General features: G+C 38.2%; 4 protein-coding genes across 7 annotated transcripts in view; 1 reads left to right on the top strand and 3 right to left on the bottom strand.

Moving 5' to 3' along the window:
• Nucleotides 1–10,102, bottom strand: part of LOC104564152 (cytochrome c oxidase subunit 7A-related protein, mitochondrial) — a 10,844-nt gene extending 742 nt beyond the window's left edge. Inside the window, exons 1-2 of one of the 2 annotated variants that reach the window (XM_061991340.1) lie at nucleotides 9,667–10,102; nucleotides 468–602 (exon numbers count right to left, since the gene is read on the bottom strand). In XM_061991340.1, coding sequence (XP_061847324.1) covers nucleotides 468–602; nucleotides 9,667–9,738 — 207 coding nt within the window. In that variant the 5' untranslated portion in view covers nucleotides 9,739–10,102. The remainder of the gene's footprint in view (nucleotides 1–467; nucleotides 603–9,666) is intronic. The other variant, XM_061991341.1, reaches the window with a different exon arrangement.
• A 19,166-nt stretch (nucleotides 10,103–29,268) lies between these two features.
• On the bottom strand, nucleotides 29,269–40,221 carry KCNG3 (potassium voltage-gated channel modifier subfamily G member 3). 2 transcript variants are annotated; one of them, XM_061990744.1, is made up of 2 exons: nucleotides 39,566–40,221; nucleotides 29,269–29,914 (listed from the first exon to the last, which is right to left on the bottom strand). In XM_061990744.1, the coding sequence occupies exons 1-2, from the start codon at nucleotides 40,219–40,221 to the stop codon at nucleotides 29,269–29,271; spliced, it is 1,302 nt and encodes a 433-aa protein (XP_061846728.1). The 2 variants fall into 2 exon arrangements, with proteins under 2 accessions (XP_061846728.1, XP_061846729.1); XM_061990745.1 differs by having other exon boundaries at nucleotides 39,599–40,221.
• Nucleotides 40,222–60,698: 20,477 nt separating this feature from the next.
• Nucleotides 60,699–187,315, top strand: MTA3 (metastasis associated 1 family member 3). 2 transcript variants are annotated; one of them, XM_061990036.1, is made up of 19 exons: nucleotides 60,699–60,810; nucleotides 63,084–63,151; nucleotides 65,015–65,108; nucleotides 80,335–80,461; nucleotides 90,807–90,870; nucleotides 91,949–92,066; nucleotides 106,345–106,447; nucleotides 115,359–115,458; nucleotides 120,166–120,354; nucleotides 126,923–126,997; nucleotides 130,912–130,970; nucleotides 133,243–133,367; nucleotides 134,600–134,751; nucleotides 137,507–137,729; nucleotides 146,454–146,540; nucleotides 150,926–151,072; nucleotides 163,088–163,119; nucleotides 170,099–170,253; nucleotides 186,736–187,315. In XM_061990036.1, exons 1-19 carry the CDS (start codon nucleotides 60,783–60,785, stop codon nucleotides 186,869–186,871), a joined length of 2,082 nt encoding a protein of 693 aa, XP_061846020.1. In that variant the 5' UTR covers nucleotides 60,699–60,782; the 3' UTR covers nucleotides 186,872–187,315. The 2 variants fall into 2 exon arrangements, with proteins under 2 accessions (XP_061846020.1, XP_061846019.1); XM_061990035.1 differs by lacking the exon at nucleotides 170,099–170,253.
• A 60,821-nt stretch (nucleotides 187,316–248,136) lies between these two features.
• On the bottom strand, nucleotides 248,137–281,877 carry HAAO (3-hydroxyanthranilate 3,4-dioxygenase). Its single transcript, XM_061990256.1, has 10 exons — nucleotides 281,798–281,877; nucleotides 277,495–277,573; nucleotides 269,655–269,738; nucleotides 267,422–267,528; nucleotides 265,179–265,268; nucleotides 264,458–264,501; nucleotides 252,037–252,182; nucleotides 250,820–250,888; nucleotides 249,580–249,662; nucleotides 248,137–248,215 (listed from the first exon to the last, which is right to left on the bottom strand). Exons 1-10 carry the CDS (start codon nucleotides 281,875–281,877, stop codon nucleotides 248,137–248,139), a joined length of 861 nt encoding a protein of 286 aa, XP_061846240.1.
• Between the last annotated feature and the right edge of the window lie 6,481 nt (nucleotides 281,878–288,358).

Genomic DNA, 288,358 nt, shown 5'->3' with positions numbered 1-288,358 from the left:
CTTAACTGATTTGTTTTATGAGAAGTCCCAGAATGCTTAGAAATCACATAGCTACAAACTGGCTTTGAAAATTTGACTGTGCTCTTCTTATACAGCATTATAAACAGCTTCAGTAATATTCAAATTACTATACAATAGTGATCTGATCTTCCCCTCCGGATTTGCTTTAAGACATGGGCTTGGATTTCCAGACAGAAAGTGCTTCCAGTATTCAGGTAATACAGTAAGCATTTTCTGAAGCCAGAGAAAAGACAGACAGGGTTATTAGACTTTCCACTTTTTGTATTTATCTCCTATACAAGGCATACATATACCTTGTAGTATAGTATATGTATATAGGTTATACTGTACTTGACTTTCTTGATAACAAACATTTTGTAATGACAAAGTAATTAGACACATTAAAATAAAGATAGATGTGTCCCGCTCTCCAGTTTTCTTTAAGTTACTCTCAAAATTGTCATTACCTGAAAAAGTTTCTGTAGGTCTGGCACCTTGTTTTTACCCAAGAAAGATTCAGTTGCTGGTAAATCTGAAGCAAGTTTACTTGTTGTCCCAAAAATCAGAGGTGGGGATTCAGTGGAAACTATTGGTTTGAGTCCCTGCATAAATAAAGATTAAAATATCAAGGTATATAACACTTGCAAATGTAGCATTTGTCATGTTAGGCAGGCACACTGCCAGTCATTACAAGGATACATTACAAAGAACATTTATCTGGTATAAAGACCTTTAACAATGAGCTAAAACATCTTGTTGGCCCACTCATTTTGCAGCAATTTTGGGTCAGAGCTTAGCATGGAGAATAAAAGTTTTCTTTCTGATTTCTTCATGACATAAATACTGATACTTCAAATTGCTGCTTGTCTTTCACACATAGTCAGACTACCTAGGGCTCTACTTGAGTAGAAGGATTAGAACCAGAGAATCCCTGACAGCTGGGTCAACAGTGAGGTGACTTTAATGAAGTCTTCCTCCTGCATGTTGCAAGCAGCAATCACAAATAATTGAGCCTTGAATAATTTGGATGTATAGTTTGAGGAGAGTGGAAAAAAAATAGTTTGGAACATTTCATACAAATAAGCCATGCTTAAGGACACTCCAGAAGCCCTGACTTTTATGCAAGGGTAGCTACACCCTGTAATTCACATGCTGCTGCAACTTTCCACACCTCAATGTACTCCCCTTGAGCAGCATAACTTAATTTCCTTTCAGTTCAGATGGTTGTAGCCTACATTTGTTCGGGTTTTATGGATAAGATTAAGTATACAAAGTCACAGCCATAATGAAGTGGCCTCCTTGATTTTATTATTAGTTATTCGATGTAACAGTTATGCCTGGACACATGGCAGTGATGTTTTACATTGTCTACCTAAAAGGTGGTTTGTTTTGAGGTTGTTTGCTAACAGAAGTTAAAATCATTGTACAAGTAGGCTAATGCCACAAGTTTTCACTACAAACAGAAGCAGCAAATTCTTTCCTTGGGTCAAGTTAAGGCTGTAGTGAAATTCTAGTATCTGTTCAAAGGACTAGTTCATGCCTTTTGTGTTTAAGAGAACTCCCTGAAAAGTATTTGGAATTGGAAGCACATTGGCATTTTTTTTCTCTTATGCCTGACTTAAATGAGACATGGTTTTGTCCATACATAAATTCTCTGCTACAATAGACATCTTCAACTGACAGATCTCTCAGCATCTCAAAAAAGCCTATGGAGTGGACATCAGTGCTCCATCCCAAAGACACGAGTATAGCTTTCCACTTTTCTAGTGCATGAATAAATATTAGACTCCCTTTGTGACCTTCTTAGTTATGTTTTGAAAGACAGCAGCCAAAACTGGTTTCTCTGACATATTCAGTAACTATTGCCTTCTCACTGAATAGGCTTGTGCAGAAGGTAGGTACTGGATTGTTTAAGACTAAGCATTTAAGACTAAACAATTCTGGTCACACCAGTAAGTAGGAAGCATCTAAGAAACTACTAGTCAGGGGAAGTTACTGGCTATTTACTCAAGGCTAAGTACCAGCTACACCAAAATACTTGCAGAAAGCAATTTTGGACTAGTATTTTTGTCTATAAGAACTTTAAGTATTTTATTAGATGTGTCTTTAAAGTATTGGTGATTTGATAGAAAGAACTACAGAACTGATATTGATACAAAGTGTACACGTGACTTTCTCCACAACTTTTCTTGCCTTCTTGATTGTTAATACTGCAGCAATGTGCATCTTTCACCTTCCTTTAAGTTTCTATGTCTGAATCTCACTTTTGCTTTCCTGAGGGCCCAGCTTTTTCAGGAGAAGTCTTTGGGATCACTTCAACAGTTACTAGATCATTGTGATTCCTGCTTGTTGTGATCATATCACTTTACTTCACGAGCTATCTGTAGTGTACAAAAAAATGTAAATACTGAGAATTGGAGAAAATTGCAAACTACTTCAAACAGCTTCATGATTAAGATACTTCTTCCATCATTCCTAAACTCTCAGATAGAGGCTTAAAAATGTGATTAGTAAGCCCTACCATTTGTTATTAGTGCTACAATTCCTGCCTCTATAGGATATCACCTGCAGATGCACAACACACTCTAAAAATGACTATTAGAATGGTGACATCAGTCATGTTAACAACTCTGAGTTATTGCATACTTTTTTCAGCCTTTAGAAATGCATTCTTGTTCAGATAGTTATAAAATCCCTTTCTGCTGGAGCAAGAGGAGATTAAAAATCTGGCTTAAGTGACTAACTTCATCATGAAATCAAATGATACTATTTCAGAAAACTGATATAATCATCAGTGTACTGTTGCAAATGACTTTCAAGGCAGCATGGCGCCAGTTAATAACATCACATAGCAATTTAAATAAAAATAATTTATATGGTTTATTGGCTCCCAGGACAGAGCACAACAAACTACATGCTGTAGAAGAGAGACAGTTCAGTTTGCTAAACACAGACACCACATTAATCAGGATCCTTCAGCCCACCATAAAATTCCACTTGAATTCCATCCATGAATTGTGAATCTTGTGGTCAGCTCCAAGCAAACTCAGCTAAATTAGCATGCTCCGTGACTGTTCCTACAGGGTACTTGGCTGTGTTTATTGAAGAAAAATGGTAGGTGCTTTCTCTCACACTCCCCTGCTTACTAAGCTCAGTGTGGCTGAGGAGAAATTCTCAGTAATACACAAAAGAATTTCAGTACGGGACATTTTTTTAAGTGAGTCATTAAGACACCTTAAATGACACTTAATTGTCCTTTGTACTTAACATGACTAAAACTGCAGGTTTATTTAATAACATTATGTCTCACTACATTCAACATAGTCCTGAGGAATGAATGCTTCTATGCATCTGGCCTATGCTTCATAAGGAGATGTTTCACACTGGTAATTGAGGTTTTCACCTTTTATTTCTAATCACTTTAACAGAATTTCTTCTGATTCTTGACACTGAACAGCAGATGTACTTGTGCATAAGAATCAACATCAGCTGATTTCATCAGTATGCTACAGCCATGACCTTGTCAAATGCTGAAGTCCTCCATGAAAGCTCAGGACATGTAGTTAATCCAAATCAATAAACAAAATTCTTTGCCTACCTCTGTAAAGCGTTTGTTTTCCTGTCAGAGGTCTGAAGGTCTTAGGACCCAATCTATCAGTTGGTTGGCCAACATGCTCAAAGTTAAAACAAACTTATGTCTTGCTAGCATGAATTGCTAAGCTAGACTTCTATTTTCCTGATAGCACAAAACAGTTAAAAGATTTGGAGCACAATGTAATGGAGATAGATAGCACCACGCTCAAGTTTTTAAATGTTAGGTAAATTTCTCAAACACAGAATGAGAAAGCAGAGAAAACTGAGATAAGGATCAAACTGAAAAGAAAGTTATGCTGAGAATTACTATTTCAGAACATGCATTGGAGTAACTTTAATAACTTGCTAAACCTAGCCACTTCTAAATACCAGGTCCTTCATAGTAGAACATACCTCAGTGTATGAGGTTCAACATATTTCATAGAATGGTAAGGGTTGGAAGGGACCTCTAAAAGATCTAGTCCTACTCCCCTGCTAAAGCAGGTCCACTTAGACAAAGGACAAGGGAACGTGTCCAGGTGGGTTTTGAAAACTCTAGAAAAGGAGACTCCACATCCTCCCTGGGCAGCCTGTGCCAGTGCTCCGTCATCCTTACATAAAGTAGCTTTTCCTTATGTTTTAAGTGGAACTTTTTGTACGGCAGCTGTTGTCCACTACCCCTTGTCCTATCACTGGACAATACAGAAAACAGTGTCACCCCATCCTCTTGACACGCACCTTTTAAATACTTCTAAGTGTTAATGAAGTCCCCCCGCCAGCCTCCTCCAGGTTGAAAAGTCCCATGTCCTACAGACTTTCTTCAATAAGGAAGATGCTCCAGTCCCCTGATCATCTCGGTGGCCCTGTGCTGGACTCTCTCCAGAAGTTCTCTGTCCTTCCTGAGCTGGACTCTCAGCTTCACCAGGGCAGAGTAGAGGGGGAGCAGAACCTCCCTTGACCTCCTGGCTACACTCTTCTTGATGCATCCCAAGATGTCATTGGCCTTCTTCACCACAAGGGCACATTGCTGGCTCACATTTAGTTTATTATTAACTAGGACTCCCAAGTCTCTCTCTGCAAAGCTGCTCTCCAGCAAGTCAATCCCCAGCCTGTACTGGTGCATGGGGTTGTTCCTCCCCAGGTGCAGAACTCTTCGCTTGTCCTTGTTGAACCTCATGAGGTTCCTCTCTGCCCAACTGGTCAAGCTGGCCAAGATCTTATTGAATGGCAGCACAGCATTCTGGGGAATCAGCCAGTCCTCCCAGTTTGGTGTCATCAGGGAACTTGCTAAGGATACACTCTGTCCCCTTATCCAGGTCATCAATGAAGATGTTGAACAAGACTGGTCACAGAATCAAACCCTGTGGAACTCCACTGGCCACAGGCCTTCAACTTGATTCTGTGCCACTGATCAACACCCTCTGGGCTTTGTCATTCAGCCAGTTCTCAATCCAACCACCACTGCCTAAGCTTTTCTATATTTGTTACCACTCACCCAAGGACGATTTTAGGTAGGATTTTTGAGGCTTTGTTTGGATGGGGATGACACATTAAGTAACAGTGATTTCTGGTTTGTGTATGTGTACACCATCTACAGCATAAAATGTTAACTATTACAGTTTCTCAATGAACTCCAAGCAACTCCTAACAGTTAAAAGATCTGTGGTTTGTGAGTGTTTTAAAGAATTACAAGCAATATAATTTGTATCAAGTGAAGATATGGTAGTATGACGAAATTTCTACTAGAACCATGGTCAGCCTTGAAGGACCATAGAAAAGTTTATACAGTCATCCTCACCCAGTAGCATTTGAAACTGGTCCCACATTGTACTTCAAATATTAGCCAACTCTTGGAGTTAACAGATTTTATTGTATTTGCAGTGATTATGGCAGTCATTATCCTCCAAAGTATGAGTAGTAGTTTTTAATCTATTTTACTCCTCACCTCACTAGCTGAGAAAGTTCTCGTTTATTCAAACAGGCTAAACTGTTCAGTTTACCTTACATACTTTGTTAAATGCAAAATTAAGCCTTCTAAGAATGCTAAGACTGAGATGGAAAGGACAATGCAGGTTTCAAACTAAGATTTTTTTGCTTGTTAGTATGAGCTGTTAGTTATGTTACTGTCAGCAAAAGAACTTCTGAAATATATTTTGACTGATATTTTGCAAGCCCAGAATAAGTTTAAACCTGTATCAGAATGATACTTCCATTGGGAAGCATCAGAATGTAACAGGACAGAATAAATTATTATACTGCATATTTGACTAAGCAGACTCTGAAGTGCAGGATGTCTTCACTTTTCCAGAAACGTCAAGATAAAGAGAAACACAAAAAGCAAACCCTTTCACAGGCTTAGCTATGGCTTTATTAAATACAGCAATCAAATCAATAGGAAAAAATTTACTTCATTTTGAACTTAGCATCTAGTTACTCACATGACTCCTTTCATATTTTAATCTCTATTTATTGCAAACAGTTTTATCAGACTGATGTGTTTGAATGTGTCACTTAGGAATAGAGTCAAAGTAAAAAAAAAAAAAATTACCAAAAAGCAGGCCAAAGAATGCTGTAAAAAGGGATGGAAGGTAACTTTGTAAAACGTAGCTATTCTATTGCATAACATGTTTGCGTGCCACAGTTGAGACTAAAGCTGTGTAAAGGGTTAGTCAGGCACAAAAGAGAATGTTTTTTTCATCAGTATGAAAAAAGAGTTATAAAGCAAGACAATTTTCATAAGGCTTATGTGAAATGTTCCTGCTTGGATACAATCTCATCTTCTCAACTGCACTGTCTCAAAAATTAAGTTTTAACATTTCAGTGATGACACTGAAATGAAACACAATGCCCGATGATGACCTAAAAAGAAATCGTTAGTGGTCTAGAAGAAAATTACTTCTATCTCATGGTCTTTCCTACCTGGCAGAGCACAGAAGTGAGGTCTATCCAGACTGTTGGTCTTTTTTCTATCTACAGTGATACCTTTACGTGAAGCTAGTTTTGCACAGGCCTTTTACAAAATAATTTTGATGTAAGATGCTACAGCATTTTATTCCAGATGTCAGGAACTCAGAATTGACCATGTGTTTCTGTATCTGGTGCAACTATTTTCACACATAGTTAGCAGAACAGAACGTGGAACAACTGAAAACTCTCTACTCCCCTGTTATCTTGCTTTTGCCTTTTTAATCCCTAAAAAATAAATAAATACTTAAAATGGGATGATTGATATAATATACTGGAGCCTGATGAATAGAAAGGTAAACAGTACTCCACAGCCTGGGCTCCAGTGGCCAAGAGTGTTGTTTTTAAGACAACTTTACTCCAAGTAGTTGTCAGAGCTTTCTGTATTTCTGTGTTGGGGGCTTTTCTCTTAAGATCCTAGAAAAGATGCACTACTTGCAGTTATACTTTTCCAGAAAGGAGGTACTTTACTGCTTGGGCTGGAAGCCTTTCCTCCTCCCCCTCCCTAGGCCTTCCTTTCCTCTACATGAAGGAAGTGTTAATTAATGTTTATTCTTTTAGTATAACTTTGTGTAGAAGAGGTAAGAAGTGCCTCAAACATTGCAATAGTAGCAAGAGAATTTTCTACCACATATGGTCACACTCTTTAACGGAGACACAAGCTTTCAGACTCTAACATATAATTCATTCTGCTGTTTTCCCTGTGTCCTGCACTCCTACCTCCCAATGGCTACCCAGGCAGCCTTCCAAAGAGTGATGGACAAAAAGGAGGATAAAAATGTTTATGGGACAGAAATTGCCTTGTAAGCATGTCACTGGTACCTCAATGTTTCTCTAAGATTATAGGATGATTCAGGATGGAAGCGTCATGTAGTGCTCTTTAGTCCAAACTAAAGTAAGGTTTTGCCTGGTCTGGCCTTGAAAGCCTCCAAGTATGGAGACCACACGACCTTCCTAGGCACCTGCTTCACTGCTCAACTGTTCTCAACATAAAAATGTCCTTCCTTACATGAAATTTGAACCTCTCTTGTTGCAGCTTATGCCCATGGTCTTTTGTCCACTCACCATACATCCTTGTGCAGAGCCTGCCTCCATTGTCTTAACCTCCCTGTAGGTGCTGGCTGGCTGGTCTTCAGTCTGTAGCTGCCCCCTCCCTCCTAGACCTTATCTTCTCCATGTAGAACAAACCCCATATCCTCATCCTCTCCTCACAGGGCAAATGCTCCAGCCTTTCTGACCATCTTGGTGACCTCTGCTGAACTTGCTTCAGTTGATCAAGAACATTCCCATAGAGGGGGGCCCACAGCTAGATGCAGTACCTAGATGTGATCCAATGCACAGTAAGGGGAGATGGTCACTTCACATAAGCTACTGGCTTTGCACGTGACGATACAGTCCAGCATGCCATTGGCCTCTTATGGGTAGGACGTGCTGCTGGCTCACATCCAGCTCGCTGTCTGCCAGTAGCCCAGGGGTCTTCACCACAGGGCTGCTCCCACCAGCCTGTCAGTGCCCAGCTTGTACCCCCGACAGAGCCCTTCCTCCCCACATGCACAACTTTGTTTTTTTTCCCACATGTAAATTGACAGTGTTCCTGTCAGCTCATTCCTCCACTCTAGATAGGTCCCTCTGAATGACAGCTCTATTTCAAACACTTTGGAGCCAATGCCTTGATATCTTCTGTAAACTTTACAAGAATGTACTCTTGTTGCCTGCTCCAGGTAACTGATAAAAGTCTGGCAGTATTCCACTTGTTAGGAGCATCCTAGTAAAGTATGACCCATTAACCACTGTTAAGCCTGATCATCCAGTTCTTTTAACTCTTGCTAATCGTCCATATCATCTTAAACAAAAATTCACAACTAAAAGCTCTATAGTTGGTCTGGACACTCTGAAACAACATGAGATTTTACAGAAGCTTAATACACTTGTCTTGCTTGACTGGATTTTGCAAGTAAAACTTGCACGGTCAAGGATATCCAGGAGAGCAAAATGGTAAACTATGTTGCCAACATGTACCTATTTTTTATTTTTCTTAAAAACCTCAAGTCCTACTAGATACGTTTGCTCTCTGAAGACAATTCTTTTAAAGGCTGATTTTTTAAAAACCATTCTTCCAATATTTACCTGCCAGGTTGAGTTTATTACTAAACTGTAAGAACTAGGTCTTCCAAAGTTTACTCAGAACCTTGAACACATTTTAACAACCATGCTGCATTTGTTCCATGACAAAAACACAATACAGATCTTCCTAGAGCTACCTGGGAATCTACATTGACGTACATAAAAGAAAACATTCTGAGATTTCTTTTCACCAGTATGCAACTCATCAATGTCTTAACATGGTTGACATTATCAGGATCTCCCCTCAAGTCCTGTAGAATTAACCATATACTTCAATTACAAAGCATACAAAATATAAGCCTATGTAATGCAACCTTTAACCTGTACATACTTCGCAAATACGTCAGAATCATACAGAGGAAAAGCTGTTTTCCCCTTTTCTTTAAACAAACTTAAGTAGATGTGCCTCCTCTCAGAATAAGGGTTTTAATGCTTTCAAGAATTAGTTTTTCCGCATGCACAGACAAGAGCAGGGGACTTAGTTATGGTGCTGTTTGGAGTTGCCTGTTGTTTTTTTAAACCATCACCACACACTGTTATAGCTCAGGGGCAGTGCTATGTGGTGAAACTGTGTTAATTTATTGCTGTAACTGCCAACACATCCCAAAACTGAATGAAGGAGAGTATGACAGATAGAATTATCTGGCCTTGTGCAAGGTCACAGGCCAGGCCGGCCTCGGCAGGTGCGCCGCGGCAGTGTGGGGTGGCGGGGGGCGCGGAAGATTCCCTCTGCAAGGCAGAAAACGCCGGAAAGCCCGGCACTGGAGCAGCAGTCAAAAGCCCTCCACCCGGGAATGAGCACGCATCCGCCCGGCCCGGCAGCCTCCCCCTCCGCTCGCCACCACTGCGCAGGGTTCGGCCCGGGCTCTGTCGGCGCCACTCGCTTCGGCGGGGGAGACGGGCCTGGCCTGGCTCTAGGGAGCGAGCAGCACCGCACAAGAGGACGGCGAAGGTCACGGCCGCGGGAGCGCCCCGGGGGCAGGCGGGCGGCCCCGCTGGCGTTACCTGTGGGTTGTACGCGGCGGCGGCCGCGGCCCCGATCAGCCTCTGCGTGACGCCGCTGAACTTGTAATACATCGTGGGGAGTGAGGGACGGGACGGGCACCGGCACGGGCACCGGCACGCGTGCTCCCGACGGCCCACCGGCTGCGGCGCTTAGCGCGCGGAAGGGCCCCACGCAGCTTTTCGCGACGCCTCAACGTGAGAAGGCCCGCCGCCTCGCGGAGACCCGCCACCAGCGCCTGCGAGCCGTAGGCCTGCGAAGCCGCCAAAGGAGCGGGACAGAAAACAAACAAATGCTAAAAACTCCGGCGAAATTCAGCACTCGATGCTAAAGCATCTCTTCCTCGGATGTCCATCGCGGTCACGTTGAGGCTGACGGCCGCTTCCAGTCAGGCAAAGGGCCGGACCCCTAACGGGCCGCGCCGCACTGCGCGTGCGCGTCGCTGGCCGCCGAAGGGAGCCGGTAACGGACTGCAGAAGGTGTAGGGGGCGGGGTTGGCGTTAGCCAATCAGCGCAAGCGAGGGGCGAGAGCCCGCCCCCGCCGGGGAAGGGCGGGGCAGAAGGTGTGGGCAGCCGGGGCTGGGTCTGTGGCCGCGGCTGTTGCCACCGCATGGCAGCGGCGCTGCGCGGGCGGATCGGGTGGCGTATTGTGGGCCTGCGTGCGGGGTGGTCCCCTGTGCCGTCCCGGTTTGCTCTTCCCCTCCCGAGGGCTGACGCCTCCGGCTCTCCCTCCGGCTCAGCCGCCTTCCCGCCGGTGAGGCGAGCAGAGGTGTCCCACGGTTGCTCCGGGCGTTCACGTGTTGGTGGCGGCATGTTTTCATAGAATCACAGAATGGTAGGGTTGGAAGAGATCCTCTATCCCCCTGCTAAAGCAGATCCACCTATATCAGCTCACACAGGAACGCGTCCAGGAGGGTTTTGAAGACCTCCGTAGAAGGACCCTGCACACCCTCCCAGGGTAGCCTGTGCCAGGGCTCCCTCACAGGAAAGAAGTTTTGCTTTGAGTTTAATTGGAACTTTTTGTGTTCCAGCATATGTATATTACTGCTTGTCATATCGCTAATTCAAAGTGTTTGTTGTCTGACAGAAATTAAGAAGTGACTGCAGCTGCAGTGGTTTTGTTTTCTGGAATTTAAATCTCGATTGCCTTCTCTCCCACTGTCTTTTGAAAATAACCCAAAATCTAGAATTTGTTTCCTGAATTGAGGCTTTCATTGCATGAGATCAGCATCCCAAATGGAGTATGATTCTGCTTCTGCCATGAATTTAACCTTCTTGAGAAAGTCCAGCAACCCTATGGCTGAAGGTACTCGCTGTTAGAGTTTTGCCGTGCTCACAGCTCAAGAGCCTGCGGGCACTGAGTGGTGATTTGACTGCTATACTCATAGGCAGTTGCCAGCTGAGATCTTGTTAGTAATCCAGAGCATCCTGCTATTGTTATCAATCTGACAGTGCAAATTTGTAATGTGAGTTCCCCCTGTGAATTGTCTACTGTTGCTTAAGATTAAACCGAGGCCTTATTGAAAAAAGGATTATTTATTTGGTAATGTTTAATCATTACTGACCTCCACCAGTTAGAGCATTGCCTAGTAGGAGTCCCACATACAGTTTTCCAGATATACTTGCTATAAAAATATCTGTGGTCATGCGCCGAGAGAAAACTATTAAAATATACTTTGCTGATAAACTGAGGGAAGATCTATTCATAGGAGGTATTTTAGAAAGTAAAATACCCATATAAAAATGTTATGATACGTTTTCTTTACCCACCCATGTTAACGCCTTCTACTTAGTTTTAGAATTTTAGTTTGGTAGCAGCAAAATGGAACTTTGAGTCTTCTTGGATTTATCCCCTTCTGAACAGACACATCCTAAATGTACATATAAATAACCACTGCTCAGTAACAAGGAAAGCCCCTGTGCATCCCGTGTGTCCCTTTATTTGTGACAACAGGACTATGAACCAAAAGCATAGGTCCTTGCTGCACCAGTTCTTATCTGTGCCTGTTGCCCTGTAGGCAGATTTTCTTCTTGGAGAAGCTTTAATTCCACAAATTCTGTCTTTGCTGTCCTCTCATTGAGAGAGCCATCTGGATGCTCCATACGGGATACCCCGGGTTGATGTTCTGACTCTGTGTTAGGAACATTAACTGGAGAGGATATGTTATTTGCTCAGTAAGTAGGAAATTTATGGAAATATTTTGTAAATGTTACAGGAAGAATTGTGAAATCCCTGTAGCTTTCAAGACCAGGCAGCATTAATGAACTGGAACGTGTGCTGCATGATTTATGTTAGAAAATAATTTGCTGATCGGCAACCTGAGAAAACTAACCCAGAGGTTATGTTTTATTACAAATCTGCTTGTAGTGGAGCAGAGGACCCTTAAGATGGGGTATACATGTTCTTTTAGCATATGCTGTGAATCTTTTTTTGTGCACTAACAGACTGCACCTATTGAAATCCATAGGATCTGGCTCGTATTATAACTACTCTGGAACCTTCTCTGGGCATAGGCGTCTGCAGATATATTATAGCTCCTGTCCAACTATTTCAGCATTTTCCAGAAGGAATAAGTGTGCCTGGAAAGCTTGCTTGCTAAGGTTGTTTTAAATCTTACTTTTCTACCTTTTTTCTTTTTTTTCTGTCCAGTATTAATACGTGCTATAATCCCACACTTTTGTGGCAGGTCTGGCATGGAGATAATGTTACTGTATAACTAGTTCTTGCTTCATTGACTCTCTCGAATCAAGTTCTTGAAAAGTCATTCAGTATTGACAGAAAGCAGCAGAAAGGTTTGTGCCCTGGAGCTCCAAGGAGGCTGTGGAAAATGTACAAATTTATCCCCTTTTTCAGTTAATCTCTTTAAGTCGTGATGCTTGAAAGTAAGCTGTGAAACTCTGCTGCTGCAAGCAGTTATAGCAAAACCTAGGTGCCATCTCTCTCATTTTAGTTCACAAAACTGAAGGTGGGGAATTGTTTACCTTGCTAGAGAGATGCATGGGAGGATGTCATGAATGAAGTTGCAGTTACAAATGAAGCTTCTGCCATTGGTTTTCTATCACAGGAGCATGGGGATGTTTAGCAAAAAGGAAAGTAAAATCTGAATATCACAAAGTCCTTTAAAGGAGGAAACCTGGCTTTGCCTTAGCCATTTGGTTGATCTTTTGCTTTAGTCTCTAGACTTTTCAAGACCACTTTGCTTATCAGACTTTGTGACCTGGTGGGTAATTAGACTGTAAAACTGCTACTACAGGAAGTAATTGTGGCAAAATGGGTCTACTTGCCATAGCAGGGTTCAAAGAAAGACTGGGCACCTTTGTGGACTGTAAAACTATGTGCAATTAAAGTAAACGCAATGTCCCGGAAGGAAAAGACTTCCTGCATTAGACTTTAAGATGAGCTCCGACTTCTAGACACTGAGACAAATAATTCATGGGGACTGGCAGTTCTACCTCTGCCCTGCTAGGGATTTTATGTCTTCATCTGCAGTGTGGTATTGGCAGCAGCTACAGACAATACTATCCTCCAAGTTTCACTGTACTTTAATTTGTTCCATTATTTCCAGATTCTTAAGGTAACTGATTTCATACGTGCGAGTTTATCAGGGCTGATTTCTAGAATAGCGCTAAGACTGTGCTTTAAGTTGAGCAGATTTCTGGGAATGAATGAAAGATGCAGAGTACCTTGAACTTACTCTGCTTTTTTTTCCTGTTGTTACTGCGATTTTTCTGTATTTATTTTCTAGTTGAGGGTAAAATAAATAAAAAAACAACACCATATTCTGTTGCTTAATGAACAAAACCTTCATATGCTGATCATTATTTCAGCACAGATGTCTGTAACTCAAATTCTGTCAATCTGCCCATGCGGCTCTGTTCTTGAATTGCTGAGAACAACTGTGTGGGTGGATTTAGAACATGAAATTGCCATGTGCACTTATGTTTTGTTTATTCAGTACTCATTTTTAAGAGTACTAGATTGGGTTTGCTTAATATTTGCTTCGGGTGTCTCTGTGTATGTGTATATGTTATGTATACAAGCCCCCAAACTAAAAGATGATCACCAAGCATAAACTGCATTAATGCAAGAGGCTGTGACATTGTAAGCATGTTCTATCTGAGTCATGTTGCCAGCTGAAAGAAGTTAGTCTATGCACAGAATAAGGTGGTAGTTACTTCTAAAACCTGGGCCTGAATTTATTGGTGCTTCATTGCCCATATATATGGAATACAGCACGGATAACTCTGTGAGACAGGCTGTGATTGTAAACTAAGAGATTTCTCTTAAACAGACTTAACAGTACTGAAAATTAATAAAAATGGCTTTTCTTCTTAAACCTGTTCACACAGTTACAATGTTCATATAAATTTAACCAAAGTTTTTAGTATGTATCTTTCTCATAACAAAATTCTTACTCTTTTTTTCTGAGGAAAATGATATTAAAGAAGCAACCATGTATATCTCATCTCTACGAATTTAGAAATAATTCTATATTTCACTTCTGTTTGATTGGGAATTTCTTTGTCTTGTGATAAGGCTTCCACATGTGAAATACTTGATATCAATAGTTACTTAATAGTGATAGTAATTTGGCAATAAGGGCATTGTGTTGACCATAACGTGATGGGGATCAGGAATCTTTTTAAAGGTATTGAATTTTATTTGGGTGTATCTACCTCTTGTTACACATGCATAGTATTCATTCCAGGTCCTCAGACAGAACTTGTCTGGAAAACTAAATTAAGGTATTGAAAACTTAAAGTTGTTGTAAAGGCTGACGATTGAATAATGTTTCTGGGGTAATAAATTATGCTTTTTTAATAGACCATTTCCCTGCATTTACGTGTTACTTATGTAAGAGCAGAATGGAAATTGAGAAAGCAGTGGCTTATTCCAGGTTAGCAATGAAGTGTTCTTTTACCCTCCAGCCTCCAGATGTGAAAGCTACCGTAAATATTTCTTTTGCTACTCTCCAGCTTTGTTGCCTTTGTTTTTTTCCCCATTATTTTCAGAATTAGAGGAGCAAAGGTATTTTTTTCGTCTGATTGAGACATCAATGTTGGTTGTCAATAAAATAATAGTTACCTAAAAGCCATATTTATTCTGTTTTTGATAAAGTAATTCTGAAATCCTCAGGGCCTATCTCTATGGCTTATAGCACTTCCTACTTTCGAAAGGCTATACTGCAAGGCTGGATGTTTGCCCCTTTCTGTTGACTTTGATAGAGACAACCGTAGCTTGAAATTTCTGTCTGAATGCTTTCTGCTGTGGTGAATTTTTTGCTTTACAATCACAAGGGAAATCTCATGATGGCAGTTCTGTATTCTTCCTGAACTTTTCCCTTAAACATAATGCAGGTAGTGAAATAGGTTCCCAAGTAAAGTGAGTAGTATATCTGGACATTGAGAGGTAAAATGTATCTGCAAGGTTTTCTGTTTTCAGATTTCTGACGAAGTCTTCCTTCACGTCTTTCTTCTCCCTCCTTAGGCTGTAAGTGTATCTCTGTCAAAGGGTCAACATTCCTGTCCTGGTTTTGTCTGTGACAGAGTTCATTGTCTTCCTAGTAACTGGTATAGGGCTGTGTTTTGGATTTAGTGAGAGAATAATGTTGATAACATGCTAATGTTTTGGTTGTTGCTAATTAGCACTTATCTTGAGTTAAGGATTTTTCAGTTTCACATGCTCTGTCAGTGAAGAAGTACACAAGAAGCTGGGAAACAGAATGGCCAGGACCACTGACCCCAACTAACCAAAGGGCTGTTCCGTACTGTAGGGTGTCATGCCCAATATATAAACTGGGAGGAGTTGGCATGGAAGGGTGATTGCTGCTCAGGTATTGGTCAGCATGCGGTGAGCAATTGCACTGGACATCACTTAGGTTTTTGGTTTTTCTTTTCTCTTTTCCCCTTGGGTTTTCTTTCACTATCTCTTTTTGTTCTATTCTGTTTCATTACAATTATTATTGTATATATTATTATTGTTGTTATTACTGTGTTTTGTTTCATCTTACTTAGACAGTTCTTACCTCAGCCCATGATTTTTACTGTTTTTTCTAATTCTCTTCCCTGTCTCATTGAGGAGGGATGAGTGACTGCATGGTGCTTATTTGCTGGCTGGGGTTAAACCACAAGTCCACAGCAACAGTTTCTTTTTCTCAGATGTGTTGTAGATACTGGGAGGATGACGCGCTGTCCTTTTATTTCATTTCTTCTTGTCAGCCTCTTCATATGCAAATCAACAGGCTGGAGTCCAGAGACAACCACATCCTTAGTGCAGTATTGCAACAAACTTCTCTGAATAAGGCAAGATTTATAGACAGAAAAAGCCTCCTCTGCACATGTGTTGGAGGAAACATTCTGTTTCTGTATACCTTTGTATAGTATGAAGCGGATAGATAGTAAGGTATTGTGATGGGCTGCAGACAGACCCTATGCGCCGTTTCTCACTATTAACAACTAAAATACAATTGTCTTGGCAATGTACAGGGCAATATATGCCAGGTGGCTTGACTTGAGTACCTAAGTCTCTTACTTTCTTGGTCCAGCGCCCGCTTGTTAGTAACTCATAATTATTTATTATCAGTCACATTTCAGAACATTCTATAGAGCTACTTTTGGGTTTAATTTACCCTTCAGCAAAAGTGACACCGCCCTGTGTTTACTCTAACTGTACCTTGGAGAAGGCAGTAATCAATGAACATGCAGGATTGCCAGCACCAGCTATGCAAAAATCATAAGCCTGGGTTTAAAATTTTGTCAGTTTATTAATGTTTTAGCACATGATCGTGGGTCTTTTCCACGCCTCAGGATATGAGGAACGTGAATAGATGAAAGCCTTTTTTCACCAGATGAGTTTTTGCAACAACTATTGTAGGTAATAAATTTCAAAACTTGTTGACTTGTGGATTGTAATTTCTTGAAGAAGAGAGAAACTATTTGTTAGAACTCCACCCTCAACATAATACAGACTGACCTATAGGTACATACTGAGACACTCCTGGTTGATAGTCAGAGTACATTTAATCCAATCTATTCAGGACAAAGAAACAAGAATAACATTGATTCTTTCACCGGAAGGTCACTGTTCGCTAATCATTCTTAAGGTGGTAGCATCAAGCAGCAGTACTTGACATCTCACAAATGTACCTGTGAGAACACCAGACATATCTTGTAAAATCCTTTGGTTATGTTTTAGCTTAGAATATGTATAGGATACAGACCCAAAGAGTCATCTCTGAGTTTGCTCCTGAACACAGTTTTCCATGCAAAGGAAATTACTGCAGCCTTTGACTGAGTGAATAGGAATCCAAGACCATGCAGTGCATCATGGCTAATCAGTCCAGATGTAGTCTAACAAGAGCCTGGATCTGCTATCCTAGTGAAATGTCAGCAGTCCTGTAGATCCACAAAGGTTGAAAACAACAGTTCTTCAGTGTGTTACAGAAGAGAAACTGAAATATAAAGAGCAAAAAGAGAACTTTCCTCCAGATGTACTCAACTGGAAGCTTTTAATCAGAAATAAGCTTTTGAAGTGAACCTCCAAGTTAGGCCTGTGCTTTGGTTTATATCACTGAACAGGCTTGGAGCCCACAGATGGGATATCTTTATGTGTGAAGCTGGACCTCCTGGTCAACTGTAACACAGCTAATGTGCTGCAGTTGCTAACGAGCATTCAGACAACAGGACCAGACTAGAACTAGTCTGAAGTAATCCCTCCTGAAATGTGTATGGTGTGGGTGTCAGGTCTTGAGTATCACATCACATCACATCACTCCTCTTGTCTCTGATGCATCCTATAGCATGCATGACCTGGTAAATTGTGGAAGATGGGTTGTGAGGATGGATTTTGTAGATCCTAGTGCTCACCCAGAATCCCATTCACAACCCTTCTTCCAAGTACTGCCATGGGATAAAGCCATTCAGAACTAGCTGAGATATCACCATACCAAAGCAGGAAGTACAGCTTTGTCCAGGTTATTTGTCAGCAGGCTGTGTCCTAAGGGGTTTCTAGCAGATGGATTTAAAAAAAAAAAAAAAAGGCATACTTAAATTTAGTAATAGTAATGTCAACTGTCTGGTTACAAGAGAAATCTTTCTCATAGAAAATACTCTTATTTTATGAATCACTTAGCACATCAGAGGTAACATAATAAAAATAGATTACTGCCATGAGATCATTGTATTCTGCAGTGAAAATAATGTATGGTTTTGACTACATTCATTTTTGAGAATTGTATTCTTCCAGCATCAGGAAACATTACCCTGTGATACCTTTACAGCTATCATTCTCCTAAGGATCTTTGCAGCATCCTATGGTCTCACTGACATTCTGTAAGCATGTAACTATTACGGCTTTGTCTCTTCATATGGTAAGGTAGCTCTGATCTGTTTCAGGAAGTCAGGTTTTTTGATGCATTTCCCCTTTGTCTTACCACATTATAAATTAATATTGTTATCTTTTAAAAATATTCTGTCAGCTGTTCTATACCTGTCTGTGCTTTCTTACTGACATAAGAATAGAGACACCATAAAACTGGGAGTACTAGCAGATGAAAGGACTATTACCTCCTTATCACAGGATTTCCCTGCATGTTCAGAAGATTAGGTAACAGCGTGGGAGAGCACTGATGAAGTCCGGAGGGAAGGGAAAAGTTAGCGGTAGCAACTCTGCAGAAAAAAAAAAGAGGCAGAAGTGTGCTGGAGTGAGTAGAGTGACAGCAGGGAAAGCTGAAAGGGAACTGTTCCCAAGCCAAGTCCTTGCACACATGAAAGAATTGGATAGCTGCAGGAACAGGGAGCCCTCCAAGTAAGTGCTGCCTACAGCATCTGCCCCTGCATTGTGCAGGAATTTTTCTCTGGCAGAGCACACACAGCCTTCCAAAGCCTGTAGTTGGGCTGGGGTTCCTCATGCTGTGCTTTGCATCTGTATAGTTTCCTTGCAAGGAAGAGATGACCTGTGTGAGTGCACGTATGTGTAGGTGGATGGAAGTAGTGGGATTCTATCATTGTCCACACTTCCCATCTGAGTACATTTTTTTGTTGGAAACATATCTTTTGACAACATCCCCCCTCCTAAAGATTTTTCACATTACATTTTGCTGAGCAGTATCTGACTGCCCTGTCTTGCATAGGTTCTATCAAGCCAATTGCTAACAGAGTGTTTTGTTTGGCTCGATATATAGGAGCCTGGGCTTTTTTATTGGGAAAATCCGAGTTCTGTTTTCCCAGGGAGTATCAGAGCTCACAGTACCATTGGTGGAGCAAGCACATTCATTTAAGAGTCCTATATCCTATTCTGCAGCCCGAGGGAACTGAAAAGGAGTGATGAAGAGCTGCGGAAAGGGAGATTTGGTACTATGATTTTGCTTGCTTTTTACTTGATGTACTCTTATTTGTGTCTCCTCCCCAATATAGTTCTCTTTTAAGATTTTGGACTGTGCAGCTGATGTGATTTTGCACTGTGAAGCTGTAAAGCTGATGTGATGTGTGATTTCCTGAAGAATTCCCCATCTCCGTTAGACAACAGTATTTGTTGCTTACTGTTCAAAGGCAGAATAGAAACTTAGTTCTGTGCATCCTCAGGATTGATGGAGGCACTGTAATGACCCCATTAAATTGCTTGTCCCAGATCCAGTTGCCACCAAACAGACGGTATCAGATTAATATAATTTGAACCTACAAACTCAAGCTTCTTAGCACTGGCTAAGCATTATAATCTCTTATAGTTAGAGATTAAACTAAAATAATGGGAAACAAATTACTCCAAGTTCTTTCTTTGCTTTCACTATGTTATTGAGTTATGGTGTCACATTTATGGTGCTTCAGGGAGAAATGAATTAGGGATGGGATCTACACACTTGGCTTTCAGGGATGTTTTATGGGTAGAGACAAGGGAAACATTCTCCAAATGCTGTTAAAAAGATTTTACTTAAGGTCCCATATATTTTCAATGTAACCTAAGAGCTGATGTTGATTCATGCATAGACCAGTTTGAACTTTGGAACAATATATGTGTTCCCTTTTGTTCTTTTTTGGGTGATGACAGCCTTAAAGTTTAAAAAAAAAAACTTTATTAAATATGGTTACCAAAAAAAATCATGAAATATGATTTGCACATTTGACAGATGAGGAGGAAATAAAAGACCTAGTAGAGAGTTTATGGATTATTTATGAGCACTGGTAAATAACTCTGGGCTTCTACAATTGACCTACCTAATTTTCCCTCTGAACTGTAACATTCAAGCAGAACATCTTTTGATTCAAATGATCTGTATCTCTCCTCTGCTCAGTGAAAATGCCTAATCAAGTACTGTAGTGCTTATCTTCTTGCTCTAGTCTCCAAGACAATGTATGGTGCTTTAGCTGAGCTTTTGTTTCATACTCTTTTTAAAAAAAGCAAAGTAGTAAGTATGTATTGTTTGTAATATCTCTTGTTTTAAATTGAAGGAGAAAAAGGATAAAGATGTCACTTGGGAGTCCAGGTTGTAGAGCTGAACACAGCAGCATTTACTGCATATTTTGTTGGCTCTAGAGTAGGAGGAGTCAGCTGACGTGGTGCCGACCAAAACTTTAACCTGTGTAAGCAGTGAAAGGTTGTGTTTAGTGTAGCAGCTACCATGAGTAAAGGCTAGGGATGGTACCATCCATGCCTAGATGGCACACTTTCATGGAACCTGCCAGTGGTCATCTCTGAAAGGAAAGGATCTGACTTTTGGGGAGGTTTTACGCCAAAGCCCTCAGATTCTTTTGTGTGTACTATTGAGTTGCAGTCTGCAGAATCCAGTCCCTAGGTCCCCTTAGTGTACATGCCTTATGCTTTTCGGTAGTCATTAGTGCTCAATTGAAAGGGAACTGACTGTGGAGTGGAATGGGACAGTGCCAGATTCTCTTTTATTCTCCTCATCTGAGAGACTGCATCTGCAGGCAGACACATTCAGAAAACATTTAGAGGGAAGTAGTAAATCACAGATGTTGGCAATACAACTTGTTGTCACAGTGTGTAACCCAAAGAAATGGGTAAAAACCTCTTCTTTTTAGCAAGATAGGCAGTTATCAAGTGTTGGGTTACACTTAACAGAGATGAGTGGACTGGAGAACTACTTTTTAGCCACAGTTCCTCATGGGTTAGGATGCTCAATTTATATAAGGATGTACCCATAGAATTGACAGTAGGACAGAAAAGAATGGGCTTGATGGCATGGCAGACGGGAGCTGTTCCTGCAATTTCAGAAATATTTGGTGCCACTGCAGAAGCCTGCCAGTGCAGCTAGTGGCAGGAAGGAAAATGGGGCAGCTAGCAAAAGGGTAAAAAACAAAGAGGAAAGGAGTTTGGTGGAGAAAGTCTAGCAAAGGAACAGAGAGGAGATGTGTTTTCAGGGAGGGGATGGCGGGACACCAGCAGTGATGGGGAAGAGGGCTGAAAAGCACAATGAAGTCCTGTTGTTTTTAGTCTCTGAGTTAATTAGTCTCCATTAATTAGTCTTCCACTTGCTCCTTGCAATATTTTTCCACTTTGCATGACAATCTTGGACTCTAAACAGGGATAAAATCCCAAAGCAAGGAACATGAAAGTATTAATTCCTCTTAAGGGTCTTCAAATGGGACCTTTAATACTAGAGTGAAAGCCTACCAGTTTCTGAGGCTGTTAGTTGCTTCTAGCATGACTATTATCTGCTGGTGGAAGTGAACCAGAGAGTGGAAACATACTGTCCAAGCTTGTCCAGTTTGATTTCTTGGTAAGGACAATAATTTAAAACAATCAGCCAAAAAGTAAAGTAACTAAAAATCTGTAAGTCCAACATCCCGTTGGCAATTTAGCTGTCAGGTCCACTCATATTGGCAAGGAGTAGGTGGCCAAAAGCAGACAGGTGGTCTTTACTGCAGAGTTGTGAATGGATTTGAATGCACTGTGAGATGTGAGGTGTCAAGATAAGACTGTAGATGAAGGGTGGGATGTTGACAGTTTAGGCTATCATGTAGTGCTTTGTAAAAGCTTTGCATGACTGTTTCGTCCCATTATATGTGACTTTTATCATGGGGGAAGAGAGAGCTTCTTACCCGACACTGAGACAGAGAAATGTAGGGATATTTATTCTCAGCTATCTGATCTGGAGTTGAACTGCATTTCAAATATGAATGGGAAAGTCTGTATAAAAAGAAGGCAAAGGTAACAGCAGCCTCAGTCCTTCAGTGTTTAAATTTAACCTTAATGCTCCCTGAGTGAGGATCAGGTGAAAGGAGAAAGGTAGGACAGAGATGCTGAAGATGGAGTCTGCTATGAAGAGGGAAGCAGATGAGCTTCATGGTCTCTGGTCTTGTGTTGAGTGTAACTTGGCATTTATATCCACGACTTTGTCTTCCATAACCCAGATGACAAATAGACTCTCTAAAACAAAGCAAAATTCATCACAGCTAGCTATTCACTGCTGGTTTCCTGACTTCCTTGAAGATTTTTCTCTTCAGACATAGCTGGTTTTTAAGCCTCTTGAGCCAATGGAGACCAAAAAGATGCTGTGACCCATGCCCTTAGTTTGTACCAAATGACCAAACACGTAGCACCTGAAGACACTGCAGCCGAAGGCAGGGATACTCAAGGAAGCCATATAAATTTGAGGGCTATAAACAGGAATCCACACTTTCAGATTTGTAGTTATCTATTTTTTTTTACTTAAGTAATTTTGTTACTGATGCATTTCTTTTCGGTGAGCCCCTGCCTGACTATAATTGGTAAATACAGTGCTGGGATTGTTTTTCTCTTTTACTCTTATATGGCATCTATGTAATAGCATCCTTATTTACCATCAGGGATTCAAGATGCTGTTCTAACAAATGGCCTCAGTTTTACTCATTTATAGCATCCAATCAAATGACATCAAGTTCAAATATTAAACACTAAAAACAAAAGTCACGGTTAGAGGCTGTGCTGTCTTGGCACAGCCAGTACAACTGACAAAGCCTTTAGCAATGTAGAAGACTCTCTTCAAAGTGTTGCATTGTCTGTGAGCCTCTCTAAAATGAAGGAAAAAAAATTAATTGTATTTGAATACTCAGTACTTAAAAAGTGTGTCAGACTCGGTAGATATGCTGTACTCATGCTACAGTATAATGCTGTATTATTTACTTGCACTGTTGTCTCCATACAGCTTTTGATTTGTGTTTCAGTCTTCAGTTTTGTGAGCAGCATTGTAATTTTCATCCATGGCCACAGAGCACATAGTACAACAGAAGCCTGGTCCTTACTGTAGTTCCTAGTAGCTACTTCACAATTGATAAAACAACAGTGAAAAGAAATATAAACACTCAAGTGCAGGATTTGTGGAGTACAACAGAATTCAATTGTAGATTTCCTAAATTAATTAACTTCACTGTTTTCTTTTTTTTTAAATTATTATGGCAAACAAATGTATAAAACGTTCCCAATCAATCTTATTGTGGGGGAGTTCTATGTATTGCATCTCAGACTACTAGAAGGTGCAAGTGATGAGTATATCTGTAAAATAACCATAAAATCATAGAATGGTAGGGGTTGGAAGGGACTTTTAGAGATCATCTAGTCCAACCCTCCTGCAGAAGCAGGTCAACCCAGATCAGGTTGCATAGAAACATGTCCAAGTGGGTCTTGAAGACCTCCAAAGAACGAGACTCCACAACCCCTCTGGGCAGCCTGTGCCAGGGCTCCGTCACCCTCACAGTGTTAAAACATTAAAAAGCTCTTCTGCTTCCAAAATATTTTAGAAGTTGTTTTAGAAAAACATTTATAAAATATACGACTATGTGGACACTAATTGATTATATAAAATTTTAAAACTAATAAATAAAATATGAGAAGTAAAAATGCTCATGATTTCTAAACGAAAGTCTGTTCATTTTCATAATAATGCAATGGGCTAGTGCCAGAATAGTTCATAAATCGGTGATCTCTTAAAATATTAAAACTTTTCTTTTTAAAAAAAGAACATTAGTTGTGAATATTTTGGGAAGTACTTTTGAAATGGCTGCATTTAAAGAATCACCAGAGAGTCTCAGATCTGCTAACGATAATGCTTGCATTACACTGATGAAACTTCTGGTTGTTCCAAAATGAACACCACATTGATGACTGTTTTGTGGTTTTTTTACTATAAATATATTTCAGTGAACTTGAAGCCAAATTCAATCCATTTTTCCAGTTTGTTCTTATAAATAACCCCTGAGAAATAATGTCTGGGTGACATGGCTGCTTTTTCATTTTGTTTTAATGGTTCTGTTTTCCATATTTGTAATAGATATTTATTTAGTTGTGGAAGAATAACCCTGTGTAGCTTTAACTTTTTTTTTTGGGGGGGGGGGTGCTCAGATTAACTTCTGGATCAAATATTCAAATATTCTTCGGAGTAAAACTCCTAGGTTCTAAATGGCAGACTCCTCAGTAGGCAAAAAGTAGGAAAAAAAGTTTTTTCTGAGGTACAATATCAGTATGAATAGCCACAGAATTCATTTGTTAAAAAGAACATATTTCTAAACATTTGTGTTTGACCAGTAGTCCATAAAATACAGCAACAAGACCAGCAAATTTTATTAGGTGATTTTATGCATCTAATTCTGTATTCACATCAAAAAAACACATTACCTTTTCAAATTATAGTATACATTTTTCTTTACAGAGAAGCAAACAATATATAAAATTAATGTTCTATAAAATTATAAACCTTTGCATTTGTAAAGAATAAAATGTAGAGTTGCAAACATTCACATTTTATTAATTTGACCAAAGATTTGTATTATTATTCTTCTGTGGCTCTTAAAATCTTGTCAAGCAGATTGTCAGCTTTAGTTGCTCACTGTGCAGCCTTCTTGATGTTTAACCGATCCTGTCATCTGCAAGATGCTCCCTACTTTGCGTTGTGCTTCACAGGCCATACATCATACTAGTTTTTCATCGTGAAAACAGTGTTTTGTTGTTTCTTCCATATAGGCTGGGGCGGCTCTTCAGCTACTGTTAACTGTTACAGCTTGAGCAATGCTGGAAGACCTTTCTCACTAAACGGGAATCTGTTTTATGTAGGAAATGTAAGTAGCATCACGGATACTGACCTGCATGTTTGCTTTTACAAACAAATAACAGAAAATGAGAGGCAGTCCCCCTTTTTTTTTTAAATCATAGAGGAAAAATGTTTCTAAAGCAATATAATGCTTTTTTGCCATGCATACTTTAATTTTGCAGCAAATGTCTCCTTAGAAGTTCATTCAAAAGGAAAATTCTAAAATTTTCAAGGTACTTCAAATGATCAGACTTTAATCAGTAGTTTTATTCTGAATCTCTTAAGTGGGAGAAAATTCAGAGCACAGCAGACCTTGTTCATTGTGCTGGTTCCCAGGAAACTGGCTGGTTTGGCTGCTGAATTTAGATGGCTGGTGTGTGCATATGACCACTTCCTGGCAGACATTCAGATCTGGTAAGATTTTTGTAGTTGTTACTCAGAGGGGAAGAGACAAGTGTTTTGAACCCATAAGGACTTCAGTTTTATTTTGGAAACATGAGGGTTGAACACTACAGAAGCTGAAGACTGATTCCTGTACAGGCACAAATTGCATACATGATATGAAAACCCAGTACCTTTTGCTTCAAATACATGGATATCAAGACACGAATCTTACATTAACATGATTTTTATCTTCCTCAAACTTGCTGCTATGTCCACCAGGAAAAGCCACTGTACAGTAAGAATGATATCACATACTTAAATGGCTGATCTCTGTACTGATTAAATTGTTTAAAATCATCAATCAAATTAGTATATCTCTTTGTTTCGGTAGGTATTAATCAAGATATTTTTGTTTCCAAGTCTTACATCAAGTGAAATGATAATCTTCCATTCTTAATGATTTTTGGGATGGTGCTTCACATGGAACTGGAGAAAGAAAATGTACCCCAAGTACCTTTCTATTCCAGTGATTTTATTAATGATCAAATGCTTTTAAGTGGCACATGTTACCTTAAAGGATTGTGGTTACTATATAGTTCCCAACAGGACAGTCCTAAGGATTCAACCTAGTATATAATTTACAATTAATCTTTGCTGTCATCAAAATATACAACAACAGTTTGAAATTCATTTGCACTGGTTTTAGCTTTACATGAACAGAAAGGCTGGATCACAATTATATAAGTTGTCTTCATTTATTCACAGATTTATTATATTTGCATTTCATCTAATTTGTTCCAACTGCAAAGGTTTCAGATGTTGAAAGAGTTACTGCCTCTGAAATATTTTATTGTATAGGGTTCAAACCGGCGATGATTAGACGTGAGCCAGCTTGTCTTCACTTGGCTTCAAAATGCTCTGTTTCAAAATACAGAACTGCACCCCCCGTCTGCATAAAACATGGTCTCAAGTAAATTTTTACTAGAACAGCTTCATCTGTTTAAAAGTACACATATTTTTGGCTACATATATTCAGGTTTATTAAAGTTTCACTAAAAAAACAATGGTCCTTTGAAAGTAAGATGACAAACATCACTAGAAGCCAGGAACCCTATTTATTTACTATCAAATTCTGGTTTAAGGCTACCATTGAGATCACGTCACTTCAGCGTGGTTTCTAAGGAAACTAAAGTCTACACACCGATAGCCATACAGCCATAAAAAAGCAAAAAAAAACCCTCCCCACCCCAGTATCTCTCCTTCATGATCTTATGTAGAACAGTTTAAAAATATTTTAACTCAAACTAAAAAAAAATTCTTTTCACATTTTGCCATATTAAAAGGGAACATAAGCTGTTAATAAAAAATGTACTACTTAAGATAATCTCCACAAACTTATTCCTTTACACAAATATTTTCATTAGATGATCTTTTTACATTGGGAAATTATTCTTTAGCTGGAAAACTTTATAAGAGGATCAACCATTTTGTTTGTATACCACATACAGCCTGGATCTTTGAAAACTTCTTGTCTTTAATTGCTTATACAAAATGACTCATGGTGTAAATTGGTATTCGCAAGTTATCTGCATTAATTTTTAGTTTTTCCTTTTTAACAGGCATCTGAAGATTAGATTTGTAGGTAGTGCTGAAACGTATTTTATTTAGTCTTGAAATCAAGATTGTGACACACTTTAAAGTATATTCACATTCTGTATGGATTTCAAACTATTGTCATTGTGATGATGGTTTGGGTGTTTTGTGGGAGTAGGGTTGTATCTCAGAATATTGCTTTGGTTAAATGCAATACATGGACAAAAGACAAAGTAAGTTTTAAGGAGTTTTATGAAAAACAGTATTTTTCCCAAGCGTTAAAAACAGCACATGAAAATCTGTAAGGCTAAGTTCTTATGTGGGTTTTTTTAACCTATTTTTAATGGGAAAAAAATATAGCAGAATTAAAAAAATATAATTTTTATCTTTGAAAATTATTTTGGTAGTGTCAAACTTTTATTAGAAGATGAAAATGTCATCTTCTTCAACAGCTGTGTTTGGATTAAATCCTGAAATTTCAATTTTGTCAAGGAGGAAATTTTTTTGTGAGGAGAAAAAAAAAACCCATTTTGACTGACTATAATATATAATATATGCAGTATATATATAGGTACACATGCAGGAATACAGAGCCAGCATCTCTGTGTCAAACATCTAAGTGTCTCTGGAGTCACAACTTGCCTAACTAACATCAGCTGTGAATCTCACCTAAGAAAGGAATTTCTGCTTATCTCATATTCACCTCTGTGATGTGAATGCTGGAGCTGGTTTCTGAATGACAGAATTCTGATGTGAAAGGTATAAATATAGTAGTACGGGGATCTACAGAGCTAACCTTCTGATCACCAGAACGTGCCAGTGGCGAGAAACACCAGTGTGGCTGTAATGTTACTTAATAACATAGTCTTAAAAAGCTACTGAAGCAGAAGTCAAGCTTGTCCGTAAGAAGGCTACTAAAATTCTTTTCAGATCTTCAGGGGAAAAAAAAAAAGCAAACCTGTGTTTGCCATGTAATTCTTTAAGACTGCTTAAGACTAAGACCACTTCAGATGATAATGAATGTTTCAGGTCTCAAGGTAGAGCTTTCCATATACTAGTACTTTGAGTCAGCAATTCCAGAGAGATGTTTTCTAGGTGGTACTTGTTTTACTTCTAAAGCTTTTAACAAAGAAGTCTATAAAAGATGCTTCTACAGCACAGTAATAGCAAATGCGGTATTTTCAGGCGATCACACCAAATTCAACTATGCTGATGACTCTGAACATCCATGTTAATAAGAAAGCTCCCAGCTGATGTTTATTGTTAACCAAAATTTGTATAGCTGTGTCTTAATATATTTTAGTATCTAACTCCACATACCTACATAGCAGCCTTTCAGAATTATACTGAATGATTCTATTAAAGCAGTACTACACAAGAAATGTAGTGAACAATATTTCAGAACCTAACTTGATTCATTTTAATTTTCTAGTTATATTGAAGAATATATCATTTTGCCAAGTGCAACTCACACTTTTGCATTTTGCTGTCTTTGGTATGCTCTGGGCTTTTTACAGTTGTTTTTAAAACATTCATTAAAATAAAGCATATCCTTCAGTAAGGACTGCATATCCTTCGATAAGGACTGCAGAATTTAAAGATGATGAAGAGTCTCATCAGACAGGGAGCAGCTATTCTTGTTTTCCAGTGTTTTCTCCAGACCGTTTCAAGTGATGGAATCTCATAATTTGTCTTAGAGACTTGCACTATGATATATATATTTCATTACATTGCAGGAAAAAAATGTGTGCTTATGAGTATGTAACTTCAGGTGGATGAGTTGAACTGAGTGTACATAAAATTTGGATAGCTCCTCCACTAAGCTACCAGAAAAATATATTACCCAGTCACTGATTTTTTTATGCTGATCTTTATAGTACAACACCTGCTGCTACTGAAAGTCTGGTTCCAGAAAAAATAATTGTGGCTAAGGAAGTCCTCGTTACAACACTCAGACGTGCTCTTCTTTGAATCATCACATTCAGAGCAATGCCACTGATTTCACTGGTTTTACATAAGATTCATGTGCTTTATCAAAGATCAGTGGCAGGCCTCAAGATTTTTTTGCCCTACAGACCTATATTCTTATCTTTCCTGAGTTACAGAACCAGCTCGACTCTGTTGCGAAGCTCAAAAGTAGCAGTGATTCTCCTTCAGTATCTAATTTGAGTTAAAAGTAGAGAGGCAAGAAGTTTTCAGTGCCTCTATGGTATTTAGATACTGAAATATTTGAAAAACTTCTGCTACACACTGCTTAGAACGGTGTAGGATGTAATTATGGGAGTGATGGATCTCAGTGTAAAGCCCATTTTTTGTTCTGCTTTTGTGTGGAAAGGCAAACAGAAGACCGATCTGGTCTGGCTGAGGACTTATGAATCCTCTTTTGTTAATTTTGTTCTCTCAAATTTGAAACATCACTCCCTCTCCCTGCAAAGTGCCCAAGGCAGATGGCCATCCTTCCTGTCTGAATGGTGACGGGCTTTCTCCAGGCTGGCGAGAATGTTGTTCCATAGGACCATCCAGTCAAGGAGGACGCGCGAAAGGACCTTCCACCATTCTCTTCTAAGACAAAGCTGAGCAAGTAACTACAACGGAATGCAAGTTTGGTCAATTTAAGAATTCAGCAGAGAGGCTTCTACTGTACCTAGCAGATCGGAACTTGAGCTCATGGTAACATTGCACAAAGCTGTGATAAATGAAAGTGATCGGCAAGGCTAATAAAACAATGCCACTAACCACACAAATTCCTCCAAGAATCCTTCCTGGTACGGTGATGGGACACATGTCACCATAACCAACCGTGGTCATCGAGATGATCACCCACCAACAAGCAGCAGGAATGCTGGCATAATCCTTATTCTTTGTTCCCAAGTCCAGCCCATTTTCAAGAAGCTGGGAAAGTGCACTGAAAATTGCCATAGCAACACAGATAAAGACAAGTAGCATCACCATCTCTCTGTAACAACGCTTCAGAGTCAGACCAAGTGTTTGGAGGCCAATGAAATGACGAGCCAGTTTAATCACCCAAAAAATCCTCATCATTCTTAAGACCCTCAAGGTGACTCCAGCCCTCTGAAGCTGAGAATTTTCCCCCGTGAAAACTGTCATTAGAACAGAGATGTAGTAAGGAGTGATTGCTAGTAAATCAATGATGTTGAGAGGTCTTCTGACAAACTCACACTTGTTTTTGGAGACGATGAACCTCACAATGCACTCTGCAGTGAACCAGCCTATGCAGATAGCTTCAATTATCCTGTCAAAAGAAACGAAGTACATTATTTAGGTTCTGTGCAAAAACTTCAGTGGATGTCTGGTTTGTTCACAGACATTACCAAACTGACACCCAGACCTTCACAAACAACAAACGGAAAGCCACACTTTTCTTGCCCTATGCATTGTAGCACCATATTTCAGCAATTAACCTGAGGATCTAGTGAAGAGTTTAAACTGATCATTGGTGAGAACTCGCTTACTGATCATTTTCTTTCAATTATAGATTGCTACTGGTCTGAATACTGGGAAAATATGCCTACAAAAACTGGAACCCTACAGGAAATAGTACGCCATTGATGCTAGTGTGTAACATTATCTAGAACACCTTTTAAATCTTGTTGTCATTGTTTGAGTTTTGAGGAATGTTGTTTGTTTGACATGTGTGAGGCCTGATCCACTTGGGAATGCCGAGGACTATGATTCAGTGAACTGGCTGGTTATGATGTTTAGGACCAGACTACTAAACTAAAATAGAAGTGAAGATGGAGTATGCAGAAATCACCTGTTGCACTGGATAATTCACACAAGTTGGCTCTTCTGGAACAAACCTAAATCACTCTTGTCTGACTTGGATCCCAAACAGGGGCTTACCTAGAGCTATATTCAGAACTTTATAGGTATTGGCACTAAATACAGATGGTATTTTATTTTTCATCACTGGGTACACAAAGTAATAAGCTTGTGTCCTCACATATACTAATATGCTCTGCATTACTGATTTTTTTTTGTTTTGTTTTAAACATAACTCTATCTGAACTGCATTGCATCAGAAACATCAAGGCAACCAAAGTGATAGGCAAGATCAGCTTCTTGCCAAATACCAGGCCTGATATCCTGCTTTCAACTGGAACAGAGTAATTTTTCTTCCTAATAAGTGGTATGGTGCTGTGTCTTGGATTTAGTGGGACAATAATGTTGATAACATGTTGCTAATTAGCACTTGTCTTGAGTTACGGATTTTTCAGTTTCCCAGACTCAGCCAGCAAGGAGGTGCACAAGAAGCTGGGAGAGAGGGTGGCCAGGACAGCTGACCCCAACTAACCAAAGGGATATTCCATACCATAAAATGTATGAAATGCTTAGTATGTAAGCTGGAGGGAGTTGGCATAGAGAAGCAGATCACTGCTTTGGCATTGGCCAGTGAGTGATGAGTGATGCATTGGGCATCACTTGTTTGGATTTTTTTCTCCATGGGTTTTATTCCTCTCTTTTCTACATTATAACGTAGAAAATATAGTAATAATACTACTAATAATATATTACTATTATAATATGTTTTATTTCATTTTAGTTAGTAAACTTTCTTTTCTCTACCCATAAGTTTTACTTTTTTCCCCCAATTCCCTCTCCATCCCATTGGGAGAGGGAGGAGTGTGCAAGCTGCTATGTGGTGCTTAAGTTTCTGGCTGGGGTTAAACCACACCACCTTAAAAAAAGAAACCCTGGATATATCTGATATCAATATCAGATATTCAAGTCCCAGTGCAGTGAGGGAGATTTGAGAATATCTCAACTTGAAACAGCACAACACAGAAACAGAAGATGAAAACATGGCTCTAAGATTACTTAATAACCGTTGTAGAGGTAGTCTCAGGTCTCCCATCTGAAAATGACCCTTTTCCTAAGAATTCAGACTGTGCTGACTTGTTTAGTACAGGAGGAAATGGGAGCTAATCTTTCCCTCTTTGCTTTATCTTTCTTTCACCAAGGGTTTGAGCAAAGAAAAAGCCGATCACCAATGCCTTCTCATATCAACGGGTCTGAAACCAAACTGGTGTGAGATTAGGCATTTGAAAATACTACCTACAACCAGAGGCTTTTTTTTGATACTACCAGGATCCTAACAAGAAGCTGAAGAAATGCAGTAATTTGCAAGTGATAATCTGATTGTCATTTCAAACATTAAAATGTTGCTTCCCTAACACATCTCCATAATTTTTTACCTGTTCTGAAATGTTGTTGTTATTAAGACAATGTCCTGTGAGAAAGACAATATCCTTCTGTAACCATACTAATTCTGTAATTATACTAACAGACTGTATAAACTAACTTTCATAAAAGTTAGTTTCATATACTAAAGTTTTTAATTTTTTTATTATCTTCATTTTATTAATTAATTTACTTTAGTTTACAGTAGAAAATGGAGGAAACAGGCATGGTCAGCTGATGTAAAGTCATAAAGCAAATTTAAATGAACATAAATGGATTACTTAAAGAAATAGCTATTCACATAAAATCAGACCTTTTTTTTCTTGCTTCATGAGTAACTATGAAAGTTCTGTAAGCAAGTGGCCTTTCCTTATAAAGGGCTTATAAAACACTTGCACATGTTAGCACCTTTTGATGGAAAGAAAGCCCTGTGAATTTCAAAAATAGCTTGCTCTTAAGAATTACGTGTTCTCTTAAAAAACTATCTTTTGAAAATACTAGGGCTTCTTTTAATAATGACAGTGAGTGATAACTACCTCAAATGCAGATTTAGTTTCTTTCAGAAAATGTTCAGATCATGTCTCCTAATCTAGAGACACATACAGAATATGTGAAAGTTATTGTATGAATGTGTATTATCATTCCTTTCTGTTGAAAAAAAAATCAAGAAAAAAACGCTAATGGGTAAGCTTTCTTAAATCCTTTTGTCACATGATGAGGTAATGCCCAAGACTTTCCCCAGTAAAACCAAACAGCAAGATCACGGTAAGGACCGCACCGATAAAGTCTGAATGTACTTACACATTGGCCAGTTGAGATCTCATGTAATGATTAAAAGAAAAAAAAATTATCTGGGTAGAATGCTCCACTCAGGAACATTCAACAATTCCAACAGACTCTTATTTCATTACATTTTATGAGATTTCTCTGGTAGTATTGCCCATATCCTATGACATGGAGCATTTAAATGAAAAAGCAATTCCTAATTACACAATTTCAAGCTTTTTCATCGATATTTCCTCCTGATGCCCTGATAATGTTGGAAATCTGATTCCTCCATTTTGTCACAAGTTAGGCAAGTTATCTCTGAGTTGAGCTTTACAGAAGTTAGGTCCTGATCGTTGTGAGTCAGTAGAATTTTTCTTTATGAATCAACATTGATTCAGTGGTCTCATAAAACTTTGGGGAGTACTTGTGCAAGTAAAAATCCATGAAATGTGATTGACCAATCTTTTTACTTTGGTGGTTCCTAGCCTAAAAGATACTGTAAATCAGTTACACTTTCTTTAGTAGAAAGGACTGAAGAATGGACTTGAAGAGAGCTAAGGAACATCACTGATGCAAAAATGACAAAGTAAGATTAAGACAGTGGGACATATATTACTGCCACTACGTTATGTATTGCATTTCCATTTCTCCATTCCTCATGTATCTTTATTTCTCAACAATTATATGCATCCTGGCTAATGAGAAGATAATGAAGAAGGGTGTCCCTTAATTTTTTCTTTACTTCTCAACCTCCAGTGAAACATTTTTCATTTTTCCTCTCTTGTCACTCCTTCTTGCTGGTGTAGATGAATTTTAGCAGTCCCGGTGAATCACGTGAACATAAGTGTCTTGGTGAGAACTAGAAACTTCTGGCCTCTTGGGAAATCTGGAGTGCTATATACTATGTTTCCAGTTTCAGATCAAGTCTCCCTCTCACTCTCCTTCTAGTGACTTATCTTTATAGCTAACCTTGTTAATGGATAAATAATATATAATAAGGAAAGCAAATTTAACAGCCCTCAAGAGAACTTAACTGAGTGTGAAGTTAAAGCCAAATAATAGGCATGTACTCAAAAGACTAAAGTTACTGTAACTTCTGTAATTGATTCTTAAAATATTTGCTGCATATTAACAGGACTGCCTTTTATTGCCTATTCCTGCAGTAATGCTGTATTAAAAAATACATATAATTAAATCATGAACTTTGGTAAATATCATAAGGTTTGGTAAAATGTAGTAGGTATTTTATAAACTTGTGTCATAGTTTGCAGTTGGGTTTTTTTACCCCATCAGTACAGTTTCAAAGTAGCTGCTATTCCAAAAAAGGGAGGGGAAATTAGAAACAAACTCATTAGGCATTTCCTTAAAGATTCTCCAGAAAATTCAGAAATCATCACAGAAAATAGTATGTCCTAATATTTATTCAGCTACAGGTTATTTCTGCTCAAACTTACTGTTTGTTGTCTCAGACTTAAGTACGTGAAATGGGGTTTTTGTCCTAAAATTTTAAGCCTCTTGGTATTCAAGAGTCTTTCAAAATTGCTCTAATGAGTCTTTTCGCCATAAACAGAAAATCAAGCCTTTCTGAGCCTCATTTCTACTGTCACCCTGTCACTGTTCAATTTTCTGTTCCATCTGATAACTCCCTTTTAGAATAAGCTACTTTATGTACAATAAGCTAAGCCACTTCAGAAATTAGTTTTTCAATCACTAACAAGACTAGGTTGTTATTACTAAATAAAACCCCAAACATATTATGAATATCATAAAATATTTCAACTTAGTATTATTCTTTGCCCCAGCATGCCAATTTGTATACTTTTGATATCCCTTGGTGAGTTTGTTGAAATCTAGCCAGTCTAGTTTGTGGCACTATTACCTATTAAGCTTGTAAATAAAACATACACATCAACAGGACACATGAGGAAAACAGATGATACAATTAAAGACAGTATATGACAGGGTTAAAGACTAAAGTCCATCAGCACTGGTTTGTTACATTGTTGATAAAGCCTATTTCCATGTAAAGCACATTAAACCTGAAAAACATCCAAGCAGAAGCCAGAATGATCAAATTCGTGCTCAGGAAGACTCATAGACATTGCAGCAAATGTCTTTTTTTTTTTAAATCCTTTTGAAATCAACAGGGTTTCTCTCTCACTACAAACTATAGAGTAAGGGCCATAGAACAGCTAGTTTCCCTGCATGAAAAAACTTGCTGGCTTTTTTCCATTCTGTCTCTGCTTTGCTAGCAATAATATGTCTTGATACATTAAACTCCAGTGCCTTAGGTGGGAGGCTGTAATGATCCAGCACTCCCCAGGGGAAGGGGAAAATGCCTTTCCCAGCTCTCAGGGGATACCTACATATGAACATTTCGAGTTTTGAGGTCTGCAGTATCTTTTCCATATACTAGTGGCATCTAGCTGCAGTGACTTTGTTACGGTTCTCCTGTGCCCAGGTAGGGATACACATCTGTTCTTTGTGTTACCTATTTTTCAAAAAGCTCATAAATTCATTAGAAGAATCAACATCTGTCTTTGTAACTTATGTCTGTAGTTCCATTCTTTACCTTCAGCTTCTCTTAACTTACCAAAAATGTGGTGTTCAGGTTAGATCTTACCCAGGAAAGAAGCTGGGTCTTCTTGAATAGATGTTGGACATTAGCACTCAGGTATTCTGAAAATCCACTACCACAAAGGAAGAATGATTTTTGTGTGTCCAGAATTCAAATGCAACTTTTGAGATGATGTTTTGTAGAGATGAAAAAAAAAAAAAGCTCACTGGCATCTGTTGAGAGATGCTGTTTGGATAAGTTAGTGTGTTTATTTGCTTTTGCTTAAAAACACAGCAATCATATAGGCTTCATAACCAAGTGATTCCTTCATTAGGAAGTGGAAAAAGGGCAACAGCCTCTCCCTTGTACTAACAAGCTACCTGTATTTAGCATTAGTAAAATAGTTTAAAGGCAGGTAAATAGAACTGTGCTTGCCATTAAGTCAGGCAGCTTCAAACGACTTCCTATTGTGGGCCTGAGAAGCTCTCTCCGAAAGATAAAGCTTATGATCGGTGTCTGGACTGGTCTCTGATAAAAGACTTGCAGTACACATCTGTTGGCACAGTTCAGAGGAGAGCAAAGATGGCTTGAAATTGCCAGAAGTAACAGAAGGGGAGACAGGTGTCCCTGCTGTCTGCTCCTAAACTGTGCAGATCTGATGCAAATCTTTAGCTCGGGTACATGAAACATGCCAAGGCAGGGAAGAGAGCAAAAATCCTAAAATCCAAAGAATCTAATAACTCATCCTGAGAACAGACCTGGGGAAGGCAATCCCTCTGCAAATCAGGGAATTACATTGTCAGTGTCTGTAAGACCTGTGAAGTTCAGAGGTTGGATCCCCCATTCCTCTTTCCTTACAAACGCTTACTTGTGGAGTTCTCTGTTGCTGTTGAAAGGCTGTTACTCCAAAGGACCAGAAATAGCCATAGGCTGTTCACCTTCTGAGAGTGTGGTCACCATGAAAGGCAGTAACAACGCAATGGTTTTTGAGAAAAGTTTGGTGGACTCAATTCCTCTTCTGGTGAAGAGGTGTTCATACAAGAAAAATAAACACAGCTGGTATTAGCTGGCAGATGGAGTAACCCTCACTGCAAACCTCATTAAAGAGACTGACTTTGTAAATTACAGCATTAGTGACTTGTAGAGATGATGTCCAGGTAAGCCAGAGACACACTGCTAGAGCTGTTTTTACTACAGCTGCCCAAAACAGTTCTGGGCACAGTAGTCACCACACAACTACAGACATTCTCCATGTGGCACCTTTCTGAACTGTAATATAATAGTAAGGGAAGGACAGGGGGTTTTATTAGTAAACATGTCAGAGGCCAAAGCATCAAAGTTGCTGAATTTCATAACGTAGTTTGTGTTTCTAACCAGCAGCTTGTAGAGATCTGAATAGTCAGTTACATCCTAAGTGTACAGCCTAAGGACTTCCAGATAAGCCCATTCACTGTTTTTAGAATAATGTAAAGTCTTCATACTAGTAATTACAGTGTCAGGTGAGTCTAAACTCACTTGCATACAGCATTTCTGTCACAATTTCCCTTGACCAAAAAAAATCCGATAGAATGATTATATTACCACGTTAGATAGAATTTATTTTGATGAGCAACCTTAGTTACTAAACAAAAGACAGAATCTGTCCTCAAACTTTTAAATGTATCAGAAACTAGCGGCCAGATTTTTAAAATACTTCTCACCTATAATGGACAGTATTGCCAGAGTACGCGATCCCAGATACTCCCGTGTGATTTCTGTGGTCAGACTTTCAAATAAGCCACTTAGCTACTTAGATTTTGAAAACTCAGCTCATTTAAAATGAAATAACTACAAAGAAAAGAAAATAAAATATAAACAAATAAAAGGAAATAAAGCCAGATGACAACTGGACACATCAAGTAAAATCCTATGGCATATATAAGTACTTGTAACTAAACTGGATCACTCAAAAGCAACTGCAGCTCACACCTTTTTTTTTCTGATATACTAGGCCTTTTAGTCATGATGCAGCAGATGCAATAATGGAGTGGCTCCTTTAAGAGAACAAGACCACCTCAGCAGGTGGTGACCTGCTGAGAACACCTTAGGAACACATTTTTGTCTGTTTTCCATGTGTTTGGCATGAAAAGGCCTTCAGTTCCTGTGTGGTGAGATGAGAGCACACGGGTTAAGTCACACGTGAAATGAACCGGCTGCTATCCCTGTTTATACCCGACAAACTTTGGCAAGAAGACGATTAGGAACTGTTCAGCCGCAACTTTTACAGTTATCTCTCTGGTTTTGTTGCAATTCCAAAGAGTGCTATAACCAATACTGAAGAAACTCACCCTGAGGTTGATAGTGGGCCTTTTGGTTTCAAAAGCAGCCTTCACTGCCCTGGAAAGTGCTTGGTTACACTCCACCTTACAAGTAGTACAAGGACCTTATCCTTCAAACACTTGGTATACTGTATATATGCAATCATTCAGAAGAGTAAAACTGTGGGTGTATATAATACACACGTATTCTTGAAGACAAAGGCACTACAGAAGAAAAAATTACGCATCACATGCCTTGTCTCTCTGCAAGTTGAACTCTTGCAGTAAAAGAAAAAATTCTGTTTACTCCCACACCGTGAAGACGTGAACAAAGATATGACCAATGTCATTAATGCTAGGGTAGTGCTGTATCTATTTTCCCCTGTCTACTGGGGGTATCTAAGCAATTTGCTGCCTTATGAAAAGCTCACCCAGAGCATCCACCCTCTGAAATAACCTTGCAAAGCTTTAGCAAGGCATTTTAACTGGAAGAACCTGTAAAATCAACTTTTGACATATCTGAATCAACAGCTTCTCATTCTGTATCTGCCTTTTCCTTGTTCATACAATTAATTATTTGGCTCAGCTACAATGAGAAATACAGGTGCAGTTTTCCATTAAGCTAATGGAAAGTATGAATATACTTTCCAAGGAATTAATTTGGCTACTAAGATATAATATATCACATTCCAATTAACTCTATGGTAAAAGATGATGATTTCATAATGACAAGGCTGCAATTTCACTGTAGGGCCCCTTTAGCAGAGCAGAAGCTGAAAACTTTTTGGTGAATGTACTCTTTTAAAAGAAAGGAGAAGCTAGCAAATACAAGAAACATCCACTTCTTCCTTTGTATTTCAGTCTTGTTTATTAGAGAAATCCTACAGTTGTGATCTTGAATCTGTTCTCCAGGGAACCAAATTGAGAGAGAACACCAGGATACTGAAGTCAGCAGAATTGCATCAATGTAACCCTAAGCTGAGGTCACAAAGATGAAAAAGTGGTTGGTTCTTACTAGTAAGGGTCAGGATTGAGTCTTACACCCTGTGCCTTGGTTTCTGCAACTGTTTTGCAATGTTTAGTGTGCTTACACATGTTTTAGCTAAAGGAAATGTAAACATCTGTTACAGTCATACACTGGGGCACTTGTATGATGCATTTGCGAGAGCTTAATGAGCAGTATGATCATCTCCTGTGTTCCCCACACAGAGAATCTCAACTGGAAAGAGGAATGAGGGTAAGGCTGCTCCTATATACAAAATTTTACAAGAGCAGAACCGTAACATGCACTGGATCTGTTCATAGAATCATAGAACGGTAGGGAAGGGACCTTAAGAGGTCCCTTCTGTTCCAGCAGAAAGACCTGTATGAATACACACAGAGTCCATACAGGAGAGTGCTTTTCCCAAAGGAAAAGATAGGCATTTGCATTCTTTTAGGGTTTTGCTTTTTTTTCCACCATGATAGTAAGCCCTAAGACGATTTTCCGAGTGTTCTAACTTCTCTGTTTGAGTGAGGAGTCCTGTGCCTCCTAAAAGGTGGAAAGATGATCTACGAGCCCCTGAACAGACGGAGACACCCTGACAGAGAAGAGGAGCCCGGTTCTGGCGGCACCTGCTCCGCTGCCAGCCCGTCCAAGAGCCGAGCTCTGGGCTGCTCCCCGCGCCCCGGGCTGCCCGCCGCACGGCTGCTCTCCCTCCCGGGGCTGGCGGCCGGCCACGGGTTGCCCGCCGTACAGCTGCTCCCCCGCGCCACGGGCTGCCCGCCGGCCCCGGGCTGCCCGCCGCACGGCTGCTCCCGTGCCCCGGGCGGCATCGCTGCCCGCCGCAGGGCTCGCGAAGCACCCGCACAGCCCGGAGCCGCCGGGTGCCCGGCAAAGCCCGGTGGCGGCCGCAGCTGCAGAGCAGCGCCCGCTCCCCCCAGCCACCCCTAGCTTTCCCCGGTCGCGGCCGGGGCTGCACGGCGCGTAGCCGATCTTCGCTGGCGTTGGCTAGAGCTACGGACCGTCAGGACGAGAGGCAGGACAGACTGGACGGGACACACGGGGACCGGACAGCGGGAAAATAAAGGATCCTCCTACCCTGAGGGCTCCCTCACTGACTCTGCTGTGTACCTGCTCTGCTCCTCCACGCTGCGGTTCTCCGGCGCCCGCCACTCGGGCAGGGTGCTGGCGCACAGCACCACCATGGACACGATGACGAAGAGGATGGAGACGGTGGCCAGGACCTGGGCGGCCACGGAAGACGTGGGCTCCTCGAAAGTCCTCCTCATCCTCTCCAGCCACTTCCCGCTCTCGGCTCCCGGCGGCCGCCGGCCCTTGCCCTTGGGGCCGCCGGCCGGCTCCCCTGGCGGCTCCTCCGCCGCGTAGTAGGTGCAAGTCTCGGACATGCGGTCGTCGAGGCGGCGCTGGCAGCAGTAGTCGAGGTGGGAGCCCTCCAGCCCCCAGTAGATCATCTCATTGTAGAAGGAGAGCTCGCACATGTGCGGCACGAAGCGCAGGTGGCCGTGCCGCACGTACAGCATGATGAAGCCGAAGGCCTCCGAGTGCCGGTCGAAGAAGTACTCGTTCCGCTCCCGGTCGTAGTCGTCGCACACCTCCAGCACGTCCTGCTCCGAGAGGCAGCCGTGCAAGCGGCTCACCCGGCGCAGCGGGAAATCCTTCAGCACCTCCCGGGAGAAAGAGTACCGGGTGCCCCCGACGTTCAACACCACCGAGGGGCCGCGGCCAAAGTTCATGGCTTGGGCGGGACGGAGGAGGGGAAGGGCGGGCAGGGCAGGGCGGCGAGGCGGGCGGCGGAGGCTGCCCCGGCGCCGGCTTCGGCTCCGGTCGCGCGGCCGGCGGCTCTGGCTTGCGAACGGGCGGGCGGGAAGGCGGGAGAGGCGCCGCTGAGGGCGCCCCAGCGGCCGCGCAGGAGACGGGGCGCGGCGGAGGCTGCGCGCCCCCCCGGCGGTGCCGCTGGCAGGTGCGGCCGCCGCCTCAGCAACGGCGGGCGGACGCCTCCGCGGAGCCCCGCCGGGGCGAGGGCGCGGTCATGGCGGGGCCGGGGAGCTCCGCGCCCGGCTCCGCTCCGCCGGTGCCGGCTCGCAGGCGAGCGGGAGGCGGCGCGGCGGCGGCGGGGTGGGGACACGCCTCCCCCCCGCCCGCGCACATGGGGGAGCGCAGCGCAGGGCGGGGGGCTGCCACGGCGCTCCCGCCACCTCCGCACAAGGCCCCTCCCGGCCCTTCGGGGACCCCTCCGAGCGGGGGGCTTTGGCAGCAGCGGGATATAGCCCGCCCTCGCCAACCTCCCCGCCCGCCCCGCGAAGCGGCACTTGGGCGAAGTTGTCCACCAAACACAAGTAAGACTTTAGGTGAGTTTCCCCAGCCCCCTGCCCTGAAAAAAAAAAAAAACAAACAACCCAAAAGGCTGAAAGCGAAGGCTCTGAACACGCCAGCACTCGCCTCTGGCTGGGGGCAGCGGGCTGCCAGCGCCTGTCGCCGTCGTCCCCTCTGTTTGCCGCGGCCCTATGCGGCGGGCGGCTCCGAACCCCGGCTCGGCGTGGGGCAGTGGCAGGCTGCGGCGGCCGGGCTTTCCTGCCTAACACGCCTGTCTTTTCGGACACACGCTCCCCGTGCACATCTGGATACAGAGGTTTTTCCTTTTTCCTCCTCAGAGAGTGCAGAGACACCGGGACGAACCAGGTGCCTCTGGTAGAACCTTCTTCCCTTGCTTCTACCCGCCCCAGTCTCATGTCTGCGCTCCTGCGCCTTTCCGCGTTTCTGTGTCTTACACCTATCTACCACATCACTTATCACCACAAACCAACCCTGTCTGCTAAAGCTTTGATTTCATTTGGTTGCGTTATTTACGGTGAGTTCTTCAGTTCCACTATTGGGTTTTTTGTTTGTTTGGGGTTTTTTTGTTACTCGAACATGAGCATTCTTTAGGCTCAAGTATTGTCTCAGCTTATAAACATCTGGAGCATCATGGGCTAAGATCTGCCAAGGTCCAGCTCTGCCTTTCAGTGAAGTGCTTTCCAGTTGCAAATGTGCCTGCAGCGGTCGGGAGAAAGGGCCAGTGAGTACATCCTTTCAAAACCAGTGCCAGGGATTTGTCACATTTGTCTGTAAAAGGACATGCAGGTTGAACCAGGGTTGTGTCATCCCCGTTCTTTGTCGGTCTACGTGGAGGTCTTTGTGGGTTGGGTTCTTGTTGCTGCTGCCGTGTCAGCTGAGGTTTGTAAAAGCACATTTAGGTGTTATCAAGATCAATGGGTAGTCACCTAATTGTGTAGACAGGACTGTTGTTTTAAAGGAGGGTGTGGTTAAGCGCTCCTGTTCCTAATCCTAGTTGCCATCTTCCAACACCCGCTTCGAGCGAGACCCGAATCCACGTCCGCGGCCACCGGAGGGCGCGCTCCGGCCTCGCTCGCGCGCCCGCTCCCGCGGGGAGGCACAGGCCGGGCCGCCCGGGGCTCCGCGGCGGGACGGGGCGGAGGGTGCGCGCCTGCCCGCCCGCCCGCCCGGCCTCGCGTACTAACGCCCTTTGCCGTCTCTGCAGTCATGCTGCTGTCTGTTTCGCACTGCTGGGAAGGGTTTTTCCTTCCAGAGGCAGCGTTCGAGTAATGCAGCTCGGCTGCCCGTTAGTTTGGTAAGCAACAGGCACTTCTTTAAAGCCCTTCACTTGTCTTTGGTGTGTAATGCTGCTATTATTTCGTTCTTTCAATGAACAATTAATATCTGTTAAATTAAATACCAAAACTTGCTTAGAACTCTGACGGTGGTAATGAGTTACCCAGGTGCTTCTAGCTTTCCAATTTGTCATGTTTCCTGCTCCATATATTCTGACCTCCTTCATGCCTCGTGGGGAGCTTGTAGTGGAAGAGAGGTGACTGCAAGTGATAACGGCCTGAAGACACGTATTTACTGACCATCTAGAAGTACAGGTTGTAGTGTTTGTTCTAGAAAATGCTTCAAGATGAACAAAGTTTTATGTGCTGTCTTGTGAAGCTATATGGCAGAATAGGTAAAGTGCTGGGCTGACAAGACTTTATCTTTCAAGTGCATCCCTTGACAAAGTATTAGAAGTTGATTTAATGCCTATTTCCATTTCTGGTTTTTTGTTTCTTTTAAATACAGAATACAATATTTTCTTCCTTCAGAATAACGTTGTCAAACATTTACTAAGCAAAACTTATATGACAACAGCAGTGTTTTCTTTTCTTCTGTAGTCTGGCATGTTCAAATTTAGGTGTTTTAGTTAAAATGACTGACTTTCATCTGAGGGGATTTGTTCGAGTGAGCAGTGTCAGTAACTGTAAACAACATTGTCTTGCATCAAGAGCAACAATTTACCGGGAGCAAAACCTGGGATTTGAGACAGGATTTGTAGTTTTCCAGGAAATGTTCCGATATTTGCCATTTTCAGATTGTGCGCTGTGTTGTAGTTGTTAAATAGCTGCTTTGTAGTAAATTTGTGGTAATTGTTTCATGTGAATTACTCTAAGTTTACAAGTGTCAGTTCAGTGGTTGTTACAGTACTTTTTGTTTGTTTGTTTTCCCAATAAACTTCGGTAAGTGTAACTTTTTTTTCTTCTGGTGTTGAATTTTGTGACTGAAACTCTGAAGAAATTTGAAAAAATAGGATGGAAAGCCTGAACGAGACAAAGTACTTTTGTGTGACTGTGAGCAAATCACTAATACATTAAGAAAACCACCTTTTCAAAGGCTGGGGGAGGGGGGGAAGTGTGTTTGAAAGTTCCAGCTGTCTCGATATGAAAGATGGTACCTAATTAGTAAAAAAAAAAAGTGAGAAAATAGATCCATTTACATAAGCTCATATAGAAATTTGTTATGAGTATTCAACCTGTATGTTAAACTATGAGGGGTGAAGTCAGTCTTTAGAAGGACTGAGCTGGCTAATAGTCTAAAATATACCGAAGACCTTTTTCAAGTAGTTGGTTCAGGTGGTTGAGAGGTTGGTTTAGGTTTGGTTTGGGGTTTTTATGATATGGAGATACACGCTGGGTTGTTGAATCAAAGCAATTACTCTTTTCCTGGTGTATAGTTGTTAGTATTTGCTGCCCAGGAGAAACTTCACAATTAATAGTCATTATGTAAAAATAGCTTTCTTTGTGTCAACATTTATTTTCATGGCTTGCACTGTGCTATTGTGTCCTAGGGGTATTTAATGAACCTGAAATATTTTCTAGTTTCCAAATCTTTCTGGCCTCCCTCTGAGACCATTGCACTGTGTTTTGAGTGCAGCTTTATGCATGGCTTTTCAAAGAGAGATTCTTTACCCACATTTTGTATGTAAACCAGGTGGTATATTCTTATGGCAGGTGTTTTTCATGACTCGGGATGAGATTGTGTTCCTACTGAGGTAGCTGCTGAGTGCTGTTGACTTCAGTGCAAGCAAAATTGGCTTTTGGTAGGATGTCTTCTGTCAGCAATATTGGTTATTTTTATGACCACAACACATAGGAACTCTAGCTGTGGAGCAGCTTGCAATGATGACAGACTTGTACACACAGAAGAAAAAGATCTTCCTGGCTAGAAAGTATACAGTTTGTAACATGTAAAATTGTGAGAAGGGGAAAAACAAATGCTTTTTTGTATTAAACATACTGCATTTGGCCATATCTATCTTAGTTACTCGAAGAGGCAATACATTAAGACTAAAACAAATGCTTTAAAGGGTGCTGCATGCACAGATGGACTATGGTTTGCATTTAGTTTGGGTCTTGGGGAAAAATGGTTTCAAATAGATATATTTTCTTCAATCAAACTTCTCTGCACCAAAGCCCCTCTACTTCAATATGATTTATGGGCTATGTAGAAAACCTTTCAGGGGATGAGACTGTTACCATGTATAATTACCAAACAAACAGTCTAATGATAGATGCAGTTTGGATTGTCAATGGCACCTGACATAAGAGTACAAGCTCCCTTGTCACTGAGGCACTTACAAAAATCTGAATAATTTTGAATATGAATGTTTCTAAAAGTGGATGAATGACATTTAGTAGGGAGCTGGGTATTCACATGTATATCCATGTGCACAGAATACAATCTGTAGTTGACATTTATAGTTAGACTAACTTATTTCATGAAACACGCTAACAATTTGGGAAATTTGGCTGTGAGCAATTAAGATGGAGGCTTGATGTATTTGTAGGTCAGACCACAGGCTTTTTTAAAGTGAAAGACAACTGCCTTCTCTGTTGCCTATAATGAGAAAATCCCAGCAAAACTTCTGGTACCTAATGCTGGACTAATTATTGAAAGCTAGCAAATTTTGATTAGCATTGAATTGAATGAAGCCTTCTTGGACAGGATGGTTACTAACTGGGTTAAACCAGTCTGTTAATCTGAACTCCAGGAAGGCAAAGAATAGAGAAGGATGTTGCTGGCCTGAAGAAGGTGATTAGGGGGAGACTTGCTAATGGGGAATTCAAAGGCATGAATGTATTCTCACAGGAGAGTATGACACAGAAATGTGTTTTCACACCAGTGAGATCCTTTTCTAAATGAATACCAAGGGGAAGGGAGATGCAGAGAAGATGGAGAGAAATACTGAGATTTGGAGAAGCCATGTGTGTGGGTGAATCCAAAGTATGCTCTCAGAAGAGGAAGAAAACCAGGCCAGATAAATGCATATAAACATTATTTTGTCACGATCTTACTCTTCTTTTTTTTTTTTTTTTGCATTAGCTAACATAAAGAGTTACTGTCTTGCTTTTTTTGTAGATTGGTTTGAAGGGATTTTTTTTCCCTTGCATCCTCAGCAAAGGCTATGAGCTCAGTTCATTTGCCTAAACATACATTAGTGCTGCCTGAGAAGCCCTCTGTTTTCCATTTTCTCTACCTGCTGCTCCAGGAGTGCGTGAGCCTTCTGTGACCTGTCCACCAGCCTCTGTGGATGTCCTGAATGCTATACAGGGGACACTTCATGCCTGTGACTAGGTAACTGAATTGAGCCCTACATATCTGTTATGCCTCGATGAAGAACAGGACTGGAAACTTGGAAGTTGTTTTGGTTGGGACTTGAGTCAGATGCCCTGGTGAGTCACCCAGTCTTCGGGAAGGGAATTCAGACAGCTGGAACTGTGAAGCTCTATTGCTAGGGACTTCTCCAGAGCCATCAAAGGCAGCACATCTAGCCCTGTCTGCTCATTTAGAGAAGGTAATAAGCCTGGAGGTCTAATTAGGAGAGACTTAGCCACAGTGAGTTACTGTTCCACAGGTAGGGTTCTACTGGATTTGTGGAAAAAATACTCTAAAAAAAAGTTTCTGGAAATATTGGTTAATTTCTTTCTTTTATTCCTTATTGAGAAATGATATACTGTTCCATTTTAAGTAAGCTCTAAGGGGAAGGAGAGTAGAGTTAGAAATTCTATCTTGCTATTATACTTCTCTAAGGTTCACGCTTCAGAGGAAATAAATACGGCATTTTTGAAAACCTTCTCCGTTGTTTCCTGATGACCTGGGGACACATTTCCTTCTAAAATGCTGTGCTGTTAACTACTGACCACTCAATTGTACTAGACTACAATAAACAATGTAGAATGAGGTCTTGCATAACAGTTGAGCATCTAAAATTCAGTCCCTTTGATCCCTTAAATGCAGATTTTTATTTGTAAAACAAATTGTCATCTTTTCAGTCTAATCCTATGTGTTATTCCAGAAGTCACAGAAACTCTTCCCGTTGACTATACTGACTTTTAAAAATTGTTGAGCTTTTCAACTTTGTCATACAAATGTTTACCTATTTTAAAACTCAAAGATGACATTCAGATTCTTAAAACACTACATTTGAAGTAAAATACTCATCCAGTTAAAACTAATAAACCAGTAGTGTCTTGTGTTCTGTTCCCAGGAAAATCTTTTGATTCTCTGTGAAAATGAGATCAGAGCCCTCTGTTAAGTATCCTCTTTTCCCGAGACTCTCACAGTACTTGAGAGTGTGATGTGCTCGTATCCTTCCCCCGGACATAGGGAAAACCTAGTTCTGCAGTGCAATAAGGTGTTAAAATCTTTGTGTTATTGGAGCTTCGGGAATGACTGGAGTGTAGTTCCGTTTCCATTACAGGGAAGCTAATAAAAGCCGCTCCAGCCCGAGTTTGCCACATAGGGTGTTACATGGCAGCTTGCCTTTTGTGGCTGCACAGAAATAAGCTAAAGAACCCTCAGTACTTTCTGTAATTTATCTGCAATATATTGGAGATGACTCTGCCTTTTAGCAAGATGGTTATATTAAACTGGGTTGCATGTAAGCAATTGTATACAGGTTCCCCCCAGGTGCCTACGTAGTCACTGTCAACATCTAAGCAAATTACATAGATGTTCCCTTAGATTGCTGCTGTACCACTGGCACAAGTTGGCATCTGCTTCCAAGAGCGGTAACTTCTCACCCCTTGCATCATATGATTCCATCCTAAATCACACAAAAGACTGGATCACCAAATTGCAGAATGGTAGGGGTTGTAAGGGACTCAATCATCTACTCCAACCCCCCTGCTAAAGCAGGTCTACCCTACATCAGGTCACACAGGAACGTGTCCAGGTGTGGTTGGAAAACAATCAGAGAAGGAGACTCCACACCCTCCCTGGGCACCCTGTGCCAGGGTTCCATCACCCTCAAATTATTTCCCAGATTATGTCCCAGATATGCAAGTTAAACTGGTCACACTGTTATCTCCATAACACAGACAGAAATGTCTCATAGCCAGAACAAGTCTGTCGTTCTCTGCTTTCATTTTACAGAGTTGTAATATTCTTCAAGGTGCTATTTTTAAACTCTGGCTTCAAGACGTAACTGTTGATGGTCAGGATAAGATACAAATACTTGCAACACAGTCCACCAGAAGAATCTGGTAGACTGATTGCCTCTTAGACAGAAGAGAGTTAGTAAAATATCAGAGAATCTGTTTCTTGAGATGAAAGCAACTACATGAGAACATAATTTTATTTCTTTCACACTGTAAAAAATATGTACAGTTTTTATGTTGTGTTGTTCTCTAGCATAAGTTACTATAGCTTCATTTTGTCCAAGTACTGATTTCATGACTTTGCTTTTTAACACAAATCTTTGCCTGTATCAACACACTTTTTCTTTCTATGCTGGGAACTGCAGATCCTACCTACACACAGACCTGCCCCCACATTTTAATTCAAGTGTCACTGAAGTCACAGTTCCTGAGTCACTTCTTGGAAAGCTGCAATATGTTCACTAATTGTTCTTTTCCTGCTAATTACAGGAGGGGAAGGTGAACTCTTCACTTTCCCCTTGGGAAGAGTAGAGTGGCATTCAGAGAAGAGGTTCACCGGCGGTATCCTTTTATAATGTTTGTCAAATCCATATTGAAGTTGCAGTTCAAAAAAATGCATTCCTTTGCCATCATGGGGTATGTTAGAAAGTGTTGCTGATGGACTTTGCAGTGTTTCAAAACGGTTGCATCATGCTGAAATCAAATGGCAAGTGGGCTACCTGCATTACCGTAATGCCACTACCTTTCTGACTCAGCTACTGATGTACCTGCAGGATGTAAAGCTAATCAACCAACACTAGCAATTTAGACATCCCCTAATTTATCCTGTTTCCCATTGTGCTAAACTGTGGAACCAAACTGCTGAGGCTGGAGTGACTTTAGCACAAGTTTGCTGTCAAGTTAGGGCTGACTCTAGCCTGGATATAGTAGAAGACAAAAATGTCACGATATTGTTGAAGAATCAGATCTTTCCAGGAAATGATGGCTAAGAAATAAATTATCAATGCTGTCTGCAGGGCTATGCAAATTTATTTTGATACAGATCTTTGTTAGATTTTTAGTAGGACTGGTTTTTTGCACATTAAGCTGCCCAAGCAGATTTATAGATGCACCTTTCAATTGCAAGAGCCAGAATAAAATAGATTGCTTGTTTCAGACTCTATATAATGTTTTTCTTTGATCCATGGGAGTTTGTTTTGTGGGTTTTTTGTTTGGTTTTTTTTTTAACTATTGCACAAATGAGGCAGGAGGCATCAGTAAACTTGAAGTTGTAGTCAGAAGAAATTTGTACATATCTTTTTTAGAAAAGCTTGTAATCATTTAATGAGACACATTGCATTGTGTCGCACTTCAATAAATATGATATTGCCCTGGTTCTCAAAGAGGGGAAATTCTAGTAACAATCACAAAAACTTGTTTTAGAAGGCTCTTACCCTTAGCAGAAAGTCTCTGCCCATAGACTACACCATTCAGCTGGAGAGGCTTCTTTCTGTTTGAGGATTTGAACTTTTAAAAATTATTATTATTACTTTTATTTTGTTTTGTGGGCTTGTGCTGAAGACGGAAAAACGTGACCTTAAGATCATGTTGCTTCTGTAACTTTCTGAAGAGTGTTGTTAACACATTATCAACACATTTTTCCTTCAGTGGGTTTAGATGTTACTCCCTTTCTTCTCTCTTTTTTAGAAATTTCATCTGTTTAAACATTTATGCTGCCAAACAGATTTCAAACTGGTAACAGACAATGCATGTTTGCAGTGCCTTTGTTTGTTTGATTTCTTTCACCCTATAGTTATATCTTTAATTCTGAGATCTGTCATGAATTCACCAATCTATGCTACTGTTTTTCTGTGTCTTCTGCCTAGCACTTTTTGTAATTCATATCTTTAAAATTATTTTTTCTTCAAAAGAGAAGAGTGGGGAAAATAATCTTTAAAAAAAAACCCAACCCAAACCACAACAACCGTCACAAAACAAAAACAGAAGAGCCCCAAAAATGAACCAAATAAAACCCTCAATCCCCAAATTCTTATTAAAACATAGGACTGAAATCCTATGCTTCTGTTTTCCAGGAGCCATAGTGGGAGCCCTACTTTTGAGTGTATGTCTGTCTCTCATTCTCCTCTTAGACGTAAGTGTATCTTGTGCCTCTTTCTATGACAGGATGCTGAGGAGCTCTCCACTCAACCTAGGCTGTGGTCACCCATTCAAAGATGCCTGCAGTTGCTATGGCCTGGGTCCCAGCAGAATTTAGGGATGTGCCAGAGCCTGGTGTGTTCTCATTATTTTCAGAGATTATTTGGAAAATATTTCTTTCAGTCTCCTCACTTCTCAAGTTCAACATTTCAGTGACTTCACAGAATGTGAAAAACAGTCATCCACTGCCAAATATATAGTTGGACTGTCTACTCATACAACTGATTTTTGCAGTCTCCTACACTTCTGTTGTCTCCGGAGGAGCAGTCCTTGAAATCTGAGAGGAAGACAAGCTTGTGGAATTGTGATTCCTAACCTGACACTTCTTGGCAGCTTTGTGAGCACAAGCCTGTTGAGGTGTACCAGCATTCCTCCACTCTGTGTGCCAGGGAGGTCTGGCAGACCAGTTACCAAACTGAAGCATGAGGTTTCCCGTGCAGTACTGAGAATGGAGCAGATACATTCACAATCTTGTTTTTTGGGATTTGGAGCTTAAAGATTCAGTCTGTTGCTGAATTTTGTAATTGTGTAACCAAGTTGTCTTGTCCTCCCTAAGACTCTATTTCCTGTGGATTAATTCAATGTTATCAATAGAGTTATTCTGATTTTACAGTGGTGTGACTGAGAGTTAATTATGGCCCAGTATTTCTGAGTCCCTGTAGGCAAATAAAGTGATACATTTTCATCACTAATATTGGTGGTCTGTCTAGTATTCCAATGTTTACTGTATTTAAGACATTTTCAACCATAAATTCTGTTGAAAGGAATCTGCATTGCAGAAATGACCATCTAGGTTAACTGGCTCAATATTTCTCGTGGATAAATTGCTTGGTACAACTGTTTGTGGGCATTTTGTCTGTTTTGTTGACATAAAAGCAATCCTCTCTATCTCCTGCAGCTGGAAAAGTAAAATAGAAAATAGCTTCTGGATTCCTTAGTACCTCACAGGACAAATTTCTTCCTAGCATGAACTTTTACTGCCAAGTTATAAACCTTGGAACAGAGACTGGTGATGGAAATAGTGGTGGAGAAAATTTTGGAGTTACGAATGGTGACATGATGGATTCTCCATGCCTAGACATTTTGCACTTAAAGGGAATTGCAAAACTAGTGTGTCTGAAATAGCAGCATTACCTTTTGCTGTTCCCAAGAGTAGACTCCAACAGGAAGTGAATACTTTGATTTACAATTAGATACCCAAAAGATTATGAAGAACTGTAGTTACCTTTGTCCTTTTTGGTGGGGAAACAATTTTGATGAAAGTGTAATGGAGTTTCCCAGTGTTTATGTGGAACAGCTCATCCCTTAATAATGAAGTTCTTGCACTGCATTCAGAAATGTATTTGAATTTGTTAAGGACTAATACAGCAGGAAATACTGCTTTCAGTCCTCGTGATACTTCCATCATAGAAATCTGTAGGTGACTAAGAAACCTTCTCAGCAGCACAGTTTATCCCATTAGGTACAAGTTGGTACTTTCATTTTGATGTATGAGGAACACTGTAAAAGGCCTTTAAAAATGACTTGTCACCTTAAAGTCATGATTGCTATTAAGCAGTGTACTCTTCAAGTCTTAAAGATAGAACTAAGATAAACTGAACATATTCTATGATTTATAAATTGTCTTAAGCTTGCTAAAGAGATAAAGGTAAAATGTCAGATTCAGTAGTGTAAACTCTGTGGAGTCCAGATGCCATCCTGTAGAAGACAGTCCAACATCTGTGCCCAAACACCTCCTCCTGCTTCTCCCATCAAAAAAGATCACTATGCTGTGTTCAAACGTTTGATATTTTCTTTTCTAAATGGAAAAGCTTGATAGCCAAACATGTGACTCTTGTTCAGAAGAAAACATCCATAAAACCATCGTAAATAACCTTCCTCTTCCCAAGATGCTGGGAGCTACCAAAAAGGAACCCAATCAAAACATGAAGTCTTCTTAAAATATTCATTAAAAATGTCATATTCTGAAAGGCTTGACAGTCACTATGACTAGAATATTTTTATTGCAATTCCCCCCTCCCTGTCACTGTATACTATTTTCGACTGTTTTCATGGATAAATCTGTAGGGAATTCATGTTATGCATTAATTATTACAAGAACTTCTACAATACTCTCCAGCACAGCAAAGTTGGAGGGCTTTCTACCTGTATTGTACATTATGTATCTTCCACTTCATGATCATGAAAGCAGATAGCATTCAGCACCTGTTAGAACTGAGCCCTACAGTGAGGGGTTTGGATGTTCACCACTGCTTATTCACAGATCCAGACAGTTCTCAAAGGGATGAGCAATATCAGTCTTAATTTGGGAAGAAGACCAGGATCTCTGGAAGCAGATCTGAGAAACATTCATGACCAGCCCCCTTCTGCCTCAGAGTATATGTGATTTAGCAGCATAAGCTGTGTTTATTTTCTCTCTGATGCCTTCTGGGCATTTCATATACACAGATGTTTTTACTTTGACCTAGCTGCTGATTGTTCTTCTGATGAAATTCAGGAATTAGCTTCAGTGAAAATAGTCCTGGATAACTTGTTGCCTAGTTTGGGGGGGGTTTGGTTGTGATTTCTCGGAGTGGGGTTTTTTTTGTTTGCTTTGGCTTGGATGGACCTACTCTGCAATTGGTGAAAAATTGGCTGGATGACTGGGCATAGAGAGTCATAATGAATGGAGTTAAACTCAGTTGGCGGCTAGTTACTTGTGGTGTTCCCCAGGTCCCAGTGTTCTGTTTAACATCTTTATCGGTGATCTGGATGAGGGGATTGAGTGCACCCTCAGGAAATTCGCAGATGACACCAAGATGGGCAGGGACATGGACCTGCTTGAGGGCAGGAAGTCTCTTCAGAGGGACTTGGACAGGCTGGAGCAATGGGCTGAGGCTAATCGCATGAGGTTCAACAAGGCCAATTGCCAGGTCCTGCACTTGGACCACAACAACCCCATGTAATGCTACAGGTTTGGGGCAGAGAAGCTGAAAAGCTGTTCAGCAGAGAAAGGACCTTAGGATATTAATCAATAGCTGGCTGAACATGAACCAGCAGTGTGCCCAGGTGGCTAAGAAGGACAATGGCATCCTGGCATGTATTAGAAATAGTGTGACCAACAGGGCCAAGGAAGTGATTGTCCTTCTGTACTTGGCACTGGTGAGGCCACACCTCAAATATTGTGTCCATTTCTGAGACCCTCACTACAAGAAGGACATTGAGGTGCTGGAGAATGTCCAGAGATGGGCAATGAAGCTGGTGAAGGGTCTTATGAGGAGCTGCTGAGGTAGCTGGGGATGTTTAGCCTTGAGGAGAGGAAGGTGAGAGCAGACATGATCGTTCACTAGGGGAGTTGTAGTGAGGTGGGGGGTTAATCTCTTCTCCGTAGTAATGAATGATAGGACATGAGGAAATGGGCTCAAGTTGCACCAAGGCAGGTTTAGACTGGACATTAGGAAAAGCTTTTTCACCGAGAGGGGTATTAAGTACTGGAATGGGCTGCCCAGGGAGGCGGAGTCAACATCCCTAGAGATGTTCAAAAGATGCGTAGATGAGGTGCTGAGGGATATGGTTTAGTTTAGTGATGGGCCTGGCAGTGTGAAGTTAATAGTTGGACCTGATGATCTTATAGGTCTTTTCCAACCCTAATGATTCTGCGATTCAGTTTTGTTTGTGGATTGCTTGGGATTTTTTTATTGCTGTTGACATATATTAATTTAAAACTTTTACAGATCCCTAAAGGGAAAGTAGCTGTAACAGTATAAAAAGGGGTTATTCCAGTATACCTTATGCTTCTGTTTAGAAGAACAGGAAAACAAGCAGACTGTATGCATCTGAGCCAAAGACTCCTCCTTTCTTTTTATTATGAGTCTTCTTTTTTAATTAATTTTTGAGTTCTGACCCAAAGTAGAACTTGCAGGATGGACTCTGAAATATTTTGAGTTGTATAGCAGAACCATCAGATCATGGAATCTAGGTTATTTCAAAGAGCATACTGTAAAAGACACTTCTTCAGTCATATTCCTGAAAAGCAAGAATTTGTGTTGTCCCTTAGCAGTTCTCCACATTGCTGATTCACTAGTTCAGAGTAGTTGACTGGATAGCTTTGAGGAGGACAGGGAAACATTCAATATTGTCTCTGTGTGTTTGTTAGTCTCAGCTATATGCTGTACTCTTGCCTCTGAGTGAAGCTTCATAAGGAGAAGAGGGCTGATGCACCCTGGGTTTTTTGTTTACATTGAAACATAAATCATAAAACCAGCTTGTTTGTAAGCACATAAAATATTATTTGTTATTCTAGACAATATTATGGAATATTAAAACTTGGATACTTGCAGCCTGTTAATCTGAGTTATCCATATTTTAAAGGTTTTCATGTCTAGCTGTAACCAAGAGCCAAGCTGCAACACGGTCTAGTTGCAGAGGTTAAAGAATAGTGAGAGTCTCATCTGATAAATGGTCCTGAAGACCACAGAGTCAAGAATCTTCAGTCTGACAGGGAAGACAGTAAAACTCGACAGACTGAGCATGGACATAATTAGCAACTGATTTCCCTACAAAGGGAGACTAAATGCAATTGGGGAGGATTTTTTTACTTAATATGAATCTTTCAGAGGCAAATAATGTGTTCAGGTTTTTCATTTGTGCCTGTTTGGAAGAAACAGCCACATTTGACAGAAATTTGTCCATTGTTATGTCTCTTTTGGCACAAACAGACATTACTGAAGAACTTGGAGGATGCATCCATTTGTATGACGTTCAAAATTAGGCTCCTTGCTAGTCCTGTTTAGGAAGAATGTAAAATCTCCTCTTCCCTTGTGTACAGAGGGAATACTCAAGGTATTCTGAGTGCACAAGTGTTCTCAGTTCATTGCGTGCTGTGGGGAAGAAGGTTTTCAAACTGTTTATTTCTTCTTGCCAGGCATGACACATAGCTGATTTAAAACAAACAAACAAACAAAAATCCAAACAACAACAAAAATAACCATCCCAGCTTTTACAACTAGGAAGACTCTCATTCTTACAGTACTTGCATCATCACCTATTGCCTGGTATGGTAACTCTTAACTACCTGCAGTAACCTGGCTGTCTAAAGGTATGTTACTACTTCTTTGCACTTATCCTGGGAAAATACTTCATGTCCTTCACAGGTATATGATAGTCTCTAGGTAAAAGACTTGCTTAAAAGCGACTGCCAATGCTTCCCAAAAATAACAGTATTGCTACCATTCTGTGAGGTGCTGCTGTTCTTCCTCGCTGGTACCCAGACTGATGTTTAGAAGCAAGTCATCTAGTCAGAAGCCGATTATTCAGGCAGGCAAACTGACCTCCTTTGTGATACTGCCTGCTGTTAGAAATAAAGGTCACTTGAAGTTAAATTCACTGTGTGTACACAGGCACAATTTCCGTGATTTAAGAGGAAGGTATATTATACCACTGATGTGTCCCTGAAATCCACCCAGACATTTCAGAAGTGAAGTTCCTCCTACCAACAGAATAATGTGTGATTGTCTCTCGCTTCTCTGACCTGGAGGCTTGCTACCTGCATAAAGAAATTGTTATGATTTTCAAAACTAAAGGTAAAAACAGTACCTTTCAGGTCAAATGTATCTGTAATGGAAACACAAGGCAGCATTTAGAGACATTGTAAAACACTGAAGGTACATTTGATCAATAAGCTGAGCTTCAGTGTTGCTTGCCCATAATTGTTCAATCCCCAGAAAAACTGAAAAGAACAGATGCTGAGTCCTTGACTTGAATTAGTTCTGCTCAGGTGAATGTACTGTACTCTACTTAAATATGTGTCATTAAGCACCTTTGACAGCATTTTAGCAGGTGTTAAGCATGAAAAATAGATCAGTTGAGAGAAAGGGAGAGATAAAGAATAAATCTAGTGTGGTGTGTTCAATGTCTATCTACTGTTACTGTGTTCAAGCCCACAACACCTTCGTGTAGGAGTGCTGCAGTTGCTTGCAACACTCCAACATACTGCTCTGATTTCTAACCTTGCTTATGTCAAAGATAACAAAGGTATATAATGGTCTCACTGTAGCCCTACTGAAGTCAACCACGCAACTCACACTGACTTTAAAAGAAGCACGATGTGAACCCAAGTCTTCTCTAAAACTAGCAAAAGGAATGGGGTACAAAAGTGAATCCTAGAGCTGTAGGCTGTTTTTCCATTAGGATGTGACCTGCAAAATAAATTGGTAGCTGTACCCAAAGCTCTAGATGGGTAAATTTTCTTTTATTTTTAAACTCTCATTAGAAAATCTCTCTATTCTGTTACCAAGATTATTATAAAAAACTGTGGGAGTGATGCCTGTGGAGTGAAAAAAAAAGCATTTCTTGCATATCTGTTCTTTAGTAATAGATTAATAACCAATCCTACCATTTCTCCCTCTCTCTCTCCATCAAACCTGTACTATTATTTCAATTGCAATAGAATGGTTTTCCTTAAAGCAAACTCAGGCAGAACAAGACAGGTACATACTGGTCCAGATCTGACTTACTTCACACACACACAAAAAATCCTTAATTCAATTGTATGATTTCTGGGAAATGAAATTATGTATGGTTTCAAAGCAATGCCATATGGCACACTATAGCATCTACCTATATAATAGTATAATACTTATTGAAAAAATCATTATCAAATATCTCTTTTTTCACTGCCCACTGAAGTAATAACTTGTTGCCAGCATTAAGCCTCATTTTTCTCTGCACACTGATTTAATGGTATTCTTACAACTTCAAGATTTGTATTGAACATCTAAATCTGCAGCCTGCTGATAATTCAGCAATTAAATTTAAGGTATTGTTTAAATCATATTTAATGAAAATAGTGACATATTTAGCTAAGAGTCTCTTGAGAGATCTGACTCACAGAGTTAATAAAAAAGCTGACGTTATTTCTGATGCCAAGAGAAGATGATTTTTTCTTTTGAGAGGGCTGGGATTTTTTAATGATTTATAAAGAAGTTGATATGGAAGCATCTATTACAGATTACACCTAGATTCTGTTTTCAGTAGAGACAACTAAAATTCTCTGTTGCTTCCTGTAAATTCAACTTTCTAAATCTTATATAATGTCAGTCACAAAATGGAAATTATCTAAGGTATTGATAAATAGAATCATGAATGCTGACATAAAAAAGTGGTTTTCTTTGTTGACTAATTAAGTGACAGCAGTATGAATTCTGTTCCTGCTACAAATTCATTAATGAGGTTTTGCAAGCTATGATGTGTCTCTGCATTAATTAAAACAACAACAACAAAAAAAGAGTGCATGTAGTTTTAGCTGCCTCTAAGCCAGCCTGATCAATGTGCAGCTCTATTAACTGGCATGTTTGTTCACACTAGATAAAGTGACTTTGTACACACTACATACTGGTTTTGTAGTGTAGAACAATTTCATGAACTACCAAAGTCCTCAGTGGCAGTGAATTGCTCTCAATATAAGAGGAATTTAGGCTGGTAAGAAGTGATTATTTTTTAACTCTTTGCATGGGTTTACATGCCTGCAAGCTGTTTATTCATTGTAACAAATTTTTACTAGCAAAGGAGGCACATTCCCTTGGTATGAACTCATAAACCTGAACAGATAAATGTTTCCTGTGCTTCCAGATTACCCATGCCAAAAAGAAACCTTTTGCCACTTTGAGTTTGGCAAGCTCTGTTAGTATGGCCAAAGGATGGGGAAGTCTAAGTGCCTTTTCCTTTCTGTTGCATCAGCAATGAGGGTGAGTCTCTTCGAAAGCCCTACAAGGAGCTGAACACCTTTTAGTAAGTTTCAAGCAACTCTCTTCGACAAGGCTTTTGTTGATTTCAATACAATGTTTCTACCTGTGAAGAACCCAAAGTCTTCCATCCATAAACACAGCTCTATCAAAATATTTTATTTTAAACCTCTAACTATCAGTTTAATCCTTAAATAAAGAATGTAGGAAGAAGATTTGTCTTTGGTATTGGTGTCTTTTGTGAGTAAGTTTGTGGGGTTTTGTTAGGTTCAGGCTTTTAGTGCCTAGAGAAGATGTTGGGCTGGAATCTTTGAAATAAAGTTCTCTAAACATAAAGCAGGAAGCTGCATGACAGCTGTAAGGGAAGTTCCCTTATTCTGCCACTTTCTAGGGTGATAAGTTTGTCACAGCATTTTGAAACTTCATCATAGCTTTGCAATGGTGGGAAAAGAGCATCAGTGATAACGAGTTTCTGTATCAGATGCAAGAGACCTTCAGGATTTGTCCTATATCCTCTGAACTGCTGCAAGCAGCCACAATTCTGCCACTGGCTGAACACAATTTTTGGTCTCTGAAAAACTATAGGGAATTAAAAATGAAAATTCTGGAATAAAATTATCTGATAGCAGATTCAAATTCCCTTTGTCCAACCAATTCCACATATGAAAAAGATTCCTTAAAATGCCTATGAAGGAAAAGTGACATTTTTTGTATTATCCCTAACAACAACAACAAAAATCATCATTGTATTTTTGTAAATACAGTAAGATTATTGCATAGCTTCAGTCAGCTTAATGGGTATTTAATGTACATTATTTGGGTGCATCTGATGATGCTAAAGTGAAAATTCAATAAAGAGGGTGCAGCCTGGACAAGTCAGAAGACATTGTACTGGTAATACCATGAAAGATCTACAGGCAGCCCTTCTCTCAACACCTCCATTTCTTTGAATGCTACTACAGTTCCAGGGAAGTGGTCTATGTTTAAAAATTATCTTTTACACTCCAGTTTTTTCTTCTTGGCTATTTTTGTTGAGGAACATGAGATGTGATGGGCTGCTCAGTATTGCACAACAAAAAAAAGTTGGGAAATTAAGGTCTCAGGTAATCTGTGTCTCTAGCAGGAATATTCTCTTTTGCAAATTCAAATTGCCATAGAAATGTGGTTTCTTTCAAACCATGCAAGTAATTCCAGTCCGTAGCCGAATATAGTTCATTTACCAGGTTAAGACAAAGCTCATACTTGAATTTTTGTCTCAACAAAGGTGTAGTCAAAACAAGAGTTTTCCAGTATATTTAATCTAGAAAAATGAAGTTGTTTACATAGCTCTATTTTTTTTCACATTCTGTGCACTGGGGTAGCACAGAAAATAGACTGTATCCTGGCTTTTGTATATATTATACTAAAGTAAAATGTAGTGCCTGTCCTGCAACTCGGTACCCAATCACAGCTATCTGTGCCCACTACCTCCCTCTGCTTCCAGCAGTGAATTTAAACTATGCAAGTACAGCAGCAGGACACTGTATAGTATCAGGTTGTGCTGTCTGTGGCTATATGAACTGTGTTACGGTGAATAACAAGGCCCAATGATTCAGTACTAATGTATATAAACATCATTATTTGTCTGGCCTGTGATGCATGCCTGAGTTGAACAACTGTAAATATTGTAAATATTCTTCTTCTTTCTGTTTTCAAGTTGTCAACCTGAAAGGGCAGACTGGGATCATGGGCTTTCATGAGCTGCTCTCTCATGTTTTTGAGAGGCAAATTCTGTATTTTCAGGAGCTGCCCTCCTTTTCCATAGGCCATACCTTCAGATGATGAAAGCAAAAGACTGTTTCTATCGAAATCCACTCCTTGCAGGGTGAGAGTACATTGCAAGTTTCAAAGTGTGGGAAATTCCTCTAATGTTGAAGTGCAGACATAAACTGAGAAAAAAAAGAGCTTGGAGGCATTTGTTTAACTGAAAATGACACAGCAAGCCAACTCTTTGAATTAACTGTTCTCTTGCCTTGAAAGTTTAACGTGTTTGGTTTACCAAGAAATAAACCACAAGAGTAAAAATAACACTCCATTTAACTTCTAGCTATTTTTATTTAGGTGTCTGCTGAGATAGTGTTATTGTGCCTCTAGAAGAAAACAGCTGGATAGAGCTGCTACTTCCCAAGGAGTTTCTGCAGACCTCCTTTTCAGATCTTGTAGATGTTCTTGTTGGGAGACAAAATAGAGGAAGATTTCTGAGTTTTCCTTTCAATGCATGAATGTGTTGCTGTTTATTGAAGAAGACTAAATCACTGTATCGCCTACCTCACACACTTCAGGAATTTGGTACTTGAGTCACCTGTTTTGACACAAAGTAGTCACTAGGGAAATTAAAAGTGCCCTAAAAGTAGAAGAAATCTTAATAGTCACAGATTCACTTAAATGAGGGAAGGGGAGAGAGCATATGATCATTTGAAACATCGGGAAGCTCATCCTCCCTCTAATCAAGTTTCCTGCAGCTCAGGATGAAGTGAAATGTTAGCTCGGTAATGCTCTAGCTACATGCACAAACATCCAGGACATGAAGCAAATAATAAATCATCACTTTCCTGGCAAGAAAATGATAAAAAGCATTTCTCTCCCAAGGAAGCATTCCACAGCAGGATCAATTTGTTTGTAAAGTGTATAGATTGTTTGTGATGGTGTGAAGTCTGTATAAACACAGGGAAATGGCTTCGTGTTACATCAATATTGATGTTTTTGAAGCATCCCTCTCATGAGATGATTTGTAAGCATCTCGTTTCATGCTTCCTGAATCCCAGACGAGCTGCTAGATTTATCTTTATTCTGCCGTAGATACTTTCTGCTGCCTTTTGCACCCAAGCGGGCCTCTCCAAAGGCAGGCAGCTGGGATAACCTCCGTGCCGCAGGAGCCGGCGGCGGGCTGGTGTCGCCGGGGCCGCCCGTTTGCCCTCCCCGCCCGCGTCCCGCTCCCGACAACAACAAAGGAGCTGCGAAATCGATCCCAAACAGGTGCTGCACACACATACAAGCACCTGAAACTTTTTCGGGGTTGTCACAAGGAGGTTCGTTCTCGGGGGAACGGCTGCAGGGCACAGAGTGCCGTCGGGGCAAAAAAACCCAGACAGGGTCGGAGATGGGAGAATCCCCGCGACTCGCTTCTCCCAGCGGCGCGGGGATCCCAAGTTGTGGGACAAAGCGGCGGGAGCCCGCAAACCGTGGCGCGCCTCGGAGCAGGGCGAACGGTCCTCGCTCTGAGGTATGGCATCTCGCCCTGCGCCCGCCGGACCGGAGGAACCGCGCACCTCCCCCGAGACCGCCCAGCCGCGGCTCCGGCCTCTGCCCCTGCCTCCGCCGCCCCACCTGCGGCCAGGCAGCCGACCACGGCCTCCGACCCGCCCCGGGGCCGGTGCGCGGGGGGAGGGAGGGAAGCACTGGGGGGCGGTTGTTTAACCCTTTCTCCGCCGGGCGGCTCCGGAAACGGCCGAGGCGACGGCCCCGCGAGGCGCGGCGCTGTGTCCTGTGCCCGGGCGGGGAGGGGTGGCGCAGGGTGGGGGCGCCGCGGGAGCCGCTCCCTCCTTGCCCAGCCCGGCCCGGCAGAGGAGGAGGGCGTAGAGCGCAGACATGGCGGCCAACATGTACCGAGTGGGAGGTATGTGGGGACGCGGCAGCGCCCGCTTGGCGCCGGGGGGCCCTGCGCCCTGCAGCGGGGACAGGGCCTGGCCAGAGGGGCACGCCGAACCGCGGGCTGTGCGCGCCGCGCCACGGTGAAGAGAAGCGATACCAGCCCCCTTCGCCTGGTGCGGCCAGCGCCATGGCCTTGAGCGGGGTGGCCAGGCCTGGGCAGGCGCGGGAGGCGGCGGCCGGTCTTGGCAAAGGGGCCGCCAGGCCCGGGTGGGCGGCGGGAGGCCGTGGCTGGTCCCTGCAAAAGGGGCCACTAGGCCCTCCACGGGGCGAAGCGAGGAGGACGCGGGTACCTCCCCCGGCAGCCCTGTGCGCCGGGTGGGAGGCCGGCCCATGCCGCCGAGAAGGGCAGCGCCGCCTTCCGCGGGGAAGGGGCGCCGCCGGCTGCCTGCCCCCTTGTCCCGCCGCGGCGCGGGCCGGGCACGGCCTCTCTTCGCGCCTCGCCTCCTTCCCCGGGGAGCTTCGGAGGGGGCGTCCGGCGAACCAGAGCAGCGCAGCGGGCTGGCCCGCCTGCAGGGCGAGCGAGGGGCGGCCTACCGCGGCCGTGCGGCCCCGGCCCGGGCCGCCGCCTCCGTGCAGCCCTGCCGCCGCTGCGGCCTGGCGGGCCCTGGCGGCGTGGCGCGGGCAGCCGACGCCCGCCCCGCGGGGCGCCCGTCGGAGCTTCCCTCCGCGCCGGTACTTTCCCTCCGCGCCGGTCCTTTCCCTCCGCACCCTCCCCCAACAGGGGAGTTTCTCCGCGCCTTCCTTCGTGTCCTGGGGATAAATAATAAATCTGTCCGTGTAACCGGGAAATTTCTATCAGCGTGCCTGCTTACCGACGTGACCCCTTGAGTGCGCCGATACGTGATTGCTTGGCACTGGGCGAAAGGGGGTACTTGGGCGGTGTGAAAAACACGGCAGACCTTTTTCCCTTCACCTCTCCAGCCTGTCGAAATAGACAGTGGTGACTTTCAACGGCCCTTTATTGCGGAGTGAACATGGCTGTGTTCCTAGCTCAGGTGCACCACTCAAATACTTGTTTTTTTAGTTTTTCGTGCTCAGGATGGCTTGTTTCCTTCTGCTGCTTCCACAACAATCTGAGGTGAGGGGGAAGCTCGAGGAAATGAGGAGTGATAGTAGTTCTGAGTCCTTCTGTCTCTGTTTTAAGATACGATGATGTAGCCACAAATCGTCCATCTGCTTACACTCTTCCATGAGGGCATTTAGATGGTAATCCCATCCGCCTTTACTCTTGAAAGTAATCCTTTTCTGAGCAGCTCTGTCGAAATCTAGGTAGAGTTTGCTGCTTAGGTCATCAATTCTCTTTCTTTTTTTTTTTTTTTTTTTTTTTGTAATCTTAATAAGCAATTGTGAACAGTATCAAGATCACATTCTTTCTTTAGAGCTAGATGAGCTACCGAGGTTCAATTTCACTGTGATGTAATGTCAAAGCATTGCAGAAGAGTTTTAGACATCATTATCATGTGTTCCCACCCCATTTTTTTAAAATAAAGTTTGCAGGGTGTACACTGCAGAAGTCAGGCTTCAAATATGAAATGTGGTTAGCATTGATGGGTATGTTTTACTTTGACAAAAACAAGTAGTTTTGAGAAAACTGTTCAAGGAAATGCACTCCTTGTCAATTCTTTGTATGTTGCATGGGAGCAGCTTTCAGGATATGAGTAAACTTACTCTATGAAAATATTTTTTATATTGATGATGCCACAAGATATTCTGTCCAGGAAGAACCTTATTAACTTCCTATTACTACTTAATGTAGTTTGCATGTTACTGTACAGAGTTGACAGCAAAAGCGAGTACCATAAAATACACATTACTCATTTGGACAACTGTACTGATACAGCACCTGATAATGAATGTGAGGTAGCACTTCACCTTACAGAAGTATTATCTCCATAGTAAAGAAGCTGACGAGCTCTGTTCTTAAATCTTCCCTAATCGACTGTGAGAAAACACTGCTTTTATATCAATATTTATGAAATGTGTGAATTACTAGATTACAGTGTAAGCTCCAATATGAGATATTTACCTTTATTTCAGCATGGTTGTTACAACATATGTAGTGCAGTTAAAATCAGAGTTTTGAAAGAAATTATGTTAAATCTCAGTATAGAAATGCTTCACTATCCTAACATTTGCTAATAAATCTCAGCTTTCTGACAGCTTCTAGGTCTAGAAAACAATTTTACGTCCTTTTATGTTTATTTTGATATTTCACTACCTTTTCTTTTTTTATTGCAGATTATGTTTATTTTGAAAATTCTTCCAGCAATCCATATCTCATTAGGAGAATTGAAGAACTTAACAAGGTACACAGTTATCTAAGATTCTTGCTTAATCTTTGACAACAGTCAGTAGACGTATCAAAAACTGGGATGATTTTCATCCCATGAGACTTCTGTTGTGGTAGAATTTTCTATTTGTCTTGTTTTTACTTTCTGAAGATTTGCTATGTATTTTGCCCTGTTATCTAAGGCAACTCCCATTTGATATTCCTTGTTAACAAGGAGTATTCTGCTAAAAAAAATTGCAAATAAATCCTATGAATGCTTGAGGAAATGGATTAATTTAATTCCCTGTATGATAACGACACTGTGAATCCATCTGGAATTATAGCGATCCTGTAATGTGTCTGCTTTTGGATGTATATGTGAAGAAGTATCTGTGAGACTTTGCAGTGATCAAATAACTGGATATGTGACTTCTGTGGCTGTTTATTGCTCTGCTTTTTGGCAACTGTGAATGAGGGACTGGCTTTTGAATAGAGACTATATTCTCTGTCTTTATCCTGAATGTATTTTTGTAAAGAACGGAGGCTTTATCAGAATGTTATTTTGGGGAAAGCATTATTATTTCCTTTGTTCATGTACTACAAAGAATGATGTGGAATTTTTTTAGCATGGCATATTTATTACTATCCATCATGCAATATTAAAACTTACTGGTGCATTATATCAAAAGTTAATAATCAAATTGCCTATTATGTAAATAAATTCGGGTTGTTTTTATTTTTTTCCCCTGGTTAGAAAGTAAATAAATTTGTTGACCTTCATACGTTTTTTGTTTGGTCTGGGTGGATTTTTTTGGGTTTTTTGTTTTTTTGGTGGGTTTTTTTTTGGTAAAGTCACATAGCACTACTTCATAGCAGACATCAATCATGTTACTTGATAGTGCTGTCCAACACACCATTCACCGTACTTGTACATAGCAAATCATTTTGGACTTTCATTGGAAAAGATTATTTTTTATTTACAGTAATTGAAGTGATTCCAATCTTATTCTGAATGTAATGTTTATTATCTTTAAACTTCATTGCTATAATTTAATCTTGCTCTTGTATGGTAGAGCACAGTCATGTATTGATTTTTTTTTTTTTCCCCCCAAAGAGAGTTTTGAGGATTTAATCTAGATATCTTGATTGTGAATTATGTGCTTTCATGTGTTAAAGGCATTGAGCAAATGTGGACACAATGCACAAATATGTAATGAAATGCTTTGGTTATCCTTTTAGCACAGATATGATGTTTTATCTTTTTTTTTTTGGTAAGAAACTTAATTAAAACATGGTACTTTCCAGTGCCACATGTTGAGTTTTAAATAAGGTAGTGAATTAATTTGGTACTTTTCATAAAAGAAAGAAAGAAAGGTAAGGGTACAGTTCTCCAAATATTCGTAGCTTCTCAACATTATGAGGTACTCCAGTAATCCCTGTAATAAGTCATGAAAGCAACTGTGAAATTAAGTAGTAAATAGCTCTATTTGAGCTGCAGTGAATTTTCAAATAAACCATGTGGTATTAAATACAGGTCAGAAAAAATGCCAGAGTACTTTGAAATACAACTTTCTGTCTCAAACTGGGTCTTGAAGTATTTGCAAGCTTCTAATATTTTTTAAGGGTTCTTATCATGATGGTGGCATTGCATTTCTAAACAACTGAATAATGCATAAATTCCTAGGACTAAATAATTATAATCAATACTGTTGTGTGACCTGAAATGGATGTTGGCCTGTGTCAGGAAGTTTTTTATTTGAGTAATTCTGTTGATTTCAGTGTAACTGAACTAACATAGAGAACTACTAGTATGAGGGGAAATTGCTAGCAGAGGGCATTTAATTGGTATTACTCAGCTGAGGAAGGATACCTTCTGACTTGATTTATCTTTCTTTTGTAGACTGCCAATGGAAATGTGGAAGCAAAAGTGGTGTGTTTTTACAGGCGAAGAGATATTTCCAACAGCCTAATAATGCTTGCAGATAAGCATGCTAGTAAGTAGATTGTATGGGACATTTTGTCTTACTATCCACAGCCTGTTAAGTTTCAGCCACTACTTCAAATTGAATGTCTTTGGCATGGGGGATATGTATTTATATTAGGCATTAATTAATAACCAGTTAGATACTCAGCATTATCTGATATTTGCCTTGCTCCTAGTATTGGTTTCTAGGACTTAAACTGTATTAAAGTGATTGAAAGTCTCTATTTGAAAAAAAAAAATCTTACTTAATCTGGAGGACACACCTATATGTCATAGTCAAAAGTAAATCTTGGATGTAAGATTTAAGCTTAAGAATGTTCATCATGATTTGATTTCACTTTTTTGAGTTAGAAACATATTGCTTACTGTAAAGAATGAAATACATTATTGGATAATCCAGTGAAAATCACTGGAAATTGTAAAATAGCTGTTATGAGTATTTATGCTAAATGTAGATATTAATCAGTAAAATAGTAGTAAGCATCATGTCACTGATTTTTCAGAAAAGCAACAAGTGATAACAGGGAAAAAATGCCATTTGCATCATAATCTTAACTTTTTTTTTTTTTGGTAACTGCCATTTGGTCTACAAATGATATACAATGTCTTTCCATGACTTTATAATTAAAAATAAAATTCTGAAGACAAGAGCAGAACCTGAAAAAATGTTTGAAAAAAACATTATTTGCAAAATATTGCACTCATGTTTGTAAATAACTGAAGTTTTAAATATATCAATGTCTGGTAAATTTCTTACTGTGTACTGTTAAATGACATTTTGATTATAAATGGTACTTGAATTTTCAAAATACATTAATAAGTGATACAGGGATTGTAAGTCTCGATTCTCGAATCGATTCTCGATTCTCTTTAAAAAGATGATTTAAAGACATTACATAGTGGTATATTTTGTGTACAGATACATAATGGAGTAATTAAGCGCGTATATAACCCCTTACAACCTGTTTAACCTCAAATCCTGGAAATTTTACTCATACACATACTGTTATGAAGAGAAACAGACAGCTTTTGACTTTTGTTTTATTCTTTCATTGGTCCTAGAGAAGTGGAGGTGATTTGAGTACACAGTATGTGTTTTTTAAGGAGAACAGACACATTTTACTTATGTTCCAAGGGAATGATGTATTTAAGTGCTTTTCTACTGTAGTTTGGTATGCTTGATAATTACTGGTAACATATTTTATGACAGTATGCCCTCACAATCTGCGTAGTCTTTGAGTTCAAACTGAAATATGTATAAACATTGAACTTCTAGTGAGCTTCACTAAGCTTACTAGCACATCTTTTTTGGTTTTCTTTTCTAATGGAGGGGAAGGATGAAAAGGGTAACAATTTTACTGGAAGTGATTTTTTTTTTTCATTTAATTTTTTTTGAAATGTGAATCTTGGAAAATTTTTGTTTAGCTTTTTTCCTAGAAAAAGGTGTGATAGTTTTATGGGCATCATTCAATCTGGAAAAATTAATAAGATTTTACTATTTCCTGCGTGAGTTTTATGTGGTCATTTTGTCAGCACTTTGATACAAAGAACTTGTTGACAGTCTGTTACTCTTCCACTATAGCATACTAGGGGTTTGTTGATGTCAGCAGTACCACAGAATCTTCAATAATGTCTTCTCCGTTGAGAGGCTCTTGCTGTCTTCTAGTGAGAAAATAGAAATGTAGTTTCTAGCCAATTCAACAAGCATCTTCAGAATGCCTCTGTCTCACAGGTTGTGAGTCTCCTAACCCGCTGTTTTTATGGATTACGTTTCTCTGTAGACATTTTTCTGTACATAATGTTTTCTGTCTGACTGATCTGGAGTCTGTACAGCTAAGTCATCTTATGAGATATATGTTCCATGTACAGAGGACAGTACACAGTGAAGGATCTCTTTGTACAGCTCATACAGCAGATGTAGTTAAATGTCAAATAAATTTAAATGTTTGATTCTGGAGTACCACAATGTTCTGTTTAGAAATACGATTTATGCAAACAAAATATTTGTATCTTTGAGTTTAATGTTTTGGGAGTGTTTTATGTAGCTAAACATGTTGATGCTTCAACACTTCTACCTGATTTCTTACAAAATAAATGCTGAAAGAGATGACATTTTATGGAATGTAAATTTTAGTTGTCACTCATTACTCCAGTTTATGTGTCTAGAGAAGTCTCGTAAGTACAATATCTGCTTTGTGTTTTCTAACGACATTTTATGTTGCTATAACTTTATTTTTTTTCTTTATGATAGTAAAAAATTTCCTGAATAAGGCACTTTCGAAGATTTTGTCGGGTGGGGATTGCAAGTTTTTTTGGATGACACTTCAGTTTCTGAAGATTGCATTTTGTGATAGAAATATGGTCCCATTAATAAGAGAAGAAAATAACTTTGTAAGAAAATACTTTGCAGCTTTTAAGAACAAATTTTCAATAATGAAAAAGTTTCAAAACAATTTTAAGGAGTGTTTGGCAAAAATGGAATGAAGTAAATCTGTGACACTAGCACTAGTAAAGAGTCAGTATTCTGGGTTTTGGATTTGTTGGTGTTTAGGGTTTTTTCTGTTTGTTTTTTAAGTTGTTTTCACAAAAGCTTCAAGATACAAAAAGAAAAGAATGTCTTTTACTTAGACCATTTAAAAATACAAAGATGCAGGGAAACTCTTGATTTCAAAGCATTTGACACTAATGTATGAAGAAACTGCATTTCCTCTTTTTTTTCCTCTGATGTTTCTGGTGGAAGTTACTTAATGAGCATTTTTGCTTGTCTACCATCATCCCGTATGATGTCAGTCTAGATCTGGAAATAGTTCTACAAAGAGACTTTAGCCACTGAAATACAGGGGTTTAAAACATTTTATGGGCCTTTGAGGACATTATGTTTTCCCACCTTTGATTTCTGGTACTATAAAATAGAATCTATGATAAAGCAAACTTAAAAGCCAAACCAAAATGGTGGCCAAGATCAGCTGCTTGAACTGAGATGAGGAGCTCTCTTGGACTGTGAAGGCCTGCCAGCTCTCAAATTGTAGCATAGGGTCACTGCAAGGCGATCATTCCTTTCTTACTTTATAGGGAAAGGAAGAAAAAGAGGAGAATAGAAGACAGCAGGCAGTACAAGAGGTGTTTCAATATGTGTCTGAAGTACATAAGCAAATTAACTTGGAGAGATGAGACAAAACTAGTCAGCTCATTAAAATGGAGGAAGCAAACATAAAGGGGTTACATAAAGATGTTTCTTAACCAAATGGTGTGATTAAATCAGAAATTACCACTGTAGCTGGAATCTATAAAATTTAGATGATCCTGTATGTAAAGGGAAGTTAGTGTAAGTAGTTTAGGGCAAGGTTTTAATAGCTGAGGGAAGGACACTGTAGTAGCTCTGTAGCAGCACCAGATTTGAGTTACAGTGAAGAGCTCAGCTTCTCCATTTCCTTCTTTCTTGATAGATTGTGCAGTGTTGCTTTCTCAAAGTTGAGTAGGGTGGCCTGAGTGCATCAAGCACCCATTGTAATTTTTTCCTTTTAAAATTCTTTTATCTGATCATATGCTATCATGTAGTGTTACAGCTGAAGTTATTCTTTTATTGTAGCTCCTCAAATAGCTTTTGCCTAGTCAGCCACCTGGAAAGGCTATAAAAATTCTTGTTATGTTTTGTCTTCTGATTTATTAAGAGAGCTTGTTTTGACTTAGGTGTGATGGACTCCTGACTAAATACTCAGATCTTTTTCTGGGCTTTTGATAAAGCCCGTGTGTTATGTATTTTTTTTTCTCATGAAATTGGTGCTCGTGTGAATGAGACAGGAATCAATTAAAAAAAAAAAAGTCTGAGGAATTGCTTTCAGTGGCCAGGAGATCAAAGGTAAATCTGATATTTTTCTACATTACAGAAACTATAGTCAAGATCTTGTTTTTTAAATCCCATTTGGTCTCTGTAGAGATCACTTACTGGCTCTACTTTTCATGACTGCATTTTTTTTATGACTTTTCTTAGCCTTTGGCTCTTGAACGGTTATGTTCCTTGTTACATTGCTTTGCAAAAGGGTGTTTGTACTATGGAGTTTCTGTATGCAATAGGTTTCTATGAAGAAAGAGTCTTGCTAGCGATCTAGTCATTCCTGTTGAACAGTTGGAGTCTGTAGCCAGTTCTGACCTTGGTATGATACTGACGTATTGTGATTAGAAGTGAATCAAGTATTCTCTCTGTACTTAGTATCTTCATCTGTAAAGTAATCCTCTTGTTAAAAGTTCTTACTAAGGTCGGTGAAAAATATTTAATATGCCAATACATTTTTATAGCTGTATGTAAAGATGTCAAAGTGCCTTGTGAATAAAAACTGAGAGTTTATTTTGTGTATTAGTATCAGGAATGTTACAGCAGTTCTGGAAGTGGCTTCATCTTACATAGCAATTTTGCTGCTGTTGAGTTTTCTTATGTAAAGATGCTTTGTATTTGTGGAAAAAAAAAATTTTGCGTATTGTCAGTTTATGTTAGCATCATACTAAATGCCAAACACTCCAGATGCATCCAAGAGAATGAAACTGTTAATATTACATCTGATTTTTGGAAGCATTTTATTTCAGGAGAGCAGCAAGCTAGTAGATAACATAGAAGACGGCAAGAAAATGAGCTTGAGATATGTTAACTAATTTTTGAGAGTAATGCAGATTACTCCTAAATATTCCCCAAGATGTTGCCATTGCACAGTGGTATTCTTAATACTTGGTTCCAGGAAAAACACATGAGAATTGTTCCTGTCATCTTCAACAGTTGAATAAATAAAACTTAGAAGGTTTCATTTTTCAGTATTTTTTTCTCAAGTGTACATAAATGAGGAATGGGACAATTCAGTTATTCAATGTATGGGGAAAAAAAATAATGTATGGAGACAGTGGGGGTTTGATAAAGAACTCCAAGAGAAAAATGGCTAAACTATTTCGTGTTGTTCAGTGTTCTCTCTTAGTCATATATTTGAGTCAGTGTAATTGAAAACACTTACAGTCTAGTATTACTGGGTTATTTTTGTCCAATCAGATGATAACTGAAAACTTGGTGGATTTTTGGTTTTTTGTCATGGTTCTTTTTCATCATAGTAGTACTTGTACATAAAACTAAAAAGCTATTATTTGGAAAGGATATAATGTTTCTTTAATCACAATGCCTTTTCTGAAAAGTCACTTCAAGATGAGAGACTTTTCCTGTTTAATTCAAATCATACAGTGTCTAAGCATAAAAACTAGCTTTCAATGGAGATTGTATTTGAAGCTTTAAGTTGTTTTTATTTTTTCTACAATTAGTTGTCTTGAATATCTGCTGTCTCCACAGCCTATATCTAGTTAGAAACACCTTTGGTGCAAGAGAAAAATGTTACTTCTTCCATTGCATATGATCCCTTTTCTCCTTCTTCCTTATTTTGAGTGTTAAAATAATGCTTTTTTTTTTAGTATGCTTTTAGTATGCTTTTAGTAATGCTTTTTTTAGTATGTATCCTACATATGACTTCCAGGGAATTAATTAAGGCAGTTTATTTGCTTTACTGGTAGTTCTAGCAGAGATTGACGTCCATTGTACAGGAAAGAATGCTCAGAGGCAGTAGAGAGTTCTTGGTTACTCTTTCAAGGGAATTGAAATTTAAAGAGCTGCCTGTTTAGCAGGTGGTCCTTTGGATGAGGAGAGCATTGTGTTGTATTGGTCTTGACACAAATAAAACTCTTTAGATCTTATTTATGGTCTTGTGGGTGCAAAAAAAGAGAAATCTTTAGAGCTCAAGAGTTCAGTTGATTTGCATGTCTTACAGTAGTGTGTAAGTGGCTTCTCCGTGGAATTTAGTGGCTTTTCAAAGATTTTCTGTTGGGTTACAGTTATTTAATTGCACTTGGTGAGACGACTTCTTTACTGCTTGTTGTTAAGAAAACAGATCTCATGATGTTCACCTGTGATGAATGATACTGTTTCTGTAGATACTTGGTAGGAGGGAAAGTGTCTAAGGAGTGGAAAGACTGAGCAGGGAACCAAAGATAGGACAATCTCTTGGATCATTTATAAGGAAGAAGGAGGCTTGGCTGCTAGATATGCCCAAGGAGTGAGTGAGCAGACTGGTGTAACTGGTTGAGTGAGAATACTACTTTCTTAAGACTTCTGTAAATATAAACTAGTGTTTGTTTGCAGCTTAGTGTCTCTGACTCCATCATCTGTTTCCACCACCACACGCCCCCACCTCCCCCGGTGAGTACCCAAGGGTTAGGAGAAAATTATTTTGGATCTCGCATATTTGCCCTCTTTTCCTTGAGGAAAAGTTTGAGTGGTAAAAAGACAAGCCTCTCAGAAGTCCATGACTGAGCAAGCTGTCAGAAGACTCTTGGGTTTGCTTTGAAGATGTTATGGTGAACAGACACAAAAACAAATACAGTAAGACAGGAAAGTTTAGTAGAATGAGTTCCAATGGCTCTTTTGCTCAAGACTGAAATTTTACATGTTATTTGCAGCCAACTAAGAGACATGTAAACTAAGCTCCAACAAATTCAAGCATGTTTTGTTGCTTCTAGGGATCTTGAAGTCTGTGATGTGGGTGAGACACACCTTTGGAGGACTATTTAAGGATGATACAGATAACTAATTCTTTAATCAACGGCAGAGTAGCTTTTATGCTAAGGTATTTTTGTATTAGTATAAGTATCACTTTCACTGAAAATGAGCTTGAAAAATAGGTGAGTTGTTTTTGTTGTGAGGAAAACATGACCTTTTTGATCTCTAGTGACAAGGAATGTGAAATTTTCTTTCATTTACCCAAGACAGTGCCTTCAGTTATAATTTGTTTGGAAACGGGAAAAAAGCTCAGAACTTACCAAAACAGAGCAAGCACTGTCCAAAATGACATCCTTGTCACCAAGGAGAAACTTGTCTCAAGGCTCCCAATTATCCTTTTAAAGGATACTTTGGGAAGTCTCATAAATTATGTGTTGTTCATTTGATTTTTATGCAAGAACTGCATGCTTGTGATTTATTTTTTTTCTCTCAACAGTAAAAGCAATAAAGACACAGTAATGAGGAGCTTTTTGCTTCTGACACCAAGTCTTCTTTTTGTGAATAACATTTTAGAATTAGTAGTTAACTGTAATATATATTGTCTCATTAACAAGTTTACTGTCAGTTTTAAGTATCTTGTGGAATTATTAACTGCTGTGGCCATTCAGGCTCTTCTTTTGTTGCAGAATATCTTGTTAAATTGTGAATGTTAATGGTGTTCTCTTAATGGAGTGAATGGATCTCCAACTAAGTTCATAATTTTAGAAGTTCTTAGCTCTGATGGAAAACTTGCATAGTTACGTTTTTTTTCACCTGAGTATATGTGATCTGCATTTGGTTATGTAGGATTTTGCACATATAAAAATATTATCCACTCTATGCGATTAGGTTGCATAACTCTGAATTTTTACATGAATTAGAAAAGTAGCTGGTAACTGCTAGCTTCATCTTTTGTCCTCTTAAAAACAGGTTTATAATTTTAGGTAACCATACCTAGATTTTTTGTTTTCAATTAAAAAATCCTGTTTTCTAAACGTGATTTAAAAGACTTGTACACATTGCTACCAGTCTCTGAATGTAAAAACAAACAAAAAACAAAGTCGGGATGGGTGTGGGTTTTTCGATTTGTTTTTTTTTTTCCTCTTGGCTCATAGTTTTAAGTGACTCTTCCCTCTTTCTCCCCAGTGCACCCACACTGCACCAAAGCACCTGAGGCATAAATTTTAGACTACAAAAACATTTCTAGATTATCTCCATCTGTAAAACTCCAATTAGAGATGCATTTTACATCTTCAAAGAGTTCTGTGATAGTTTAATTGAATCAGTGGTTTCTATCACTTAGAAATCTGAATGATATAAACTCCCTATTAGCACAGACTTTTTTCCCATCATGCGATGGCAGAAAATGTATGGACCAGGGTTTAGGCCTGGTGGCTCAAAGGCTTACCAGCAGTAAGTCTTGAATGCCCGTACCATGCAGTGGAATGAAGTGTGCAATAGTTATCCTCGATGATACTTATACATACCTGTAACTTCACATGGGATGATAGAGATGGAGCTTTCTACCTTTGGCAAGCACTGTGTGAGAGCTAGTGTAATGCTTTGTACCCAAGCTGATTCATGCAGGGCTGAGCGTATATATCTATGTTGTGAGTATTATGGAAAAGGTAGAAGTAGAAGATAAAATTATTCTGTAAAGTACCCCTGTGGTTTATCTATAAACTCTTTCTGTTATGTGGAGCCTGCACATATAACAGGATATGGACTTTAAGTTGGTATATATATTGACATGCCCCAAACTGCGTAGAGTATCAGAGTGGATAGCTGGAATAGCTGTGCTATGTGGTAGTGTGATTTATCTGATCAATACTTTGTTTTTCACCTCATCTACTGTTTGTAACCCTATCTGAGCAAGGGAACATTTGTAGAGTGAACCTGTTTTGTTTCTAATTCTGTTTTGCCACACAAATGCTTCTGCAAGGATCCTTGCAGGAATGTATTTTTTTACTAAGGTAAAATAGATCAGTTCCATGAGCAAAACAAGTTTGAGTGGTAAAAAGTGCTTTTTTTTTTTTTTTCTGTAAAAGCCTGTTCTACATTACCAAATTCTTAAAAGACTTTGGGGAGCTAAGTAGTTCGCTTTGACTGTCACCCACTGTCAGAAATCCAAAACTTGTTTGCTGATTTATCGAAGTACATGTACATTTTCTACTTGTACAGCAGGTTGAGTCTATCGAAAAAAATGTCGCAACTAATTCTGCAGTCTTCCCATGTTTTATATACTGAGTGATGGTCCTAAATTTTTATTTTTCTGTTCTTGATTCTGTGAAGGATTGTGACAGGGATATGCAGTGTTGAAGAGAGTCATGTTTCAGTTTCTTGTATTAAAAGTGCAGCTTTGTTTTGACTTAAACCAGTGCAGAAATTGTTGGTGTTAGAAAGGCCAGTGACCTGTAACCTAGTCCTACTGGGTACTGTGACCCTTTGCTGTATCACAGTTCCTGTAGGCCAGATCCTTTGATTGATGCTGTTGTCAGCAGTGACATCCTGATGCTCTTACACTCAGTAGGGCCTCATAGGGCCAAGGACTCAATTGCGAAGTATCGTAAAAGAAAAAGGGCTCGGTATATGGACAGCTTTTGTACTTACATTTGCCTTCAAAGGGTGACTAGCTTCAAATACTTTCATAATGCCCTTCCCTTTTTTGTTCTGGTTTTTATTTTTGTCTTGAGGAAAAATCCAGGATCAGAATAGCGAACATTCAGCATGTATGAAGTGAATAAACAATGATTTTTTGATATTTTACTTGATACTATAACAAACACAGCATTTGAATGTGTTGTCTACAGTACAAAGTTTTGAGTAGAAGAAAGACTTCATTAATTTATTTGATTTTTATTTCCATTTATTTAAAAAAGGTGTATGTATTAAAGATTTGACTAGTTAATACAATGTGATGTTTATTCTTATAGTGTTTTGTTTCTTTTTCCTCACTATCTTCAGAGTTGGTAAATGAAAAAGGTCTTAATGCTTAGTGATACGTATATTTGTATCTTTTTATATTTTTCATTGTTGATATGTATAGTTCCCATTAATTAGAATCTTAACATCTCTGTACATACATCAAGGAAATAATATACTCTGGAAGATAAATCTCTAGCGTAGCTGAAAGATGGGGGTTGGAGGCGGAAAGAGTCTTTTTAAGTCTTACAGACCATCATGGTGAACAACTTGTCTCCCTGCTTGTCTTGTCAAGTCTGTAAACAGAGAAGCTTGCTTACCGTGCTGACATTGAGCAGACGTGATGTTGGATAACTTTTTTCTCATTTTTGAATCCTGCATAGAGCTTTAATGTGTCTTGGTTTACTGAAGAACAGGCTATACAGATCCTTTTTTTAATTTATTTTTTCCTTACTTCTTTCCTTCCTGCAAAAATATCAAACAAAATTTATCCCTTCTGGAAGGAGATACTCTAGAAGAGAAATAATTTGTGTTTTATAAGCAGAATCATATGCCATTCTGAGTAGGGGTAGGGAAGTGCCTGTACAATCTGCGCCTTTTCATCTCTGCCAACAAATTTTGAAAAGCTGTTTACCTGCCATTAAGAATATGAATTTGGATGTTAGAAAAGCAGTTTAGATCTCTGAAGTTCTGTGGTATCATTTTTACAGTGAAGGAAAATACATATAGAAGTTAAATATGGACTCTGGCTTCTTATGGAAAACTTAAAAGTCTAAAGGATACATTTATTATTTAAAAAAAATATTTACACTGCATTTTGTTAAGGAGAGGCAACTGTACAAATTGTTAATAAATTAGAGCAGACGTGGCCATTGCCTATGCTAAAGGAAAGACCACCGTATTTTAACAAGATCGTATGAGTAGGAGTTCGGTATGGAAATGTTGAAAATCTAAGTGAAGGGAAGCGTTAATAGCATCTTATGAAAATGGAAGATCAAGTCTCCTTTTTCTCAAAATCAGATCTAATAATTATTTGAGCAGGTTACATGGCTTGTTGCAGATAGCCTTTGTATTTCTTGAGACAGATGTTAGATTTAAAACAGGATTTCTTGCTCAGAGTCAGGTTCTCCATGTGCACTTTTGCTCTGTGGTTGGTCTGCCAGCCTGGATTTGAGGGTAGAACTAAAGCTTTACACTCTTTCCCAGCTCTAAATGTATTTACACTTTGGAAAAAATCCTAATTGGCTTCTGATTCATCTGATGAGCTATGCACCAGTAATTGGACATTTCCAGTATTCATCATATTGGAAATAGCTGTGTCCAAGGTACAGTTTTGAGACCACTGCTTTCTGTTAGTAACGAGCTGCCTAAAGAAACTCTGTGCAGGACTGTTGCTTAACTCATCCTGCAACAGGTTGTTACAGTTCATATAAGCGTACATGTGTCCAAACATATTTTGAGCCCTATAACAGGATATTTTCTCATCTGAAAGAGTTTGCAGTTGAATGAGTGAGACAGAGCCAGGTAAAGGGGAGAGAGGGGGAACAATCAAGTTCAAATTCACTATACAGAATTGCCAGCTCTTTCACCAGTGCCTGTGTGACTATTTTCATGCTTCTATGGGACCCTTCTGTTCTGTAATGTTTTCGTAAAATAGTTTTCAGTGCTGAAGAACAGGGTTAAAAAAACTATTGTGTTTATTCTTGCATTTATTCACATCACATTTAATTTATTAGGATATGTTTATTAATGATTCATACTACTAATGAAAGTAATCCTTACTTACCTTCCACCCACAAGCTCCCTGCTGTCTCTAAAACTAGTTATCCAAAAAACCCATCCATCAAGTTTTGGAAGGTGGAGTTTTCTGGTACTGAAAAAACTGTGGTGGTTTTCGTTAAATATTTTTGGTACAGGCTTATGATAAGCTTAGGATAGTTACCCAGTTGCTTATAACTGACTATTGTCCTGGGAATTGTTACTGTAATGTGCTGCTTGAAAGTACTCAAAAAACCCCATTTTTGCATGATTCTGGAAATGATTTTTACTGTTGGAGGGTAGGTGTGGCATATTAGTTAATAAATGGCTGTACAGTGTAATTATTTCATTGTTTTGTGACCTCCTTTAGAAAAATAATGATAGGGTAGTGTGAGAGAATCACCTGGATAATTGTGTAAGAAAACTGGATAACCCATTGGAGACTACATGTAAATCTGTTCTATCCAACAGGAATTAAAAGTACACCTGTTCCCTGTAAAGACAACTGTTCAGTCTTTTCCACCTGCAGAATTGTTCAGATGCATACTTTAAATAGTAATGTGCTATCTAAATGACTTATTAGCCATGCAAATTGTGCTTTAGATTTCCAATCCTATCAGACAGTAACGACAAATACAAATTGAAGTTATATATTCTAACAACCATCTGAACACTAGCAGACATTGTGTAAGTGAAGCTAATTAATTCAGCTTTGGTAAACACTTTCTCAGTCAAATTGACAGTATAACCATGCATAATTTTGCTTACCAAGTTGCTTTAACTGCTTTACTACACCACTAGCTGTTAAATATCACAACTAAGTAAGTACAACACAGCATATGGCAATAAGACTCAAGAAGAGGAGCAGATTGACCAACTGCTCACCTAAGAGAACTTTTCATTCACAGGCTGAATAGAGTTGTTCAGATGGTTAGACTTAATGTTTCTCTTTTGTACACAGTTTGGCAGTAAATAGATGTACTCCCTCTCCCCTAAAATCTACAAATCTCACTCCTGTAGCATCTAACTGCTAAATGCACACTTGACGTTTTTGCCACAGCCAGCTAAGCTTGCAAGAGACTTATGCACAACTGTCTTCCCTTTGATGTGTGTGATAAACTTGCTGCTGTACAGCATTCTCAGCTTTTTATCTTGTTTTAAAACATGTTGGTGATACCTGTGATGTATATATAGCTTTTTGACTGAGTGTAGAAGAAAAAGGTGTACAGGAAAGAAAAATAGTTTACAAACTGCTCTGAAAGTATGGCTTAGTGGCATTCTTTGAACTGGAATTTACACTGATCTGAGATAATTTTAAGGGCATTTTAAAAAACTTAATGAAAACAACTGTAAGTCCACAAATTGTGGTAGTGATTTAAATCTCTCTGTCTAAGCTTGCATAAGCCGGATGCAGCTAAGCTGAGATACAATTTCAAAACTGGAAGCAATTAAGTTTAGGGGGTAGGAAGTTAACATGCATCAGTTTTTGCTTACACTGCTGGTTTAATTCAGTCTTGGTCCATGCTGCTGTGAAAGGAGTGGTCTTGGGTTTTTCCATCATCTCTTTCCAGTTTAAATCTCTTACTCCTTTTGTCTTCCGTGCCAGCACTAGTATTTTTGGTAGGCACACCAGGCCAAGGAATTGGATTTGATCTGGATTAAGGGGCAGGTAGGTGAATAAGAAACTAATTGCATTGTCTGAGTCAGAGGGTGGTAATTAAGGGTTCATGCTGTGTTGTGGAGTCCTGCAGGGATCTATATGGAGACCTATCTTTATTAGTGACTGGGGCAGGCAATGTGGTGCACTCTAATCATGTTTTCAGGTAATGCCACACTGGGGAGCATAAACCAGGTGATGAGCTTGAGGGAAGGCTGGTAGTCAGGGATTCCTAGAAAACAGGAGGAATGGTCTGTTGATCACCTGAAGATATTCAGTTTGGAAAAATGCTAAGATTTGCACCTGGGAAGGGAGGGCTTTTGGCAGAGATACAGGCTGAGAACAGAGGGATTTGGGTGTGCAGTTCTGTAGGTAAGGCCCTGGGGGTACTGGCAGACAGCAATCCTCCGGCATCCAGATTGGCCAGTGATATTCTGAACTGTATCACCAGACACATAGCCAGCAGATAGAGACAAGTAATTATCTTCCCTGATTATTCAGCACCCATTACATCACATCTAGCTACTTTATCCAGTTTTAGACCCCTGATGCAGGAAAGCTGCTGATAAATTGGAGTAAGTTCAGCAGAGGCCACCAGGATGGGCACTTTACCTGTTAGGAGTGTCTGTGGGAATGGAATCATAGAATGGTAGGGGTTGGAACAGACTTTTAGAGATCTGAGAAGGGATGGACTTCCAGTACCTATGAGAAGGTTATAGAGAAGATGGGGTTGTTCTCTTTGCTGTGACTAAATTGAAACAGAAGTGATAAAGATTTGATACAGGTAAAAGCTTTTTCACCATGATTGGGCTACTGGAGAGACTGTGGTTTCTGACCTTGGAGGTTTTCAAGACCAACTGAATAAAATGCTGAATAACCTGGACTGACCTCACAACTGAACCTACTTCGTCAGAGGAGTTTGTACCAGAGACCTCCTGAGGCATCTTCAGCCTGAATTTCTCTGTGTTTTCATAGTTCTGTGATCCAGCCAACTTTTAGCTGAAAATAAGACTGTCAGCAGTTCGGTGGCATTAGAGGATGAACTTTCTTCTTTTAAAATGGAAGGTTTATTCCTTCTCCCTGAAGATAGCCTTCAGTGTTTCATCTCACTTTCTGTTGCTGTAGACAAGGGGTCACATGTTGAGTTATTTTGACCTAGTTAAGGAAGAGTAAAATGTTAGAGGAATTGTTTGTTGAGCTGATGGTTAGAATGGTTTGAGTGGCATTTAAACGTTTCAGTTTCAGGATTTATTTTGGTTTTAGTTACTTTAAAGCCATTTTGTATTAAACGAGAGTATTTTGTTTCTATTTTGTAAAAACAAGAGGTTCTTCCTAGTGGCAAGCTTGAGTCAACACATAACTATAAAGAAAGACACTGCATATGAAATTTAGATGGTATGGACAGTTGTGTCATTGTTCATTTTCTGAGACATAAAGTGTCTGTACTCTTGCGTACATTATTCATAGAGACTTTTTTGTCATTTATGAGAAGCTAGAGGAAGTATAGATTTTAAGTTGGGCATAGGAAGGCAGATTTCAACCATGAAGGTGGCCATTTTGGAGAGCCAGTCTTCATATGACATATTAGCAAACACTGTGAACATTGTTCTTTAACTTTATGTCATGATTTCTGATCTCTGCTTTCTTCCTTTATGTTCCCAGTTTATATATGGCTTAAATCTTTAAAAGGGAATTATTTTCTTGGTTTTTATCATGTATGAGGTAATACTAGAAAAGTTGAGATATAAAAGATAGTTTTCAACTGATAACATCCTTCCAGAAGAACTATGTAATTTTAATACTACTTAAAAATGAAAGTAAAATGGATTTATTGTCAGGTTAACATAGTGGAAGGCAGTAGGCTTTTCCAATTTTCTTAGGCTTTGCTTTGGCAGTCTTAGATTGCAATAATGTTTAGTAAATTTTTGTTCAGGAGGTATGCTTTTCCCCAGGACTTAAATAAAAGTTTTAGTAATACCAATATCAGCAACATAAAATCTAGAGCACAGCTGGTCAGCATGCAAGAAGCACCTCCAGACAGATAACAGATGAAAAAAGAATGAGCAATGTTGTCAGGATTGTTCTTAGAGCTATGTGAAAGATACCAATGTGCGTAGCACAGTAGGAGAGGAGCATAATTTTTTTAAGGCATTTAAGTAGAAGGTATAGAATTCAAAATAACACTCTGTCAAGTTACATAAATGGTAGTCTTGTTAAACTCTTTTCTTTGGAATATGAAGGGAGGTTGCTAAGGGGTGGGGGGGTATGTCAAGTGAAATGGCTGCAATGGTGTTATGCAACAGAGTTAATTTCGACCTACGCTCTGCTTCTCTGCAGAAGAAGTTGAAGAAGAGTCTGAAACTACAATTGAGCTTGATTTGACTGATAAACAGAAACATCAGTTGAAGCACAGAGAGCTCTTCCTTTCTCGCCAGTATGAGTCCCTTCCGGCAACCCATATCAGGTAAGAAAAAGTGAATGTCATTTGTCTGTGTAGTCTGTGGAGGTGGGTTTCCTGCCAGTAGCCTACCTGCTTGAACAGTTCAGCCTTGTCTTGCAAAGGATGTGATTGATCACAGCTGAGTTGTGCCAGGTTGTTCCGTGCACTGCTTTGGAACTGCCTTTGGTTATTCCTTCTGTTAATTTATGTTTGGGCCTTGGAAGAGACTGGAGTCTCAAGAGCTCTGGCTTGTCTATTAGAACATCAGTTGATAGTGTGATATAAAGTCAAGCTGTTCCTACTTTGGAACTGTGGGGTATCTTTAGTTATTTTTCAGCTGTCTGGAGGAACTTTGACTGTTTTGTTTGCCCAGGGAAACCACAGATGAGTTTGGAGACAGTGAGTCAGTGGTCATATCTGCAATTTAGGGCAGCACACATTTAAAAGTAAAATTATCTCCATTTCAGTAAATGTGTCAAAGTCATGATGGAGTTGGACTAAATGTTGCAAAAGCATTTCAAGTATTGTTGGAAAATGCCCTAATGCCAGTGGAGAAAGAGGCTTGCTAAAGCTCAAAAAGGGTTTGTTGAGTTCTTTCTGTAAATGATGTAAGTGCTTATGTCTTCTCTATTTAGCAGTCAGGCAAATTTGTTTTCATGTTGGGGAGGAGAATGATGTACCTAGAAATGGTAAAGAAAGAGCATAGGGATGGGAGGGAGTGTGTTAAGTGTCAAACAAGGTTTCTTAGATTAAATTCTGAAGGAATTTTCGTTTTCTCATTATATCCAGAGCTCCTCAGCCCTTTCAGACCATAAATGACTCGAAGCTACTAAAAAAAAAAGGGCATATGCTCCAATAGGGAAACATTTTATATGTGCATATGTATTTTTCTTTCTGATTGACAAATGTGTGACTTATCTTTCTCACTGCCAACAGAAAAACTGGAAGTTGGAAATTTGTGTATTAGTTTCCTGTGCTTGATTCAGCTACTTGTTCTCTGACTTTGAGAAAGTCATTTAACTGTCAAATACCTGCTTTTCCAACTATAGCATAGAGATAATAATCCTCTGCAGTTTCTTTTACTTACTTTGACATTTAGATATTGAAATAAGGTATTCTCTTCACAGAGAGAAGATTACATAGAAGTAGTATTGTAAATGTCTTCTCACCTCACAACTTAGGGAGCAAATACAATAGGAGTTCTCTAGTATATACTTCACAAAGAAGCCAGAGAAACACGTGAATTCATAGTACATGCAGCACTGCGCAGCAGGTTAAAGCGTAGTGATGACTTGCATCTGCTTTTCAGAACAGATGGATGCAGGAGTACTGTGCTGTCACATGTTACTAAGACCTTTACCAGGTGAATTCTGGAACAAGCTTCATGTAGTCTGATGATGTTTTAACAATCTTAATTCTATTTTAAAAAGAAAACAGATGGAAAACACAATGCAAAATATTCCTTATGTAACTTTATTACTTATTAATGGTCATATTCTTTGATGCTCAGTAGTGCTTATAACTTTCATTAATTAACATGTCCTGTAAAAGTGATAGAAATGTTTTGAAGGCAGTACTCCTCCAACTTTCTCCCATCAGTACTCCAGAATATTCAAGGATTGAGATTCCACAGCCTCTCTGGGTGCCTGGTTGAGTGTTTGGTGCAGATTCTTTTCCTGTCATCTAATTGGGTGTCCTCTCTTAAAACTTAACAATCTGCTGCCTCTTGTGCTATCAGTGTGCTTCTGTAAAAGAAGCCTGACTTCATTTTATATATTTTTTCATTAGATAATTGAAGACAGCAGCTGTATTTCTCTTTTTAGTTGTCATATCCTAAGAGTGAATAAATCCAGTTTAGTATCATCAGCAGACTTGCTGAGTGTATTCGGTTAACTTGCTCACATTGTTAATAAAGATGTTACACTGTTGGCCCCAGTATTGTCACTTGAGGAGTGCTCCCAGTAACCAGCTGCCAGCTAGACTTGATACCACTAACCGCAAGCTTTTTCACTCAGCTTTATTGTCTACTTACCTATTCTGTGTATTACCAACCTGGTTAATGGACCTTATGGAACACACTGTTAGCCTTGCTATAGTAAGGATAAGCAATATTCACTGCTGTCACTGGTCTACCAAGTCAATGATCTCCATATAGAAAGCTAGCAGGCACTCATGTAATAAAAGCTTGAGTGTCTCCATTCTGTGGGCCTTGGCTCTTGCCACCTCTGATTTTAGCCCCTGGGTAGGAACAATTGGATTTACCAGAGAAAATAAATGGTACAATGGAATGAAATGGAGAATGGAGATCACCTGTTTGAAGAACAAAAATACAAAAACTTGGTCCCTTTGGAAGGAAGAGGAGAAAGCTAACATTTTAAGAGAATGGATATGACTGAAGCATCAGTAATTGGTTTTGCAGCTACAGTTCTTGAAGTTTTACTGACATCTTCAGCCAAGAAAAGAAACTGAGTTTTGTTGCTTTGTACTTGTAATTTAAGGTAATAAAAAAATCTTACCAGATGTGTTATGTTTTTATTTAATTTTCACTAATATACTTCTAGTGCTTTTTTTAACTGTCATCTTTTTAAACATTTTTTTAACCGAATGGTAGAGAAAATTACAGCCCCCTCACCCTCCCTTATCCAAACCACTCTGAGATTTGCTTTTATTGTAATTCACAGTTAGAAATATGGTACTATCTCATTTATATACCTGGTACCACTACTTTATAGCTGAGATGCTTTGTGCCTATTTTAGTGGGTTACATATGCAAGTCTAATTTTGAAGCTCTTTGGTCTATAGTGTTGAGTTTTGAATAATTCTGATCTAACTGGATTGCTTTTGAGTTACTGAAAGACACTTTAATTCCTTATCCTTTTTATTTTACTGCATACATTTTATGTAACTCTGTTGTTTTGTTGCAAATATTTGGATCTTTTAGACTTCATGTTTCCTGTCACATTAGGTATTACCGTGCCATTTTAGTAGCTTTAGGAAGTGGTACAAGTTTTGGCACAAAAAAAGAGGAACCCAGATTTACAAAAGAATTAGAAGTGAGCAGTGTAGTAGTAATTTAAACATGGCAACATTGCCTTGTAGACAGAATGTTCCTGCAGTGGAATGTATTTAAGAAGGTATAACTGCCTATCTTAGTACAGCACTATTCTGGAGTCAAGGTGATGCTGCAGAGGTGCCAGTCAATGCGACTGTTACCAAGTATTCTTCGTTGCAGCGCTGGGTGCATAGGGGAATTTTTCCACCAAACATGCACACCCCAGCCTTTCAGCTTATATTTACAGCAAACATGCATATTCATTATGTGGAACAGGCTGCCCAGAGGGGTTGTGGAGTCTCCTTCCTTGGAGGTCTTCAAGACCCTTCTGAACATGTTCCTGTGCGACCTGATCTAGGTGACCCTGCTTCTGCAGGGGGGTTGGACTAGATGATCTCTAAAGGTCCCTTCCAACCCCTACCATTCTATGATTCTATGAAAATGTTGGGTTATACTAATTATTTCTAAGAACTCACTATGATTTATTCCACCCATAGTCCCGCCTTGGTCCACCTAAGTTACACCTCTGTCATGCCTCCTTCGGTGGTCATTGGGGGTCATTGAGGATGAAGATAGTTGTCTTCGTCACATGATCCTTTTCACCTCTTGTTGTTGTTGGGCTACTTTCCATCTCACAAGTCCAGAGTCAGATGGTTCTAGTTCCCCTTGACATCCTTCGTTTTTCTTCATCTTCATTCTGATTGGTCTCTAGTTATTTAATATAGGAATTTTTAGTAACGGAGTCTGCAAGCTTTTAGCAAAGTCTGCAAGCTTAGAAATTCAACGAAGCCTAAAACCCATTTAGGGTTTTAACAACTTGTACTTATCTTAGAACTTTACTTATCTTAGTATTCATATGTATCCTAAAACTTTTACTTATCATAATCGTCTTACACAAATCATTCTGTTATTAATCATTGAGTTATTGATTTCTGGGGATACCTTATTCTTCAAACTTTATGCGTCTGTTCGTCAGAGGCATGTGGTAGAGTACAAGTTGATATACTAGTTTGTCTCATAGACAAGGCTTGTTACCTTAGTGCCTATTTGCCAATAGGCAAGTGAAGCTATTACAAGTAAAGCTATTCCCTCCCTTAACTGCTGAACGTGAAAGGGTAGTAGCACCCCTCCAGTGAACTATCACATAAGCATACATTCCTTCCTAATCCCTGCATGTTACAAGTGCCAGGCACTGCAATACCCAGATGTGCTTGTAACAGAGTTACACTGACAGCCAGACCCACTGAATACTCTTCTCTTAAGCTAGACTTTGAATTCAAGCTTTTAAGAATCGTTCTCTGGGACTAAAGAACAGCAGTATGGGACTGTCATGGTCTCTAGAACTTTCCTTTTACGTGATTCACGTCACAGGATTTTGTATAGTGACTGTTGATTTGATCCCAACGATTTGTGCTTGAATTAAATTGTCTTTCAGGGAGATATGTATACTTTATTGGAAAATTCTGAAATGATGGCTAATTTACCATATTCTTTATAGTTTTATCAGTTGCTAATTGTGTGTACTTGTACCACTGTTGTTTTTTGGTCTTTTTTTTTTTTTTGAAGTCCAAGGATTCTGGTGACATAGAAATTGGTTTTGTGGTTTGTGGGTTTGGTTTTGTGTTTTTCTTTTTTTCTTATTTTTTTTTTCCTCTTCGATGCTGTGTTTTTGGTGAGTACCTTTTGGTTTTCTGGAACAGAAATTCAAGATGCCGAAATTTTTGCTGACTTTGGTTTCTGGGTTCAACATGACTGTTTATGATTAATGTGTATTATGTGCATAGTTGGAGATTATTCAAATAACTGTAATCTAGATCCTGTTTTTTTAATGGGGAACATTTTATGTAATCTGTTAATGGATGAAGTGTTTCTGTATTTCTTAGAGGATTAAATTTATTGCTTGGCATAAGTAGCAAATTCAAGCTTTCTATGTAACTATAGCATTAATTCAGAAAAATAGCCTGAACTCCTATGAAGAAACCATCAGTTCTTCTTAACTTATGAATCCTTCTTGTACATTTTCTTTATTAATTAAACCGCTAAACAACCAAAAAAAGAACCACAAAAAAACCCCCTCAAAACACGCAAAGAAAGAACAAAAGACTCCCCCAAACTATCTTAAGATGTCCTTAACTTGGTTTATTACTTCAGTTGTCACATAGAAAGGACTTCTTGAACCTTTTAAAGATCTCGATTGTGTAAGAGCTTGTTAAGAACTCTTTATGACTGGGGAGTGTGACCAACAATATGACTGGGGAGAAGTTGAATGTTTCTGAACATGTCAGATTGCCTTTCCATGTATGACGTTAAAGGGCTTCCAGATAGTCTGATTATGAGAAAGGTTCTTTAATTTTTAGCAAGAAATTTGGAGCCTCTGCATATTTTTACATGTAAGCATACAGAAAAGTGTACATAAATCTCTAAAGTATCAATCAACCAATAACAATCTTGCTTTCTCTCCATTCTGAAATTCTTTCTTGTTACCAGTTTAATACTTTTTAACTCTTTTTTAAATTCCTGTTATTTTTGACATCATTTTAATTAGTAATGCAGTCCAGAACATAGTGGTTTGTTTGTTTGTTGGGTGTTTGGTTTGGTCTTTTTTTTTTTCACTTTAGTAGGTTTTGGTTTTGTTTGATTGCTGGTTTTGGGTTGGTTTGTTATTTTAGGGTTCTATTTTTGTTAAATTATTCCCTTTCTCCAGGGTAGGCTAAAGTAACAGACATATCATATTAGAAACATGCCAGAAAAAGTAGCATAAGTATGTGCAGTTTATAAAAACATGCCGTGTTTACAAACTACCCAAAAGAGTGTAATGTTTTAAAAATGCATAATAAAGGAATACGTTTTCCCATACTTTCTTTATGCTATGCTTTGTCATCTCATCAGGACTCACTAATAATACTACTTCAAACAATTAAGTTTTAGAGAAATACTTTTTTTTCTGTATCTGGGATTCCTTTAGAACATTAAGTGGTCTGAAACTCAAGACAGATAGGGCAGGTAATTGCACTGAAGAAATGTGACCTTTTAAGGTATGATGCCTTAGGATTTAGCAGTATTGCTGGTGTTATTTCAGGATTTATAGTTTTGGTGTTTTTGGCAAACTACACGTTTCTGGCGCATAGGGGTTATGTGTGGTACACCTTTATATACTTCATAAATACGTGTCTGTGTGTGTGTGTATATATGATACAAATTTACTTCTTTTTAAAAGCTTACTTTGAGCCTTGTAAGCTTGAATTATTTTGTCATAAATGAGTCTGGAGGAGGGGTGAATCTATTTTGCATAGGCACGTGCTTACCTGGTGGCTTGAATTCTAAGAAAGGAATTCTTCCTTGCTGGATTGAGTTTATTTAGAGCAAAGGAGCTTTCAAAGCATGTCTGGTGTTTGAGGGGTTTTTTTCTGTTTTGCAATAGAATTCTGAGAATTCTTACACGAGTTAAGCTGAAAATTCAGTCTCAGTCAGAATCTGGTTTTCAGATGTGGTCAACAATCAATGCTAGTTACAGTATAGGAAAAACGTATTTATTGTTAGAAGTTTGTCATTGAAATACCTGAAAATCAGTACATATTTCCCTGTAGTGACATAATTACAAAGAGGAATCTTACATGTGACACAATTTTAATTCAGTTGCATGGGGTAATCTAAATGATTCTATGAAAAATTATTACTAACCAGACTCCTGTGATTTTGTTGAATACATATGCATTGCTGCCACTATGCTGAAAGATAACTTTTTCACTTTTTAATATAGTTAGTCCCTAGAGGAGAAATACCAATGACTTGATTCTCCTACAATAGTTTATAGAAAGTATATCTACAGTTAGGTTTATTTTGAGATACTGAAACAAGTAGATTTAGTTGGCCAGATCAAGAGAAGATTTACCTTTCTCTATGGCACTCAGTGCATTGGTTTTTTTACTCAGTGTTTTCTTGCAGATTCTGCTCATGTACAGACTACAAGATTCAGTCAGTTATGCAGACTAGGAACGATATTAGTGTAAATCCAGTTTGAAGTGGGAATGTATTAAAACTTGTTTCAATTGTGTGTATGTTCATAGATCCATACATTGACCTCTTAAGATTTTCTACAACTATTAAGGGAAGATCTTGTGGTAGAGTTGTTGAATGCTTTGGCTTTTCAGCTAACACAGTAATTTAAACATATAAACTGTAAATTGTTACTGAATGCAAAGCCTTGTTTAGTTTTGTCTTTTGTAAATTTGTTTCACATTGGGAATGCTTCATCCTGTTTAGATTGTGACTAGACAACAGTGATGAGAACTATATAAAAGTTAGAACCTTAATATGGAAACAATTTTGAACATTACACTTAAATCCATGTTAGTTCTGTGGGATTGCAAAAAGAGATTGTCCTCAGATCTTAACAATTTAGAGTCCTCAAAATCACCCTAGCTCTAATTGAGGTTAAAACTGATTTTTTTTGGCTAAATCCACAAACAGCATAAAAAGCCTGTGCCGTCCATATGATCTGTGCATATTTTTAGATGCCAGGCATTTACTGGTTCATTTAGATGTAGAATCATAGACAGGTAGGGGAAAGTGCTGTATGTTCTGTTTTTAATTATATTTGATCAAGTGTGTTAAGTAATATCAAGCTTATTGACCTATCTTTTGGCCACAGATACAGTCTTTACTGATTGGGAGACTGGTATCAAGCCCTGGTACTATTCACCCATTGAATGTTTTTTTGGTTTCGTTTTTTTCCCCTGTTTGAGACATCTTTGTAAATGAGCAGAACCAAACTTGAGTCAATTAAGTAGGAGTCAATACAATGCAGATCTTTCTTCTGTAAATTCCAGGTAGTGATCGAGTGTTTAAAAAAGCAAAATCTAGTTAGGAGTTTGTTGCAGATTTAAGTAAACAAGATTTTTATTTTCTTGGTTTTAGTGTTGTGCAATAGCTTGCTCTGCAGTTGTAAATATCTTTGCAATCTGGAGAACTTGAAGTTTGTTGTAAAGATTTTGGTACATGTCTGTCAGCATAATTCTGTGTCCCTTAAATTGCACTTAAAAGTAAAATACACAGGTGTTCTTAGTATTGACTTCCTGTAACTGGGGAATCAATGTCATATAATTAGCAGAAGCTCTTTGGACTCCACAGTTCCTTGTCTGTGGTTTGTTGATCTTCATAGCAATTTAGAGCTCATAAGGGATGAAGACATGGCTTGAAGTGTTTGTTTTATTGGAAATCTTCCATTTAAGACCGTTCAGGAAAAAACTTTAACTCTGTCCTCCTCTACTCAATATGTGTACCTTTTTTCTCCCCCTTTCCTTCCCTTTATGCTGAATATAGGAAAGGTTTGTCCTGGGTTCTATACCTGCACAAAACCTTTCTACCCCTCTGCGTTCTTTTTAGTTTAATCGACAGTTGTTGATGAAGTAACAGCCCTTTTTCAAGACTGTAGTGACACTGACCTTTCTCCAGTCCTCAGGCACCTCACCTGACCTCCATGATTGTTCAGAAATGATGGAGAGCAGTTTTGCAACCACATCAGCCAGCTCCCTGAGCACTCTAGGATGCACCCCATCGGGACCCATTGACTTATGAGTGTTCAGCTTGGCCAACAAGTCTTTAACCTCTTCCTCATTCATCAAGGACAAATCCTCTTGTTGTCCTGGCCATCCTACTATCCTTGCTGGACTGGGCTTCCTGAGGGCCAGCCTTGGCTGTAAAGACCAAAGTAAAGAAGGCATTCCGTAGTTCAGTCTTCTCTGTATCCTCTGTCAGCAGGGGCACCCTCTGTGTTTAGCAGGGGGCCCACATTCTCCCTAATATTCCTTTTGCTGCTGATATGCCTGAAAAACTTTTATTTTCCTGTCCAGATTTAATTCTGAAAGGGCTTTAGCCTTCCTGGTTGCACCCTTCCATGCTCTGGCAATGTTCCTATAAGTCTTCCCAAGCAACCAGGCTCTTTTTCTACCTCTCCTGGTTATCTGCTTTCTCCCTCAGTTGTCCTAGCACATCTTTGTTCATCCATGGAGGCCTTTTCCTCTGCTTTTGTGTACTGTGCTCTGATTTTTCTAACTCATCTTACCACCATTTCTCTTTCGTGGTGTGATTCTCCTGGCAAATATGGAGAGTAAGAGAAATTCAGGTTAATATGCTGCTGACTTAATGCGGGGTTTAACCCTATTTCCTATCATGTGCAATTTGCTTAATGATCCGTGGTTAACAATTGGTGTCTAATGCTTATGGTTAACCTTAACAATCAACATTCACGGAAAGGAATGATGCATTTTAAAATAACTTCTTTGGTGTTGTCTTAAAATCAGGGAGGTCACTGCAAACCTTGTCTAAACTTGTGTGTTGCTCTGTTCCATACGAGAAGAGAAGGTTGTTCTGGGTCCTATAGTCATTTGTATAAGGCAGTGGAACCTTCTGGTAAATACAGACAAAACTGATAGAAACTGAATAAAACTTGGTACATGAACTACAAGGTGAAGTATGTAAGGCGTAATAAATATATATTATAAAATGGTAGTTTATTTGCAAGTGGTAGTATAAAAATGCCAGTTGCGAGCAAGATGATTCAGTACTCTTAACATTTTTCATCGACATATATGTGTGTTTCTTTAAAATACCATTTTTTAAAAATAAATCTGCAGATTATTTGTAGAGAAGTCAGAGGCAGAGGAATTTGAGGCCAAAAGAATCTTGGGGGAGGAGGGGAAGAGAAATAGGAGAGAAATGAGTGGCGGTAGTGGGGTCAAACTCCATTGCATTATCGACATGAGTTCTACGTGGGCAGATCTGTACCTCTCCTCAACAGCAGGAAGCTTTCCACTGGCAGCCTACATCAAAATGTGATAGTTAGCATTTTATATGTGACCATAAAAGAAAGGAATAGAATTCTATTTCAAATTATTATAAATAATTCCATTCCAAAAAGAAGAGTACTTGATTTTTACAGACCATTATTTTCAAAATTAGGCACTGAATTTACTAGAGGTAAGTCACTTGAAAGTGGTGTTTCATTCATCAGGCCTTTTTATTAACTGTATGTGTATTTATTGGTTGCCATAGTACCTCCTTATTCCTTCATTGCTTCTGTGTTTCTGAAAGTATTTCCCAGTTCAGCAGAATTCCTATGGATTCAAGTGCTTGGGTTAGTACAGCCATTTTGTTGATGTTAATTTTGTTATCTTAAAATCTTTGATATATGTCAATGTGCATTTTACTGTATTTTTAATGTAGAAGTTTAAAATATGTCTGGATCATTTTCTTGCAAATAAATTTCTGACTTAATGAAAATTTGAAAAGTAACAGTTCTTCCTTATGTTTGTTTAGGGGAAAATGCAGTGTTGCACTTCTCAACGAGACAGAATCTGTGCTGTCATATCTGGAGAAAGAGGTAATGTATAGCTTCTATTTGGTTAAATGTTGGGATGAGTTCAGGGTTTTTTCATAGCTGTATTTTTAGTAAGTGGGAAAATAATATTTGAAAATATTTTTTTGAATGGCTTTATGGAGAATATGGTTGTGTTTAGAAAATAATTAATTCTTAATAATTCAGACAGTATCTTACAGAAAAACAGACTCTGGATATTTAAGGGGGAATTCACATGGCTTTTCTTCCTTATTTTCTTGGTTTTTTTCTCTTTCCTAGAGGTGTTGTAGAAAGAAAAATCTTCTGCAGACAATGGACAGAGAGAGTGAGAGAGGCTTCTGTAGAGGGCAACTTACCATAGGAGTTTAAGGGCTCTGAATTATTGTATGGAAAGTGTCTCATCAACTTTCATTTTCTGTGAAAGGAACTTGGGGTGGTTAGCCTTACCAGAGGGAAAAAAAATTCCCCAAGAATTAGCAAGATAATTGTATTGCAAAATACCTTTCACAATGATACTTTTCTTTGGAGAGTCTTAATATAACCTCAGGCAAACAGTGTTTTTTAGCTGAAACTAACATTTCTGTATTTTTAAAATTCTACACCAGACCCACCAGCAATTGCAAAAAATGTTTCTGAAAACAAGACTTGCTCTATACTTCAGGTGACTGTCCCACATATGTCAATACTACTTTTGTGTGAGCCCTTTTCAGACACTTAACATTATTTTATGCCTTTTCTTGAGACTGTTTTTATAATGCAAAATCTGTATGGTAGAGATATGTAGGAAAGGAAATACGTTAAATCTGAGTGCAGTTAACACTAATTCTTAACAAATCCCATTGATACGTTTTTGTGTGTGAATCTTTTCATTATTGCTCTTTTCTGAAATAAGCCCTAGCATTGAAAGACTCTTCAATTAGCTGTTTAAAAGTACTCATAAGACATCTGCATTATTTAAAATAAGGATTCATGTACCAAACCTGTGCTCAGTAAAAGCATGCAAGGTGGGTTACTTCAGTAATTTCCAAATGGAAGGTGACAGATTTACAAACCTGATTTAAAAAACCCATTATGCTGTTGCAAATGTGTGTTCTCTTTTCAGGATACTTTTTTTTATTCACTGGTATATGATCCATCACTGAAAACACTTTTAGCAGACAAGGGAGAAATCAGAGTGGGACCTAGATATCAAGCAGATGTGCCAGACATGCTTGCAGAAGGTAAATATATTTATTATTACAAAAACAATCTTGTGTTATTACTTATGCTCACTTTCTAAACTAATCAGCATAGAGGCAGAGAAAGTAAAATAGTAAGTCTTAGAAAGCTGATGAATACCAGTAGAAATTGGGAAGAAAGAAAGGATGCTTGAATTGCTGTTCTATTTCAAGGCTGTGCGTAATCAGGCATTCAATGTTTGTTTATTTAATTGTACCTTTCAGTTAGTTTTTTGATACAGACCTCATGGAAGGATGTTGAGGACCAACCCATTTTGTAGAATAATAAGACAATAACAAAATGAGTGGAAAATGGTATTATATTTCTCCCTTTTAAAGGAGCCACTGGATAGAGAATGCGTGCCTTTGTGTCTTCCTATTTTAAAATAATATCTTCCATCAAAACATTTTGTCTGTTTTGTAGCAGGACTGAAACAAATGTTTCAAGCCTTGGCATATCTTTAAAATCAGTGTTGTGTTTTTTCAAATTTAATTTTACTTATTTGTAATCTAGTACAATTACCTGTGCCTTAGTCTTTTGTTACATAGAAATGTTATTCTTTTAAATTAAATTTGCAGTACAATATTTGTTTATTGTTGGATGTTATCTAAGAGGCATGAGCAGCTGTGTCTTGTGAGGTCTGTAATGATATTTACTTAGTGATTTTTAAAATGAGCTGGTTTTGTCAGTGAAATGTGCACTCTACACTGAGTGCTACCAAAAGAAAAAAAAGTACTGAGAAGTGTCTATATAGAGATAGTATTTTCAAGATTCTTGTTATTTATTCCATAAGAAAAGATTATGTGACAGCAATATCACTTGCATTAAGTTAGTGGAGTTCTGAATGCTCTAAATAGATTTATTTGTAATCTCAAGTGGTGTGTTTTCCATTCATCATGGGCTCTTTTTTTCCTGCTATGGTTTTTCTTTCATACAAAACAAGTATTATTTCTACACAGCTTATTAAGTAACTGTATAAAACAAGAATTATTTGATTTGTCAAGTAGCAGATTATTTTACAGTGGATGCTGTTTAGTAGCTCACCTGTATTGTTATTCTGACTTTTCTTTCAATAACTATCACTGTAGGAAGTCTTCCAGATTTCTTTATAAGGTGGCATACAGGCTTGTTTCAGACCAGGTTTATGACTTCTTGCTGTGCCTGTCACAGGGAAACTGTTGCATTAAAAGGCGACGGAGTGGTTCGGCAGAAAATAAACCCCCTTGCGTTCTAGCTCTCCTCACCAAGGTGGGAGGTTAGGTACAGCTAGGTTTAAATTCTGAGTGATGCCCAATTTGCCACAATCAGACCAGGCATGGTCACCTCCTGTGAACTTATCATGACTCTGGATGCACTGATAGTGGACTGCACCATCAGTCCAGTCATGCTCATGAACTACCAGTTTAGAGTTTGGTCACACTCAGTGAGAAACTGTGACAACTGGCTACTTAAACAGTGCAGTTTTATTTGTGCAACAGATACACAGGTTCTTATGGATTGCCAGTGATAGGGACTGTCTACAGAAGAAAGTACCTACACAAGTAGATATATAAGTAATACAGCGTGCAAATTTACAAAATACAGCCTGGCTACAGAAAGCTAAGGAGTAACTCTCTAGAGAGATTTCTAAGTTTCCCCTAGAAGCGTTTAGTTTTAAGTGTCATCCAAGATGTCCCAAGGTCGGGGGAAGAGAGGCTCAGTCCATTGTCTGATCCTGGGAGTCAGAGGCAGTCTGGAAGGAGCTTCCCTGACTTGTTCACAATGGTGTCTTCCCCGACACCCCCCTTTTCTTTAATCATTTTTATACCTTTTTTTACCTTCAAGGTGGAGTCTGAGTGACTCTAGTCATAAATACCTTTTAGTATGATTGTTATAAAATTCTCTCACCTCGCATTTGAAGGCGTAAGTGGAAAAAATAGTTTGATTTTGAGAGGATAAGTATCTGAATTACTGTACTTTTGACTGATTGTTATCTAAATGTTTCTGTAGCCTTCTGACCTCAAAGGAGAAGAAAAAGATTCAACTGTTACTGTGTCTTTATGTAAGCTGACAGTTTGAAAATTAATCCATTCACTGTAAGCCTTTAATTCATGAAAACAAGTGTCACCAATGTTTACATTTAATAGAATAAAATAGGTATGTTTGGAAAACATGAGATTCTGAATATTTAAATAAATTTTCCAGCATATATTTTTAAAAGTGGCTAATGATCTGTCCAAATTACTATGCCATACTGTATGACTCTTTAATAGCTTAGAGCAAACACCTAAATTAAAAGAAATAATTTAGGTAACTTTGAGTCAGGGATCATTTGAGAAAAAATAAGTTTTATGCTATCTAATAATAATGTTAAATAATAACACAGAGTTTTTGTCTTTATTCATATATAAAGTTTGTCTCATAAATTTTAATGTCAAGGAAGTATAGCTTTTTGAAGCTTGTTGGTGGGCATATTTTAAGTTTATAGAAAATCTCCAAAACCATTTTTGAAAAAAAACCCCAAGATTTACAAAAATGGGAGATTCACACACTAGTTATTTGAAAAGCTACTGCTGTATAAAGCAAATTTAAATGACTGAAAACATGCTAGTTCACATTAGCTTTCAGAAGACCAGTCACAAAGTGGCTGAAAAATTAAAAAATTCTTTCAACTCTGAAAGTTCTTCCTCATCTTCTAGAAACAGTTATTTTGATCTAAACACACTGATATATTCCAATATTCTAATTGCTTGCCTTTTCTCTCTGTACTGTGATAACTTCTGTTGTATTTAAATGGATTACTGTCTGGGTGTTTTTAAGTGTTTAGTGGAGGACTATGCAATTTTTTGTGGTAGTAGTTTCAGGTTTTTTTCCTTTGCATTGCTGTTACCATTTCTGTGTTCTTGAATAAAACATACTTCAAAACCTGGTGTTTAGGCAAAGCTTTGGATAATGCAGACCTGAAATGAGAGGTTCAGAGTGGCCGTGAGCAGGAATTTTTCTCCCATGAGGATGGTCTGAAGCAATTACCCAGGAAGACTGTGTTATCTTGGTCCTTTGATTTTCTTTTTTTTTTTTTTCAAGACTCAAGTGAATAAGGCTGTAGTCCAGTCTCACAGCTGAGCCTATTTTGAGGTGCTCATTGGGCTAGAGACCTCCTGAGATGCCTCTGACTCAAAGTGATCCTACTGTGGTGCTCCAGCTTAATTTACTGATGAGATTCAGCCCTTAATCTTCTGCCTTTTACCCTGGAAAGTGCCTCTTTATCTGTAGAGAAAGAGTTGGCACTGGAAGTTTACCTTTTACTAAACAAGCATGTGAGTGGACAGTTGATTTTCTGAAACACCTATGGCCTTTGACCCCATGTTTTTCTGTGTTTACCTACAGTCATATTTCATGAAGACAAGTGGCAAGAGAGCTCAAGCTACTACTTAGTCACCTTCTCTCAAGTGATAGTGCTGGGTAGTAGACAACTTCTTTGTATGGTTTCAGTTGTTGCCATTAGCATTCTCGGTTTTACCTGACTTTCCATAAAGGCTTGAAACAAACATTGAGCGTTTAGCAAATCTCAGTCTAAAAATAAAAGGAACATCTGAAGATTAGGAATGCAAACACTAAGGCTAAACTAACAGCATTGATACCTACCAAAAAATCTTCAACATAATTAGATTATAATACTGTGATATAAGAAAAATTATAACATAGTATGATTCAGTTAACTACTAACCTTTAAAAATTTGGTTTCTCACTTGTAAAAACGTGGGATAATTTCTGAGGTACAGCACAAACCCACCAGTTTGAGAACCGTTTGTAGAGGGAGTTAACCTGTGAACTTTTTCTGCCTGTCTTCAAGTTGTTCAGATGGTTGAAGGGTATCTTTGGGCACACAAAGATTCCCAGCCTATGTTATCCTGAGCAGCAGCATCACAGTGGCAGCTGTTTGCAACTATCTGTGTGCACACGCTTGTCTGAACAGAGAAAAGTGCCTGGTAAGAACGTTTTACTGCTAATTAATTGCCTGTGTATAGCAGCAGCTTCTGTCAGCTCCTCTGGCTCAGATCATAGTGCCTGCTGTAAGGATTCTGAGTGCTGAGCAAGTCATGTGGAGCTAGAGATTGCTGGGCAAAACAGAAGCACAGCAGAGCAGAAAATGGTGATGATGAATGCATGAAGGGTTAGGTTTGGTTGACAACTGGTAGAAAATGAGATTTTAGTCTCTGCAGAGGTATATGGAAGGACACAACCATCAAGAGGTTGATCTGTGTAGCGAGAATGATTAAATTTAACAGTTTATGCAGGGAACTGACTCCTAGTCCTAATTGAGTACTGCCACCAGCAATGACAAACTGTGGGCAGATCCCTGTTTTAATTAGCCTAGAGTACTGATCTTAGAGTCACTGTTACGGGAATGTCTGTGTCCTGCTGCATAGAATTTTTCTCATACTAATCTTCCCCTCCCAGCTGCAGTCCCATTCCTAGCCCAGTGCTGCTTATCTCTTGTATCTAGATTTAATGAGAGATCTTTGTGTTCTTCAGAATTCTTTATGAAGCAGAAATCTGACACAATTAGGTTACCAATTAGGTACAGAGAGTTTGGACTTGGCAGGGAAGAGGACTACTGCTTACTAATACAGAGAGAGGAAGAGGAATTAAAGTCTCGGAAAGGAAGGAGGAAGTAGCCTGTAGGAAAAGTGCTCTGCTCAAATATTTCTTTCCCCTTTCTTTTAATAAATAAAAATAAAAACTATATTTTAATTAGCTGTATAAAAAACCTGGAGTCCCTCTTCAACATCTGAAAGCAGTCCAGAGAGCACCTAGAAATAGCACTTGCTGTGGAGATGGTTCCATTCCTTGAAGGCAAGACACTTTAGAATTAAAGGAGTCCAAGTAGCTGAGCTGTTAGTAGATAGAAGGGGATCAAATGGATGAGCTGTTAAGTTTTAGGTGAAGTTTAGAGGAAACTTGTATGCAAAACTTATAAAACTTACCTCTGTTTTGAAAAAGAGTGAAGTAATTCCTTTAGAGATATTTCCTAACACCTATGGTTTTGTGCTGCTTGCTGCAATTCAGTTGTAAGAGCATGTTGCTATTAATAAACTGGACATATCAAATAGAAACTGTTAAGCTGAGAGTTCAAGCCTGTTAATGTTTGGGAATATTGGAATTCCAGAATTTAAAGTTTAAAAATGGTTACTAGTAAAGAGACAGATAAGAAACTCATCTACATACTATTTGGATTTTTAACATGAAAGTTTGGGATGCTTAGGCTCTGTGTTGTATTTTCTGTTTGTTTAAAGGCTTCCCATTACTTAGATACAATCCTTGAAGAAGGAGTTGCTTTTCCTGTGCATGTATAAAAGGTGACAGCAGCAACAATTGCTATTCAATGAACAGTGCTCTTCAGTGAACAGCATACTGACACATGAGGAAAAGAATTTTCATGGAAGAATCTGTCAACCAGAAGAGTACCTTTTTGGATGGGGTAGAGGAAATAGTTTATGTGGTAGTTTGCATGCTTACTCTTACTCTACGTACAGCAATTTGGGAGTCCATTGTCTGTGTCTAAAACAAGATTTCCTGTCAGTTCAAGACCACCTCACTGGGATTTGGACAGCAGAAATTCTACTGAAATCCCGAAACCAAAACTAGCTTAAGGAGTACATATAAAAGATGATGTTTATGCCTAACTTGCCTTTGCCTCAAGAAGATGCCTAAGAAACATTGTAGAGATCTGTTTTACCAAGTTCAGCTTGAAATGCATTGAAGCTTCAAAGTTGTTGGAAAATCTAGTAGGTTAGCAGCAAAATAAATGATAACTTCAAAATATCAGTCAGAATGTGCCAGAAGCAGAGATGTATTTGAGGGCAGTTGGTTCAACTAAAAGATGATGGCTTTCTATTTAATGATTTTTTCAGAATGAGTGTGTGGAACAAAAGATACAGTAAGCATATTCAGATGTTCCTACTTGCAGAAGCTGCAGTAGAATACCAGACATAAAAGGTGTGATCGTGCTAACCGAGTAAGACTTACCTTTACAGTCAAACTCGAAGAAGGTTGCTTACATTTGATCAGTCTGTCTAAAGGGTGGGTATCAGGAGGTTGGGACATCCCTTTTTGCTATAGTAGCTAGTAACAGGACAAGGGGTAATGGGATGAAGCTGGAACACAAAAAGTTCCACTTAAACATAAGAAAAAACTATTTCACTCTGAGGTGACAGAGCAGTGGAATAGGCTGCCTAGAGGGGTTGTGGAGTCTCCTTCCTTGGAGGTCTTCAAGACCCTTCTGAACATGTTCCTGTGCGACCTGATCTAGGTGACCCTGCTTCTGCAGGGGGATTGGTCTAGATGATCTCTAAAGGTCCCTTCCAACCCCTACCATTCCTGTGATTCTATGAGTCTCAGCTGAAGATGGATATCTAAAATAGATCAGAGGATGTTTAAGGTTAGATGAGATAAATCTCAACAAAGGTAATACACCAGAGTAAAAGTACTGTTTATGTATACTCAGATAGTGTTTTGTTCTCAAATGGCATTTCTGTTGGTTGCATTTTTTACTTCAAGATAACATAAAGATTTTTCTGTAATACCCTCTGAAAGAAGAAACAGTTTCTTGAGACTTAGCAAATTTAAATATAGTAGTCACTTGTCTGGCTTGCAGATTTTTTTTTTCTTGTTATTAAGCTCAATGGAGTAAATTTTGCATAATTAATTGTCAAATACATGATCATCACAAATAATAAAATAGTCTTTACAATGCTGTTCATGTAAAATTTTAATAGGATTATAATATGCTTTACCAGTCTAGGGAACCGAGTTAGTTGCCCAGCATATAAATCACTAAACGTATATTTGTAGACTTTTATCCGTTTTACTATAACAAAGCACATGGAAATGGTCTCTTTGTGCCTGTTTTAGTAAAGACTTAATTTCCTTTTGCCTAACCTTGCAGAGGCAAGGGAAATTTGTAATTTAGGGATACAGCCACATGTACTACAGAAGCTCAATTAGATGTTTGAAAGTTTTCATTATAAAGCATAGTGTTTTTGCAGTCTTTTTTGTAATGTTAGTTAAAAATACTTGTTGCCTTGCAGTACAATTCATTGGAATATTAAGGACATGTGTTATATTTTTTTTTTCTCTCATCTCTGATGCAAATTGTAACATCAGGTATACCATTCTCAAGTTTGCTTTGTTCTGAAGAGAAGTTGATTTTGGGGTTCTAGTCTTCATAACAAGAGAGCCATGATTTCCTATTGTCTCGCTTCTTGAGGAGGCTTAGGCATCTGTTCTCATTCTTTTATATTTGTTGTGAACCTCCTATTTTTCAATATCTTGGAGGAAACATTTAAAATATCTGTTTTCTTGTTTGCTTTCTGATTGCAGTGCAACATGAATGGTCTGTGCTGCATTGTTGGTGTAAAAGGTTGTGTGTGATTGCTGTTGGAAAGGTTTCTTTATTAATAATAGCTGGAGAGCCTTGGCTAAGATAGAGCCTTGGCTGAGATAGTTCCAATACTAAATGAGTTCTGTCAGATAGTCAGCCTTGTGAAGACTGAAGTTATTTTTTGTATGCTACGTATGGGCGTGTTTTTCCAAATAATGTATTGCAGTAAGCACTCAAATGACCTCTCAAGCAGCAACCATCTTAGGGTTTGATTGACTTTGCTGGGATTTTTCTATCTCTGCAACCTTGGCTAAATCAAGTTGGTTAAATTTCAGATTTTTGTTTCATGTGCTGTTTGACTGTAAAATTGTGTTTTTTCCTAAGTTTATTCTGTAGAAGATGAAAAATATCAGATGCAGACTAAATGTGGTTTTTACACTTGAATAAGTAAAAAAATACATTTAATCCTAAAGAAAAAGTTCTGCGGATTATACGTTTTGTTTAAATTTATGCAAATGAATTATATGCAAATGCTTCTATTTAGAATTTGCATATTCATAAAATTAAGTTTATTTTTTAAAAAGATTACAGGACCTGAGATTTCACTTTTAATGTAGTGGAGGTGTTTTTGAAGAATACAATATCTATGCCTTGTGGTATCTGTCTTTCCAAAACAAGTATTTTAAATATCATTCATATGTAGTATTGTACTGTTATTATTTATACATAGAATCATTTTTACTATGCTTTCCTAAAAATTATATGTAATCTTAGAAATCATAGAATCGTTACAGTTGGAAGAGACCTTTAGGATCATTGACTCCAACCACTCACCTCACACTGCTAGGCCTATCGCTAAACTGTATCCCTCAGCACCTCATCTCTGCATCTTTTGAATATCTCACCACCTCCCTGGGCAACCCCATCCAATGCTTAATAACCCTGTCAGTGACAAAGTTCTTCCTAATGTCTGATTTAAGCCTCCCCTGGCACAGTTTAAACCCGTTTCCTCATGTTCTATCGTTCGTTCATTAGTGGAGAGATCAACTCCAACCTCACTACAACTCCTCCTCAGGTGGTTGTAGAGAGTGATTGTGACTTCTCAGCCTCCTCTTCTCTAGGCTAAACATCCCAGCTCCCTCCGTGGCTCCTCATTAAGACCTGTTCTCTAGCCCCTACAGCTTTTTTCCCCATCTCTGGACACACGCCAGCACCTCCATGTGCTTCTTGTAGCAAGAGGCCCAGAACTTCACTCAGTATTTGAGGTGTGGCTTCACTAGCGCCAAGTACAACAGGACAGTCACCTCATATATGTTGTTATTTCAGGAATTCTGAAAAAACATTGCAGTTCTTCTGTGTTCAGACTGGAATAAGTGCTAGACAGCTGCAGTGTCTACCAGCCAAAACCTGATAGCATCTAAAAATGGGATGAGAGGTGTCAAATGTTGGTGCAAGTCACATTGATCGGGTTTATTCAGAAGATATGAAAGGAGTAAAAGTAACTAATTGCAAAATAAAGGTGAATTTCAGGTATCTTTCATTAGCTGACCACTTGCCTTTGAAATGAAGGTGACCTTGTAGTTTTATGTAGTATATGAATTCAGGTCATTGCCTTTAGATTTGCCATAAAAAGCTAAGATGAAAGGGCTGACTTTTTATAATTTCATATCTGTGGTATGTACTTAAATGTGATTTAATGAAAGGACTATAAAGTGAGGACCGCTGTGATTTTAGGACATCATACCTCTGTGTTCTCTCATCTCTAAAAGTTACTTTTTTACATACTATTCTACAGGATTTTGGGAAAGAGTCACCCTTATTTGTTCCTTTTATCCAACACTGGACATTTCCATAAGCCAGCGCATTTGTCATTACTGCATAGTCACAGTTCAGTTTATTCTGACCCTGGTTGCAATTCTTTGTGTTTATTTCTAGGAATTTAGAACATGATGAATTAAAGCTCTTTCGAGTGCTTTGTTAGGTCTTGTCTTTTGACCATCAGTGGTTGATTTATAAGCACGACAAGGCTGAGCAGTGGGAGCACTCAAGGTCATTTGAAGCAGTTCAGCAGTTCAAGTGAAAAATGATATTTTAATTTTTTTTTATAGACTAGAGCTCTCTGGGGTAGGAGACCATTGGACTATGCATATTTTATTGGCTTAGGAAATGCTCAATATCTGTTTAAGTTGCTATAGACAAATACTAGGCTTATATCATCTGATATTTTTCATTTGTAGGTCTCTGTACATGTAGTCTTTATATAGTCTGTCTTTCATTTCTAGTCTTCATACCTGTGTTTATAAATTGAGTTTTGCCATAAGATTTGTGTAAGTACGTGACTCATTACCTGAATGACTAGTTGAAGTCTTAGATATATGTCTATCAGGTAAGCTAAGGAGGGTGAATTGTCCTGCAATTGAAAGGTAAACAGATAATTTTCCTTTTGACTACATTTTTAAAGTAATCTAAGGTTTCTGAAACTACTTTAATCACAGAAGTTATTTGCACGTAATTCAGGGGTGGGATTTTTTTTGCAGAGTTGAGTGTAAGTTTTTGAACTCTGGATGATTTCTGATTATCAGTACTGGTGAGAATCACAAATCATTAAAAAGAAGTAGATCAGAACTGAGTAGTAGGAATTTTATGTAGAGCTTTAATAGTGAGGAGGATTCTAATTTCTGTTTATGCAGAGTTGAACATTAAGTGTCAGTAGAAGAAGTTTGTGCAGCTGTCAAAGATATCTTTCCACCTATACCTCATGTACAACTTCTTTTCCCAGTGACAATTACTTCAACATTTTTTAACTAGCTTTCTCAGTTAAGTTGTACATACCCCCTTCCCCCCAATCAGTTGTTTGACAGTACCTGGAACTAGGTTCATAGCTAGGCAGTATGAGAAAATCTTGGTGTGATGCTGTTTTTCTCATTGGTAAGTCAGAGAAAAAGTCTGCAGACAAGCAGTATAAATAGCAGCACGGGAAGGTGATTCAGGAATTTTAACTTCTTTTTCAGTGATTAGTGCCTAGTATTACAGTGTTATGTAAAAAAAGACATTTACCTGCAGTTAATACACTGCCCAGTAGTTCTGACAAAAATCTGCTCAATGCTATCTGCTAAATCTGATCCTGAATTTCAGTAACAGAAACTTCATCATCTTGCATGCTGAACTGGACTAAGGGAGGATAAGAACTGACAAGTATCACTTTTCTACATTCTTGCAGTGTAGCTAAGAGATATTCCAGTTTCATAGGTATAAAACTGAAGCACAAAGATGGAGACACTGAATTTACTACTTAGACATGTGACAATCTTTAAGAACAGAAATATCTGCATGATTATGTGCTTAGATAAATAGTGAGTCTGGGTAATACGTACCTGACTCAAAATTCCTGAGTGATTTCAAGAGATTGTATCAAGTCCTGAATGAATTTTCATAGCAGGAGAGATTCTGTGGCATAAACTATTGTTGTCATGTCCAGCTGCTCTCTGTGGATATGTCTGATTTCTTACTAAGACAAAAAAATAGCAAGTGTAGATTTTCTGTCTCATGATTAAGGATCCATCGGCTGGTACTTCTGCTTTGCATCTCATTCCCTCAGAAAACTGAGTACTGCATGTGTTCAATGTATGTGTTTGGATTGAAGTGAGCACTTTTTACTTGTTCCTCACAAGTCTAAAAACTGCCTCACTATTTTTCAATCAGATACTGTTTTAACAGCTGTTTGCTGTTAAAAGTGGAATTAACATTGTTTCCCTGAAAATTATTTAAACCAAAATAAAACTTTCAGAGATTTCATTTTTTAGTGTCTTAAAAGGATAAAATATTGCAGCATTGCTATATAACTGTAAAATATCTGAAAAATATTGCGGGTTATTTTCCTTTAGGTGCATATATTAAAAGAAAAATATAGAATGACACTGGATCTAATGTACTGATTACTTTGGTTATTTGTCTACAGGAAGTGAAGACTAAAAGATTGATGAAGTAGATGTTTGATTTCTTTTATTTCATATTGATTGCATTCAGTTAAAAGTTGCATTTGACTTACTTTTGTAGAAGTTTTCTTAGAATTGTTTTCTGGGAGGACATATCATACATTACTTTGTTTAAAATTAGTAATTGAAATGCGGATTTTTTTTTTTCTTAAGGAAAAAGTAACATTTTACTTTTTATTAGAAAAGAATCATGAAAAGTAAGACATTGAATGAATGATGAGTAGAAAACCAGATATATTTTTGGCCATCTGGTAGTGTTTACCAGTAAATTAATCTTAAGGGATAGGTTGGCTGTAATAAAATTAGAAACAGTGTTCAAAATTAATTGTATATGCAGACATCATACCAGCCACTCAAAAAAACCTAGCACTTCTCAGAAGCTGTGATAAGATTACTGTTGGTGATGAGGGTAGGTAATACTTGTAAAAGAGAACCAGAGAACCTTCCCAGGTGCAACAGTGAAAATAGTCAAAGTTTACTCTTCCATTTGTGTCCTCGAATATGCAATATAAGTAATTAACGCTATGGCAACTTTGATACCCACTGAGTTTGAACGTCTTACAGTGCTCTGTCATATTCAATGATGAATAAGATAAATGTAGAGGTCTTAACACAGAAAATGCATCTTAGTTTTAAAGGGATCTGTCACACTAAAAATTGTATAGTATAAGTTACAGGCCTGAATAACTAAGGACAGAGAGTTCAAGGTAAAGAGAGTGTTTTATAATTACTATTTTGAACAAAGAGCTCTGGAAAGAAGACCTGCTTATTGTATGTGATCCTTCTCTACTAATTCTTTCAGCACATTCAAAGGAAGAAAGCACCATTTTTATTCCTTAAATAAATTTTTCAAAGGTTTCTACAGCATCGCTTTACGGCCTCTCTGGTTTGATCTGTTTAGGTTACTTTTCTTCCTGTTTAAATGATGATATCCTGATGTTTAAGTGGAAAATCATGAATGAAACATTTTTTTTGAAAGTGCAGTTTGGCAGAGTACCTGTATCTTCTAGGAACATCTCTGTCTTCCATTGTTGTAGTAGTATTTAATATTGGAAATATTACATTATACGTATATGGATTCTTTTAGTATAGATGTTCCGGTTTCGATATCCTGTTTATGTCTGCTGCCATTACAAAGTACTGTTTGGCAATATTTCAGAAATATTTTTATCAAGAGTTACAACACTGTTTTAGGTAGCAATTGCATAAGTACGCCTAATTGAGTAAGATGTATTATTGCATTATTTTTTAAATCTTTTTGTGAACTTGATACAGGGGAGTGACATGTTTTGGTTAAATACTTGTGCTGTGCTTGTATGAAGTTTTCTCTTTGTGATGCCTGAGTGTTGTTGTGATCTGCAGGATATGTTGTCCCAAAATGGTTAACTAACATTAAAGATACTGAAAAATTATATATTAACAGATTGAGATGAATTGCTCAAAGGTTATTTATAAAATTTAGAACATCACCCACAATGTGTCTGTCACAGATGGGAAAAAAAAAATGTATTGACAGGTGTGTAGTCCATTGAGTAAGTGTGTAGATCTAAAATCCTACCCAAGGTTTCCAGAAATTAACAGTTTGTCTTCATTATAGGATGTGAATTAGTTTAAACAGAAGCAGAAGTCCTATTAGGCAGACAATAAAGAACTGCCTGCCTATCAAAGAAAAGTGATTTAGTTTTTTTTTGTTCTTCTGAGAATGTGACCATTCCTGAAACATTAGCCAGAAAGCATGGTGCAGCTCTAACTTGTATATTTGGTAGGGTTAAATATATACCGCATTTTCATTTCCTTCCAAAATGCATGTGTATTGCAGTCTGCTTACATATTCTTAAATATACAGGTTGTTTCATGTCTTGGTGATATTGTGCATGTTTAAACTGTCTGTTTTCATGAAGTCTAATAAAACACAGACTAAAGTGATCTGTGGTCAGCGAGGTACCTACAGAGCGTAGATTTTAAAAGGAAATGGAACAGCTGTATTTGAGAAATGACTTTTATTCTTGTAGTAGCTCATCAAAGTCAAGATGCAAGTACTGGCAACTAACTAAACATTGGAGTTTTTCATGTGTTCACTGAAGGAAGAACATACTCCTATTCAAAACTACCAAAGACAATTATTTTAATTTTGTTCTTGTTACCTGTTGTGGCCACATCCCACAGGTAGATCTTCTCATACTAGTAGAATGTGTAGTGCCCGCTTAGTCAGCCTCTGTAATGTTTCTCATTTTGCAGTAAAAGTTATTCATTTTGCAGTAGAAGTTATTCATGTAGTAGTAAAGTGAAGATTTAAGCTTCTATACAAACGTGAATCATTGTAGCATCTTCATGCTTCATACTTCCAAGCAATACAAGAGCCATTGGATTTTAAGAAAGAAAATTAGATTTTGGAACCACGACCGTTGTTTTGGTGATGTGTGTGTCTGCTCAAACTGTTCTGTTCAGACAAATAGGAGTTGGAAAATGATGTAGTATATAGTGCTGTAAGGCTGCAGCCTTATATGGTATTTTATAAGAGAGTATAACTAGTCACAGTACACGGCAGTTTTAATAATATTATTTGTGTCAACAATACAGATAATGTAGTGGCTGAGAGCAAGAGATGAAAAAAAAATTAAATGTGGTAGACAACATAAAGAAACCACTGGTTACTTAGGTTATGGTTTCAAGTTTATAGTCACATTAATTAAAGTTCTTTAATACTATACCTCCTAAGAATACCTTTTTAAATTGAAATGCTGATGGTAAGGGGAGATATTTTACTGATGCTGCATTATGGAGTTTAAATGGAACTGCTGATTGTTAAGTACTGTGCGTTTGTTTGAAAATGTACAATGTCTCTTTTAAACATAGTGCAAGAAATACACAGATAAAAACATTGTGAATAATAAGTATTTTGTCCCATCTACCTTTTGACAGGAGAATTAGATGACAGAGAACAGGCAAAGCTGGAAGTAAAAGTATGGGATCCAGATAGTCCCCTTACTGACCGTCAGATTGACCAGTTTTTAGTTGTAGCACGGTAAGATTAAAATCCTCTAATAAAAAAACCTTCCTTTTCCTTTTCCTACTGACTATTTATTCCCCTATATCATGTTACTCAACTTGTTTGCGATTTTGTGAGCCCTTTATTTCCCAGAAAGAGAAAATCAGACTGTAACCTTCTGCATATTTATTGAAACTACCAGTACAGAAGAGAAAAAGAGAATGAACTTTGGAATAATCCTACACTCCCTTTATTTCGAATTATAGTAGAATTTAATACTTATGTAGGCATCAGTCTGTTTTCCCTTCAGAGTAAATGAAACAGGATTTCAATACTAATATTTCAGTTTTGTATTACAATACTTGGGATTTTTGTAGTGTAAAATAAAAAGTATAGAAATTTAAAAAAAGTTAACAAATGAAATGGATGCAGAACTTGCCCAGTTTGCCTCTAAGCTGAATAATATACAGCACAATTCTTTTGGGTGAATGTTGAAGTAAAAAGTGATGCATTTCAATTAGTGAAAAAAAATCTAGTTAGTTCAATTTCATAAATTAACGTTGATTATGCCAATATGTAACAGGAACATTAAGACCCTTGGAATTCATAAATACCTGTAAAATGATTTCTGTACTTAAAAAAATAGGAAAAACCTTTAAAAACTCTATAGACTTATTACTGAAGAACAGCTCTACACACGATACAGCATGTTTCTCCTGTCCTGTAGTTCGTACTTAAATTAGTACAAATGTGATGTTCTAGTGATGTTGAAGATCACAGCTCATGTTGGGATTTTATCGTGAATCACTGTCTCTCTTGTATTTTCAGTAACCTGATTCCTTGTAAATCTTCTTAGGCAAATAATCCTTTGACATTTTATTGACATTTATTTTTAGGTTTTATTCTTTATTCTTCTTTTTGAATAAAGCATTTCAGGAAGGAAAAAAAAATTTCTTACGTGTATGGTGAAATGGGTTACTGATAGATCATTTTACAGTTCAGGTGCTGATCTATCTGAATTTCTTCTTTCTCCCTCACTTTGTTGTGCTGTATCCTTTCAGTAGTAAAAAGTACAGCAAAAAATGCCTGCACCGATTGAATTTTCAAGTAAGCCAGTAGAATATGAGTGTTAACATACATCTGTTCAGAAGATCACTGTGCCTGGTAGATGCTTCATCGAAGAGAATACAGAAAACAGACATATCAGCAATGTAATACCTGGACATGCATGAGCAGACTGTTTTGGGGTGTGCTAAAATTCTGTCTGTGTTTTTGAAGAGTTCATTCATTGCCTCCACATCCCTCCACTCCCCATTCTGCGACCACTCTGGGGAGCTGAAGTAATTTGTGAAGCTAGATGGGGCAACATTTTTTTCTGTAGTGTCCCGTGATAGGGACAGGGGTAATGGACAAAAACTGGAACACAAAAGGTTTCACTTGAACATGGAGATACTTCTTTCCCATGAGGGTAAGGGAGCCCTGACACAGGCTGCCCAGGTAGGGTTGTGGAATCTCCTTCCCTGGAGGTTTTCAAGATCAACCCAGATGCATTCCTGAGTGACCTGACCTAGATAGACTTGCTTGAGCAGAGGGATTGGACTAGGTGATCTTTAGAGGTTCCTTCCAACTCCTACCGTTCAGTGATTGATTCTGTGTTACTAGAGTAGTGTACCAGTAAGCAGTCAATATTGGGAAGTGACAGACAATAAATGATTTTTTTTAAGAGAAACATTCTTCTCTTTTTCTGTCCCTTATTTAAGACATTCTATGCAATGCTGTGCCTTGACCAAGACTGCATTTTTTTTATAAGTTGATACATTTCTGTGAAGGTTTCTGTTACAGTAGGAAAGGGTCTTGGCCATAGCTGACTTATTGTAGCTATCCAAGATCTTGTGGTAGGCAATCACTAATGACCATCTGTAATCAGATGTTGCTCATGTACCACTTTATTGATGTTCTTCCACAAAACTCCATTCGTCTTTGTTAGCTGCTTTCAGACTGACAAACTATTTCCAAGCTCCTAGTTGCATTAAGTGCTTCTGAGACAGATTTTTCTCCTGTTCCTGGAATAACAGTTCTATGATGATTGTGTCTATTAAATTCAGTGTGTTATGTGCTTGCACCTAAAAGCCTTGAGTATATTGTGCCATTAAAAGCTGCTTAAGTAACAGTGGAGTTGTTGGCATGATCTGGTAAATGGTGTTTACAGACTCAACATATCACTGTTACAGCCTAACTGCAGTTCACTGGATATTTGCTGTGCTTGAGGGGCTTGCAGTGAGAATGATACTCCTCTGATCGTGTTTCGTTTTACAAATTGTCAATTTTGACAATAAGAACATTTTCCTAAATACTTACCTATATGTGATTTTGATTAAGTTTTGTGTCTTTTATCTGTATTTGAAGTTTTAAAAGCATTTCCACGTGATCCTTTTTATGTGCTGCGTTCTAAGTTTTCCTAGTCTGCTCTGTTGAGGGAAGAATTGCTTTTTGTCTTTACAGGCTTTCACTTTTTCCATCACATAAGCAAGCTCAGTTAGTTCTTTAGAAGTTGTTTAAAAACTTTCATTTTCATATGTGTTGCCCATTTGCAACATCATTTATATTTAGCCTTTCCAAGTCTTACTGGATTTGTTTACTGTCTCTGGACTAAGAGACCTTTTTTTGTAAGTTTTTATGCTTGGTCAGTCAGCACTAAATATCTATGACTAAATATCTGTGAGTATATGGAACTACTGTTTAACTTAGCATGCAAACTGGATTTATACAATATACCTTTTTATGTTGGTTGAAGTGCAGTAGATAAAGATGCTGGAGGCGGTTACTTTGAAACTTGATTCTTGATTTGAACTAAAACACTGATATAGATGTACCCTGTTTCCTCCAGTCATCAGTCACTCTCATTCCTAATATACAAGGAGTGCTTCATTTTGTTGTGAGTTATGTCCTACTTCTCTTTTCCAAGTTGCACAGTAGTATTAGGAAATAGAAACTTTCCTGTTGTGTGTTTAACATAGTAGTCTTGTCTTTTTAGTTTGTCACTGGTCCTGACCAGACTTGAATGGAGTTGTGGGCTCCAGTCTGGACAGATGGTGAGAGCTGTAGATTTGACACATTGTATTTAATGTTCTTTTTGTCTGCTAATTTGGTCTATAATTCATTACATGATACATTTTTGGTGCATTCTTTTTACATTTATGTACTTTATGATGCAGTGAAATAGTTAACAACTTAGTTCTTTTATTCTACCTCATCTAGCAACATTATCAACATAGTCTTCTGGAAGGAATATATCTCAAAATTAAGCTGTATTCCAGACATTTCTCATTCCAGCTTATTTCCAACTAAATGAAAGTTTTGAAGACTAGTTAAAATAGTCTTGAAGCATTGCATCTCTACCTTTAAAGTTTGTTCATTGATTTCTCTGAAATTAAAATTGCACTGCATATCTCTGGCTAACATAGCATATTTCTCCTCATTTCTATGCCTGCTTATTATTTGACAGAAAATCACAGAAGAATGGAAAATTACATGTTAATCATTTGGAATCCGAGCTTGATCCTGCCTGTGTTGTTCTCACTTTGCCTTTTTCTCTAATACAGTACTTATATTAATTTTCTCTTGGTTACTATTGATTTTAAGTGTTCATGGTATATGGGGTGTATTTGTTATAGCGAGGAAGGGAACACAGTACAGCTTCAAGTAGCAACATGTTTTTCATCATACCAAGGAAAAGAATACACTCATTAACCTAGAATAATAAGTAAAAGATTTTAATGTGTGCTCAAATATTAATACTCTGTTCTTGCAAGATAACTCAATGTAGTTACTAGCAGTAGTCAAGTCTCCCAAAGCTCACCAGTACTCATCAATGAAAATAAATACATAAAAGTCACTGGTTTGAAAGCTTCAGTATTAGTGTGTTCTGGATTCTCTTTAGGTGGTAAGAAGTAAGAGGAATTGGAATTCATTAAAGACGTAATGATAGTCAATGGCAGAATCGCAACAGAAATGTATGCAGTAAAGATGGTGAAAAATCTGGATGGCAATGGTGCACTTGCAGAACTAGATGTTTGCTAACAAGGTGAATTACAGATCTAATGGTAGGCAAGTGGTTTGGCAAGAAAAAATAAAAACAAATTCATGTAAAGTTTACTAGGAGTATAAAAAAATCCTGCGCTTCTGCCTGTTGTGCTTGGCTAATACAGGTTTATTCCTTTATGCATTTTGTGTTACTACTGTATTTCTTTTTGAACAAATTAATTTGAAAACAACTAATTCAGATATCAAGTTTTAATTTCCTTTTACACTTTTCTGTAATGCATGATGATCTGTATCAATTTGACCTGCAATTTGAGACCTGTAAATCTCCTCCTCTGTGACGAAAATTGCAAGGTGGCATACAGATGATTGCTTAAATTATATCCTGTGATATACTTGTATGTGTCAGATTCTATTCCTGTTCATAAATAAAAATTTCACATATGTTCCATTTCTGTTGATTTAGTAAGGAAATTGAAGGCTGGCTTTGACACTTAGGGGACATTCTATATATTGCCACCCCCTGCCCTAACTTTCAATCTTTCAGAGAAAGAATGGTGGCAACTGGCTTCTCATGTTTGTCATGTAATCTCTCTTTGCACTGTAAATATCTGAAGTAATAATTATGAAGCATAGCACTGTACAGACAGTTGCTTACAAATGCAAAGAAAATGTTTCTCCTGGAACAACATCACTTTGTTCTATGTGTCAGACTTTGCATTATCCAGAACTAAAAATCACAGGGGTGTTTTTCAGCTTTAATTAATATTGTGCTAGTGACAACTCCAGTATTTTTTTTTTCTTCTTTCCAAGATTTTAAGTATCACAAGAGTCTTAAGGAGCAATCAGATATTAATCAGATATTTATAAAATGATATTATTGATAGCAGTCAAAGAGATCCTCTTTTAGGACTGCTTCCAACTCAAAATAAAGTGGAACATTGATGTAATGATAAGGAAAACAAAAAGCTTTCCTAATATGTAGGAGAGCATCAAAGAATCACTTAATTTTATTTTCTCAAAAAAAAAAAACCTCTGAGGTGAAAAACTCTGAGATCTGGAGATCTCAGTCATTAGTTTGCAGATAGATGAGGAAAATGGTGAATCTGCAGATTGATGTATGCACAGAGGTGCTTCACTTTAAAGAGATTTATCCAGAGTGTATTCATCACTCATCTTGTATCACTGAAACAGAGAAATAATGTATAAAAGTTATCTATTTTAAACCAAATGTGTACAAATTTAAAAGCATCATTATCTCAGCTGTATTTTTGAAAATATATAGGAGAGTTGCTAACCTGCATCCAGAACTTTCTGGATCTGATTTGATGTTGGACTGCTGTTGCTTCGGGGAAGACTGTTTCTATCATATATAGTTGTAGTGGTTCCAGATTTTCTTTGGTAAATAATGTCCCCTTTCAAAACTAGTTACTGATAAGCAATTGAATCTTTAGAAATGTGTTACAACAGTCTCTTGCATTAGCTGTTTCATAATTTCATTGGCTGCCACTAATAAAAATCTTATGCAAAAATTCGAATGCTTACTTCATTAACGTCTTAGACTTGAGTTATAAGAAATTTGGAGCAATGTTTCCTGTATTCAGTATCTAACCTGAAGTTTTACTTGAACGTAGAGCACACAGACACAGTAAAATGATGATGTGATACTTCATCCTCAGAGTTCAATGTCAGGTTTTTTTGGACATAGATGATTTTGAGTTTTCTGAATTTGTGAATTCATGCCATAGTCTTAGATCCAAGCACTGGATTATCTTGAGTATTTTTATGTTTATATGGTTGTCAGTTAAAATCTGTGTTTATAAGTCCTTTAGAAAGTGTTCTTGGTTCTGGTCTTTAAGGTAATTTAAAGAAGGAAAATCTAATTAAGAGAACACTTTATCAATTGGTCTAGCCCTTAACACTCTCATACCTACCTGCTTATACAGCCTATGCAAAGAGTGATCTCTCTGCTGATAGCACCAATTGTTTGTGTTGTCTGTCTCTCTGCCACCTGTGTAATTCACTGTCTATATGCCTTTTGGCTTTACACTATTTTGGGAGGCATGGGGAGTTTTTCTTGCTCTTTGAAGTCACAATACTTTTAATTACTCATTGAATAACTGACTTGGGGCCAGATTGCTCAGTATTTTTTTTTTTTAATTCTGAGCATCTCACTGTTGTTATTGAATGAAATATAGTTTTGGTTAACTATTTACAGTTATTCTTTGGATTCTACCAAATGAATGAAAAATATACATTAAAGAGCATGTTTTAAAGCTAAAAATGAGTATTTAGGATTTGACTGTTCAGCCTGCATTGGCTTAATACTGAGTTTTATTATAGCAGCAGGTAGGTGAAGCCAATACTATGTGTCTTCTGAAAATAAGTCATTTTTTCCCTATGAACATTTTAAAGATAGTTCTTTGGCGATAGTATTAGAAAAAAAAATACAAGGAAAAATGACAAAGGCAATGTTTAAACGTCAATCAATATATTCCTCAGATCTATATTTTAAATGGAAAACCATGAAAAAATAAAGTATTTTAATGATTTCTAAAATGAATTTTGGATTTGGATTGCCAAATCTATAGTCTTTGACTTGACCATACAAAGCACTGTATGTCACTGTTAAGTTTTGAAACATTACTATTTAACAGCCAAATACTCTGGAATTCCTACACATATTTGATTGTCTGAAAAAATGACTGTTTTTCAAAAGTTACCAGGGAAAGGTGAACTGGAAGTTACATTGGAATGTAACATTGATCAGCCACAGACATACATCTCCCTGTCTGTCGCCCCACCAAGACTGCACACTGCCTGCATTTTATGGTGATTCTTATTCGTTTTACGCTCACGTACCCTGTGCTCCCACACAGCATTCCTCTGACAGTTGTGATCTTCTCCTACTCAGTATAGCGCTGGAAGCAATGTCAACTAGGGCATCAATTCTTACCTCTTTTTCACTTACTCAAAATAAGCCTAACTTTGTATTGTGTCTTAGTTTTTACTTTAGATTCTGAGCAACATAATTCACATATGCTTGGGCTCTGAAGTCAGCCTACAAAGTTGGAAGGCAGCTTGACGTGCTAGCATGTGGCTTATGAGGACATATTCTTCAAAATTTTCAGAGCATACTCTGATTTTATTTCAGAAATACGGTCAAAAGAAAACAGTGTTAATTATGCAAAGGGAAGATAGTTGGTAGCAGCAGAAGGGAAATACAGTTATGCTGCATGCCGCTTTGCTGTTTTGAACAGTAACGACAGAAGGATCACAGGAAAGACTGTTTAGCTACAAGCCTTATCAATGCCAACATGTTTAAAGGGATTGACTTGACTATCAGGAAGTATGTTCACAATAGAGCCTTATTCTTGGTACTGATCTGTGGACAAATACTCTTTTATGTACTGCCAGACTTTTTTAAGAAGAAGATTATGTGTGTATGTTCTTGTCACACATTTGCCATCTCTGCAAAGAAGGATCAAAGGTTGTGGAACAACGTTTGAATATATCTTATTTATTCCACAGCCTTCAGAAACTGAAGCAGTTAGTATCTGGAGTGTGTGAATCACTGCTATTGAATCTTAACTGTGTCTTAAAAGTTTTTGGCAGCAAGTACTGAAGCGTGCACTCAATATTAAATGTTTTGAGATTAAAGATAAAATTGCAATAACAAATGTCATTACCAGATTCTCCGTGATCAATAATACACCTTAAAGAGTTAAACTCTTGACACATGGTACATTTTGGTTTTGAACATTGGGTTTATAGTACACAGTCATGTGACACTTTCAGTATATTGATCTCTGTATTCCTCATTGGTATAATTCTGCACCTATAACTTGTATGGAGTGTAATTGCTGAATCAATGTCCATTCTTTAGTCCAGAGGCTTAGACTTGTATTAAAAACTTAGTTGAGTAATGAGGTCTTTGAATTTAAAAGGACTTACATCATTGTAACTGCAACAAATAAGATTTTTTTTTTATATCATAATGATAGAGTGCACCTCAAGAGGCATTAGGCAACTGAAGGGTACTGGAGTAGCTTCTGTTCTATTACATTTAATAATCTGTCTAATTAATAATCTTTCTGATATGTTGCTGTATCTTTCCTCATTTCCTGTATGATATGCCAGGCCCAGTCAAATTATTTTGTGCATCTTTCCTTTCACTGTGTCAGATATATAGATGTGCTTCTAAGAGAAGTTTGTACGTTTGAGTAGTCACTATCACACTAATTTTCAATCTCTGTTCCTTACGTTTTGTTGCCCTAGTAAGTATAATAGATACCACCTACAATTCAACAAAAGTGGAATTAAAAAGAAGAAAGTTTGGAGAAGAAATGTGTCCATTTCAATAATTCTGGAATGCTTTTCTTAAGCAGGCTGAGAGATGCATTTGTTTCATTATTTCTTTGCCTCACTAACGGTACTAGTAGATATGCATTACCAAAGTCAATGAAATGTTACTAATTCTCTCATGGGAACATGGTGAAACCCCTTTTTAAATTATTATTTGTGAAACAGTGTTGTGGCTTTTTAATTTTAAAAATAATAGTCATGATTGTAAAATTTAAACTGCGTAGGATGTTTAACTTCAGAATTAATAAAAAATTGATACATTAAAATTTTGGTACATTTGAATTCCCTGGATATCTTGTTTCCATGTTGTTTTTATATGTAGATTGTTAATTTTTATGGAGAAAGTCAGAGGTTTTATTGCAGTGTTTAGTGATTTGTCTTTATCAAATTGTCCTTTATTAGCAAAGATCTGAAAGCTTCAGAGTAACATTATGTAACTTCTGTTTTTAAAAGAACACCTCTGTAACTATGATGTAGTCCTGTAGTTAAACAAGGGGCTACATCCTTCTGTCCATTTACTGTCTATTGTTCTCTCCTGTAGTGCGGTTGGCACGTTTGCTCGAGCATTGGACTGCAGTAGTTCTGTCAGACAACCTAGTTTACACATGAGTGCAGCTGCTGCTTCCCGAGACATCACACTGGTAGGCAGATTTTTAAAAACAACCTTGATTTATGTCTGTGAATTCAGCAATATCTCTCACTGTAGAGTTCCTGTCCTTTGGATATCTGTTTTCTTTTAGATACCTGTGTGCAAGGAGTGTGCATGTATAGGAGATAATCCTGTATATTTTTCCTGTATGTTTGTAAGCATATCAGTGCTGCTCTTGTTGTCATGCTGTAAATCACTTGACTTTAGCTGAAATCTATTTAAATGTATCTTTGTATGGGATAATCTGCATGGCAGATTGGTTAATGCACATTGATTAGGGATTCATTCGGTATAATTGATCAATGTATGATTTAAAATGTTTGGTAATAAAACCTTATTGAAAATTGTTTAAGTAATGTTCTGCACTCACCAGATGTCAGTAAACTTTGTAAAGAATGTGCAATCTGAGTTCGCAAGCAACTTTTTGAAGAACGTTTTACATAGGAAATATCCTAAGGATATCCTTAGTTTGTTAAAGTATTCACTGTAACGTAAGCAGCTGCATCTTTCAGAGAAAGTTAAAATTTATCAGTTACAGAGCTGAGATGACAAGATGTGCTATAGTGATAAAAGTGTGCTAGGAAAACTGAGAATAACATATCTCACTGTTTCATAATGCAGAGTTTTACTTAGATTTCCAAAGATATTAGCAGGAGCTGTTTATTATTTTAAGTGTTTGTATACAGAATCATGAAGATGATAGTTAAGGCTTAAGTAGATCTACTGTTCATCAGACGCTTGAGGGTATGAGCTAGAGGACACAGTGAAATAGATCAGTTTAAAATATTAAGGCACTGCCTTATAAAGTGTCCGGAAAGCTCTTGAAATCTTTTTACACAAATTTTTTTTGTAACAGACAATATCAGCAGGTTTAAAAAAGAGATTAGAAAAATTACAGACCATGGGTCCATAAATGGGTACTGAGGAGAACAGGGAGACGTGTACCATCTAGCATTCCTAATTCCCAAGATCTGTGTATGCTGGTGAATGAAATGGGAATTGACCTCACACAGTGATTGGAGCTGCCTTCATGTGTTCTTGAAGTAATATTCCTTGGTACCGCTGTCAGACACAGAATGCTTGTCTAGGAGGATGACCAGTCTGATTCAGTAGAACAGTTCTTAAATTCCAGATAAAATACATTCATTAGTGTAATGAGAAAAATACTTGGATTTCTTAACATTTTGCAGTGTACTCAAAGGCTATTAAAAAGGAAACTGATTTAGTCTGGACTACAGTAGTGTAGTAAAGGCAGTGACAAAGTGAAATGTTTTCAGTAATGTTCAAAATGAGTTCTGTTCAGTGCAGTTCTGTTCACAAAATAGTTATTTAGTTTGACATTTTTTATTTTAATAAGATTTCATTGGATTAAGAATTTATAATAAATCCCACACATTGCATGTCTTTCTTACTGTATTCAGTGATTAATAGATTCATCCTTACAACAATTTCTTCTTGTTTGGAAGTATGTGTGGTGCTGCTAATGAAGGGATACATTTAGGTTTTGAGTGCTGGATAAATGTTTTTCCATTACAAATGATCTGTTAAATTCCATTACACTTAATGAAAGGCATATCTTATAATGAGACATCAGAGGAGCCACCCCAGGTTTAATTATTGTGTCTGTCTGTTCTCATTTTCCTACCCCCTCAGCTTTTTAAAACTCTTCTCTTTTGCTCTTTGGCAATGTACTTCCTTCTAAGTATTTGTCATTATAGTAGTAACTCTTTCAGACGTTTCCATGTTAATTGGAAGCATATTTTGAGCAGCAGTTAAAGTTAGTACAGACATTTGCAGAACTTGTGAAATATCTCATACTTCGGAAGTGATGCAGGTGCATTACACTAAGAAAATTATATGTCTATGTTCTTAATGCAAGGTAGATAGCCCTTGCACTGAAGTGCTATTAATGTGATTTCTGTACACCACACCTTTGACTTTCCAGTATTCCCAATCATTTGTTTTAATTAGAGAGGACAGTAAACAGACTGATACTGAAAAGAGCCCCAGAATAAATCCATAGGTTATGAACATGGATAAATTCAGAGTGGATGTACGCATTAGGGAGGTCTTGCAGCTTAACAGCAAGAAAACTCTACTGAAAGATAGGAAACGTGCTTATTTCTTAGATGATAGCAACTGTTCTTTTTCTTACAGTGATAGTCTTGTGAGACAAATAACCAACCAAAACCTGCATTTCTGGCCTTTTTTTAGACAGTCTTTAATTTTATTATAAAAATTGAGAAGAAAGAAACTGGCAGGACTTCCTGTTTCAGATTGCTAGATATTGCAGTGTGTACACTGATGATGAGAGCCATTAAAAGCAAGACAGGCTGATGGAATATCTCAATCTTTGTGTTGGTCTTGTTTGGAGGAGCCTTTACTACTTTGCTTTAAAGATTTAAATCTAGTTTTGGATATCTCTATAAAATGAAAAGTGTCAACAAGTTTTTCCTTTGCAGTTTGAATTATGTCATTGTAAGGATTTTTATTAGACTTCCAAACACGAGGACTTTAAGATAAACATACTTAAAATATTACTGAATTATAGAATATATACTCTGTTTACAGTTTCAATGCTTTGTTGGAGGCAGATCAGTCTCATTGATTTGATTGACTATTGAAATTACAGCTGGTTTGGAAACTGTTAACAGCTTGTCTGCACCATAAGCTGTCATTCTCTTTTCTTCTCAGCTCCATGCAGCCCTTCTTTAGCTTTTGGTGGATAGTATCTTGCCTTTACCTGGCTAAATTTGGATTTGAATTCCCTCTATCTGTGTGGCTAATACTTCTCCTCTGCTGAGAGCCCTTGTCTGTGCTGGGTGGTGTGGTCTGGGCAAAGGCTTCTTAAGGAAGAGTGGTTCTTCCTCTATCCTTTTAACTCCTATTTGAGAGAGGCAAGACCAGGCCTCCCCAACTCCCTGCTCCTTAGATGTCACTTACTACTTGTTTCTTGCAGTGCTCTCGTCCTTGCGTGAAGCAGATAAAAAGGAGATACTCCAGAACTTTGGCTCTAGTAATGTCTTGAGGCTGCTTTCCCACAGTGTGGGAATTTGACTGCAGAAGGCAAAGACTTGTTATCATGGGAACTTGTCAGTGGTCTTTGTCAAAGAGTTCAGTGAAGACAGTACTTCAGAGTTCATTATGGATATTTTCTTTAGTAATACCAAAAAAAGCTTTGTGGAATCAGGTATTTGTTATTGATGGGAAAATGAACGTAAGGCAAGAAAGAGCAAGATTCCAATTTAGTAATTTCTCTGTTGTCATTTTTAAGAAAGTTGACATCAGTGAATAGATGTGGATTTAGCAGGTACTTGGAAAATGTCTGTTACGTATTGCTTTTCCACAGGGGCTGCAATTTAAACAAAGATTGAAACCTTGGTAACACGTGTACTGTAAAGTTCAATCTTTAGGCCTGGTTTACTCATTGCCTGAATGATAAGTATTAAACCAGTGATTTCATTTTACATTCTCTAATCTGGACATTATGGATTTTAGACATTGTTACATATTACCATATTAGAATACTTCATCTTAACTATGGCTTTTTCTCAAAGCTAGTAAATTTGATTTGAACTCTAAGTAAAATGACATATTTTAGGATAATAGTGACATTACTTCTTACAGATGAAACAGAGCTTGATAGCTTTCAAAGAGATGTATTAAAAGCTGGAGAAAGACTTCAGGCACTCAGAGGAGGTGGAAAAGATAAGGATAATTCATATTTGAATGCAGAAGGTTAACTGGAATTGCTCTGTAAGTGCTATACTGACACATAATACAAGACTGTTCCTTCCTTGAAAGGTTTCAGTTGCTCCCCCTCATAGGAGTAGTTTAAGACTGTATGAGAGATTGCATGCTACAGTTACAGCTCATTGCTGTAGTGGGACAAATAGGTAGGAGATGGATATTACAGTCACACACATTATTGCATATTATACTTCTAATATCTCCTTCAGCACTACAATTTCCGATTGTGGTGGTGACATCTTTTGGGACGCTGAGTCAGAAAGGCTTCTTGTATGTTGCTCATTTTTCCTGCAGATGAATTTAGGATGTAGTTGCTTACTTTTCATCACTGGTTAGCCATGCAAGCACTTAGTGTTTTCTGTAAACTGAAGAATACTGTAACATGTTTGTTTTCTGTTTTCCTTTGTCATAAAAGTGGAATTGACCAAAGAAAAACCTCATTTACCCATCTCTAACAACGGAGTTCTGCAAGAATCTTAGTTGTTTTTCAGTATGATGGTAGTGAAAACAATGTTTTTCTTCCCAGCAATAAGAATATTGAGCCCACAGATACGTGGGCAGCTGTTTAACTACTGTTTAGAACTTCTGTTAATAGAAAAGGACATCACAGTCAATATATGCTACTGTCTCTCTATAGTGTTACTTGGAATAAATTCTAACAACTAAAGATTATCCAGAAATGTTAGGTAGTGATTTGCATGAACTAATAAACTAATGTCATTTTTCTGAACATTTTATTAGGCATTTACTTTCCCAAAGTAAGTAGTAAACAATTTACTTACCTTGTTTTCCAGAGAAGAAAATGTAAATACTATCAAGACAGATTGTAAATTAAGCATCAGTTCAGACTTTTTGCATGGCTTATGGAAAAGAATACATTGAATCTGCATTAACTGAAATGGACTGTGCTCTGTTTAAGCATGTTTTATTTTCTCCATCTTCTTGCTAGTTTCATGCAATGGATACCCTGCATAAACACAACTATGATTTGAGCAGTGCCATCAGTGTTCTCGTGCCACTTGGAGGGCCTGTCTTGTGTAGAGATGAAATGGAAGAGTGGTCAGCATCTGAAGCTAGTTTATTTGAAGAGGCATTGGAAAAGTATGGCAAAGACTTCAATGACATTCGACAAGACTTTGTAAGTACACTTTTCCATTACCATGTTTTTGCATGGATGAGCATAACTGCTTTCTATAGGTTTGGAAGAAATCTGTGCAGCTAGTATATGTAAATAACATACATATATTTTATTTAAAAGTCAGTATGCTTTCTTATTTGATGTCATTCTTTGGAAAGGTGTTGACAGAAGATAATCTGTTAACGGCTTAATACCAGGTAGGATGTCTTACGCTGATGTGTTTTGATAAGGATTTTTACAAGCATCCAAAAAGTTCCAGCAACTTTTCAAAAATTTTTCACAATTTCATTAGCAGCTACCTGACTGACTCCATTGAGTGTTTTTGGGCAGCTGGGGTTTCCTTCTGTGGTTAGCAGAGAGTAATTTATATTCAGATAGCTTTTGAAGTGCACTATAGGGAATTATTTTGACGCATTAGGTATTTTGGCACTTCAGAAAAGTAAAGGAAATGTTTTCCAATATGTTCTAACTACACTGGGTTTGATACTGAAGTATCACAGGGCAGCAAAGTTTTAATTTGCTGGATTTTAACAGGGAATAGTGAAATGAAGTTCATACTGACACCGGTTGCTGGAATTGTTAGTAATTTCTCTGCAAATGTTTTTTTCATGTTCCTTGGAGACCCTCATTCTTTCAAGGAAGATTACCTCTATTGTACTGGTTTCAAACTGGGCTTTGTGAAAAGGTTAGGATTGGAGCCAAAGGAATCTCCATTATTTATTGAAGTAAAATCAAAGTATTTTCACAATGTTCTCATTCTGCTTGACTATAAGAGCTCAGATCTTTTTTCTTTGCAGAAGTTATTAATAATATTTGTGAAGGGAAAATGGTACTGTATGGTAAGTGCAGAAGTCCTTCCAGGATAGAGTTCAGAGCAGTGGGAGTAGACTTGACACTGAGCTAAGTTGTCTTTCCTTCACTTTCTCAGTTCTGAATTGAAATAGATAATTGAATGAAGGTGGGAAGGGAAGACGATTGTGGTTTTGGTTTTTTTTTAAGAACTGACATTTTAACAACTGTATTATATCTGCACACCTAATTTTGTGATTCCTAAGGGAGAAAATGTTCACTGCATTCATCTCAAAAGGTTGAAAATTGCATCGTGGATGAAATAGCTCTGTTAAGTTCAAGAAAATATGATTGAAAAAGAATATTTTACAGAATTTTAGAATGGAAATCTTAATGTAAACTACAGTTCAGTATTTCTCATGAAGATAAATTATCATTGTTGGTCATTGTACAGTAGATCAGTAGCTATATCTTCTAACTCCATGTTTACTGGCATAGTATTTGGCTTTTCAAAAGTGCCTGAAACACATAATATGGATTTTATCTATTCACAAATGGAGTCATAACACAATTTGTGATCAAGTATACATAAGCATCATCTCTGATATTTATGTCATATTCTCATTTGCTGTATAATTTCTGTGTTATGTAACATGTAATTTTGTTGACGTACACATTGAAGGCATAGAGTGGAGTAAGGACACTTAAGATCAGTTTATCTCTGTGAGTAAAAAAAGTCAGGTAATGGAGACAAGAGGCCCACATGGATAATCAAGGAGCTTCTAGACCTGCTCAAAACGGAAGAAGGAAGTCTTTGGAGTGTGGAAAAAGGGCCTGGCCGCTTGGGAAGAGTATAGGAATGCTATAAGAGTATGCAGGGATGATACAAGGAAGGCTGCATTCTACTTGGAATTAAGTCTGGCAATGGATATAAAGAAAACAAGAAGGGCTTCTTCAAGTATATCAGCTGCAAAAGGAAGACTAGGGAGAATATGAGCCCGCTACTGAACAAGGATGAAGCCCTGGTGACAGAAGATGCAGAGAAGGCAGAACTAATGAATGCCTTCTTTGCTTCAGTCTTCACTGCTATAGCCAGCCCTAAGGAATTGCATTGTCTGGAAGACAGAGAGAAGGTCAGGAAAAAGGAATACCTTCCTGTGTTGAGGAGGATTGGATTAGAGATCTACTGGGCAAACTGGGTATCCACAAATACATGGGTCATGACAGGATGCACCCACAAGCAATAAGGAAGCTGTCTGATGTTACTGCTAAGTTCTTCTCCATGATTTGTGAACAAGGTGCCTGAGGAGTCTAGGAAGGCCAATGTCACTCTAGTCTTTGAAAAGGGCAAGAAGGAGGACCCAGGAAACTGATCAGCCTCACCTCCATACCTGGAAAGGGGATGAAATACCTCATCGTGGATGTCATCTCTGAACACATGAAGGTGGTTATCAGGGAGAGTAAACTTGGATTCAGCAGGTGTAAATCCTGCTTGACCAGCCTGATAGTCTTCTATCAGAGTATAACTAGCTGACTAGATGAGGAGAGATCAGTGGATGTCATCTACCTTGACTTCAGCAAGGCTTTTGACACTGTCTCCCTTTGCATCCTCATAGGAAAGCTCAGGCAGTGTGGGCTGGATCACTGGACCATGAAGTGGACCGAGAACTGGCTAAAGAAAGAACCCAGAGGGTGGTGATCAACGAAGCCGAGTTAAGTTGGAGGCCTGTGGCCAGTGGAGTTCCACAGGGATCGGTTCTGGGGCCTGTCTTGTTCAGCATCTTCATCAATGACCTGGATGAGGGGACAGACTGTACACTCAGCAAGTTCGCTGTTGACACCAAAGTGGGAGGACTGACTGAATCATCAGAAGGCTGTGCTGCCATTCAGCAGGACCTTGACTAGCTTGAGAGTTGGGCAGAGAGGAACCTCATGAGGTTCAACAAGACAAGTGCAGAGTCCTGCATCTAGGAAGCAACAACCCCATGCACCAGTACAGGCTGGGGATTGTCCTGCTGGAGAGCAGCTCTGCAGAGAGAGACCCGGGAGTCCTGGTTGATAATAAACTGAACAACAATGTGCCCTTGTGGCCAAGAAGGCCAATGGCATCCTGGGATGCATCAAGAAGAGTGTGGCCAGCAGGTCAAGGGAGGTTCTTCTCCCCATCTCCTGTGCCCTGGTGAGGCCTCATCTGGAGTACTGTGTCCATTTCTGGCCTCCTCAGCTCAAGAGGGACAGAGAACTTCTGGAGAGAGTCCAGCACAGGGCCACCAAGATGATCAGGGGACTGGAGCATCTTCCTTATGAGGAAAGGCTGTGTGAACTGGGGCTGCTCAGTCTGGATAAGAGAAGACCTGTGGGGGGACAAGTTGTCAATGCTTATAAATACCTAAAAAGTGAGTGTCAAGAGGATGGGACAAATCTTTTTTTTCGGTAATGTTCAGTGATGGGACTAGGGGTAATGTTCACAAGCTGGAACACAGGAAGTTCCTCTTGAACGTGAGGAGAAACTTTCCTGTGAGGGTGACAGAGTCCTGGCACAGGCTGCCCAGAGAATTTATGGAGTCTCTTTATTTGGAGATTTTCAAAACCTGCCTGTACATATTCCTGTGCAACCTGATTGAGGTGAACCTGCTTTAGCAGAGGGTTGGACTAGATGATCTTTAGCGGTCCCTTCCAACCCTGACCATTCTGTAATGCACTGTCAGAATTCTTATGAGTTTGTAATGTTCAAATGCTAAATATTTGAGTGCTGTACCAGAAACTGTTTAAAATCTTCACATTTTATCTCAGATTCCCTTTCACTGAACCTCTGTTCCCAAAACACACTTTCCCTTTGCCTCCTCCCAAAGTTGAGACATACACAGATCTAGAGATAGGGTTGTGTGGCCTGCTGACGGTACATTAATAATGAATTGGAGTACAGCACATACGGATTGAGGCACTAATTCATTATAGTGTCCTTTAATTACAAGAAGGATATTGTCTATCCTTTGTCACTTTTATTTTTTTACTTGTGGAAAAGTGGTATGTCCTTTTTAAAACATCATTAGGATTGTGTAATCATGGGAGTGTCCATGTAGGATCTAATGAGAAAATTAAATCCTATGGTCCCTGAGATTAAGTTTGAACCAAAGCAGTTGTGCAGAGACACCACAGTACAGGCAAGACTATCACACATGGCAGAAAGTGATTGGTAGCAGTCTTCTGAAGCAGAAGGGTTATGAAGTACCTGCTTGAGTCGTATGCCAGAGGAGTTATCTTTTCTGAATTGGTCTGGATTTACAAGGCATGGCAGCTGCAATTGCAGTCCCTACATGGCATTTCTCTAAAGAGCATGTTCATTTACTTTTCTAGCAATTAGTAAGAACTGGCACTATTTGACATTGAATGTGCAGCTCAAGCATTAAGCTATAAACATTAGATATTAGTAAGAAAGACAATTACTATAAATTAAATGGTGTAAAGGAGTTTGCCTTTTTTTAATAGACAGGAGAGGCTCATTTGTTATCAAATTAACAGTCTAGCCTTAGAATATTCATTTGCATCAGTCGTTATAGGAGCTAATTTGTTGAGGCTCTCCGGTCTTGAAGAACCTATGTAAATCCTACTCAACCTAAACTTTTTAAGTTAATTGAATTAACTTGATGTACTTGAATTACTTTACATTCCAGAATAGTAGAATGGAAGAAGACTGAATATTTTATGCTCTCCAAATACAACTGTTTTCCTGATGGTAAGAGACAACTCTTACACCTGCTATTTCTTAGTTTTTTATTATCAACAGTTTTCACAAAGCTAACTATTACATCTCAAATATGACAGGAATGGCCTTGGGAATCAGACTTGAACTATTTACAGAAAACAGGAATAACTGTTTTTCAATTTCAAAAAATTGTGGAAACATGCCACAATTAAATTAACGTGTTCATTTTAAGACAATTTATAAACCACAACTTTTTCTGGTGGTCTGAGCAGAGTGGTTGATCTTTACCCTAAAGCAACTAAAGAAACTGGAAATTCTCCCGTTCTCTTTTTGTACTGCTGAACCTCTTTGCTAATTTTCGACAAAAATGTCATGCAGATGGTCATTTTTACTTGTTTCAGTTTGTGTGTGATAGGATTTGGTAATGAGAGTACCTTATTCCATGGCTGTTCACAGCATCTCTGGCAGTTAGAGAAACCTCTGGAAAAATCATGTGCCTCTACAATATTTTGTTATTCAAGTGTGTAGGTAAACAGAATACAAGATATTAATACTCAGTCTGTCAGTTGGGTTTTCTGAGTTGTGAATCAAAGTGTAAAAAGGATTATGGTTATCCAGTCAAAGCACCTTAATTATCGTTTTTAAACTGTAGATACCTACAGAGTAAATGAACATTCTGGTGTCACAGTCATAGTTGAAAGAGATTAAAGCATTTTATAGATAAATGGCAAACATATGCTGTAGCATGAATGTATTAATAGTGTTCAGGAAGGAAAATAAGTATGGAGATGCTGAAATGTACTCCTTGACAGTGGGTGACTGTTTATCTGGACGCCAGGAAGTATATAGAGACTGAGAAGCAATGTCATCTCTCCCTAAATATATTTCCATCGCTGGCCTTTTCTTGGGCAGGTTTCTCTTAGGGCATAATATACCTGAGAAAGTAAAAGGATTTTAGTAAACTGAATTGTGTTGATATTTATTGGGACATCGACTTATGCATTTCTTAAACTGCTACTTTTCAATTAAATGCAAATGGACAGGGATTCCTGAATTTACAGCCAAGTCTGGACCTGAATCCTAGCTCCTGAAAGGCAGAGATGGGAGCCAAACTCATTTTCTCTGTTTACGTGCAAGCAGTATGAAAAATTGCCTGTGAGCTCCTGCATGCAGGGAGGGGCAACTTTAAAAGATGCTCCTCTCTTGTTTAATTAAATTTAATTTAATTAAAGGTCTGTGAACAAATTATTTTGGCTTAAGACATACAGAATAGAGTGAATAGTGTTGGAAAGATAAATTTCCACACCTGTATTTTCTGGTACTTGCTAAAAATCATCCTCATTAAGGAAAGCAGAGAATATGAGCATTAATGCATACCTCTAGAAAGTACTTAAGCTAATACATTTTTATTTTACCAGTGAATATGTGCACCCAAAATTATCATCATCAATAGCCCTGGGTTTGCACAGAGAATTTTTATTAGATACTCATTGTTAGTATCTCTCCTGTTGCCCAAGGTAGCATTTTTCCCTAGCATCCTTTTGTTTCTTGTTTAATGGTCGAGAGTATGTGGAGATTTATGCAAAACTAGTGGTATTGTAGGAGCAGATGAATTATTATGGGACTTTAAAAACCTGTGAAATAAGTACAGTAACCATTGCATTTTTTAAGAGCAAATGCTTGAGACTAGAACACAGATTAATTTTAGTCCTGATGTTTTTCTCAGTCTGATACACTTTGTAATAGAGATATTGCCTTCTGTGTTTCTTGGTGGAAATCTGGATTCTGTTTTCATCATTTTGTTGAACCATATGGCTGAAACAGAATAAATTATATTTGGATTTGGATGTGTGATACTGTTTGTAATTCTATATCCTTGATAACAACATGGAAAGGTTGTTCATTATTAGTTGCAATGTGTATTCATTTGCATGTGGATTTTAATGTAGATGTTTAATAAATTCACATTTTAATATTTGTGCATCAACTATACTTGATTTTGACAGGTGTTTAGTAAGATGTGGACATTGCAATTTCTTGGAACCACTTTAATTTGTAACAAATGTTTTTCAGCTCCCTTGGAAGTCTTTGACGAGCATCATTGAGTATTATTACATGTGGAAAACCACTGACAGATACGTGCAGCAGGTAATTTAATGACTGTTTCAGCGTAAGCCAGTCTGCTCGTGCTCTTAAGCAATCTGAACTTGTTAAAGCATGAAAATCTATGTTCTTTAAAGTATGGTGGGAGGCCTATGGCAATATTTTATAGACCAGTGGTTTTGTGCTGTTCACAGGATTCTCTGTCAAATCCTCTGATTAGTTTATGTTTTAATGTTTAAGTTTGTAGCTCCTTCACTTTTGCTGCATAATTAGCAGTAATGTTCTGTGCAACACATTGAAAATAAATTTTATGCTGTAATGATTACAACTGTATTGTTAGATGGATCTTTAGAGTTGTTCGGGGTTTTGGTACAGTGTGTCAGAAAGATGACTGCTTCAAGATGTTTGGGTTTGTTTGAAAATGTTTCTATGTTATCTTGTTAGGGTGTGGAAAGTAAGGGGAAGGTCTTTTACCACAGTCTTGAACTGTCACTAGGACCATAATGATTCCATGATTCTGTGATTCTAAATACAAATTAAAAATAGCATACTGTGTATATAGGCATAGTTTCTGAGTTTGTTACCATTCTAAATACAAATTGCAAATAGCATACTGTGTATATAGGCATAATTTCTGAGTTTGTTGCCATTCATTGCACTTATAACAGTTTTTTTTTCTGTTAATCCATGTCTTAGAGAGGTATTGCCAGAAGAGATTTGCTGTGCTGTTTGTCAGCTCTTGAGGACTGTGCAGCAAATAGTCTCGAAGAATAAGATAAAAAGGTTTTATTGATACTGAAAGCCCATGAAGTAAGGATAAATTGAAGTGCAAATTGACTTCTGTCAACATTCTTAGGTTTCTCGGAGACTGATCTTGTTTCCTCTGGAATTTTTCTGAAATACTTGCTGTGGAGTGGTTGGCAAAAGACTAAACCTCCCTTTCTGCTAGGGCTTTATGATGATTCTGTTGCTGCAGTGATCAAGCTGTGATGGTGTGTTGAGTTTGTGTATTTTTTCACCGGACTGGGTTTTCAGCCTCGTGTAACAAGAAAAACTCTTAAGCTCTTTGGTTGTGTACAGCTTGAATGCTCTTACAGATGCCTCTATTTTACTTGTAACTAAGTGAACTTAAAACATACAAATTCAGAACATACACCCCAGGACTGAATGCTTTAGACATGTTCTTTCAAAAAGGTCACGCATGATCATCAATAACAAAACCAATGTAGGCCAAATTCTTCGTTTTGGTCCTGGTTCAACGTTTCTGTAACCCTTCCTAACGAGAGATGAAAACTTCATCCTCCCCATGTTTACTTTGTTCTGGAACGGTAAAAATAATACAGTTCAGTAAAAATTATATCTGTAGAGCTGTTTTTCCTTAGCAGAACAAGCTGTGATAATTGAATACATTTCAGGAAAAAACCATACTCAGTAAGAAAGTGGCAATTTCAGAGTCATTCTTCTCTAAATGCCACGCTTGAGGAGCAGGGTAGCTTGAGGGAATGGGAAGACAAAAAGGTCTGTGTACATGCTTGAACCTTACACATAAAATACAGTGTTTGAATCCTAGATTGATGTGATTTAATATGAAAATTTGCACTTTAAATATGTTTATTTCTTTGTGTGAATTGGCTGCATTGTGTCAGGCATAATAAAGGTTTCATTATCATAATTACTACTAAATGTTATTTGTGCTTAGTAGCTAAGGGTGGTGATTTAATGGCAGTAGAGATACTGCTGCCACCTTGCCTTCAGAGCATGTTCCTTTCAAGTCAAGGTGAAAGGAAGTTCTCAGTCTGTGCTGAACCTGCCTAGCAAAGATAAATCAAGCCTTGAGTAATCATTCTTGGTGATACAGGGCTTTTCATGACCACTACATTATATAGTATTTGAGGAAGGCCATGGGGCTGATTACACTGAATGAAATGTATTCTCCTTAAAAGACTTTCACTGCATCTTTGCAACAGAAGAAGAGAGAGCATACGTAAGGATAAATAAATTGCTGTGCTACAACAGTGTATTGTATTTCCCTCTCATTTATTTAGTTCCACTGTTGAAAACAGTACTAATGTGGGGCAATAGTAATTTCTTGTGATATTTGTTAGTTGATACGCATAATCAAAGTTCTTAAAGGGAAGTAACATTCAGTTTCAAGTGTTATTGACAGAAAGTAGGAAAGCCCAGGTTAAAAGCTGGATTAATGTAGCTTTACTTTCACTACAGTCCAGTCTATAAGCCTTGTTTGAAATAGTTATGATATAAAATCAGATTAATTTTCTTTTTTCAGGAAAATCATAATCACTCTCTTACATTGCTCCAGTGATTTATTACCCTTATTTTTACAAACTGGTACTTTGTTTCTTTTCTATATGTTTTCAACTTTCAATTTCAACTTCCATCGTTCACAGTTTAAGAGTTTTCATCCTCTATATTTTAACAGGCAGAAGTTTCATCTGAGAAATGGCAACAGTTTGTTGATAGTTTTATTTTTTGCATCTCTTCTTCTCTCTCTGTACTTAAAAGTTGATAGGTCATTGTGAATTCAAGCTGTGACATTTCCTGTTGCTTTTAGAGAGCAATGCTAACTAGAGCTTTAGTGCATACAAATATAGCATGTAATGAATTAGTATTGTGTGATTATTTTGTAGAAGGCAGTATACTATTCACTTGAGTAAATAAAGGAGGAAAGCAATTGCTAAAATTGTATTCTCTACAACCCCCATGCCAGTACTGAAAGTATGCTAAAATTTAATTAACATATGTAGTCACTTCTCACTGACATTGCCATCAGGGCTTAGTACAGAGGCAACTTTGTGAAATGGAAAAGAGCAGTGGTTTAGGAGAGGAGGCATACCTAGGCTACTCATCCAGTAAAGCTGATTAACCCTGTAACTGGCCTCATGGCTCAGGCAAGAGACTTTTGGAGCTGACTCTTTTGACCGTGCTTTTCTCAAGGTGAGAAATGTCCTCCTGGATTGTGAACCCTGGGAAAACTGGTTATCAGAAAATAGGAGCAGAGCAGAGAAGAAAATTGGCCTTTGTAGGATAAATTGACAACTGAATTTTAAACACTTGATAAAGAAAGGGAAAATCTTGAGAGACAGAGAGATAGTGTTAGTTTTTTATTGCTAGGTATCAGATCCCTTTTTTTCCTCCTCTGTGATAAAATTGACTTTGTTTCAACTCCGTTTCTCCTTCCAAGTGAGCAGAAGTAATGTCTTGAGTACAGAAAGAGCAGGGAAATAATCATTTTACTTGCATCTTTTACATACAGACAGGTAACCAGTAGACATCTGAAATTTGTATTTCTTGTGACATTACTGAAAAAAAATCATCGTTCCTTATATAATAAATGATCAACATTTCAGAAGTCAATATTATTGCCTTGAATTATATGAATTGTGAGTTTGTTCTAAGTAGGAAGTAAATTCAGTCTGCCTTTTAGTGTAGCTGACCTGCTACTTCTGTGTTCCTGAGCGAGAGTTTTAACAGCACTTAGCAGAAGTAGATATTTAGTGTTTTCTAACAGTCAGTGGAATTTACTGCTCCTCTTCCTTATTTTGCTTATAAAATACTAGCCTTGGGGTTGACAGAGCACACAAGAAGTATTGAGTTACATGACTGATGAAAGGTTTGCTGTATGCAATTCTATTCATTTTTTACTTACTGTGCAATGAGGATTAGCCAACATGTCACAGGTGTTTATGTAGATGTAATTTATGTAACTTGTAAGTGTTGTTTTTACAGTTTTGTTGTTATATTTGGGGCCTGTGTAATTTCAAACTAATAATAAAGCCAGACAACTTTTTTTTCGTGGTTTTCATCTTGTAAATTTCTACACTTGTTTTGGAGGCTTTTGTAGAATTACAAAATAGAAATAATTTAAAGATTGATTGTGTGCAGTTTTACAAAATCTCTTACTGTAATATAATATTTTCATGTATTAATTTTTCAACTAGAAACGTCTGAAAGCGGCTGAAGCAGAAAGTAAATTGAAGCAAGTATACATCCCCACCTAGTGAGTATAAACATAAACTCATTTTTAAAAAATAATGTATAGGTAAAACTGAAACAGCAGCCTGCAGTTACATGCAGTAACATGCATAATGTTTTCTTACCCTTTTAATAGTCATGTTCTAACTATTTGTTATATACAAACAAAGCATATGGAGATACCAGCAGGAAATGAGGAACTCTTGCAAGTGAAACCTTCATACTTAACTGAGACCATTGTTTTTGATCTGCAAGCTGCCTGTTCTGGAATGATGAGAGATTTTACAAAAGGTGATCAAGTGCTACAGGGACTGCTCTCATGCAGAATGGCCTTAGCATTTAAAAAGCACTTTTTCCAGAATAATCACTTCTGAATCCCTGCAGTACAACACTTCATACTTGTGTAAATGCAGTATTCAAAATAGAAGAGTTGTTAATGTAGTTACATCAAATAAAATCAGATACATTCCTGTTACAGTTTTGTGTTGTTGATACAGTCTGTTCTTCAACTAGAGACAAGAGATGTTCTGGCTGTAAATTTAAAGGTAGCACACAGCCCACAATCTTTTGTATTTGAACAAGTCTTATTAATTAATTCCATTTTCTTCTGAGGGTTTTAAAGTAGTTTTAGGGGTTATTTTTTTAGATTTAAACTCAATAGTATATCTACTTTTGATAATATGTAGTTTACAGAAACAAGATATAATCTGTCTCATTCATAATTTTCTCAAGATTATGAGAAGAGAAAATATTAGAGATTGCATTCTTTAAGCCTTTCTGTGGGTATATTCCTTTTTACATGTATGTGAATTTTCTGTTGTTATGAGTGTTTGCATAACAGAAGACTGGAATACCAAATGAAGTACTTTGAAAGTCCACTGTTGTCTTTTTGATGACTTATATAAATTGCAGACAATAGAGCTTCATTTCCATATTTCATGCAGACTTTTCTCTGTTAAACAGATTTAATAGTGCAAACAGCAGACTGCTAAATTCATTCTTTTAATCTCATCTCTGAAGAAATGTTGTGAGTTTGAAGCTCAAGCCTTTAATAAATGATGCCTTTTACAAAAAGCTGAAAACTCTAGTATGAGTGTTCCTTAACCCTTTCAGGGAAGTGACTGCTTTAGGAGAACTGGAAGATTCTTAGTCTTTACATAATGCTTTTTCAATTTAATTCCCGTAGTCCATGTGGGCAATTCAGGACTTTTGCCAACATGTTCACAGTAGGGACTAGTTGTATTGGATGACAAAACCTGTTTTGAAATGCAGTATTTTTGCATTTTTTGTCTTTCTGCCGTCTTGCCTTTTGTCTCCATGTCAAGCTGAAATCTGTAGTCAATGGTAAAAGGATGGTAGGGGTTCTCAAGTCTGTGATAACTGTACAATCTGGGACACTTGTGGGCAAATGGATTTGTTTCAAGAATTATTTTATTGTATTTGAAGTCTAAGTGGAAGTGATTCTCAGTGCTGAATACCTTTTTGAACTTAATTGTAAGGTATTTCCTGTAAAAGCAAGGCTCTTTTCTCATCACCAGAGAGTCCTTTTCAGTTCATGGCTTCTCTGCTCTGGAAGGTAACTAAGCAACAAGTCATACTGTGGGAGATTTAACTGTCTCTCAATCCTGTCTCTTGTAATTTTAGCCCAAGGTAATTGATAAAGAATATCTGGAAAATTGTGGAAGTGTCTTTCAATGGATGTAGTCAAAAAGGAGAAGGCAAGAGAAAGACTTGGTGGCATTTGGAGTAGAGATTTGATACAGCAAATGTCTCCTCAAGTAGCCAATTTAATTATATTAATTATATTAATTCTCTCTGAATTAACTGTCCTGTAAAGGCCTACTTCACGGAGGTACTGGCTAGCAACAGGACAAGGGGTAATGGGATGAAGCTGGAATACAAAAAGTTCCACTTAAACATAAGAAAAAACTGTTTCACTGTGAGGGTGAGGGTTAGTAAATCCTAACCTGTTGGCTGGAAATGCCTTCTTAAATTCTGTACGATTAATGCATGACTCTGAGTCTTGGTCTCTTTACTTGGACTGAAGTAGCATAGGCCGTGTGAGAGCATTCTCAAAGATCAGCAAACTTCAGTATCAAAGCAGTTCTTTATCTATCAAGAGTCTCTTAAAGTGCTGAAAATACTGTAGGAGTAAAAAATTACTCTTGTTGTTTAGAGCAGATTTTACAGCTGTTATTGTCACATATGAGATTTCCAGAATTTGATTGATTGTTTTCATGTTGACTAGCTGATCAGTAAAATCACTTTCAATTTTTTTTTTTTAATTATTATTAAAGCAATAAACCAAATCCCAATCAAATATCGAGCAACAATGGGAAACCTGCTGCAGTCAATGGAGCAATGGGAGCCTCTTACCAGGCACAAGCCTCACTGATCGGTCGGGCTTGCGAAAGCTGCTATAGTAAGTAAATTTTATATTTTAAAAAAAAACTCAAACAATTTAGGTGTTTGGACTAATCTTAATAAGAGTAAAAAAAAAACCAAACAAACAGGTATATGTACTTTTGTTTGTGTGCTGTGGGGGATAATTTTCAGTGGTTTGTCTGACAGGAATAACTTCAGTTAGAGCTACCTTCAATATATTGATTAAACGTCAGTTTTCACATGCACTTCACGTTTTTTGGCTTTTTTTAACAATTCAGAAAGTACAAAAAGATAAAGTAGTTTAATATAATGACAATAATATTTTACTCCTTTATCTTCAGAATACCAGAATCAAAGGGGTTTTTTTTTTGGTTTCTCATGTATTGAGTTATTGGGTCTTGGCTTGGGGTTCCACCCTACCCCATAACACCCCTGTTGTTTTGGCGGGGACAGATGTGTTGGTGTTTTTTCCTAGTATTTCATATGTTTCCGATAGTCATTGTTGGAATTCTGGAAAGAGCAGCCTTCAACATACTAGAGTACATGTAATAAAATCCAGAAGTCGAAAGTATTGAAAAAATTCTTCACTTATCGTTGCTATATCCTGTCTCTTAGACACAAATTAAATTGAAACTATATTTTGTAAATCAAAAGTTCCAGTTACTTAGTTTGTTATCTTCTAAATCACGTTATTTTAAAGAATTGCTTTCTTGTGAAAGATTATTAAAAAGGTTTCAATTAAGGGTTTCCTGCTGAGCCTTAACATGAGCAAGAAAAAGGTACAGATGCATCTTCAAGGTCAATAGGAGATGCACTTCTCCTTTCCTTATATGAATCTGCATACAGAGTGAGTACTTATAAATAACTTGTGGAAAAAAACCCAGATCTTAAGTAATTCTAATAAATAACAAGCAGCTCAACAAGCCTGTCTTCCACGATAAGATTAGAAATAGTGGAAGATTTATAGGGCTTTTTTATTGATGGTGGTGGTGGTATTTCCCTGGAAGAAAGTGTGTTCTTGGTAATACAAAGCAGTTTGTTTTGAATTAAACAGGGAAGCATTTTTGAAATTTCCACTTGAAGTTGACTTCTGAGTTGCTTTTGTAAAAAATAAATCAGCTAAAACTTCAGGTTTATGTCAAATATATTACGTATTTATTCATGTAATGCTTTTATAATGCTACATGTTCATGTTAATCATCTATTACAATATTTGGGTTTATTAAAGTAGCATGCATCAGTTTACCTGCACTGTTTTCTCCTCCTTAGCTCCACAATCTCACCAATGGTATTCTTGGGGTCCTCCTAATATGCAGTGTAGACTGTGTGCATCTTGCTGGATTTATTGGAAGAAATATGGTGGCCTGAAAATGCCCACACAGACAGATGAAGATAAACTCTCTTCCAGCCAACCTGCAGAGGTAGGACTGTGAAGATAAATTTGCCTAAAAAAACCCCCACAGTGTTATCACAAGACTGCTGTGATTTGACTGTTTAATGGAACATATTCAACTTCAGTGTTACAAAACTTATTAATCCTTTTCCTATCTTAAGTAGAAATTGTCAGTGTCTAGGTCCTGCCATGTCTTTATTTGACTAAGTCTTAGATAAACTAACATATAATACGTGCATTTTTGGTGGACCGATATCATCTTGTCAATCAAATAGCGTTTTATCTACAAAATCATAGACTCATAGAATGATAGGGTTGGAAGGGACCTTTAGAGATCATCCAGTCCAACCCCCCTGCAGAAGCAGGTCCCCCTGGATCAGGTCACAAAGGAACATGTCCAGACGGGTTTTGAAAACCTCCAAGGAAGGAGACTCCACACCATCCCTGGGCAGCCTGTGCCAGGCCTCCCTCTCCCTTATGGTAACATAGTTTTTCCTTATATTTAAATGGAACTTTTTGTGTTCCAGCTTCTTCCTGTTACCCCTTTTCCTGTCACTAGATACAATAGAAAAAAGGGATACTCCAGCCTCCTGACAGCCACCATATAGATAGATTCTCTAGATTCACTTCTCTAGATTAAACAGCCCCAGCTTCCACAGCCTTTCCTCATAAGGAAGATGTTTCAGTCCCGTGATCATCTTGGTGGCCCTGTGCTTGACTCTCTCCAGAAGTTCTCTGTCCCTCTTGAGCTGAGGAGCCCAGAAATGGACACAGTACTCCAGCTGAGGCCTCACCAGGGCAGAGGAGAGTGGAAGGAGAACCTCCCTTGACCTGCTGGCCACAGTCTTCTTGATGCATCCCAGGATGCCATTGATGTTCTTGACCAAGAGGACACATTGCTGGCTTATGTTCAGTTTATTATCAACCAGGACTCCCAGATCTCTCTCTGCAGAGCTGCTCCCCAGCCTGTACTGGTGCATGGGGTTGTTCCTTCCCAGATGCAGGACTCTACACTTGTCGTTGTTGAACCTCACGAGGTTCCTCTCTGCCCACCTCTCAAGCCGGTCGAGAGCTTGCTGAATGGCAGCACAGCCTTCTGGGGAATCAGCCAGTCCTCCCAGTTTGGTGTCATCAGGGAACTTGCTGAGGATACACTGTCTCCTCATCCAGGCCATTGATGAAGATGTTGAACAAGACTGGCCTCAGAACTGAGCCCTGTGGAAGTCTACTGGCCACAGGCCTCCAACTTGATTCTGTGCCATTGATCACCTCCCTCTGGGCTCTGTCATTCAGCCAGCTCTAGATACACCTCACTGTCCACTCATCTAAGCCACACTGCCTGAGCTTTCTAATGAGGATGTTATGGGAGACAGTGTCAAAAGCCTTACTGAAGTCAAGGTAGATGACATCCACTGCTCTCCCCTCGTCTAACGAGCTGGTTATGCACTGATAGAAGGCTATCAGGTTGGTCAAACAGGATTACCCCTTGGTGAATTCATGTTGACTCCCCCTGATAACCATCTTTTCGTTCATATGTTTAGTAACAACTTTGAGGATGAGTTATTCCATCACCTTTCCAGGGATGGAGGTGAGGCTAACTGGCCTGTTGTTTCCTGGGTCCTCCTTCTTGCCCTTTTTGAAGACTGCGGGGGGACACTGTTCCTGTGCACTTCTACCATCTAGGATGTTATCCCATGAGATCTGTCCAAGGAGGTCTTTGAAGAGGCCAAAGTCAGCTCGCCTGAAATCCAGGGTCCTGCTTGGTACCCTGCTTCTTCCACACAGGATCTTGATTGAACTCTGTTATCTCCTGATCACTGCAGTTAAGGTTGCTTCCAGCCTTCACATCCTCAACCAAACCCTCTTTATTTGCCAGCACAAGGTCCACCAGCAGTTGATTCCTTGACCATTTGTGACCAGAAGCTGTTATCAACATTCTGTAGGAACCTCCTGAATTGCGTGTGCTTGGCTGTGTGGCTTTCCAAGCAAATATCAGGGAGGTTGAAGTCCCTCATGAGGACCAGGGTTTGTGATTCTGAGGCAGCTCTCAGCTGTTTGTAGAATGCCTCATCAACTTCTCCTCCTTATCAGGTGGTCTGTAACAAACTCCCATAACAGCATCCACCTACATTACCCTGCCCCTTAATTTTCACCCACAAACATTCAACCTGACCCTCATCCCCACTCAGACAGAGCTCAATACACTCTTAATTGCTCTCTCACATAGAGAACAACTCTACCTCCTTGCCTTGTTGGCCTGTCTTTCCTCAACAATACCTAGCCTTCCATGGCTGTGCTTGAGCCATGTGAGCTGCCCTACCACTTCTCACTGACTGCAATGAGGTCGTAACCCCACATCCACACCCACATCTCCAGTTCCTGTTGCTTATTCCCCAGGCTATGTGCATTGGTGTAGAGACAGTGCAGGGGCTTACTCCAACACACAGGTTTCCTTGGATGGATGCAAGAGAATATCCCCGGAATTGATACTTCCTCAAGGGTGGTCAGCCCTCTGTATCTTATCTTAGTGTGCGGCTAAGGAGCACTCGTAATTGCATTCCCTGCTCTGCCCTGTTCCCCTGACAAATGGGATGGCTTGTTCTTTGCCATTTCTCCCCCACTCTCCAGATCCTTCAGTTTAAAGTCCTCTTGATCAAGTTGGACAGTTTTTGTGTAGTGCTTATAGATATTATTTGATTAGCCTTGTGGATTTCTCAAAACTGGGGATTTTTTTAATGCTATCAAATGTATTATGTGATACGATGTTTTGTTTGTTTTTCTAGGAAACCCATGTTAGAACTCACATGTCCCGGCAGGCCACGCAGGGGATTCCAGTTCGTAATACTGGAAGTCCAAAGTCGGCGGTTAAAACACGTCAAGCTTTCTTTCTTCACACAACATGTTGGACAAAACTGGCCCGTCAGGTCTGCAAAAATACCCTCCGGCTGCGGCAGGCAGCAAGACGTCCCTTTGTCCCTATTAACTGTGCTGCCATTAAGGCGGAATGTAAGATGTTTTTTTAATTCTTAGTTCTGTGTGCTGTGCTTCTCGCTCATTTTTGTCTTTTAATTTTATTTTCTTTTTCAATAAACATTTCTTGTCTATACGCTTTTGCTTTTCATTTTTCATTTGTCCAGCATATCACCAACACAGTGGATAAAGTCTGGCTGCCTGGGACAGATTTCAGGCTGGGAAAATACTTCAAAGGAATTGAAAAGGGGGTAACTGTTAGCTCATTCACTTACAAAAACCAGTCATTAAAAAACAATTGGGGGCATAGAGGGAAAATCAATGCCTTGATATAAAAACATGCTTCCTGCTAGGCAGTGTGAAAGAAGTTTGCTTTTACATTGTTTGTTCATTCTTTTGCTGGGCAGAAAGTATAGATATGTTGTACACATTCTACTTTTTCGCAGGGGGGTTGGTCAAGGAATAAAGAGCTGAGGATCCATAAGAACTTAAATCTGACTTGTAACACAGCCCTTTGTTACTGTGGTGATCAGATGATGGTGATAGCCTTGTTTATTATTTCATCATAAATGCATCTTTTTTTCCTCTGTTCCAGTTTGAAATTTTAGTTTTAAATAAAATTCTCTATTACGTTTATTCTTTTTGCAGCTAAAAATACAAAGAACTGATAAACTCACTAGTAATATGACAAAAGATTCTGAATTGTTGTAGAACAACCAGAGTAAGCAAGAGTCAGTCTCTGTGCATATGTGTGGTAGGTTCTGCTGAAAAGTCACTGAGTATTTCAGCAGGTTTTGTATCTGCACCGAGGGTGTTTTAGTGCTCACGCTGCTTGGTTGCATTTCCCAGTCTTCCGTAGATGTAGTTCTTGGAGCAGATGCTTGGCATTCCAAAATGAGCTATCCTGGCTCATCGTACTGTCAATTGTATTAGAATTGATGAGACCTTTTTAGAATATCAGATGATGGTTTTGTAACTGTTTTTATAGATTAACGCTAAATGTTTTCCCAGCATATTTAACTGCGATGCTGATGATCTTGGTGTTAATGGTAAGAAATTTAGTTCATCGAGTCTTGAAATCTGGTTTTGAGTAGTTCTTTTCCCCTTGTCTGCTTTAACACCAGCAATTCTTCACCTACCTCTGCAGTCATCCAGAACCTGGTGGATATTTCTGTTCATTGTCTTGTCTAATTTATTTAGTTGCCCTGTTGGCCATTTTCTGTCTTCTTTCAAAGCAGCTTTGACGTCAGGAGCAGCTTTAAGGAAACCATATCTCCACTATGTGGAAGAATAAAAAAAAAAAGGGAGGGGGTTGCACTTTATGGAAGAACTGTGTTTAAGGCTGGACTAGGATTATATTTTTAATCCTTAGAAGAATAGAATTGTAGAATGGTAGGGATTGGAAGGGACCTTTAGAGACCATCTAGTCCAACCCCGCTGCAGAAGCAGCTTCAGCTAGATCAGGTCACATAGGAACATGTCCAGGCGGGTCTTGTAAAGACCCCCAAGGAAGGAGACTCCGTGACCCTCCTAGAGCAGCCTGTGCTAGGGCTCCATCACTGTCAGAGTAAAATAGTTTTTTCTTATATTTAAATGGAACTTTGTGTTCCAGCTTTATCCCATTACCCCTTGTCCTGTTGCTAGATACCACCTCTATAGCTGGATGGAGGTGAAGCTGACCGGCCTGTGGTTTCCTGGGTTGTGCTTTCTGCCCTTTTTGAAGACTGGAGTAATGTTGGCCTTTCTTCAGTCCTCAGGCACCTCGCCTGTCCTCCATGATTGTTCAAATATGATGGAGAGAGGCTTAACCACATCAGCCAACTCCCTCAGCACTCTAGGATGCATCTCATAAGGACCCATTGACTTATGAGCCTTAAGCTTGGCCAACAAGTCTTTAACTTCTTCCTCTTCCACCCAGGGCAAGTCCTCTGCTGTCCTGGCCATCCTGTTATCCTTGCTGGACTAGGCTTCCCGAGGGCCGGCCTTGGCCGTAAAGACTGAAGCAAAGAAGGCATTCAGTACTTCGGCCTTCTCTGCATCCTCGGTCCTTTTTAACTTAGTTAAAAAAAATTTCATACAACTGTTAATCATCATACTAGAACACATTATAGACATAGTTCAGCATTAAAACAGTGAAAAGCTGAGGTTTCAGCAGGAAATAAGTCATTCTTGTATCAGAGTGACACTGCTGTGAGCACTTCTTCTTTGTTCCATTGTCTGAAAAAGTGACAAGTTAACATCAAGGGAGAAAGTTTTTAGTTATGGTTTTTCTTCCTGTAGTCTCTGTCATTATTCTCTTAATTAAAGCATAATTTCGACCTTACAGTTTTATCTTTTTGAATGCTGATTAGACCTAACAGATTGAAAAGTCACAATTGTCAATGGTTTCTGGAACACAGCTTTCAAATTATGTTCTAATATTGGAAACCAGATTATACGTCATGTAACACATTTCTCTGTGTGTTACACACACACGTGTATATACACATATATGCACATACTCTGATTCTGACAGTCTCTGTAGAATCATATGCTCTTACCCACACTGATATTGTCATATTCTTACTCTAGCAAAAACAAGAAAGTAAATAAATAATTTTCTAGTTTTGTTCCTGGACTTACATCTAGTGACCTGTGTTCAGTGCACTCCATAGATTGTAATGTTATAACTAAACAGACTCTCTTCCTGAGGATGCCTTGAATTCTTTTCTACAAATAGCTTGATCCAAGTAACTTTTAATTTTTTAAAGTTCTTGAATGTGTAATGATTTCAAATGTTGAATACCACTGAGTAATTATAATACTGAGTAGCGAGTCACCCATGATGCGATTCGACATGAGACAGTTTGGATGTCCAAGAACTAATCTGGAGTTTGTTTTCCATGTTGATGTGCTGAAACTTGAGTCTAATGATAGCTTAGATGCTTTGTCAGATTCACCTGACTCCGTGCTTGAAAATGTAACCGCATTTTGCAATTATATTGTAGTAAGCTTCATACCAACACTCAGAAAACATAAAATCTAAAGACAGAAGGATGGTAGGATACTTAGCCCAGCAATGTACCAGGTTTTGTCTTCTTAGTCTTAAACAATTTGTTCAAGTGCCAGGTTGTAAAGGGAGCTAATTCCTAGTTCTGAGAAAGAAAGTCTGAACAAGCCAGTGGGAGCTTGCTCATAAAATAAATTGATTTTTGCAGACCACCTGAACTCACCTGCAGATACTTCTGTTTTGGAGGGGCACAGAAGCCTCTGAGAGTGTAAATTTCAGGCCCAGCCATCTCGTAGGTGAAACTACAGTTTTCATTATTGTAATTCCACTCACACCATCTCCTTCAGCCCATTACATCTGCTGGCAAAAAACAAGGTCATGTTCTGTGTTCTTTGTTCCTTCAGTTAGTGCAGAGAATTAGATTTTTCTCATTAATGAACCATATAGCATGACCCCTCCCGAGATGCTTGCAGGAGGCAGTGGAGGTGATGCGTTTTCATCCCCAGTTCAATCTAGGGATGGTCACCAGGAGGTTGAGAAGGCAGAGCATCTCCTGCTAGGAGCACAACTCTGCGTGGAAATCTCAGGCTTTGTTCTGCCAGAAGGTAATAGTTGTTGACAACAAATTTGTCTGATGGTTTTTCAGAAATAATTAGAATTGGTGTACTCTTTTGGTAAGAGGAAGTTAAGTTCTCATACTCTAAATTAGGCAAAATACTTTCTTTTTACTTTGAATATATTTCATGTTTTTCAGAAAGTTAAGCAAAAGTGTCCTGTGTGTATAAGGCCTCTTATTTAGAAGAAAGCAAAGTGGGCATTCTTCTCCAGACAGTCACTGTCAAGATTGGGTCTGTTTCCCGCTTACAAGCGTGTTGATCCATGCATGGCGGCAAGCCATGTATCTCTCTCTTTGATTACTTCACCATGCAAGATTTGTGAGGCGCTTTTTTTTTTCCTGCTTGGATATAGTTTTATAACTACATGTATTAATTATAGTAATTTAAATTTTGATAACTACACTATGTAGACACGATTGTCAAAATGTTTTCTGTAGATGGTAATATATTATCTATATCATATAGTTATCTGGAAATGAGTGTACTGTTCATGATGGAAACTTCTCATACCTGCAGATTTACTGCCACGTTTGGTGCACAGTTCTTTCTTTTTACGATCTTGTTTGATAAAGAGAAGTGAAAATTAAGTAGAATACGTAAAACGTTACTGGTTTGTCTTTGTAGGCATACAACCTGTGTTTTACAGGCACAAAACTGTCCGTTCTTCTGAAGCGAGTGACATTTGTGGGTATTGGTTCACAAACAGTGTTTTACATCCTTGATTTTAATAGCTATGGAAGATCTTTTGGCTGCATCTAGGATAAAAATATTTTCTCTACTGTTATCTTTGAAAACAGTTTGTGCCAGATTTTAGTAGCCAGTAAAACAATGAAAGGACCACACTATGTTTTTTTCCCCAGATTTCTAAGAATAAAAAAACCTCAAGGAATACACAGAGCAGAAGTACATTCATTAGATAATCTGAATTTTGATAGAGGTATGATGGAATATCAGAAATAACTCCCCAATGAGAGTCTCTCTCTAAGCTTAAGAGAGCTACAAGTCTAGTTTAAGAAATGGAAATAATTTTAAAAGCCTTTCAAATATAAAAGAACAAGCTTCATTGGCTATCATCTCCATAGCATTCCTGATTTCTGTAATGCCTACAACAGTCACCACTGTTCTAGGTTAGAAACTTGATCTGTTTAAAATCTTATAAAGAATCTGTTTCACACTGGAATGTGTACTGTCTTTCCCCGGAGTTTCTCTAATTGCATTGTGTCTTCTTTAGGGTTATGGAGGCCCAAATTTAAAAATACAGATTTCACATAATTTTGGAGAGAGTCACAGGTTTTCTATTTTCCTGTCATAATTTCTAACATTCCTAATTTTAATTCATTTTTAAATTACCACTCTTCAGTATTGTCTATTTTTAGGAAACTGTTGACACTGAGTCCGTGAATACTCTTCTGTATGGTGGTGGCGTAGAACCCATCATTATATATGTACATTCCAGTCGTTTATCCCACGAGAACAAATTTCTGTTTATTGCTTCGTGCTGCTGATATCCTTTGCAATTAGTTTTAGCTTTGATTATACTTGGTAATTTCTTATCAAGAAACTTAACTCTCTAGTCACTTCTTTTGCTGATCTTTTGTTTGTTTAAAATTGTCTATGTAATCCCCAAAGGATGTGTGGTGTTCAACACAATCCTTTCAACAACAATCCTTGTTCATCAACAATCCTTGAAAAAGACTTTTACCCAATAACATCTGGACAGCAACTATATTTAGTGATGGAGTTTGTTAAAAACTAGTTGAAATGTCACATTGGACGTCAGATCAACTGTGTATGTACTTGTCAGGATTCCTTCAGAAGATCCTCACAGACCCATGACACTTGCAATTGGTGGTTTACAGGACATGTAGGCAAGGAACAGACCCTGCATAAAGTTCATGTGCTCGTGGGCCTTTGGTACAGCTGCATCTCCAAGGATGGGAGACTCCATGGCTTTTCTGGGCACCTGTTCCAGTATTTGATCAACCTCACAGTAAATAATGTTTTCTTTACATTCTAGCAAGAATTTACCATCTCCCAGGTTGTGTCTGTTGCCACAGACAGCAATAGCGTGTTGTCCTGTCGCTGTGTACCTCTGGCTCAGTCTTCTCTATGCTCCGTCACTAGGTAGTTACAGATGGCAATCAAGTTGGTCTTCTCATCTCTAGGCTGACCAGACACAGTTCCCTCAGACTCTGTGTCCTCTACTCCAGCCCCCAAGCAGCTTGGTGACTCTTCAATAGCTGGACTTGCTCCGGGATGTACATATTCCTTTTGTAGTAGGGATCCCAGAACTCAGCACGGGGTCTGGATGTGGTTTCACAAGGCCTAAGGGGAAGAGGTTTTATAGTAGTACAGCCCAGCATGCAGTCATCCTCGTTGCAAGGACACACCACTGAATAATGTGAACACATTAAACGTATTTTCCCTTTACAAGCTCTTTTGTTGGCCCCTTTCATGTTTCCATATTTAACTGTATGCTGCTATTAATAGTTCAGCCCTTTTGGTGACCTGCAGACCTGCTTAGTGAAGAATGTTATCATTATTTGCCATGGTTTTGTTCTCTTGAACCAAGACCAGTTTAAGCATCAGTTAAACACTAGTAGTGTACATGCTCAACAATTTCCATTTGGATGAATTCTACCTGGTCCTGGTAACTTGTTTTTATTCATTAACCAGTTTGTTTTGAAGTATTTCCTATGAACACTTTGATCTGACAATTCTCCTATTTTCCTTGTAAAAGGATTTTGGGAGTGAGCTACTTTAAATTCTTCTGCAGTGAATGCTGATGCAAAGTAAGCATTCACTTCTCTGCTGTGCCTTTATCTTTTTTGTATATTTTCCTCACACCTTGATCATCTCCTATTGATACAAGCACTAGAACATTTACTGCTTTTGGTGTTTGAAAAAATTCACTGTCAAGTACAAAACTTTTTTTTTTCCTAGCTTCCACTATTTCACTGATGCTACTATGATTTTTATTGTTCATGTGGAAGCTTATATTTTATTTTAGGTCTTGTTTTTCATTTTTGACAACTTCCTACTGAAATGTAATTCGATGGTTTTACACTTGAGAGTGATGCAGTCTAACTTTTGTGGCTTTCTGTGTGTAGTGCATAAAGATCATAAACTTTGTTATACTTTTATGAAAGTACCATATTGTAGATAAAAGTTTGTTGCCCTAAAAAGTATTAACCTGTTTTAATAGATAGATGTGCTTTGGAATACCCACCTGGTACCTTTGGTGAACATGCTTTGCCTAAAGCATGGAAATTGTGCTCTCTTTGCACTCTGTATTCTCATATTAATATCTCACTATGATTCAGCATCTCTTTTCATGGTAAAGACATGTAGATGGAAAATTTTCTTGTTAATTGCTTCTTAGGCAATGCTTTGCTCTTCCCAAAGTAAATATAAAATACTTGCTGTATAGTCTGTGCTTATTTTACTAATGGAGACAGTGGAGACACATCATTCTACTCTGTCACTTGAAATAGTTCAAGTGTTATGGAATATTAAAAATATTCTGGGCACCAGGTTCAGTGCTTTTTTTTTTTTTTTCCGCTGAGAACAATGTATTGTGTTATTAAGATAAAACAATTAAGTCATACTCAGTATTAGGTCTCTGGAACCTTTAGACTGCCCAGACTCCAGCTAGCTTTTCCAGAATTTCAAGTAGATTCCTTAATATGTTGACATCAGTTCTGCATTGTCTGCTGCACTGAAAACATCTGTGAACATACTGAAATTCTTATTTCAGTCTTTGTTGTGGTTTTGTGACCTACGTGTTTTTTGCACAGAGTTAGATAGAATATATAAAGACACCATAAATTGTCCTAAGTAGTGTCTTACCTTCATTGTGTGATTGTGTACTCCATCTGATGTGCTGGCATGAAGTAAACAGGAACACATTGGTAAAATGTAAGGTGGATATGAAGTGGAATTACAATTCTTACAATCCATTTGTAATATCTAGATCCTGTAAATCTCGTTAGAAATGCAAATCTGCATATGCAGGTGTGGAACCTATACAAAAAAAGGTGTGCATGTAAATATGTATATATAGGAAGCAATTCCATGTGAGAGAATTCTAGGTCTACACAATCGACTTATGAATGTGATTTTGTACAAAACAAAATAGCTGTGTTTTAGGGATACTGGATATATAAGGATTAGGTAGGTCTTGGAAGACAAATAACCCAATTATTCTGAGTAGCTTAAAAAAAAGTATACTTCTGTTGTACTCCTGCACAAAGACAGTTGTACTCCTGCAACTATTTACTGAAACTTAATGTCCTATGATTTCTTTTTGAGGGATTTTTTCTTTGCCTTGGGTTGATTGACTCCACTGTCAAGTATGAATATCTTCATATTACCACTTTTATGTTTTGGACAGCTTCTCCACTTGAGTATTCCCAGTGCCTTTAAAGATGTGAGTTCATAGTTGTAGCATCAAATTTAAGGTAGTTACGTGAATTGCTTGTTCTCATTTACTTTGCAGGAAGTTACCAACTTTGTGACCTTTGAGGTCTGCCATAATTTGTTACAATTGAACGTTTTGTTCAAAAGTTTATAGTAAAAGGGGTTTTTTTTGTTGTTATTGTGGGATTTTTTAAAGCTTCATCTTTCTATGATAGCCCTCATGTTTTGTTTTATGTATCAAGAATTATATGACCACTGTACCATGCAAGTAAGACACGACAGAAGTGGGTAGTCCCAACTTGAAGACCTTACCTCTGTATGACCCCATTTAGAGCCAGACAGGCTGATAGAAAACAATGGAGAATTCAATGTAAATTACATTTAATAGCCAGAGCTGTTTTTATTTTAGTACTCATATTTTCATTTGTGTTTTGTTTGCCTAGCTGACTGCCTCCAAAAAGACCTTGTAAGCAAAAATTGTCATCACATTTGTGTTGGGATTTACATTAACTTTAAAAAAAAATGTTTTAAAACCCCCATCGCTTGCATGAATGAGGATTTGACCCGCCTTTAAATATCCATCATTATTAGCACTAATGAAAAAAAGAAGAGCATGTGCTAAAAGGAAGAATGAGATTTGTGGTAAAAATGCAAGTCAAAAACTGGTTGGTATGTCCTAATTATATTTGTGATGGTAAAATATTTAAACTGAGTTTTATTCTTTAAAATTCTCAGATGCAGATCGACATTGTGAACTTGCTGGAAATCCTCTGAAGATAAAAAGCACCAGAAAACCACTGTCATGTATCATTGGGTATTTAGGTGCGTATTCGCCTCCAGAGAGTAACAAACCAAACAAACATTTGGCATCTAATGGTACTTAAAAATCCTAAATGCATAGAACGAGAAGTTTACACTTTTACTAACAAGAGAACTATAATTTTAATAATTTAATATAAATTCTGGTCCGTTGTCAGTTGCAAAACTGCATGATTGAAGTTGCAGGATGTAGACATAAGACCTGTTGCTGGTTTAAAGTGACAGAGGGAAACATCATGTAATTGAGAATGGGAAGAAACAGTCTAAATAAAAAGAGTAAGTGCTCAAAGGGGAGTTATTCAGTATGGTCAGTGCTTCTCAGTTATGCGCCTTGAATCCACTTGTAATCCTGTGTCCTGAAGAGGAGACCTCATACATAGTAACACACTGATCTTTCAATTTGATGACATAATTTTAAAAGATGTGTTGAGATGACAGGCAGGAGGACAATGAACTCGCATAAGGTAATGGGGAGAGAATAAAGTCTAGTAGTTGTGATTCTTTATTAAAAATTGAAAATTGTCCTCTTTGCAAGGAACTATCACTGACTTATTTAATATTCACACAGTCATGTAAGAGTTGAGATACTCCAGAGCCTTTCTGTTAATCCTCAAATTAATATAGTAATCTATCTGTTGGTCAGAAAAGCAGTAAATTCTGCCATGTATTAATCCCAATGTATAGAAGTGAAGCAGTGGATAGAGCTCGATCTAGATATTTTGCTCAAAGTTTCAATCAACAGGAGGTTTTTTTTGTAGTAGAACAAAGTAAACCATAACAGTCTCTTGATCTACTGAAAGAGAGTTCAGTTGTTAGTTTAGTTATAACTGTTCTTCCAGAACGTCAATTTTAACAAAATTCAAACTCATAAAACTGGATAATGAAGAATAAATGCCCGCACTCACTGAATTTTGATTCCTACTGCTTTGGAGTTTTAAGAACAAAGCCAATGATAATTCCCTACAGGCATCCCAGTTGTGTGCGTTACGTGTATTGCCATTTGAGTGGATGAGGGAAGGACTGCTTTGATTGACTTACTGGAGCTGTGGTTGTAAGGGGAAGCTGTTGGGTAGGAGACGATTCATTCTCCTGACGCAGTCACAAAAAGAAATGACAGTGTGTGTATCTTGGAAGATGCTGCTTGTTTTTAGTGGCGTACTATTTAGTCAGTGAGAGGTCATCTCAATACGTCAGGGAATATAAGTCTTTAAATTTAATGGAAGTAAATGGATGAACAGTCACAGACAGCTCTTTGTGTACTGAATGTGAAGGTTTTGTAAAAGATAAGCAAATTCAAATGTCCTGTATTACTTCCTAGTTAGGAGGAAACTAGGCTAACGTTGGCAGCTAGGATACACGTTGAGGACATGAGGTGAAAGAGAGATGCAGCTGCTGAAGCACCACTGGGATCCAGGATGCTTATTTAAGCAACTCACTGAGACCAACTTTTCTTTGTTTTGCCCTGGATTTTTTTGTGACCTTATTGGAAGTGGGAGAAGTTTTTAAAGTCATTTTTGCTATTTACTTGTTTGAGGCTGCAAGCTCATCTTATAAAAAGTGTTCCTAATACATCATTCAGGTATTGTTTCTTACGACTGAATCCAGCCAACTGGTCATTTGTTGTGTGGGTAAAAGATTCTTTAGAAGTTACAGTCCTTCTGTGAATTAGCAGAATGTGCAGGTAGCTGAGAGATTTTTAGTGAGTTAGTATGAAACAGAACAAGAGTTAAGAGCAGCAGGAATTAAAAGATCCTTGACTACTGTTATTCCATAATACAACAATATGATAGGATAATATAATTCAGGCAAAAACTTTAAAATGCCTTATTACCCCGTTTCACGTTTGATGAAGCAGCTAGTTAGAAAGTGTGGATCTAAAGCATGTAAACACTTGAAGCATTGAAGCAAGTCTATATGTAAAGGATGAGTGAGTGTAAAGTGTAAAGAACACCACAGGAAGGACTCAGTCCATTAAGAAGTGGTCTGGGCAGTTTCGCTAAACTCGTTTCTAGAATTTAAAGGGAGAGCTTGGTCTTCTTACTTTTGTCTGCTGTAGAAAGGACAGTCTTTGTGATAAATTAATGTTGAGTTAGTGACCTCCAAACAGAAGAAGAATTGAAGGATAGAAATGCTTCAACTTTGCTCACCCTGAAAAAATAAAATTCCATCTACTATACACTGTAGACAGAGGGAGTTTCAGAATTCTCATGTGTTGATGCAGCTGCTGGGATTGTGATTGCTGCTGGAGCTCTTTGGCAAATAATATTTTAGTGATGTTAGTGCTGAAAATTAACTGTGTCCTTCAGAAGACTGGAAAAGACTGCCAGATGAGCATTTTAGAATCCACATTCTAGTCATCTTCAGCAAACAGTGCAAACCTTTAATTTTGAAGTTTTGCTTTAGCCATCAGTAGGGCTCCATTTTAGTGGAAAAACAAAATAGACACTTGTCCTCTACAACGTGAAAAATGTGACATGCCATGAATCTCCTGAGTGCTTGGTGGTTTTCAACTCTTTTATATGAAAAGCAGATGAGTACTGCAGTGAGTGGTAGTAAAAACCTCTCATCTATGTAAATGGTGAGATCAGCAACATCAAACTATTCTTTGTATGCACGCTCAGATCTACAGGACTGCTCAGAGGTGATTACCTATACCCTCACACTGTGCTCTTCTAACAGCTGTCTCTGCATTACCCAGCTCTACTCTTGATCTGACCCTCTTGAAGCATCGTTGGATGAGGGTGTTCATACTTTAAGAGTATGACTGTTCCCAGTACAGGCTGACCAAGTCACTGTGGCCATCCTACTCCTTTTCATCTGTTTCGGTACTGATGAAACTGTTCAGCCATTCCACCTTTTAAAGGTTATCCTGGCTTCTCATGACTAACCCCCAGCCTCCGTTGTGGCCCATTGCTGGTCGGGGTAGATGGGCTGATGCCTGTGGGCTGCGAGTGAAGGCTTTGCCCTGGGAGTGAGAGCGTGAGGCTGGGCTGGGGAGTGTTTGGGTATCGAACTTCCATGGCATTTCTGAAAGAGGGAGAATCTGCCATAGCAGTGGACTTTGGCAAGGGCTTCTGTGTCTCTTATGTGATAGCTATGAATGGCAGAGACTGTAGGGCCTTCTCCTTGGATACTTGTCCTCACTTTACATTTTGCATATTCTCAGCTTCTATGCTTTATTTTATAAACAGACAAGCAGAATCATTCTTCAGGAGGTGCAAACCTGGGCTACAAATGAGAATACTTAAATTTGCCTTCTAATCTTACTCCCCTTGGGCTGCTGATCCTACTACATCTCCCAGCCCCTCTGCCCTCACGTTCTCAGCCCAGAGGTCTCCTCTGGTCCATGGGGAAATTGGGTGGCAGGCTGCAACCAGTGGGAGCAACCTCACAACCAGCAGCTGGTACCCCATACCTGTGTCAGAGACATCGGGGCCTGCCCTCAGACTGATTTCCCTCACAAAATTCAGTCTATCCAAGGATGTACACAGTAGTGGAATTTTGAACCTGTACGAGTGATGGGAATAAGTTAGTTGGTTCAGGAAATTCCTGGTGAAGGACAGACTCTAATGAGGCATCCTTTTGCCATTTTATCTGCCAGATAACTGAGAAATTTTCATACAGCTCTATCAGCTTTTGGCAAACACAACAGTTGCCACCTTGAAACCTGCTGTCCAGAAATGTTTCACTGCCTCATACTCACCTTTCTTCTTCCTTCTCCAAAATAATCCTGCTACGTGAATTGTATTAGATACTTTGGTATGCTTTAAGCTCTTAAACAATGACTGTAGGGGAGCCTAGCAGTACCTGGGGAACCTGCTGTGGTCTTAACAATTTTTGTGTTCCTGCTGCAGTTTTGGGCTAGTTTAGCTTCAGAACCCTGTTGTAGGCGGCCCCCTGACTCTTGCATCTGGTGACTTGTGTTTGGGAAGATCCCTTTGTTATTATGACATAAATAAATATTATAAATATTATTCAATATTATAAATATTGAATAGCTTTGAGGTATTGAGGTGATTTCACTAGGGTAAAAGACTTAAATACACTTGCTAAAAAATCTGTAGGTGTGTATCTCCAGTAAAAACCTCAACAGGGTAGGGAAATGTAAACATAGACCTTTTTCAGATTGATTTGTATTGTCGCTTCAGTCCTTACACGTCTACACCAGAGTATTGAACTTGAGCTAAAGTGAAACAGATTTTTCTTACTTGGAGGAACTGTAGGTGTGAAGAGTTGGGTTTGAACTTTTATTCAAGGTCCTATAAGCACACTCATGCAGAAAAAAACCTTTGTTTCACTGGAAATTTAAATGTAAATGTAATATGATGACTATTTTTATTAATTTTTTAAAATCAAAGACTTAGAATTTCTCTCTCTTATCTCAACAGAGATTCATCCTGCAGTGAAACCCAATGTAATCAGGTCAACACCAAGCCTTCAAAGTCCAAGTGCAAAACGACTGCTTGCACCCTCCAGTCACTCTTCATTAAGTATTTTGGGAAAAAGAAACTACAGCCATCATAATGGTCTTGATGGTATGTGAAGGAATATAAAAGAAATATTCTTGAAGTAGCTGAATTGTAAAACTTTCTGTGGACCACAGATGACAGTGAATAACGCGGTACAGTGACAGAAACTTAAGATATAGATAGTGTGTTTATGGCATTGATCCTTAATGTGATGGATGGTCATGCTTATTCGTTAAACATGGATATATTAATCTCTTACAAAAATTCTTTTACTGTTTTTCTTACTAATCTTGACATAAAAGGACAAGAAAAGAATAAATCTGATGAAAGCAAAGATACAACATGTTTTATTTTGACTTATTGCATTACATTTTTATTTGAAGAAATATTTTGCAGAGATACCCAAGACGTTTTGAATTACTCTGTGCAAAATTACTTGATATGGACCAGACCTACTAGTTCACAGTCAATCTGTGTGCTAGTATGTGAGTTCTAAACACAGCTTAGTTGAAATTCTCAACAGTGTGGTTGGTAATAGAGGGAAAATGGCTTCTGGCATCTTGCATCCTCCAACCGATGTCACAGAGTCATTTAAAGCAAGAAGTAGTCCTGACAGTAAGGGCTGGTGGGAGGTAGGAGCTCCTTAGAAAGCAATTGTGCCTGCATTTGTGATATTTGCAGAGAAGGAAGCCAAAGGAATGCACCATAGGTGCAGGAAAGGCTTTTCCTGTACACTGTATAGTACCAGAGGCATGTATCCAGCTGCTTCATTACAGTCTGGTGGCAATGGAAAGTAGATATGAAGCTGTGCAAAAAAAGGTAGAAGTTTCTGAGTAAGGCTAATTTTGCTGAAATAATCTTTTTTTTTTTTTACTCTGAAAAGTGACCATATTGCTGGTTTCTTTTTAATTATTTTTTTTTTAATCATCACCAAAAAGAACAATTTTTAACTGGAACTGTGAACAGTTTTAACTCATGCCCAAATAAGAGGAGAATTCTTATTACAAGGATGTAGTTTGTTCTCACTGAAAAAAAAAAAATGCCTGGGCTCCTGAACTCGCTTTTTGTGACATGTAAGCCATTGTTGTGTACCTGAATAAGGTTGTTGAGATTAGAAACCTGAAAGAAGTTAGGCTCTCAAATACACTGTTCAGAGGACAGTCTGCACAAAAGAGATGACTGTTTTCATGTTTCACAGAATTGGCTGAGGTAGAAGTAAGGAGGACTCGCCTTTTAGACAAGCTAATAGAAATAATATCCAAGCACCGGAAGAAAATCTTAGGCCATTATCTGTCATCTTCCCATAATAAGTGTGTTTTCCTGTCATTGCCAACAGTTAATTTATATATTGCATTGAAAATAACCAGATAGATATCACTGCATACTTCAACAAAAAGTGGTTATTTAGCATAGGCAGAAGAGAGGATCACTTGGACCTCTGCTCTGCTCAGTGTGAAAACAGCCATTACACAGTAGGCAGATAACATGCATGGCAACATAATCTTATTTCGTGGACCGAGATGACAACCATGTGACTTGTATTTGAAGGAAGAGGTAATGACATTAGTAGGCTTAGCCATAAATGCTGAATTTCCACTGCCATCTTTGAATGCAAAGCTCTGCACAGATGGTCTAGTAGTTGCTGCATTGGAACATGAACAAAGGCTCCATCCTTCTTCCACCAATGCTGGCCATTAAACTGGACTCTCCATATGAGCTTTGAGTGATGAGTGACTATCGCCTGGAAATAAAGATGATATTACATTTCTACTGCAGAGAAGGCATAGCAATAAGTTCAAAGTAAACGTTACTACAATGATGTCCTTGTAAGGAGGCATGCTTGGAAGTCTTCAAAATTATTCTTCTTCTACTTTAGTACAGATGCTCTCTTCAAAGTAAGGAGAGTATAAAACCAGTCATTAGCCACACTGAAGAGTTTGTATCAAACAGTTAGCTATCTGTGTTTAGGCACAAAATGACATCTAATTTGAAAATTTACTGTTGAGAACTGCTAAGTCATTGCTATAGGAGATAGCTATTTCTGCTCATCTATTTTCTGTGAAAACATGACTTACTGGAAAGAATATATCCTAAATAACTGAAATATGTTGTTTGTTAGCATAAAAGTGGCTATATTAGTATTTTTAAGTTGCTATTTTGATTCTTATTCTAGCCCCTCTGTTTAATGAAAAAACTGCCGAGTGTAAATAAGATGCAAGGAAAAAGCAAAATGATACTCTACAGCTCGAGTCCTTGGTTCCTTTTCACCTAAAAATGGTTACCTTTAATATTTACCATTTAACTCCTTCTCTGGATATTGGTAAATATAAGATACTTTTTTTTTTTTTTTTGTCTACAATTTATCTGGCTTTTCTTCAGTACACAGCAAAAGCTCAGTGACCAGATAAGCTTGGGAAATAGTGGTTTCTGTGTAATTGCAGTGACCACAGTGTGCTATTTGTGCAAGGAAAGCTTTTGCCAACTTCCAGAGTTTTTATGTTACTATAAATGTACTAAAGAGGTTTTTTGGTTTCAAAATTCTATTGACTACTGCAGGGTTTATCACACTGTATGAATTAACAGTATCCAGAAAGCCTGCTATGGAGATGATGGATTCTGTCTTTCAAAGCATGCTTTGACGAAATGAGCAAACAAAAAGGAGCACAGTGGGCTTATATTAAGTCTTATCTGTTTCTGTTTTCATTATCTTAATGTTATTGACATAGAAATGTCTGCATGTTCAGGTTTGCTTTTTCCAACAGTATTAGAAATTTGCTGTAAAGAGGCCATGTAAATATGTTTACTAATGATATACAATAATTTACGGCTTTCAAGTAAATGTCGCTTAGGCTTGTGCAAATATATATTTAGATTGGCAAATTTGATGTCAGTCTTACTGCCTAGGTGAGTTAGTTGAGCGCCATATTTTGACAGAATTTGTTATTAACAGAATAATAATTATCAGCTCACAAATAAAGCAATGTAATACGGGAGTGACACCTCTTTATGCTGTATGGGGAAGTGGGGAAAGACTTGAGAGACGTATCACTAATATTTGGTTTAATGTTTTTAAGAATAAACAAGAACATGATTAGCATTTCTACCCTGGTTTCGGCTGGGATACAGTTAATTTTCTCCTGGTAGCTGGTTCAGGGCTCTAATTTGGATTTAGTGTGAGAACAACATTGATAGCACACTGAGATTTTAGCTATTGCCAAGTAGCACTTATCGTAAGTCAAGGACTTTTCAGTTTCCCATGCTTTGCCAGCAAGGAGGTGTACAAGAAGCTGGGAGGGAGCATGGCCAGGAGCACTGACCCCAATTAGCCAAAGAGCTATTCCATACCACAGAACATCATGCCCAGTATATAAACTGGGGGCAGTTGGTTGGGAGAGACAGGTCACTGCTTGAGGAGGGTCTGGGTGTCAATCAGTGGGTGGTGAGCAAATGTATTGTGCATCACTTGTCTCCCTTCAGTTTTGTTTCTCTTTCTTTTTTGATGTATTCCTTTCCATTACTATAATTATTATTACTATTTTTTATTGTTACTGAATTTGATTTTAGTAATTACACTATTCTTATCTCAACCCACAAGATTTTTCTTTCCTGATTCTCTTCCCCGTCCCACAGGGAGAGGTAGGGGAGGAGCGAGCAAGTCACGGCATCATACTCACTTGCTGGCTAATGTTAAACCACAATAATTTCTTAGAGGAGTCTTATGTTGACTTGATTTTTGCCAATGCAGCACAAGTTTCTTTTTTGTTTTTCCATGGATGCAACTCCAGAAAGAGTCTGGTACAACTGATGGGAGTGAAGCAGTCTGTTATTTTTGACTGGTACTGCTCAGTCTTTATCAAGAATGATGAGGGAGCTTATTTACCTCTTCATAAATGCTTGGTACTGTGCCCTCCTGTCTTACTAATAACTGCTCTGAGTGTCAGTCTCTGGTGGCTGAGAGATGTAGTCGTATGCATGAACCCACATACAAGACATAGGCAAAGGTAAAATTGCACTGCTTAATTATTGTGTATTGTAACTTGATAAAAGATCTGGTAGTTGTTTGAATCCTTTATTGTAGGAGAAAGACTGTTTCTAGATGGTCTTAGAAAAGTGTTTTTCTTTCCAAACAACATCAGTTCTCACATTCTATAGGATGGAATGAAAAATGCCAGAAAGATTTTTCCATTCTGGAAAGAAATCACAGTACTTTGGGGAGATTTGGTGTAATATGCATGCTGGTGCTTTTAACTGCTCTGAGATACAGCATTCCCATTGCTGCAGAAAAGGAAGTCAACACTAGATATTTAAGTGGTTCTCAGCAGTGAAGACAGTCTCTTTCAAACGGGAAGTTTCCATCTTCAGAAAATCACAGCCTTGTGGAATGTTCTGTGTATCCAATTTTATGACTGGAGCTGTCGATGTGAAGATTTAGGTGTGACTGTAAAGTGCTTTGTAGATATTTTGAACCTGATTATCTGTAAATTACCGTGTCTGAAATTATTCCGCACAATGACTTTCACCCACGAACTGCTTCACTCTGAGCAACAGTACATCCAAGTAGTCAAGTTTCATGTCAGGCTATTGTTTTGGCAGGATGAGTAATGATCATTTTCCTGATCGTATTTGAAAAGATCAGGTAGAGGGATTTTACGTTAATGTAATCTCTGTCTGCTGGCAGGCATTTCCTTACTTTTACATGTATCAGAACCAAAAGATCCACAGGATGTCCAAGATACTAATGTCACTAATGAGGTATAGAAATCAGTCAGTCTGTGTCTGTTGATACCATTTTCATGGCTTGTGCACATCAATCAGAACCAGTTGTTCATAGCTGAAGAGACTTTAATCAACAGCCCTGCTCCTCCTCCTCTCTTCTCCTGCCCAGACTTTTAATGATGTATTTCAGGCTCAGATGTCCTGATGTCTTCAAGAGAATTTTTTTCAACAGTCAAATCTGTGTTCCGGATTATACTAAGTATGCAGCTATATCTAAGAATGAGACAAAATTTTGGCGTCTATTTTCCTAGGAACCTGCATGTATGTGGCACGAGATGAGAAAGTGACATGAGCAATTAATTGGCAAAGGGAGAAAGACTTCAAAAAATCTCTGCTCATGACTAATAGTATTGGCTGTTAAGGAGATCAGCAAGGAAGAAAGGCATATATTTCACTCTTATTTTTTTGTGGGGAAATTGAAACTCTCTTTTTGACAAACACATGAAAATACAAGCAATCTAACTGACAAGCAAGGAAATCGGAGCCTTTCCTGCCCCATTTTTTCTTGAAATAGAGAAAACAATTCTAATGTATGCTTCCTATTCATAATTAACTTCACGTAACCCTGTATGAAAGTACATTTGAGGGAAGGAGTTTTCACTGCAGAGCGGGATCTCTCACCAGAGGGAGTTGTCGTTTTCTCAAAGGTGTCTGATCATTGTTTTCCAAATACTGTTTTTCAGTACAGATGGAGATACTCTGCTGTGCTGACAGGCTAGTAGCATGAAATGCATGCTAAAAACATCTGGCAAAAATAAACTCCAAAAGTACTCCAAAAAGAAACCCTGAAACTTTCTCTTATGTATTAATAAACAATAAACCTACATACATTTTTATAAACTCGATGTTACTTACCAGTGATTTCCAACTGAAAGAGAAGAAATGAAATGTGATAAACAAGATACTGTGTGAATTGACTTTTGACATTTCTTTTGTGCTGAAACACAAAGTATGATTAATGTTGAATTGTGTATACCTACTCTTCCCAAAAATGAGACACAAAAGTTATGCATCATTCCTCAGCCAATCTTTCTGGTGAAATTTACTGTGGGCATGTGTGTTCTAGCTTTGGTCCTTTGTGTAGCCAGCAAATGTTTTTAAATGTTTGGCTACAGATCTCCTACTGAAATGTGTGCACTGATATCATGGAAAACATATCTCTGTTAAAAAAATGATGTTGTGTTGGTGTCATTTACTGGAGAAGCAGAGGAGTATGAAAAGGAATTTTTTTTTACTGTTGGTTATTTCCCATCATATATTACTCGAGAGTGTTTATTTATGTAATGGCATGAAATGCTTTATGGTAAGAGCCTTGTTGTGCCTTTCTATACAAAGTTATTAAAGCTATCTCTGACTCTCAAGAGATTAACCTAACGACCTTTTTATCTTTGATTTTTGGAACTTGCACAAGAGTAGCCAATTTCTGTTTTCACTGTTCTGTTGGAAGCAATCATTTTAAATATTTAGTGGAAAACTAAAATGCCCTAAAGCTTGCATTGCTATGCTCGGTATATTCTATTCTGTTTGCAGACGTACAAATTATGATATATTGGAGGTGATGGACTAGCGACAACTTCCAAAGCCCAAATTATGTACCTGGAAAGCAACACAGGCCTTAGTTACCCCAGGGTGTTACATTGTCAGTCATTTGTAAAACCAAGTGACTACAACTCAGTTGTGTCTGTCTCAAGCCTTTTTATTATTCAAGTCTTTTTATTATTTAGATTTTTGGATTATAAAAAAAATGTCCTTCCTTCCTTCCTTCCTTCCTTCCTTCCTTCCTTCCTTCCTTCCTTCCTTCCTTCCTTCCTTTTTTACAGTGAGTTGATAATTCCCCCTCCCCACCTTTATCATCATTCTTCTAACCACAGTGGTGCTAATGACATTGGGACTTGAAAAGCAATTAAGTAAAATATTTTTGTGCAAAAAACAGAAGAGAAATAGCTACCCCCTCCCAAATTTCTTTAAGTTTAGAAAACAATCTATTGTCTTACAGTGATAAATGTGCAGTCATCATTTGCCTTACATTAAATTCACATTACAATTATCTCCCAAGTATTTGAGGTTCTTGGATTACAAATACAAGAATAGTATTCCATTTTGTGTCTGAAGAATGTTCAAACTGCAGGGTGTTTTTTCATTTGGTAAATGTAAGCAATGTGACTTCTCTATGATGATTTTTTTTTAAAATGAGGACTTGGGAGGAGCAAAATTGTTTCTGGAAAGCCAGGAATTTCCTTGAATTTCCTCTGAGTAAGAATGACTCCTAAGCATTAGCATAGCACTGTGTTGTGGGGGTTTTGAATATGGACAGCAATTGCTTTTGTTTTGCCAAAGTCAAAACACAATTTCCATTCAGCTGTAGTTCTCAGGCATACCGTATCTTGTGAAATGTGAGTTATTTCCAAGCGTACATGTATACTAGAAATTCAATAGGGGATTTTTTTTCCCCTCCATTTTTGAAGGAAAGCAAGTAAAAGCATCTTTGGATTTGTAAGACATTTTTTGCCTACATTGGATTCACAAAAAGCACAAAATGAGAATCACGTTCATGTTTTGATGAAATGTTGGTAGCATTGTATTTCTGTATTCACCACTGTAACTGTAAGCTTCTGATGACTCTGGTAACAGCAGGGGTTAGAAAGAGCAAGCTATGTGGGATCTCAGATGGAGGAAAGGGCATTTCATAGTGAGCTGCCCCATTTCTCCTGCTGATTCAGATTTTCTTTTTGACACATAGAGATAATGTGTAGGCACGAAATCGCAGTAATACTGGCTATCTCTTTTAACAGCAAACAATAAGAACAACACTATAATTAAAGTAGCATTTAAAACAGAAAGCAGGTAACCAGAACCTAATTCCTGGAAAAACTACTTTCCACTAGTATTATTTTAAAGAATTAAAGTTGAAGAAAGAGAATCCTGTCTGTTGGATAACAGGATTAGCAGCGGATTACCTCATGAATTACATGTTCTGGATTTGAGGTCTGGAGTTTATACTTAAAGCACTTCTGTGTATGATTACTGTCAAGTGGGTTGATTATTTTTTGTAAGCTGTGATTGCAGAGCAATAGTTTTTAACAATTTTAGTATGTAATGCAATGGGGAAGACACCTTAGAAAGTGTTTAGGAAAGATTCTGTGGCTGGGGAAAATGCTTTGTGATAATTTTGTATGGGTTTGTGCTTTTTGCTTTTCTTATTTGTATATGTCTGTCTTTGGAGATTAAGGGTCTTTATCAAATTAAACTCATTCTTAGTATGATTATAAAATATAGGCATTTTTTAGGTAATACTTTTGAAGTAATAATCAAGACTTATTCCATTGCTACAAACTGGTAGGAAAAAACCAATTACATCTGGACACTTAAAATATTTGTAACCCAAGTGGAGAAGAAATAATGAAACAGTCTTCCATCTCAACTTATTTCGTAAGGATGTTCCATACTATATGAAAAGGTTATTTATAATCTTATGCACTGTGATAAACTGAGAGTGTTACTAGGATGAAACACCTGTGCTATTGCCTGTCTGCTTTTATTTTCCACATGTCTAAATGACATTATCTTGAAGGATTTTTATTCTGGAATATTGAGAAAAAATCACCTTTCACCCACTAGTATTGCTGATGACCCCATTGAGATAAAAGAGAAAGATGAATGTCAGGTAATGTAAGTTTCCTATCAGCAGAACTAAAGAACAGCACATATAAACATAACATGTGAGCAGCTGGAAAAGGACTGAAATGCCATTAAGGATGTGGTTTCTGTCCTGGCTTGAAGAACTCTTTAAGGGGAAAAAAAATGTTACTGGGGAATAATATGTAAACTTGAAATAATTCTACAGCTGGTACCATCTTAGCAGTGGACTTCTGATTTATCCTTTAATGGTTTTAAAGTTAGAAATTTTATTGTCTCTCAGTGCCCATAAACTGAGAAACTCTTAATTGGTCATTATGACTGGTAAAGCAACTTCTGATGTGACCAAATTTCTTGTAACTACTTACTAATTTCTATTTAAGTCCAAATAAATATGTTATATAACGAGCATATGAGCATCTTGGGAAATTTGTGCTGTTTGTTCATCAATTTCTTCACAATAAACTTCTAAACATGTTGTTGGTTTTGAAGTTGCAGTTACTGTAATTTTATCATATCACCAAAACCCCTTGTTAGTGTTAGTCAGTCAGTTAATCTGACCATTTCCGTTTGAATTGGAGTAATCTGCTTCACTAGAACTTCCTCAGCCCTAAGGACAGAATCATTTTGTGTCCTGTAGTTTCCCTCCTACTGAAGAAGTGCAAGTACATGCTACTGCCTTGCATAAAGTCATTTGCTATAAGAATTAATTTATAAACCAAGTGCCAGTTTCACTGATATTCGAGCCTGCTTATTTAAATTCCCTAAGGCATTCTAAAACTCTGCAAATAAAGCTGAAAATCCAGTTTCCTTTTCTGTTCTGTTGAACACCAAGACATTTGTGTTTTTCAAGTAAGCTCTGTTACCCTCAAGCTACATTGGAGGCAGCACGGGTGTGCAGACCTGTACACCATGCCTTTTTGAATGCAGTGTGACTGCCTTTTTAATTGGAAGCAAAGGCTTTCTTCCTTAGTTCCCTTAATTAAGGGCAAATTTTTCCACAGAATTACCTGGTGTGTGCTCATGCACAAATGTTAGTCAGAATCCTGCCAAATCAGAGTGTGATTATTTTCTGGAAGAAATCAATGTCCCCTCAGTTCTAAAATCTGAATATTTGGGTATCTGAATATGTAAGAGTTTAAATTGTATAGCAGCAGCACCTTAATTAGTAGTTTCTGCTAGATAACTAGACTCTTTTGACTATGCCTACTTATTAAGCCGTTCTTTCCGTAGCTTTTTATGTATTGGTATACTCAGGTCTTTCTAAAAGGTGTTTGACAACTTAGATCATATTTCACTGTCTACAACAATAAAAGCTAAGAAAAAGATATGCAAAAACCAGAATGTTGTTATCATATGATCTAATAGGAGTGTTAATAGGTTATCAATATGGGAATGCCTTGGAGGTAACAGCTCTTGGCATTGCATTAAGAGTGTCCATATACTTCAGCACTGTGCCTCCAGGTACATGTGGCTGTTCCTCAGTTCCCTTTAGGGACGTCTTCTCTCTTTCAATCGTCTGAGGAACTGAGAGGGCAACTGAATGTTTTGGAACAATTGTGCATAAGCATAGTTTTTATAGATTTGGCATATAAAGCTATGCCAAAAGCCTAGCACCTCTGAATAAGAGAGGAGATTTTATTACAGTAGTGTCCAAGTATAAAAAGTTTGATCTCTTTGATTTTTTGGAGGATGACCAGAAGTGCTGTGTGATAGATCTTCTCTGTATTTCAAGAGAGCGGAAGCCCCATCTTTTTTTTATTTAACCTGCCAAATCTGTTAGAGAATTCCTTGGGAAATGCTGTTGGTGCTTCTGGAGATACATTGGTTTGATTTTTTCTGGGTAGTTGGGCTTATAAACAGAATGAGTCCTTGTCTCAAATTATTCAGGTGGTTATACCTCCTTGAATGCAGTCTCTGGGCTTTAACAGGAACATTCAGGTCCTGAAATGTTATTTCACAGGGATGGCAGAAAAAGTAACAAACCTGTACTAACAGAAGTAGTTCTACCATTAAGACAAAAATCAAACATTTTGTGGAGTTCTTCACTCTACTGTGATCTACCTTTAATTTGTAACAGTGCCAAATATACTCAGGTGTCTGGAAACAGTAGGCTATTGTTGTATTTAATTTTTATATTCCCTGTTTAAAACTTGCCTGAAGCACTGGTGACCTAAATGTATTTTTATACATTATAATATTTATGTGAAAAAAGAGAGGAAAAGAGATCTGGGAGAGGAGCTCATTACTAAAATATCAAGAGCTTTAGGTAGTTTTTCACATTACAGAACCTTTATCAATGGGAAGTTACTGATTTTTTTTAAACATTAGATTAAGAGTGAAGATTTCTACAAATGTAAACTAGATATGGGAATTACTGTTGAATATTGAAGTTTATGAATAGTTTGAGGTGTTTAAAATGACTTGCCTTTGTTTCTATCAGTGATTGAAATATACCATCAGATTAGTTAAGATGACTCCTCAAAATGAAAATACCAGCTTGAGAGTGTAATTAACGTTTTCCCAGAAAGAGATGTGCATCTGTTCTTTCTGATGTCCTTTTAATCAATTTAATACTATTTTTAACAATAACAAAAGCCCTGGAGAGTTCTTTGTGAATGATGTCGCAATTTTTAACTGAGGCAAGAATAACTAACCCATTGTAATTATTGTACATTTATCTCATTTGCAGAATTGACACTGTGCTGATTCAATTCTTGCAGAATTGTGTACATTGTACCTGGAACTGCATGTAGTGTTGCTAAATGTCTTTTGTGTAAGATGAGACATCTTACAGATGTAAGATCTGAGGTATTACTCAAATTTTTGAGCAAGTTACCAGATCTCTAGTAGCATCATCTTGCATCTTATAAGTCAGCAATGCATTTTCTTGCATTTTTTTTTAGCTGTTTGGAAGGATGCTTAGTTACCAAAGTTTTACTGCTTCAAAAATGAATTTCGTATGTAATATGACAACTGTAGCACTTTAAAGCCAAAGAGTGTAAGATTTCTGTCCTTGGAGGAAGGAAAAGAATGAATGCCATTTAATTTAAACAGCACAGTGAAGTGTTAGCTGTTGGCTAGCAGATTCCTCAGAAACTTTATGTGAATTTGAGTTCGGCCAACAGACTCCTCATTTGTCATATAGGAGAGAGTAATTAAGATTCCTCGATGTTACACTTCTCAATATACTTTGTTAATTTTGAACTGAGAATCCACCTCAAAATTCTCAGAAAAAAAGTTGTCTAGTTTTATAAAGATTTTTCAAGTGGGAATAGTAGTGGAATTATGGTGATACTATTTGTATTTTTCTCTGCAGAGCTAAATCCTCAGTGTTAAATGGTGCCATATGTTAAAAGCAAAATGAAAAAAACCCACTTCTTGAAACATGAATTATGAATTAGTTCCATTTTTATATTTTCTTACAGAAGAGGATAATTAAGCAAAGAGAATGAGTGCAGTTAACAGCATACTATAGTGTGCCGTATATTTTCAGGACCAGTGATGATCCTCAGGCTCCTCATGAGAAATCTTTCCGATCTCTGCATTTCTGATATGTTAATTTTTGTATATGAACTGTAGCATCTTAGCCTTCAGGGTGCTTCAGAAAACAGGGCTTTTATGGATTAAGACAAAACTCTAATAAGATGTGGTTCTTTTGTTTTCCAGAATCATCCAGCCATACAACAAGAACAATAATGGTAAGTATAGAGAAGATTATAGATATCGATCTATCTATATATATGGGTTTTCCTTTGGAAACAAAGTGGATAAAGTAGTATCCTAAGCCCTTGGCATTTTTTTTTTGTAAAGTCCAGTGTCACTGTGGAGATAAAATATGTCTGTCTGCCACTGCTTTTCATGGAAAGTCTTGGAAAAAATGAGAGGTTGAATAGCTTAAGAAGTAGCAGTCTTGTCAGTTTGAATAGGTGAAAAGTCAAGTCACAATTCCGTGTGTTATGTGTTTTAAATGATTTTTTATTATGTCAAATCAATGTTGATAAAATCTCTTGCATTTTATGTATATCATATGTGGCAGAGCACATTTAAAGTTGAGAACATGTGCTGAGTAATCTCTTGCGTTGCATTCCTGTGAGTCTAGTTTCTGACTTTACCTTGTTAGAGTTTGATAGTTTGGATTCCAGAAACAAGGAAATTGTATCAACGGATGGATACATCTTCGAAAAATGAGGTGAAAATATTTTATGTGTAAAAATGTCACAGATTTAGTGTCTATCTTGGGATTTTATAGGATGAGAAATTTTACCCATCTCTGTTTCAAACTCCTAAAAAAAGGACTGAACAAAAATTCCTGTTAAAAAAAAACCTGACTGGGAATAATTCATGCCTACTGTGTAGCAGAAGGTTATCCACCTTAAGGAAAAGACCCATTTTTTTAGGTTAGTTTTGAAATTTTAAAATAAAACCCAAAAACCCATGGCGTGAGCTTGTTTATTTTAATTCCTCCAGTTTTCAGGGTATGTCTTCAAGTTTACTTACCTCTTCTGTAGGTACAGCATTTGTGGGAAATAAAAATTCCGATGCAGCTATTTCATTCAACAGGGGACAAAGGGTATATCTAGTACTTTCCCTTATTTTCAATAGTCATTAATAATCTAGTGCAGATGGATAATAAATAGGTAAGAACTACAGATCACAGTATTTCAAAATCATAGAGATATGTTTGGAAAAACTGTTTCCGTGTTCTCTTTTTTTTGTCATGAACGTGGTTTAAATAGACCTATTTGAAAATAAGACATTTAATTATTCAAGTGTATTCCTCTGCTCTAAAATTTTAGAAAGGATTGAAAAAGGTTTCAGTGTTTTTCCATTTCTGTATTGGTGTCACAAAAAGGGGTAGAGGTTAATGCTAAAACTGCTGAAACCTTCAGTGTTCATTTCCTTCTTTTTTCCCCTATTAATTTTGCTCTGAAGATAACACATTTTATCATTCTCTCTTTTGCATTAATGTATCAAGATAGCTCTAAAAACTGACCCAAAGCAGTGCTTTTTTGCCTATATAAATGTGTGTTCACACCAAAACATGACCAGACTTCAAAGAGATTTGAGAAAGGTTTTTAAATAACTTGAGTTATTGAAGTTCCTGTGTTGTGAACCTCTCCAGACCTCTCTACTGACAACTTGGACCACTCAGAGTAATGTTCTACAGTGTGCAGTAATTGTCTGTTGCACTTAAATAAAAGTACAATTAAAAATAGGCAGTCTATTTAATCTGAAAATGTTGTAACAATATGTCCTCTCTTCTCTGCAATTAAAGCATAACTGAATGTGTAATGGAAAATTTCGTACTCTCCAATGCGTAAGTATGTCAGTAAAGCCAGAAAATACTTTATTCCTTGAATTAGAAACAGTATTATCTGTTCAATACGTAGTGAAGCAATGTTGCTGAGACACATTTTTGAATGACTACTGAAATAAATAATTACTCTGAAAGAGTAATTAGTCCCCACTTTCTGACAGATTATGTTTAATCAGAATGTCAGACATATTGCAGCAAATCTGTATACCACCTCAGATGCTTTGATGTAAAAAAGCTTTTGTCTTACTAAGGTGAACTATTTGAACTCCTTTTAAGTTTCATTTATAGATGGTGAAATAATGTTAAGTATCTGATCTTGTCTCTGAAGAATCAGATTTATGTTAAAATCAAAGCCAATGGTGAACAGAGTGTAAGGAGAGTGTAAGTGTAAGAATAAGGAGGGTTAAGTGTAAGGAATAGAGTATAAGGAGCATTACAAGAATTCTCCTCTATGTTTATATATAATGATGTTTCCCTAATTTTTGTTTCAGGTTCATGTTCATAAAAATGAAAAATTAGGAAAAGAATTTAAGTGTCTGTGTGAGGGGAAGGGAAGAGAGGGGATCTTCTATGCTTTAAGCATAAATTTCCTCTTACTCTGAGGACAGGTGCCTAGGTTAGTCTTTCATTACTAAGTTACTGATTTATAAAAAATAAATATTTACTTTAAAATGCCGTTTTTAAAGACATGGTTTATTCAAAGGTTAGATAGCTTTTGTGTAACTTTCGTGAAATACAGAGGCTATAAACATTGTAGAATTTTAGCTGAGATGATTTGGAGAGTTGTCTTCGCGCCCCACACCCCCACCTCCATCTTCCACCTCACCACTGCACAGAAAAGTCATTGACTTGAATTTTCAACGTTACATCTGTTCCTGGTGCTTTGTGAAAGGTTTGATGGCAAATCAGGAGGTTCAAAAGTACTACTTGTGCTGACTATTAGGTTATTTTCTTGTTGCTTATTAGAGCTATAATGCTAATGCCTTTGCAAATAAGAACACCTCAGATGTGGCAAAACAGAATTGATGCCAGATTTAAACTTGATGTAATTCTACCTTTGACTTGTATAATTAGGTCAATTAAAATATATAGAACTAATTAATATGGATTCATCTGAGCATGCCTGATTTCTTCTAATTTTTTTTTCCAACATACATCTTTATTGTCCTTGTCCTCTGGGAGCTAGTGAGGGTAGGAGATTTACTCTCCATAATAAAGATGCTCTATTAATTGCCATGTTAATAGAAAGTTTTTGTGGAGTACCTTTGTAGATGTATTTGGAGTTGTATCCAAAATTTGTCGGATTGGTAACTGCCTCTACAGCACATATCAGGTGTGCTAATTCCTCTGTTTCCCAGACACAGCAAAGCCTTATGCCTAGTGCACCTCATACCTGGATTTACAGTTAAGCAACTTAATCAGTAACCCTGTGCAGCCGCTTCCAGAAGATTTGAGAGCAAAACACATTCTTATGTAGTTTCTTCATGAAAGGGACTATTGCATTCATTGAACGTTGACGGCGTCTCAGTTGCCCACTGGGAAATTAATGTTTGTGTATGTAAATAGGAAATCTGTTCTCCTACCAGGTGAGTCTTGATGAGCAGCACTTGGAGGCAGCTCTCAAAAATCAAGCTATGCACCAGTCTGTGAGAGAAACACCTGAGAATGGTGCCCTCAAATAAATGTTTGAGCAGGGAACAGGTGAAGCTGTAAAGACATTACAAGAGTCCTCCTGTAAACTCCTCGCTGCTGAAGACCTTGAAAAGATTGCCTTTAGTCTCAGAGGTCTCTGAAGGTGCCTTCAGTTGGCAGCATGGAGGCTTCCTGTTCATCAGGTGAAACTCCTCCCAGTGATAACTGTGCTGACTTAAATATATGTTCCTTATTAAATAAAACATTGCCTGAACCAGAGCTGCCTTAGCCTTGTGAAGTTTTTCGTGATACAGTTTTTCCTCAAGAGGTCTTTTGAGTATGGAACAATTTTGTCCTGGAGCTACGAGAGATCTATATGAATGTACTCAGATTGAGAGAAGGAAAAACTTGGGAGAAAGGAGTTACTCAGCACAGCAGAAGATTTGTCCAACATGCAGTTAGCAAACTCTGGGTAAAGCTCCTACCACTTAGGTGCTGCTCTTAATACCAGTGGGTTTGTTACAAAGTCACAATGTAGCTTACTGGTGATGTGCGCAGTCAGAATCAAAATGCCAGATGCTAATTGCACATGGCAGTGTTATGATGAAGTTATAGGACCTTTCTGCAGGTTTTCTTAAACGAGCAGGGCTTCTGTGGTAGTGCAGGTAGTATTCCCGAGGCTTTTGTAACCTTTCTAGCAAAACAGTGTGCAAGGGGGAAAATTTTAAATCATCTTTATTTTAAAAAAAGAATTTAATGAGTACTTTTAATGAAAGTCCATTTTGCTCTTGGTGTTGACATTAGTGGCATTGAATGCTCATTTTTATACCCAGTGGTAAATATATTATTTGAGGGGAACTAATGAACTGATTTCTTACTCAAGAACTTCAATGGTTTTGATTAACTAGAAATTAAAGATACTGTGGTCCCTAGAATAGACTGGAGAACAATGATCTTATTTTCTCTTATCCTCAAGTGAAATGTAATTAATTTCTTCAAATAGCTTGAAAGGACCAGGAGTCAAGGGAAATAAAAGAGAAAATTCTAGCCAGGATAATGCAACAGAAATGAATTATATTGTAGCTCTTGCACCATTTTCTGTAATGTTATCTCTTTTGTGGAATAAGAGTTAGGGTCTAATACGGTCTAGACAAACAGAAGTTCAGGACTAGTAATGACATCTGTCTCTGCCTGGGGAAAAAGTGTTATGAAAAAATATGTGCTTTTGCCATCAGGCATATCTGTTCTTTGCAGTTTGTGCCATAGGAAATACACATTTTGTACCTGTACATTTCTTGAATGTTATTTGGCTCTGTGTGTTGTCTTGAGTAAAGGAAACATAGTTTCTTAGAAAGGAACCTGGGAAAATATATAAACTGTTATATTTGATAAAGTCATTTTTGACTAGGGAAGCAGTACAAAAAATTGCCATTTCAGCTCTTGGATGTTCCTCTGTAACATATGGCACTAGCAGTTTCCAGATAAAAATAATTAGTATGAAATCTGATCATAGAATCATTTAGGTTGGAAAAGACCTTTAAGGTCATCAAGTCCAACCACTAACCTCACACTGCCATGTCTATTTACTAAACCATATCCCTAAACACCTCATCTGCACATCTGCTAAATACCTCCAGGGATGGTGACTCAACCACTTCACTGGGCAGCCTTTTCCAATGCTTGACAACTGTTTTGGTGAAGAAGTTTTTCCTAGTACTCAATGCAAATCCTGGTGCAACTTGAGGCTGTTTCATCCTGTCACTTGTTACTTGGGAAAAAGAGACCTTCCCACAACCTCCTTTCAGGTAGTTACAGAGAGAGAGATCTCCTCAGCCTTCTCTACACTAAACAACCCCAGTTCCCTCAGCCACTCTGTGTAAAATTTGTGCTCTAGACCCTTTACTGGGGTTTCCCATGCATGAATTCTTATTCACTGATAATCTAAGTGATTATCAGTTAAATACCTTTATAAATTTCTAATTTCATCCAAACTATGTATTTTATCCAAAATTTATTCCAAATAACAGCTGCATTACTTCTAGTAGCGTATCCATTAGTTCATCTTCTCCACCAAAGCCAATACAAAAATAAATGTGAAAATCAAACTGCGGTCTAGACACTGAATATAAAAAAAAAAAGAAAGAAAAAATAAGGCAAATATTTAGAGGGACTATAAAAATAGATTTACAGCCCTATGTGCAACAGCTTTATTCACCACAACCCTTGATTGTCCCTAAGACAAAGGAAAATAGTTTAGTTCTAGGAGAGAGTTTTATGTGACTTGCTCAAATTTGATGTCTTGTTGGTCTTTTGTTGTTTGGTTTTGTTACATCAGTAAGGAATCATAGAGGAGACTTCATTTATTTGTACTCATATAATGAACACTGGTATTTTTTTGTCAAATGCATAAGATTTGTCCTACTGGAGGGAGCAAATGGTGTGGATTGAAGTGTGCCGAAAGTTGTGTTGTAATGTGAATATAATGCATTGAATATGAGTGTAAGAATTGTGCGGAAGAAATTATTAATATTCTTAATTATTTTGGGCTGTTATGTTTTTATGACATGATTTAAGAGATTGGTTTTCTGTTATGTTCTGCTAGTCTTTGTGGATGCTGCCAACCCCATCCTTACTTGGTGACTGTGAAATCGATTCTCTAGTTAGAAGGTTCTCCCCTGAATGTGCAGCATTGTGTGCGTTGTATAAATATTACAAAAATACTATCAGTAATGTGGAATACTGGCATTATTTCACAGATAAAATAGTACTTCCTTGTAAGAAAACATGATGCTGAATCCATGTGAAAGTAAACAAGGTTTCATGTTTGTATAATGGCTTCTATCACATCTGTTTTATTCAAATAACATTATTAATCCTGATGATAACCAGTTATGTCAGAACAAGATTCAAATTTCCATGGTTAATATATTTTTCTTGGAACATTCTTCTGAAATGTTACCTATAGAGTATATTGAAAACATTATTTTCACTCTCTCCTTTTCATATATCAGTAGGCGGCTTCTCTTGTTAGATCTAAGTACTTGCTCTTGTCGTACAATTATTCCAGGTAAAGGTTTAGTGGAAAATTAATGCATCATTTTGTATGTAATGTTGTCTATATTATAATGAATGCAGACATACTGCAGTCAGCTCTAATTTGTAATGACTGGTGAGTAAACCTAAGAGCCATGGCACCAGGAAAATTATATAAACCTTTGTTATGTACCTTTGTTATCCTGCTTCCATTTAGGTTAACAGCAGGACCAAGCCATTTGTTTTATTCAGTGGTTTTTATTTAGAAAGACAGATAGGCACAGAGTAAGGATCTATCAAGTGAGAAGTATGGAATTTTAAAAAGAATTACGTGAATGCAATACTTGGATGAAAAAAACAAGTCTCATCTCAGATTGGTCTTGATACTGGGTTTTTGCTCAGAAAATGTGAATTCTCTCCTAAAGTCAATCGGTTTCTGTTGTGGCACTGCTTAGTTCGTGACATTGATTCGTACTTCAGTTTCTCTTTGTATAAAGTGACATTAATTTAGTTCTTAAAGAGCTTTAAGACCTGTGAATAAAACATGTCAATGCGCGCAGGGTATTGTCTGACCCCCAGGTACTGATTGAGGAAGACTCTGTGCTGTGTGTAGGCTGCCCTTTACAGCAGCAGTAGTTAACAGAATTATGCTTATTCTCAGGCAAAAATATCTTTCCCTTTTATTATGATTTCAGCATGCTGCTCCCTATGTTCATATGACTAATGGTAAGGCCTTGCAAGCCAGTGCAAGTGCCATTAAGACAAGCACCATTCCAGTGATCAAGAGACAGAGGCAAAATTGGCTTGATGCTTCAGATGATGGTTTCTTTATAGCTACAGAAGAGACCAGGTAAGAGAAACAAAATCTAATCAGGGAACAAGCCTCCGCTGCATACATGTTACTGATCCACTATTTGAATAACAGCTTTTTACATGGTTATTTGAGGTTGCATTACAGTGAAGAGCAATGTTACAGTAAAACATACACTCAACTTTGCATCTCTTGCATACTAATGTTATCAGTATTTCACTAATAGGCCTTATTCAATTAGTGCTCCTTCTCTGTGGCAAAGATTAGAACTTGTTACGAGTTGCAGTTCATATACACTGAAGGTTAGGACACCTCTGATCATTCAACAAAATGTAAATGCATCTACAGTGTAGACTGTACTCTCAAATTTTCAGAATTTAAAAAATATATAGCACACAATAGAGAAATATACAGCAGGTAGCATCTCTTCCAAGTTGTTGCTGGACCTGTGATTTAAAAACCCTTAAAGTCTTGCTTAAGCAAGGGGATGATTATGGCAAGTAATATCAGACTGCTCCTCACTTCTGTGATTATTTCAAAGGCCTAGAGAAGCTGCTAGTTAAAAAGATAAATAATAAAATGAGGAAGAGAGAGAACTTATGTAAATATAGAGCTAACCAAGGCAAATGTGCATATATAGTCCCATTTATGGTAGACTCAGCTATGGGAATCAGTCTAGTACAACTGGTATATATACAGACAACTAGCCTAGAATAAATGTTTAAATTCTAGGTGATCAAAGTATTGTGAGGTGAGTCCTGCCTTTGCAAGTCACTCATCTGTGACAGTCCTGCCTGTTCCCATGCTAGGAAACGCCCGTGCCCACTCCCATGGCTGTGACACTACCAGGGCCAGGCAGCAAGGCAGAACTTGCACTGTCTCCCCATTTAGTCATTAGTCCTCAAGACTCTGCATCTCCAAATCATTGAAAGTGTAGAAAAACTTTTATCTCCCGGTATGGGGAACATAGGGCAGTTAGACCTCATTGATACTCCCTCAAACAAATCTTTGATGCATCGCTTACCAGTGCTGAAGAAGCACAGCGGGGACTGCTCAAGGACTGGCATGGGTTGCACCCCCCCAGTACAGCCATTCCCAGTCTGGCAAGAGTTAACTCTGTAGATTTTATGCCAATACATATGTATGTACCTTCCTTCTGTGATAGCAGCACATGAGGAGTATTAGTGCCTCACTCACATTAATCTTCAAAACTGTAACTAATTAGAGACAGTAACTTTTTATCCTTTGAAGCAGGGTTTCACATGAGATCTGTTCCTCCTCTCAGGGCCTTTCCTTTTTTTTTTCCCTCCCTTCTTTTCTGTCTCCTCCTGTCCTCGTTCCATCCCCATTGACTCTTTCCCTACCTCAGGCAGGCTTTCTTCTTTCTGACTTTTCCCATTCATCCTTTATTGCCTTCACCTTTACTCTGAGATTATTTAGAAGAGTCAATGTAGTTTGTTCTACTCTCAGCTCTTGCTTACCTCTGGCCTTTACAGCTCTAAGTGGAAAGCACTGTCTGATTCTGCTGTTAGGAATGCACTGATGCCTAAGATGACAAATAAATGTTCTGCTCTTTGGGGAAGAAAGAGGAAGAGGGAATAGACACTAGTCCCTGATAGCCAGCCTGCCCTGTGATGGTAGTTCATGAAGCTGAGCACAGCTGTGACAGAGTTGAATACAATTTCATTACAATGGGAAAAGAGAGGAGAAGATTTGTTGAAAAAGCAGCACAGAACTTAACCGGTCCTGCCACAGAATGAAAAACAAAAACAAACACGAAAACAAAAAACAGAGTTACCAGTTTTTAGCCATTAGGTGTTTAAATAGATTCTAAACACTCAGCTAAGAAATAATCACAGTATTTGAGTCAAAGAAACAATTCGGTCTTGAGAGCACTTATTTCATGCTGCCTCAGGATTTGGTCTATTTTATCATGTCTATTTATTCATTAAAAATACAAGACAGACATGCCAATTAGAGCAAAAGGAAAATTAGTTTTCACTATAATTACAACCTGCAAAAGGGAAAATATTTTTCAGTAGAATGTTTTATTTGCAACAGTCCATAACAATTTTCTTTTCTCCATCTGAAAGCATTTTTATTTGTGTGGTGAAATAAGGTTTATGATGTGTATTTCTATAAAGCATTGTGCAGGGTGTCTAGAAGGTACATTTTCTCAGACATTTAGCTAAAAACAAATAGGCTACAATAGTTGGTTGATATTATCTGAAAAAAAAGGTAATATTATTGCTGCTAAACTAAATGAGATGCCAGTCTATTTCATGCTAACCAAGCCAAAGATACACATAAGCATTCTCAGTGTTATTGTCCATCAGTAGATAAGGTGAATATATACATTTATGCCTACAGCTCCATTATAGAATATATTTTTAAAGAAATTGTTGTCATCCTTCCCACCTCTAAATTTAAGCAACAGTCATATTTCTGTGAAGTTAACTATTGTAAATCTAATTGCTCACAGATTCAAGATACTGGTAACAATGGGCAATGAGTAGGGAGCTAAGTGTTCAGAGCAGTGAAAGTAATTAAAGAAATTATGTATCATCTAAGCTTCCCAATGTAATCCTTGGGTTTAACTTTGGAAATTTAGGGGAGTGCCCTTCATTCCCCACTCAGGCCACAGTTCAACAGTGCCTGCAGGTATTCTTAAAATTTAGTGTGAGCATATGTATTATCAAAAAAAAAAGACTGAAGTTCGCATCTGAAGTTCAATATATTTTAGGTCCAGAGCTGCTCTTTAGAGTAGAACAGGAATATACTTTGTATCCATTGTAATATGCATTCGCATACATTTCATCTTTTCTTTGGAAGTTTTAACTATTTTAGTGCAGTTTCCTCCCCAGCTGTGTATCAGTACCTGCACATCTGGGCAAAAGTGCCAGCATTGTTCCTATTTGATTTTGCCTCTCTCCAAGCCCTGAGGCTTTTGCAAAGTTGGGCTGCACATTAACACAGTGATGAACACCATTTGTTACAGCCCCTGTCGAGTTTGGGGAAGGAGCAGAGTGAATTTGCATCTGCCTACTTACTAGTGCCATGAATGAGTCACCAATATAGATTTCTTGATCAATATGTGCATATATGTATATGTAGATCCCCTTCCTGAATACCTATGAGCATGCTCAGTGAGTTTCACCAATAAATCTAGAGGCCCTCAGTTTTGCTATTGCATCTGAAGTGGCAAGCTGCACTCTCTGTTCAAAAAACTTCCTCATGCCTCTGTGAGCCCAGTTCACTTGGGATTTCCATACCTCTATTCAGGCACAGGCTCACAGGAGGGATTAATCTAGGCAGAAAACCAGATAACGGTTCCAGAACACTTGCCTTCACATTACGTCATAATTTTATGTTGACATTTACTGGATTTAACATCTTTGCATTTTTCTTTGTTCCTAGCCTTTTTGAATGAAAAAGGAATTCTCTTTCCCTACTGCAAATTAACTTGCTCAAGATTTTATTCTAAAGTGCAAATCTGTTTACACAATTCAGTGAAAAATCAGTCTTTAAAGAGCCTTAAATTTGTCACTGCTCACAGAGAGAATCTCCTTATTTCTTTGTAATACACTTAGAGGTTAGCTGCTAGGATTCTCCTAGCATTGAGTGCATGCTTTAGGATCAGCCAAAAGTCTCATAACTATAAAATAATTTTATTCAGGACTTTGTACTAAATCACCTAGACTGCAAGGAAGCTTTTTGGATTTTATTCGCCTTTTGGTGATTAACTGTGATGTGGGTTCAGTTGTAGGCCCCTTAAGAGGTTAATACAGAAAATAACTAGGTTGTATGAAATGAAATTCTTTCTACTGAATCACCATTCTGGGAGTTGAATAATAATTGGAAAAATGAGACCGATCGTATTATGGTCTCCAGAAGTTTAATTGAAATGTAGCATATCACTTAATATATGCTAAGCTATAGAAGACATAATCTTGGAATAAAAAAAGTAATACAGCCGTTAGATGTCAAGGCAAATGTATCTGTTGATTAAAACTTTTCTTACCGTTTCTAGGTATGCAGTGTGCATGCAGTTCCTATACACATGCTCTGTCCATAACAGAACGTATGTGCATGCTAATGGTTGTACTTGTGTAGGGATAGGTAAAACACTGTGTGGAAAATGAAACCTTTTTTTTTCAGCTTTTGCATTATAAGAAATGTATGGAAATGTTTGGCTGAATGGGTTAGAGCAGCAGATTCCATATGCTTTCCCTTCGTGGGCCAAAAAGCATATTTGCATATAGAACTGCAGCTGAATGACTCGATGCTTGTTTCCTTTCAGTGCTGAAGCAGTTAGAAACCTTCTCACGGTAAGTGCAACTCCATTGGGAATGAGTTTACTGCAACTGCTAAAATTAGAACGTGATCTTTAGCGGTTACCAGCAGACATTGCTTCCTTTTTGCCGATAAAATTATTTGAGAGACATCGCCGTGGCAGCATTATATAGGCAGTTTCCTTGTCTTCCACTTCGTGTGCTGTCTCCAAAAGGAAAAGCTTCCCTTGATTTGTTGAGGTACTACATAAGGATATTGCAGCTGCTGGGATAATTGCCTAGTATCACTCATTTTTATTTATGCATGCTTCAAAGCACACACAAAAAGCTTACAAAACAAATTGCATGTTGAGAAAGAAGGGAATGTGAGGCTGACAACCAACTTCAGCAAAACGTTGGGCCTTGCCTTGCCATCAGTGTTCTGGTTCTCTTGCAGAAGTGAGGGAGAGTTGTGCCCTTTGTGCTTCTGCAAGCACTATCTGCATTGTGGCCTTGTCAAGTGTAAACCCTAGCCTGTACCTTTACAAGCAAACAGAAAACTTGGGTGAGTCAAACCCCATATTAAGAGTTGTGAATGAGTTGCCCTTGACCCTTTTCCCTCCTACATGTGATTTAATCAATGCTCAGACAATGTCAGTTACCACTCGTTAGCACGTTGCTGGGAGAAAAGTAAAAATTGGAATCAGTCTCCAGTGCCTGAGGTCTGATATACAGTGCACAGGGACAGGACTAGGGCAGAGTTCCTTACTGCTCTGTTCCTTCTTCCTCTTCAAGTGTGCAATTGATATCACAGAAGTGTTCATAGATAAGTTTATTCTTTCTTTTTCAGTTTTCCCCAGCTGTGCAAAAGAATTTGTGCACCAGAAAAAGTGCTTTTAATACACACTCAGGGATGACCTCTGCTTTTCAAAAAGACAAGGCAATTGATTTGAGCTGGGATCCTGGTTTTGAACTTGACCATACTTGGATCCAAGGCATAGTGCGTTTTCATTTCTTACCTGCATGGCACTGTGGCCATTAGATCCCGACCCTGTAAAAAGTGCATGAAGATGCCTGGCTACACCCTTGGAGCATCAGCTGCAGGCTTGAGAGTGTGATGCACCAGCTACTACCCTCTAACCAAAAAATCAGCCTCTATTTTGATGCTTCCTTCTGCTGTATTATCCAGTTGTCATACATCTTGAAAAGCAGGGATTGCAAGATATATCCCTTAGAATTATGTCTAATCCTCACTAATAGGATTGCAAATGTCTTATTGATTGGCTGCAGCTGAGTACAGGTGAGCTGACAGCCGTAACTAGTCACTGTGGCAATACTGCATATAGGGAATCTGGGGAGGAACTGTCCTTGCTACATTTTAGGATTGGTCCTACTTGGCTAGCTAATGCTCAAAGTTGTCATATACTCATGAGAGTGAATAATAGTTTCTGTAAGATATTATTTTGACTTATTTAGTGTGGACTATTTATGAATGCTGCACGCTTTTGCACACTTTATAAATCATACTTCTCCGAGCTCTAGCTTGAGGTACTATCATAACAAATCACAAACAGTGGTATAGAGACTAGATCATAATCTCTTGCCATTTGTTTCTCATTGGGCAGCTTTCAAGAGTTTACAGGCATTTTTTTCTATTATTTATCTCTAGAGTTTTTCCTCAGGTTCTTTTTATAGTACCTACTAAGTCAAAGTAACACTGATGTGATAATGCAAAAGTTTGTTTTTAGAAGCAGGATCATTCCATGAAGCTACAATCAACTCATTTGAAGAATGTGAATATTTTTTTAACTTGTACAAGGAATGATTTATACATGGAAAACATATAGTAACAAATGCCAATATTGAGTATAAGTTGTGCCTTTAATTAAAGCTAGTAGGCTCAAAGAGTATATGGAATTAAGGGTTGGCTTTATCAGTCTTCAGGACAAATGAAATACAGCCATTATGGTTTGGAGCTATGTATTATTTTTCTTTTCTATTAGTTTAAGATGAAGTTTCAGTGGCATTGTAGTAAGCTGCTCGCTTTATTTAAAGCTACATGGTAAAGGAAACATGTTGCAGTGGTTGGAGTGCTTTCCTAGAATGTGGGAAAACATGATTCAGTCCCCTGAATTCTTCACAGACTTCCCATGAGACCTCAGAGAGGTTTTTAAGTCCATATCTCCAACAATTTAGGTGCCTAACTCCTTGGATCAAAATTAACAAGATGCATAAATACTCTGTTGAAGATTTGCTGTCAGTTGTCAATGTTACCTTCTGTTTACCTGAGGGATCAGATGAGGAGTACTTTATTCTTTCACATGGCTGTTGTACACAATGCAGGTCAGAAGCTTTACAGGGGATCTTATTTCTGATAAAACTTTTAACCTTTGTTGTTAAAATCTCATGGAAATGCCACCCACAGGAGTGCAGAAACTGTTGACTGAAACTAGGCAAATTGTTAGTTTCAGCGGTGTCTCCACTGATTAGCAGGTGAAAATTAATTAGCTCACTGTTTCGGTGATGACCGCAGGGAGACTGAGGCCAAGAACAGATGGTTGTAAATGACCTAGTTACTGCTGCCTGGAAAATCACACCGTTGGATCTTGCAAAATGATCTTGTTTGATCCTACCCTGTTACTAGCAGAAATTCAAATATGCTACCTCTCTATGGTGGCTTAGATACCAAAGTATATTTTGCCATTGCATCTTAGGTAGGAGCTCGAATGTGGTTAATTCGCATGACTCAGCTGAAGTGCAGTAACACATTTAGAGGTGTTACTTGCAATCTTTTCCACTCCCTTTGACAAAAGTCATTTTGCATTCAGACTGTAGCTGCAGAAGTAGCCAGAGCATTTTATATTTGGGAAGGGAAAGATAATTTCTGAAATTATTGCAAAATTGTGTCATCTTGGGAAACTTGGGGGAAAAAACCCCACAAATTAAATGAAACACAGGAATAAGTATGTTAAAGATTTTCATAAACACAGATGTTGATGAAGCTCTTCCAGTATAAGTAATGAACTTTTCCATAAACCTTATTCTCTTTGTTAGACTCTCCAGATCCAATTCAGCAAAGCTCTTAAATGACTCCCACTGAGTGCAGTCCATAAGCCAGAGTACATCATGTAGTCAGTAATATACCTTATATGTCAGGTGTTAAATTGGGATGTCATGCAATTCTTTTAACCTGTTCTCTTACTGTTCTTGAAAAATTTTTAATTTCCTGCAGAGTAGTTGGCAATTTCAAAAGGTTTTCCTTCAGAACCTGCCTTTTTTGTGTTTGTACAAAGGATTTGATGTAGCTGAACCCAATCCTCTTTACAAGATTTTTTTAACTGAAGGTCTTAGGGCTTATCTTTTTGTTAGCTTGCTGCTCATCTTTTTCCTAAATCCACATCCCCAATGGGAATGTGTCATCTTGTAATATTTGGTCATCTTCTATTTTGGGAGTTAAAACCAGTTTGATTTTGAGCAAGAAGAAATTTTCCTATAAAAAAGCATCTTTGTGTAGGAAGCCAGTTTCTCTTTCAAAGCCTTGGGAAACATACAAAATAACAACAAAAATGCTAACCTGTCAGACCAGTGTAGTCTTCTGAATATTTAAGTATTAAAGAAAAGACAAAGACAAGATAAATCATACAATTGTTACCCTATAGCAAAGCTAGTGACACTAGTTTACACCTAAAATTAGTCTGCTCTCACTGTTCCTCTGCCTAAACCATGATGTTTATCACATTAAATCTCAGTTACTGACGACAGTGAATCTCCACACACTGCACAATACCAGTCTTAGGAGATCTTTGTCCCTTTTTACAATTTGTGCCGTGTGAGCAATGGGATACAGGGTAAAGAATTATTTCACCTGAAGGCAGAGAAATACACAGCAATAATGTGCATGTAGGTACAGAAACTAGGTAAGTCTTATGGTGAACACACTGTTGCTAAAGTTAAATAGCAAAGGTGATGATAATGAATGTGTTCAAAAAAACATCAGTGATCCTCATAGTTTTAAAATTCACACAAAACTGCCAACTAACATTCAATTAGAAGTTGTTCTATATTGGATTCTTAGTTTCAAATTACAGATCAACGTCTTAATTCTGAAATAGTCTATATTTCAGTATATGTACTTAATCTTTTATTCTCATTATTTTCTTCTGATAGCTTTGGTTTGTTTAGTTGTTGGAGTTTTTTTAACTCATTAAGATCTTTTAGATGTATGACCCTTTGGCAGTAATGTAAACAAGGCTTTGGAAAAACAAATGTTAGTCTCTTTTTCTAAAAAAGCTTGCCTAAGTAACTACATTAGTATTTTAAATGTAACATACCAAAGAGGACCTAATGACTACTACTGTGAAAGCCAAGCACAGAGGTAAATAGCAGTTCTTGTCAAACATTTAAATATATAGCTGTCTGTTGTCTTTCTTTGTGCTTTAGATAGAGGTTAAAATATTTACCTCACAATGTACAAGTGTTGTTCTAGTGCAAAAAACACAGATCCACACTTTAAAATTCCTAAGTTGCCTCTGTTGATTGAGACACCAGATATGTCATTTAACTTCTTGAGTAGCTCCACCTTTCTGTCTGTAAACTTGAATAATATTGGTGCATATCTACTGTTAACGATGTTGTGCAGTTTCAATTAAGCAGTCCAGCAAGCAGTATGAGACACTGACATGAAAGTGCTGGTCATAAAAGCGGAGAGCAGGATGACTGGCAGGAAATGAACTTGAATAGACCTTTGGTAATTTGTGTATGAAAAAAAATAGAAAAATCCAATCTTTGAAATGAGTCAAAACTTACAATTTGATATCAAATCGTTCAATGGCAAAACTTTCCTCTGTTGATGCCACAATACAAATTTCTAATCTGTATTTTCAATCAGAGCTTCTGTGTGTAGAGTAAGTACTGTGGAGCAAAGCCCGAGCAAATGGTTTTGTGAGGCAACTTTTGTTCTCTGGCTATTTCTGGTAAGAATGATTAATTTTGATGTTCAGCCCTTGTTTAGCAGCAAGTAGCCATAATGCCAAGAAGCTCATCCAAATATACTCTATTGGTATGTACATTATTCCAGGAAAAGTATATGCATAATTAAAGAGAAAGATCAATATTTTTTTTTTGAGCCTCAGGTAATATTCTAAGCTGTAATACTCTAAACACAGAGTCCAGGTCAATAACCTCAGATGAAACTTACCCTGAAATAATCATCAAGATAAAGAAGGAAAGAAAGAAAAATACTAATGCTACTTTATTATTCTTACTAAATAAAATACTGAAGTAGTTAAGATGGGGTGTTTAAACTGTCTCCAGAAATTTTTCTGTTATCTTGGACTTAAATGAGCATATTTAGTTAACATATTTTGAACACAGTATTTCAGATCCTGGGAAAATGACACATAATGTTTGTAGCCCAAGGCCAGAAACAGAAGTTGTATATTCTGAGCATTTTTGTCATCTTGAAGTCTGGGATGATGCTGAAATTGTGAATTATTATGCAAACCATTTTGGGAGTAGTTGAAAGCAACATAGTGTTCCACTCTCATGCATCTTGTCTTCAGTTTCTTGCCTGTCCCAGAAAAAAATAAATGTGATTCCACATGGATAATATTTTCTTCTAATAGTGGATGATATTTAGTCAATGTACAGAGTGGTCATCCTTTTGCAGAATAACTAGATGGTAATGAAAATTCCTATGGAAATTTTCCTATGGGAGTTATGTAGTGTAGGAATTCACCCCAGCCCTACTGATACAGTTAGGAAAAAGACCAGGAATCACTTTGAAATCCTCTGGCATTTGTGCCTATTAGCTGCAGAAGGTTTTCTGGCTCCTGGGATTCCCAGGGTGCCTATGTATGGAGAAATCTGCAGTGATCTTGTGTGTATGTTCATGAGAAGGAGAGGGAAGTCTTTGTTTAATAGAGCAAGGTTCATGCCTTACAATGTCTGAAGTTGATGGTAACCAAGAAGAGAATAATGAATTTCAGATAAGGTGCAGAGCAGCCGTCCCATAGCTCAGGTTACAAGTCTGTTGAAGCTTGAACCATTGTTCATTGTGATAAGGAGTATGAATAATTTACTTTTACCCATTCCACTGAGCTACCTTTGCTAGGATCTATTGGTTCTAATCCACTTTATGAAGCTGGATGCTGTGGTGAAATGCCATGAATCCAAGGACAGGCCTTTCTCCCTTCCTTGAGGGGCAAACTGTGACGAACGTGGCTGTGTGGATACCTCTGTCATGACCACTGCTGTATGGTGTGTAACATGAGGCACTGTCCCTGCTGAGTTAACAAAGCTCCACCCAAGATGCAGAGCAAGGCCTGAAACACCTAATCCACGTTAATCTCTGTGGTGTCCATCATTCCCACCAACTAGATCAAGGGGTATTTTTAGACTGTGCCTACTACAAAGGTGTCTGATAGGGCCTTCCTGTTGCTGGCTTCTTGAGAAGTTAAATTTTTTTGGGGTTAATTTTTTTCTCAGTTCTATCATTTAACTGAAAAATGGATGATAACACTGAGAATAAGACCTTGAACTTCTTTAATTCCTTCTCTCCTAGCATCCTAAACCACTTTAAAATATTATTGAAATGTACCATTTTCAGGGGAAATTGAAGCATGGAAAAAATCTGCCAAACAAGGTGATTTTTCCAAAAGCTATGCCAGTTGTTTACAGTAAAACTGCATATAAGTCATTTCAGTAATGGGTAAAGTTCCTGTTTCTAGGCGCTCTAAAAATGCACACAAAGAGATAATTTCTTTTCCAGGGAGATCTTGATACTAATAGATTGTAAATCAGCAGCAGGTAGAAAAAGACAGAGAAGTAGCTTATCGCATGGAACAAGTCAGGCATGACAGAGTCACAAAAGTCTATGCTTTAAACCCTTGACTTGGATTTTTCCTCCTAGCTAAGAAAATGCTCAAAAGCATTATTTATTGCTTTATATATATACATAGTAGCTATAAACTGAAACACAAAACATCAGAGGAGGCCTCAAGGTGGTGTAATGCTTGAAAATGCTACATTAAACTGCTTAGGAAGATCTGACACTGTGATTTGTAAACTGGTATGTCTATAAATTATTGTTCATAAAGAACAGTTTGCTCCATAAATATTGATACGAAATTGAAAGATAAACTCTAGCAAAGGAAAACATTTCCTTGCTAGGAGAAGGAAAATAAGTCAAGCTCCTAAAACATTTGAATGATGTTGGCATGTTTACAGGGGCAGCTCTTTAGTCTTAGAAAGATTATAGAAAGAGTTTTATAATGCAACCAAGTGGCCCATGGCAAGTAGTGGCCCATGGCTTTCTGGTAGCCCAATGGTTCTTAAACCACTTCTGATTTGCTTTATAGATGAACATTTCACAAAGGAGCTTATTTTTAAAAAACCTATCAGTGTCAACTCACTTCTGCCTTCCAAACATACTTCTCTTAGTTTCTGTCATGTTGAGGTTAGATGAAAACTTTAATGGTGTATGGATAAACTTTAGCATCAAAATGCCGAGGAAAAGAAAATCATTCTAAACCAGCAAGCCAAATAGTTAAATAAAATACTTCTCATTTCCACCCAGGTGGAAATGTGGGGAATGCTGTGAGTCATTCAGTCTGTCTGTAATCTGTCAGGTTTCTAATGATCTGTACCTACAGCTTCATCCCAGTTAAATTCCCTTTCAGCAGAGAGCATTGCACACATTTTGGCCTTTCACTTTGTTTAAAGGCTTGTTGAAATTAATAGAAAGCCTATCAACCTCCTCTGATAGCGCCTCCTCTTGTCATTTAATTCATTGAGTAGTTACAGTGTACCTCTAGATGGAGGAAGCCCTCAGAGAAATGAGTGATAAATGGGAAGGAAACCAGGTAATGATGATTATTTTTTACATAGTTATTTTTGCTAACTGGCCTTGAGCTTGCATTGAGAATTTACATTGCCCTGGCACAGCAGCAACTTCCTGGGTCTTTTTCTAGAAGACTGGGGGGTTTTTTTGTAGTTTTTCTCTCTGAATGTCTCAATGACTGATTTCAGTTTTCACATAAAACTTGTGCCAGAATGAGATATCCTGCCTTGATGTAGTTAATGTCTGAAACTCCAGCTCCTTCCAGAGCTGGCAGTATTTTGTGCTCTTGAGACATTTGGGCTGCTGTTTGCATTTGATGAGTCATGTCAGAATACTTCACCCAAGTCTGGAATTAGCTGGAATTTCAGCTATGATCTTCCAAGGAATCCCTTCTCTTATGCCTGCTGCTGCCCTGTACATATTTCTTGTACTACCAGCAACTGTTGGTAATAATACATTTCCAAAGAACGAGGACTTTGTATCTAAGGACTTTGCTCAAATGGCATCAGTCAAAGAAAGACTTGGGCAAAAACATCAAACTAAATTAGGTAGATCGTGAAACATAATGCTATGTACTTAACTTAAAACTCCGTAGCCAGGTTGTACTAGGTCCTTAATATATTTTCAGTGGACACAGAGCATCAAAAGCACTTCAGTATTTAAGAAGGGTTGTGGATGTCTCGAAAGTGTTTGTGTATTGGGGGCAATTCCCCTTCATAGGAAAATGCTTTTTTTCTTTCAAAACAAGGTTTGCCACCTGATTAAATGCCAACAGACCTTTATAGGCAATTAATTTCTGTCACAGTAATAACTTTTGACATTACTTGAATTTGTCTAGTGTTACTTCTTAAGTACAGTTTGTATAGCCGAATTAACCAAAGTCACTTTAGTCATAATTCTAAGGCAGAGGAGGCAAGGCTGATGCACAAGGCTTTATATATAGAAGCAGTAGCAGATAATACACAATATCAATCAGAGATATAATGTGTAATGCTTTTAACTCCTATTAGAAAGGGCTTGAAAACCACGTTCTTAACTAACATTAACTAACAATTCAAGTTCTAAAATTGCTGCTCTTTTAATATGTGACGTAGTTAGAGCAGGGAACTTTGACTCAGCTTTTACAAATGAGAAGGTTACCAGCTATCCTGTTCCTGTGAAATCTGGACGTAGATTATATAGGATTGTGTATAACTTCACTGGGAGGTTAATTGTGTGGAATTTACTTGGATCTTGTGAAAGCCTGATCAAATTTAAGCATTGTAGAATTGCCCTATGCAGCCTAACTATTCTTTCTACTCAATAGGTTCCAGTCTATGTGTGAAACTTGCTAAATCTTAATAGTATGATTCTTATGTACATTTCCATATTTCCCTGAATAGGTGCCAGGGGCCTTGTGTACCTTCATCAGCAGTTACTAATTGAAGTATCATGCAGACATAAAGAATTTGTCTTTTTCCTACATTAGCAGCAGTGAATCACATTTGACATAAAAATGAGCACAGTAGGCTTTATATACCAATCACCTATTAAAAGTTTGATTCATTCTCATACCTTTGGTCTCAGGAGGGCCGGAAATACAATGCAAAGGCTTTGAATACTTTTTAATTTGCATTTCAAATGAAATCTGTACACATCGTACTTCAAGTACTGGTACAAAAGTCAAAGGAAAAAGCAGGGGGAAATGGCAATTACTCTTTCATAACAACTGCAAAGGATGTTATCAACGCTACAGAGTTAAAGCCATTTACTTGCCATCACCAAATAAAAGCTTTATGTAATTAAAACATATAGCTGGTATTAACTGAAAAAGGGACAGGAAATTGAGCATTAAAGGTGACTCTGCCCTTAATTTACTGTATGGTTGGCGGAGGGAACCTTATCTTTAGATTTCCTGCCTTTCATCAACTGCTATTACAACCTACATGTTTAAGTGTTAAAAAAAAGATCTGAAGCATTATAAAACTTGATCAGTGCCTCTCAAAAAACTTGACTGTATTTAGATACTAAATTCCCCGGTGTGAAGAATCAATTCCATTCACCCTCTATATTTTTAAATATAAAGTAAAAAGAGTAGCTTGAGCTTTTAGTGAAATGGTTGTTTAAATATTACGTTTAATGAAGTCAGTGGAAATTTCCATTCTTCCAATTTTATTTCTGAAAGGCTATATCCCAGAAAGCTGATTTCTGAAAGCATTTTCACAGTCCTGTTTAAATAGGAGTGCTGGATTGTCTTTTTAGAGTGCATACCAGATTAGTTCTGACAGTCTGTTACAGAGCTACTTTCCTTTATACTGAGGCGTTTACTTTTTGTGCTTTGCTTGGTGTAATAATGTCATGACTGCCCCTTTTTTGTTCTGTATTTCTTCATGGTAGTTTTGAATCAGCATTCAATGAAAATATCTATGTGTTTTGGCTTTACAGGCCTTTACAAAATAGGCACAAATTGTAATCACAAATACTTTGCCGTCTTTAGATATAGTGTCAGCTGCAGATTGCTTTCATTGGTAGGCACCTCTTGGCAGTTTATGAAGTTGCCATATTAAAAACTCAGATGGGCAACCAGTTTTCTAATATTTTTTTTACACCATGGTCTTCTCAAATGATTACAGACCACATTTGCTCTGTAAAGAAAAACAAAGTTTTGCAAACAAGCGTATCAGAAGATATCCAGCTCTGTAAGCTTTTGCTGGAGTAAGCCCCATTAATAATCAATGTGGGTAATGGCTATTGTCTGTTCACATGAATTTGTGAAACCTAGCTGCATCATTATTTTAGAAATTCGTGTTTCCACCGGTCTTAGGTTACATTTCTATAATTTTACTGTTCTGGAATATGCAATATGTTGTCAATCAGTTTAATATCTTCTTAGGCCTAATTTAAGATGACCACGTAAAGCAAGTACTCAAACAGTAAGCTTGTGGTTCTGTGGAAGTATGTGAAAAGCCTAAACATAACTATCTGGTGATTCCTTTATTTTTCTTCTATTGTGCTTATTACTGAATGATGCTAAATATTGATTTGGTATTCCAGGCCATGAGTTGCTGATGACATCCTTCTTTCAAGCAGATAAAATGAGTACTTCTCTGTACCTTTTAAATATATTAACAAAAATAGATGGATTTTTCAGACTCCCTTTAACCTCTAAGAGAACAGTGTATTCTTCTGAGTTTTGACTTTTTGTCTTTGATTATGTTCTCTTCTATGGCCCAGTTACTTGACTGGAAGCTTACATTCCTGGGGAATACTTAACCAGTAACTAAATATGTGTTTGAAATGTAATATACAAATTACTATTTTAAGATTCCATAGCATTTATTTTAAGCTGATCCTGTATTTTCAACATTATGGCACCATTTGTCAGTTTCAGAGTTAACAGGCCATTAAGATAAAAGGGAGAAATCACAAATTCACTCAGATCACTTTGAGTTACCATCTCAAAGCCTTGATGCAGGTAGGCACATCAACACCCCATAGTCTGTAGTCAGGTCACATTTTCAATTTTGAAAGTTTTAATTAGAAAGCCTGGTCTTATTTAGTGATAGAGGCCTTAGTTTGCTTTAATCCATTTTCATAAGCTGAAAGACTCTGTGATTTAGAATACTACCTAAACAAAAGCTGGGATTCTTGAATTGAGTGAATCCAGAAAATAGGTAATTTGCCAGTAACATCTAATATTCAGGATTCTTCCAATTAAAGTGGTTCTTGACATACTCTGTGTGTTTCATTTCTATGTTCTTTGATTCTTTACTCTGGATACACACAGAATTGTAGTAGAGAGACAGCTGGAGGGGTTTTTTACTTCAGAATTAGCTATCCTTAGATGTATGAGATTACAATACGGACAACATGACTGCCTGTAATTAATATGTTTGATTTATCATCTAAAAGTCTAAAATTAAAGTGACTTTACTGTACCTCAATAGTGCTAGTACAAAAACCCAGAGATTCAGGTCATGAGTTATCTGCAGAATTCATACGGTGCAAATAACAACAATTGCTCCCAGTCCATGCCTTTTACAGAAGTAACACTTGGGTGCTAATGAGGATCACACTTCTGTGGTACTTCATTCCTGTATCGATATCATATTAAGATTCAACACTTGAGCATTCTGGCCCAAGGTTTCATATAATTAAATGTTACTGTCTGAATATTGTCTAAAACCAACTCACTTTTCACTGAGAAATTATTAATTACTAGTTGGAGACAACTGTGAATCATGAATTGATGGACAGGGCTTACTCTTGTTGACTGCATGTCTCTTTTCCATGAACTAGCCTTCCTGCTCTGGTAAGAGTGTTTGTTGTGTTTGCTATTGGCTCTTGAGCAGCCTTCTCTTAAAGACTGAGATTTATCTCTTTTGTTGTCTCTCTGTTCTTTCCCTCTTCTCCTCCTTCCTTTCCTTACAGAAAAATCCGTAAGAAGTTCACCAGATCACAGCTGAAAAGAGCTTCCAGAACACCTTGTTCTCCCATCATTGCAAAGATAAAATCTCTCATGAAAAATAGTCAGGCACGAACAGAGCCAGGAACCATCATACACTGAAGATATAACATCATCAGCACCGTAATCATGTCAGAATCATGTTTAATTGTGAATGCAGATACAACAGGACCCTCTACATCTTTTGAGACGGGAACACTGTATGGACAGATTGTGGCTGGGTTCTGTGTTCTGAGCAGGATCCAACAGCAGCCCTTGTTTTCCCTCACCTCTGCAAGGGCTACTTCTGGTTCACTGCGTAGGCCTATCTCACATTGTCCTGCTGTTCCCTCCATTCCTGGTCATCTGTGTTGACTGATTAGGAAGGGACTGTTTGCACTGGCCACTTTGAACGAGTATGGATGCAGAGTCTACCCACTACATTTGTCTATACCTTCTAGTGGCTTGATACAAGAAATATGCAGCTTTTGAAAATACTGCAGTGTCTTTAAGGCCAGATTTAGCCTCGAGGGGCTTGCATTTTCAAAAACAGCTGCAAGCTTCGGGTGTTCATATTTTTCAATATTGGCTTGAGTTGCTTTGGATTTTTTTTTCTGAACTGCTGAGCATCCATACTCTGAAATGAGGACATGGAGTTGTTCAGCAGTTCTGAAATTTAGAATGAATTAGGAACTGCCCATACTTAGTGGCCAATTTTCAAAATGCTGGCCATATTAGCTTTGATTAAAATCCTGGGAAGTGTTACGTGTGCCACTGAACACCCAGCTGGGCTAGTTGCATGTGTAGGAACTGGCCCCATTGTCTATATATTTGCAAGCATCTGCCTATGTCTTTGGATATTTTTTGCATTTCTTGAAGCCTACTCTGAACAGTGAAAACCAGCAGAACATGATTTCCCAGGAAAAAGTGAAGAACTAGATTATTTCTGCTTAGAAATGTCTCTCCGCAAAATAAATTCTATATTTTGATGCATCAGAACAAAAACATGTCTTGAAGAATGCATTGAAGCTGGTAATTGTAAGGCTACAGGTAGATACATGGAGAGATGATGTGCCTTTTGAAACTACTTGTAGGAAACTGTCAGTCTCCCTGAAAGTGAGAATGGCGACAGAGGCAGGTCTTTTTTTTCTACTCAGGTACTTACAGGTGAACAATCTCTGCCCTACTTGGAAATTGAGAGGCAACCAGTGTGTAGCCCTGCTGTGTAAACTTGGTTGGGATATGTTGATTATCTGAGGCAAGTTGTATTCTTCAATAGATTTGATTTCTGTATGGCTTTTTAAGAGGTAGTTAGACAGTGAACTGTGAGCTGAGATGGGCTTCAAGCCTTTTTTTTCCCATTTCTTTTAAATCTCTTTACTAGGTAGCTCTAACAATATAGTATAGATGTGAGGTTTTAATCCACTTGTGGATGTGCATTCGGCTCTGTGGTTAGAAAGACAAAGATGTAAGTGGTGTCTCATACCTTTGGATGACTCCTCACAAATTATTTCCCCCCTCCCTATGCAATTTTTAGTTTCAGCCTGAAAAAGCATTTGTGATCTCAGCCTATAACTAGCCATACTCTCCATGCAGAAACTGAGCTCTTGGGACTATGACCCAGATGCTTCAAAAAAAGAAAGCACTTTGACCTCCTGAAGGGACTTGCTGATGATTTTCTGGAGTAATGGATCCAGGTCTTGCCCACTGTCCTTCACCAGCAAGAAAAAGGTGAATGTGAGGGAGAGATTTTGATACTAGGTGCTCCTAGTACCCTGAGCACCCTAGCAAAATGTCACTGATTTAGACTCAATTGGAAAAGACCTGGGATTCATCTGCATACAGTTCTTTCCAGGAGCTACCGAAGTGTGCAGCCCTAGGAGACTCTTCTATCCACAGGATCTGCTTTTTTCTCACAACAGGAGGGTTTTTCATCAAACAACTGAGCAGAGACAAGCTATACTTATTAGTAAGAATTGCCTTTATTAACTACGACATATGGATAACACCTTCTGTATAATAGCTTCCTCACCCATTAAAATAAAGAAAACATGATTATTCAGCAATCTATTTGACTGAAAGTATGAAAAACATGAACAGCAAGAGCTTTGTCTCCCTCAGGCATCAGTGAAATCACACACAGCAGACTCATTTTCAAAGTGTCATCAGCTGTAAGGCGGTGGATTTTTTTTTACCTTGCCTTATTAAGTTTGTGCTCATTATTCCTTTTAGTCAGCGTGTTAACGGTGTCTAGCCAGAATTTTGTAAAATCTCTATGCATTTCTGCCTTTGACAAAAGTATTACTATCTGTAATAGTCTGGTGTTAAGTCATTTTTAATTCATTCCTTTTGTGGAGAGAGATGGGTAACATGACTCCCTGTCACACAGCCAGACGCCTGATATCATTATCTTTTGCATCAAATAACCACCATAAGGAGGAGTCCTTTACAGCTTCAAGCAAAGGTGCTTCATCTGGATAGACTGGAAATAATGCTGTGCTCTTGCCAGGCAGAGTCCTTTCACAGTTGCAGTAGCTGACCCTTTCAGTGGGCAAGGCACGGAGGAGATCATGTGCTGGAATAACTTCACTATCTTTAAATTGGTCCAAATGCAGCTGCACAGAGACTTTCCACTGACATGCACACAGTGAACAGAGAAGCTGCACACTGTATATCCCATCTTTGTCTTTACCTGCTCTCTCTCCATCTTACTTTTACTGCAAGATGTTTTCCAGAGATGGATACAGGATTTACCTCTGAATTTCAGCTGAAAGTGTTGATGGAAAATTAGCTGAAGATATGTTCCTCCTGGGTTTGGGCATAAAGATTTACATTTTTGTAGAAATTGTGACACTCCTTACCACTATATCTTGCAATTCCACAATTTCTATTGAGTCAAAGATTTTTCCACTGGTTGTGAGCAAAGATGACACAATCCTGTGTAAACTGTAACAGTATATCCACAGCAAATCAGAGTTCAGTACTGTTTTTATCAAGCATCTAGAGTTAGTTATTTTAAAACTAGCTAACATGTATCAGTCATCAACTGACACTGAGTATAAACATAAACCTCAGAAGCAAGGACAAGAAGTTTAGTACTTACCATGGATGTGAGCAGCAGAAACTAGGAAGCATCAACACTGCATTTGTGTTACGATTTGTTTTCCTGCTAGCTAAATAAGAAATCTATCTGAAAATCTGCCTCTTCTCTTACAAATATGGAACCAGAAAACCACACAAAACGCACAATCTTTTTCTGTCCAGAGGTCTCATACAAAGTAGGAAGAATTGTTTTAATGTTTAAGATGTCTGTGTTGCTGATTTCACTGTATGATTATTCTGCTCTCTTGAAATATTTGGTATATTTTTTTTCCGATTATTTTTAAGGGCCCCTATTTAGTTTTGATTCTGCAGGATGAAAAACTGAGGTTTTTAAATACTTGAGACTGCTTGAAATGTGTTGGTGATATGAAAACATCTTTTAAACCAGTGTTTGATTAAGGGCAAATATAGCCTTCATTTCTGCAGTCCAAACATGCAGCATGCTATGAAAAACTGGATGTTGAAACTAAAATGAGGAACAAACAAGCTGTAGAAATGGTGAGATGGAATCTATCTTTATTTATAGAATGTGCACCTTTTATTAATCTAAAGTAAGATTTTTTGGGTTTTTTTTAATGAATATCATTTCAACACTTCTACTTTCCTAATTATGAAGACTTAAATAAAATTGAATGTCTGCATCGTAGTTTCTGATATAGTCACAGCACAACATGCTACAGCCTTTTGCAGAGAACAATTACAGTCTTTCAGAAATATTATATTGCAAAGTATGATGTAGTGGACTCAGTGTCTTTATATATGTGTACTGGTATGCCAATGGAAGTGTTAGAATCCGCTGAAAATTTCAGCAAAATAATATTCATTTTTCATTTTCTCTTGAACGTGCTTTATATAAACCTGTGTCTTCATAAGCCAGAGTGGGTGTCAAGAGATCTGAGTTTATATAACTGCACAGTGGAATTTTTTGGAGTAAGTCAGGACTTTTTTATTCAAATGTTGCATGTTCATGGAGGAAAGCTAATTTTGGAATACATGGGTTTTGGATAAGAGTTTTGAGGTTGTACTATATAGTGATCAATAAATCTGCTCATAAAGATTTAACAATTAGTATTGAAATACAGTATTGATTAAATAAAAAAGAGAAGCATTAAAGATATGTCTTTAAAATTATGTTGTTTGGACTAAAAGTTAATTTCTCAATTGAGTGATAAAACTGGGAAGCTCAATGGTATTTGGGGATGTGGAGCACCTTAGAACAAAGCATAACACTACTTGATTTACATTAAAGTGTCTTTGTGTACAAACTCTGTGACTCTTGTCCCTTTTTGCAGGGAACTAAGTTTCTGCATTGACACTATCATCCTATTTTATAGTAGATTACTGGATAATCAAGAGACTGAAAATTGATGAGCTGTTCAAACTGCACTAGTTACAAGTATATGAAATGGGGATGAGGAAAGAAGACTGAAAGATCAAGGAAAGAGAGACATGAGGTATTGGTCGTTGCATTGGTATACTAGAAAAATTTCTATGATTGAACTGAAATCTAGTCGAAAGGACTCACAGTCCACAAAAAAATACTGGAAGTTATGGTGTATTGCAGTCACCAGCGCATTGGCCCGTGTGAACTATGCAGGTTGGTATTACTGTCAAAAACTTTGCGTGTTGTTAACTTGGTAACACATAGAACTGGTGGCTTCTATATGAATATGGGACACAATCTAAATCCTCTTTCTTAATAACATCTGAAGTGATTTTCTGAAGTAAATTGGATGTTTTTTGCAGAGAAGGAGAATCGTACAAAGGGCTTCTGAACAGAAATAATGGCTGCTACTTCACAAGCTTGTTCAGGGCAACTGTTTCTATCACCTAGTTCTCACATCTGTCTCAGAGAAGGCAGGATTTATGTAGATCCATGCTGCTTGAACCCCACGCTAACTTTTGTTTCAACTGTGTTCACTAGAATGATTATCTTTTTATGGGTTTTTTTTTCGACCTTCACCTAAAGAGACCTGTGCAGATTTCAGGTACAAAACTCAAGTACTTTGGAATTATTTGTCAATGTGAGCTGCATTTACTAGTCCTTCTGGGTGACTTGCATTTGTATCATGGAGGAGATAATATCTTGAAGCAGCCCTGTGCTGGGGGATCTGAGGAAACAGGTTTACAAACAATCCCGGTCAAAAAGGAGGAGGTTCAAGATACTTCATCACTTCTAAAGTATGCCTGTAAAGCCTTTCTCTTGTCTAACTGACATATGTACTTGAAGGACCACTTCAGTCTTTTAATTGTTTAGTTCACTGTAAAGGTATTGATCACACATACAAAGCCTCAGCAATGGAAGGACTTACACTGTTTTTCTTTCCCTTGCATTAGCAGTCAGAAAAAAAGGGGAAAAAAAAATTACTCCCTGCAAATGTCTGCACTGTCTGAAAGCAAAAATGATTGGACAGGGCATTTTACTGGGAACCAAGTACTGTTTTGCTCCTTGGTATATGCAAAACTTTCAAAAAATGCTGTAAATGCAGAATACAATTTCTGTGAGACTGGTTTGACAAGAAGACACTTCCCCATGAAGTGAGATGTACTATGGCTGTTTTATATGATAAGAAACTAGTAGACGAGTTACTGTTACCATTTCAACTTAATGTAAAAGCCCTACATTGGGCTTTAGGACCCTGTTACATTACAGCCACTTGTTACCACTGTGGTAAGACCATAGGTTCTTCAAATATGCATTGTGTATCCATTAAATGCACGTTCCCTATAAGCTAAGCAGAGACATCTTTATGAAAATTAAGACGCTTTATTGCTCATTTACATGATGATAAAACCTAGATGCCAGGCCAAAGTACTATCTGTGACTCATAATTTTTGAGAAGCATGTTCAAATCAAAATCCATTTTGTGTAGCTGGGCACTAGAGCTACACAAGCACTAGAATTGACACTGATATTGTGTGATGAGGACGTGTGTTTTAAGTGGCTTAATACAGTCTTGCAAGGAACAAAATCTCCTGCAGAAAACAAATCTTAGTCTATACTGCTTTGGGCAATAGAATGGGAGGAAAAGGATTAGAGACAGATTTCAGTGCTGATTCTCTCCCTGCCAAGTAAGCAATTCGTGGCTGCAGGATTTGCTTCCCAAAGCTAAGCCCCGGTGAGCCTGGAGAAGTATGATGACTCCCTAATTTTTTGTTAGGGTTTTGTTGTTTGATTTTTTTTTTACCTAGCTAGCTAGCTGTTATTGCTCTGGAGATTTGTACCTTGGTAATCTGAATCAATAGTATCATCACTGTAGAGGATGCAGTTCATAACACCTTTGGGCTAAAAAGTGGCTCTTTCCCTAGTTTCTTGTGCTTAGACACGTAAAAGGATATTTTTATCCTTTTTATCCTAATGGTCTCTGTCTGCTCTCCTCCTTGTACATGTTGAGAAGAAAGGAGAGCTTGATGCTGCTCACCTTTCCAAGTGTGTGTGGATTTGGCTCAGTTATTGCTGAATGCCTGGGGAAAAGTTGGATCACTGCTGACTGTCCCTTTTTGTAGACTGCATATCAGGCACTACAGACTACTCCAATACTTCCTATTCTAAATTGTAAGTATGAAGACTGCCTGTCTGGCTTGTGCTCTGTCATCCGTAGCACAGTAGTGTTTTGTTCTGTGGCTAAAGCAAGCTCTGGGGCACTGCTGCAGTGGCTGAACCCTCTGGAGACACTCCCGTTCTGCTGCTGCAGAGCTGGAATATTCTGCCAGCTCTCTCATTTAATGATATATTTGGTTCCTAATGGCATATTTGGATCCATTCCTTCTAAGTTGTTTGACCAAAGCTCAGGCACCCTAATCCTGCCATGTTATGTTTACTTTTCTTCCTTGAACCCCAATCTCTTAAGAATTTTAACTCAATTTTCAGAATGATGTCAAGGAAGATTATATTTAAGATGCTATAAGCATCTATAATATTTTGCTCCCTAACCTAACCTAACCTAACCTGACCTAACCTAACCTAACCTCTTCATTTTCCAGTTTAAGGCTATTTTTATTCCATTAGTCTATAGATCATGGAAGGAAGGGATGGCCGCTTGGGATGAAGGCTGTCGTCAGAGGATGAAGGGAGGCAACTAGGAGAGTTATACGCTGGAAGGGAAGTCAAGGACAACAAAAAGAGCTTCTTCAAATACATTGCAAACAAAACTAATACTAGAGACAATGTAGGCCCATTGTTGAATGAGGCAGGGGCCCTGGTGACAGAGGATACAGAAAAGGCACAGTTACTGAATGCATTCTTTACCTCTGTCTATACTACTGGAAACTGTCCTCAGGAGCCCCAGACTCCAGCGGACGTCAGTTTAAAGGAGGAGAATTGTTTGGTTGTTGAGTACTGGGTTAAGGACCAGTTGAGGAATCTGGATGTACATAAATTTATAGGCCCCAATGGGATGCATCCACAGGTGCTGAGGGAGCTGGCAGAAGTCACTGATAAACCACTCTCCATCATTTTCAACAAGTTGTGGAGAACAGGAGAGGTGTCTGAGGACTAGAGAAGAGCAAATGTCACTCCAGTCTTCAAAAAGGGTGAGAAGGAGGACCTGGGTAACTACAGATCAGTCTGCCTCATCTCCATCCCTGGAAAGTTGATGGAACAACTTATCCTGGGTGCTGTCTCCAGGCATTTAAAGGACAAGAGGGTCATTAGGAGCAGTCAATGTGGCCTTACCAAAGGGAAGTCATGTTTGACCAACCTGATAACCTTTTATGAAGATGTAACCAGGTGGACAGGTGGTGGTAGTGCAGTGGATGTGGTTTATCTGGATTTCAGTAAAGCATTTGACACCATCTCCCACAGCACCCTGGCAGCAACCCTGAGAAAGTATGGGCTGGATGATCAGGTAGCGAGGTGTATTGTTAACTGGTTGAAGAGAAGAAGGCAGAGAGTGGTGATCAGTGGGGCAGAGTCTAGTTGGAGGCCTGTATCTAGTGGGGTCCCTCAGGGGTTGGTGCTGAGACCAGTAGTGTTTAATCTATTCATTAATGACATTGATGAGGGAACAGAGGGCACTGTGAGCAAGTTTGCTGATGATACTAAACTGGGGGGAGGGGCTGACACACCAGAAGGCTGTGCTGCCATTCAATGAGACCTGGACAGGCTGGAGGGTTGGACAGAGAGAAATCTAATGAAACTCAACCAGGGCCAGTGTAGAGTCTTGCATCTGGGAAAGAATAACCCCATGTACCAGTACAGGCTGAGGAATGAACTCTTAGAGAGTAGTGTAGGGGAAAGGGACCTGGAGTTGCTGGTGGGCAGCAGGATGACCATGAGCCAGTAATGTGTCCTTGTGGCCAGGATGGCCAGTGGCATCCTGGTGTGTATTAGAAAGGGGCTGGGCAGTAGGTGTAGAGAGGTTCTCCTCGCCCTCTACTCTGCCCTCATGAGACCTCATCTGGAATATTGTGTGCAGTTCTGGGCCTCTCAGTTCAAGAAGGACAGGGAGCTGCTGGAGAGAGTTCAGTGCAGGGTCACCAAGATGATGGAGTGGAGCATCTTCCTTCTGATAAAAGGCTGAGGGAGCTGGGACTCTTTAGCATGGAGGAGAGTGAGGGGTGATCTCATTAATGTTTACAAATATGTACAGGGTGCGTGTCAGGAGGCTGGAGCCAGGTTCTTCTCAATGATGTCCAATGGTAGGATAAGGGGCAATGGGTATAAGCTGGAACATAAGAGGTTCGAAAGAAACACAAGGAAAAAATCCTTCACTGTGAGGGTGACGGAGCACTGGAACAGGCTGCCCAGGTGGGTTGTGGAGTCTCCTTCTCTGGGGATATTCAAAACCCACCTGGATGAGTTCTTGTGTGACCTACTCTAGGTGGCTCTGCTCTGGCAGGGGGATTGGACTGGATGATATTTTGAGGTCCCTTTCAACCCTTAAGATTCTGTGATTATTCTTTAGTTTTTATCTTCTTTTCCATTATTTTTTACTGATAAAGATTAATCCAAAATGCTCAGATCTTACTAGAAATATTACATAGTCTTCAAAAATCACAATTTTTTGCCTATCGGGGTAGGGAACATTTGACCTGGATTTGTAGCTCAATAAGCCTAGATATCATATTGGCCAAATCGTCAGAATTCAAGTCCAGGTTATTATTTTAAACCTGCCCAGTTTCTCAGGTATTTGGAGCCAGTGTTTTTCTACTGTTGTTTCCAAAGTCTGGGATTTACTGCATACTTGCAGTCTCTATGTGTCTGGCTTTTTCACCCTTCTTTAATACTCAGAGGAGTTTCACTCTAGGGCTTGGCTTGGTTGTACGTATTACACAAGCTTGCCAGCCTGTAATTAGACCTGCTACTTGAATGCTGAGTAGCTTTCTTGTGTTTACTGCTTGTGTGGATTACATTTGAAAAATTTCAGTAGAAGAATATAAAGTGACTGCCTAGCTCTGGATTTCCTCCATCTTCTCTTGATGCACTAATGAGAATCAATTGCACTTGCTTATTATTTTTAAATAGCAGTTAATTTGAGAAAATCTGATTCACTAGCTCTTTTCATTTTGCTTATTTGATTTCAGCCTTCTGCCCATCTGGGCCAACCTACATATACTGTTCTAAAACCAGTGTGTAAATTCATTGGTGCACATCACCAAAGTCAAAGACACTCAGCCTGACAACCCAGCAAAGTGCTGTCTGCAAGTGTACTCCAACCCTCTGTTTTGTTGTGTGGGTAAAATCCTCTGCAATCAATTTTCTGTCCTGTCTGGGAGAGGATCTATCAGACTATCCAAACCCCTCCCTTTTAACTATTTGGTTTTCTTGATGCTCAGATCTTAGTGAGAATATATAAGACTGTTAAGTTGCATAGACAGAGAAATTATTTCCTGAGAAGATCATTTTATCCTGTCTGGGGATGTTATGAAATAATCCCACGCTCACCATAAGAACTGTAGGATTAATCTCTGTAAAATCACGTGACACTTCTAGAAATGGCTTTCTGGTAAAACTGCATCTGTGCAAATCCTCCTGAAGGCAACAAAAAATCCCGAAGGAAGATAGTAGGCTAAGCTGTAAGCTCTTTAGGTTAGGGCTAATATCTTCTTGTAATTATTAAAAGATGCTTTTTTGATTTTTGAATTTGTGGCAATGTCTGTAATATTAGGAAAACAAAAAGGAGATTCAAGAACTGGTAGTAGATATAGGGTCCTTAGTGATGGATGCAAGAGGGTATATCACTAGTTTCTATAGAAGAGATATGCTGATATCTGATGTGAGGCAGAAAAAGACATATTTATCTTTGAATCAAGGCGTGAGTGAGGGTCACTAGCTCTTAATGGTCTCTCCACGTTTAAATCCACCATGATTTCTGATCACAGCTTTTTAAATGCTTTTCACATCATGGGAGATAAAGATAGGATAATACACTGCAAGGTACAGGATGGTTGTATGTGATGAAACATTGCTTTTTTCATTGTATACACACAGGGAAGTTGAAACGTTATTTGTAGAGGATAAAGGTGAACTTTGCTCATGGTTTTATGAACTTCTTTATTGCACAGTTCTCTTTGTGCAAACATCACTTGACACTCTCTTGCCTTTTGTTATTTCCAGCAGATTGGAGTCATTCGTTTTTTAATGTCGAGCTATGACAGAGCAGCAGGTGTTGGATAAAAAGAATCAAGATAACTTTCAGGTTTTGTGCAAATATTTAGGGGGATTTGTGAAGTGCTGTAAAATTCAATTAGATTTTCTTCCTACCTCCTTTTCCCTAGATCATTGGTTTACAATTCTGGAATAATTTGTCATCATTTTTCCCAAACTGGGCTGGTAGCCAGATATGGTTAAGGCTGTGGGGTAGGTGTTCACTTTGCAAACAGCCATACTCACTGAAGATGTCACCCTGGAACAGCTACTAGCTACTAAACTTCTGCTGGGAGGTTCTGCCCACTCTTAGCAGTGAGAATGGCATGGACTCTGCTGTTTCCTGCTTCAGAGTTATCTTAGAAACTAGACTTAACTCTGTGATAATTTTTTTTGAATGAAAGAAAGAGAATTCATTTGAATCTGCTAACAAGGAGGGAGGAGAGTAGAGAACTGCTGTCAGCCGTGGAAGACAAAGAGCTCAGGTCATTAGCATCTTCAGCTACATAACTATATCTGGAAGAGAAGTTAGCCCTTGGGTTTACCTGAGAAATTATCAACCCTGCAGAAATACATAACTTTCCATGAGGAACTATTAAGGTAATGAAAAAGTAAAAAAAATCTCAGATTAATCAATGCAATATCATCAGCCAGATTCAAGCATCTCTGTATTTCTGGCTAATTCAATGTCTGCTTGTATCTCTGCCTGTGACCAATCCAGCATTGCTGTCTGTGCCTGCTCCTCATCAATTTTGTGTTCTCATCTGTGTCTGATTGTAACCGCTTGTGTTCAACCACTGCCAGTTCAGGATGATCTATCAATCTGCTACCATGACTGGACACCTATTAAATAGTGTCAGACTCTGAAATGCTTAGTCCTTTTCTCTGTGCTGTTTGAAAAGAGCCCAATTTGCTCAAAACTGACTGCAGCTAAGACAAAGGTCAGTGGCTTGTTACAGTTTACCTGATTGAAATGTCAACTACCATCATAACTTCCATAAACTAATAGGTTAATCCAATATGTTCACTGAGAAAGCAAGCATTCTATTTTCAAAAGTTTCCACAAGCCAGTACTGTCACAAACACAGATACAGAATTTCTTTTGGCTGGTGAAATGCATTTCTGTGTCATTTTTAGCTGCATACTTACATTGATGTAATTTATACAGCTTGCAATAATGCAGGATGCTATAAGTGATTGCCAAAATTTCATAAATATGCAACTAAAAATCAGTAGTGATTATGAACAAAGCCAGTGAAATACATTTTTAGTAAAATGTGTGATGATCAGCAGTCAGGAAGACGCTCAGGTAAGTGGTGTTTTTTTCCAGATTTCTTGTTTTAAGTAACGCAAAAGAAGAACATGTATTTTCCTAATGTCATGAAAAGGTTATTGAAGTTGCTGCTCATTTCTTAACTTGAGCACCACCTAGTGTGCGTGATAAAAAAATAATTTAAGAAGGAAATAGAAGTCCAGTTCATTATGGCACTTAGCAGTGGAAGGACTAGAACGTGTTCAATATCAAAAGGAAACAAGCACATCAGAGGTTAAGTCCTGCTAACTTGTAATAAAACAAGGTTGAAGTGACATATATTCTTATGAGCCCCCTCCTGCTTTTAATTTGAGCCTCACTTAAGCTCTTGCTTTCATCTAAAATAAATGCAAGAAATGAAATGCACAAAACTATTTGCAAGAAGGTTCAAAATTTAACAAACCAGTAATCAACAGCTGTTTTTTCTAAATGCAAATACGTATTTATATATTCATACAAATACAAATGTAGAGTGCTGCACATTGCTGCAAGTTGATACCGCCTGCTCCACCAAACCCCTAGCTTTCAGCTAAATGTATCTTGGCAGATGTCTCTAGATGTTGCCCAGACAGAGATCAATTCCTTTCCAGTGTGCCTGGATCAGAGTGGAGTGCATTTATAAGAAGTTCAGTGTGCTGTTACTTTTCTTGTTGGCATTGCTTCATACAGCACGTGCTCTGTGGCATACTGTGGGAGAGGCCCATCTGTTACTACCATTGCTTAACCTGCTTTAGCAGGGAGTTGGACTAGATGATCTCTAGAGGTCCCTTCCAACTCCTACCATTATGTGATTGTTAGTGAACTTCATACTGCAATTCACAACGCATTCACAGTCTCCCTGGCAGAAACTTCTACCCTTTTTCTAGTGACCTCACATTCCTTAGTATGACAAGATTTAGAGTTGCTGCTGGGGAGTATTACTCATTCTCATGCATCCATCACCAGTCATGGTTCTGCCTCTAGCTGCAAGAGTTCCCATGATGAGGAAAAGATCTCCTGCTCCCATATGTGTTTCTGAATTCTGAGTAGTTTTTAAGTTGAGGAGATAAAAGCTACCATTAGCCTTTTGAAGAAAAAAGCTTATGTTTTTTTCACCAAATGAATGATTCTTTTGCGAAGTGGAAGGCAGAAGGAAGGGGATGTTACCAAGATTTTTTTTAACTTTGGGCTTGAGAGCATATTAAGTTCTTTTGCTGCCATTATTTTATGAAACAGGAGCTGCTTAGGCAGACAGTGCAGTAGTATTTTAAGGCCTGAAATAGAAGCCAAAGCTGGTAAAACTACCCTCAGAGAATCAACTTTTTATAGGACTTGGGAAAGAAAAAAGCTTATTTGCCACATGTCTTTCGGTTCAAACTGGTGGGAAGGATTCTGGGGGTGGACATCGCTGATATCAACATGCCCATGTGCTCTGGTAAAATTAAGAGCTCCTTGCTCTGATACTGTGTTTCTATTTGACCTAGCTCTAATCTGAAAGAATTCAGATCAATAACTGTAATTTTTAATGCTCAATAGCTGTATTTGGATAAAGCTTTTGAACTTGACCTCTAGCTCCTTCAAAGTAATTTTCTTTAGCAATCCATTTCGATTTAAAATGAACTCAATTTACTGTTGTGAAAATCATACTTACTGAAATGACATGTCTCCTTGGATGAGCAGAAAGAATCTGGGCATTTGCAATGCCAGTCATCTCAAAGAATGCAGAAGCATGCTGTTAAAAATGTCATAATCACAGCATAGTCTCTATGGCAGGAACATGCTCAATGGCTAAAAAAAGGCTGGATATGAGAGCCCATTGTAATGCAATCTCGTGATGGTTTGTGGATAATTAACAATGGATGGACTAGAACCTCATTCTCAATAGGCTCTTGCTAAGTTTCAAAATCAGAACTTTGATGAGGTTCAAATATGAATGGTATTTTCGTCTCTGTGAAACCAGTGACCTTCCTGGATAAGACAGGGAATAAAAGGCAGTGATTGGCAATGGAGAACACCTTGCATGAAAATATAGCTTGTACTTGTAGGAAAGGAGTGCCAGCTGCTTGTAAAGGTTCCTCTTTAGATCTAAGTGTGCATATTAATGACTTAATTTTTATCTCTTTCCAACAGCATGAAGTTAGCAAGAATGCCTGTTACAGCTGATTCTGTCTTACCTCTTTTTGATACCTGGATACAATGAGGGAATTAATGAACTCATACAGCTGGGAAGATTTTCCAGGTCCATTGTTAACATAGACTGGCTGTGGTTGGAGTTTCTAACCAGAAAATAGATAGGGGTGATCTAGTGTAATTCCAAGGGACAGCTTGGATTAATTGCTCTTTTCCCTAGAGGGGACAGTTCATCAGGATTCCTTGTATTAGGGTAGCAAAGGCAATAGCTCTACAGTACTGAAGATATCATGTGTCATATCTGCCCAGACTGCATGAGTAATCTAATATCTGAACAGAAATATCATCCATTAAGAGAAACAAAGAGAAGCTGAACTGACATAAAGTTGTATATAATATCACCATCAGTAAAATAGTTGTGTTGGCACTTTGTATTAGCATTTTCTATGACCATTTATCACAGGATCACAGCATGGTTGAGGAAAAGAGTGTTTCCTAATGCTTATAGGGAACCTCCTGTGTTTTATTTGGTGCCCAGTACCTATTGTACTGTACCTGGGCATCACTGAAAAGAGCCTGGCTTCATCTTCTTTATACCTTCTCTTCTGATATTTTTTTTTAAATATACATATATGTACACAGAAGTAAGATCTGCCCTGAGCCTCCTCTAGTCTAAACAGTTCCAATGCAGCTGTTTATTCTGCTTCACACTTTAGGAACCTTTCTAGCTTTTAGACAGTTCTATATCCTGGGTCAATAGCTCTGATCAAGAAGAATGAAAAATCTTTTTCTAGGTCTTGGCTTTGTTGTAATTTCAGCATTTGCTCTAATGCTGCAATGTCATCATGATATTGATGTAATTCCATCTTTACATCTGGTTTCTGGAAAACACTTTTGCTTTGCAAAGTAATATGTAAAAAACCCATATAACAGTTAGATCGAATGTGAAACTTTGGCCATCAGCTTCCTTGCTGTGGGATGTACCACAGTACTTTGCTCTTCTGTAACTTGCATTGGCTGCCCACACTAGCTGTCTAGTGTTTATGGACAAAGTACCCGCAGTTCCTTGATGAGTTCTAGAAGTCCAACGTTGAGCATTGTTGGTATGGCAAATGTTAACTGACAGGAGAGGTAGGTTACAGGGCAAGCCCTAGTGACATTTCTTAGAAAACGGAAAGCAGTTACCTGAAATTACTTTTGTGTGTAATGACAAAAATGTTTAGGAATGTTACCAAGACAGACTGAGAACAGATCATGCTGTTTTCCCTGCCGTATTAGGAAAGATATAATGGAGAAACACTGTGAAGAAACAAGCTTAACATGGCAATCACCAAAGATTGGTTATAGAATATTATATTTCCATACTTGAGTATGTGGGAAATCTAAATACATTTCTCAATTTTTAACCAAGACCTTCCAATTTTTCAGGACTGATTTTTTAGAATTGTGATATATTTTGTTGCTTGTTACATCAGAATAATCAATTCCTAGCAGCTGGGATCCCTATGCTTTCTTGGACCTTCACAGGACTAAAAAATGAGAGGAGCTGCACTCTACCAATGCTGGTACATGTTCTAGACAGCAGCTCTTCTGCCTTAGCTGTCAGAGGGAAGTCAAGTCAGGAAATTTCATACTGCCCATTCGTGGTAGATGGAGCAGCTGCTTGTCCTGTAGCCCATCTGCCAATGACACATCTGTGCAGTCCCATAAAGCTGCCTCTGGGAAAGAGCTGCTGTGCCTCCCAGCTAAAGCTGACTTTGGCACCCACTCAAGAGTTCTGCATGAATTTTGACTGTGCCTTTGCACCGGAATATCCCAAGTTGCAGTGGAATTGTGCTGGTGCCATATAGAGGAGAAGAGCATCTGCTTCCCACTTGCTTTCAAATGAGTTTTTAAATGAACATGTCAGGTTGTGTATATTTGCAGACTATTCCATGCAGGTACGACAATCATGATGTGTAAGTACCATTTCCTATAATGATTTAAAGCGAAAGACTTTCTTGAACTTTTTTTCAGTGTTTTTCAGGAAGTAACTTTCAGGGCATATGGACTCCAAACTAATTAAGAAATTGTGTAGTAAGAGCTACTGGAAAAATTGATATCTAGTTTTCTCGGTATGTTCTTTTTCTACTCTTGTTTAAAAATTGAGGTTATAAATGAAATAAAATTATAGAACAGTAATTAATCCATTATACGATATATTAAATGAAATGTCTAAAGGGACATTTTTCAATGACATCTCAGTAGCAAAAATCTCATTAGGGTAGATGTGCAAAGTTGGATAACTTTACTCAAGACTGCATGCTACATTTGTTGCTGCCATTGAATTTCCTGCAATTCATTTAGATTGGTATTTCTAAATTAAATTTGGAGTTTATTTGATTTTTTTTTAGAAAATACTACAACAGAAGTCCAATAAAAAAGGGAGAAAGATAAATATAGGCTGTGTACAATCCACATCAGGAAAAAGACCTCAAAAAACATCTTTCCTTGTCAGCATCTGAGCTTGTACAGAAATAAACAAATTTATAGGTACTCTGAAAATCACCTTCAGAAAGAAACTGTCTTTTGTTCACAGATGTGGAAGGCCAAATAGTGTAACTTCAAAGGTGCAACGCAGTGATTGCCAAGGTCCTTGAAATCTTCTCTATTTTGCTTCCTATGTTTTGCATGGAAAAATTGTAGGGAAGGGGTAGGGATCATGCTAATTTCTCTCAGAGGTATTCAGCCATTTTCCTAGCCAGGTGAAAGCAGCTCCATTTATTTATTGATTCCAAAATGAAACCAAATTCATGGGGAAAAAAAAGCAAAATTAGGATTGGTGTGAAACAGGAAAATGGAAAAAAGTCTTGTCTTGAAATTCAAATAAATAAATGCCTTTAATATGAATAATTTGAAGCCTGCACAAAGATTTTGTTTGTTGATAAAAGTATAACTTTAGATATATTTATGTTACATAAAACTGGTTTTCAAAGAGTTTACAAGTTTAAGTGCAAGCAAGTCCTTAGAAATATTGTTGTTACAGTATGCAAGATCTCATCACCTATTATTGTTAATCCTGCTCAAAAGACAAAAGTAGATTAAAAAAAAATAATGACAGAAAAATATTAAATTATGCCATTTTCTACTTTTCTAAGTTTGTGGCCCTAAACTTAGCCTATGGAAATAACACACGCCTGCAGGAAGATGGAAACACTTAATTTCATGTGGTTTGATTCTGATGTTTGAATAACTTATCCTCATCTTTAGATATACAAGGAGGAGCTGGGTAACTACAGATCAGTCAGCCTTACTTTCCACTCACTGGAAAGCTGATGGAACAACTTATCCTGGGTGCCGTCTCCAGGCATTTAAAGGACAAGAGGGTCATTAGGTGCAGTCAATGTGGCCCTACCAAAGGGAAGTCATGTTTGACCAACCTGATAACCTTTTATGAAGATGTAACCAGGTGGACAGGTGGTGGTAGTGCAGTGGATGTGGTTTATCTGGATTTCAGTAAAGCATTTGACACCATCTCCCACAGCAACCTGTCAGAAAAACTGAGAAAGTGTGGGCTGGATGATCAGGTAGTGAGGTGTATTGTTAACTGGTTGAAGGAAAGAAGGCAGAGGATGGTGATCAATGGGGCAGGGTCTCATTGGAGGCCTGTATCTCATGGAGTCCCTCAGAGATTGGTGCTGGGACCAATACTGTTCAATATATTCATTTATGACCTTGATGATGGAACAGAGGGCACTGTCAGCAAGTTTGCTGATGATGCTAAACTGGGGGGAGTGGCTGACAAACCAGAAGGCTGTGCTGCCAATTCAACGAGACCTGGACAGGCTGGAGGGTTGGGCATGGAGAAATCTAATGAAATTCAACCAGGGCCAGTGTAGAGTCTTGCATCTGGGAAAGAGTAACCCCATGTACCAGTACAGGCTGGGGAATGAACTCTTAGAGAGTAGTGTAGGGGAAAGGGACCTGGAGTTGCTGGTGGGTAGCAGGATGACCATGAGCCAGTAATGTGTCCTTGTGGCCAAGAAGGCCAGTGGCATCCTGGGGTGTATTAGAAGGACTCTGGTTAGTATGTTGAGAGGGGTTCTCCTTTCCCTCTACTTTGCCCTCGTGAGACCACATCTGGAATATTTTGTCCAGTTTTGACTCTAAGTTCAAGAAGGACAGGGAGCTGCTGGAGAGAGTTCAGCACAGGGCCCCCAAGAAGATGAAGAGAGTGGAGCATCTTCCTTCTGATAAAAGGCTGAGGGAGCTGGGGCTCTTTAGTATGGAGAAGAGGAGAGTGAGGGGTGATCTCATTAATGTCTACAAATACATAAATGGTGAATGTTAGGAGGATGGAGCCAGGCTCTTCTCAAAGATGTCCAATGATAGGACAAGGGACAATGGGTACAAGCTGGGAAATAGGAGGTTTGAAAGAAACATAAGCAAAATCTTCTTCACTGTGACGATGACAGAGTGCTGGAACAAGCTGCCCAGACGGGTTATGGAGTCTCCTTCTCTGGAGAAATTCAAGTATCACCTGGATGAGTTCCTGTGTGATTGTGGTGGCTTAGCCAGATATCCACCAAGTCATAATATCACTCCCCCTCCCAAACTGAACAGAAGAGAGAGAGAGAGAGAGAGAGAGAGAGAGAGAGAGAGGTGTAACAAGTGGTTTGTGAGTCGAGATAAGGACAGAGAAATTGCTCAGCAATTTCTGAGCATCATGAGCAAAACAGACGCAACTTGAGGAGAAAAAGGTTTCATTTATGAAAGGAACAATAAGAACAAGGAGATGAGAAATAAAACTGAATCCTAAAACACTTCTCCCCACCCCTCCGTCTTCCCAGGACTCCCCTTACTTCCCCCCCCAGCAGCGCAGGGGATGGGGGATGAGAGTTAAGGTTGGTTAGTTACAGATGGACTTTGCTGCTGCTTCTTCTCAGGGGGGAGGCCTCCTCACACTTCCCACTGCTATGGTGTCTGGTTCCTCCCAACGGGAGACAGTCCCTCATTAACTTCTCTAGTGTGGGTCCTTCCCACGGGCTATAGTTCCTCACAAACTGCCCCAGCATGGGGCCTCCCATGGGGGGCAGCTCCTCACACCCTGCCCCAACATGGGTCATCCACTGGCAGAACAGTCCTTCAGGGACAGACTGCTCCAGCCTGAGTCCCTCACAGGATCACAAGTCCTGACAGCAAACCTGCTTTGGCATGGGCTCCTCTCTCCCCACGGGCTCCCAGGTCCTACCAGGAACTTGCTCCAGGGTGGGCTTCCCACAGAGTCACAACCTCCTTCAGGCATCCACCCACTCCGGCGTGGGGTCCTCCAGGGGCTGCAAGTGGATCTCTGCTCCCCCATGGCCTCCATGGACTGCAGGGGCACAGCTGCCTCACCATGGGCTGCACCACAGGTCACAGGGGAGTCTTTCTTTTAAGGTCTAAGCACCTCCTCCCCCTCCTTCTCCACTGGCCTTGGCATCTGCAGAGATGTTTTTACATTCTCACTCCCTGTTACTGCAGTTTAGCAACTGTGCAACAACTTCTCCTTCTCAAATACATTATTCACAGAGATGTTACCTCAGTCAGTAACTGGCCAGGCCTGGGTCAGCTTCAGGGTCCATTTTTTAATTGACCAGCTGTAACTCTATCAGCTATCAAGGGAAGCTTCTGGCAGGTCTTTGTTTAGAGAAGCCACTCCTGTAGCTCCCCCCTCTAGCAAAAAACTTGGCCCAGGCAAAACCATTACAGTGACCTACTCTAGGTTCTCCTGCTCTGTCAGGGGGCTGGACTAGATGATCTTTTGAGGTCCCTTCCAGCCCTTGAGATGCTCTGATTCTCTGAATTTCACAAAGTTAGTTGATCAAGACCATAAGGTGCTTGAGGCAAATGCTCTAGCAAAAAATCAATTTTAGCATTCTGTAAAGACTCATACTAGTATTCAATGCATAAGAAGAACAAATGCACACATTAGGTTGCAGAATTTTTATTAAGTAATGATTGTATGAAAAGGTTTTATTTATTAGTGTAATGCACTCATTATTTTATTATTAGCTATGTTGTAATGGTTAAGCATTTTTTTAGGAACCAGTTTAAATTTCTGAAAATCAGTACTCAATAAATACTTCAGAGGGAAATTATTTGAAGCCAAACTGATAATTTTTATTATTAGTAAGTACCAATGAATGTTTTTATTTCAGCCACTGGAAACGGTCTTCTACAAGAAAGGTAGAAGCTTGAATAGCTGCTGTTGCACTAAGGCAAAGCCTTTTTTTTTTTGTACTGGAGATCTTCTCTCTCCACATCACATGTTAGTGTTGTGTCCAAATCAATTATTTCACATAATGACAGTAAAGGGTGGTAATGCTTCTGTCACAGTAGGAGTATTTTTCCCCCTTTGAAAATGAATGTTTTGTGTTTGCTGTGTTTGTTGACAATGTGAGAGAGAGGTCATTTATTATTGAATAACACAGCTTTATCTCTTCACTAAATTACAGGAGCCATATTCAAATGACAGCTTTTGTTCAGGGGACTTTGTTTGGCAAGCAAGGAATGGTTTGTCCTAGCAAAATACTGAGTTGCATATGCAGGCTATGCTCAAAACACTTTGCATTTTCTTTTATAAGCTTCTATTTATGTGTCTCCTATCTTATTGCAAGAAAATGAGTCTTTTAGAGTCATGAACTAGGAAATATAAAGTTGTTATTTTATTACCTATTGCAGCTGCAAACAAAAATTTGAATCATCAAGCCATTGTTATTGTCCGAGGTGCCTTCCAACCTGAATTATGGCATATCTTTTAATTTTATTTTCAAAGTATTTAAAGTCACATTGAACTAAAAGTAGAATAAACTATCAAATGTCCCCTTCCACTCAAAGCTTACTTTATTTTGAGAAATATTTCTAGCTGCCTTATTGCCAAAATACTGGTTATTTTCAAAAGTATATGCTGTATTTGCAAGCTCCTATGTGAATAGGGTCCTGTATCCTGAAATAAACAGATGATACAGGTTACTGTTATATACCGTTACAGGTATGTAATCTAGGTATGTATTGATGGTGGAAAAATTGAAAGCATCATGTTGCTACAAGAAATACCAGCTTAGTGAGAACTGTGAGTAGCTGGACTCATCTGATGAAGCATCTAGGATACCTCAGAGCTGATTACTTGGGTGCAGGCTGCCATGCCATGTAGCACATGTTATAAGACACATCAATACATCAAAATGCAAAAAGAAGGTGGCCAGAAAAGTGACCTCTCACCACTCTTTCAGCCCACGGCTCCCAGCTGGGAACAGCTCTGATGGCAGAGAGACCGGAAATGTTTGCTGAGGAATGGCCACCCTGAAATGGCCTGGCTTCAGGTAAGCTGCTGTGGAGGCCAGTGGCTGAGGATGCCTCAACTGTGTCACTCAGGACCCATTGTCAGCTGAAGTTTATAATGCTGTGTTCATGGGGAAGCACAGAAATCGACTCTGGGCTAACATCTCCAGAGCTGGTGAGAGACATTTTCTGGGTGTGCTACAATTATACATGATTTATAATGGGGTTTTCAGTAACACTGGTAGCCTGTCCTGCCCTTGCTCCTTGCTTTAGAAGAAAGCTTTTAAAAATCTGATGCACTTTCAGTCATTTAAGAGTTTTGGCCTGACTGTTAGTCCAGCAAAGTATTCCTCGCAGACCTCATGGGCAGCTAATGGAAGTGGGCAGTTCTTTATGCCTCCCTTATGCCCCAGCCTGTAGCAAGTCACTCTTCCAAGTCCATTATAAACCAGTCAAGAAGGAGATATTGCTTCAGCAAAACTTTCTGTAATGCAGACAGTTTCATTCCTCTGTCTGGAATAAAAACTGTGACCTTTCTAGCATGTAACACCATGAGAGATGGGCTTCTTACCACATTAGAGACCCACCCGGTACCATACTAAGTACTTGACTTACTTTGCATGAAGAATAGCTAATCAAACTCCAGTAAAAAACAAAAGTCAGAATGGGCTTATACTTCTAAAAAACCCTTCAGTCTCAGTAAAAATCATCACTTTTTCCAAAAAAGCAGTCAGCTCTGTGTAACATAAGGAAACACATGAGGTGTAGTCTCACTCACTCCATACACTTAAAAAAGTTTGTTATGTTTTGCATATAATCTTTGAACTTTGGGAACTTTGGCATCAAAATTTTACTCACTGTAGTAATCAAGATATGAGAATTGACAGTTTGCTGATCATTTTCTTCCTGCCTAGTAATTTTGTAGTTCTGGATCGACTATGGAAGACATAGTTGAAAGAGGTAGATGAGTAAGGTAGAAGAAACAATTAAAAGCCTTCTTTCCATTACAGGGTTTTTTTTACTAAGCTTCTGCAAAAGTGATATGGAATGTGCTATTTTCTGTGGCCAATTTATGACAAAGCTTTGAATTAATCATCTATTATAAGAAAACCATTTTAGTAAGAACAATGTTGTTCAAACACGTTTCAAATGTAGTAAACATTCAGAAAGAACAATAATAATCACATTAGATGGCAAGCAGGGATGGAACAGGCTTTGAATGCAAAACTGCAGTTTAGGCAGCTGTTTTGTTTGCTCAAAAGTTGTCTGTCAGAGGTTCTTGCAACCCAGATGCACGCAATTCATCTCACAGAAATCAATTAAATTGCACATGGGAATGTGACAGGAAAAGATCCTTTTTGAGTAGGTATCTGTTCCATTTAATCAAGTTCACTGCATATGTTTTGCTCGCTTCTACCTTTTGAAAGCTTCGAGGTAATATTTACTTAAACTGTGTGTCTACATGTCACTCTGCATGCACAGTGTCAGAGAAAACTGTGGTACAGCTTTTCTGTGCCTCTGTGCTGCTGGGTCAATATGCTGCTGTGAAACCCAGACTTGTCCAAAGGAATGGGAATATTTTATCACCCCAAAGGAAAATTTATATAGATAAGTCATGTGACTATTTGTATTTACATCCGTTTGCTCTAAATAGACAGGATAATTGTATGGAGTTTCATAGTTGATATTAGCATGTGGGTTTTGATAAATATTTTCACAAATATCTCACTGAGGTTTATTATTTTCCTTAAAAAATACAAATGGTTGAATATGCCAATATTTGGCTGATAGTAAGAAGGCATTTAATTTAAAATTTCTGCTACAGTTCACCATGGAAATCATGGTTGTCCTTTCTTAGATTATAAGACTGAACTCTCAGGCTCTTAAATTGTTCATGATATGCTCTGACCACAGACTTCCATGGTATACCCAGCTTCTCTCATGATGCGAAAGGTTATGTTGCACCATTGAAAACATAGTGCAGCATAGATGACAAATCTGTGAGGCAGGCTAGTAATATGAAATACCAGAGCTACAGTTCCTTTTTTCTTCTTTTGTTTTCTTCTGAAATAATTTTTGCTGTTAGGTTTCCTTTTGAGAGGAATAGATATGGGGTTGAAGAACAGAAATTGTTCCTTACAAAAATGCTCATAGCTCTTTTTTCTTGTTTTTAATCTTTTGCTAGCATTTTTCTGGGAAAGCTTTTTTTCTACCAGCTTGTTTAGTTGGTACTTAGTATTCATGATTAATAATGAACCTGTGCAATATGTTATGTTATGTTATGTTATGTTATGTTATGTTATGTTATGTTATGAATGGACTTTACTGATTTAGTTCTTCGACTCAAAAAATAAACCTTTAATAATGCCTTACACTTGAAGCAAAAAATTTTATCTCCTTATGAATCTCAGCCATGAACCCAGAATTCATTTCTGTGAATATTCCCAAGAACAAAATGTCAGACATATGGATGTTTTAAAAAGGAAACAAAAAAGAGTGGTAAAATCATTAAATCACATTTCTAATTAGCAGTCAATTTGAATGTCTTTGGTGATGTTAATGCTACTCACATAGTTGCACTGGCAACTTCTGGCAAATATTTATTTTAAAATGGTGACTAGTCTCTGGTTGTTGAAGAGAACTGACTTGGAAGTTATATTTAATGCTGGTAAAAAGGATATTACTTTATCTGCGTTGCAGTTGTGAACATGAACTCCGGGTCTTGGTGCTTTTTTATACATGGGCAGGGAACTTGTTAATGGAAAGGGACTGTGGTTCAAGCCACTGAGCTAAATGTCCCATGTTAAATATTTGGGATTTGCCGAGTAAGATGTATAAATTAGATAACATGGCATCTGCATGGCTGTAATAACCATAAATGGTGAATACCTTGTAAAATGATATAGCAAATATTTCTCAGGGAACCAATGTTGTTATTTATATTTCTAGGAGGTTTTTTGTTCGTATGTTAAAAAGCAACAAATTACAAATTAAAAGAAAATCTGAACTTGGAGGATGACCTTTTTTTCTATAGTAGCTAGCAAGAGGGCAAGGGATAATAGGGTGAAGCTGGAACACAAAAAATTCCATTTCAATATAGGAAAAAACTATTTTACTATGAGGGTGACAGAGCAGTGGAACAGGCTGCCCAGAGGGGTTGTGGAGTCTCCTTCCTTGGAGGTCTTCAAGACCTGCCTGGATATGTTCCTATGTGACCTGATCTAGGTTGACCTGCTTCTGCAGAGGGGTTGGACTAGATGATCTCTAAAGGTCCCTTCCAACCCTACCATTCTATGATTCTATTAAGGGAAAATTGTTAAGCACTTCAATCAACATAATGTCTCCCCAGTATTTCATGAGGAAGGCCAGCACAGTCAGCTGAAAGGTTGTCTACTGAACTGAAAACTCTAAGTATTGGTTCCTTATCCCTGCAGGATTCTCGGCTGTGAACAGTTAGTCTCTTTAGGTCATGCTATTTTAATTCCAGCTAGTCTTTGAGGAAAGGACTTTTTCTTACTCTCTGGTATCATATGAGCTGTAGATAATAACAAATGTGTAAACTGTATACTATAAGTAGCTTATTTAGCTCTACTCACATTCCCCTGTCACAAAGGCTCCTGAAAGGATAAAAGTGGAAATGCCAGTGGAAAAGAAAAACACCCAAAACCTAAAGCTGAGCAATACAAACTCTCCACAGAATAGCAATAGCATACTTTAGTAACACTTGCAACAGCCATAATTTACAGATTAAAAAAGAAAAGTTATTTGTTGGGCATCAGGATGATCAATGGATTGTTTTTATATTACATCAATACAGGGTTTTTTCAATATGTTGCAGTATTGAATCAACATGTTACAGTTCCCAAATGCAGCCCTAAAGAGAAAAACAGTTGTTAGGCCTGTACCAATAACCAATATTTTTCTTACCTATGACACCTTCAATTATCACAATGAATAGGTGCCCTGAAAACATATTCTCCAGAAGCCAGCTTCTACCCTGTACTTTGAAAACCTCTCCTGAGCCCGTTCCAGCTGAGGGTTTGTATATCCTCTTGGTACATGCAAATTTCCTCAGAGTTGCCTCAGAGTTTCCTTTATTGAAAGGATCTAAATGATAAAGTCAACAGCAAACAACTTGAATTGAAGGGAGATCATGTCATAGGAACATAGCAAAACAATTTAGGAAGGACCTTATGGAAAGAATCTTCAGAGGGCATCTGGTCCAATCCCCCTCAAAGCAGGGAAAAATTCGAAAAAACTTTCTCAGGGAACATAGGAACTTGCTTTTGGAAAAGATAGATTGTCTGCTATTTGATTGTTTGCACAGGCACTCTGAATACAGTCTGAATGTTTAAGGTGTATCAAGACAAGGAATAGAGCTCTGCCTGTGTTCATGACCATTCTTTGATCCACAGAAGAGTACGATGAGTAATAGCTGACACGAAAATGCAAACAAGAACTGAGTGTATTGAGCCTTGGCATTGGCCATGGATCAACATGTCAGACAAGTGCATTATTTGAAACTGCTGGGAAGATGAATAGCAACATTGCTCAGCACTGATTTGATTGGCACCCTGGGCAAAACCCTGGCTATAAAAACCTCCAATCATTGCGATCAAGGGAAACATTGCTGTGCAGATGTCCAACACTGTGTAGAAGATAGAGAACCCAAAGTGAAACTATTGCTTTGTGCTGAGTCACTGAACAGAGCCTGACACTACATTTTGTCACTGTGGGTGTTGTGCTTCTTCCAGGCAAGACTGAGCCAATGCACTCAAGTAGTAACTGAGGTGGGTCTTGTTTTGTATGTATGTGTGTGTGTATGTGTGAACATGAAGCTTTTCCAGATAAAGCTTATTGCTTACTTGGTGCAGTTAATAACTGGAGCTTAGGGATGTCACATTACCTGATGTTGCTTTTCCCTGTGACATTGGTATACAACAGAATTTCAGGATGTCAAGGAGTCCACATGTCGCTGGCTCACATGCAGTCATGCTCAGGAGGTGGAAGGCACTATTTAGACCTAAATCTAGTGTCTCATACACTGAGACTCTGAAGGCTTGCCTTTGCTGCAACTAATGGTCCTGTTCTCCATCCTTACTCTGTGGATCAGTAGCTCCCAGTGCAGCATTTTGGCTGCTGTAAAACACAGCTAGGCTGGTGCAGAGTGCTCACAGATGAGCAGATGTGGATTAGCCGAGAACTACCTTTGCATGCAACACAAGCACACATCTATACCTGCTGGTCATAGAAGCAGACTGCTTGCCAAGATGTAATTTTAACAGTAGTTGAAGCTGCATCCTAGAAATCTTTTTTCTCACTTAAGTAAAAATCTTATTCAAACCACCGAGGAATGTGTTACAGGAAAAAGTCTTTACTCTTTCTGACCTTCCAGCCTTCTATTCCTAGCATTAGGTCAAAAGAAGGCAAAGCGAGGGTAAGACATTTTCAAAGTGTAGCCATATCCTTTAAGTATAACTGGAACACCTGTCATTGATTGTTGTGATAATCTGATTCAGAACGTATGGTAGTTATCTGTAAGCACAGGAAAACTACTTCATGCCAAATAGGTTGAGTGAGTTTTAATTTTGCACAGTTATGCCACACAACAGAGAAGAAACATTCTTAGCACACTTAATAACCCATTCAGTGAGGAAAACCTATTTGGACAGATGTTTGACAGAGCGTCCTCAATATCACAATAATTGTGATAAACCCAGTCATCCAGTCACCCAGTCACCCAGTTGTGATAAACACTGCCCACTGCATCTTACTCTGTGTCAGCCAAATATACAGGGATTGCATAGTGGGGGAATTCTTTACAGTTTAAAACACTTTTTTAAATTTATATTAGAATATTCCATACCACTAGTTATACTTTGGTTAAGTTCTTGCCACTCTGTAGTATACAATATAACAGCAAATGAAAACAGTGCTTGGTTCTCTTTGCTCAGTGTCTGGCTACCAAAAATATCGTGAGATGAAATTAAATTGCTATTGCTATTACTTTATCTATTGCTTTAGAGCAAAAGGAAGGGACTGATTCCGTACACAAATGAAGGCCTTAAGGAACTCAGCTGTGGCTCTGAATATGTGCAGGGTATGAAATTAACCATAAAACCACAATGTGCTTTAATCAGTATTTTTAAACAACTGCTCCATTTAAAGCATTGGGCTTGACTCTAATCTCATGATACTGGCATAAGGTAGATTTCTTTCAGTTGGAAGAACATCAGATCAGCCTTTTGTAGCAATATGGTATAGCCTTTCCTTCTGAAATTTTTAAATGAACATTGAAGCTGGATAGTAATTCTGAATAGATGAAGTGCTGAGGGATATAGTTTAGTTTAGTGACGGACTTGGCAGTGTGAGGTTAGTGGTTGGACTTGATGGTCTTAAAGGACTTTTCCAACCATAATGATTCTATGATTCTATGAATATATTCACAATAATCCTCTCTGAAAATAATTACTGGTGATCTGTCACCACTGTCTATCTAGCAGCCTATCAAGGAACTAATTTTATAACAACCTCTCAAGGCAACAATGATAATTAAAAGAACAAATAAAAAAGTAGGGTTAAAATATTTTTCCATGACCATTTGAAGAAGAAAACCTATAAGTCTGAAGTTGCTCTAATCCTGGCCATTAAGTTCACTTATTTAGATCTGGAATAAGCAGGTGAAGTTAACTATATTTCTCCTACTGCTGTCATTTTTTTGGTGGTAATTCTTTCAGCCACATGACTATTGCCTGCTCTATGATAACTCAGAAATTGAAAATTGACTTTGAACATTTGCCAGCTTCATAACTGATATAATTTGACATTGCTCCATTGACTTTTCAATGTAGACTATCATGAAAGGATGAGATGACAATTTCTAATATTTATGAAGGCAAGAAGAGTTCAGCCATGTAATCTGCAAATGAAGTATATGATAATTCTGATTTAATACCAGGTTAATGCTGAGTTAATACCAGGTTAATCAATGCTAACAGAACTGAACTGCTGCTTTAGGAAAATACCATGAAACCACAGCTGCATCAGCTAGTGATAGCAATAAAAATATATGCATGGGTTGTTTTCTGTATGATTCAAAGAAGATAACTCATACTTTAATATATGCTTCCTAAAAGAAGCTGGTCTTGCTATTTAGCTATTTTCTAGAGATTAGGTAATAGTGTAAAGAAGAGACTCAGGCTGACTTATCAATCAGCTATTCATTATGTTATTCGTGCATCATTCTTTCTGTGCTGGATACAAAGAGAAGCAAATTTGGATTAAGAAAAGTGGCTTGGTTCTAGATTGTAATAATCAAGTCATGGAAAACTGATTTTATTTTCATTTTTGGCAACTAAAGCAGAATTTACACTATGAGAAGCCAATTTCAGAGCTTAGTATTTGAGTGTCAGTCTGGAGTGCTCCCATGACTTCAAAGCCCCGCCTTTCGTTTTTCTGCCAGTGCTCCATCTGTTCGCCTCTGCTCTCACTTTATTCTGTCTTCTGCTTTAGACCTCAGTACCTCTTGATATAGGACCTGTGCTTGGACTAGCCTTACATTTTGTATGTCAAGCATGTAAACTACATTATTGAAAGTGCTTCTCAAAACCTATTTCTTGTACCTTGGTTTTTGTCTTATATTTCCATTTCATAAATGAAATTCTGACTTCATTGAAGATAATTGCAAAACTCCTATGGACTTCCTGAGAGATACATTTCATTTTCTGCATCTAGATTTGTCAAAAAACCCTACAGTGGTACAGTGGACAGATTTAAAATTTTTTTAGAATGCTTAGTTCTTCTAAAAAGATTTTTCCACTTCTGTTAAATGAAAACTGAGCTCCTCTGAGACTGGGACTTCAGGGGTAATAACATTTACACTCTTATTCGTGCTACTTGCTATCAGCAATTTAGCTAAAGTCTCTTCATCAAGAATTGAATCATACTAGATTTCCTCTGTGATCAGTAAGTGGAGAGAAGCAGTCTGAGACAGCTCTACTTCTCTTCACTATGCATGTGGTGATTTAACCCTGGGAGTGCCAGGTGCTCACCAAGTCATTTTATCACTCCCTTTCCTCAACTGGACAGGGGAGAAAGAAATATAACAATGGGCCCACAAATTTGAGGACAGGGAGATCATTTAGCAATTACTATCACAGGCAAAACAGGCTCAACTTGGGGAGAAATGGTTTGATTTATTAACAAACAATCAAAACAGAGTAGGAAATGAGAAATAAAACCCGAATCTTAAAATATCACCCCTGACCCCTCCCTTCTTCCTGGGTCTCTACCTTCTTCCCCACAGTGGAGCAGGCAATGGGAGTTGTGGTCAGTTCATTACAGATGGACTTTGCCACGACTTCCTCTCAGGGGGAAGCCTCCTCACACTTCTCATTGCTATAGTGTGGGGTCCCTCCATGGGATACAGGTCTTCATGAACTGCTCCAGCATGGGGCCTCCATGGGGTCATAAGTCCAGACAGCAAACCTCATCTGGCATGTTCTCTCTCCACAGGTTCCCAGGTTTTGCCAGGAACTTGATCCAGTGCAGGCTTCCTACACGGTCATAGCCTCCTTTGGGCATCCACCCACCCTGGCATTCAATCCTTCACAGGCTGCAAATGGACCTCTGCTTCACTACAGGGACAGGGCCTGCTTCACCATGGGCTGCACCACAGGTCACAGGGCAATCTGTCTTCCAGAGCCTGAGCATCTTCTCCCCTTTCTTCTCCACTGACCTTAGTGTCTGGAGACATGTTCTCACATTCTCATTCCCTTCTGCTGCTGCTGCTGCAGTTTACCATCTGCACAGCAACTTCTTCCCCTTCTCAAATATGTTAATCACAGAGGTGTTACCTCAGTCACCAATTGGCCAGGCCTTGGTCAGCCAAGTGAGGCACATAGTTCAGGTACGTAAAGGCAATTGAAGCATGAAATAAAATGGCTCCGTAGTGTCCACCAGAAAAAAACAGAAGAATAGGAAAGAAGCAGTGATATATATAACAATGTGAACAAAGAAAAATGTGAATTAGCACTTTATAGCTCTTTGGACTGTATTGCTTTCAGCCAACTGTTTCAGTTTGATGATAATGTAGTAAATACTGAAGAAAATGCTTCAAAAAACAAAAAAGAAATCAAAAACAAATTGAAGTTTTATGCCATACAACCGCTGTTTATATCTTACTGGTCAGGTATGCAATTTTTGACCAAATTTGTCATAATGAAAAGCTTTCCTGGAGGTTCAGCAACGTCGCAGTAATCCAGAACATAACTGCTATTTTTATAGCATGAAGTATTGATATTTTATTCAACTGGTGGTGCAGATGAACCAATTTAAGTAACCAATCTAATGTGATGACAGCAAGAAATACAATACTCCCTATCCTACTCAGAGGCAACATGAATAGATTAAAACTGCAGATAAATTATTTGGAAATCCAATATTCTCTTTTCAAGTTGTACTTCATGTGAAATGACAGACTAATCATCAGTAAGAAGTCAGCAATAGTTACTCTGAATAGATATATGGTGTTTGGTCTCCTACAAAAGCCCAAAAGATGCTCAAAGCATTTCCACTGCCAAGCATAGGGTCAAGAATTATCAAAACTATATAATGTCCGCTTGTCATTTTAATCATTGCTGCATTTCAGGAGCTTTTCCTGTCCTTGTCATCATCCTGTCTTTGTTGCTCAAAGCCTGCTGCTTGCAGTCAGTTGGTAAACTGAACTGTTTTCTAGACAAGTGTCTGTGAAGGGAGCTGTAGAGGAAGTATAATGAAGTTCCAAGATATGCTATATTCATATGCAAATTATGACTTATAGTGAGCATGATGGACTCTTTCAAACTGCTGAGAGAGGTGACTACTAAAATATTTGCGCAGATGAAGCATTGCTATCACATGCGAAACTTGGTTGTCCTCTTTTTAGGTCTCTAGTAAAACCACATGTACACAAAACCCCTTAATTTGTTCTTGCCTTAATTTGTTCAGTCTGATTTCAAACTAGTCCAAACCCAACAAGTGTTTTCCTTTATTCGGACTACTATATCTAATCTGTAGATTAGTGATGATTAGTCAACAAGTACAACATGCTTGCCTGAGTCTCCTTGGTCAAAGCATTTAGGTATCCAGCTTCTTTTTGAAGTGCATTAACATCCTTCAGTCTTTATATGTGTCTGTTCAGTACTTTCTTTCTACAAGTGCCACCTGTATCACAAAAAAAGAACCTGTAGCTAAGAAGCCAGGTAAGAGGGAAAGACTTCTTGCACTTACTCGTCAGATGTACCAGACTGTTCCCTGAAACAAAATGTTTAATGTTGTAACATATTTTTAAATTCTAAATATTCACTAATGAAAGCTATTATTTTTTTCCTTTTGTGCATTAAAATATTAGATTCCCTGAAAATCTAAGCCATTCATTTTATTCTTTTTGTTCTCTTGGGGAACAGACACCATTTTCCTGGATATGGCCTTATCTTCAAGCAGTTCAACATAAGTATGAAGTGGGGCAGGGACTTAAGGTTTATAGGAAGTCTACACATAGCTGAAGCTGTCTAGTAGAAATGAGTTTTACAAGCATGCTTGTACCTTGTAAAATAATGTCTTCTTATGAATTAATTTCAGATATGTTGTCTTCTGGAATATCCCCTGTTTCTTGAGTTATCAGAGGAAATAAGTAAGAGATGATTATTTATTTCCAAAGCATTTATCACAGTAGTTCTTTTTAATTTAATCTGTAATGTGAAGAATTATGGGTTTTATGATTATATCCCAATTGTCAGAAAACCAGAAGAAATTCCTAAATAGAACCAAATAATTTGGGAATGGATTAAAAAAAATAATTTAATGTGTTGATTTTTGTAATATAATATGAATTAAGATCTCTGTTTTTGAAGAAGAGAATAACAAAATTACGAGTTCATCTTTATGAAACCTGTCTACAGTTCTCTAGGAATCCTCAAAGCCTATTAATTTGGTAGGTTACCATCTGTAAAATGTCAGGAACAGAGCGTCCTGCCCATTCTGGGAGTCCAAAAGGCCTATATTAGCAAAGGCCCTGAAGCTATGCAGGAAATGCACAGGGAACATTCAGGCTATACCAGATTTAAAAAGTGCTACACCTATGTCATTTGGCTCTTGACCTCCAGACCAAACTTCATGTGGGATAGCAGCAATTTGCCTGCCTTTTCCTCCCAGAGATATATTTTTATTTGTGCTTTGGTCCATTTTGTTTTTGCATCTTTCCCTAGTAAACTATTTAAGGATTGTGACACAGTTTTGAGAGGATCCTTCATTGGAAGCTTTATAAATTTGTCTTTTCCCACTGTCTTGCCTATGATGCTTTGAAGGTCAGGATTTGCTCTGTTATCTTTGTTATGCAATGTTATGCATACAGGGCCCGCACCTTAACCCTAAGCTATTTGGAGCTCAGTGATTATGTATGGATTTAATTCTCAAGACACTTGAGATTCAGCAAAAGGAAATTGCTCAGTAAATTTGAGCTAACAGTAGTGTATTTGACATAATAGCAACAGAATTATTAGACTGAATGGTTTCTTAGCATAAGCCATGCATAAAATGTACAGCAGCATTTGTCTTTCATAGCACATTTTAGAACTGTTACAGAGGTTGTTTGCTAACAGAAAAGTTTGTATCATCTTGCAAAACTTTATCAAGTTTAACAGCTATGACTTTCTTTGAACTGTTGTTGTCTTGTATTTTGTATATGAAGTGCTATGGTAATTCTTGATGCAACTTCCACACATGCAAGTAAGTTACAGCTTACATGAGATTTCTCAAACATGTAAAAAAAAAAAAGTCTTTTTTCCATTTACTCACAGCTATCTTTGGATAACATCAGGCCAAATGAAGCACATTTACAACTCAACTGAAACGTGTGATTGGCAAACCAAGATCCCGAGTGTAAAAATGCAACAGCAAACCAAGATCCTGGATGTTAAAATGCAGCAATAACTTCAGAATTAGGTTCAGCATACAATTATATTTGCTGCTCAACCATTTCAAACTGATATTGGGAAAAGTTTAGGTGCAAAATGTCATTCTTATTCAGTTTGGTCATTCATTGCAGAAGCATGCACATGTGTGTTTATAGAATATATTTAAAAATTAATAAGATGGCAGTCAGCACATTCTGTAACATTAGTGCCCTGCTATATTCCTAATATTATTCTTTTTTCTCTCAATATTGCTGATTTTGAAGTAGTTGTGAAGAAGTCAAACACATCTTTATCAAAAATAGCTGTTGGTTGCAAAGCATAGCTATCCAAAAAAAGGATGCTTTTATCTTTCCAATTCATTATGTAAATAAACTAATTTGAGGTGGAGAAGCAATTAAAATGCTAAATAAAAGATAACAGAGTCAATGTTCTTTATGTTCACATCCCTCAATGAGGTTTGGAGTTAAGTGTATGTGGGCTTATGTTGGTATGGTTGAAGGAAAACAATCTTCTTATGTTAGGAAGAACAAGTGTAAAGGCACATAAAAAACAACTGCTTTTGTCATATTTCTATTCCCCTTCTTTTACTGACAATAGAGGAGTGACCTTAATTAATGCAGGAAGTTACAGAAGGGACTGCATGGCACCAATCAATGAAATTAATTTTGTGCACATAAATCTCAGTGAGAGTTTCTGAATGTCAAATTGTCCTCTTAATTTGAAATGTATTCAGTTATGAGAGAAATTGGGTGACAGTGACCCAAGTGACTTCTATTAGTTTAAGTTTCATCCCATGTGTTGCATAATTGCCACGTGTAAGGAAATGAAATTATACAAATATTAATATCATGGGAAGCGGTCATTATCTGGTGCATTTGGGCTCACTCTTAGTTTACCTTTTTTCTTCTTCTTAGTATGTGCCCGAATGTAGGGGAGTACATAGAAACAATTCTTTCTTCCCTGGAAGCACTCTGAAGCAATGAGGACTGTTTTTGGGCTGCAGTAAGGCTGCCTCCCACGGGCCCTAAATAAGCTGTGGTGGCTTCATGGGTTCTGGAAATGACGCTAACGCACAGCAGTATGACATTCACCCTGGTGTTCTGGAGGCTCTGCCTGCAGAACTGCCAGTGGAGGTGCTGTGGAGACTTTGCCTTATGAGCCTGTTTGACCTCTAAATTAGCAAAATTAGTTTAAACTCCAGTTTGATTTATATATTTGCTAATCCTATGAGAGACATTGTAACTGTTTTTTGAGCTGAAGAAGAAAGTGAAGCCATAATGAGAAGTAGAAATAATACTCATGTCTTACACTTTCTGGCATGACTAATTTCTTGATGTGTTTCCATTGAATACTTTATTTAGAGCAATGCAGTTCCCAGTTGTGAGAGCTTTACCATTTGATACACTCTTTAATAACAAAATTGGTTTTTTTCCTTCAGCCATACCAACATAAGCCCACATACACTTAACTCCAAAACCCATTGAAGACTGTGAACACAAAGAACATTAACACTTTTTTCTTTTATTTTGCATTTTAATTGCTTCTCTGCCATGAATTAGTTTGTTTAGGTGGTGAATTGGAAAGATAAATACATCCTTTTTTTAGAAAACTACACTTTGCAACCAATAGTTATTTTTTTTTCCCCCCAAATATATTGGATTTCTAGAAACTTCTTGCAGTATTCTGGTCATCTTCTATTGCTGGAATATGGACTAACCTCATATTGATGTTTGGTAGTTGGACTGTGTCTGGTACACTCCTCTTGTGCTAATGCCCAGAGTAAAGATGGGTTAGGTTTCAATTGATTTGTTTGCATGTATTTTGTGAAGAGAGGCCAAAAAGGAGCCTATGCTTACCTTGGAGCTTTAGGAAGTCAGTGGGGTTCTTTTATCCCGAGTTCCCTAGTTTTGTGACAATTTCCTCTATGATGTTTATGCCTCCCCTGATATCCTACCTCAGAGCTGTCTTCAAGAGACTGCAAAAGAATGGGTCATTTCAGGAAGATCTGTCGTGGCTGAATATATCTAGAGAAGGAGGGAAATTCAGGAATGTGAATGGACATAGAGAGGCAATGCCTGCCTCTCATGTTTAGGGCCTACCAGTGGAGGTTGGGCCCTTGCTGCAATCTAAGACACCTGTACACCCTTGTTGCCGAAATGCACTGAGTACTTGTGGCAGATAGATGTTGTGAGAGTATAGTACACACCATTGTGTTCAACTGCATGTAAACCGCAATTGCCTCAAAATGAAAGCTGCAGTTTTGATCATGTGTGTGTTTTTGGACTGTGAGTTTGGAGCCCATGCTCTCCAAATGCGGTGTACGAGCACTTGCATATCCCGTCTTGATCTGCTATACACTGAGAATACTTTGTTATTTTTATTAGGCTTTTGCTTGAGAAAGGAACAGGATTATTGGGCTGTGGCTTGGCTGTATATAACCACTGTTAAGTTTTTTGTTCCATTATTACAACTGTTTACATTAATTGAATTTTTAATAAAAGCCCAAGCAATTCACACAGCAGGTGTTCTCTGAGGCTAGTCACAGTCTGAGTTCATCATGGCTTTCACAGGCAATTTTGCAACTTTTTTTATTTGTTCCCTGCTGTTTTGTTTTGCTTTGTTTTTCTATTAAGTTCCCAAGAGAGAAATAATTGCATGTTTTCTTCCTTATTTACTTTGTTTGTAGAGGGATTGTACACCCTTCTGATCATTCCAGTACCTTCTTGGTGAGTCCCTCCTTATCTCATTGTGGTGAAAGTAGTATAATGTGGTTTTCTAACTGCTTGCTCACTGATTGCTTGTTGTAGTCTATTCTCTGGTTTCAGCTATTCATTCTACCCATAATTCCATTGATTCTTCTAGTTCCCATTTTCAAATTAGACTTTGGCTAATGCAGACTTCTCAAGCCTCTTTTCTTCTGCCCTGTGAGATCCTGAGCCCTAATCAGTGCAAGAGACTTGACAGCTTCTTATTTCTTTTAAGTACTCCTTCCTACCAGAGCATAACACAAAAGCATTGCACAAAATGCCACGTTCTTTTTTTTTACCCCTGCTCTTGTTTTGGGGAGAGAAATAAGAGTGAGGCACAGGCAAGTATCTGAAATTCCCAGAATGCAAAGTGCTCCAGAGAGCACGGGACACTTGCCAGCATTTGGCTGTGTGGGTTTGCACTGTATTGATTGGTGAGCATTGTGCGCAGCTCAGTGTTGTGGCATGTGTACTCCCACATTTTTTTCTCTGCACGTAAAATCTCAGAGGATCTCTGGAAATTTACCTTGATTTTTCTAAGGCCTTCAGCTTGTCTGGATCTGTCTTGAGAGCTTCCGGGCCCTCTATATCACAGCAAACCATGGAATGCCTCTGACTTTACCTTCCCATTATTTATTAGATGGTTGGTTTTTAATTTCTCCTATATCAGTTTCAGAAAGCTCAGTGTTACTACTTCAATTTTCTTAAATATTTGTATATTTAGCAGTGCTATGTTGTATCTTGAGATACCAGCAGACTCCAGATCATGTGATTCAGCATTTAAGCTGCCAAATACTGATAGATAGTAGGCAGGAAAGTATTAAAGCATGATCTTGTAACAGTCCTTCTGATACTGACAGTATTTAACCACTTACTGAAAATCGTTATCTTTCTGTAATAGTATCTTCACATATCTGTGAGGCCTGAAGATGGCTTTCTGAAAGATGGAAGGTAACTTTTATGACCAAGATCTTAATGCAGATGCATTTGCTTCAAATTATTTTTCTAAAAATAAAATGTTAAATAACCACTGCTGAAACTTCATAAGTATCATATACTGAAGCTTTGGTCTACACACAGATTTTCTCCTGGAACAAAGTTTTTTCCTGAGTATCACTTTTTTTTAATCTTCTCTTCAAACTCAGTTATTCCTATGGAAGCATTATTTGAATGAAATTGCACTGGTAAAATTTAATTTGCTTCTCATATTGTAATTAGCTTGCAATAATGCTGGGATTGCAACAATACTAACAGATGTGAATAAAGCAATTCTTTTATGTGCACATAGAAGCTCTAATATATATTTTTCCCGTAACATTTAATATTGTTGAAGACCCTGCTAGTGTTTTGTGAACATTAAAGGAAGCTAGATTAACTATTTTATCTTAAAAATAGCCTTACTCTCTTTCTTTGTGTGCCATGATAAAGGCCAGCTGATGTTAATAAAGTCCTTCTATCTCAGCTTTTGAAATGACTCTTTTTTCACTTTAATTCCTGAATGTATGAAAAACTTTTATCTCCCCAAAGCAAATTCCAGTTAATTCTATACTAAAGGAGCTGAGCTTCTTCAGTAACATAATATGAAATAAAAAGGAATGCTATAGGAATAAAACTGAGTGAAATAACCTGAATTTTACAAATATACTCCAAACTCCTTATTTTCTGATAAAATAATGGTTTTTTTAGTCATGTCTTTACTTAGTGGGCTGTATGCAGACAGAAGAACTCATTAGAAATAAATTTTCTGCACATCAGGGTTACACTTGAACTACCTTTTCCACATCCAGATCACTGATAAAGGTTTTAAACACAACAGGCCCCAACACCGAGCTCTGGGGAGCACCACTGGTGACCAGCCGACTGTCAGTTGCCAGTTCCTCCATTGCTCCATCTTGCAGTATTCCCTGGAATAAAAATTTTTAACTATCTAAGACAAATGAGAAGAAAAAAAATATATATTTCAGTAGAGGTGGGCTATTGAATGTATGATGGTGTCGTGAACTTTCAGTCACTGATGTTGGATTTTTGTGCCATATGGGAGAAACGGCATAGTAACATAGCTACCACTCCTACTTATATAACATAAGTGTCAAGCTTGTTCAAAATTCAGGGATCACACACTCTGTCTTCTGTCTTCTACTTTTTGGCAACAGGGCCTGAAGGAAGAAGCACTTACTGTGTGTGATCTCATCTGCCTTTTTCTTAAACAGCAGGGAAATGGACAAAAAATGGCATTTTTTCAATGTCTCCACCGAGGGGCAAGATCATTTCTTGCTTTCATCTCTGAAAAACTACCAAGATATAAAAAATTTCAAATATACACAAATCTAAATATTAAGTTTAGAAAAGTTAACAAATATTGACTGTATGTTTAAGTATGAACAATGTTATAAAACACATCTGTGGAAAATTCGCAGATGGGTATAACCAGCTGACTTTTTGGCTGCAGCAATGTAAAAAAATAAATTTGTCACTGAGCATTTATCAAATGATTATAAATTACTTCTGTGAAGATCTAATGGGAATTATTTTTGTAATTTTAGTATAATTCCTGCTGGAAGGAATAAGAAATACTATACAATAACTATAGCAAAAGGCTATAACTATCCAAGGATCTTATGAGCTGAAAAGCACACAAAGCAGTGTGTTAAAAAGGAAATAATCTTATCTCTATTGCATATCAGAGAATTGAAAGTGAGGTTTATACCAATATTTCAAGGAAAATCTTTGGCTGATCACTTATTAGATGAGGTCTTGGAGAACTTTAGAACTACTTTTAGAATAGATCATATATGAAAAGCTAGGTAGGTGTTTGCCTTGATTCTTAACAACTTTTAAGTTATTCACAATCAACTTGCAAAATGATTGTTTCATAAATAGTGACAAATTATCTGGATGTGTCAAGAAACCTGTTTTTTTAATGAGACTACAAATCAAAGCATTAGAAGATAAGTTATTTTAAGAGACTATTTCATGCAGTTATGCATAATAAAATTACCTGACCAAAAAAATGGAGAAAACAGAATTTTAAATTACTTAACTATTTTTCTTTATATGTAAATGGTTAAGGACTTTCCTACAGAACCTTTTTATTTATTACTTAATGTGGCTTGATTTCAAGCCAGCAACGTGTATGTCAAATTTCTGATTTGACCAAGTGACAGAGAACACATACATGATGTATTTAGAATTGGCAAAGGCTCATCTTTGTGAAGAGTGCTGTAAATTACTTTTGATTTTAAAAATTAACAAAGGAAATGAAAAATCATTACTACCAGAACAAGAGCAATAAAACATTAATGCTCTATGTAAAGATTGATGGGTAGTTGAGAAATAGATTTATAAAAGTCACCAGTACCACAGGGCATGATTTTATTAAGGGTATGAAAGAGGCAGAGTAAAAAATGAGCTCATGCTTTAATCAACAGAAATGGAAAATGAACAGCTCAGTAGTTGTAGGCTTCTTTCAATGGAATTTTGGTTTGAGAGCAATTGCCTCTGCAAAAAACCCCAAAGAAATTGTCCTCTTGAAAACCCAGATTTATCCAAGGAGCTGAAAACAAATATTAATGGGTAAAGAGGTGTATGGGGAAGGCTGACACTTCATATTCTTTCTGACAATTAAAATGTATAAGGAAATGGATGGAAAATCTGTGCATTTTCCCGTTTCCCTTCTTTTCCTATCTAAGTTGTCATTTTCATGTATTAGTGTGTATCATATGTAGTACCTCACACAAATAACAAATGGGTAACTGCGGAGTGGGATGAGCTATGACACTTGTAAAGATAGACAGGAGAATTAGGGCCCTAGATTTGGAAACTGTTGGTGGGTAGGATCACGTCTTCACGTCTACTTCTACAGAGGCATCCTATAAAGTTTGTTACGTTACTGAGAGTCCTGACCACTCCTGTGTTATACAAACTGATAATAGCTTTTTCTGCTCAGGAAAAAAGTTAAAGGCCCAAGAATTTCAGTGAAAACAATTGGCTTTAAGTTAGCTATCAGTTGACCACACTTTCATGGTTTCAGAATCACGTTTGACACTAATTGTATTTGGCATCCTAGCTGAAAATTCAAAGGAAGTCCAAGGATCTCACAGGCATGAGATATCTTCTATTTTGAGAGATGAGTCACACAGATAAGAAAGTATAGAGATGCTGGTGACTACATGTATTTCTGTGTACTGTTTCCACTGTTGATTTAGAATAGGAAACTTTCTCGATAAGAGTCCATGTACAAAATTGGAAACTGCCAAGCTGACAGTCTTCATACCACTGGCAGAGGTAATATGTGTTTCTTATTCTAACTAGCCAGCATGCCTATATTTAACTCTGATCTAAAAGCACTAAAACACAGTGTAAGGAAGATATTTCATCCTCTTGCTCATTTATCATTTACTGCAAGATGCCGAGCTTTTCTGGGAGCCAGTGGGAGTCTTGAACTCACACTAGTTCTCCTGAAAATTTGTCATAAATATTCACAAGGATGCCTACCGTTTTGTGGAGACAAACTCACCTCTCTTTTACCTCTCCTTCCTCTCTCCTTCACCTCTTCTTTGAAGTTTCATTAGACACTTCACGATGTTCAAGTACATTTGTAGAACTATCAAACAGAGACTTCCAGGAATCTAATTGTTTAACTTCCCTCACAGTAAGCTAATTTCTTAGCCTTTATGTTTGTGTGATTTGATTTCATCTATAAGTAAATTGAAAAAAAAGACTTTATATGCCTGATGATAGGGAAAAAAAAATCACTTGTCCTTGGAAAAGCCTCAAATTCAGAAGCCAGCTTCCTCTTTTGTTTTTGAACAAGTAGAAATGTGAACTTTTTTCTAAGGATGCATGACATAACTGTCTCTGCCTGTCATATATATGATAATTATATATAACTGCTTCAGTTCATGCCTCAATACTGTTTACAGTTCTTATTAATGGAGTTTTATGAGTTTATATGGAGGGATATTCATTATTGTAATTTATCTGCCAAGGTTCTTTATATTGAGTATACATCAGGCTTTTAAACTTTCTGGATTACATGCTTCTCTTTCTAAAAAAGTATTTTTAATTTGTTAAATGTATGGTAAATGTATAAACTAGAATAATGTAATAATCATGTTTATTAGACAGTAAACCAAATAAAATAAGACTTAAGGAGAAGAGTTAAAGTGTTTTCCCAGACTAGCAGTGCTCTTATGGCCTCTAGACAGTAGAAATATAAGAAACAAATCAGTGGTAGCAAGGAACAAATTAATGGTGTTAGGTCTCCAGAAATTAGTTTTCTTGTGTGTAGTAAATGAAACTTTGGTACCACGCAGAAAACACCTACCACATGAGTATAAAGTTCTTTTAAATAAATGATGTTACTTTGATGTTACCAACAAGAGCAGTGAATATCATTGTACAAAGAGACAGTGAAAGGTATGTCTATGCTGTCATGTAACACAGCTTCCTTACTTGGGTCCTGATTCCTTTATACACACTTGTGGATATGCTAGTTTACTCTCCAGCTATCTTCTGGAGAGGACTAATTAGTTCCCTTGAGCTCTGTCTACATTTGTAGTTCGGCACACAGGAGCAGAACAGTAGATCAGAATGGAAAATGCTAAGGGTCTTCATATCTCTCATGTTTGTGTGCTCCCAGCATTGTGAAGGATGTCATGTGGTGCTGCTCTCCTGTGATCAGCTAGCTGGGATTCCTGCTGACATGAAAGTTGGCCTATCTCTCATCTTGCGCAGGGTTATGTTACGGTGTCCTCTGTCTCAGATGTGCCATTAGAAGCAATGGTATGCTAGCACAACTTCCACTTTTTCCTCCAGTAAAATGATGTTCTAGGGTCACAGGTGTATGACGTAGGCCTCAGGAAAAAATTGTGCTCAGCACCCCTGCTAGTTTATAAACATGGCTCGTCAGATACAGAGCAAGAGGAATGTGGACAGAAAGAATTGAGAAGAGGACCCAAACCCGAGGACAGGAAATCACCTTGAGCATAAGACTTTGAAGAGTAAGCAGAATTTATCTGTGTTACTTTAATAGAAGATACGCTGTCTTCCTATAAACTTCACTTATTGAAAGAAAGGACAACTTTTATGAGATACTGTAAAACCGCCATGTATTGTAGGTAAGTCTGAAGATTTATTTTTAAAGTCCTATTCTTAAGGTCCTTAGGTTTTCCTGAAATCTGGCAGTTTAAGCAATCAGCCTTTTGCAAGTTTCACAGTCTTATCTGTGGCATACTCTTATCTCCTCTCAGATGTTTTTTCTCACTTAGGAGGGAACCCTGTGCCCACTCAGGAAGTACAGTATGTCTTTACAGGGAATCATAGGAAACCCAATGCAGCATCTTGTATGGCAAATTAAAATCCATTGGTAGTAATTCTTGCTGAAGGAACAGCTACTGTGTGTTTGGAATCCAGAACACTAACTTCTAACACTTGCAAAGTACACCCCATAGGCTGAGACAATGTATAATCCATGATGCTGGGTGAAGAAGGAGTGTGGTGGTAAAATTATTAACATTTAAGTTTCAGAAGTCTGTCTGAGAAGCAACTTTAAGAACTTAAACTAAACTGTCAGCTAAATGCTAACAGCCTGTGATTGTTTTCTGCACATCGTTTGTGAGCAAAGCTAATACTGTGTGCCACTCCTAGTGACTTAAGGAGTTCATCTCTCCCAGGGATGGATACCTGGCTTTGTAAGCACTGAAATGATTTTTTTTTTCCTTACTTCTTTCATTTTTTTTTCTGAAAAAGTATATAGGTTGGGTCTCTGCAAACACTTGTTAGAAAACCTGGAAGCAGAGGGAGAGATGCTGTCCCAGTGTTTTGTAGCTAACGCTGCTTCTGTTTGACATATCCTAAATTGTACCTGCATTAATATGCACTTGGAATCCCTAGATTCTCTAAAAGAAGTTAGCTGTCACCTTCTGAGATGGCAAAATTTGAGTCAAGTAGGTTGACTAAGATATAAGGTAAAGACTATATACACACACACATACATACATACAGGCACATTCTAATGAGTGCTGCAAACATATAGTGTTTACAGAAAAAAGCATTTTCTGGACAGATCCAGAACATTAATTTCTTTTCAGACATCAGCAGGAGGAAAGTCCTCTATAAAAATTCCTCTATAAAGTATGAATCACTAAGTTTCTAGGTAAAAGTGATTTCATTACATAAAGTAAAAAAAAAAAAAGACTTTTCATGGTCATCCATGAGAAGGCAGATGACTAATTTTGCAAACAATATTTCAAATGATATTTATAAATTAATTGTACCTTGAAACCAGAGACCCTGCCCCACAAACCCAATTATCGGCCATGACCGTTCAAGGACAACTTACCCTAAAAACTGTTCCCACTTACAAATACAGGAAAACTGATCATTTGTTTTAATCTGATCTTTGTTCAATGATACTCAGATACTTTCCCTAAAGACCTCCATGGCAATAAAGTATGTAGCTTTTTTTGGCCCTTTTCAAAAACTGTCTTGTTTTGATATGATAATAGAGATCCCTATTAGTGAGTCCAATGACAATATTGACAGACCTTGTATCAGAAACTCTCTTTCAGTGTGTAGTGCACATACTTTGGAAGCAAAGCACATCCATCCCACTCTCCTCCAGGCTGAACCACAGGTTCTCTTGTTTTACCACTCCTTGTTGAACTCAAAACATGCTATCTAAACCAAAGGCCTTCATAACTCAAATTTGTGATTGTGAGACACAGTCCAAATGCTGGATTTATTAGCATGTTTCTCTGGCATATGACGTTGAACAACTGTTTCTATGGCTTTAAGGAGACTCTTTAGTCTTAGACTATTTTAAAACTGCAGTTACATCTGACTGCATTTTGGTACCATGTTGTCATCTCACTTTCAGAAACTTCCTTAGAACACTATAAAGGAAATGTATTCTCTATAAGGATGTTAATTTGGGTACATGCTGAATGTGGCTACCAAAATAACCCTGTCACTTACCTGCTAGGATGCTACTAGGGCATCCCACACTAGTGTCTAGGGCCTGGAAACTTACTTCTCTCAAACATTTAGTTACACTTTTTGAGATACTGGAAAGAGAACTTCTATTCATAGTTATGGCAGTATGATATTCTTCCATATTTACCAGTAATAACTGCTCTTGTCAGTGTTATGCCTTTCAACTCTGTAAAGAAACAGTAGAAAAGCCTTTTCTGTGATTATTTTCAATGGAGTTTTTTGATGCCCTCCTTCTTCACCACTGTTAACCTTTTTTATTCCCTTCTTCACACATTAGCTTCAGTCTGTGCTGCTGCTTCTTGTTCTGTTCACTGAGTATCATGAATTATTCCCACTAGAAATGTTTCTGATTCACAAATGAATGATAAGCATGACCACAGAACTCCTGGGTGTACTTCAGTGTCTTCAGTACTGTATCACACAGAACTCGGGAATCTCCTATCCTCTTCTGCCTGAAACTGAAGACTGTTTGTGTGACTTGAAAAAGGAGGTCTCATGAGAGAAGGCAGAATTACTGTATTTAACAGTGGTGAGGGAGAAGGGAGCTGAAGAAAGTTTTGCCTTTACCCTAACCTTAGAGTTGTTTTCAGTTTCTTACCTGGTTACAAATTATCTATTTTCTTCTTTTCAGAGACTGCAATCTTTTCCTGCTGAAAAGAAAAGGCAATTCGTGAAAGAGAAGTTGGAAAACCTAACATCAATGACTGCAAGAAATGCTTGAAGATATGGATAGCTGTGTTGGATATCTGTTATTTCTGTAATAGTTCATCAAGATAGTACAGGAATTTTGATCTAGCCTAGTCACTATTATGCTATCTTTATCAATAGAGACAGTGGAAACAAAAATATTCTATAGCTACGATTTTCTTCTTTTAATGGAAAACGAAAAAATTGCCCCTCTGGAAAACCCTGCAGTAGACTTATGTAATTTTGATGTCTTTTAAGCTTTGATTTGAAAACTTCTGGCCTTCCACACTGTAATTACTTCCATTGAGAAAGTGCACACTTTCTGCTGTTCGCCTAATTACTGATAAGGAAAAAGTAGGAGAGCTCAATGATGAAACGTGGTTTGTGCACTTGTCTTTCTTTTATTAAGCCAAGTTCTGCGAAGCTGGCAGCACTTAAAAAAGAGTGCCTTCTGTAATCATTCCCCCTCACTGCAATTTGAAAATTCTTTCCTTCTTTCATTAAAAATAACAAGGTAGTTGCTCTTGTCTTGTTAAAATGGGCTCCACATGCTATGTGTGCCGAGCGGCATGCAGGTAGTTAGGCAAGAGGCCACACAGATGAGTAAAAAAAGGGAAAATTGCCTCATTTCTTCAGTTTTGCAACTCACAATGAGGGAACAGATGCTGTTATAAATATGAGGAAAGGGAAGGAGCAACAGCTTTGTTAGATTACAGTCTTGAACCATAGGCACCTAGTTTGTTATTTGAATTTCGATAGCCAGAATTGCCAGATCTTCTTCAATCACATAATACTTGGCATCAAGACAGTGAGGGAGGGAACGGTAAATTCTAGCATATTTCCTGCTTCTTAGGTGTCTCTAGCTTTTGAAATAATCATAGAATCATAGAATGGTAGGGTTGGAAGGGATCTTTAGAGATCATCTGGTCCAGCCCCACTGCAGAAGTTAAACCTTAAAGTAGATAAATAAAATTGAAATATTTAACACTTTCTTATTTTTATAAGATATTATTTTTAAATCAGTTTTGTGATTAGGATTATTAGCATCTGAAAGTAGCAATATTGACTATCAAGGAGTAGAAACTTAGAATCAAAGGATCACAGAACGGTAGAGGTTGGAAAGGACCTTTAGAGATCATCTAGTCCAACCCCTCTGCCAAAGCAGATCCACTTAGATCAGGTCACACAGGAACACGTCCAGGCGGGTTTCAAAAACCTCCAGAGAAGGAGACTCCACACCCTCCCTGGGCAGCCTGTGTCAGGGCTCCCTCACCTGAACAGTAAAATGGTTTTTCCTTATGTTTAAAAGGAACTTTTTGTGTTCCAGCTTCTTTCCATTACCTCTAGTCCTGTCATTAGATAAAATAGAAAAAAGGGATGTCCCAACCTCTTGACATCCATCATTCAGATATTTGTAAATGTTAATGAGATACTCCTGCAGTCTCCTCTTCTCCAGACTAAACAGCCCCAGTTCCCACAGCCTTTCCTCAAAAGAAAGATGCCCCAGTCCCCTGATCATCTTAGTGGCCCTGTACTGCACTCTCTGCAGAAGTTCTCTGTCCCTCTTGAACTGAGGAGCGCAGAACTGGACACAGAACTCCAGATGGGCCTCACCAGGGCAGAGTAGAAGGGAAGGAGAACCTCCCTAGACATGCTGGCCACACTCTTCTTGATGCATCCCAGGATGCCATTGGCCTTCTTGGCCACGATGGCACATTACTGGCTCAAGGTTAGTTTATTATAAACCAGGACTCCCAGGTCTCTCTCTACAGAGCTGCTCAGCATTCGTAGTTGTTGAACCTCATGAGATTCCTCTCTGCCCAACTCTCAAGCCAGTTGAGACCTGGCTGAATGGCAGCACAGCCTCCTGGGGAATCAGCCAATCCTCTCCGTTGGAGAGGAGTAATATAAGAGTAAACTCTTAAATTTTTGCAGAAGACAACTGTTCTGTCTAAGATAATAGACATTTTACCAGATATGACAAAACATTGTAAATGTATCCTTTGTTTCGGAAATGTATTCTGATACAAGTTCCTGCTATTGAAATCAGTACAAATTCCCTTACCTTTACCTGGTGTTACATTAGATTTACTTTAATAAAAAGTAAATTTGGCCAAATAGTGAGGCCAAAGTTAGGTCATTTACACCTCACTATATGTGAAGTCAACATGCCTAAAAATATTGTAAACTCTAGGCACCCTTAAAATTTAAAGAGCAGTGGCTAAATGTAAAGAATCTCCTCTGGAATTTACAAGGTTTCAGAATTCCTTTAAAAAGAAGGCTAATGAACGAATCAGTAATTATGTCCTCTTGAGATGCAGTGCCAGAAGCAGAAAACTTTTACTGAGATTTTATTAAAATTCAGCATTAACATTTATTTTCTTTTAACCACCTTGAGGTAGTTTTCATTCAAGATTCTTGACTTGTACTTGTTAGTGTCAGGTAGGAACAGCTCCCTACTTTTCTGTTATGAATTCCTTGATATCTATATGAGGGAATGAATAGGTCAAATCTTTCTAATTTGAAGTATCCACCTGAAGAATGACAAAAAGAATAAGCACCTGAGACAGAGGCACTGCTTTATTAATTTCAGCCTTTCAAATTTTATCAGCCATACTTAGAAATTAACATTCATGTGGTGAATTAGCCTGTGTGTAGTTTTTGGATTTTTTTCCCCAAGAAGTGATTTAGACAAGTTTTTAAAATCTAAAACTAAAATTCTGGATTTTTTTGAAAAAAGTATAAGTTATTGTGGGAATCTTTGGGAGGTCTTTTGCTTTGAGAAATCAAACACATAAAAATTTCTGAGTTTGTACGCTGTTGTATATTGGGTAATGAGAAAGCTAAAAAGATATAAAAAGATTCTTTAAGAAAAACAAAGATTTCTCTTTATCTTATGTAGCATCAGCAAAAATGGAAGATCAAACAACGTGGACTGATACTGGTCAAACCAGAGGGAAGTCAAAGATATTTATTATATTTGTAAATCACCTGTATCATTTTGAAATTGAAACATTCTTTATAATAATTCTTGAGATCTAACAAGACTTGAAAAGAAGATACTTTCAGCAAGCTCAATGGAGGTTTTTAAAAATCCCATAATATCTAGAAGTTGCAAATGTAAATTGTGGTGAAAAAAAATCCTATATTTATTTAATTGGATTCAGTAGCCAAAACAGGGCTATAGAAGTGTTTTGATATAATGTGATGTGAGAGAAGGAGAGCTTTAGATGCATATGTTCTGATTCTTATGCTTATATGGTTTATAAATTCTAGAAAAAAATAATATGAAGTACAACTGAAAAGATGCAGTGAAAAAAAAAATGAGACAAAGTCATCCCTGGAGAAAACAGTAAGGTAAAATGATGTGATGGTGCAAATGCAGCACCTAACTTACATAGAAAAAATTAAATATCAATAGGTTTTCAAAAAGACCTTGAACAAAAATAAAACTTAGCCTCAGATTAAGGCCTGAGAACTCAGGATGGTAAAATGAAACTCTAAGAAACTGTCTGAAAATCGAGATGGTGCTTGATCTATTAGTCTTTGAGTGTATAGGGAGTTAAGATACCAAAATCTACTGCTACGCCTAAACTTACCATATTAAGTTACCAGTGCAAAGGAAGACCAGACTACAGACAGCTATAGAGCAAACAGATGATATGTATAGAGTGATTAAAGAGAAAGTAATGTGGTATTGGTTGCTAAAAAGATTGTCCAATAAATCTAACTCAATCTTTCTCAAAATAAAGGCATAAATACTACGGGGAATTAAAATCTAGTGTATACGGGTAACAGACCAAGAAGCAGTAAGCGGCATGAGTTGATGATGGAGGAAAAATCATGTTAGATAAACTTGATTAATATTTTGGAGATTGAATTACAGATGGCTGCAATGGAACAGATGTAATTTGTATGGCTGTCAGATCCTACTCCTGTTTATACAGATGAAAATCCTGAGTGACTCTGTTGACATTCATTGAATTTTTGCTGATTGAACTCAGAGAACCAGGGAGACATCTCTGGCGTTCACCAAAACAACATTTTCACTGTAAATATTAATTCAAATGTGGCTATATTAGAGTAGTAAGGTACACTTTTACGTCATAGAAAGAGGATAAATGTATGGATCTCTCCTGGGGGAAGTAGGAAATGAGCTTTGGATATCAATAATGCAAGCTTGTTTTTACTTGAAAACAAGATGGTCTGAATGAGAAGTTCCAAAAAGATAGTGTGTTTACTGAGAGGACGTTGTGCACTTTGAGATACTTGTGCGACATGTTTTATGGTCTGGGAATGTGGTATGAGGCTATGCCAGGAGTGATGGAGAATGCAAACTGTGGTGGGGTGATGCCAGTGGATTGCAAAGGCTGGAGGGAGACAAACCTGTAACCTCATTCATTCTGCATGGAATGGTGCTAAGGAGTGCTCTTCTCTCAAAGTTCTCCCTAGGTTTGAAGGGCACTAGCTGGAATATCCCCGAACAAAGATACAGGATGAAACTGGGAACAACTCATCACTTCCAGCACTTACTGTTCAGCAACAGAAATGCATCTTAAATCACAGTGTAATCCAAGACAATTTCCTGAATGGATATGTATTTTGTTCCAAAATACGAGTAGTTGCTTTTTTTTGCAATGGGAATTAAGATCCTCTAGACAATGTCTAAATTGTTGTTTATATACTTAGATGATGAAGGATATTAAAGAGTGAGGTAGAGATAGGACAGTAAAATTGCAGAAACTAATCTCATTGAAGTAGATAGATGGGTAAAAAAAAAAAATCCTTTATGTAAAAGTTATTTCTTAATGGTAAGAAATACTGGGATTATTTTGAAACTGGTTTGGACAATGCTGGATTTCCAATTCCCTGTAGTAGATTCCAGTAAAATGTGTGAGAGACCCATCAGTGTATAAACAAAGGTCTTGAAGTAATATTTTATCTCACAGACTCCCATGTTGCTGCTGCCAGGTATGGCACACAGTTCTCTCTGTAAAATGGAAACACAAATGCTGCTAAACTTCAATGTTTTGAAGTTAGTACAAAGGTACAGAGTAATTGGAATGTAATAGTGTCTACCGTATAGGAACATTTTAAAGTATACTCAATGTGCAGTGCAATATGCAATACTGAGGAAAAGACAGTAGGACAGGAATGCACATTGTTGCTATATAGCTAGAAGGAATTATTTGATTGCTATATTACTACTCACCCTGAGAATATTGCTAATTTGATGTTTTCATATGAAGAGGTAATATCTTGGTGCAAAAGCAATCAAAGTGGCAGAAATCTTTTTCTTAGTCATCTTTGTTCTGCTCTAGATGTCTTTTTCTCAGCTGGGCACCTGAATTTTCAAACCATAAAGTGATTAGAGAAAATAACTGACTCAGAGGACTGTGCAGTCTTTGTTTGTCACTGCTGGATACTTAGGAGAAGTTGGACCACAAAGGTTTACTGTGGGTGAAGGAAATGGAGGGCTAATGAGGCTTTTGTCAGATTGTTTTTCTCTGCTCCTGTGCAGTTCTCTTTCTCTAACTTGCTATTGAGCCTACAAGCCTTCAGGGAAACAGATTGTCTCAGTCTAAGTTTTTACAGTACCTTGCTGAGCATGGAGCCTTACATCATAGAATATTTGCTTTATTGATCACTGAAATATAGAGGGATTTATCTTCTGTGCAACTTTTCTTTTCTTTCTTGATCTCCAGCAATGGCGCAAGCCTAGAGCAGAAAGTGGGTTAGAATCCTAAAGAAAACTCCTCTGGGAGTGCAGCAATAGCCATGTCTATCCAAGCAACCTGGGACCACACTAGGTCTCATCCATGTGCTTTGTAGCTGTATATGGTAGTGAATGCAGAAAAAACCCTACATATAGTATGTTCAGAAACTCAATATTTTCATCCCTGGTGCAGAAAGGCATTTAGTGAACTCAGTGGTTCAAATAAAGACAAGAAGCATGTGTCATTCTCCAGTGCCCAGATAGAGAGGCAGTGACATCAACTGCAGAGGGGCAATGAGAATAAATACCCCCTCTCCACTCAGCTCAGGCAATGCAGTTGTTTCTGTGGCCAGTCCCCCGTTTCCAGACACTATCTCTTGTGCAGGTGTCGGAATTTCTGTGTTAACTCTGCCTTTGTTCTTTTCTAACTGAATTCATCTTTTCATTCATCTCATCTGAAGGGCACCAATACCAAACGCTCAGCTGTTTATCACTGCAATGCCAGGATAAGTCCTTTTAAACCTCCCAAAAAAGTATAAGTTAAAGTATTTTTCAGTGCTAAAATTAGACAATGTAGAATTGTTCCAGGAGTTGATGTACAGCCTGGATGTATGTGGCTTCCTCTAGTTGATGTGGCTGCTGATACTCTGACTCATTACCTGTCTTGATAGGTTTCTCCACCACTTATACATCTTTCATAAATGAGTCCTTAAATGTCCTTTAAAATGAGCAATATGGTTTTGACACTGTTTGACCAGTCAGAGGATAGGAAGATGAGATGCTATATCACAGAGGCCATTTATTTCCAGGCACTTTTACTGTATGAAACTGCCTCTGTGAGCACAGATCTGAATAATAACCCTTATAGGAATAAGAAATGACATCTGTTCAGGCCTTCTATGAAGTGTCAGTAATACTAACTTAACAGAGAAGACTTCCAATGTGAGACTATTAAGCTTTCTTGAATAAATTAATGTTATGCAATTTTAACGAAGGTCTGAAATAGATGTGATAATTGAAAATAATATGAAAACTAGGTATTCTTTGAAGCTTTACTTGAGTTGGTATAAAATTCTGTCTTTCAGATGATTGAATAAAAGTAAACTGTATTTTTCAAGCTGGCTTTAATGATCTGTATCAACTCCATTATATTGCAGGAGAGATTTTAAGCATGACTTTAGCTGATGAGTAAAGGTAGCAGTTGTCAGTCATCATCTCTGTAAGATGAACACATGCAGCCGGATCAAGCAATCACCATGAAGACCAGGGCTGAGAAAAGTTAGTTAGTGCCATGTGATTTTAGCACTTGTTCTCAGTCAACACCATTCCATTATAAATTAACCTTGAATTGTATCCCTGCTGGCTGGTTGTGATCTATAAAGAGTTTGCAGGTGGGGGTTGGCAGAGTTTGGTTAATTGCTGCCCCAGATTCATGTCTGGTAAAATCAAGACCACACTTGGAAAGAAGGGAACCAGGTATAAAGGATCTGTCTGGTGCACTTTTGTGTTTGCTGAGGCGGGTTTCAGGTTGTTGAGAGTTTTTTTTAGTCTTTAAGTTGGAGCAATGGTTATTAATTTAGGTTCCCTTTTTTTATGGCTATGTGTGCTGCAACTTCAATTTGTTGTATCATTTTCAATATACTGGTAAGTACTTATTTTAAAAATATTTTAATGACTACTTGTTATCTCCTTGGAATCTCTTTGCAGGTGAATTTCAATAGACTTAGAAATGTTCCATAAAATCTTATGGGTTTTTTTCTGACTTGACTCTGGTATAATCTTCTTCCTGTAGGCTTTCTACAGGCTACTTGATGTACTGTGTACTAGGTAATTTAAGGAGCTCATTATTTCAGCTATATGTGTATATGTAGTTGCATTACTGTTTCTTGTAAAAAAAAATTATAGAAAACATAAGGGTTTTTTAACTGATTCTGAAGTTGGTTTCCGTAGAAGAAAAGAAAAGTTGGATTACTTGTCCCTGAACAAAAGATCTCTGTTTAGGTGGTTTACATGGTATTATTACTGTAGCTAATCATGTCCCCGGGCTCTCAATTTCAAAAATGAACACTTATGTCACTTTAAGTAGTTGCCATGGAAATCCTTACAGCATGAACCTCTTCAGTGAAGACCTTATGGCAGATAAATTATGTCTACTATTTCCCTAAACACACAAAGCACTAGAGTGAAAGGGGTTTTTGCCTACCTTTCAGACACCTGCATAAGAACTACTGCTTGCTTGTTCTAGCAATTTCTTAACCTTACTTCTTCAGATCAGATAAATGAATGTCAGATTCTAACAGTGTGTATTTATTTGAGAAAACAATGTAGTAAGTAGGAAAAAAACCCTCTTTTAGCTCCTCATCCCCTGAAGTATTTTCAGATGAACCTTTTCCTTTTTAAAAAAGACTTCTTATGCTGAGCTCTTACGAATACAACTGCAGGAGACATTACTGGCATTTGAATGCTTTCCAGTGCTCTATTGTAGAGTCTACTATAAGCAAATATAATCTTTGCTGGGGCAAGACTAAATCTAAAAAATGGAAAAGATGGTCTTTCAGTTTCAGTTCATAACTTTTCTTGTTTGCTCAGATGATTAAAAAACTGATTTGAGAGATTGCTTTGGACTACACTTAATTTTAGTTGAATTACAAAAGAACAAGATGTTAGTTAACTGCTTTTCTTTTTTTGAAACATTCTCTTATTCTCTCCAGTGATGCCTTCTCCATCATTCTTAGAGGTTAACATAAACATCTGAAAGCTGTTCCTTTCCAACCAAATGCAGCTAATTGCTGATTTTTTCTAACATTCCTGTAATGTAACTCAGCTGCAATATGGATGTTAAAGCACCCATGTTTTGTTCTTTTATCTTGAATATGGCATGCTATTAGAGTGAGTTATAATCTGCAGGTAGGAAATGCTGTATCAGAATATACTTTGTGTTAATCAGCCTTCATGTGCTGACGCAGTCCCATCATTGTGTCAGGTTGTAGCTGTAATGTCTGTGTAGATTGAGATTTCACTGTGAGGGTGACAGAGCCCTAGCACAGACTGCCCAGGAAGGTGTGGAGTCTCCTTCTCTAGAGATTTTCAAGAGCCACCTGGATGCGTTTCTGTATGACCTGACCTAGGTGGACCTGCTTCTGATTTCTAAAGGTCCCTTCCATCCCCTACCATTCTGTGATATTGCAGTGCTGCAAGATCGAAGTACTTCCATTAGCTACCTATTTACACAAAAACAGCTGAGAAGGGCATTTGTTCCAATATTAACATATGAGGAAATTAATAAATTAAGCTCAATCCAAAAAGTTAAGAAATAATTATGGAAAATAACAGTATAATGACAAAATAATGAGCAGCATAGGTTTTAAAAATATTTTCTACTGTTTCTATGTCTTGTTTTTAAGTAAGATAACTACTAGTGCTTTTCGGGAAGAGTATTTATTAGTCCTGCAGGGCAAGGAACTTGAAGATGACTGTTCATGTGATCATACAAAATGTTTTTGTCTCTGTCCAGCTCCTACTGCACTGAAATAGATGTCATGGAAATAGCATCTGTGACTAACTTGGTGCCAGCTGCAGCAAAGCCAGTCTCAAATATAAGCGGAGATGGCACTAATGGTGGATTTAAAGCACACATGAGCAAGAATAGAAAAGAAGTTTGCTTTGCCACTTAACAGCTCCCCCCATAGTAGATAAAATGAGTACTTCATTCTCTTGAGCTTTCAGTCTGTCTCTCCATTCACTGTATTCCCTTTAAAAATTGAGTCTGTTCAGCTTCCCCTGCCAGACACTCTGGCACAGTTCCTCAGGCACTTAAATATCATTGCGGATTTGGGCTTCCGAGACTACATCTTCCTTCCCTCTGAGGGGGAGGAAGCTTTGCAAGTAGAGTTAATTTTGCTATAGAGGAAATAAATGCCATGAAACCTTTCTATTAGTTTAAAACAGATAATAAACATCAACCTTTGACCTTCCATGAGAAATGTCTGTGAACTGTGCAGCCCTGCTGCCCAGGATTCTGTGAAAAGCCTGAGTTAAGTGGAGCATTTAATGTAGTCAGCTTCCAGTGAAACCCAGGATAGTGCTTCCCTCTTGAAAGATCTGCTTTTTCTGTCCTCCAGCATGTATGGAGTGGATCCAACCCACAGAGAGCACAGATGTAGCTGCTCCATAAAAGCTTCTGAAACATCCTGTGTCTGACACAAATAAAAATGACCTTTAGTATCAATCTCTATCTCTCTGAGTGCCAATAATGGGCTAGTTGTGCTACAAAATGCCAAGAACACATGATATGCTTGGCACAGATTTTACCAGTATGGGCAAGATACAACTAATTACTGAATGAAAATACTCAGAAGGCATATATAGGTGTGTTTGTGTATATATATGTGTATGTATATAAAATATAAATAAACTCTGTGCAACTATGCAGTGGTATTTTGGGCAATGCAGAACATAGAAAAGCAACATTTGAGTTATTGTAGTACAACAGCCTGATTCTGTTAGCATCCTGGCATAATCAGGGCAGCTGCATCTAAAATGGCAAAGATGTTAGTGACAAATTGCTTTCAACAAAGAACTGAGTGTAAATTGCCTAGCTTATATCTAGAGGATGGAAGCAATAGCTTTAGACAACACTTTAATCTGTATTGGAAATAGAAGCTAGAGTTGGTCAATTTTTACTTTAAATTCTAATTTTGATGGGATAAGGCAATCTGATTCCTGATTCTAGTCCTAGCATGCAGTTTCCTGTCTTGGTTTAAAAGTGAAGCTAATCTAGTAGTTTTTGATTGATTGATAAAAAAATTTAAATGAATTACTGTCATTCTGTGAAGTGTTTACTTGGTTTCATTCAGCATCTACCATTCTCCTCCTGAAGAGAATAACAAGATATTGTCTCATGAGGGGATCTGCACACTGTTTATTTGCCACTCAGTAATAAAGCATATAGGGTTTGAACCATGTAGGTTGTTAGTCACCAGTATCAGGAAGCAATCAGTAATTGTTAATGTTTTTCTCAGAATGTCATAAACAAAGTTGATCTATTTGTGGTTTGACAGTCTGCTGATGATGTTTTTTTTCTTACAAGTCAAAATGTGGTGTTCATCTTCTTTTTGTAATATGTGCCAGGATGCTATAGACAGCTCAGATGACAAATGTGTTCAGGCAACAATGGCTTTGTGATATGTGCTATCTATCAGGACTTGTTTCTGCTTTATAGATTAGTATTTTCTGTAATGTGTTTGGGAAGCAGAAATAATCCTGTAGCTCACTAGCAACAACATGGTGCTTCCTGCATGACTCAGTTGATCTTGCAGTACCAAGAGGGAATGGAAATGCCCCAAACAGCAGAGCCTGCGACTAGGACATTCCTGCAGGACAGCGAAGACTTGAGTTTTACTTCCTTCTCCTGTGCATAGATGGGAGATGTTTCTGAAGCTTCTGATTCTTGCAAGACTGTAAAAGTTTGGGTCTCTAGTTGTGACATGTAAGAAGAGAATAGGCTTTGCTTTGCTCTTGGAAAAAGTAAAGTACAGGACCTTGTGCCTCCTCAGTGGAAATGGTCCTCTGCGGCGTCCTGAGAGCAGAGCGTTTCAGGGTGGCGTTTAAATGACCCTCTACACATTTCCTTGTGGATCAGCTACGCACATCTGTGTGCTGTATGTGCTGTTCTCTGCTCAGCATCGTGGTTATGGTAGAGCCTATCTGAGGTTCCCAAGTCTGTCTTCTGTGCAGAGTTCAGACACTGCCCTGGGGTTTTAGGAGGAAAGGAGAGATACCAAAAAGCTAACTAAGATGCAAGGAACTTCAGGATCAAACCCCAGTAGTGTTTGGAAACTGTATGCTGAAGCTTTCATACTTCAGTTCTGTGCATTAGCATGTATTTAGTTGCTTTACGGAGCTGGATTTTATGGGGTTTTTTATGGACTTTCAACTATCTGGACAAACGTTGAAAATGTTACTGGCTTGATCCAGCACAACATCTTTCTGTATCAGATAGGGCTAGAATGTGTCAGTTGGATATCTACTCTGAGCTGCAGGATGGCTGTTAACTTAGTCTTCATTATTGCTTTAAAATCGACAACTTTACTGTGAGTCCAATCAGCTATTATTCTGCAGACTTTAATATTGAAGAATAACTCTACAAGTACTTGTGTAGTCAATTAGAAAGAGAACAGGAGGGGTGATGACCTTTATTAACCTGAAGTGTTAATTCAAGAACATTCTGGATTATTAACTGAAAATAAATAAAAAGAAACTGCAAAGGCTGAAATGTCTATGAACACAAGCTGTTTTTGTAGGATTTTGTTTAAAGGCTTAAGTAATTTTTCTTCCTTTACTTACATGCAATGATTGTGGGAGGGTTGCTTTCTGTGCATCTGTTCTATAAATTAAATGTGGCTGGAGAACTGAAATCTGAGTACAATTCATGTGTTTTAACAACAGAATGAAAGCATTTATTATCTTCTTGCAACAAGACAAGATTGGTTTACAGATATCAGTCTGTGGATTTGAGGAAAGAGTTTACTACAACACACCTGATTTGCACCAGTTTACTGATCTTCCTAGTCTAGTTTTCTGCCTCTTGTGGTAGGGTTTGTTACTTCAAAGAAGATCTAAAAATAAAGCAAGCATGAAGGAAGAGTTTCTTTCTTGACTTTTACAAGCTGTCAAAATGAATCGTAATTAGCATTAGATCATTGCCTTGCCTTAACTATTCTGTGTTGGGTTTTTGTTTTCCATAGCAGAGCTCAAGATTGTCTAGTTTCTCTCTGACATGTTTAGTACATGATCTGTGAATCATAGAATGGTAGGGGTTGGAAGGGACATTGAGAGATCTAGTCCAACCCCCCTGCAGAAGCAGGGTCACCTGGATCAGGTTGCGTAGGAACATGTCCAGACGGGTCTTGAAGACCTCCAAGGAAGGAGACTCCACAACCCCTCTGGGCAGCCTGTGCCAGGGCTCCCTCACCCTCACAGTGAAATAGTTTTTTTCTTATATTTAAGTGGAACTTTTTGTGTTCCAGCTTCATCCCATTAGCCCTTGTCCTGTTGCTAGCTACAATAGAAAAAAGGGATGTCCCAACCTCCTGACACCCACCCTTTAGATATTTATAAATGTTAGTAAGATCACCCCTCAGTCTCCTCTTCTCCAGACTAAACAGCCCCAATTCCTGCAGCCTTTCCTTGTATGAAAGATGTTCCATTCCCCTGATCATCTTGGTGGCCCTGCGCTGGACTCTCTCCAGCAGTTCCCTGCCCCTCTTGAGCTGAGGAACCCAGAACTGGACACAGGACTCCAGATGAGGCCTCACCAGGGCAGAGTAGAGAGGGAGAAGAACCTGTTGGCCACACTCTTCTTGAAGCATCCCAGGATGCCATTGGCCTTCTTGGCCATGAGGGCACATTGCTGGCTCATATTTAGCTTATTATCAATTAGGACTCCCAGGTCTCTCTCTGCAGAGCTGCTCTTCAGCAGTTTGACCTGGATGAGGGAACAGAGTGTACTCTCAGCAAGTTCCCTGATGAAACCAAACTGGGAGGAGGGGCTGATTCCCCAGAAGGCTGTGCTGCCATTCAGCGGGATCTCGACTGGCTTGAGAGTTGGACAGAGAGGAACCTCTTGAGGTTCAACAAGGGCAAGTGCAGAGTCCTGCATCTGGGGAGGAACAACCTCATGCACCAGTACAGGCTGGGGGTCGAACTGTGAAGGTCATGATTCTCTCAGAAACACAAACATTTGATGTGCATGAAGTTGTTTTTTGTAGGTCTTATTCCAATATTCTAGAAACACAAGAAGAACCTAAGTCCCCTATCAAGTCAGACCTGTCTAGCCTAGTGGCAATAGGAGGCACTATTACTTTAAATATTTTTAATCTACATTGCTAGTTTACATCGAATTACTGTCTGTAAAATGAACTTGCTCAATTTGAAGCACTATAATAATGCTTATATTGCTCTTATTATAGCATTTAAATGCTATAATAAAAATATATCAATAGCTAAAAGCAAGTGGTTTATCTCTTTCTTTACAGAACTAGAGTTTTCCCATTGGGATAAAACGTTTTAAAGGGCATTGAAAAACCGCAACATCTCTTGATACTTCACTCAGCAACCAGCAGGATTGGGCCACGTTGCCTATTCATATTTGAAGGGAAAGCTCCTGGTGACTTCCAGGACAGGTGAAATTCAGGCTTGGAATAACTCCCTGTAGATGCCTGTAGGTAGACTCAAACTCCTTTGAGTGTGTTTCTAAGCTTTCAAGTCAGATGCAGCTTGTTATTCCAGACAATGCTGTCTGTGTTTTAAGGTGATAATTTATGAAGCATGGTGCAGGTATGACTTCTAGTCTGTGTAGGCTTTATCATAATACTGCTTAGAATATGCATTTATGTGAAAGCTTTGCTTTTGAGTATCAGAGAAATAGTGAGCAGACAGATGGTCTGTCTGTGCAATACTGTACTAATGAGGTTACCACAATCCTGCCAAAATGCAGTAAGTTAAAGTATGAAGTGGTGCACTATTTCTATGATTTGGATAGAAAAAAGATGCCAAAATCAGATGCAGGCGCACCTCTATAGAAAGAGATGTAAAGAAAAACAAGCATGTATTCTTCACAAGCAGAGGAGCATGGGTGTGTCTAATGATAAATGTACCATTATTGGGAGAGTTTACTATATATATATATATATATATAGAGGAAGAAAGAAACACCCGAAAAAAAACATTGATTGTTCAGGAGCCCTCAGGAACTGTTTGAAGACTTGGAAAAAGGGAGGTTGCAGTTTTTTTAAATCATAGTGGTTGTATACCATGGGAAGGAGTGAATGACATGTTCTCTCTGTGCTCTCATTTGTGTTCTGGGTACAAAATTATTGAATGAGGGAGGCGGATGGGTGAGGAGAAACAAATCGACTGAAGTAATTCTCAAAAGAGACACTAGAACACAAAATTCTCTTCTCCCAGTACTTGAAATCTATGCCTTTTAGTAAATCTCATGCTTGTTTTATCCTGATCCTTAGGCATACTTATGGACACTTCTTACCTAGCTTTTAGATGACAGAAGCTTCTTAAAAGTAGTTAACTGATGACCTGCTCAACTCTGGTTTGTGAGCACAGGCAGTGGCAGAACTCTGGCTAAATGCTCCTGGTTTGGTATATGCTCTCATTTGAGGCACCTAGCATGGGATTTGTGTGTGAACACCTTAATTCTACCTAAGCTGTCATAAAAGGACTTCATTACAAATACAGTTTGAATGGAGCTTTAACTCCAAATCCTGAGAGTGTCTAATACAGAGGTGCCCTAATTTTTAAACTGAATTTTTCATGGCACTCAGTGTCTTTGAAGAGCTGTGGATTATCTGGACATTATTCTGTGTTTCTTTGTTTTATTCACTTATAATTTAGTGTGAAACATAGAAATATCTCTGTGGTTACCCTCTAATTGTTGGACTAAAAGTATAATACTTTGGTAACCTAGATCCCTAAGTCATAGATGTTCACTCAAGGAGTAGGGAATTCTGTTGGCACACAGACACTGATACCAATGATAATCATATAAATTCTTGCCTTCTTCAAAGGGAGTGTTATAGCTACTTTCTATATGTGATAGCCCATAATAGCCTCAAGGACTAGGCTCAGTTTCTCATGTTGTGTTCTCTTTTCTTAGGAAAATGTAACAAAATGTTGCTGTTTGCTTTACACTAGAAGCTGGTGAACTTGGCTTTAATCTGTTACTTAAGCCACTTGAGTCTCTAGTAAGAAAAATAAACACTGAGTAAAGCCCTCATGACACCTCAGTTTGAGCTTTGTGGGTGCTAAATATTTTTATGAACTTGGAATTACAGGGGAAAAAAGGTAACTTTTTGCTTTCCAAACATGTAATTGTTAGTACCTTCAGACATTAAAGCAACTTATTTTCTGGTGTTAATTATGTGAAGGACAATTAAAAAAACACAAACAAAACACCAAGCAAAACATTGACCAAAACCACAAACAAACCAAACAAAACCTCCTCTGGAGAATTCCTGGAATAAAAGATGAAAAGATAATTTGACACTTCTTATTTCTGCAAGAAACCTCGTTGTTCAAAAAGAAACTGCACGGACTAGAAACTGGTTATAATAACTTTTCTGCTCCTGTGTCCCTCAACATGCTTCTTAGGCTACTTTTAAGATTTCTGCTGTACAGGAGCACCCATGACCCAGCTGCTCCTGTGTTAGTGATACTGCAGAGCTATGTTCTTGACAGCGTATAGACATCATCCAGCATGGTATGTATGGGATGTTACTGATAACCTTTACTAAAGCACCTTCCTCTTTTTCACAAAGCAACAAGATCCTCAAGCAGTGTAGCTTTGATTTTATTTGATTTTAAAGGGCCTTTTAGCCAAAGATCGTTGATCTGTGAGCTACTGCCAATTAAAGCTCCTCTATTGTGGGTTGGGTAACTATATTATAAATTTATTACAAATGACAAAACTGAGACAAAGAAGTTAAGAGTGTTACCTAAGCAGGCATAATAGTATCTGTTCTGTCTCCTTTTCTACACCTTGTGGTAGAGACTTGGATTTGAAAAGCCTTTAACTTATGCTAGGTAGTATCATATGTATTATTATATAAGTAATCCTGCTCTTTGGATCCATTTTCAAATAAGAACTATTGTTCTGATTATTAAAAAAAATACTGATTGCAGATTTTGCTGAAACTTTACTTGGAGAGAGAAGTTGTAACTGCGCACAACACTTGACTTCACTTAGTTCAGTGCAATCATTGTGTTAGACTACCCAAATTTCCTGGCATTCTGACTAAAAGATCTTTAAGATAAGACAAGTAGGTTAAACTTTGATTATCGTCAAAGTCAGCTGGCACAGGAGCTAGGTATAAGGCTGCTTGCGTTTTGGATCTTGAGCAATGCAGAGCGCAAGACATTCTTCTGTTCTGTCCCACCAATACCTGGAAAAAAGGAAGAGAAGGGATCCACGTTGGAGGGAACCACGAACTCAAAGCAACAACAAAAACATTGCTGTTACTGAAAACTAGGGGTAAATAAATACATTCTGTTCTGATTACACTTGTTCTTGTTCCATGTTGGTGTTTCTTGTGATTTGTCACCATCACCAATATAAGTTGAACATCATGATATGGTGGGGATGAATGTATGTCTAATTATGGATGAACCAACACGCAAGGCACCTATTCTGATCTCAGCGATATGAAGATTGGAACAGCATCTCCTCAGTGCAGAAACCATTTTTAACAAAAATAAATATACGAATTCAAGGGTATTTCTCTTGTGGTTATTATTTTTGTAGGACCTGTTTCTGTGCCAATTGCAGAGACAGAGATCAATTGGTGTGCAAAATGACAGATACAATAAAAAGTGCTTGCTGTACAGATATGACAAACTGTGCTGGCAGATATCTGCATGTGCATCATGCCATGATTTTGTAAACACACTCATTGATTGGGCTGTGGGACTGGAAATTAATTGAAGATGTGATTTCACAGAATTCATGGAAGTAATGGTGAAGGGAGGAGGTGGCTGTGTGTTGGAATCACAGGTGCAGAGAACAGTTCTGTGCACAGCTGGATGGTTTCAGCTCTTTCAGTAAATGTTTCCAGTGCTGTAGAAAAGGTGTGCATGCTAGCACTACTAATTGTATTTTCCTGTAGCAAAAAAAGGCCATTTGTATCATCTGCTTATAATCTGCTGAATTGCATTACTAGTGAATATACATCATTCTTCTTCATGTTGGCCACTTTATCAGCCTATGCCAGTCCTCACAAGAGTTGGTGAGTAGCTTCCTTTTCTCTGGGAACTATTTTCATTGTTGTGGGTTTGCGTTTTGGGGTTTTTTTCCTTACATCATGTGTGTCATGATTATGAAACAGTCATGTGCATCCTGCTCCAGGAAGAGTTATGTTCTTATTCTGAACCCCAAATCTTGCTGCATTGATGTTGATTAGGCATGGTCTGAAGCTTAGAGAATCTGCTATGAGTGCCAAATGGTGTATTCGTGCCACCTGCCTTTATGCATAGTCTTGTGCATGCTGCTTTTTCTTGGTAGTGCGTATGTGTTTTCTTTTCCCTGGCTTTAACAGTAAGAGATTAACTAGAATGAATGTCTGGCTTTATTTTTTTTTTCCTCCTGAAGACATTTCTGCACTGAGAAGTAATACAGGCTATTGCAAATCCTGCATTCACAGATGCTGTGTTTCTGCACCAGCTGATGTCCGGCCTGGTATAAACCAAATACACAGAATTTATGTTGTTGGAATCTGGGAAATCATGCAAGGAACTATTCATCTCTACTCACATAGACTGGGCACAGACAAGCAGGCTGTCACCAGCAGATAGATTCAGGGTTTTACCATCCATTGTAACAGTCGATGTGCCCTCCTTCAGGAAAGAAAACAGATAACCAGCTTTTAATTTTCTATGTCCTGTTACTAGCAGAAAGAAAATGCGGAAGTTAAATATGGAAATCTTTCCCTCTGAAACAGCACCTCAAACCTGCTCTGTTTCATGAGGCCTAGATAAATGTTCAGCTGACTGTCCCTGTCCAACACTATTATCATCAATAAAAACATGCTTCATGGTTCATTGTTCCCCGTCACAAAGCAGGAAACCTATTGCTTGATTCTTGGGGGTACGGTGCTACCAAGGTAACCTAGCAGACTGCAAGTTGGTACAGCTCAGGAAATTAGAGTACTCCTAGACTACTTTAAGTTCCTCTTTTCTACTTTTCTAACTCTCAATATCTTTTTAAGTCTTGAAAAGCAGTTCACAAGTCAGCAGGTAGCTGATGGAAATTGCTAATAGGAGTCCATCCACACTGGAATGGACTCATCATTATTTTGTCATGCAGAGGAGCCTGCTTTTTGCCAGTAACAAGATCTTGATTACATGGACTACTGTAAGCTGGAGTATAAACACGTGTTTCAAAAACATTATGTGTTTAATTAGTATTTGATAGGCCCTGTAAATTTCAATAGAATAGCAATGGATAGAAATATCTGCCTCCCAAACTAGCCTGTGTAAATGAAAACTAGTTTTTCTGTTTTTCCCTTCAGCTGTAAATGTTTCCTAGAAGCTAGCTGAATAGCATCTAGATCACCTACTACTGTGCTTTAGTATAAACAAGTTCTTGATTACACTTTTTTATTAGCTTATTTTGCCTGATTCAAGTTTGACTTCAGTATGAGAACAAATGCTTCAAGACAGAAGTGATGCTTTTTTATCACTTGGAGGCATTCTGATATATTTACAGGTTATAATATAAGTATGATATATTAAAATCCCTACCAAGATCTGATAGACGATGTCAGTATTACTGTCTTCAACACACAAAATAAAGAAAAGAGACAATTTTTATGGTTGCAGTAGTTCACAGTTATTTTTCATGATAAGTTAAAGCTGAAGGGTGGTGCCTGTTGATAATCTTTTCTATAAGAAGGAAGGTAATACTTTTAATTTTTGGTGCTAGAAGGCTTTATTACTGTTCAGTCTGAACTGAGCATGAACTTGTCAGTTAACAAGTATGAATTGACACATACCAGCTGCCATATCCAGATATCTGAATTCTTTTTACTTTTTTGGGTTGTTCCTGGTCCATAAGCTATAACCTTAAAAAAAAAAAAGAAATGGAATAAAAATCAACAGATTTATCCCAGTGACCAAAGTGTACATATTAATCTCCCAACAGCATTTAAACTATTCTATTTTAACAGAAAAATATTAATAGAAGATGACATTATTTTTACAGACATTAAAATTCACATAATGTTTGGTATTCTCATATTGATTTCTACTGATAAAAAGGGAACTGATCACACCTGCCACTCCTTCTGCTCCTCTGCATCCTCACTTATCTATTCCTTCTGCCTCCTCCCACTCTCAGCTTTGCATCTATATCCTTCCTGCTTCTGTTCTTGGAACAGGCACTTCCTCCTCATGAACTCTGGGCCCTGTCAGGAGCCTGTTGAAGTAGAAAAGATTCTTCTATTAACATTAAAGCTACAGACCAGACCTTATTTTTCTCATTTTCTGTCCTTTCTATGTTCTTCCTGAAAGTCCCACACTCTGTCACTTTGCTGTCAAATGTATTGGATTTTTCAGACTGTGATGCCAAGTAACCCAGGGAAAGAATACGTTTTGTAAACTGTCATGTATTCAGCACAGATATCAAGTGGTGACAGCTTCATTTACACCCAAACTAGATTGTGTTTGACTAAACTGAGAAGTGCAATGCTTTTAAGCACAGCCCAGACTTGCTGGTGCTGTCCAGTTTTCCTTGTTTCCAATTTATGTCGATTGAGGAGGAGGAGGGAAAAAGTGTATTTACACAACCAGATTAGACTTATCACTGAGACTGCTGTTCAAATGTATAGGGAAACTGAACACACTTGTGAATAGTATTTGTACCACATTGGTGTTTCTGATTTGGGAAATATGGGAGGTTAGGATGGTGCAGAGACAGAGGTGTTATTTCCACTAATTTTCTTTGGGATTAAAAGGTTCAAGTTGATTCTGTGGAAGGAAGTATCTAAGCTAGGAAGCCTCTGCCCTAAGTCAGTCAAATCAATGGAAGACAGTCTCTTCCAAAGGCCACAGCAGGTTAAGACTGAGTTGCTCTGTAAGGATGCATAACATAATGTAGTCTTGTCTGACTACATATTGATTCCAACCTGAGAACCACTCAGTCTGAATAGTAGGCAGTAATTATTGGTGCCTTTTAAAATATCCCTCTTTCATGGAAATTAGACCTTCCTACCTCTGTTTCAAAGTTATCTCCAAAGATACTCAAGGATTTCTTCTGTTTTATTTCACCACGATGATCATTTAACCAGCCTTGGAAGGAGAAAGGCTCCATAACGGAAGTGCAGTTTAGTGGGAAAGGTGTTTCTTTCAGGAGTTCATCTGTAAGCAAGGCAGAAGGCTATCAGTGACACTTCCCTTGATCTTTGCTAACATTTTACACACTATATACTCAAGTCAGTTGTAACAGCCAACAGTGCTATGATCACTATCAGGTCTTACTTGAGATTGTCAAATGTATGTGTTTTGTGTACTTTTACAGAGTTGCTTCTTTGAAGCCATTTTCAGAACTGATGTGCATCTACGTTTGTTAAAAAGTCATTAAAACAGTAGGCAATAGACTATCTAGTTCTCACTGGCATATTCTTCATTCTCTTTCAGACTGGCTTTTGTACTGGTAAAATCTGGTGTATCATCTCTGAGACTTTGCTGAGTCACTCCTTACATATCCTGATATAACTGAAATTAAGCCCATAGAACAAGCTTACCCTACGTCTTTCATATAGTTAGCACTGGTTTTTCTGTTTCTTCTCCCTTATGTGTGTGGGGTTTTTTTTAAATACACTGACCACAGTGGAGCAAACTGGTTATCACAACCCTAAATTTAATGGATTGCCTTTTTCTGTTGTTCCTGGAGTTGTAGCTGGATGTAATTTCCAATAATTCTTCTTCATAACTGATTTGATTTGAAATAGCTGAGGGCTGAATCCAGTTTCAGTGTGACTGGTGAAATTCAAGATTTGTGCTGTGTTGCTGGTGGATGAAATTAGCTATAGTTTTTTACCAGCTTACAGTGAAGCGCAAAGATAGCACAATCATCTTGGTGATCCTAAGTAGTTTGTTCTGAGATGCCATGGGGGAACATCCGTAGAGTGATTTCAAGTAATAATGCCAACTAGAAAGATTTGCTATATGTTTGTCTTCCAAATACATTGAGGTAATAAACTCGTAGCCAAATCTTAGTATTAGAACTGGTAATAGAGTAAGTCTTCTTAAAGTATTAGTGTATACATTATGCAGGGCTCTCCTGGTTCTTTTCTAAAGCTGTATTTCACTACTCTGCAGTGTTCTGAATGTATCATTTCAGTTTTTCAAGGAAGGCCATTTTGTATATAGTCTCTGAACACTATGCAAGAAACTCAGTGCATCCAAGGCATAGCAGTGTATTAAATAAGATGTTGCCGTTTAATGGATTGTGAGCATGGAATATCTATATCCATCTCCAGACAGTCTGGAAGGGGTATCAGCCTTTTTATTGCAGAAATGGATTTTGCCATTCAAATTTCATCTCCATTGCATTAAATTAAATAGAAGAAGCCAGCATCTTTCTGCAAATCATAGAATGGTAGGGTTTCAAAAGAACCTTTAGAGACCATCTAGTCCAACCCTCCTGCAGAAGCAGGTTCACCTAGATCAGGTCGCATATGAACATGTCCAGGCGGGTCTTGAAGACCTCCAAGGAAGGAGACTCCACAACCCCTCTGTGCAGCCTGTGCCAGGGCTCCCTCACCCTCACAGGAAAATAGTTTTTTCTTATATTTAAGTAGAACTTTTTGTGTTTCAGCTTCATCCCATTACCCCTTGTCCGGTTGCTAGCTACTATAGAAAAAAGGGATGTCCCAACCTCCTGACACCCAGCCTTTAGATATTTATAAATGTTAATAAGATCTCCCCTCAGTCTCCTCTTTTCTAGACTAAACAGCCCCAGTTCCCGCAGCCTTTCCTCAAATGAAAGATGTTCCAGTCCCCTGATCATCTTGGTGGCCCTGCGCTGGACGCTCTCAAGAAGTTCCCTGTCCCTCTTGAGGTGAGGAACCCAGAACTGGACACAGGACTCCAGATGAGGCCTCACCAGGGCAGAGTAGAGGGGGAGAAGAACCTCCCTTGACCTGCTGGCCACATTCTTCTTGATGCATCCCAGGATGCCATTGGCCTTCTTGGCCACAAGGGCACATTGCTGGCTCGTGGTTAGTTTATCATCAATCAGGACTCCCAGGTCTCTCTCTGCAGAGCAGTTCGACCCTCAGCCTGTACTGGCGCATGGAGTTGTTCCTTCCCAGAAGCAGGACTCTGCACTTGTCCTTGTTGAACCTCATGAGGTTCCTCTCTCATCAACTCTCAAGCCAGTCGAGATCCCACTGAATGGCAGCACAGCCTTCTGGGGAATCAGCCAGTCCTCCCAGTTTGGTGTCATCAGCGAACTTGCTGAGAATACACTCTGTCCCCTTATCCACGTTGTTGATGAAGATGTTGAACAAGACTGGCCCCAGAACTGATCCCTGTCGAACTCCACTGGCCACCAACTCAATTCTGTGCCATTGATCACCACCTTCTGGGCTCTGTCATTCAGCCAGCTCTTGATCTGCCTCACTGTCCACTCATGCAAGCCACACTGCTTGAGCTTATTGATGAGGATGTTATGGGTCACAGCGTCAAAAGCCTTGCTGAAGTCAAAGTAGATGATATATGCTGCTCTCTCTTCATCTAGCCAGCTGGTTATGCACTCATAGAAGACTATCAGGTTGGTCAAACAGGATTTCTCCTTGGTGAAGCCATGTTGACTCCCCCTGATAACCATCTTATCCTTCATATGTTCAGTGATAACATTCAGGATGAGTTGTTCCATCACATTTCCAGGGATGGAGGTGAGGCTGACCTGCCTGTAGTTTCCTGGGTCGTCCTTCTTGCCCGTTTTGAAGACTGGAGTGACATTGGCCTTTCTCCGGTCTTCACACACCTCGCCTGTCCTCCATGATTGTTCAAATATGGTGGAGAGAGGCTTAGGAATCACATCAGCCAGCTCTCTCAGCACTCTAGGATGCATCCCATCAGGACCCATTGACTTATGAGCCTTAAGCTTGGCCAACAAGTCTTTAACCTCTTCCTCTTCCACCCAGGGCAAGTCCTCTGCTGTCCTGGCCATCCTGTTATCCTTGCTGGACTGGGCTTCCTGAGCACCGGCCTTGGCCTTAAAGACTGAAGGAAAGAAGGCATTCAGTACTTTGGCCTTTTCTGCATTTTCAGACACCAGGGCACCCTCAGCGTTTAGCAGCACATCACTGTATAATGATTTGTCTCAGCAATGCCTCTTTCAGGAAATATTGAAAAGAATCTGAAAGAATCTGCAGCAAAACAAGGAACTCTTCCTGGCTTGGAAACATTAACAAGATCTAGTTGGAGCATTCTATATTTTCTTGTATGATAACACTAAAAAGTAGTGTAAAGTTCATCACTGATTTACTTTCACACTGCAATATGTCCGATTTTTTTTTTTCTTAATTTTCACAGATTCATCACGCTTGTTTTAGAGGTAACTAGGATTAGCTATACAGTTTGTCTTTAAATTGTGGATATGGTCAACTGTAGCTGTATTGGGAAGCTGATTTTTGGCTAGAACAAGATACAAAATCACAGCAGAGGAGATGACAGACATTTTATCAGAAAACATGGTGCAATTAGTATGCCAATAGATTCTTAGATATTATTTCATTTATAGTAGCAATCTTCTAAATTATTATGAAAATGAGTGAGGGGAGTTGTTTTTCTGTTATCAGATGAAAACAGGTCACCTGTGGAATTTTAAGAAGCGTTTTTGAATGCAAAAAATTTACCCATTATTAGGGCTTTCTACTAAAATTCATTTTCTAGTTGAGATAGTTAAAAAAAACCAAAACAAAACCACAAAGAAAACCTCACCCCAAAAACATTATATAGCACCTGATAGGGTAAGAGACATACCAAGAAGCCCAACTCAAGGGGACACGTTCTTGTCCACAGGTTAAAAATTCCAGCATCAAGCTAACAAGCAAGTTCAGACTTCATATGCTGGAGAATGGATAGCAAAAAGCTAAGTTTCTAGGGTGGGCACTGAAGTGTTTTATGCAAGCACAACTATGAATGTTCCCCATCAGTTGCAAGGAATTCAGGATACAGAAAACCCAAAGTACTTGTTTGTTTTCTGACCAAGAAGCAACACATCTATCAAAGAAAAGTAATGATAAATTTTCGCATTTGTAGCTTAAGTTTTGTTACTTATTCCCTGTAAATGTTATTTTGCTAGTTTTCCTCTTTCTAGTGATCTCTGACTCAACTGGCCTGGTCAACTTAGGACCAATGTAAAGTGTAACACATCCTACACTTAGGATGGAGCACTCTCCTCTCTTGTTTGTGATTTACAGCCACTTTGAAACAGCTTTAGTTCTAAGTAAAGGTGGAGTTTTATTTCTTTAAACTTGAAGCTCTTCAGGACAAGAGCTGTTTTTTGACACTTATCTTGTCAGCAGGCCCTGGTCTGTGATGAGTTTTTTAACTTGTTACTAATTTTGATGTTAATGACACTTGCCCAATGATAGCATAACTGCCTTTGAAAACAATCTGCCTGAAATGAGCCATTAGTGTGATTCAGTATGATGATTTGATTATCTGTTACTACAGAACAAGAGTACTATGGTGATGAAGTATGTCTGCATATTATTAATATGCCTTGTTTGACTGAGTCCCGATACCCCTTGCATGATATTGAAAGCTGCAGGTGCCTGAGCACCTATCAACTTGAACTAATGAGCTGTGATGAGGAGGATCCAATATTTTGAGATCCCACACGTATCAGAGTTGAAGCCTGGTGCTTCTAAAGGAGCTCTGTTTCTTATCAGGTTAATGGCTTATATTTAGATATTGTTGCATGTATTTCTGCTTAGCATATACAGTAGCTTTCAGTGATCTCTCAGGATGTTTGAGTTGGTGTGTTTCTGGAGTTCTTATGCTTTAGTAATACTGTGAGACAAGGAGAATGATGTTTCATGGTAAAGGTAAAAATCTGCCTGCAAACTGCAAGAAGACGGCAATTCTAAGCTAGTCAGCTAAAAGTCTTGTGTGGGTATCTCTAAGTAATATATCCATAAGTGGAACATTAAATCTAATATTTTCTTACATGCTTGGGAGATCATGATATTAATATCACAGCAATGTGTTCTTTCTGAGTTTTATAGCTCTTCTCAGCTTTAAATTAGAATGTGATGATATCATGTTAAGCTGGAAAACGCATCATGTTTACTGAAGGAGTTTGTAAATGTTTTTAAAAGGAAATTACAGGGTTTAGAGAAAGTTGCTTTTAGTTAAACAACAGAGATTGTAGTGAGACTATGAAGCTGTGCAAAAATGGAGAGAACAGCTTCCAAGAAAACAGCCAGTGAATGTACTGATATCACAGCCCAACAGAGACCAGCTAAGGAAGAGTTTGAACTTGCTGAGAGTACTGTACTTCTGATAGCAATGGGGAGGACAGGTAAGAGAGGACTGCCACTAAACTACCAGGTATACGTGAGTGTATTTGCTTACCCTAAAATCACATTACGTGGAAGTTCTCCCTTCCCTAACCCAGTGACGTGCCCAAGCTTTCTTGTCAGGAAATCAAACTATCATTCTCTCTCACAATATGTTTTGAGCTCTGCTATCCCTGTGCTCTTCTCATAGTTCTCTTGCAAACCCTTTCTTTGGGATTTTTTGCAAAGGAGAAGAGCAGTAAAGTACACAAAATACAATATATTGAAATAGTGTCAACTGATTATGTGTTGGTTTTAGGAAAAGTCTACTTGATTCTCAGCATTAACAGAAATGTCAATGAGGCTAGGTAGGAGGAGTTTAATACCTCTGCAGATAAAATCTATGGACTGCAGGGTGCAATTTCAGGCATCTGGGTTTGAAAAAAAAACACCAAAACCCAAAACTCAACATAATTAGCTCATTCCATATAAAAATCCAGAATGAAAGCATTGATGGTTATTGATTATTTTGAGGGTATCTAGGTTACTTCACTGTTTCTGAGTACAGATGCAGAAGCATTTAGCTGAAAATACAGCACCCGCTGTAATCGTATATTTCCCTGTGTAACTGTGTTTGTTTTTGTTGCATGCCCTGAGAATTGGCATGACTGCTAATTTATGACTTGTCCCTGTAATTATTTCTAGGCACATTTTTCTTTGTGTCATTAAGTCTGCGCTGGAAACTAAACAATATTTTTTTTTTTCCCCCTTGTTGAAGCCAAGAAGTTTGAGGAAAAATTTGAAAAAATATTTTTGTAATAAAGAAATATAGGCTCATCAAAAGGAGAAATCACCAGCCAGCACACAGAGAGTAAATTAGAACAAAATTGCAAGAATTAGGCCACAATGCTGTTTAAAGACTACAGCTAGGTCATTGTAATTAAGAAACTGTATTGAGAAATACAGACCACCACCATTCCAATCCTAAAATCGGGAATCCTAATTTTTGTTTATGAATCTGCTTTTTATATGACTGTAGGTGTTTTATTAATTGTCTCTGCATGTAGCTTCTGGTTCCATAGAAGAGAAATATGATATTTCATTATAGAAAGTCTGGAGACCTCACTACATTCGTCACGCAAGGATTTGTACAGCATGTGTGAGATTACTGCTAAATAGCCTTAGAAACACTAGTGAAAATGTCAGACTGACTCCATAAGTGCATTTTCTGTTTCAAATGTTGCTGTCAGGGGAGCATTTAATAGTGTAATGAAGAAAGAAGATACCTTATTAGAGAAGTCATACTTGATGCAACTAATCTGAGCTTCAGAGCTCTTAAAAATATTACTTTTTTCACTGAAGTTGGAACAGAAAGGAAAACTACTTTATGGGGCATTTCTTCCAATTTCCCTGATAGGTTTATTATATACATTATGTACAAAAGGTCAGGAGTGGCTTGGTTCCCATGGTGAAGCCTTAGGAGAGCTCCTGGAGATTAGTTTGTTCTGCCTTTTTGTGGAAGCTCAGCTGGGGATACTGTGGGAGAACCAGACTTCTTCCTGGAGAATTTTTTTGGGTTTTTGTTTTGTGGCTGCTGTTGTTAGCAGTTCTGGGCTCTGGAAGTTTAATGAACTTCTTGGAGCATTCCTGGTGCCAGAGAACATGCAGCTTGCAATCCTGGGATTTGGCTGCAGTTTGAGATAAAAGTTTAGTGGAAGTCTTCGTATGGCAAGTTATAGCATTCATACTTCAGAAATTGTAATTCTATTTTATTTATGTATAAAAAGTTGCCAACAGGTTGCTTCATCTGAGCTCTTCATCTCCAGTACTGGCTGTATACTCACTGAAGACCAATGTGGTGTGGCAAGGTGTTAATACGAAGGGAGGAGAACTGAATGAAGCCAGTGAGAGGTTGAATGGTCATACAGGATTGGAAGTGCACATTAGACAATTCTATTCCACCTATGTACCCTTTGCAGTTTAAGTGCGCTTCAGGAGATATATGAACATTGACTTGGAAGTTACTTAAAGGATTTAGGTATGATGAGGTAAAGATGAACAGTGTATGTATGTGTGAATCTTTGCCAGGATGGAGACAATGAGGACTATATAAAAAAGGAGTAGATAAGTTAGATACAGTATCTCAGATAATTTTACAATTAAAGTGGGTCTAGATAGTTCAAAATGATTGACACTCTGCATCTATTTGAATACTGTCCTGTCCTGGAAACCTCCTGGTGGCTCTTTGCAAAATAAATTCCCTAGAAGAACCCTCCTTAATAACAAAATGCTCATAAGAGTTTCTTTCAATACAAGTACTCAAAGGAGAAAGAAATAAGATGCTATAGAAGAGTAGGAGCAACTTGTCTAGATACATTGAAGCCTTAAAAGATGAGAGAAAAGGAAATCGAATATTCAGTTTTAAATGGTTTTATAGCAACTAAAACTTATTTCCAAACCCCTTATTTTTTTAAAAAAACCCCACAGTGGCAGTATTGTTAGAATTATTTTGATGTACTTTCAGCAGAAAGGCACAAATATTTATACAGTTATTTTAAGTTCAAAAGAATGGCCCTATATCTGCTGTAGTGTAAACTAAGGCAAAATTTCTTCCTTTCCTTGTTTTTATTTTTCTGAAGCAGTTTTAACTGAATATTTTCTGCTAGCCTGTTATATTTATTACTTAGCTTTTTCTTATTTTCAGTCATTAACCCTCTTCTCTTGATCTACTTTTTATACACTAGTGAAACAAGACTGAACAGCAAATGCTGTCTGCAGAGGTTACACTGGATTAGCTACAGAGGATGACAGTAGAGAAGCTGATTTTTATAGTGCTGAATTCACCTTAACAACACATTTAATAGCACTACTGAAACCCAAAAACATCTGTTTATAGACCACGATTCTTACTCCAACTGACTGAAGGCTGCATTCAGTCTTTCCTTCTCATTCAGATCCTTAGGTTTTTTTGTCTGCTGTAAGTCATACACATAGAACCGTGCTATATTCTGACAATACTAACCAGATTTTAAGTCTAGACTGTAAATTACTGTACACAACACCTAGAATCAATGAAAAAAATTGCTAGTGAAGTCACTACAGGACTGGTTTTTGTATTATACATCTGTATGTCCACTGACAATAATGCTTTATGGGAATTAAAATGTCATTGATAATTAGAAGCGGATTAATTTGAGTAAACAAAAATCTGACACTGTCTACACCATTAATGTTCTTAAAGATAATTTTTAAACAAGCCTAATTGAGGAGAATTTTTTTTTGTGCAGTTTTCCCCAACAAATTTCACATAGAAGAAGCCTGGATTATTTCAGTGAGCATAGCAGGATAAACTTTTGACATTCTGGATACTTTTGTGAGCAATATTCAGCCATTAACATTTATTCAGATTGGGGCTTGTCATTCTGAACTGTTTCTTGTCCTCTTGACTCTAAAATTGAGATGAAATAGAGATCTTGAGAGAATCTTGCTTCCAGTCAGATTCAACTGAAGGTAGCAAGAATTGTTGTAACTGTGATTCCTCAAATAAAAAATTCTGTAAAGTAAACCAAACCTTGTTTAGGCTATATCCTAAATATATTCACTCTTATTGGTAAAAGGAGGGGGAGAGTTTTCACAGGCTTTATTTCTACATGTGGTAACAATGTAGTAATTCAGTACAAAACAGTTCCAGGGAAGATGCCTCAAGGATTGCATGTAGTATATGTCTCTGATTTTATTTCACTTGACGGTACTGACAGCTGTCTTTTCATATATTCTGAGTACCTTGCTTTCATAGGAACTTGTCCTACTTGCTGACTGAGATAGAAACCTCAAATAAATCAAGAAGTCTGGACTTAGGTTTTAGGGTTTTTTTTGGTGTGGTATTTTTTAAAGCAATTGAAGCCTGATTGATTCCATCTATAGCTTTCCATGATGAGCGAGCTGCAATCAAGAGTTTCTTTCAAGATGTTTTCCAATTTTATTCAGTTTCTCTCTAAAAAGGTAAGGTACCAGCTCAGGCTTCTGTAGGGATGAACCTGAGAGTGCTTCAGCTGGTGTGTTTTAAATCTAAAGGATTCTGTTTTTTTCAAAAACACGCAAACCCCTGAAACCTGGCCCCCTGCATAGGCTGGATCAAATCTTTTGAAAGTATGTTTTGAATGAAACATCATGAGAAACTGATGCTAAATTGTTATAGGTTAAAAGTGTCATGCTGATTGTTGAATTCTGCTTCTTAAGGAGGAAAAAAAAAAAAAGTAGCTGAAGGAATAAATCCAAAGCATTATTTCTCCATCAGTTGGGTATGTCTCCAGGGGGAATATAACCAGCTTACTCATATCTCAGTCAAATTTTCTTTGGGTTTTTTTTTTGTTTTTGGGGTTTTTGTGGGGTGATTTTTGGTTGGTTGTTTGGTTTTTTTTAACACAAGTCTCACTGACAGTTACAGGAGCTGCTAGCTAAAGCTTCTTTAACTAACAATCTGGTGTATTTTCCTCTTGTATAAGATATCACCGAGCCTTTGAGTTTCTTATTGTCCATGAGAACTGAAAATTGGAAAAACTGAGCTGTTGCCCAGGCTGAAAGTCTGCCATGTAACTTTGCTGACTGCATTTTGCTTACAGCAAGTGTTAAGCCAAGAACATTTCAAATATTTGTTGTCTTGATTTAGCAGCTAATCCAGGAGGAGAATCCATTCAGGGGAAGAAAGTATATTGAGCTCTGAGTCAACTATGTTTACTAGCTTAATATTTTTTTGGTCTTGAAAAACTTTTTGTTAGCTTTAATGGAAGCCTCTCATGCCTTTTGGCTCTTTTACAGCTTTTGAATAAATTACAAGGAAAGAGCTTCTGTACTGGACTTATCAATATCTGTTTTCAAAAAGTGTCTAGATGTATCATAGCTTTTGACTGTCAAGTTCGTTCTTCAGCTCTAATCTTCTGCAAAAATATTAACAATATAAAACTGTAATTTTTTTTTCCCTGCACTTATTAAGAGCTAATATGCTAATAACAAAGCAGCTCAGATTGAGGGATGTTTATTGGAAATTGCTATACTGAACAAGGATAGTATGGGTGAGACTATTTTTTTTATTACAGCAGCATCTAGAGGCTTCATCTGAAATTATATTTGCTTTGCTACAAACTGTATGATCGTTCAGTGAGAGACAGTACTTGCCTTATCTATACTCCTCCACCTCCCCAGAAAATAAAATACTACCAAAATCAACAGCAAAACCCCCAAACTGCAAAACCAAAATAAGGCCAACACCTACATATGTCCCACAGGTGACATGCTCAAATTAAACATATTTTGATGGTGCATATAAAGAAAAAGAAGATCTTTGAGAACGTTTTGCTTGTAAGAAATACAAAGCCTTTTTCTGAGAACTATATTTCCTAGTCAGTCGAAGAGCCAATGCAAAAAGAAAGTCTTTCAGGCAGGTTTCTGACTGGCTTATTTTTTAATTGTAAGGCTTTGTAGAGTTTCTATCCCATATGTAGGACTCTTCTGAACTTACCATTTTGCTGATGATGCTTTAGTCAATGATTCTTAAGAAAGATGATGTTCATTCAAGAACTATCTTTCCACAACTTTGGGATTTGAGTAAGAACTTTATTTCCATTATTGATTAAAGTGGCAGGCAGTGACATTTTTATGGTGACTATCAAGCTGAGAAATGGGATAGATGTGGAAATAATGTTTCACTAGAACTTGCATCTCTATTAGATTAATTCATAAAAATCATCTTACTTAAGACATTGAGGAATGAATATGGAGATTAAAAACATCTGGTTCAAAAAACTTCTTAGAGAAAGGAACTAAAATTTAAACTTCTGGTATGAGTTATGGAATTTAAGGGCATGACTGAAGAATGGCATTTGAGATTATCATGCAATTGTACAAGTAGCATAGCTGGGTATTATGGCTATGTATGTGTACGTATGCAGTGCATGTGAACCATAACTTTCCTAGCTGGTGCAGAACATCTTTCAGTAACTCATGTGCATAGATGAGACAATACACTAATTACACTAAAACAACAAACCTAGTTGAGCAGTGGGTGGCCTTCACAATAGCATTTGGCTAGCCAGTGCAGGAACTCTCCAGGAGGAAATCTCAGGCCATCCTCGTGATCCCACAAGCAGCTTATTTGTACTTTTCTGTGTGTCAACTAAGAACCTAGTAATGGTGTGGAGAATCTCCAGGTTCTTCCTGCAGCAGAACTGACCAAACTGTCCACAGAAATTTTTCCTGCAGGTGCAGAAATGGTCATAGTGTAGTCTTTTGTACATAGTTAAGACAGGTGGGTGGTATTTTGTACATAGCTTACATTAATCAGTAGCAATGTGTTATACACATGCTGAATATCTGTGTAGAATTGTGGGCCAACAGGATTGTAAGATTTCAGAAAAAAAAAAGTTTCCCACTGAAGTTTCTTTTGCAAGTGGCTGAGTAGAAAGCAACCATCATGTTTCAGAGATCTGATTCCTAAAATTACTAATAAATTAGTCCTCTTTAACAGTCAGTCTCTGTATTCTATGTCTCTGTCTAACAGGCTCAAGAGTGGAGTTACGACTGGAGAATCTGCCCCACTGTGGAAACTGCAATCACTGTCCACAAATGGAGACAAAATAAAAAAAAAGAGGGTGAGACAGATTGGAAAAAACATTAATTGCATCAGAGTTCGCATGAACTCAAAGTGTCTGTCTTTCTCTAGGTACACTTATTTCCAAAGAGTAGATCACAGTGTATAGTTATATGTAAAGGAGTACAAGTAGGTATATATTGTGTAGATTCAACTCTCAAAATCTTATTCTGCACAATCAGAAATGAAATTTTACTTGAATGGAAAAGGATAGAGATACTGAGATTTCATACTGTACAGTTATATTAGGCCATCATGATAGCATCACATGAACAACTGAGATGCCATTGGTAATAATGTATATGGGTTTTATTTGTGGTTTGTTGTAATGAAAGGAATTACTTTCCAAAGTAACTTGAATTTATATAATTGGAGACAAAATCAGAAATTTAGTCATTTTACATGAAGAGAATAATTTCTATTCACTCAGTTACCATAATTATTCCAATTCTAAAATTAGTTTGCATTACCTGGATTTGGTTTTCCAGTTTGATATTGACTTGAATTGAAAAACCTGGAATAATAAACATTTAAATACCAGTAAAAAGTCATGTTCATGTTCTGTAGATTTAATAAAAGACTAGACAGTAACACTGGCCATTAAGCTTTGTGTTGTGAATGGGTATCAGATCCTCATCTGCTGTCACATGCATTGAATGGGGCTATACCTACTTTATTGACAGAGGTTTTGTCTGAAAGTCCACCAAAATTCATGTCACTTTTTCACCTTTAGCAACTGTTTAACAAATTGATTAGTTATTTGATGACATTCACCTATTTCCTAGAAAGCAGCTACCACATTTGCCACAATCCTGATTATTCATGAATAATATTGATTAAAAGTACATAGATTGAAGTAAGAGTGAAGGAAGCCCTAAGGCAATCTAGTGTTTTACCTAGTTAACCTGACATTAATTCAGTGCTAATTTTTCATTTAATTCCTTTTGTACTTTGCAACACAGTGCTTGTTTCACTTGTTCAAAATGTGTGTTCCAGATAGACATGAACACTCGATTTTTCATATTCTTTTAATCTGATTTAATGAGTTTGGGATAAAAAATGATTAAAAATTTGTGGAGCACTATGTAAAATGCAGCATAAATAGAAAATTAACTGTGTAAGTCACAGACTAAAGAAGATCTATTAGATCACTTTAAAAGAATAAAGTTTACACAGAAGAAAAGTGCTTACTCTTGAATTATTGGTGCAAGTTGAGTGCCGAGATCTTTGCAGTGAAACCATTTTTCAAAGAGGACATTAGTTGATTCTCCAACATAGTATCTGACAAAGTAAAAACACTAGTTAATCTTTTTATCAACTAACTGATCAGGCAGTTCCAGTATTTTTGAGAAAATACCTCTTTAATGTTGTGGAAGAGCATGTTACTCTCAAGCATGGTACACTTTTTTTTCTGAAGAATGGTTACTTAGGGAAGCTTTCTGTTTCCCTGATTAGCTGACTTGGTGGGTGGGATACTCCAGGTTCTGTGGAGGACTTGGTGGTTCTGCTGATCAACCACAGATAAATCACCAATTTTCTTTTGTAAACTTTCCAGATTTAATCCTGGAAATGAATGGTGCTATAGTCACTTGCAACCAATAACTCTTACTTCAGATGTAGTTATTGCAAAAATAACTGGCCCCAAATACCATTTCCAGTAACTGCTTCCCACTTTATGAGGTGTTAAAAAATTCAACCACACAATTAGCATTGAACTTAGTTGTTTCTGTATTTGTTTGCAATATCATAGAATCATAGATTGATAGGGTTGGAAGGGACCTCCAGAGATCATGTAGTCCAACCTGATTAGCTAGTACACTTTTCTTACAGTGCAAAGCATGTAATCATTATGCTGGACAGGCTACTTGTTCTTCACTTGTACAATAATTTGCATGCTGGAGTCTCTAATTTATGACAGGCTTGTAGGCATGATGAAAGAAGGAATGGTAAAGTAATATTGGACCTTGAGTCAGCATACTTCAAAGTTTATTACGATTTCCTCTTGTACAGCCCTTGCTGCATGTGGCTGTGGGTGAAAAAAATTGAGATTGGAGATTCTGGTTATCAATTTTTATATCTCCCAAGAGCACACAGAAACAGTGTAGGTTCAAAAGTATGGCATGATTGCTCACTTTGAAATCTTCAAATGTCTCATTTTCATACTGACATGATGAACAAAGGGCATTAAAAACCTTTAAGTGATTTATTTTCAGACACCCGATTAGATATTTTTAATTAGGAGTGTGCTTTCTTAATCCAATTAGTTTTTCCCACTTGCAAACCATATGGTAGCTTTTAGTTTTTCTCCGCAGAGGCATGATTCTAGATCTGCCCTAAAAAGGCATTCAGCATCTCTCTAACTCATACTATTCACAGCCTTCACATAAAAGGTAGGTTATTTTACTTAAAGTTACCTAAAGCTACTCAGGTTCTTTTATTAAAAATAAATATATGAAGCACTGGCCCATTGTTTCTAGTTCAAAATATCATTTTAATAATGTAAGTGCTTGTGATCCATAGACCTGCAATGAAAGGGAAAAAGGAGACAAGCACATAGATCAACAATGTTTTAAATTAGCCAGATTTTTCTTTAGTTGCCTTTTAATGGTCTCTTAGTTTCTTTTAGCCATTTCTGTTTGAATGAAAAAGTGTATCTTCCTAGAACTGCATATTTGCAATCTTTCTCCTGTGACACCACCCATACAACAATCAAAACTGCAGGCAAAAGGAAAGAGACAGTACATTATAGATATTACTAGCGTTTCAAATATAAATTACATGAATAGCTCTGAACTCTTTCTTTTATGGGTTGTATCAGGTTAACATCAAAATAGCTGTTCTAACTTGGCTAATGTTACTGCTGTGACTTGCTTTCTTAGACTTAGGAATTCTGTATAACCACAGAACAAGATTTAGTCCTGCTCCCACTCGAATACAAAGTAAACCTCTCATTTCTTGGAAGATGCTCTCATAATGCAATAAAAACTAGGCAGAGGTAGGTACAATGTAGAGGTGTAATGTTAAGAAAACTTACTTTTGTGTCTAGCTTCCCCCACACTAGCCAAGAAAGCCCTTCATCTTTTTGGTTTCAGTGCTTACAAAGGAATTAATCTTCTGCTTCACAGAACTTATTAAAAGCTTTTTTTTTTTGTATTGTTAAAGAGCTTTGAGATTTTAAAGCTTAAGGTGACAGTAGCTATAACCACGAACTGCATTTTGATATTTCAATATGTTTCTTGTTTACCTAAATCAAATGCTTAATGAGGTCTCTGTTTATGTGTGTATAGATAAATAGATGTGTGAATAAAATTAGTACAAAATTACCAGGGTGAATCTGATAAATTATCAAAAAAGTAAAGTACCATATTGTATTGACATGAGAAATTTGTTTATATTATGAATCCTAAAAGACTATCCAACAGTTTATACTTCACCTGAGCCCATCAATTTCTGTCTTTAATCTTTTCCTCTCAATCACAAGTCCCACAGTGTCTGCATGTCTCTGGGGAGAATGAGGTATCCTAGCAGGTAGGAGGAACATCTGTTCAAAGAAATTGGATAACATCAGTGACAGGAAGTCTTTTTGTTCTTTTTGTTGTTATTTCCCTGCCTCCCAACTAGCAAAATCCTATACTCCCTGCACTGCTTTTCCCCTGCTCTTTGTTGATCCTGTGTTGCTTCTTTGCAGCTGCACCCACTTTGGTACCAACAGCCCAGCAGATACTATTTCTTGCTTTCTCAGTGAATAGCAATCATTGATTCTGCAATCAGCACTGCCTTTATGGCAGTCAGCTGCTCTCCTCCTGGTTTGATCATCATTGTGAAACACAACTGAAATGAAAAGCTTACCCTTTACTCATCTAGTGTAAATTTACTGCAATTCTCAAGTAGCTAAAAAGGAAATAAAAAGCAAGACTGTCAGCTCAAGAAAATGCCCTAACTAATCAACCACGTGTATCCCTCCAACACAGTTGTTGTCCCAAAAATTGGAGGTTCATCATGCGATGTGCAGACACCACATTAAACGCAGGATGGAGGTACTTTCTGTTGTTATGTGAATGCTCATGCACAGGTGCTTATCCCAAGACAGTACACTCTGGTCCCAAAACTATGATTATTTACACACAAAGCTTCTACATATTCAATACATTAATGCATATACATTAATATTCCACTAAATGATTACTCTAAATTTCTTCGCCTAGCATGTAAGTTAGTACATGAGCCCCCTTTGCCTTCTTTTTGGACTGGGGTGTGAATTGGGTAGGTGGTGACAATTTCCCCATGCCAGAATTATCTTCTACCTAGTTTCTTCATAGTTCAGCAATAGGTGGTTTGTTGCAACCTCTTGACTTCCCGTTAATCCTATCCAGGTTTCTGCTTTTGACATGCGTATACAATAGTGGATTTTTTTTTTCAATCAGAATTGTTACTTCTACAGTGTTTCTAACAAAGTTGACCTCTTCCTTTTGATATTTTGAGATCACAGTGAGCACCAGTGATTGCACGATGACTAGTGTTACTCTCCCAGAAATATATACCAAGTACTTACTCATGCAAGTGACAAAGTGACTCGGCAACATTTGTCTGGGAGAAGTCTACTGAAATTTGAGAATAAACCTTTTTTCTAGCAGGTATTTGACTACATTAGGAGGGTAGTAAGCCTGTGCTACTGATTTCTTAGCCAGGTTTGGGTGAATAATTACAATTTCTCCATCTGTAAAACAGCTAATGATAGTGCCTCACCAGGACTAGTGTCAGTCTTGCCACTAAGGCTATTGTGTGCTTCTTTTCATTAATGCTTCTGGTACATGCCTAGATCTCAGCTGGATATAATTCTTCAGTGTGAAGTGTATTACCAGAATCTCACCATCTATAGATTTGAAAAGATAGATCTGTTTCTCCACTGAAAATGTGACACTTTTAATGGCATCAAGCTACTAGGCCTAATGTACCTCTTACATTTTAAAGGCTGGCCCCACTAGATCTAACAATCCTTTCAAAGACTGAGTGCAATTCAAGACTGTGACAATAGCAATGAGTCACAATTGTAGCATCCCTAATAACTTGTAGTAACATCGAGTAAAATATGTGGTTGAGCTCTCAGCAAGAGCACTGTAACCTATGCTTTAGCAAGTCCACAACTATAAGGAAAAACAAATTATGTAGCTGGATACATTTTATTTGTAAATTGCTCCTTCAAACTGTTCTCGTGTTGTGATGGTTGTGAAGGCTGCTAAAGAAGGCTGAAAAGAGCTGAATCTCTTAACTCTCTGAGTTCTAGGCAGTTTTCTCAATGGGATGTTTGGATGGGTGGGCAGAATGTACCTGACAAAGTATAAATAAAAGAATGATCCACTTGAATTCACATGGCAGATTGCATGCCATGCATGGGCATATAAAATCCTCTCAGTATATTCCTGAATATCTGAATGGGTATCTCAAATGCTCAGGTATTTTTGTGTTATTCAAATCACAAAATGTTGAACACAGTGTATTGTAATTTGTTGTTAATTACATGAAATCTGCTATCTTGCATTCAAGATTTTTTTTTTATCCTGATGACATCTCTTGCACAGCAGGGATAAATTGATTATTAAATACTTCATAAAATATTCATTTAACATACCTACATACAACACTAATGGAAAAACAACTCTGGTTTACCTCCCCTTCTCGGATGATGATGTCTTTCTGTTTCCCATTTTCAATTATCTTCAAACACATGGCTCCTTTAATCTGATAAAAAAGCTGAAGGAATAGGAAAATAACATTAAAGCAACCACCTCAAAGCATTCTATATATAAAAATCTGTAATTGCAAATATTTACAGATTTTTTTAAACGATAACAGAATTCCAATGCTTGTTGCTTTTGAAAATGTTACTAAATATGTATTCTTTCCATATCTTACATAGCTTGTCAAATTTATGTATAAGGTCTGTAGCTGCTTATAGAGCTATTCTGGGAACCCAGTGGAATTCCATTGCACTGTCGTTACTCCTGGGGATTACTCTTTATAGGACTGGGCTGTTACAATTCAGACATCTGCTAATAGCACCGTATCTAAAGGTTCATTTCATTTCCTCACTATTCAGTAAAATTTAAAATTGCTTTTCCAAGTAAGCTTCAAAGATGCATGCACAACTTTTTTAGGTGTGGGTTTTCATTTTTAATGGAGCTTTCACATTTGGGAATAACTGATGATATGGAAGCTTTTTTGCTTGCTTTCTGTGCATATCCTCAAAGCACAGCCACTGCTGCTTCTCCTCCTCCTGTGTATGGAAACGGATTACATTCGAAGCATGTGTAAGTACACAACCACTGAACCCATATTTCTGTCTTCAATGACATTTCCACAGCTCTGTTTTCAGAGTAGCTTTGCAGGGGCTCTGAGGTGCTCAGCCTCATGTTTCATGGCAGAGCTGTGCTATGATCTGTAAGGAGATTTCTCCTTGACCTGGAATAATAATGGAGACATTTTTCCTTGTTTTATATAATACAGAGGAATAATACTTAAAAAAGTCAACTTTACTTTTCTGCCACTCTCTGCCATGCTTTCCATTTTCTGTTTGTGATATCTAGAAACCACTCAGATTAATTCATATAATTGCTAGTGCAGACCAATCTGCATGAAACCCGATTAAAGCTCGAAACTATGAAGAAAATAATTTTCTTTATAGCAGTTCACTACAATTTTAGCAAAATGGAAAAGAGAAGAAAGAAGAAACCACTGAAGTATACAAACCCTCCCTGAACTAAACCTTTGACCATGTTGGGAAAGCTTAATTCTTTGAAGCAGGATTATTTCCAGAGGAGTTTTGAAGCATTAGTACTTGTCCCTGAGAACTGAAGAAACACCTCTGTGAACATGAATAAATATGCTGCCAAGGGAATGAAGCAGTAAAGATAACTGAAGATGTACTGGAAAAGAGAAAAGTTCAACTTGTGCCAGGGCCATCACCACAGATAAATTATAATCCTTGTCTAGATGACCACAGAACCAGTCTACTTATCCTTCTTGCACTCCATTTCCCCATATTAAATTCCTGTAATTTTCTTTGGTATTACTAAATGACCATATAAAATGCTATAGTAGACCTCATTACAAAGCACACTGGGCAAGACTAACTGCTCATTGTACAACGTGAAGTGATTTGAGTGGGGTAACGATCACTCCATTTGCAAACAGACTCATCTAAGGCTGTAGGATCCTGATGGATTGTTACAAAGGCTATTGGCAATATGGCACTAGTAATGCTGAAATTGGAAGATCCTCTTTGAAATGCTGGGCTTTGGAGTGTTCTCTTCCCTAAAACTACTGAGTGGGGGAAAGGACAACAGAGGCAGATTTTTACTATGCTTGTGGCTGTGAATACTACAGCTAGGCACATTTTCTGGTAATGAAAGACTGGAAGGGGAAAAGGGTCATCAAGTTCAGTAAGTGACCATCACAGTTGTAAGGAAAGGCTCTGAACGTTGAATTTTTAATTAAAAGAATCATTTTGCAATGGAAAAGGAATGAGGCGAGCTACTCATTGTCAATAAATGTATTTTTCTGACTGAATTTAAATAGTACCTTTCATTGGGAATGATGGCTTAATCTTTAAAACTTTTTTGAAAAATGTCTGAGTGCTTCAGTCATCCATAAATCATCTGATGTAACTGTGATTAATACAAGTGGCAGTAATTACTGAATCTACTGCTGTGCTTATATAATACTCTGAACTTTTATTATGAAAACTGCCAACTGTTTAACAACTCAGTGAGTTACAGTCCATGCCTATTTCATAGGACAATTTGGCAGTTCAGTATTGTACTGTCTTTTTTCTGGAATATGTGGTTGATTGGTTTGTTTGTTTCAAAATACTGGCTGAGGTTTGCCTTCTGAGCAAATCTAACCCTTTCCTAAGTATATAAAATCAAGGAAGTACTGGTGTGTGTAGAGGTGCACACACACACACGTATGTATCTATACAAATACATACATGTTTATAGTTGGTAAGTCAGTAGAATTCATGTCACCTGAAAATGGAAGCTTTCCTAATTAGTCTGGTTTTGCTGGGATAATCGGGTATCTATTTTGCACAGTACTACTGAAAACTGAGGACGTGCAACATTTTAGGGTTAGCTAAGAGCTTATTCACAGACCTCTAAAAAATACCTGCAATTTCCAGTGTACTTTGAGTACTGATTGCTTCTGAAAGTTAAATTTGGGATTACTCTCATACTTCTGGGATTGGGCTCTGACTTGGCATATCCTGGTTTGTATTGCTTGTCATTGCTAAGTGCTAAATTAATTTACAGAGCAAATAAAATTCTGATGTGGGAGTAGAGCCTGAGTAGAGCAGACTTTCAGTGATGACTGATCTGTTTGAACATAGAAAAACAATTTTCTCCCTCTCATCACAAGATTTTTCAGACATCAGAAGCCTGGAAGATAAATGGATGAGGAAACTATGGTAGAGAAAACTATGTTGTGGAGTTTGGTTTTTTTTATCTCTGCTCATTTACACATCATCTGTGAAACTTGAATATTAGTCAAAACTCATCCCAGCGATTTTATGTAGCAAACTGATTTCTAAAGAGAAAATCTGCTCCTGATGCAAAAGGATCATTCTTATTACTTTGTAATAGGAGCTTTGTTTCCTATTAAAATATTCAAAAAGTTTTCACCAGATAAATATAAGGGGGTTTAAATGTAAAGAATCAAAAAGTTTTCTTTTGCTTTGTTATGACTCATGTTTTTCGTTTTATTTGGGAGATAAGCACTGCAAAATTACCTCCTGCAATGCTCACTGAGCTCCTGTTCCCCCTCCTTAGGTATCCAATATTCCTACACTATGCAAATGGAGAATTGAGCTGCTAGGGAAGAGTTTCTTAGAAGCATGCTGACTAGAATGCAACATGTGCTAGAAGAGATCAGGCTTCATTTAAGCTGGTAATTTGTAAGAAAGTTGAGCCAAGTACTACTTGTATGGTGTGTGTGAGAGGGAGAAGAGTAATTAAAACTCAGTTTAGAAAACTCAGATGAGCTGTGTCAGGTATGACTTCTAATCTGTATCATTGCTTCAGAGCAGCCGTTAACTATATCTCAATCGGACTGTCTATATATTTTAGAGGTCAATCTGAAGAGACTGACCAAGATGATCAAAGAAGAGGGAATTTCTGTTCTGAGAGTCCTCTTTAGGAACAGAGTGTAAGAGCTCTGATCTGTGGAGCTGCATCAATACTTAGGTAGCTCTATCCATAGAAAACAATCTAGATGCTGAGTGCAGAAACTAGAGAGCACCATGTGCTAGATAAAGAGACCAGGCTTCATTTAAGCAGGTAATTTGTAAGAAAGTAGAGTCAAGTATTAATTGTATGGTGTGTGTGAGGGTGAGAAGGGATTGAGCAGATTGAGAAGCAGAGCTTTTAAAACCAAGCAGAATATTCTGCCGATGCAAATGTGTTGCAGGTGGCAGATGAAAGGCTAATTTGAACTTCTCTGCATGGAACTGCACTGTTTTATGTAGACTCAAACTCAGAATATAAATTCATAAGAAATCAAAGTCAGCTAGCTGAGATTTGTTGTGTTTAAGTGTTGGACTGAAGTGAGTAAAGAAATAAGATCCTAACTACTTCTATGGTCCTGGATTTAGCTGTTAGCATATCTCACTTCCCTCAAAGCACTCCATTTGATGCAGTAGCTAGAATGTGAAATTCTTTTACTTATAGCTAAGCTTTGTTATGATCATGAGCTTTGTCTGTCATTAACTTCCTCCAAACTATACAGGCCCCTTTGGTTTTCACCTGCTTTATTTCTTTGGAAGGTATAAGACATAATTAGAAGGTTCCCCTTGCCCCCCAGGTTTTACAAGGATGCAAAAATACATTAAATACACCGTTAAGTCTCTGAGTTGTTTAAGTACCAAAAGTCTTCAAATCACAAATGCTACTGCATAACACAAAGTTCAAGTGATGAAGGTACGTTGAGGAATGTTCCCAGGCACCTGGAATGTACATGCTACCCTATAGCTCTGAGGGGGTTGAGCATCACCTTAGGGCCATAGCACAAACACTTTCTTTTTAGTTCATATTAAGTTTTGTCAGTATAACTATATTGGTGCATTCTCACAGCAGGTTTTTTGCCATGTTTCAACATGAGATGCATTCACTAAAGCAATTCAGTTTCATTTTGAGAATGAGTCTCATGTAGAGGCAGAGAACATCTGGTAGGCTTTTACTCTATTTCTGTTGTAATGGAGAAAGAAGCAAGTGGGAACTTCACATTAACAAACAGAAAAAAAGAATGAATATAAAATAGTTGTGAAGTCAAGCTGAAGAATGTGAATCGTTTATCTCTTGTAAGGTGCAGCTTGATTTGTCTCCTTATAAAACCTGTCCAACAGAAAACAATGTCAGGTATTAGGTAGTACTTCTGTGTAGAAAGATGGTAAATAAATAGTGCACAGAAAATAGAGAAGGAAGTGAAGTAGTACAGAGGAAACTAGCCAGGAAGTAAATGACACATATTTAAATATTGCATATTTAGGATGTTCCTGCTTGTTGTGATGAAAAAAAAAATTGTGTGAGACTAGCTGTCGTTTTAGCCTAAATGACTGTTTAGGAGAGAATCCTAAAAGGCTTTGAAGAGAGTCCAAATCAAGCCTCTGTTTTTTCTCATAATTAGCTAGTCAGAACTGATCTTCCTGATGTACCTGCCATTAACAATGCCAGCAGAGAACAGCTAAGGAGCAGGAGGATGCTCCTAAGCCTTTATCTCTATATGCAATCCACAGCCTGATAACTGCAAGTTGTGCCACAAGACACAGTATAAGCTGTGTGGTAACAGGCATAAAATCATGAGTGAACAGATATAAGCAATCCTAAACTTAATTTTCTTTTCTAAACCAATGCTCCTTTGCTATTAGAATAATACTAGTCAAATAGTATCAGCTAAATGTGCATAATGGATTTGTGGATTTTCACACTCATGACCTGGCCTGTTAACGGTATGCCTATATACTTTGTCTTCCAAATTAGCACTCAGAATTATCAATGACCTTTTGCCTGACAAAATAATGAGCTGAACAAGGTTTTGAATCTTGAGGTTTTTATTCTAATTCTAATTTAGGAATATGCCCCTTTACTGGGATACTGTCTGCCTCCCCATTCTTCTGAAACAAAAAAATACGGATCTAAATTTGATCACAAGAAGGTGCAAATGTGTCTGATAAAAAGCTATGGTAAAATGTAACGTCCTCCATAAAAAAATGAACAAAGTTGTCTCATGTTAAACTGATATGTAATGATGTATCATCTATGATAATTCTTCTGATGTGTATGTTGCCAATTATCCTATCTGATAGGAATTTTATGTTTCCATTTTGAGAACTTGTGGGAAATTTACCATGTAAATGAAGATGTATTGATTTCTAAAAGTTCATATATGCAATTGAATTAGTAATAATTTACTATACTACTGCATACTAATATAAATGATTGCTTTATAGATATGGCTGTTTTATACTGTTGGAAAGTCACATAGTGGGTTCAGGCTTATTGAAGATAAGCCAAATTCTCTTCAAAACCAGGAACATCTTGCAAAACAGAAAATACGAGGTAAATGATATTAATCTAACTTTCATTTTAAGGAAGGGGAGGAGATAATTTTTTTCTTTTTTTAGATGAAGGAACATAGGAGTGGATCAGGCACTAAGGATAACCCAATATGGCAAGACGATGCAGGGAAAGACAAGATGGAAAACAAGAGAAAAAAGAAAAAGAATGTGTTTAATATCATAGTACAGATTACTGTACGAGTTGAACTTCAGCACATTTTCACATGATGCTCTCTTCATGTATAGCTGTAATGTATTTTTCAGAGCAAGAAAATTAAGTAATTGAATGAAGCCAAAAAGGTGAAGTTACAGAAAAAAAAATATTTGGAATCATTAATCTCCATATACAGCTTCACATACCTTTGTTTATGCTTTGCCAAACCTTGATGTCATTGACCTTTATAAAAAAATCCACTCTTTTTTTAGTCTAGCATACAGTATTTAACAATATACCACAACACCACTATACAGATTAGATATTGTTTTCATTGCTTTCTGAGCAGTCATACATTGCTCCTTTTTCAAGGATGTAATTTTGCCAACAAAACCCCATTTTGTTTTCCCCAATTGAGTTTCCCTAGAATTTAATTACAAATATATGGTAAATGCTTAGTCCTTACGGTTAGCAACAGTCATTTCACATGCACTGCCCTGAAACCTGTCTTGCCTCCTTCCCAGCCCAAGCAACCTGATAACATGATCCTGGATGATGCCAGAGCTCCTCCTGCACAGCTGATGAGGAGGAACATCATGTTACTCAACACGCTCTGTTATATCTGAGGGATGTGCCTGTGCCCACAACACTGGGTGGGCCATGAGATCGTGGTGACAATTCAAAAGAATCAGGAGTCAGACAGTGCATCAGCTGTAGCATCAGCTCTTTCAGAGCACTTCGGTTATAATGGCTACAAACAGCTACACAGCATAACTAAAAATCAATGAAAGCTTCTGTAAAATGGTTGGGTTGGTTTTGTGAGAAATTATTCAATGATAAGTAAACATATTTTTGTTTAATTTTAAAAGGATTTGTCAAACTTGACTCACTTGTGCCTTGAACTACATAGATGCTTAGGTTTCCAAAGGTACTTAAAATTAGGTGGCCAAATTTTGTGAGAATGATATGAAATTAAATTATTCTGCTGGGAAGTGAGACAAATTGTCTCCCATTCTGAAATCGTTACTGCCAGGCCTCTAGCATCCCCTTTCCTGAAAGTTCCTTCAGAGATATGATACCTTTGACTCAGAGGAGTCCTCAGATCAAGCAGACAATTCCATGAAAAAGACAGTAAACAAAGTAGGTGTAAGTTGTTACAACTGTCATAGGTTTCTGCTCTTCTTACATTGTGCATTAGGCATGATGACTACTCACAACTGAAAGCAGTGGGATGGTTTTCTTTTTATACAGAGGATGCTTACTGAAGGGGATTGATTTGAAAAATATTTAGAGGCTCTGCTCTTTAACCTTCTAAACCTGAAAGAAAACTGAAAGTGTTGACATTTTTCACAAACTTCAGAAGTTCAAGTCAAAATATTTTTTTTTTAATTTCAAAGTTAATTTTGAAATATAAATCTTCTGCAACAAAAGAACACTTTAGAAATACTGTTACCTTTCCAAAGTAATGTTTCAAAATGTTGAATTGAAACATTTTTAATGTGTCAGAAAACTATCTCCAGTGTCCTGTTGGAAAAGAATTATAGCAAACAAGATTTGACCTCCTGTTCTTATTTGAAAGGAAATACACAGATGGTATATGGTTTTGGTGAATACTTCTGTTTAATTCTTTGATTAGATCTAATAAATACAACAAAAGTGAGTCTGGCATTGCTAACTTGTAGCTGTAGGTTCAAAACTAGCTTTTTTTTAATCATTATAGAGGAAAACATAAATAGCCTATAGGTTACCTCTTCTCCTTCTTCAATATGATAATCCTTCCTTTCATTTGGCCCTCCAACAAACATCACATTTAATTGTTGGCGATGCCTAGAAAAGAAAGTGACATTTTAAAGCTACCTCCACTTGGTAGGTTCTTTATTTAATTCAAATGGGTTTTTCAAAAAATTCTTTAAGGACAGTGAGTCAATGAAACAATGCTGAGTGACAAGCAACATCCAGAGTGAGAACATGAAAGACGTTGGATGCATCGCTATGCTCTGCCACTGTCCTGCCAAGTGACCCAAGGCCAGCTGCCTGCCTCCTGGCATTTCAGTGCCTCCAGCTATGAAAAGGGAACAATGATAGCTACCAACTATGGAAAAAGCTTTGAACTGTAAAGATAAAGAATACTACATAAGAACAAGGAAAATGTCTTTTCAACCTGAACTGATCAAGATGCTGTAAAGGCAAAACATTTTTAAAAGGTTAATAAACATAAAACCATACCTATTTTTCCCCATTGGTAGAATTATCCAATTCCTACTGATAGCAGGGATTATTAAATTATTAAATTCCTACTGATAGTAGGAATTATCTGAGAATTTTTTCTTCTATTTTTATTTGTTTTGATAAGGTGGAACAATGTTACAATGGTTTCATTATCATTGTGGCTAATTCAGAAAAGAAGATTCAGGCCCTTTATCTTAACATGGTCGTTTTTAGGAGAGTCAATGAACACTTCTCAACTGTCACAAGGAATAGATATCACCCCAATTATCGATCAGTCCACTCATACTAATAAAGAGGTAAGGTAGCATGTTTTCATTTGCTAAAATATATATTTTTATATATATTTTATATATATTTTATATATATATATTTTAGGCCTGTTAACTGTGATTAAAAATTTGTTCTTAAGCACTTTTTGACATGTGGACTAAGGTGCATTGACCTCTACTTTTTGGTGAGGAGATTCTGGGCAATACTTGGGCTAACAGGAGACCTTAGTAACACAGAACCAGCAGGGTCATGCTCTCCTGCGAAACAGAGAAGACCAAGGTGTCTCTGTGTCAGCATCTTGTAAGCCTTAACTGAGAGAAGCTATACTGAATGGCTGAACATATAAATTTGATCTGCTACCTGTCCTGGTGTAACCTCAATCATCAACTAAGCACCACATATCATGCATTACGCTTACTTTGAAGAGTATTTAAATGACAATAAACAACACAGCAGGGACTAGTAAAGCAAAAATAACAAGTAACAGTGACAACTTAGTTGGTGAAATAGAGGTCTGAAGAATTAAATTAAATTACAATTCTTAAATTGACTATTTTCACCATAGGAAGCTGTATACACGTTATAGCACTTGGCTTCGTGCCCTAAAATATCCTAAAAATAAGGAATCAAAATCAGAACTGTTTGTACCAAGCAGATTTAAGATTCATTTTCAAGAACACACTGTAATGCTTCTGTATTATATATATCCTGCTACTAAACAAAGACAGGAAGACCAGAAGAGTAACAACACAGCTAGTAATTAATTAAATAAACTAAAGTAAATCCTGGAGAATAAAATAAAGGAGAAGCAGTTTATGAGCATCTTGTAGCCAACTGTTAAGAAGAGTTAATTTTTTTTTAATAGAAATCACTGTTTTGTTATTAGCTCAGTAACTAAAAGTGAAAATATCGTTCTAAAAATCATTGTTGCTCAACTGTTTGTTAGGCAAATCTACTAATAATTCTGTTACCTTATGGATTTAGCTGGGTTTTACACAAGAGATTGGCAACTATGGATTAATCATTCCTACCACTGACAATTATGTAATGACACTATAAAAAAATTCTATCTTTGAAATGCAAGTAGGAACTCCAACAGGTTTGTTTGACCATATTGGTAAATGAAGTTGTCTGGTTAACATAGTTTCATTAAGTTTAGAAGAAACATGGTAGAAAAGGAAAGCAGTTTCGTTAAGACTGTTGAAATGCAGTTAGAGTATCATAAAGGTTTTGCAGGTGTGAAAATTACTTGACTGCATTAGAATGAGGTGCTAATCAATGGCCTATAAAGTTTTACTACACTCTTACATTTCTCTTCTTAACCACATAAAGAAAACGGTACCAGCAGGCAATCTTATAAAAAACATTTCAAGACAATGAGGAACCAGAGCATGACCAGTTAGGTCTCTTTATGGTAGGTATCATATTCTGAACTCAAAGAGCTTTAGAAGTGCTATAGCTACTCTCTAAAAAATCAACTATGTTAAAGGTTCTGTTTTTGCAGTAATTGCTCATTGCTGAGGTTAAAAGCATTTAAACTTCCAAGGTGGTAGCATTAAAATACATCTAATTAAGCTGCAGGTCTTACATTGTATCCTTTTCTTGACTTCTGTAAAATTTTGGTAAACAGCTGGTGATCAGGAATTGAGGCTTTGTTTTCAAATTCTAAACAGGTCTTCAAAACTTTTGATCCTACCAAGTGTATGGAACACAATTGAGTAAAAACTTGAAAGCCATAATAAATGTAAAGTACTGACTTTCTGTAAACTCCTACTGACTTTCTGTAAGATCTAGATAGTAACCATTAATTCTTTCTTGAAACATAGGCTAAGTTGTTACTTAAATGTTTTGAGGTGGTTGCTTTCCCGTGGTGTAGAAGGCAGTGAGAAGACTGCCTTATACATCTCTACTCAGCACAAAGAATCAGGCCTTTAAAAAAAAAAAAAATTGGAAATCTTTTAGCCACTTCTTGGAAAATTGTCTAAAACCTTTTTGGAAAATCCTGGAAAAATTTAGGTAGCATCAGAAGTGAGGTGGTGAGAGACTCAGAATCCATGCAGTAGATGGCTTTCTTCTTCTTTTCTAATTTATGAATTTTTTAATCAGAAAAAAAGAAATGCTCCTTGTTTCATTGTGGCTTCTTGCAATGTTTATGGGGAAGACCTCTGATAGATGTTACATTCCAGAGTTACTTCAGGATTACACAGAACTTCTTGTAGGCAGTACAGAAAAGTGTAGTAATAAAAAACCCTTTATCTTACTGATGAAGAAATAAAACCATGAATATTCCATATATGTAAAATATTAAAATTCTTCCACCATCAAGCTTTAGAAGCAGATATGCTTTACAAAATGCTTCCTAGGTCCTTTCTGAAAACAAAAGAAATGAAAACACTCATATGGAGAAGACACTTTCCTCAGTCTCTCCCACTGTGAAATTATTGCAGTGATTTAAGTTGCATAGTTTCTCAATTAAATACAAAACTCTAGTTTCAATGCAGTCATCTTAGTAAGTATGTGCCCTTTATTGTTGTCTTGCAACAATTACTTTGAGAAGTAATCCTTGCACCTGTCAATGAAAATTAGTATCACTGCTAGGGTACTGTGTATTCAGATTTTGACTAGAAGTAGCACTTCTGAGTAAGGCAGGTATATTCTTTGATTTTTTTTTTAATGATTAGAATAGTAAAACTTTTTTTTTTTTAAATAAAAGAAAAAATGTTTTTATTTTCATTATAAAACCCTCTCTTTAAAGATAATCCTTTCTTATGAAAGCTTTCTGATTAGAGTTTTGGACAGAATATATTGTCCTCAACTTCACTGACAAAATAAAACCTTGCTAACGTTGTGACTAGAAGATTCCACACATTGGACTGTTTACATTGGAATTTGTTCAAGAGCTTTGGTGCTAAGAGTATGCATACTGTACAACTACACAGTGCCTACATTTTTAGCTGTCTCATTCAGATTATGGTTCACAGCTTTAAGCTGCCTCTTCAGCCTCCCTAACTCTGCCTTGACAGCTCTGGAAATGCCCTGGAAACCTGATCCTTCAGTGCACCTTTATTTCTCCTTATCTTTCTGTGACATATCCCACCAGTTTTAATTGCTCCTGCAGCTTTGGTGCCACCACAATCCTAGAATGACTCTCAGGAACTCTAGCAGCTGCTTCAGGTTGCAATTTTTCAGCACTACTCTGTTAGATAAATCTTATCATTTGTGGATGTGATGCCATCTACTCTACTTTCTTAAGAGTTTATTGTCACAGGGCCTGACACATATTCCCTTAACTCAGTCTAACTGCCTACAAGAGACTTTGAGTTGTGGCAAACATCTTGTATTCAAGTTGATCTTTATAGATTCTGCTGAGCTACTGCAAAACAGGTTTCAGTGACTTTCTGTTCTTCAAAACAGCACTCTGACTGCAGTCTGAATTATAGTTCCTTATTAATCTTTACCATCTATGCATTTCACCAGTTTCCTCTTACAGTAGGAATATTTATGTCTCTAAGAACTGGTTTAAAAAAAAAAAAAATCTCTTCATTTACTTACATAAGCTTGTTGCACACAGGCGGCAAAAATGCAGTTTTGTTTTCTTCTATCCATTTTCTTATGTTTACGAGAAGCTCCATGGTCCACTAGCTATGAAACTTTTGACTGAAATATTAGACTTTGTTCTCTTTTTCGGGCAAACTGCATGTGATTCCTCCCCCAGAGATCAGGGGATTGGTTGGTGGAAGAGGTGGCACCAGTTTCAAAGGAGACAGACCCATCAGCCAAAGGTTACTTTGTAAAGAGCACTAATGCTCCAGTGGTTTGGCAAATAATTGACCAGTGTTTTCAAAAGACCTGCTTTTACACTGGAGACTGATTCTGCCTGAAGGAGGTTTCTTAATTCTCTTTACTGCATCAGTTGAAGTATGTTACCTCTGTACAAAAATTGTCTCATTACATTAAAAACAATGAGAGGAAAATGGGGAAGTCTTGGGCATCCACGCCCTTCAAGTCTAATACAGAAACAGGTTTCAAGTTGACAGCAGTTGCTCAAAGTTTAGTCACATATTATACATAAAAATGCATAACTTTATACAGGTATTTCAGGCTTGATAATAGAGTCCCATTTCCTTGTCACCACCTCCCCTCAGTCTTCTTAAACTGAATGTGTGAGCATGCATACTTGAAAATATTGGAGTCTTCTTCTGACAAACAGTAAAAACAAAGACTTATCTTTGTAAGACCAAAAGCAGCATAAATTTGCATTGTAATTTTATCCACTTTTTGCCAACATTGTAGCAGGACTTGTTGGAGAGTTGAACCTGGTTCTGTGAAGCCCTTTGGGAAAGCGCAGCATTATGATGAAGCTGGAACACAAAAGGTTCCATTTAAACATAAGAAAAGACTATTTTTACTGTGAGGGTGAGGGAGCCCTGGCACAGGCTGCCCAGGGAGGGTGTGGAGTCCTCCTTGGAGGTCTTCAAGATCCATCCGCCTGAACATGTTCCTATGTGACCTATCTAGGTAGACTTGCTTCTGCAGGGGGGTTGGACTAGATGATCTCTAAAGGTCCCTTCCAACTCCTACCATTCTATGATTCTATGATTATTGTCATCAAATTATGAGGCAAACAGGAAACCAAGAACTACCAAGTGTTCCAGATCTATATTAGTCTTTATTCCCTCACTACTTTCTGTTCAACATCTACACAGTTCCTACAGGATTGCTCACTCTGTTTCCCACCACCTCCATCTTTTAACAAGCTGTTGTGTTTTAGGCCCATCTAGGAACAAAGTATCACGATCAGTCATAAGTTCCAAGGCCCTTTGGAATGCCCTAAGGACAGGTAAGGCTCAATAGGCACTTATGGTCCCAGGCACAACAGACAAGACTATTCAACATGGGGAAGAAAACAGAAATTACTTTTAATCCACCACCACCAACGAACATAAAACTCCAAAACATAACAAACAGAAAACAACACAATGATACAATGACGAAGACCACAACCAGCCCTTTAAGACCACCTTCTCTCCTCCCCTTTTCCTGGGCTCAGAGCCCCGATCCCGGTATCTTTATTGTCTCCCCCATGACTGGCTCAGGGAGGCAGGGAAATGGGGTTTCAGTCAGTCTTTTTCCAATGGCTCCTGCTGTTTGTGTCTTCTTAAGGCAGGCGGACTCTTCACTGGCCCTCTCTGCCCTAGCACAGGGTACCTCACAGGCTTGGCAGCCATGCACAGTCTGCTCTGACATACGTTCATAGAATCATGGAAGGGTAGAGGTTGGAAGGGACCTTTAGAGACCATCCAATCTAACCCCCTGCCAAAGCAGGTCCACCTAGATCAGGTCACACAGGAATGTGTCCAGGTGGGTTTTGAAGACCTCCAGAGAAGGAGATTCCACAATTTCCCTGGGCAGCCTGTGCCAGGGCTCCCTCACCCTCACAGTAAAATATTTTTTCCTGATATTCCAGCTTCTTTCCATTACCCCTTGTCCTGTTGCTAGACACAACAGAAAAAAGGGATGCCTCAGCCTCCTGATATCCACTATTTAGATATTTGTAAATATTAATGAGATTAATATTTACACAGTCTCCTCTTCTCCAGACTAAACAGCCCCAGGTCCTGCAACCTTTACTCATAAGGAAGATGCAACAGATCCCTGATCATCTTGGTGGCCCTGTGCTGGAATCTCTCCAGAAGTTCCCTGTCCCTCTTGAGATGGGGAGCCCAAAGCCAAACACAGGACTGCAGACAAGGCAGAGTAGACAGGAAGAAGGATCTCCCTTGACCTGCTGGCCACACTCTTCTTGATGCATCCCAGGATGCCATTGGCCTTCCTGGCCACCAGAGCACATTGCTGGCTCACAGTTAGTTTATTATCAGTTAGGACTCCCAGGTCTCTCTCTGCAGAGCTGCTCTCCAGCAGGTCCATCCCCAGCCTGTTCTGGTGCATGGGGTTGTTCCTCCCCAGGTGCAGGACTCTTCAGGAGGCTCCTCTTTGTCCAACTGTCAAGCCGGTCAAGATCCCGCTGAATGGCAGCACAGCCTTCTGGAGAATCAGCCAGTCCTCCCAGTTTTGTTGCATCAGGGAACCTGTATAAGGGTTCACTCTGCCCCCTTATCCAGGTTGTTGATGAAGATGTTGAACAAGATTGGCCCAAGAAGCGATCCCTGTGGAACCCCACTAGCCACAAGCCTCCAACTTGATTCTGTGCCATTCTTTCCTTCATCCCAAGGGCTGCAGGTCCTCTTCACCTCCTGTGTGCAGCCACTCCAGCATGGCCTGAATCATAGCCACCTCCTCTCCTGCCTGTCCAGGAGCACTCACCTGGAGCTGCTTGTGGCTCGCAGTCCTGCCATTGCCTTCCATGGGTTACAGAGGTACAGCCTGTGTTCTCACCATGGGTTGCAGAGGGGTCTGTGGTCTGGTGCTGTTCCTTTCTTTCTTCTTTTCTGGCTGTGGGGTCTGCAAGGCCACTTCCATCTCGTACCACTCCTTCATCTCCTCTTCCATCTCAGATTTCCCTTCTTAAATAATGATGGCAGAGGTGCCAGATTGGCCTGGCTGAGCTGGAGGCGGGTCCACCTCAGAGCTGGAGGATGTTTCAAGAACTGCTTACTGGGACAGAACTGCAGCCCCCTTTCCCTGTTACCAAGCAAAAAGTGGCTCCACACAATCCTGTGACATAAGCAAGTGAATAAACGTCTATCTTCAGGTTTGAAATACATGAAATGCCTGGTAAACCAAAAACTCCAAGCCATTACAAACTTTTAGTATTTTTCATTTGTTCTTCATATAGCTTAGTCTTCTCTCTACACTGTGCTTAAAAAAAACCCAATTTATTTTGGGACAAAAAGATGCACATGTGGATTACAGTTCTGCTATATTAGTATAATAACAAAGGGACTAGCAAAAATTTTGTTTGAAATAAGCTCAAAGGCATTATTATTTCACTCAATTATGAAAAAAACAAAAAACAAAAAAACCACAAACCAACACAAAACCAATCAGAACACCTCATTATTTATTTGCATATCAAATTTCTACCATCTGAATGGCTGTGGTGAGACATTAGTGCATAGCAAAAGTTATTAGGCCTGCTCTTGGACCTACAGACAGGAACATTTTGGTGATTTTTGTACCATAGGCTGTTGGTAAACTATTTAGTTGCAAAAGAAAGATATGTACTTAAAAGGTATGTTTACTCAGGGGGTTGTGACCCAGCCTGGTAAGACCAGAATTGCAGATAACTCTATTTTAATGGCCATGGTTTTGTAAAGCTCTACCTTGTCACTGGTTATGTGTTGCAGAGATGGACTTCATTTGTCGGGCATGAAAAAAACAAGCCACGGTAGGAAAAAACAATGATCCTGGAATTGACAGAGTCAAGCCTTGTTCACCACAATATTAATGAGCCAGTTTCAACTGCAGGGCTATTGTCCACAACCCCTGCTCTAATCAATTTGTTCCACTAGGCAGAACACAAGGTGCTATTACCTGCAGAGAAAACTACTCAGTTGCAGGCTGATAAATCCATTTTGTGACTGGAGTGAGGCATGAAAACCCTATAGCTAAACCTACTCAGGGAGGAAACAAAGTTCACTTAGAAAATTCATTATTAGTACGAAACTGAGGCTTTTTTTATCGCAGCATACCATTTTCTGCAACCTTCTGAAATAAACAGGCTTTGAAAAAATGCAGTTATGGCCTCTCCATGCATATGAAAGGAATAAAGCAACCTTGCTTTTTTTCTTTTTTTTTTTTTCCCCAGAAGGCAGCAGAAGTGAAGAAATGGTTCGCATGGCCTGGAAGTATCAGGCCATGAAACCATATTTCTGTGAAGTCTATTGGAGTGGCAAAGAAAAGAGCCAGCATTGCAGCCTCTGTGAGGCTCAAGTAAATATATATGCCTTACAACATGACTGGGGCCTGGATTTTTCTTGTTAGTCTACTTTGCAGTGACTTTTCATATCTATCAAAGCCTGTTCCAGCAGCTGGGGTTTCTGCTCTCACTTTCACCTCAGATTCTTCCCTTTTTGCAAAGGTGAGGACTTGATTTGTCACCTTTTGCTGCCAGAGAAGTACAAGACTACTAAAGCAAAAACCTTCTAACAGAAAAATAATCCATCTTTTGTATTGAGGATGCAGGAAAAAAAAAGTGGTAGTGGAAAAAAATGAATTTAGGCTGCACCTGCTCTTTTTTTCTCCTTTCCTCAGGATGCTTGCTGATGTTCATCAAGCAGGATATGTGTTTCTAGGTAGAAGAAGTATTCAGGTTTGTCAGACGGGGTTTTTATTTGTATTTAAGTGATATTGGGTTATTTTTCCGTTACTCCTTTTTTGTTTTGTTTTTTTTTGTTTTTTTTTTAACCTAAAAAACTGATGATGAAGATCTAGAATGGTTTAGAGCCCTTGGGAAGGAGAGAGGGGAAATGGCCCTAAAGCCAGTACAGATACTTCCCACTTCTCTCTGCCTACTCTCCTCTTGAAAGCAAACAGCATGGTGAAAATTGCCTCTTAAACCTTGTTTTTTTCCTACTTAGTGCTAAGAAGTATTCTGAAAAATCTTCACCCTGGGAGGTTAGCATTCATCACCAATGTGAGGACAAAATCCTTTTAGTATCATTTCAACTTTGCCTGTCTGTCCCTGTGCAATACAGAGACTGCTTTATCAACATTGATGTTAAAACAATGGAGGTAGTCTGAAGTGCTAATGTGGAGACTTTGCAAGCAGCAGGAAAGAAATAACCTTCTGCAGCATTAGGACAACTCTGACGTTTTGTTTGGTTGCTTGTTTTTTTGGTGTTTTTTTAAGAAATAGAAAAAGGAAGATGTAGATATGACTTAAATAAGCCATTTCACCCATTTGCATATGCTTAAAATTTTCGGTCAATTCTGTGTTTTGAGGGTTTTTTTGAGACCAAATACAAATGAAGTAGTTTTTTTAAAAAATGCTAGACTATTACATTAAAAAATCCTTATATAGTTACTGAAAACAGAAATCCAAATCAGTAATAAACCTACTACTTGAACCCAAGTACACTTATGTTCCCACAAACTAATTCATGTAATCAAATTTCACTGTTATCTTCATAAACACATTATCAAGGGCCTCAGACCCTGTGGTGACAAACCTACGAAGTGAGTGAATCACATAGGACAACAGAGGAGTTAAAAGACCCCATGAAAACTACTAGAATCTTCTTTGTTATTACTGTTTCTTTTATAGGATCGCTGATTAAAATACAACAAGCAGTACTTATCATCTATATAAACGCCGACATTAGGCTCACTGAGACCCCTCTCTTGCCTTAGTCTAAGGTTAAATCTGTGATAGTTTGTCTATACACTCACAGCTTCAGCTTCGATTCTTCCCCACATTCTTGTGTTTGCCAAAAAAGTACTTTTTTGGATCAAATTATGTTCACAGCAGTCTTTGCATGGTATAGAATATTTTATTTTCTAGTGTAATGATGCACTGCCAAGGGTAACGAAGGCAGCTGCCATTTTCTGGGTATGCCAACAAAACTATGTCATGATGGAAAAATTCTCTAAGCCATTAACTGTCAGTTTTCTGTTTTTCTCCACACCAGACATCTTCATTAATGGTCAGATTCAGTAACTGCACATTACTCCACCTGTCAATGGTGTATATCACTGAAACATTCTAAGTAATTCCTACAGTAATATTATCAACAGCAGAACAGCTTTCTTGACAGGTGAGAAGCACCTTGTCTCCCCTCAAAGCAGTGTCAAAAGGTTTCTGCACATTTATGGATCACAGTTAGGGAGAGGAAATAATGAAGTCACACATAACTGCCACTCAATCTGCCAAAAGTAGTTAAGAGATGAGTGCTATTTACGTAAAACTGTATGAATGCCTGTCACCTGCTGCTGAGCCACCAGTAGTTCATTCTTGGGGGCCATGTAGATCCATTGACCCTGTAATTAAATACCTGGACCTTGTTGCTTTGCCCACAGTAAAGTAGCTATAGAAAGAAAGATGCTTTCTAGTACATAATGTCAGTGACGCCACAAAGGTGCTTAGGAAAGTAAACATGGTGACAATGCCTATCTGTTGGTAGAAAAAGAGTAAGTCTCCATCTCAACTGTAAC

This window comes from Colius striatus, chromosome 2 (assembly GCF_028858725.1).
Source record: "Colius striatus isolate bColStr4 chromosome 2, bColStr4.1.hap1, whole genome shotgun sequence".
NCBI classification, from domain to species: Eukaryota; Metazoa; Chordata; class Aves; order Coliiformes; family Coliidae; genus Colius; species Colius striatus.
This window is presented reverse-complemented; position numbering and strand designations above follow the sequence as displayed.

Excerpts from the sequence above, each read along its gene's own strand:
- KCNG3 (XM_061990744.1), bottom strand. The coding sequence starts at position 40,221 with ATGAACTTTGGCCGCGGCCCCTCGGTGGTGTTGAACGTCGGGGGCACC. Across the intron at positions 29,915-39,565 it reads TCAGTGAGGGAGCCCTCAGG|GATAATTGAAGCTATCTGCA; the intron begins GTAGGAGGATCC and ends TTCTTTTGACAG.
- MTA3 (XM_061990036.1), top strand. The coding sequence starts at position 60,783 with ATGGCGGCCAACATGTACCGAGTGGGAG. Across the intron at positions 133,368-134,599 it reads GGCTTGCGAAAGCTGCTATA|CTCCACAATCTCACCAATGG; the intron begins GTAAGTAAATTT and ends TCTCCTCCTTAG. Across the intron at positions 163,120-170,098 it reads ATACAACAAGAACAATAATG|CATGCTGCTCCCTATGTTCA; the intron begins GTAAGTATAGAG and ends TTATGATTTCAG.
- HAAO (XM_061990256.1), bottom strand. The coding sequence starts at position 281,877 with ATGGAGCTTCTCGTAAACATAAGAAAATGGATAGAAGAAAACAAAACT. Across the intron at positions 269,739-277,494 it reads ATATTGAAGAAGGAGAAGAG|CTTTTTTATCAGATTAAAGG; the intron begins GTAACCTATAGG and ends CTATTCCTTCAG. Across the intron at positions 250,889-252,036 it reads GAGATAACTTTGAAACAGAG|GTTATAGCTTATGGACCAGG; the intron begins GTAGGAAGGTCT and ends TTTTTTTTTAAG.